Below are 261,374 nucleotides of genomic sequence, written 5' to 3' on the forward strand. Positions count from 1 at the left end.
ACTACGGAGGCGAAGCACGTTGCGATGCAGAACTTGGAGAAAACTACAACCCTCAAGAGCTTGTCTGCGGTGGCTGTAGTGATGTGGTCAAAGCCAAGGTAATACGAAGACCGTGCCTAATCGTTGAACAATTTCTGATACTATCACTTTTCCCGCAGATGTGCCCTAAGCATGGAACCGATTTTCTGGAGTACAAGTGTCGCTACTGCTGTTCGGTGGCCGTATTTTTCTGCTTTGGAACGACGCACTTTTGCGACACGTGCCACGATGACTTCCAGCGGTTGACCAACATTCCGAAGAATAAGCTACCCAAATGCCCGGCCGGCCCCAAGGCAAAGCAACTGATCGGAGAAGAGTGCCCGCTGCACGTGATCCATCCGCCCACGGGAGAGGAGTTTGCCCTTGGCTGTGGCATCTGCCGGAATGCTCATACGTTCTGAGAGCTTTAATGAGAATTATAAAAAACGCTAGTACCGTAAAGTAAAGGCAAATAGTTTGGTAAGCGGTACCTATTTGATCATTATGAAACCGATTCCTACTAAGACGCTCGCCTTTTGTTCGTTACATTGTTTCTATAATTTAGTGAGGGAGGGACCCGCTTCGCCTTCCGAGCTACGAGAGGCGGTGTCAGTTGATTGATTTGCAACCTCTGCGTGTACGAAGGGATGTTTGTAGAGCTTTGACCGTGGCCGATACTCTTCAAGGGCGAATAGATTGTGATTCTATATTACGACAAGTGAACATCAATATTCAACCACGGCTGCTGCGGAACAGCTCGATGCTGAGGCTTCCACTTCGTCGTAACAACTACGGGATAAGAAGTGCTCTACTAGGTTTGCAACGTATTTTCAACCGTGTGGCATCAGTCTTTGACTTCCATCTGACAAGGATCGTACTAAAGCGAAGGTTTACTGACTTTTTCAATAACTTGACATAATTTTGAGTAGGAAATATTGTACACATGTGATTCGTAATGTAATTTCTGTTTGTGATTTGTGACATTTTTAAATAGTTTTAAGTTTTTAATATCATTGGGACTACAGAAAGTCTGTTGATGTAAACACAAATAAATAAATGACATTTTGCGAGGCAAAAATTAAATGATATCCATTGAATATCGGTAGATATTTTCAGTAAAATGTAATATTTGACAAGATGTCCCGTCTAGGGTATTTCTTAGTTTTTCAAAGACAGGCATGTCTACCCGAACGTCATCAAAAATAATACGAAAAAAAGGTATTAAATAAAAGTGTTGCCCTTTGCTTTACGGTACTAACAACTAGATAAAGCTAGCGATCTCAACAAATTGATGACTGTTTTTGTTATTACCTTTCATACAGTTAGGAATTATTTAAACCTCTTGTTGTAACTTTGTAGAGCAGAAAGATAGTCAAGCACTGAAATACGCTGATTGAGGCTAGAAAACCAGTGCTGAAAAATTCATTTCGCCATATCTAAATTCAACCACCAACAGCTCATTTTAAAAGCTGAACCTGAGAATATGGTATATGAAAAACTTGTGCGGCTAGACCAATTCTGCTAGAAAGTCACGGAAAAACTGCTATTTTTCGAATATTTAAGGTAAATGTCACGGACTACCTTCGAAAAATGCCAAATGATATTCACCGTGAATATCATTGGGGTTTTTCGAAGGTAGTCCGTGACATTTACCTTAAATATTCAAAAAATAGCAGTTTTTCCGTGACTTTCTAGCAGAATTGGTCTAGCCGCACAAGTTTTTCATATACCATATTCTCAGGTTAAGCTTCTAAAATGTGCTGTAGGTGATTGAATTTAGATATGACAAAATGAATTTTTCAACACTGTAGAAAACTAATCCCAAGGTTTTCTTTTTTATCAAACCATAGAACGGCAGGTATCCAGATCTTATGGTCTGTATTCATATTTACTCTAAACGTATATTCTATTATGTACACTTCAGCAATCAGAAATGAGAAACCGATCTAGCTACAATAATAAAAACAGAACTATGTGTAACAATCTACCACTTCATTTCAGTAGTCTCTAACGCGTGAATAAACTCTTGAAAATTTGCAAACACATGTCTTGGGTCTATTTCTGAATCCGAACAAACTTCCTGTTTATTCACATTAACCAAAATACTGGCCCAACCGGCCCGTTTTGCACCTACATAGTCCAGCTTGGGAGTATTGCCAACGTGCAATGCTTCGCCAGGAAGCACCGACGAGCTGCAGAGACTCAACGCAAAGTCGAAAATCTCCTGACTAGGCTTCTGAATGCCAACATCGTAGCTTGTCACAATGAAATCAGTCGGAATTTTCATCGCCTCCAGTATGTGGCTCAATCTTGGATCAAAGTTGGATACTATTCCTATCTGCTTGCCATGGGCACGCGCCAATTCCACCATCCGGTCGGCCATATCGACTTTGGTCCAGCAGTATCCTGTTGCGTAGTCTTCTATGAGCTGGTCAGCGACACGCCCGAGCATCGCCTCGCTCAGGTGCCGATGGGAATCGCGGAAAATGTCCATGACCAGCGTCCGCCACCACCAACGCCAGTCGTACTTTGATCCCTTGCCGAAGTTAGGATAATCACGTGCCATTCGCTTGAAGTGCTTTCCGAAACATACCGAAAGGGCCTGCTCCTCGATGCCGTGGCATCCTAGATGGCGAGCTGCCATAGCATACTGCATTTCCGGTGGACGAGAGAATCTCAACAAAGTATCCGTCACATCGAAGGTCACCAACTTGAAGCGGGACAAGTTCTTCCGCACCAGTCGCGAGTTGATGCTCATTGTTGGCCTTCTTGTCTAGTCTTGCTGTGATGAGCGATAACAAAGAGAATGGATTTTTTTTATCAGTCATCCTACAAACACATGAAGCTGCTTACCTTTGAACTATCACTATTAGATTTGCACAATCTACATTAACTTCAGCACTAATAACACAGATTTGTCGTTTTATAAATTCATGTTGACTAAATTTCAGAATTCAGTAAGCCTAAATAAATAGCACCGCAGAAGAGGAAGTTTTACGAGCGTTTACATCACAGAACAACAAATCATTGTGAACTCACTTTGTTTACGCCGTGCATCCTCTTATCTTTTTCGTTTCGTCCGAATGCAATTTTTATTAATCTTCGTTCGCCGCACACAAGAGAAGATCAAGCGACCCCTCGGCCCACGACGAATGAACATCGCAATGATGTGCATTAACAATATGACGTGCTGGTTGCGTGCATCGAGGGGTTAACACGAGATGAACATCACAGGATGTTGATTCACCATAAATTTAGCGAACATCACTTTACTTTTTATCCGACGAACCACATTGAATTTCTTACATTTCAGTCTATTCCAGTTAGGTACTTGGGTATGCATTTGGTAGTCCACAACTTGGAAGGAGCGTTCAATATTTATAGTTCTAGTTCTCATAAACCCAACATCTTTTCTTCACCTTGTCTTTGAAAGGCGAGCAGTGTCGACACTATGCCTGTTTCGAACTGATCCGGTGCTCACCCTTCTTTACTATCGAGGAAAATTTGATCCTACGACCAAAATAGGCATCGAATTCTGTCTTCATTGCTTCAATCTATCGGTCCCGGTCATCCCGGCTTAGCGCTTCCTGCAGCGTATCAGGGTCCTCGGATACCTGTGGAATGTATTCCGGCGAGAGATGGTGGCCGTTATCAGAAGAAACATCCAACTTGCGCCACCAGTCCAACTGCCAAGCTCCCGTGCTGTGAAACACATCCTCGTCCTGGTTTTCGTTCATCTCGTCGTCGATTCTGGGGAGTTTCAAACTTTTGAGGCAAGACAGTATACACTGATAACAATAATGAGATTTACACGTCATGTAAACTTCATTTTGGTCATGTGAACTTACTGTTATGTCATATCATGTCATGTAAACACTCAGAGTCATGCTGAATTACATGACATATAATGTATGCACAGACAAACAGACATACTACTTAGAAGAAATTTGTTTCAAAATCATCGTTTGGCATCTCACTAGCACCCTCTATAATGCTCAATCCGAAGCATTCATTTGCAGGTGTTGTTTTCCTCGGTTCGATGTAACAATTTAGCAGGTGACGACTAAAGACACTATATGCAAAGACACGAAATGTTCCAATTGGAATTCCAAATTTGCTGTCAATGTCATTCCAATCGAGCAGGAGACCTGTCAAACGCGCTTTAAAAGCATTGCTCGACAGCATCATCGTCATGACGCGACAATCATCATCAATAGCAACAATCATCAGATTTCGTGTCTTTAGCATACAGTGTCTTTAGTGACGACTCCCTCGTGGCATCACCCATTCATAAAACATGAATGAAGGTTCATGATTGAGTCATTTTATGTAAACATTGATCGGCGTCGCGTTCATTTCTCTCGAAAATTGAGAGGTGATGTAGGCACAGCAGCGCCACCATGACACATGCGAGCACAGTCCGAACCACACTGCATTTTTAAAATGACCGTTAAATCGTGCGACGATTGCGATTTGAGTGGTATGTCTGTTTGTCTGTGATGTATGTTTACATTATATTTCATGACATTTACATGATATGTCATGTAAACTTATGTCACAGACAAACAGACATACCACTCAAATCGCAATCGTCGCACGATTTAACGGTCATTTTAAAAATGCAGTGTGGTTCGGACTGTGCTCGCATGTGTCATGGTGGCGCTGCTGTGCCTACATCACCTCTCAATTTTCGAGAGAAATGAACGCGACGCCGATCAATGTTTACATAAAATGACTCAATCATGAACCTTCATTCATGTTTTATGAATGGGTGATGCCACGAGGGAGTCGTCACCTGCTAAATTGTTACATCGAACCGAGGGAAACAACACCTGCAAATGAATGCTTCGGATTGAGCATTATAGAGGGTGCTAGTGAGATGCCAAACGATGATTTTGAAACAAATTTCTTCTAAGTAGTATGTCTGTTTGTCTGTGCGCATATCGCCTCCACTTTAACATCTTATTCAACATCTTATACGATCACTAGTTGACTTGGTAACCTTTGATGCTTCGCCTCGATGCAAGGGACACAAGGTGACATCGTCCTGTTTGAGATGTCCATGCCGACCACCACGCCAGGTAATCACTTCACGCTGTCAACGTTAAGTTTGTCTGTGGTTAAGGTGCCCCAGTCGCCGATGCCAAATCTCCAGACTGGTGGCTGGTCGTGCCACACACGCACTCGTTTGACCAACCTGGTTCAGTTCATAGAGGCCATCCTTCTCACGGCCCGTGGCGACAACTTCTCCCGTTGTTTCGTCCTTGACCACATATATGATCATATATGATTCCCTCGAGAATGTTACGCAATAACCCTTCTTGCAGTCTCAAGAAAGGAGATTTACCACCGACGAACCGACGTGACAGTGGTGATTCAAAAGTGCCCCCCCCGAGCTACCAAACCATCGCGAACCGTTATAGAGGTGGCGATAGTGTTCGCTTATTTTTCATCATGGCGTCGCGGACAACAAATTTGAATTTATTTGTTCTAGCTGTCACCTCGGTTCGTCGGTGGATTTACTGCAAGGTCTGGAACACAGAGCACGTTAGAAATATCTAGTCTACAGCATTCACCTTCCATATCGACATCCAGCTCGGTGATCCCAATGGCCACAACCAGTTTTTCGGAAGGGTCTGCCACAAAAATGGTCAAATTGATGCCAACTAGAACACTCTTGTCTCTGCACATGTGGTTGCCGGCTCCAGAGTCCAATATCCACTCGTCCAGGGAGTTCCGCTTCTTGCACGCCAAGAGTGCCTTCTTTTTCATGCTCCGGGAATTCTTCTCGCTCTTCGTCGTCGACTTCTGTGGACACTCCGACGCGTAGTGTCCAAGCTTCTCGCGCTTGAAGCACCGCATGGCCGATTCGTCCTTCTTCTTGCTACTTTCCTCCGGACCAGTCGCTAATGCCCCACTTGAACCGCCAGCCCTGGTGCCGGGCTCGATCGTCATATCCTGGAGAATCTTCGACTTCACGCAGTCTGCCGTTCACTTGATACTTGATGCGTTCATTCCCATGACCATCGGTTCGTATCATTTCGACAGCCCCAGCATGAGGATCAGCGACATCCACTCGTCGTTGAGGGGGAAACCGATCTCCTGTAGCTTCTGGCTTGTGCACATTGGTCGGGCTCCATACAAAGGGGCGGCCAAAACTCCCAAAAACCGGAATTGATATTTTTAAACTTTATTTCACCTTATAACAAAGTTAATGTATTGTACTTTTATGATTCTTAATTAAAAGCATACCAGCTTTTGTATTTCAATGACATTTTCACTGCCAAAGTGGCCTAAGTCATAAAATTGAAAAATGAATTATTCGAAAAAAGTAAAATAATAATATTTTGAGAATGGAATATATGTTTTAAGTTATCCAGCATATGAAAGCTTGTTATTGGACTGTTTGAATGCACGTATGGTGCAAAATTAATATGTCACAAAACTTTTCAAATTTTCATATATTGTACCTTAGAAATTTTGGTAATTTTTAAGTTAAAAAACGGTTCGTGTCGTCACGTGTCGCCGCAATTTCGAATAGTACATCTTAAACATCATGCTTAGAGCTGCCTAAAAACGTTTAAATATTTTGCAGAAACTTGCAGTTTTTCAAATTAGAGCTTTTTCAAAAAGTCATGTTTTTTCATGTATTTTACGTTATTTTTCCATTTTTTACTGATATAAAATTTATCTTTCCACATTTTTCACACGTTTTGAACAAACTTGATTGGATTTGATCGAAAGATGATCATTTATTTGAATTCGAATTGATTTTCTAACAAAAAAACGCAAAACATATGGGGTTTACTGATTTTCACCGTTTTTGAAATTATTGAAATTACGTAATTTTTGAATACCCCTTTTTAAACACTAAAAATACTATATAACATATCTAGGCAACCTATAACTTCGATTAAACACATAAAAAGAGTTTTGGCCGAACTTTATCTTTTTCCGACCATTGTGTTGTGGTCAAAATTTCATCCACGTACTCCTCCACGGAAAAACAGTCCTCGAGTTCCAACCGCATCAACTTCCGCAGCAGGCTAATCTTCCGATATTTCTCGCTGTCCTGGAAGGCGGTCCGAAGGCTGAGCCAAGCTTCTTTGGCAGTTCGGGCATTTTGAACGAGGCTATAATTATACCTATCGATACTGAGGCAAATTGTTGCCAAGGCACGGTCCGACAAATCCTCGCTGATCTGCACGTCGTCCGGAGAATTCACAGCTCACCAGGTTCCCTCCTTAATCATCACCATTTGTATACCGAACACCCACGCCGCGTAATCGTCACGGCCCTTCAGCATCTTCAGGGATTGATGAGACGCACTGCTGAACGGAACTCGCTGGTCGTATACTCTTGCTTCCTCTTTTCCCCCGGGGGCCACATCCCTTCGGCTGTCAGAACCGATAGCTTGAGCGGGACCATTTGGCGGTAGTCCATCTTCAACCGGAAATCCATCTACAGCTGGTGGTGGCGGGAACCCTTCTCCAGATCTTCTCACGGACATGCTTCAGATGAAAAATTCTTGCAGACTTCTTGAGGAAAAAAAATCACTTTTTGACTTGTTGTTTGGTCGGTTGCTAAGCTACACCAATCGGTAAGAGCTATCCTGGGCTCATAACCTGATAGAATGAAAAGCGTCTGACCAGGTGTAGTGACTAACAACGAATGATTTATTGAGGGGATACAATTCCAATGCTTACTATCTTAACAAAAATGTCTCGAGGGATTCTGCCAGGAGTTCTTTAAGGAATTAATCCAAGAATTCCTCCGGGGATTCCTTAAGGAACTTGTCTGGGGATTCCTCCAGGGATTCCTTCGGGATTTTCTCCAGGAATTACTCTAGGAATAGTAATTTCTGGAGATATTCCTGAAGGAATTCCTGGAACTGTAATTGTATTTATTGATCGAACGTAAACCAGTTTATAATCAATCGGGTCAAGAAAGAATCACTGGAGAATTTCCTGGAGGAAGTCCCGGAGGAATTATCCCCAGAGGAATTACTGGAGGAATCTCTGGAAATATTACTGAAGAAATACCCGGAGAAATTCCTTGAGGATTTCCCGGAGAAATTCATTAAGAAATTCCCGGAAGAGTTCCAGGAGCATTCCCTGAAGGAATTCTTGGGATTCCTTCAGGAATTGCTTCGAGGATTCGTCAAGAAATTCCCACCTCTAGGAATTTCGTCAAGGATTCATCCAGGAGTTCCTCCGAAGATTTCTCCAGCAATTCCTCCAAGAATATCACCTGGGATTCCACAAGGAATTCATCGTCCTCCATTCAGATTCTCTCAGATATTCCTCTGAGCAGAACTTCAAGAAGTCCTCCAAAGATTCCTTTAGAAATTCTTTTAGGGATATCTCCAGGTATTTTTTTAGCGGTTCTCCCAACAATTCCTCTAGAAATGAGATTCCCCCAAGAGCTCTCTCCAAAGATTCCTCCAGGAATTACCATTCTCATTCCCACTGCCATAGGAATTTCCATAGGAGATTCCTACAGAAATTCCGCCGAAGATTCTTCTAGGAATTACGCCGCGGATTTCTCCGGGAATTGCTTCGGGGATTCCTATGGGGATACCTCCAAGAATTTAACCGGGGATTTTCGAAAACTCCTCTTTGAATTCCTATTAAAGTTTCTTCTGGGGATTTTACCTGAAATCCTCCAAGAATTTCTCCGGGTATTCTCCTAGCATTTTTTTTTGGGAATTCTCAGGGGATAAATCCAGGAATTCTTCCGAGGATTCCTTCAAAAATTTTACCGTGGATTCATCCAAGAATTCCACCGGGGATTCCTTCAGGAAATCCATCACGGATGCCTACAGGAATTCCTCAAGAAATTCCTCTGGAGATTCCTCCCAGAAATTCTTCGAAAATTCCTTCAGGGATTCTCCAGAAATTCCGCCTGAGATTCCTTCAGAAATTTCTTCGGAGATTTCTCCACGAATTCCTTCAGCAATGCTTTCAGGAATTCCTCCAAGTATTCCACCTGAAATTATTCAGGAGACACTCCAGGAATTTCTCGGGGGATTTCTCCTGGGTTTGCTTCAGGAATTCCTTCAGGAACTCCACCTGGAACTCTCCCGGGAATTCCATCATGAATTCCTCTGGAAATTCATCAATGAAATCCTCCGGGGTTCCTCCAGAAATTCCTCCGCGGGTTCATTCAGGAATTTCTCCGGATATTCTTGCAGACATGCATTTAGGTTTTTCTCCAGGAATAACTCTAGACAGAGTCCCAATTGAAATTCAAGATATTTCCAGAAGAATTCCTGGAAGAATCCCCAGAGGAATTCTTGGAAGAATTTCGCGCTTTGTGAGATATTATAATTTGAAAATTACACAATTTAAAATTCAAATTTTTTTTCAATTTTTAATGTCAATATTCAACCAACTGCTGTCTGAAAGATATTATTATTTGACGCATCTGCACCAGACAATATTTTAAAATCACATGGTTTCTTGAAAAAAAAAAACGCCACAATTGGCACAAAAACTGATTTTTGACTATTTAAATTTAATTTAAAATAACTCCAAAACAGTAGGCTGTGGAAGTTTGACATCTAAAAAGAGTTGAACAACTTTGCCAAAGACGCGAAGTCTCTAGGACGTAAAACTACAAAGTTAGATAGTAGCGTCACCAATGCACTCACAAGACACAGGACTTTCCCGAGCAAAATATCAGCTGTAATAGGTAGACTGCGATTTTGACAAGATTCTGAAGAGACAATTTGATGGGAGGCTGTTACATATATGTACACATGAGAAAAAAGAAACCCTGCCTTCAAGGCTCTCCGATCCAAAGTACTGGACACTGCATCCAGATCATGCCGCAATGATATTGCAGATAACGGCATGACATGGTGACCGTGACAGGACATGTCATGCCTTTATCTGCAGGCTCGTCATTAGACTGGCTCTAATACAAAAATGTCGAAAAATTCCACGGGGCACCCTCTAGAATCGTGCCTTTGGATGAGAAGAACAACCTGTGAAAGATTCAGCTCAATCGGTTGAGAACTGAGCTAACGCAAATGAGTTGAAGGTTTGTATGGGATGTTCAGCCGAAATATATGGGAAATTGGATGACCTCCACTCTCAGATACGGCACGCCGATTTGGCGAGTTCGATTTGGCTCAGAATTGAAAGAATGGTACTTGAGACCCTAAGGAACATCTTTGTAGAGGACCATACATTGATAAAACTTAATTACGTTATGGTTTCAACTGACAAAAGCAGGGTGTATCCCCAGCGGTCCTACGAAAGGCGACCAACGACTCAGGATACATCACCTCGATGATCCTCTCCAGCATCTCTGGAGTTACCTCGGTAGGAGCCCTTATACCTCTTGTTTTGGCCATCACGACACAGCAAGCAGGCCTTTTTGATTGCCCTTATCTCGGCATTGAGTGCGGCTTTGACAGCCGCGAACGCTACCAGTCGTTCACTTCGCCCCTTATCAGTACGTGCTCGCTGTACCCGTTGCCTTGATCCGCCGCCTAGCCCGAATTCTAGAACTAGATTCGCAATAGCTTGAGTACACCAGTACGCCGGTGATCTCCCATTCCTAGGGGGCTGTCCATTAATTGCGTGGGGGTAGGAGGGTGCTTGGTGGTTGGTTTGAGAAATCTTACACTGAAAGGAGCCTTGCAGTAATGACAAGCACAAAAATGTTTTTTAAATTTACCATGGCAAAACATGATCATCGAGCCACCAACGCTTCTTGTGTGCGTTTTGTTTCTTCTCACATCAACCGGTTCGATAGCTGAGTGGTAGCGTGCGAGCCTGGTGATGTCAAGATTCTTGGTTCGAATCCGGTTGCAAACAGAAACTTTTTTTAATTGAAAATCGAGTCCATGGTAAAATTGAAAACATAATTCTGTTGAAATAAAACGAAAATCAGTCTGCACAAATTTAGTGGCGTTGTGTATTTAAATCGACCCTCAGAATAGTAATTTTCACCGCAAGCCGCCGTTCAGTGTACGCACCATACACAACTATTTGAGATCTCATACAAGAGGGGGTCGAAAAACCGTAAAAAGTCCCTTGAACAGCCACTAGGGTGGAATAGCGTTTTCTAACCAAAAAAAGTAAAAGTCAGGAATACTGTTTCTTCGATCCATTAAACAAAACTCCCATGGTTGCCAAATCCTGCCAGGTAGTATCAAGAACTGGTACCGCGTGCACAGTGATTTGGCCTTCCCGCAAGTAAGGTCCTATCAGCTAGTACACCAAAGGACGTGCTGACAGGGGGCCTCCACCTGCCGCGACCTTGCCGAGAACCCCTTTCCAACCGCGGGCTCGGATCCAACCCAGTAGACCGACGCCACGACAGCTACCAGAATGTTCTGCCCGCGGCCACTTAATCGCTGTAGGGGTCGATTTCGACCGCAGGGCACCGGCATGACATACGTAGCCGACTCCGAACCCTGAGGAGAAACGCTGCACCACGCCCAGCTAGATCCAAGGTGGTAGCCCCATCAGCGTGGTCGTCCCAGTGTTGGTTGGGACGTTAAACAGAGCTGGCACGTTGGCCCTCCGGCGAGACAGGAGTGTTGGCGTAGGCCCAATAAGCCACCCGTAAAAATCCCCATTGCGAATAACATAGGAGAAAATACGACTCGATACAATCGGCAAAGACCCACGCGACGAAATAAGGACTACGATTGGAAACTTGGAACATGGAATTGCAAGTCACTAGGTTTCGCAGGATGTGGCAGTATAATTTACGACGAACTACATCCCTGCAACTTCGACATCGTGGCATTGCAGGAACTTTGTTGGACTGGACAGAAAGTGTGGAAAAGCGGGCATCGAGCGGCTACCTTCTACCAAAGCTGTGGCAACACCAATGTACTGGGAACAGGATTTATAGTGTTGGGCAAGATGCGACAACGTGTGATCGGGTGGCAGCCGATCAACGCAAGGATGTTGAGAGTTAAAGGCCGTTTCTTTAACTACAGCATCATCAACGTCCAAGGGCGTAGCCAGCTTTTCGGCCAGGGGGGGGCGAGCACCCTTACACTGGAAACCACTTTGCAGTAACAAGGAGTTCAAATACTTCATCATTTAAATGAAAATAAAAGTGAAGTATGAAATATGGGTGATTAACAGGAATGGTTCAATGGAAGAATCATATATGATTATAATCCTGAGGAATTCCTCATGATATTGCTTCAGGAATTTCTTAACAAATGCCATCATGAATTTGAATTTATCCAGCAGTTTCTCCAGAAATTTCAATAATATTTTTCAAGGTTATTTTAATGTAGATATTCCAGAAGAAATTACCCTCGGAAAACTTGCAGTAATTCCGTTGAAAATACCTTCAGAAATTTCTTCAATAATTCCTCCAGAAGTTTTATTACGAATTTCACCATGTATTCTTATGAGAATTTCCCCAGTAATTCTTTACAAATATCATTCTTAATTCCACCAGAAATCCGTTTGAGAAGCTCCAGAAAATACTTTAAGAATTTCTCCGGGAATTCTTTTAAAAAAATCCAATCAAACTAAGATTCCTTTCCTTGAGGAATACCCTAAGAAATTTTTGGAGAAATTTCTTCGAAAAATCCTTTAATGAATTCCTTCGGAATTACGGGAAAAAGTTCTTAGAAAATTTCTAAAGGAATTCCTTCGGAAATTCCTGGAGGAATATCTTTGGAAGTTGCTAAAGGAATGCATTCGGAAATTTTTAAAGGAATCAATTAAAAAAATAATTTCAGGAATTTATTTCGAAAATCCATGAGGAATTCCACCTGAAATTCCTTGACAAATTCTTCAGAAATTTTTTGAGGAATTCCTTCATTTCTAAAGCTTCTTGACAAATTCCATAAGACATTCCTTCGAGAGTTCTTCTACGATTTCCTTTAGAAGATTCTTCGGGAATTCTTTGAGGAATTTCTTTGAAATAGATTTAGAATATTCCAGGAGGAACACCTTCGGAGTTTTCATGAGGAATTCTTCCGAAAATTCCTTGAGGAATGCCTTCAAAAATTCTTGGAGGAATTCATCCGGAAATTTCTGTGAGAATTTCTTCCCAAATTCCTGAAGCAATTCTTTCGAAAATATTGAAAAAAAAAATCACAAAGTCTCTTGAGATATCCCTTCTGAAATTCCATAAGGGATTTCTTTAAAAATCTTTCAAAACTTCCTTGAAAAAATATTTCGGAAATTCCTGAAGAATACTTTTTGTGATTTTTTATTTCCTAGAGGAACTCATTCGGAAATTCTTTGAAGAGTTCCTTTAAAAATGCCTTGATAAGGAAAATTCGGAAATTGTTAAAGAAGTTCGTTTGGAATTTTTTTGACATATGTCTGAAATGTCTTATGGAATACCTTCGGAAATTTTGTGAGAAATTGTTTGATAAGTTCGTTGAGGAATTTTTTTCGGTTTTTTTATAAATCTTTACGAAATTCTTCAAGGAATTCCAGCGAAAGATCCTTGAGAAGTTTCTTCGGAAAATCCTCTAGAAATTCCTTCAAAAATGTATTGCGAAACTCCTACGAAAACTTGAGAAACTTCTTCAAACATTCCTTCAGAAACACGTTTGGGGATTATGTAAGAAAATCCTAAGGAAATTTTTTGAGGACAACCGTCAAAAATTGTTGGAGGAATTCATTCGGGAATTTTTGGAGGTATTTCAAAGCAAATCCATAAGAAATTTCTTTGGAGATTCGTAGAGGGATTCCTTCGGAAATTCAGGAGAAAATCCTTTGAAAATTCTAGGAGAAATTCCTTTGAAAATTCCTGGATGAATTCCTACGGAAATTCCTGGACAAGCTCCTCCGGAATCTCATGGAGGAATTCCTTCGAGAATTCGTGGAGGATTTCCTTCGGGAATTCCTGGAGGAATTTCTACGGAAATTCCTGGAGTAATTCCTTCGGAAATACCTGGAGAAATTCCTTCCTGAAATTTCTGGAGGAATTCCTTCGGAAATTCATGGAGGAACTCCTTCGGAAATTCGTGAAGGAATTCTTGGAGAAATTCTTTCGAAAATTCCTGGTGGAATTCCTTCGGACATTCATGAAAGAATTCCTTCGGAAATTCCGGCAGAAACTCCTTTGAAAATTCCAGGTGAAATTCCTTTGAAAATCCCTGGAGAAATTCCACCGGAAATTACTGCAGGAATTCCCTCGGAAATTCCAGGAGGAATTCCTTCGGAAATTGCTGGAAGATTTCCTTCGGAAATTCCTGAAGGAATTCCTTCGGAAATTTATGAAGGAATTCCTTCGGAAATTCCAGGAATAATTCCTTAGGAAATTACAGAAAATTCCTGGAGGATCTCCTTCGGATATTCCTGGAGGATTTCCTCCGGAAATTTCTGAAGAAATTCATCCGGAAATTCATGGAGAAATTCATGGAGGAATTCCTTTGAAAATTCGTGGAGGAATTGCTTCAGAAATTCGTGAATGAATTCTTTCGGAAATTTTCTGGAGCAATTCCTTCGGAAATTTATGGAGGAACTCCTTCGGAAAATACTTTAGGATTTCCTTCGCAAAATTCCAGGAGGAATTCCTTCGGAAAGTCAGGGAGGAATTCCTTCGGTATTTCCTGTTGGAATTCCTCCGGAAATTCCTCGAGGAATTTCTTCGGAAATTCGTGGAGGGATTCCGTCGGAAAATTTCTGGAGGAATTCCTTTGGAAATTCATGTAAGAATTCCTTCGGAAAATTCTTTAGAAATTCCTTCGCAAAATTCATGGAGGAATTCCTTCGGACATTCATGGAGGAATTCCTTCGGAAATTCCAGGAGGACATCCTTTGAAAGTTCCAAGAGGAATTCCTTTGAAAATTCCTAGAAGAATTTCTTCGGAAATTCTTGGAGGAATTCCTCCGGAAATTCCTCGAGGAATTTCTTCGGAAATTCGTAGAGGAATCCCGTCGGAAAATTTCTGGAGGAATTCCTTCGGAAATTCATGGAGGGATTTCTTCGGACATTCATGAAGGAATTCCTTCGGAAATTCCAGGAGGAAATCCTTTGAAAATTCCAAGAGGAATTCCCTTGAAAATTCCTGGAAGAATTCCTTTGGAAATTCCTGGAGGAATTCCTCCGGAAATTCCTAGAGTAATTCCTCTAGAAATTTGTGGAGGAATTTTTCCGAAATTTCCTGGAGGAATTTCTCTAGAAGTTCCTGGAGGATTTCCCTCCGAAATTCCTGGAGGAATTGCCACGAGTTTCTCCAGGAATTTCCGAAGGAATTTCCAAAAAATTCCTCCAGGAATGTCCAATGGAATTCCTCCGGGAATTTTTAAGAAATTTCTCCAAGAATTTCCGAAGGAGTTCCTCCAGGAATTTCCGAAATAATTGCTCCACGAATTTCAGAAGGAATGCATCCAAGAGATTCAGGAGGGATTTCTCCAGGAATTTCCGAAGAAATTCCGAAAGAATTCCTGCAGGAATTTCCATGAATCTTCGTCCAACAATTTCCGGAGGAATTCCTCCCGGAATTTCCGAAAAAATTCCTCCAGGAATTTTTGAAAGAATTCCTAACGGAATTTGTAAAGAAATTCCTCCATGAATTTTCGAGGGAATTCCTCTTGGAATTTCCAAAAATAAAATCCAAAAAGACTTTCCGAAAAAAATTCTCCAGGAATTTCCGAAGGAATACCTCCAGGAATTTCTGAAGGAATTCTTCCAGTAATTTCCGAAGAAATTATTCCAGTAATTTCCAAAGCAATTCCTCCTGGAATTTCCAAAGGAATTCGTCCAGTAGTTTCCGAAGGAATTCCTCCAGGAATCATAAAAAGCATTCCTCTAAGAAATTTAGAATGATTTTTTTTCCAGGAATGTCCTAAGGAATTCATCCAAGGATTTTCTCAGGAATTTCTCTATAGATTTCTGAAAAAAATCCTCCAGAAATTTCTGGAGTTATTCATCCAAGATTTTTTGAGGGAACTCTCCAAGGAATTTCCGAAGGAATTCCTCCAGAAATTTTCGAAGGAATTCCTTCAGGAATTTCCGAACGAATTCCTTCAAGTATTTCCGAAGGAATTCCTTCAAGTATTTCCGAAGGAATTCCTTCAGGAATTTCCGAAGGAATTCTTCCAGGAATTTGCGAAGGGATTCCTCCAAGAATTCTGAAATTTTTTAAGGAATTCCTCCAGGATTTTTTGAAGGAATTGCTTCAGGAATTTCCGAAAGATTTCCTCCAGGAATTCCTAAAGAAATTCATTCTGGAATTTCCGAATGAATTCCTCCAGGAATCTCCAAAGGAATTCGTCCAGCAATTTCCGAAGGAATTCCTCCCGGAATTTCTGAAAGAATTCCTCCAGAAATTTCCGAAAGTATTCATCCAAGATTTTTCGAAGGACCTCGCCAAGGAATTTTCGATGGAATTCCTCCAGTAATTTCCGAACGAAGTCCTTCACCAATTTCCGATGGAATTTGTCCAGAAATTTCAGAAGGAATTCTTCCAGGATTTTGCGAAGGGCTTCCTCCAAGAATTTTGGAAGGAATTCCTCTAGGAATTTCCAATGGAATTCCTCCAGCAATTTCCAATGGAATTCCTTCAGGAATTTCCGAAAGAATTCCTCCAGGATTTCCTAAAGGAATTTCTCCTGGAATTTCCGAATGAATTCCTCCGGGAATCTCCAAAGGAATTCGTCCAGCAATTTCCGAAGGAATTCCTCCCGAAATTTCTGAAAGAATTCCTCCAGGAATTTTTAAAGGAATCCCTAATAGAATTTTCGAAGGAATTCCTCCCGGAATTTCCGAAAGAATTCCTTCAGGATTTTCCGAAAGAATTTTGCTAGGAATTTCCGACGGTAATTCTCCAGGAATTTCCAAAAAAAAATCTAAAAAGAATTTCCGAAAAAAATCCTCCAGGAATTTCTGAAGGAATTCCTTCAGGAATTTCCGAAGGAATTCCTCCCGAAATTTCTGAAAGAATTCCGCCTGGAATTTCCAATGGAATTCCTCCTGGAATTTCCGAAGGAATTCCTCCAGCCGAAGGAGTTCCGCTAGGAATTTTCGAAGGAATTCCTGCAAGAATTTCCAAAAAAAATCCAAAAAGTATTTCCGAAAAAATTCCTCCACGACTTTCCGAAGGAATTCCTCCAGGACTTTCGGAAGGAATTCCTCCAGGAATTTTCAATGACATTCGTCCAGCAATTTCTGAAGGAATTCCTCCAGGAATTTCCAAAAGCATTCCTCCAGGAAGTTTGGAATTATTTTGTCCAGGAATTTCGTAAGGAATTCACCTAAGGATTTCCTCACGAATTAATCTATGGATTTCTGAAAGAATTCCTCCAGGAATCTCCGAAGGTATTCATCCAAGATTTTCCCAAGGAACTGCCCAAGGAATTTCCGAAGGAATTGCTCCAGGAATTTCCGAAGGAATTCCTTCAGGAATTTCCGATGGAATTCTTCCAGGAATTTGTAAAGGGATTCCTCCAGGAATTTTGGATGGAATTCTTTCAGGAATTTCTAAAGGAATTCCTCCAGGTATTTCCGAAGGAATACCCTCAGGAATTTTCGAAGGTATTCCTCCAAGAATTTCCGAAGGAATTCCTGCTAACATTAAAAAAATACGAGGATGCAGGAGAATTTTATTTTTACTAGTCAAAAACAGCTCTGATCATCTAAGTTTTTCGGTTAAGTTAGAATATAGTTGACCGGTCAGGGGGGGGCCACGCCCCCCCCCCTGCCCCCCCTGGCTACGCCCTTGTCAACGTCCACTGCCCACACGAAGGGAGATCTGATTACGAGAAAGAAGCGTTCTACGCGCAGTTAGAGCAAACATACGATGGTTGCTCGCTGCGTGACGAAATCGTTGTCGGCGACATGAACGCGCAGGTAGGAAGGGAGGAAATGTAGACCAGTAATCGGGCGAAGCAGCCTGCACGCCGTATCGAATGATAACGGCCAGCGATGCGTAAACTTTGCAGCCTCCCGTGGTATGGTAGTCCGAAGCTGAGAGAGAGGAGACAGCTAACTGACGGCGCTGATGTTTACATTTCTTCTTTTTGCTTCTTTTTGGAATTTTGTGCGCCGCACAATGGTTTGAAAATTTATTATTGGTCAAAACTGTTTTGCATATTGAGTTTGCACCGACAGAGCATGGAAAATAAATGGATTCGTTGCGCTGGTTGAGGAAAACTGACCATCATCATTTTATCTTTTCTAATTTCAACAAACGTTGAGAAATTTTAATAAGATACTTTGGATATTTGGCCACTTCACACCACCAATGTGCAGTTTTCAGCTCGGATCGCGGTGACAGTTTGTGACAGGTCCTCCTTGACATTAAGTAGCACGCAATCGAAGCCAGCTGTCTCCTCTCTCTTAGGTCCGAAGCACCTTCTTCCCCGCAAAGATATTCACAAAGCCACCTGGAGATCACCCGACCATAAAACAGAAAATCAAATCGACCACGTTCTAATCGACGGTAAATTCTTCTCGGATATAATCAATGTCCGCACATGCCGCAGTGCGAATATAGATTCGGATCACTACTTAGTCGCTGTATGCATGCGCTCAAAACATTCGACAGTTATCACCACGCGTCGAAGTCGAACGCCGCGGATCAACATCGAGCAGCTGCGTAACGTAGAAGTGGCTCAAGACTACGCGCAGCAGCTAGCAATGGCCTTGCCAACGGAAGAGCAGCTTGGCGCAGCTACACTTGAAGATGGCTGGAGGGACATCCGATCCGCCATAGGTAGTACATCGGCTACAGCAGCTTCGCGACTCCAAATCACAGAAACGACTGGGGTACGACGGCGAATGTGAACAGTTGAAAAACGAGAAGAATGCAGCATGGGCGAGAATGCTGCAACACCGTACGAGAGCGAATGAGGCACGTTACAAACAGGCGCGGAACAGGCAGAACTCAGTCTTCCGGATGAAGATGCGTCAGCAGGAAGAACGAGATCGCGAAGCGATGGAAGAGCTGTACCGCGTTAAGGACACACGAAAGTTCTACGAGAAGCTGAACCGCTCGCGTAAAAGCTTTGTGCCACAGGCCGACATGTGCCGAGATAATCACGGGAATATTCTCACGAGCGAGCGTGAGGTGGTCGAAAGCTGGAGGCAGCATTACGATGAGCACCTCAATGGCGATGTTGCAAGTACCGAAGGTGGCGTGGTAACACGGAGACAAATTTCGTTCGTTTGAAACAAAAATATTCATGTTAACAGATCTAGGAGTATGTGCACAGGACGAAAGACTTGCGGCCTCTGACCTCCAAGAGATTGAGGAGGAGGTTAGCCGGTTGAAAAACAACAAAGCCGCTGGAGCAGATCAACTACCAAGCGAGCTTCTAAAATACGGTGGAGAAGCACTGGTGAGAGCACTACACTGGGTCATTACCAAGGTTTGGGAGGAGGAAGTATTACCGGAGGAATGGATGGAAGGTATCGTGTGTCCCATCTACAAAAAGGGCGACAAATTGGATTGCGGGAACTATCGCGCGATCACACTACTGAGCGCTGCCTACAGGATACTCTCTCAAATTTTATGCCGCCGACTATCAGCGATTGCAAGAGAGTTCGTGGGGCAATATCAGGCTGGATTTATGGGTGAACGCGCTACAACGGACCAGATGTTCGCCATCCGCCAGGTGTTGCAGAAATGCCGCGAACACAACGTGCCCACACATCACTTGTTCATCGATTTCAAATCGGCGTATGATACAATCGATCAAGAACAGCTATGGCAGATTATGCACTAATACGGATTCCCGGATAAACTGATACGGTTGATCAAGGCGACGATGGATCGAGTGATGTGCGTAGTTCGAGTATCAGGGACACTCTCGAGTCCCTTCGAATCTCGCAGAGGGTTACGGCAAGGTGATGGTCTTTCGTGCTTGCTGTTCAACATTGCCTTAGAGGGTGTAATAAGAAGAGCGGGGATAAACACGCGTGGAACGATTTTCACGAAGTCCATTCAGCTGCTTGGTTTCGCTGATGATATTGATATTTTTGCTCGTAAATTTGAGACGATGGCGGAAACGTACATCCGACTAAAGAGTGAAGCCAGACGAATCGGATTAGTCATTAATGTGTCGAAGACAAAGTACATGATGGCAAAGGGCTCCAGGGAGGAATCAGCACACCCGCCACCCCGAATTTATATCGACGGTGATGAAATTGAGGCGGTTGAAGAATTTGTGTACTTGGGCTCACTGGTGACAGCCGACAACGACACCAGCAGAGAAATTCAGAGGCGTATTGTGGCAGAAAATCGTGCTTACTTTGGACTCCGCAGAACTCTACGATCGAATAAAGTTCGCCGTAACACGAAGTTAACTATCTACAAAACGCTGATTAGATCGGTAGTCCTCTATGGGCACGAAACATGGACCCTACGTGCAGAAGACTAACACGTCCTTGGAGTTTTCGAACGGAAGGTGTTGCATACCATCTACGGCGGAGTGCGGATGGAAGACGGGACTTGGAGAAGGCGATTGAACCATGAGCTGCATCAGCTGCCGAGAGAACCAACCATCGTCCATACCGTGAAAATCGGAAGGCTACGGTGGGCGGGTCACGTCATCAGGATGTCGGATAGAAACCCGACTAAAATGGTTCTCGAGAGCCATCCGACCGGTACAAGAAGACGTGGAGCGCAGCGAGCTAGGTGGGTCGACCAAGTGGAGGACGATCTGTCGACCCTACGCAGAGTGTGGAACTGGAGACAAACAGCCATGGACCGAGTGGAATGGAGACGGCTACTATGTACAGCAGAGGCCACTCCGGCCTTAGCCTGATCGGTAAGGTAAGTATGATGCAAAAAAGTCAAAACCTTCAAATTCTAACACTGGACAACTATGCGCAGAATGACAGAGCTGTACGAATATCGAGAATAACATTCATCGACAGCTCTTTTATTCGCCGCTGTCGTTCAAAGGGTCCACCATTCCTCACGTGGTGCAATGATCGTTATGCAGCGCGCGAGTAACGTTGAGCACATAGTGTGTAAGGTGCGATGCAAAGAGATAAGAGATCGGATAAGCGTCGAAGCACACTCTGTGGAAACTATATGTAAAACGCATGAACCGTACATAGTAGATGAGTTGCGATGAGTGCGGAGATGCGATGGAGCTGCTTCGACGCATGTTAACGCAAGAGAACGCTTGTCGGATTTGGATTTTATGATTGCGCTCGTTGTGTATGTAAAGCAATGCGGATTTAATGTGTTGGGAATGCTAGTAGGTAATATAAAATGCGTTAATATGTTGTTTTCAAACATAACTCACTGTTTTTTCACATGACTAGCATTTTGATGGATCATCTATCTATATATATAAAAATGAGTTTGAAGTCCCTTTGAGGCAACAAAATTCACGAACGGCTGAACCGATAGGGATGACTCTTGCAGGGTTTGATTCGTATTCATTGTGGCTGTGTTTAAAAGTAAAAAAAAGTTACAAAAATCAACTTCAAAGAAGAGCCATTGTGAAATTAATGAAATTGTTATGAGCGGGGAAGAAATTCAAAACGATCACAATAAAACCAACCTAGAGTGCAGTTCCAAAATGACTCCCCAGCAGATGTCAAACAATCACAATCAAAATGGCGTCAAACGACGTCTGCCGGGACAGCTAGTACGTAATAAAAATTTATCATACTGTCTATCGATCGCCATGTAAAATAACATATTTCATTGCATATAAAATAGTATTCCATCAAATCGTTTAAGTTTTTTTACAGCATAATTTTGTTTTATATATGTGTATAAGAAAACATTTTATTTTCTTTGTGCGGGATTTAAATCAAGTGATCAATGTTTGATATGGTCGTTTGTTCAGTGCATGTTATTCATGTGCAAGTTAGAAAGTTTAAGGTTTTATGATATTCAACTTAATTGCAAAAATGATTCTGATTTAAAGGTTCTGTTTTTTTCTTTGTCAGGCAAAACTAGATCCCTTAACGAAAAGAGTGTGACATCTATTCCGATTGATACTCTTTTACCTAATATATGATGAATATTGTGTACTTATTAGAGACATCTTTTCTCGTAGATATTGCCGAAAATTTTGTAATAAAAAAACCTATACCCTTATGTATCATTTTGCCGAATATTTGTTTGTTTTTTCCAAGGTCAGCACAATCAATTAATGTTTTATTGTCGAAAATCAGTATAACAGTCTCATATTGATTTAAATTGAAATCAACACTCAGATAGCCCAGTCTGGAAAGTAAAAATATGTGTATATATAAAGATATCGCTCATAATTACATTTTATACATTCTTTTCTCAAATAATTAATTCAATAATCTCAATCTTGTACAGTTACACCAGATTTTTTTTTTGGAACTGGTCGGTTTTTGCTATTGTAACAAGATCAAAACTGACTAAGTTATAGCAAAAAAAACGGCCCGCGTAAAACAAAAAGCGGTTGCATTTTATCTTTCCGCTCTTATAGATGAAACGATCATTTTACTACCCACATCCAAAGAAGCGCTTCAACATACAAGCGACTTCATCGATCAAATCACGCGAGTCGTTGATGCGCACGAAATAGGCGAAAAAGGATGTGAAAACAACATGCGCACCCTCATTGAAAACCTTATGCATTATGGCCTATCAAACATCCCTCTTCTCATCTCATAACTTATCGCATCCGATCGCATCTCACCTTACCCACTATGGTCACAGCCTAAGATGCATTTTTGAATCTCCTGCCCGATTTCGCTCTCGCCATCATCTCTCCCGCGATCGTCGCTGGACGCGCGAGAAGAGAGAATAAATAAAAAAAAATCCAAACAAACATGTTTTTGCTTTGGTTGTTGGTGGGTTTCTTGCGTACACTTCGTCGGTGACTTGATTTGCTGCCGCGGCGCTCACTACTGCTGCGCTGCACGAAGTTCTATAGCGCGCTCGCCTCGCGTCATGCGCATGGAGCTTTTTAAAGTTTCTTCTCACGTATGCTGCCAAAGGAAGGTAGGTGCTGTTGTTCGACTTGGCGCGCGGCCTCCAGCGAAGACGATCGATCCGATCGGATCGGTTTGCACTCGCGCACCTGAAAAATTTCTCTTCCATCCACGAGATGCATCAGCTGGCTGGGTCAATTTGGAACCAGAAAATCGGGGGCCCGCGTGGTGAGAGTAAAGAGCAAAAATGTGTAGGTATTGTAGGTATGTGTGTCAGACCGTTGCGCTGTGGATCCGCTGTTTTTTCACTCAATTTTTACGATCGTTTGGAAGCTTTTTACTTTGAGAGATTGGAGTGCAAGCGGTTTTGTAAAGCGTGGCTTGCCGCTTCTCCACCGCTGCTGGATGGCCAGGTCTCCAAGCAACCGCCCAACGACGACAGTCGACTCAGCTGCTGGGGCTCCTTTTCTCAGTAGGCACTGGTTTCGGGCCGCGAAGACGACGACGGCGACGTGATCAGTCGATCAGTCTTCGTCGGTTGCTTGGACGGTTCGGAAGTGCGCTCTCCCAAACTCGCGGACAAAAAGCGTGGTCTGTCTTTTGCTTGGGGGCTGTGCATCGCGATCGCGCGACGTCGTTTTTGTTGTATTTGTTCGAAAACAAGTTGCATTGTTGGATAAAACGGCGACACAAAACTACATGCGTGAAAAATTACATAATTTTATAAATGATACTGGTGTGCTGTGCCGTGCTCTGGTGTACACCACTGAGAGGCTCTGTCGTTGACATTGCTTGAAAGAAGTGCGAGGCATCTTATCAATGAAATCTGCGATGATTCATTGAGCGATATATTAGGCTGAATACGGGTTTTAGTGAATATTTAGTGGAACTTTTACCAAGTGATTAATACAGTTTAGTGAATTACATTTCAAGGTGTGCATTAGAGTGACACAAAGTTCATTTCCCGTTCAATGCAAGCAATTAGCGGCTAAAACAAAGGAAAAGGCACCAAAAAAGTGTGTTTTTTCGTTGTCGATGTAATAATACTTGAAGTGAAAGCAAGCAACATGTGAAAGCAGATACGCGTCTCTGTGCCTTCTACCGATTCCACGAGCGAAGGAAAAAAAGTCGGTTGTTTACAATTTGCGCCGGAGCTTTTATTTACCCGTCGAAGCCATTGGGGTTTGATCTTTTATTTCGTTTCGTTCACCTACCGATATCCTAGTGCGGATTTCTTTTCTTTACCGTACGGGTTTGGGCGGAAGGGTCTCAAACTTTCGTGAAACTTTTTTCACGAGCACAAGTTATTGATATATGAACAGAACAAAAAAAAAATCCCGGGAAGCTGTTATACTTTTCTTGTTTAGAATGTGATACATGTATGCTAAAATATTGTTAAGTTATTAGGGGTAATCACTAAACAGATTAAATTGCTGCGTAAGCCATGATTTTCTGCTTATTTGAAATGTTTCATGATATTGCGAATGAAATAATCAAAGATTGCCTTGGTGATCGCAACGTTTAATCAGTTTAATCAGTTTAATCAGTTTAATCAGTTTACGCTGTTAAGTGAATCCCTCTATTGTGCTATTTTTACTTTTACTTGTAGAAATATCCTAGAACGTATTTGAACATTTGTAGGGCTTTAATAGCTTTAACCCTAGTAGGATATTGGGGTCAATTTGACCCAGACAGGCACGCTGAACGTGCACTACGTTCATCGTGGTTCGAAAAACCTAACATCTTTGGAGGGTTAATAGGCCTTAAACATTAACGATGCTCCGTTAAAAAGAGTTCTTGGAGTTTGAACCAAAAAAAAAAATGGAAATAGGCAGCAAAATGTAATTTTCGATTTACTACATTGAAACTTTCTCAATTTTGTGGATTTGTCAAGCTGTGTTTTTGCCAAGGGAAAGAGTTCATAGTTTAGAACTAGCTGACCCGACGTTGCTGGCCACGTTTGCTAAGAAAGAGAGCCTAACCAATTCTTTAGATCCATTATGATTATAAACACACAAAAAAATACCATAAAAAAATATTGTAGACGCTCATTTTAAGCTTGTATTTCTTGTTAATGTCTACTATCACTCTAGTTCAACTTTTAAAAGATTGATTGACAGTTTAAAAGATTGATTAAATATCGGAATTTGAAATTCTATATATACACACATTTTATACTTTTGGTGCATGGATAACTAACTAGCGGATGTTTGGCTATCTCTCTTAATCCAACCCAAAGTTGTTCAGATTATCCTAAGGTAAATATAAGATGCTTTCATAACAAGAATCTTCTGGAAGGAAACCTTTTTAAAACAAACGTCTTGAAATCCCGCTTCAACAGTGCATCAGAAGTTCAGACGCTCAAATCTCAAGAAGCAAGCTTTAAACAACAGTGCATTTATTATTCTGTTCTTGCTCACTTGTAATATGCTTAAAATATGTAGATCAGGTGCGCTGGTTTTGTTTACGAAGAGATTTGTGCCCTCAAAATCGTGAGTAGGTGCCAAAGTCGGCCATTGTGGCGGCCATTTTGGGATTCTAACAAGTATGTCCTTAAAAGATTCTAAGAAAGCTTTTGCATCAATACATATGTGAAATATATCACACAGCATCTCATTGAGAAGCGCCAGAAGATATACTTCCAAGTATTCACCTTTTGCCTGTAAATTACCGTTGTAGGGTTCTAATCCATTGGATGAAAAAACAAATTCTAGAAACTTGTACAGCAACTGTTGGATTCATTTAGTTAAATATTGGTTTACAAATCCTACGACGCATTGATGTACCAATGCAGATACACCAACAATGCAACGATGCACCAATCCAACTATCAAATGATGTATCAATGCAACGATACACCAATGCAGCTATGTACCAATGTAACTATGCACAAACGCAATGATAAATTAATGCAATGATGCACCAATGCAATGATGCACCAATGCAATGATGCACCAATGCAATGATATATCAATTCAACGATGCACCAATACAACGATGCACCAATGCAACGATGCACCAATGCAACGATGCACAAATGTGATGATGCACCAATGCAATGATCTACCAATTCAACGATCTACCAATACAACGATGCACCAATGCAACTATGCATCAACGCAACGATACTCCAATGCAATGATGCACCAATTCAACGATGCATCAATGCAACGATGCACCAATGCGACGATGGTCCACTGTAATGATGTACCAACGCAACGATGCACCAGTGCAATGATGCGCCAATGCACCAATGATGCACCACCTCAACGTAGGCACAATGATACAGTGTAATGACTATTGTAGCTTTCAAACTGTGAATTATTTAAAAGCGTGACGGAAGGACAGACCCTTCTGGGATTTTATATATGATATTTTTAAATTTTTCACCCACTCATATATTCTGAGCACCCCTGGAGGTAGGGCCAACGTAAAAGGTCTCTATCCTGGGTCCTGGCCTGATCCCTAGTCAGTCACGGCATTCAATTCAGAACTTCAACATCTTCTTGTGCTCGGCAGTATCAGTCGGTGCACGGTATACAACATTAAGAAGGTGATATGTTCCGGAAATTTGACAGTTATTTTTGTGACGTAACTCAAATGATCTAGTACTCCGCATCAATTTGACCAACGTAAAAGGACGATAAAGCTATGTTCACTTAGAATCCGGAACCATGTCACATTTCTAGTGGCGCTCTCAATGAACATAATCATCATTCTTTTGCAGCACTCTGATCATACACTAATCCTCTTTAAATGGTGAAAATTTCATCGATTTTCTTGCAACGAGTGAAAAGTTATTTCAGATTGAAGACAAGAGGAGGAAAAAAATCTTGCACAAACACGTTGAAAATTTAGCGTGGTCAGGTACGGCAGTCGCGAAAAAGGTTAATATCGTCAAAACTATTATGTGTTATGTGCACAGATGTTGTTAACCATGGCATAAGGAAGTGTCCTCGGAAGAAAAAAGCTTGGGTTCATTGATAAATCTGCTTTGAATTTGAAGATTTGGCAAGAAGTTCGAACTCTGGGCATGGTTTTTTCGCAACAAGATGATGAGAACCAATTCATACAAGGATGACAGCCTCAAGAATCGCGTGCTGTTTTTCAAAAACGCACACAAGGGATATGTAGAGGTTTTACCTATTTTGATGAGCTGCCATGACAGCCGGAGACGTTCAGTGGTATCGTCACAGATGGATAGTGTTTATCAACGAAAAAAACACTCAAATTTCGCGTTTTCTCAATTCATTGAATTGCCCCTCATTTCGCAATAAAAAAAAGTTTGGCAATTTTTCTTCGGAATCCTAGTCAGACTAGTCAAGGCACTTAGGACACTGTATAGATGACCTGATTGTTGAACAAACGTGCGGAAGCGGTTGTTGCTAAAATTTACCACCGTTGTGCAGATTTTTAGAGAGGTCAACACTGAAAAAGTGAGAAAATGTGTGAAAAATAAAAATAAATAATTTCAATGATATTTTTCCATGAAAGTACAATAAATAGCCTTTGTTTTGAGGGCTTCACCTTTTATGTTTGTTATTCCATCCATTGTTATACGTGATTTTGTCATTCCGGATTCTAAATGAACATAGCTTTATGAATGACGTCACATGTTTACTTCCAAAATTGATGTTTTTACATACACTTTTAAAAAAATAGGAATTTGCACGTGACGTAGATCATCAACGTACATAAAAAACATTTCATGACTGAATGACAAATTTAACTGAATTATACATCCATCATGTAAGTTCGAGTTGATTCTACAAGATGTCAACAAACCTATCTGACCAGGTAGGTAGAAACAGTTTTACATTTATCACTTGCCCTACAACTCGGTGATATGGCCGAGCGGTATAGTCCGTGACTCTGAATCAGCAGACCAGTGTTCGAATCCAGTTCATTATTTTACTTTTATATGTTTTATCTGGCGATTCGGTATTAGCGATTGCTAGCTCGATTTTATTTGTGATAGAAGACGTAAATTTTTGTGAAACGGGCCGCTTAGGAGGGCCTCGGTCAGCACTCACCTGCCGGGGAAGAAGGGCCAATATAATTGAATTAAAATACCTTTCCTATAATAATTTCTAAAATTACTTTATTTAAAAACTAGCAATTTAACACTACAATTCAATTTTACAATTTGCAACTAGCTGAAAGCACGCGTCTGGTTCAGATGAAAATTTTCTTCGATTTGAATTTCTGCTCGCATGCTTTGATCGCGAGTCTCATGTTGGCATGGTAACCGTGGATGACGTCACCGCGCCAAAATACCTGAGCAAAACATCTAGTTAAGCCATTTTCTGCGAAATTCAGATTCAGAGAGAAAATCAAAGTTTGTGCCAGGCTAAATTATTTTCGTTAAAATAGATCCTTGTCTGCGATAAATCATTCACAAGATTGAAGCATTGCAAAAAATAAATTGAGTATTTTTTTTATTTTAAATCAGTTTCAAGATGTGCTGTAAGAACCAAAATGAATCTTTTTTTCCCTAGAAACATTGAAAAAGCTATTCTTCCCTAATTTTCGAAGACATGTGCTGAAATTATATTAGGGGTACTCACTAAACAGATTAAATTGCTGCGTAAGCCATGATTTCCTGCTTATTTGAAATGTTTCATGATTTTGCGAGTGAAATAATCAAAGATTGCCTTGGTGGTCGCGACGTTTAATCAGTTTAATCAGTTTACGCTGTTAAGTGAATCCCCCTATTATATTTCTATGTTGCTCGCTTTTTGTTAAGAAGAACGACCCAAACAGCCTTGGAAAACGCAAAAAAAAAACAAACCACTGGACTTTCTACAGGAAAACAACCGACCCATTTTTTTTTTGTTCATACATATGTAGATAGCGTGGTTAAAAAAATCGTTTTTGCTGCACACTGCTTATTCGATTTGTAACCAGATTCTGTGCCTTCTCCCAAAATTTGAGCTCGTTTGGTTGAAAATTGAGACTGCACAAGCCCTTGTATGGGAATTTCTATGGGAAAACGATGTTTTTCATTCAGTCGACCATAGCATTTTCCCAAGGGCCCTAGAGGATTAGTTGACCCTTGGTACTCTCAGGCTACTCTATCAGCTACAACATTGCCGAAGACCGCAATTAAATCGGACGCCTCATTAGTTAGTTTCTGATTTGTATCCAACTTGACATACTTTAGTAATGATCCTCCAGCTTCCCAGCAGGCAACATTGCTAAGGGCGCCAAAGATAGCACACTGAAATCATGGCTACTATGTTTCACTGCAAAATGCCCACTGGTTAGTTTAACCATCATGAGTAAAGATTTCGATTCTGGATAAAAATCAGTAACTAATTTATGAGGCATGCAATTTGAATGCGGTCTTCGGCAAAGTTTTAGCTGATACAGTAACCTAGAAGTACCAAGGGGCAACTAACGCTCTAGGGCACTTGGGAAAATACTACGGTCGATTGAATGAGAAACATCGTTTCCCCATAGAAATTCCCATACAAACTTTGAAGGGCTTGTGCAGTCTCAATTTTCAACCAAATCAGCTCAAATTTTGGGAGAAGGCATAGAATCTGGTTACGAATCGAAGAAGCGGTGTGGAGTAAAAACGATTTTTTGAACCACGCTAATATCTATGACCCCTACGCGTGGGAAAAGCTTCATGAAAATATGAGACCCACCGGCCTAACTTGTATGTACGATAATAAAAAAAATCCCCTAACGCTGGAGTGATATTTTAGAAAAAAAAGAAGAAAAATTGCATAGACCGAAAAGTGTGGCAACGAAGAGCAAGCCAAATCACTGACATTTCCCAACCGTGGGGCAGTGGATGGAAACTGCACCATCCAAGTAGGGGATGAAAGTGAAGCTGCCACGCGTTTTATAAATGAAAGGCACCTCGTCCAGCCTACTATTGAAGTCGATCGATTTGACCAGCCCAGCAGCAGCAGCAGTAGCAGGAGAAAAAGGAGGTGAAGGAGGAGGGAAAAAGCGCCGTAGCAGGCATTGCAGTTTATGTCCGTCCCCCGGTGTCCCCAGCGACCAAGTCCGCGTAAATGATGTTACTGGCAAAAGCTTTGCTGGTGTGCTGCTTTACGATACTCGCCGAACTCAGCGTGATTGAAGGTAAGGAAGCTATAGGTCTAGCGCTATCTATAGGTATATGAAGTCACTGTTGTCGTTGGTGAGCGAAAGCTGAACACTGATGACTGCGCGACTGACGTGTGGACAGCACCACCCAAAATGAGCTGCTTGCATGTAATGTTGCATGTGCAGGCTTGCCGCCACCGTTGCTGGCTGCTCTGCAGATTAATTTGCTGAGGCATTTCTCAAACAGCGGTTTTCAACACATTAGTTATATATGATAACGTAATACAACAAATGATGCAGTTTAAAGAATACATTAACAAGAATGTAGGAAATAGTTTATGCTGGATAAAGTGTATGACCCAGAGCGTTCATGATTACCAAAAAATTTAATCATGATCAATAATTGATGATTAAAATTCCAATTTTGGTGATTATTGATTATGATTATTGAATAATTTGATTTTTAGGATGATTAAAGATTATGATTAATGATTAAAATTGGTTTTATCTGTGATTATTGATTATGATTAGTGATTAAAAATGGCTCATTGATTAAAAATCATGATTAATCATGATTAATCAATCACAAAACACTGAAAATGATTAAAATATATTTATTGTTTTACATGTTTTTGAAGTTACAAAACTAAAAGGTAACTTTGTCCGGGAGATTTTTTAAAATAGAATCATAAATTATATTGTTTAGAACAGCATTTGAACTAATTTAAATTGGATCATAAATTTTGTATGATGAATCATTTTTGGTGATGAATGATTAATGATTGATTAATATTTTTTCTTATGATTATGATTACTGATTAATGATTAGATTGCAAAAACAGTGTGATTAAGATTAATGATTAATGATTAAATGAGATTTTTTGTGATTATGATTAATGATTTTGATTAATCTTAATCATTAATCATTAATCATGATTAAATTTATGATTAATCATTAACGCTCTGGTATGACCCTAAATTAATTCATTGATCAGAATCTGTCAAATTTTACGAACGACAATAAAATACATAGAATTTGACTCTAAACGAAAAATACAAGAAATGATACCTGTAAGTGTAAACCCTAGTCCTCAAAACGATTAACACCGAATGGAATCAGTTTTTGGTAGATTTTTCACCGTAACGCAATCCCAAAAGCGTGATCTACCCACAGTACGTCAACTATCGAGTATCTTTTAACCATTTGAAGCCGGAATTTTTCAAGGAGTTTTTTCTACGAAATTCAGTGGTTTTGGTGCTCAACAGCATAAAAAGGGTAGAAAATGATGCAGAATATGTTTTTCTTGAATATATCATAGCTCATCCACACTATTCTTGAGTTTGAATCCTAAAGTCTACGGGTGTAACGATAACTTCATTCATTATACAATGCTATGATTTGTAATCTATCATGTCTAGTAAACCTTCTGAAAGTTCAATAGATAGTATCAGATCAGCCGGGATATCTTAGGCCATCCAAAGTATTATTGAGTTTAGATCCTAAAGTCAACGGGTGTAACGGTAAATTCGACACCAACATTTCAAAAGGGCGTAACTGCTTTTGGAATCATCACCTTCTTTTAAAATTGTGGATCATGTGTTATGATTTCCATGTTTTTCACAACAAGTACCAGATGGGAAAAACTCTCCTCTTTCCGACAACCACGGTGGTATGAGTGTAAGGGAGGCAGTACGACCTACAGCTTTGAAAGAAGGTATTACTTCCAAATGCAGTTACGCCCTTTTGAAATGTTGGTGCCGAATTCTTTCATTATACAAAGCTATGATTTGAAATATTAAATGTCCAACAAGTCTTCTGAAAGTTCAATAGACAGTATCAGATCTGTTGGGATATCCTAGGTCATCCAAACCGTTCTTGAGTTTACATTCTTAAGTCTACGAGTGTAACGATCATTATACAAGCTACGATATGTAATCTATTATGTCCCAGTAAATCTTCTAAATGTTCAATGGACATTCTATAATTATGTTTAAAATCTAGCATCTACAGCATCTTAAGTTTCGGTCTTGGCTATATAAAAATTATCTTGCGTAATCAATAATACATGCTGAAGCTTACAGGATATAATAAATAAGGATATAGAGACTACGACATAGCTTTGGGATATTCCGAATCGTACGGACTGTCCTGCATTATATTACATGGAATCCACAGCCGTAATAATATCTTGTTTGTTGTTTTGAGTTATACAACATTTCCAACCATAATGATTGTATCTAATTTATTTATTTTACATTAATAACAATTATAATAAAACTGATTTAACAATACTTCACCACAAAACTTGGTTCGTGGCTGCAGTACTTTATCCTCGGTCGTGTCCCTGCCCATCGTATCCATCAAGCTTTTGCCACCTCCCGGATACTGCGTTCTCCGTGGAGTACAGCGAGCTCGTGGTTGATTATGTAACGTTACTCAGTATAGCAGATATGGCTACTGTTACGAGTGTATACATGAAGTTCTGAACTGTAAGGTAGTTTGGCTAACCCGGAATATCGCTATAGTATCTCTAAATGAAATTTGAAATTTCAAGAGTTCCACGATCCCAGCATAGTCTACTATTATTTATGGCGAAAATACATAATTCCGGTAGATTTGAATGACATAGTGTAGCGAAGGTTTATTATAGTATCAGTAACCGCAGTTGATTACGCAACGTTACTCAATATATGTAGCAGATGTGGTTAGTGTTACAAGTGTACTGAATTCCAAGGTAGTTTGGCTGATCTGTCGTTTGTATATCTATAAATGACAATATAGATTTTAAGAGCTTTCTGGATTCCAGTAGATTATGCAGTGCTATTATTTATAGCGAAAACAAATAAAATGATTCTTGTAGATTTGAAGGACTACACTATAGAACAATTTGAAACACCTAGATCATCCCAGAGTATAAAACACTTTTTGATATTCTTGACGAAGGCTAAATAAATGCATATAAACGTATCTCATATCCCGCTTCAGTTTTTAGTATAAATGATGTCAATTATTTCGTTTTTCCTAACTTCATGGTGTTCAGGATGTTCTGGGATCCCAACTAACAATTGCAAGTCACAAACAAGCAAGCTTACTGAATTGTTGCTTAATAATGGTAATGATAGCTGAACTAAAATTATGCTCAACACATAACTGTTTTTCAAGCGAGAAAATAGTCAATGTTCGACTTCCCTCATCGGTATCAACAATGATAAATTAAAACACTTATCAAAAGTTTAACAAGAAATTTATTCGACAAGCATTGATTCTTTAACAAAAGAGTTAAACAAAACATTTATCTGCATCTTATTAAGCTGATGTATCTATAAGCATATGCTCCTGAACAATGTGCTTTTCACTTGTCAAATAAACGCCTTCAGCCCGTCACTGTTTGACTCGGAACTTTGTTCAGATTATGGGATAAATCATGGCTAAAACTGTTTAGACAACCAATTTGTTAAATAACCAAAATTTTAAACGAATCGCATAAAATAAAAGAGAATAGAATTATGTAGTTTAACATTGAGTGCCAAGAGATGTTATCAACGTAAAAATGAGGCATTTATTTATTATTATTAGTCTGTAACAAGCTATCTTGTACCTTAATTATTATATGTTTTATCTTCCGCAGCAGTTCGATTGTACGAGACGCTTGGATCGATGCATTGGCATTTCAGTGCTGTCGTGTTTACTGAATATTGTTCCCACAGTCACCTAGATAATTAAACAGCATTCAGAAATTGACACATTTCAAGTATACCTAAACAACCTTATGCACTATTTATTGAACATAATATCAAGATTCCATGACAAAAGCATAAATAAAAAAATTGCTTAACGGATCTTCGACTGAGCATGAGTAGGTTACCTGAAGAGATGCTGTGAATGCACCATGTTCAAGACCATACCGCACCACATATTGTCATACATTTTTAAAGATCGATATTTAATAATAAAAATAAAAACATATTCAGATCGCATTTAGTTCGTCTGGAAACAATATCTTCAATAAGGACCAACACTTTTTGGCCGCATTCGATACAAGTTTTCTCACCGTGCGATGAAAATACTGACAGCGAAATCAGAATGGAAAACACGTGTTTTGGGCTGAACAGCTGTTGAAGTATAAGGCGTTGTTCAGTTGATTACCACGTGCTGTGCTAATTCACCACTGCTGAACACAAGTTCAGGAGTGATCATTATTGAGTCATGGCAAGATGATGTTTTGCTTTGGGTGCTGCAACTCACCATCTCTAGGATGGCGCAGATAGGAAGGCATGCGGCTGGCAATCGACAGGTCTCGAGTTCTAATCCGGATTTAGGTAATTTTATATGTAATTCTTATTTCATAATAGGAGTTCTCAACATGAGAGCAAATAATTACTGTCGTGAGAGTTCAACATTTTTGCATTTTATTTATTTTCAGTCAGTTTTGCCAATGCTTAATAACAACTTTCTTGTACATTTGTAAAACGCTTTGTACAACAAAAAAATAAGTTGGTACACAACATGATGCTTCATAACTTCTCCAAATTTGTGTGAACAAAACCCGAACATAGGTTGTACGTGAAAATAATTCAAATGTTATTCAACATTATGCTGAATTAATCCGTCATAATGGTGCCTGTTAAATAAGTGATTGTTAGTTGGGATATCAATAAAGTCTCGAATGCAAATATTCCCATTTTTCCTTAGTAGAGAACTCAATTTAAAACAAGTTTACCGAAGATGGTGTTCAGTTTTATTCAATGTGTGAATTTGTACAGCCGTTTCTATGTTGGAGTCATATATGACCTCTCCGGCTCCAAAGGGTTAAAAGGTGACCCATCACTTTTTTCCAGGTCACTTTTTAAAACTGCTTTTGCAAAATCTTGTTTTCTATTTAATTATCTTTTTATCGACTTTTAGCATAGTTAACTAGTGTATTTCTAGAATTTTTTCTAGGATTCCTATATTGATTTTATCGAAAGATTTCACCAGGAATTCCTCATGGGAATCTTTACACTTGGTGTTTCTCCTGGATTGCTTAAATTGTTCCAAAAACTTTTTTCCATATCATTTTACATAGAATAAAAACTATCAGTGGAAGACACTACATACGGTACCTACTCGTTAATAACCTAGCTACGCCGGTGCAATTTGATTACAATAGGACCCAATCAGTGTAGTACTATATGGCCGGGGTTCTGCTAAACCGAACTAAGCGCCAAAAAGTTTATTCCGAGATAATTAAGCTTCAAGTTCAACCACTCAGAAATAAACAACAGCTAAGATTATTTGAAACTTTTTCCCACACATGTAACTTACAAGCCTTTATTAACCATCAGAGATGAAGAAAACATGTAAATTATTTAAAATCATTGATATAATACCATTTAATTTCTCAGTACTTTGCACTCAGTTCACTCTGGCTGAACAAAAACATTGGAATATGGTTTATAGTTCAGTGTGGCTGACTGTGTTTCTTTGTTTCAGAGTAAACCAGTCGGAATGTGATAAAAAAAATCTCGATTTTTCAGTGTCTATGAAGTTGAAATCGATATCACTCACAATCCTTTACATGAATCAGAGAGGACGCGTAGTATGGTAGCACAAAGGTCTCAAAATAGTGTGAAATGTAAACGGCGGAAGCCCTCCCAGCTCAGCCCTTCCCATCTATGTTTTTTTATAGGCGGTGCATGAGCAGGCACAGAACAAGAGTGATTATGTCAAATGATGTCCTTGCATGTCCTGAGGTCCTGAGATGTGAAAATGGAGCAATTTGTGTACTTCAAATTTATATTGGTCGAAGAAAACCACGAAAATGATCTGCCAAAGTGAACTAAGACAAAAAAAATTCGAAAATATTGAAGAGATTCGAACTTGGGTCCTTTAAGTGATAACCAAGCACGTTACCTCTAGGTCATTTTACTTAGCTGAAGGTCAGTTGTTAAGTCTGAATCAAGTTCTAAACATTCTTCTCTAGCATGGTTTTCGTGAAAACGCCATTTTTCGATCAGCCAAAGCGAACCAAGTGTTTGATTTTTTTCAAGCTTTATTATTCTTATTAGCCTTGTTGTTCAATGACGGCTCCTGGGTTAAATAATCAGTATGAGGTGTATCAGCATAACGCATGTATTCAAAGCCAGTTCATCTTTGTATTGTTGAGAATAAATTGATTTTTAAATGCAGTGGATTTGGTTCGGTCTGGCTGACTGTGATTTGGAAAAATGGCGATCAACGCCATCGAAATCCAAATCGATCCTCCAATACCCGTATTTTTGATTACGTGTTAAATTCTCTCTCAGATTGTTACTATGAGTCGGTTACAAGTTAGAAATCTGACAGCGATGAGGAAAACTTGAAATGTTCATCATTTGGACCAAAACTAAAATATTTCGCTGATTCTATGGAATGGTTTACAGTTCACTCTGGTTGGATGCAATTTTATTTTTCGTATGTTCTTCCAAACAGAAATTTTGAATTTACTCCACGAAGAGCTGTCAGAATTACTGGATTTTTACACGAAAAGAAGATCATCCTATTCTTCATGTAATGGTTAAGAAAACTCAATTTTTCAAAAAATGGTCTTTGGTTCGGTTTAGCAGAACCCCGACCATATTGAAAGTAGTGAGCTGGATTTTTGTATGGTGAGATGATCAGTTCTCCATTTCTTCAATGAAATAATGCAAACAGCGTGGGTATTATGATTCATTGCCTAATTTGATGCTGTTTGAGCAAAATTTTTGGGCAGCTGTTTTATTGTATTGTTTATATCTCGCAACTTTGACAACACAGTGTAGTAAGTAGAGATTGTATATTATAGACTGTTTCAGAAATTATAAATACACTAACGATTAACTGCCATTTCAATTTGAGAACAATATCCAAAAAAGTTTCTTCTAGCTCTTATAGTAACCATGCTAACGAAGCAAATAATACCAGTTTTGTGGATGTTTCTGGTAAAAGTTTAAAAATAGGGCTCTGTAAACTAGATGATTAAAATTTGAAGTTGCACAAAGTGGTCAAAAAATGTAGCATAGTAGAAAAGAAAAAACTTTCACAGATAAAATATTTAATTTCTAAACACAATAAAAATTGCTGTATCGATAATAAAAAATATTTCTCGATTGGTAAAAGTAATTTTTACTGGAATATTTGATCAAGAACCACCATTACGGACCGTCTTAATACAAAAAATTTTGTTTCAAATTTCTCAACAACACCAGTAGCAACAAACGTTAAGTAAACGAATGTCTTAATTACTGCTTACTGCATTCGTTTTTATGGTATGACAAGCTTTGGCATCTGAAGGATCGAATGAGCTGAAAAAAATAGTTTATTTAGATTAAATGCGTTCGGGAAAGCTATGAAACTGTGTGGTAGTTCTTATGTTCCGTAGAAAACCTTAAAAAATAAGAAACTTGATCTCCGAAAAAATGTTGTGGAAATGCCTTTATCGATTTTTCCAAAATTTTGATCAAGGCATTCCTTAGACAAGTTGTTGAGAAAGCGAATGTGATAAAAATTTAGATAATTTTTGGTATTTAGTGATAAAAAATGTTGAAATCATTAAAAAACACCTTTGTGCAAATGCAAATATGAAAAATTATGTTATTTGTTAGAGAACTCGACTGTTCTTTTAAATATCAAGACAATTGGAAGGAAATATAAAAATATGGAGTACAATAGGCTATACTCTGGAAGAAGTTGTTAAAAATCATTAATACAGTTCATTTAATTTAATAAACAAAGTGTATTTATAATTTCTGAAACAGTCTATAACAAGATGCATATTACTCAAACTTGGTTAATATGCATCTTGTTAATATACAATCTCTACTTACCACACATAGTTACCCAAGCTTTTGCTCAAACAGTATCAAATTAGGCAATAAATCATAATACCCCCGCTGTTTGCACTATTTCATTGAAGAAATGGAGAACTGATCATCTCACCATACAAAAATCCAGCTCACTATTTTCAATCTAGTACTTCACTAATTGCGTCGATAACCTGTCCCATATCTATTGTCAAATTGGGAAAATATATTATAAAAAAAAAACGAAATACAGAATGTCTCCAATTTTTGTGCCCCGAAATTGTCAGCCCGGAGCTATATTTAAAATGCATTTAAAGTTTGTAAAATATGGTCTGGGACCATTTGGGCAGGGGGACCTATTTTGGGCCCTTGCTGATATAACTCCATCAATTTCAAGCCGATTGACTTGAATTTTTGATCATCGCTAGATACTGTACGAATCGTGTCCCAAAATTCAAGTCAATCGGTTAAAAAATGACTGAGTTATAGCAGCAAGTGCCCAAAATAGGTCCCCCTGCCCAAATGGTCCCAGACCCTAACTATATTTCAATTGCTAGAAATCCCAATTGGCCTCTTTAGCGGTGTTGAGATAATTCCATATTCGGAATCTGCATACCAAACTGAGCCGAAATCCAAATTTTGGTGCCCGGGAACCTATTTAAAAATCAATTTGAAGTTTGTATGGGGGCGATTTGTCGGAATACCCCTCGTCACATTTTGTACTGGGCGGAGCTGTCAAGCAGTTGCTCAGCTGTCAATAGGTGATTTCAAAAAATATCTTTGAAATTGATTCTGGTCACCAAAATAAAGTTCTAAAAATCTGAAAAAAAAAATCATAGTGGCTCAGAAAAAGATGCTCTTTCGTATGAAATCGAAAATACAATACATTTTTTCTAAATTTAAAAACCCAATTAATGTTTGACCTTTTATCTTTTCCCTGGGAACCACTGCACTGCTGACTGTCACAGAAGACATTCAGAGCCACGGTGATGGCCGCTCGACTTCGGCTGGTGCCAATCGTAACACGGAATGGCCTGCATGCATGCATGCATTGTGGTGTTGCACAAGACGAAAACTGTGAAAAAAAAGATAATTGTTTTTCGGTTTTAATTGACTTCGATTTGTGTTCGACGGAAGCTTTGACGACCGAGCTAACGAGACGTGTCGCAAACAGGTGGACCTCCCCACGCGTCTCGAGAGCTCAGCCAGCGCGCATATCGCACCTAATGACCGGCCACATTATAGAAAAACCAGCCACACCGACCGGCACTGTTTTGCTTCTGCCTTTGATTTTCTACGCTACTTCATATCTGGAGGCTACCAGCCGGCTCTTGTGAGTCAGAGAACTAAATCAAATTAGCACGTCGTCGTCGTCCCTTCTGCCTCGAAGCGTTGTTGAAGACACCACCAGCCACCACCGTTATTTAACGAAGGGTGTAATGTGTGCTTTTAGCCATGATTGGGGAAAACACATTCCAAACTGCTGGTTGGCTGAAGATGTGAACAATTTGTTCAGCTATGACAGCTCAATGACAAAGTAAATAGCGGAAAATTAATTTTAACAAGCATGAACTTGAGCTTCCTATCCTTGCATTTCTTCACACGAGATTGCAAACTCGCGAAAAAGACGAGAATGTTCGATATGTTTGATTGATTGATTGATTTATCTTTATTTGAGAGACTTTCATCGATATGTTTGCTTGAATGAAGTTCTGGGTCAGAAACTCACTCTAATCAATTAAGCTTTATCTTACCATTTGAATCGTTGGATACAGTTGTTGGTCAGAAAGAACATATCGGGTATTTTTCTACCGGTTCACTGGGCCTTTTTGAGTTTTTAGCTCTAGGTACTTCCGCTTTCATCGGCCCGTTTGAAAGCGGTGTTTGAAGAACTAGTTTGTATTTTCAGGTTCTCCTGACTCATTTAATGCCAATTTCTTATCAGATTCGCCATTCCATTACAATTTGATAGCAGTTGGAAATAGATTCGTCTGCGATACAAAACCTTTACTGAATTGCAAGAGAGCTTACGTATAAGTCAATTCCTAGGTCAACTCTATCTCATTTTGAACTTGGCGAACCGCTGTAAAAGCTCGGCTGTATTCTTCTACAAGTCGACAGCCTGGAAGTATGTAGCATCCAACATATCTATGATCTTCACAAGTTTCTACCTCCTGCGGGGCAAAAGTTCGCAGTGGGTCTTTTTCTGAACACGAGTTAACTGCCGTTCTACGCATAGTTGTCCCATGTTGAAAAACTTGAAACTGAGAAAATCGCGATTGAAGTTTCAAACAGGTTTTTCATGTTTTTTTACCAAATGGGGCAACAAATCGGATTTAAATTTTCATAGTATCGTTAGAAATCGCTTATATTTTCATGCCTGAAGTATTTCCAATCAAATATTTTTAAAAATATAGTGTTTTATAGCAAAAACATTATTAGTGGGACTGTTATGCCTAGAAATGTGGTCCTGTTGGCGAAATTTCTACGCATATCAGTCCCACGATAATTAGTCGTCTCTTTTCACGCTCGATGTGGTCTGTTCTATACTTTTTAATTATATTTTTTTAGTAACAAACAATGTTAGCTTCTCTTATAACATTATAAGACTCTCATGCATAAGGCTCAAATGTCTCGAGGCAAAACGGAGCCGAAAGACAACAAAAGACTGACATCACATTTTAACACTTTCTTAATAATCGGTTAGTAGGAACTAGGTGAGTGAGTTGATTAGTGAATTGATGAGAGGATGAATGTGAGGTGCTCCAAAATTAAGTGAGCGCCTGGTGAATTAAAAGGTCACCAGGCCGATATATCGTTTGGTCGGAAAAACGTCGTGTGACCGCAAAATATTGTTACATCAAAGTATTTATATGGCCGAATAAGTCATAAGGCCAAAAACTTCATTAAACCGGATTGGTCTGGTCATAGGCCGAAAACGTCATGAAGCCGAAAAGGTCTTCAGGCCGAAAAGGTCTTCAGGCCGAAAAGGTCTTCAGGCCGAAAAGGTCTTCAGGCCGAAAAGGTCTTCAGGCCGAAAAGGTCTTCAGGCCGAAAAGGTCTTCAGGCCGAAAAGGTCTTCAGGCCGAAAAGGTCTTCAGGCCGAAAAGGTCTTCAGGCCGAAAAGGTCTTCAGGCCGAAAAGGTCTTCAGGCCGAAAAGGTCTTCAGGCCGAAAAGGTCTTCAGGCCGAAAAGGTCTTCAGGCCGAAAAGGTCTTCAGGCCGAAAAGGTCTTCAGGCCGAAAAGGTCTTCAGGCCGAAAAGGTCTTCAGGCCGAAAAGGTCTTCAGGCCGAAAAGGTCTTCAGGCCGAAAAGGTCTTCAGGCCGAAAAGGTCTTCAGGCCGAAAAGGTCTTCAGGCCGAAAAGGTCTTCAGGCCGAAAAGGTCTTCAGGCCGAAAAGGTCTTCAGGCCGAAAAGGTCTTCAGGCCGAAAAGGTCTTCAGGCCGAAAAGGTCTTCAGGCCGAAAAGGTCTTCAGGCCGAACAGGTCTTCTGGCCGAAATGGTATTTTGGCCAGGTCTTGGCGAAATGACCTTGTTCTATACCTGAATTATTCGGCCCTAACGTCCTCTTCGGCCTAATGATTTTTTCGGCCTAATGGACTATTTTGCCTAATGACCAACAAAGCATACAACTGATTAAGCTTTTGTATTAATTTTAAATGACTAGAAATATGTACATACATATCACTGAAATAAAATATGTTTAGAAATACAACAGCTTAAGTTTTCAAAACATTCTGCACCATGCCTTCCTCTGCTTGTATGGGTCATATGAATAGGGACCCTAGCAAAGATTGGGAGTGATTTGCCATTAGAGGCTTCATGCTTCATGTTTCTTTATTTTGATAGGTTCTATATTCATCCTATTCGAAAACAAACAGTTACGGTACTATATTCACTTTTAATACACATACAATAATAAGAATATAATCCTTTTGGGCTCTATCATTTCTTTTACATATACAAAGAAAGCCGCTTATCTACGACATAACTTACTAACAACAATTTACTCAAGAATTCACTTACTCATCAAGTCTCTGAGCGTCTAGGTCACTTGTTTATCAAGTTACTCAATAACTCATTAACGCATTCATTCAAAACAGTCACTTATTTACCCATCAGCCCAATAATAAATCAACTCACTTATCAAAACACTCGCTTATCATCTTACTCATTTACTCATCAACCCACACACTTACAAAATCTCGCTCACCAAGTCACTCACTTACTCTTCAATTCGCTTACTCGGTTGATCTCTCATCAATTGATATATTGATTGCTTGTTCAGTGCCTTTAGCAGTTCATCTTCGATTTGGGTTTAACCCAAAAGTGTTCTTTTTATTTTCTAAATATCCGATAACTAAGGCACTCAATAACCGACACACTAATTCAACCAAATTATTGGGATAACATACTGAAATAAAAAAGTGAAACTCATCAACTCACTTACCAACAATATTTCAAGCTTGCTTAAATTCTGAAAATGTTCACATATACCAGTCATTCAATTCAGCAAGCTCTTTGTCATTATATTGGATCGGCTTCGTCATGCTTCACGACATTTGAGCCTCTTAATTAAGTTAAAATTTTATGAGCTCAACGCGCATTGCAGCAATATGTATTTGAATTCAGATTGCAACTGCAAGTTGCAAAGAAATATGTAACAGTTTTTGTTTAACTGGAAAACAAGTTTTGTTCCAGCTGGACCGTAATGCAAACATAAAAGAAGGGTTTATACCATGCAGTATTGAAATAGCCATGCTATCAGGTGAAGCTAAGTTACTAAAACTGCTTATTGTATCGGTTTTACGTAGAAATTTTATAGTGGGACTGTTATGCGTAGAATTTCAGTTGTGGGACAGTCATGCGTAGAAATTCAACAGTGGGACAATTTGACTTGACATGCTTTTCATTGAGTCTTCGAACAAAGTATGTTATTTTTTGATGTTATATGAAAATACACGTATAAATAGAGCGCCTGGTGCAAAAAAGTCAAAATCGTCAAAAAGTAACATGGGACAACTATGCTTATAACGGCAGTTAAGAACCCAAACAAATTTGTATGGGTTCGACACATAATCAGGCCAGTTACTCGCCAACAAAAATTGGAACGATTTCGTTATGGTGTGGCAGAGTTATGCGAAAAAATGTGTTTCTAGGTGTTTTGATAGAATTTTCGGACTTTTTGGAATAAGAATTTGTAGTAACAAGGAGAAGAAGAATCTCATAACCTCTTGATGTCAGAGAATCGTTATTCCATAGTAGTTCGAGAGGTGCACTCAAATAAACAATAAACTACTAGTGTTTCTCGCAGAAAGGGACATTGTTAAAACCTTGACGGTGGGGCAAAAGTTCGCACTAGATTTCTGAATGTAGTATATCAATATAATTACAGAATCTTTGAAGCAATGATAGTTTCGTATAGAAACTACTATATATGTATAATATGTGTAACATGCACCCTGAAATCGTCCCGGCAGATGGTTTGAACTTAGTTTCGTAAGAAGATCGATTGTAAGGCAAACATTATCTTCACCCATTTAAACAAGAAATAAAAAATGGCTAAAAAAACATTTTAAAACATTTTCTTCATCATCCTCGTCGTGTCTTTCCATATGTTTCTGAAGGCCATGTTATGTTCATCTATTTTACCGGGGTCTTTTATAGCTTAGTTTGTAATTCACAGTTATAATTCATCACCATACTGAAGGGGATAAGATTCGATTACGGTCCCGTTCAATATTTTTGCAGCATATTTGATTTTTTTTAAATGTATTTTGTGCAACACGTATCTCTATGATTACCCCACAATGTATTTTGATAACTTCAATAATGCTGGAAAGGACAGCTTCTAGTTAATAGTTGTGGAAGTCTTCATAAAATACATTGTACACCAAAGCTGAACACCAGGGCGTATTCCAGTTGGGCCGTAATGCTAAGAACAGAAAGAAACAGATTTCAATGCTAGAGTGAAAGGACGAACATAAATTACCATGACATAAATGAACATCACATCAATAAACTACGCTGTTCAAGGTGCGAACTTTTGCCCCGCATAATGCGAACTTTTGCCCCCACTATGGGGCAAAAGTTCGCATTGGAGTACTTGCATTAAAAATTGTATTACTAAAACTACGAAAAGAACGCGAAAAAATCTAGTACTACGTTTTGAAGGCAACATGATAGGAGCCCGTTTAACGAAGAAAAAAGATATTATTTTCTTTTCGTTTAATAGCTATTTTGTGAAGTCTGTTAGGTGCGAACTTTTGCCCCACATTACTCTAGTGTAGTTTAGGCACTGTAGTCTTTCGGGCTACAACTCGATCGAGAAGGTGCGTCCCGTACTTATAGGTATTCACCAATGATCGCGACAGCTATAATTATAATTGGATAGACAATAGACATCCCCTTCAGCACGATTTAGACAGCGCGATCCCGGTATGCTAGCCTGCTGAAACTTTTCAACTAGTGTTACTCAAAATAACTGGGACAGGTAAAATTTTCACTTTTCAAAAAATGTTCAACTCGCTGTAACTTTCCGAAAAGGGCATCAAATATTCTCTTTTTACTATAAGTTCATCAACTAGTTGTGTATCAGTGGTTTAAATTTGGAAAAGACCGGGCCATTCTACACGAAGTTATGAAGATTCTAGAAAATGGTGTAATTATCCGATAGCCAACTTCGAGCTGTTATATCTGCGGATTCATTGAATCAAATGCAATAAAATTTTAATCATTTATGACTTATATAATGAACTTTGAAAAACAGTTCACTTAATTTGAAATTATTAATAAGAAAAGAAGTTATGGCGATTTTATTTATTCTATGTTTTTTTTTAAAGAAAATTATCTATTTTTCATTATTATTTTATTTATTATTATTACTATCTCGAATTTTGAAACGATGAAAAATAATCTCATCTTAATAATTTTCTTTCGTGTAAAGAATTTTAAGTTTAGTCAAAAGCTTTTAATAGCTCATTATATAAAACATAAATGATCAAAATTTCATTGCATTCGGTTCATTGAATCCGGAGATATAACAGCTCAAAGTTGGCTATCGAATAATTATACCTTTTTCTAGAACCTTTATGACTTCTAGAACCTTTAGAACATAACTAGTTGATGGGAGCGGATCTGGTGTGATGGTTAAAGCACGTGACTATCACGCCGAGGACCTGGGATCGAATCTCACTCCCGACAAACTCGCTAAATGTGAGTTCTTCCTTCGAAAGGGAAGTAAAGTGTGGGTCCCGAGATGAACTAGCCAAAGGCTAAAAATCTCGTTAATACAGATAAAAAAATGCCTACGAAGCCGAATCCGAACTCCTGGACCCCTCTTGTACCGCATCTGAACTAGTCATTCTTCGAGTCCACGCGCCTCCTCTTCTGTAGCTCCCAGACGATGTGGGTGATAGCCGTTGAAACGGCATTCCAGTCAAACTCATCCGTACACATCCTCTGGACAAGATTGTTCGGAGTTGTGTCCTCTCCGCATGTGGCAAGCATACGGTCATGCATTGTGCGAAAACGTGGGCACACGAACAAAACGTGTTCCGCCGTTTCCTCTAAACGGGAGAACCCGCATGCCCGTAACGGTGTAGATACTGTCGAAAGCAGCCTGAAAGAACCTGTGTACTTCTCCGTGGCCACCTTCCTTTGGTGGAACTGTCCCACGCGCGCTGCCATTTGACTAGAGGCCTTCCTGGCAGTCCTGCGTATGCTTCTTGTGTCGCGTATTTCGAAGCACTCCATGTCCTCCCTGATAAGGATGCCGATAGGCACCATACCAGAGATGACGCAGAGCGCGTGGTGTGACATGGTACGGTACGCTCTTGCTACTCTCAGGCACATAAGCCTGTAAGTACTTTCCAGCCATGTTTCCAGCTTTCGGTACTTAGCGCAGTGCCCCACGGCGGGCCGCCATACTTTAGTATGGACGTAGCGACACTAGCCAGAAGCTTGCGCTTGCTGGCGTACACCGCAGAGCTAGTGGGCATCATCCGGGACAGTACCGCAATAACTGTGGAATCTTTTTTGGAGGCGTAATCAACGTGGCTACCGAAGGTGAGCATATCATCGATCATCACCCCCAAGTGTTTGGCGGAGCGCCTCGACGAGATAGTGAAATCGCCTACACTGATCACCGCTTGCTGATCCGACTTCCGGTTGTTCACAACCATCACCTCAGTTACGTGGTGAGCCAACTCCAGTTTCCTGGACCTCATCCAGACCTTCACAACCCCGATCGAGTGGGTGGTAGTCAACTACACTTTTTCGATCGTCTCACCGTAGACTTCCAGTGTAATGTCGTCAGCAAAGACGACAATCTCCACACCCACCGGGAACTCTAACCTCAACACCTCGTCATAAATGACATTCCATAACACCGAACTCAGGATGGAGCATAGGGTTTATTCCTTAAATATATGAAAAACACGTCATGAATACTACAATCGCCCTTGAATTCAGTCCTACTACACCAAAACCTCATATTAGGTAACGAGACGGGACTGCCTAAATAGAATTTTACCTAAATGGATTCATTACCGAAATGGATTTGAAGATTGAAAAGAAGTTTAAGGAGGGCGAGTGGCCTGGAGATTTAACCCTCCTTTGGCATTAGGGTCATTTTTGACCCAAAACGTACACTACGTCAGCGAGCTGCTGCCGACGTAATGCAAAAGGAAGGTTAAAGGGGGCCATGCGGGGTTTCAGAGGGATTTCATGGGAGTTTCAGGGACAGGGGGAGGTGTCGGTGGCGTGCAGCGGGGAGGGGGGCAGTAAACATTTTGGTCTGTATAATTTGTGTTATACACTACTATATAAGCACCAATTCAATCGTATAAACTGCACAAAACTGCTATATACATACCAAAGTGGAGGCTATATACATACTTCTGACGATATTTCGCGATTTCATATGATCATCATTACGATTTCCCGAATAATCGATCGGAAGAATAAAATACAACTTCGGGTGATATGTAATACGATGTCCGAAATTACCTATAAAAAAAAGTTGACACCTAGGCCTAGAACACGGCACCTCGAGATTGTGAGTCTAAGCCCATACCATTGTATCAACTGATCTGCCTTGAGAAGCGCACACATTTTGGCCAATATAAGCTAAAGCTTTCTGGACCACCCATGAAACTTGCCTTTCCTTCCTACATGAGTGCAGATATGAAGAATGGGCTGCATTTTTTTCTAAGTCATTGTGGTTTCATTTATTACAATGCTGTACTGATATACATATAGTATACCTAATGATGAGCTGTCAATTTATATACAACTTTTTTTAAACTGGCTTTCTCAGTCTGGGGAAATTCAAAACGACTAGTTTTGTATTGCCCGACGTTTCGGCCTTGTGTATTTGGCCTTTTTCAAGGGTAAAACTGTCTGTCGTTCTTCGTTACATATATATGTGCCGCAATTTTCATGTTGGGCTTCTTGTATGCGAAATAACTATTTGATTTTGTTTGGGGACACTGGACTGGACACACCTATTATCAACGACCTGGACTGTGCTATTACAAAATGATATTCCTTTTTTTTATTCCAGGAGGAAATCTTTTCTGACCATCATGCTGCAAAGCTTGGTATTGTTGGATGCGTAGTCCTTGAAATGTCTTGCTATGTTTTGTCCAGAATCGCATTCTATTTTGCTGAAGAAGCTACCGTGTAAGGACTGTTCATTTTATAAAGAGGACACCTTATTTGTGTGATATCTTTTTTATTTTTCAATAAAATCATTATCGGTTTTTTGCATAAATTTCCATAGCTATTCTACAGTGTAGGAAAAGTGTAACATTATACAAATTGTCCTTAGTTATGGAACAGAAGCGGTTTTCGTTAAAACTCAATAAAACCCCATTTCTCAAAATTCTACACAACTTTCCACATACATAACTTTAAAATTTTCATGAACTTTTCAATGTGTTGGGATCTAATACTATTTTTCTAAAGGTAGAGTGTAATAGTTGGTCAGTAATAATGCACCAAGCATTAAACAGCTTGATATAGTGAGTTGCCTCGTCATCAATGAAATTGATAAAAATACTTATTTAAGTCCAGTGATGCAATAACACTACGGAATCAGTTCAAAATTTGTCCAGTATAGAAGAGAATTGCATTCTAAATGATACCGAAGAAAAATATGCTTTAAAGTGCATTCTTCATCATAAATTTAATACTTAATGATGGCCATAATGAAAAATTGCATACTTTTTGCTCCATAAATGCAAGTTTTTGATTCTAGAGAAGCTTATTATTTTTTATTTTCAGCAAGGTCTGACCCTATGTGATTATATACCTTATTTGAAAATAACTACATGTTAATTTTTATTTTCGACATCATTGTTAAGTTGTATTTGCAATAGAGTACATCGTTATTTAGAAGAACCTTCAAAGAACGAAGCGGTTTTATCTCCGGTAACTGCCATGAAGCACAGTAACCAAGCCAACAATCAAGAAGCGGTTTTCTGCATTTGAATTTGCATTATTAGTACTTTCGACTAGATCCATTAAAAACATTCAAAATTTAATATTTTTATACATTTTTGTTTAACAAATAAATTATATTCTGATAATCGAGTCCAACTTGTAACTTTAATATCTCAACAACCATTATTCCGATTAGGTTTATATTTTGCCAGAATATGTATCACTCATATTGCTGCAGCATGGCAAACACTGGGGAAATTCAAAACGACTAGTTTTGTATTGCCCGACGTTTCGGCCTTGTGTATTTGGCCTTTTTCAAGGGTAAAACTGTCTGTCGTTCTTCGTTACATATATATGTGCCGCAATTTTCATGTTGGGCTTCTTGTATGCGAAACTATTTGATTTTGTTTGGGGACACTGGACTGGACACACCTATTATCAACGACTTGGACTGTACTATTACAAAATGATATTCATCATTTTGTATCATTTTGTAATAGTACAGTCCAGGTCGTTGATAATAGGTGTGTCCAGTCCAGTGTCCCCAAACAAAATCAAATAGTTATTTCGCATACAAGAAGCCCAACATAAAAATTGCGGCACATATATATGTAACGAAGAACGACAGACAGTTTTACCCTTGAAAAAGGCCAAATACACAAGGCCGAAACGTCGGGCAATACAAAACTAGTCGTTTTGAATTTCCCCAGACTGAGAAAGCCAGTTTAAATAATCAAAAAATTTCCAGTCGAAACTCACATCACGATTTATATACAACTCGTAGCGAGTTGAATTTGCACTTATTACGACATGTTTTGTTTACAACATCAGTCCCGCATCGAGTGTACGTTTCGACGACGACGTCATCGTAGGAATAACTGTGAGATAATGTCTTCCTTCGGTAACTATGAACACTACCAAAGATTGCCCGAATATCATTATTGGCAAACAGAATGTTGTCCAGCCGAAAATCAGTAAGTCATTACGATTCCCAAACAAACTTCACTAACATTATATATGACTTGTAACCCGAGCAAAGTCCAACATCAAAATTACAGCAAATCGAAAACATGATTTGTAATCAGCAACAAATTGATATCACATTTTGATATCAGTTTATATTTACTTAATTTGATTTCAAATTTTGTTTTCGGTTTGCTGTCATTTTGAAACATTGTAAATATTTTGTGTTAGAATAGTTTTAAATCTTTTTGTAAGGATGTATCATTAATGCAATTATATATTATTGCATTTATGATTTGATATCAACCGAATAATTCTGTTTTTAAAGATTTTTTATTTTTCTTGCGCTGATAACAAAAACAGTTATAAATTTGCTATCATCGATAGCAGGAATCGTTTTCAACTTGCTGTCACAGGAACATTTTTCTGCTCTCATTTTTGATGTTTTAACCGTTAAAACGACCAAAACGACAACAACCTGAGTTATCAAAATTTGCAATATCACAACATCAAAATTAGTTTTCAATTTGCTATCAGACTTTGCTCGGGAAGCGTATGCAAACAGCGCCGACATCAATTAGCGCGATTTATGACTTGCTTTAAGGGCCCATATAGCCGAGGCGGTAAACGCACGGGTATTCAGCATGACCATGCTGAGGGTGACGGGTTCGATTCCCGGTCGGTCCAGGATCTTTTCGTAAAGGAAATTTCCTTGACTTCCTTGGGCATAGAGTATCTTCGTGCCTGCCACACGATATACGCATGCAAAATGGTCATTGGCAGAGGAAGCTCTCAGTTAATAACTGTGGAAGTGCTCATAGAACACTAAGCTGAGAAGCAGGCTTTGTCCCAGTGAGGACGTTACGCCAAGAAGAGAGAGAGATGACTTGCTTTATACACAACAAACTTACTCCAAAACAAATCGCAGCAACGATTTACATACAATTGGACCTGACATTATTTGTCACAACATTCAACGGTATTTACGATTTTGATTTCTGACAGAGTGATATAAGATTTTGAATGCACTTCCCATTACGATCTGTGGTTTACTGGGGGGGGGGGGGCTTCAGTGGTATCTTAGGGGAGTATCGAAGGGTCTCAGTTGCGTTACATGGGATCCGATAGAATGAGATAGAGTGCTTTCGAGGGCATTTCAGAAAGCTTCAGACGATTTTTGGTGGGTTTCAAAAGCGTTACGAAGGCGTCTACAGTTTTAGAATATACATGTTGGATCACAGCTCTTAAGTAAGCTTCAGGGAGATTTCAGCAGCGTTTTAAAGCGTTTCAATAAAGTTTCAGGTGGATTTAGAAGAGATTTAATACGTTCCAAACTGTTTACGATTCTAAATGCTATCGAATTTGATTTGGTGAAGCGAAATATTTTGCATGCATCGTTAATTTAGATGTCAATTTACCAATTTACCCTTTGATTGCTTAAAAAAAATCCATGTTTCAAGGCTTGCAATCAAATTTTACCCTATAAAATGAGGTATAGCTTAAAATTGTGACGTGCTGGAGCAAATCTGAGCACGGATTCGGATTCAGCGGCCCAAAATCTGTCAGAGACACATAAGTTTGTTCTTGAGACAAAAAAATGTTGCGCTGTGCTTTTATTCAATCATTTAAGCACATCACAGATAAAAATAATGAGATTTACACGTCATGTTAACTTCAGTTTAGTCATGTAAACTTAATGTTATGATGGTTTACATGATATACCATGTAAATTTGTGTTATATGTCATGTTAACACACAGAGTCATTCTGAATTACATGACATATAATGGAAATTTACATGATATTTTATGACTTTTACATGATATGTCATGTAAACTCCTGTGATATCCAACGCTCCAATCATGTGCATCATATTGCATAGAATTTTACACTCTTTTTTTCGATCTGTGATACATAACTGTAGATTTCATGACTTATGCTCAAGATAGTTCTTAGGAAACCTTAAACAGTCCCAAACCAACTCTATCCCCTCTCATTGCTTCCCCCTGAGCACGTCATAAACTCCCCTAAACTCCACTTGCAACTTTATTCCCTTAAACCAACCTTATCCCTAATCTTAAACATTCCAACTGCTCTGAACACAATCAGTTTCCATTTTGGTAACGTTACCTAAATCGATTTTACCTAAATGGATTCAACCTAAATGGAGGTTTGAGTTAGATATACACTGTAAATTGTATCTATATAGGGTGCCTGTACCAGGAAAACTATTTCTACAAAAATAAGAAGAAGATCGACGAATGTTTCCAATATGTCAAATGATTGTGTAGTTTCCATACTTTACAGGAAAAATAAACAAACTGAGCCAAAACAACTTTTAGTATTTATTACGGATAGGAACGCTGTACCAGTTATGGACACATTTTCTTATTTCGGTTCCACTTCGCACTATTTACATGTACTCCTTATGGGATTAGCCATAACCGGTACACTATGACGTAATAGGGTGCAAGGAAGCCGAAATCATAAGGAACATGATTTATTTCTATAACAATTTTAGCAAATTGTGAGGTTTGAATGATTACAATCATCTTTTGTGAGTGTGATTTTGTATTCACACAATACTTCATGTTGTTTTTCATCGTTATAGGTTGAAAATCAACTATAGCCAATTTGAGGTGCTATAGCCATAACTGGTACACTGAGCTTACAACACTTACAGTAATGGTGATCTATTATTGATGTTATTTTTTGTTTCATTATTTTGAGTTCCACGGATGTTCTAGGTTGCCCCAAAACATCATGAAATGTAGGTTCAAAATCTACAAGCTAAACTAGTGATCTAACAAAGATTACTCTATACGCCACAGACCAATGACCCTTATTACAAGTAAATGGTGTTTTGTATTGAACTGTATAGATGGTACAGATCTTCCGAGAACTCCATGGAATATAAGCTTGTATCTACAAGCAGGCTTGCCCGTACTGAGAGCATGAAAACTCTGCTCTTTTGATTCACACCATCAGAATCGAAACAAATTTGCAATCTTTCCATTTCAACTGGTAGAAGATCTGTGAATCCTACACGTTCAGAAATTGGAGGAACATCGCCAAAGTTTGACGATGGTGCTCTACAATACGCTTAGTGCTAGAGTAAAGCAACGCTGTTAATAAGATATCAAGAAATTTACACTAAAAATGTAGTTTGCTCAAAACTGACACCAACACAGAACATCATTGAAGAGATTCATATGCTCCATTATGGAATCAGAATTTCTCAAAATAATTTATACTTCATAAATACATTTCCAAGAAATGCCATAACTCAATTTAAAACAATTCATAGAGTCATTGAATAATGTATATATGTATGTAATTCACTTCGCTGCCTATAACTGTCCTTATATACGAAAGTTTCGACACAGCATTCGGTGCCGACAAACCAATGGCACATTGGTAATACAATTAAAACGACCCATCCACCAGAGTCCAATAAGGCTTATATTCGGAGTGCACAAAACCGGCGAATAAAAATTCAACAAGCGTTCATTCGAGACGAAAAATATGCCATCACCTCAGTCTTTACGTTTCGCGTTACTAAATAGCCGAGTATCACCATTACCACCACCGCAGCCAAAAACGTCCAATACACATCGACAGCAATGGCGCGACGATGGGGCGGGGAGCCTTAAATTGACTGACATCAGTGACGGCGACCCATTCGAGAGTATGGTCACAATAATGAGACCGAAACGATCACCCTATTTATTTGTTGAAACGATTAATATGCTGGCTGCGCCATGTTTCCGCAAATCCATATCGCGAGCTCATAACGCCCAGGCCTTTGCTCAATACCAACTAGCTAATCCCGATATGGGTGGAAGATGCGCAACGCAATCTCAGTCGACGCACCGTGCAAAATTAAAAGATTCAGTTCAATAACTTGGTGCTTTCTGATAGCTGCTGAGAAACATTGACTGACTAGGGTACGAATAGTGTTTGATTTAGATGTTTTAGTTTTTCTTATGAGAAGCACTTTAGCGGGACGGCTCGACTGCTTCGAAATGCTGTTAAGCGGTCAATCATGTTTTGGACCGCATAGTAGGTAGGTGGCTACCTATCAGAGCTGATCATCTTGAATGGATCGTATATGCATAAATTTTTGTAAGAGCTTAAGGGGGGCTCTGTTGTGATCTTGATTACACCATACCCACTGTGGAATGCTGTAACGGGGATGAAGTGCACATTATTTTTAAATGATTTGCATCTATTGCGTGGTTTCATCTATTTATTACAAATTACTTATTTTGTGTGTAAGCGCGGTGCAGTTTAAGGATCAAACAGGCGCACCCTGAAAGGTTAAAATTTAATTACATAGCAATATTTTCAAAATCGGTTTTCGTACACATTAAGATGGCCCACACTAATATGAATTTTGAAAAATGCCAAGTCTTACCTCCTGAATCGGTTGTTTTGGACTCCCAGAAGCTACGTTCAAAATTTGAGCAAAATCGGTTTAGCCTAAGGGGGCGCTTAAAGTTCTTGAAGTTTGTATGGGAAAACGTTGTCAAATGTATGCAGAAATCAGTTTCAAAGTTTTCAATTTTTTTGTCGCTAGGTGGCGCTGTAAGCGTTCAATGATATTCATTTGGTATTATTGTAGGTGACTATATACCAAACAACTTTGTCGAAGACTGCAAAGTGATCCGACGCCTGTGAGAAAAGTTATACCCAGGCGCGGATTAAGGATTGTGGTGGCCCGGGGCCGGAGTGAATGTGGAGGCCCCTCGGAGGTACAAATGTGATGAGCAAAAAAGTTTTTCTTTGTTTTTGAACAATAAAGTTAATGTTTAGTAAGCATAAACAGCTTTTGTGGGGGCCCCTAAAATGTGGGGGCCCGGGGCCCTGCAAACCCCCCGCCCCTCCATTAGATCCGGCCCTGGTTATACCCTAGCCAAAGTGAGGCGAAGTATTGAGATTTCATTATTGATATTATTCCTTTGCATGTACTGGAAAAAACAACCATAATGTCTCGCCATAATGTTCTGTTGAGAGTTAAGTACCGTTTCTTCAACTACAGCATCATCAACGTGCATTACCCACACGAAGAGAGATGACGAGAAAGAAGCATTCTACGCACAGTTAGAGCAAACATACGATGGTTGCTCGCCGTGTGACGTGAAAATCGCTGTCGGTGACATGAACGCGTAGGTAGGAAGCCTGCAAGTTGTATAGAATGATAACGGCCAGGGATGTGTAAACTTTGCAGCCTACCGTGGTATGGTAATCCGAAGCACCTTCTGCCCCCGCGAAGATATCCACAAAGCCATCTAAAGATCACCCGACCATCAAACAGAAAACCAAATCGATCACGTTCTAATCGACGATGAATTCTTCTCGGATACGACCAATGTTCGCACATACCGCAGTGCGAATATGCGCTTAAAACTTTCGACAGTTAAGCTGCTAGTACACAGGGTCAAATATTTGTCCGAAAAGAAACCAATGCTCAAACATCTTGTTTGACTCGATCAAATTTTCATTAGTGTCAAACTGATGTTGTTTCTTGGGTTCTTTCCTTGTCAAATATTTGACCAAGATTGCAACCATTCATTTGCGAAAATTTACATTCATTTGCTATTATCTCAGATCAGAAGCATGCTATCAAAAAACAATGTATGGATGAATTTAACCTTGTAGTTTTATCTGAAAGTTTGCCAAATAACATTGGGGTCGCAAACGTATACCAAAGCCGTGAGCGAGCTGTGAAGGCAACTCTCCACGCGGTGAATGTAAATTTCATTCACGCTGTGGAAAGTTACCTTCACAGCTCGCTCACGACTTTGGAATGCGTGTGCGACCTCAATGTTATTCGGCAAACTTTCAGATAAAACTACAAGGTTAAATTCATCCATACATTGTTTTTTGATAGCATGCTTCTGATCTGAGATAATAGCAAATGAATGTAAATTTTCGCAAATGAATGGTTGCAACCTTGTATTTGACCCTGTGTACTACTGGCCTTATTACCACGCGTCAAAGTAGAACGCCGCGGCTCAACATCGAGCAGCTGCGTAACGTAGAAGTGGTTCCAGAACACCGCGGCTCAACATCGAACAGCTGCGTAACGTAGAAGTGGCTCAAGACTACGCGCATCAGCTAGCAATGGCCCTACCAACGAAAGAGAAGCTTGGCGCAGCTACACTTGAAGATGGCTGGAGGGACATCTGATCCGCCAAAGGTAGTACCACGGCTGCAGCACTAGGCTTCGCAATTCCGAATCACAGAAACGACTGGTAAGATGGCGAATGTGAACAGTTAGGCACGTTATAGACAGGCACGGAACAGGCAGAATTCAGTCTTCCGGAGGAAAAAGCACCAGCAGGAAGAACGGGATCGCGAAGCGATGGAAGAGCTGTAAGGTACACCGGGGCAAGTTGAAACGGGTGGGGCAAGATGAAACACGAAGTTTTGAAATAGATTTCAATACAATTTGAAAATTTGTCTTTCGCTGAAAGATTGATCGAATAAAAAACTGTGTGTTATGTCGATCTAACTGTTTATCATCATTAGAAAACATCATGTTAACCCGCGCGCTGTTTCATCTTGTCCCACCCCCCACATGTTTCAACTTGCCCCGGTGTACCTTACCGCGATAAGGACACACGGAAGCTCTACGAGAAGCTGAACCGCTCGCGCAGGGGCTTTGTGCCACAAGCCGACATGTGCCGAGACAATGACGGGAACCTTCTCACTAGCGAGTGTGGGGTGGGCGAGAAGTGGCGGCAGCATTACGATGAGCACCTCAATGGCGACGTTGCCAGCACAGAAGGTGGCGTGGTAACAGCTCTAGAAGTACGTGTGCAGGACGAAAGATATCTTACAAGGAATTGAGGAGGTTAGCGAAGTTAGGAGCAGATCAACTACCATCAGGCCGGCTCCAGAGGCACGTTATCCTCCATTTGGGACATTTGTGCCATCGCCATACATATGAGCCTATTTCATCATTTACCTGAGGGAGAATGGGACAAGGGATGGGAATTGGGAAAGGGAAAGGTGATGAAATAGGAAGGGGTGCCCTAGAAGAGGGAATGAACGCATAAGCGCAACGAGAGCTTATAGCTCATACCACAACGGGGTTAATCAGTGCCCTGAAAAGGACACTGTAAAACGCATAAGCGTAAAAAGAGCCTATAGCTCATTGGAGGTAGCTTGCGACGTCATGCGACTTTCAATATGACATAGACAGGCACGTCATCAAAAGCATCCTCAATATTCAAGAAATCACCCAAGCAAAAACTACGTTTGAGCGAGTGCTTTCTTGAAAACGTATACAACTTTGTGTAAAAGAGTCACTGTGGACATCCCAAATTGGGAGACATGTGAGTTCACATGAACAGGCATATTAGCCAGACGAACATCACAGATGTGATAATCGACAATGCGTTTCGAGCATTTCAGAAAGAACGACGTAACCAGATAAATCTGGAACTTATTCCTTCTTTTTACAACGCACGCACCCTTTCGGATAAAACTACAGAGTAATTTCACGCCATGAAAATACCCAATAGAAAACTACAAGAGTTCAAAACATGTTTGAAAAACTCAAATCCCTCTGGAGAAAAATAGGACAAAGCCCCATTTGCTCCAGGAGGTTTGAAGTAAGCAGAGCTTTTTACTGCCCACTAAATCGATTCTACAGCTACAATCCTCGGGGTAGAAGCTAAAGATTCGTAGCTATACAAAAGACTGGTTTATCCGAAGATATTTAGAACTTGAACAGGTCCGAGTTCCATTCAGGAATACCTCTTTCGGTCCGCACAGACCGCAGAGGACAAGCTTCTTTCAAAGCAGTAGCTATGGTATACCACAATGAAGGGCGTTGTAATAACAAAACCATAATGAAACTCTCTTGGAGTAGCAATGGAAGCGAGTTATCCATAAAATGTGATCGCAACCAATTATTACAGGTTCCCTAGCTTGTTGAGCAGGGACGCCTGAATACGCAAAGTTTGCGAAGGAACACTCCAAAGTGCAAAAAGGTCAAATGGAGAGTCCTCATCTGACACATGCCAATCAGTCAACTCATGACAAATTCTGCTCATGCAGAGTTGGGTTAGGTGCAATTCTATGTTAAGTTAGCCATGAACTGTACTACCTAAGTATTCCATCAAAGTGAAGCATCTCAAAACAATGTTTGAGCTACTTCAGATGCCGAATATCAGCGAAAAGATGCTGAAAACAAGAGCTTGCTTGAAGGCATCCATAAGGAAAGGTTGAAACATACTGTTAACGTTATTCTAAAATATAGCATGCTCGAGGCACGACAGTTCATCTATAATGAAAAAAGCAAAGCTGGGTTCACAAGGTAACCTATACAGAAGTTACCCTACGAAATTGAACTTTTTGAAGTAGATCCACTTGGGCTACATACGCTTTTTACGCTGAAAATTGATCTGAGGTTTCCTTGTCGTAGCCACTACCCAAACTAGACAGGATTACACTCTTCACAATCACAGCACAAAAAGGAAACATCAACAACGAACCAAATCGGTGTCAATTGAAAAACGCCAATGGCGAAAACGCATTAAGCGAACCCATAGAGGTAGTAATGTAAGCTAATTAACAACATTTGAATAACCCCGCCCTTATTTAGCCTCAAATTTGAGACTTAAGAAGGGCAACTGATTATCTCGGAGAAACGCAAGGTCCACTGCACCATTGTTCCGGTTAGCGCAGTAAGGGCGTAATACTGTGGAGGACGCCCTAATTCTCCACAGGCTCCGTTTGTGGTTAGGTTTTTATTAGACCCCCCTAACCATTCATTCTTTGGCACGGTAAGCATGAAGCCGCATAACACCACGAATTAGGGGTCACCTGTTTAGTGGACTCTTACCACTGGATCAGGCGGTCCGTAGTGTTATTCTTAGCCAATTGAGACAACCGCTACCGACACTACACAGCTATCTAGGCTGATCGGGAAAAGAAGTTAACATTGATGGTCAACTTCGATACGAACCCGAACAGCCGGCAAAAAAAGATAATCTTACAAGGAATTGAGGAGGTTAGCGAAGTTAGGAGCAGATCAACTACCATGCGAGCTTCTAAAATACAGTGGAGAATCACTGGTGAGAGCACTACACCGGGTCATTACCAAGTTTTGGGAGGAGGAATAGATGGAAGGTATCATATGTCCCATCTACAAAAAGGGCGACAAGTTGGATTGCTGGAATTGTCGCGCGATCACACTACTGAGCGCTGGCTATAAAATTTTATGCCACCGTCAGTCACCGATTGCAAATAAGTTCGTGGGGCAATATCAGGCTGGACGCGCTACAACGGACCAGATGTTCGCCATCCGCCAGGTGTTGCAGAAATGCCGCGAATACAACGTGCCCACACATCACTTGTTCATCGATTTTAAATCAGCGTATGATACAAACGGTCGAAACTAGCTTTGGCAGATTATGCACGAGTACGGATTCGCAGATAATCTGATACGATTGATCAAGGCGACGATGGTGATGTGCGTAGTTCGACTATCAGGGGCACTCCCGAGTCCTTTCGAATCTTGCTGTTCGACATTGCTTTAGAGGGTGTAATAAGGACAGCGGGGATAAGTGGAAAGAAAGTCCGTTCAGCTGCTTGGTTAGACGATGGCGGAAGCGTACAGCCGACTACAGAGTGAAACCAGGCGAATCAGATTAGTCATTAAGGAGATACGACAGATCACTCAATTAATTGCATTGCATCTGTATTGATGCAATAACAGTCATTCAACGATGTGAGAGTATGTGTGCAAAGCATTTGTTTATATGCAAAACTAAACAAAAAAAATGTTTTCTAGTGGAGTCAATTAAAATTCACCTATCAGGATATTTTTTTCGGCAGGATTTTCTTAAGCATCATCCAGTCAATTAAGGTTCATTGAGAAAATGGTCAATTAGGTTTATTAAAAGGAAGATACCCAAAATTGAGTAGGATTCATTGAAAACTGAGCAATTCTAGAACAGCACAAAAATGTGGTAAATCACGTTTCAGCTCTGGCAGTAGACCAACTTACCCACTCCCATCAGTTTTAACACTTATCGTCTCCTGGTAATGTACGGAAAAGGTCTGACGCAAGGGTTATTTAGTAGTAATGAGCTAAATAATCCGAATTCAAACTCCTGGAAATAATTAAACACGCTAAAAATAATTTACACAAATGACAAATTACGCGGACAAATTACACCGTAATGAATATTATTGAGTACCCGATTGGGCTCACAAAATTTAAATGTTTTCTTCAGGTCTTGAAATAAGTTTATGGTGTAGTATTGTCTCCAGTAGCATGAACATGAGCATGAGCTACCGGAATTGCACAGGGAACCAATAGATGAGGCTTGGGATTAGCACAAAATCCTCAATGTACACATACCGAGAGCTCTAACTTTATGGTGTAGTATTGTCTCCAGTAGTATATTTACTAATTTAAGTATATTTACAAAATGTGGAAATGTCTAGGAGTTCAATGGTTACACTACGATATATTTAGTTCAAAATTTATAAAAAAAATTCGAGACCAAGAATTTTGTTTTATATGTCCTTTCAACTATCCTGTATTTCATAGAAATGGGACTTTACATCAAACAATCTTTTAATCCTTCATTTATTGTTTAACTGTAATTTGTTTTTCCACCACTTTCTTCAAAAAGTAGTCGTTTAGAAATGCAACCAGTTTTTCCTCAACTTTTGACTCGAAAAATTCTTCATCCTTGTCAACAATGTGGAGTATATGATCCGAAACATTGGACCCCAGCATAAAAAACAGATAGCACTGATTGCTCCCACATATATGGAGGGCACTTTGAATCTCCATGGTTGTATTCCGGTCCAAAATAATAAGTCCATCTCTCATTTTGCATCCCAGTACTCCTTTAGCAGTTGATGCAAGCTCCTTCACACTACCTAATGCCTCCTTTTTCTTTATTAAAAGTATTTTCGAACCGTCCGAAGAGATCGCTGAAATTAAATCACTAAGTTGCATTATAGTTAAGGGTAAATAATCAACTACTTTAAGTTACCATCTGGAACACAGCACAAAAACTCGTGGCACGGGTCTATCAACATACGGCTTTCTTCGAGGTTCATAGCATGTTTTTCTTTTATTACACGCAGAACCAAGCCAACAACCGCACGATTTGTTTTCAAAATATTCCAGGTGTTTGTTGTTTGTAGTAATGATTCGCACTTTTTCCATTTAGTTGTTTCTCGGGCGTTGACGATTTCAGGAATGCATTTTGACAATATCCGTCCTTTTGCCAGCTCCTCCATTTCCGTTATTGTAATATTGTTGTTGAGCTTCTGTTTAGTGTTTTCATGTATCTGTTATTCGAAAAATAAAATTAAATAAGTCATTGAACCACTACATGCAGGGTTGGTAATAACTCAAATTCTTGAATATCATGGTTGATGATTTTCACGCGTGGCTATTGACTCGCGAAATTCACCGCCAACAAAATCTCTTGAGGTTTCTAAAGCGTGTGGCTATTTCTTTCTTGTTTACTTATCAATAAAAAGAACTAAATCATACAGAAAATAACAATGAATGTCGGTAAAAAATAATTGGGTCCATTTATCTAACGAGATTTTAGATGTTCTCGTGAGTGAGTAATCATGGAAATCTTGTGAAAAAATAATAGAGAACAGCGTGTACGTTTGAGTGTAACTATATCAATACTGCATATTGCTTTACCTGATACATCAACATCGCTGTGCTACAGTCAATGGCCGTGTCTTCACGTGCTGCGTTTTCCGCTGCCTCGACAGCTGCTTCTCCATAATCCATTTCCTTTTCCAGTTGAGTATATCTCGCACGACGTCTAAAATTGGGGTTTTTCTGAGCTTTTCTTGAACGCTCCAGGGATTTCATTTTTTCGGCAAACATCTTCTGTGTCCAGTATCCGGGTGCATTTCCAGTGAACTTTTCCATATACACATTGTACCACTCGTAGTTCTCATTGCACATTAGTGCGGTTATTTGAACACGCCGTTGATATGATCCACGGCTCATCGTGTCCACTCTTTTACCGACATTATATTTGCATAAGCGACAGAACAAGTTCTCAGCCCTGAGAAAAAAAATATAATTTAGCAGATGTATACATATTTCAGTGCACAGAGTACAAACATACATAACTATCAGGAACGAGTACCTGATATTGTATATCAAAGAACACAAATATGAGCTCTTTTAGCGTAAAATCTGATTATTCTCAATTATTTTAATATGTTGCACTGTAAGGCTGAACGACTAATCAACGAGAATTATATATGTTTGTACAATACTATCATATTTCACATGCGACTGGAACATAATCATTACAAGTATTAGATATTTTGTGGCATTCGATTTGAATAGGTTCAGGTCGTATGTTTGCTATGATTCCTATGCTGATATGACCTGTTCGAATCGAGCCAAATGTGCATTTGGAAAACATCGCACTGCAACATAAGTGTTTTCGAAAAACAGCACATCGCAGTTGACATTTCATTTTCAAGGATAGAGGTGCGATAACTGCAAAATTGTTACGGTTAGCGGACATGAGGTTAAAAAAAAACATTTGAGTTAAAGCGTTTGTACCGAGCGAACTTCTACTGTGTACACTGAAACCTCCATTTAAGTCGATGCATGGCTGATTGAAAATAATTTTTACCATGCAGGCAATGACAAAACTATAGACTTTTATATTTTTTAACACTTCGCATGACAAAGGAGATTTGTCAAAAAATATAAAACTGTATAGTTTAGTCATTGCCTATACGGTAAAAATTATTTTCGATCAGCCATGCATCGACTTAAATGGAGGTTTCAGTGTAATAAAAATGATGGAATATTATTTATTACACTCTTATCAATTATTATAACTTATTCTGAATTCAGGAAAAGAAATAGTAAAAACAGCAACTTCATCACAGTCCAGTTTTATGTGAAATATGCAATGCCGTGGATGGTTGGTAATTTGAATGAAATAAAGTCAAATTACTAGATTCCATTTAATGAATTGTCATTCATATTACCAGTAGTCCACGATAATAAATACATATCAAAATACATACAAGTTACTAGTCCTGTTTTCGCATATGAATTCCGCCTTTGACGCCAGTTTTTCCATTATCACTGCTATCTTATTCCAAACCCCGCATTTTTCGAGATCTGCGATGACACTTGGAGTGTCGTTTGGTTCGATTTTATGCACACAGAAATAGTCTCGACAATCCGAATGCTTGCCGAAGACATGATATGGCACATTTCTAATATCATGCCGAAGTCCTTCAATGTCGCTGGATCCATTTTCCGCACAGTGCTTAATTGCACTTCTAACGCCCTTCGTGATGCGCGTAATACGGCTGGTCACATGATCAGCAAATTGCTTTGGACATTTGATCTAGATAAACGATGAAACATAACAGCCCAAACATTAGGATACTTCAACATTACAGGAGGCAGTAAGATTTTTAAATTGTACACGATAAAAGTTAATTGTCTTTTGAAATAAATCAAATATATACAACAGGGGATAGACAAAATCCTCGGGACAGGCAAATATTTTTTCACTTTTCAAGAAACAGTCAAATAGCTGAAATTTCTTGAAAAGTGCATGAAAAAACCTTAAATCTTTACTTGAATGGGTAGTACGCAGTTCTCAAGAAATGTCTTGGCCTCTCTCGATGCGTGGAAAATTCATGCAAGGAATCGCTCAAGAAATAATAAAGCGTCGCTTTATTACGGATCCTAGTACGGAGCTGAAACGAAACGTCAAATCAAATGGGACTTGTTGTATTTAATTTCTTGACCATTCCGGTCACGGAAAAATAATGCACTGAACGAAAATTACTTGAGCGATTGCGGTTGAAGTGCATACCTCGCATAAGTTGATCAACTAGTTGTGTATGAGTGGTACAAATTTGGGAAAGATCTACGCGAAGTAAGAGAAATATTAGAATAAAAGGTATAGTTATCCAATAGCCAACTTTGAGCTGTAATAATCTCCGGATTCAATGACCGAATACAATGAAATTTTGAGCATTTATGACTTATATAATGGGCTATGATTTTTTTTTACCTAACTTAACACGGTAGAAAATTATAACGATTAGTTTATTTTCCTAATATAACATCAAATTATCCAAAACTTCAACATTGTTTCAAAATTCTAAATAGCAATTATAGTTCATTTGAATTTCCTCCAATTGACTTGAATATTAGTTTGGTTTGAAGGCAGGTAACAAAATAACCGACAATAAACTGAAGAAAAAGTAATGGGATGCATATTGAAAATAGACCAAATTACTCAAAAATCATAAAACAATTGAATTCGCTATAACTTATTTTCTTATTAATTATTTCAAGTAAAGTTAAACGTTTTTCAAAGCTCATTATATAAGTCATAAATGCTCAAAATTTCAATGCATTCGCTTCAATGAATCCGGAGTATAATTGCTTAAAGTTGACTATCGGATAACACCTTTTTTTAGAATCTTTCTAACTCCTTGTAGAATAGCTTGATCCTTTCCAAATTTGGACCACTGACAGACGATTAGTTTATCATCTTAAAGTGTAAATTTAAGGATATTTCATGCATTTTTCGAAAAGATACAGCTAGTTGAACATTTTTAGAAAAGCGATAATTTTGTCTGTCCCTATCATTTTGTTTCCCATTCACATTGTCGGTACTAATTAGGTCATATATAAACTGTGCGGAATTTCAGCTCGATCGGAGAAACAAAATTCTAGCGCCCTTCGTTTTTAGTTTTCAGAGTTGCTGCGCATTAAATAACTTTTATAAAGACCAGACGGCAGGGAGCATCCCGTAATTCCCAAAATTAAATCGATAAATGGTTTTGAAAGGAAACTTCACGAGGAATCATACCTACTTTAGCAAAGTCAGGACGGACCGATAAAGGGACAAGCTTTTATTATTTAATAGTAGTTGTCATGGCAAACATTGCACTGCCTGCCTGCTGTTTTTTGACATTCAGCTCCACAGAGAAGTGCCCCGCAACTTAATTTGTATGGGAGGCAACCCTTTCCAGTGGGGGAGGGTTCTCATACTATGCTAAGAACCTTTCCCTGCCTGAAAAAACCCCGTTAAAAATTTTATGTTAATCTGTTCAGTAGTTTCCGAATCCATAAGGGTCGGACAAACAAACAAACAGTAATTCATTTTTATATGTATATATGAAAGGACAATTACACCGTCTTCAACCTTGCGGCCTCTACAGACTGAACATTACAAACATTTGACAACGGACAACACATATTACACCCAGAGGCCCAGTGAAGAATTTTTACACCTACTGGAGCGGGAATCGAACCCACACTCCGAGGCTTACGAGACACCTAAACGACTGACGCCGCTAACCGCTCGGCCACGAAGCCCCTATATATAGGGGTAATAAACTATAGAGGAATAATATCGCTGGCGTCGCTGCCGCAACATGTCTTGCTGGCGGAGATAGGGAGGGATATAGGTGTCAAAGCGAAAAAGTATGCATTGTATGCATACCCGGCATGTTTGCGAACAAGAACAAAGGGAACACCAGCGACATTCGTCCTCTATCGTTTCTTGACTCTTTTATATAAATAGATACATAGATTTCGTTAATGATGAACAGCGTTGCCTTGCTATTCGGTTTTCTCATACAAAAATTGGTTCCACATGCATCAGATTGCTTTGCGGTCTTCGAAGGGTTGGTTCCTCATAAACTTTTCAACAGAAATCAATCATTTACTTTTTTAGACGGGGTAGACGGTACTCATTCAATAATAGTGGTATGTAACCTAGAAAAAAATCTTTTTAAACAGCATTTTTCGAAATAGCAAAAAAAGTATACAAACACGTTGATAAATATCATTTTTTAGCACTAGTCGTATTTATTGTACGACTCGTGCTGAAAAAGTCATCATTTTGTGATTTCATGGTAAATCGTATGTCAACGTGGAACGGGGGCGCTAAAATATAGTTTCTCGATCGAGTTTAAATTTTGCATGGTTAATGTGGGACTAAAATGAAACTCAAAAAGTGTACAGGAGCAATTTTTTTTTGTCTTGAAACTTACCTCTCTTAGTTTTTTTCCAGCATTTTTCAATGTATGGTTGCAGCATAACTGGTGTTTGATCTCATGACCATATGCACACTGGTTTTTGAGTTTTGAAACCGTTGTTGAATCCCCATCTGTGATGACAGTTGTAAACTTGATACCTTTTTCGTGCAGCTTTTGAAATCCATCAATTATGACGTCGCTTTCCATTCCGCCAGAAGATCCAGTGTAATTTTTATAGCACTTATGTTGGGCGATAGGTCGATTAGATTGTACACGTGATACATTACGGTTACAGGCTGAACATCTTTTATTCCGTGTGCCAATATGGACCACCTTTTTGGTTCGAGTGCCAATCATCGCCGCGCAACCGGAAGCTGAGTTGTATCGGTGCCCGTTGCTGCGCTGACCCCAAGAACCGCCTAACTCACAGCAAAGGTCAAGTGGGGTATTTTCAGGCAGTTTTTTTTTTATAAGTTCCTGCTTAGCTAGATTTACCTCCTGCTGAACTGCCTTGTCTAGCGATTCTTGAAGAGCAGTCTCGAGTATGGTGTCCATAGCTGTCTCGTCTTTGAAAAAAGAACTCCTGCTCATAAATGGAATGTCCAAAAACGAAAAAAACTCTTGGGCCATTGCATACGTGGAACCGGTATTCAGAATCGCCCAGCTAGTACTAAATCGAAGTCGCGTACCAGAGCTCGGTTCTTCCGATGAACCTTTCACAACTATACTGCACACATTGCACATCAGCCACAACGTTGACGCCATAGATTCGACAACTTCTTGATAAGGGCATAATATACCAAGGCAACATCTGGAGTGCACCGCTTGGGCCGTAATGATCCACTTTAGAAAATAATCAAAATCAATAACTCGTCGACCAGACAACTTTTTCCATTTTGGTATATCAACTACAAAAAAATCACCAGCATTTGCGGCTTGTGATCTGAAATAGTTAACAAGAAACCAAAATATTTTTAAAAAATATAAATCACACAAGAAATAGCAAACGCATACAATTTCTCATTACCAAAAAAGCTAAATCAAGTAAGGCGCGGAAAAGAAATTCCTAATTTTGCTCTGCTAATTCTTCATTTTCCGAGATTCACATATGAATGTACTCGGGCATGTATTGGAATATTTTAGTTGTTTAGGTACCTAGAATTTCTACATGCCTCGAACTCTTGCTATTATTACAATTTATCGATCCAAACCAACTTTGTCATCACTTCTACAATTTTTTTTCACTTCTACAAATCGTACTTTATGGATAACCCCTTAGGTACATTTACATATTTTGAAATCCACCCCCTTATATGATAAGAAATACCAAAAACCCTTTCTTCCTTCCCACATCCGTCTAGCGTAACCAAAGTACCAATGCAGCGTCAACTTTTCAAAAGGGCGTTATTGCTTTTTTATATAACACCTTTTTCATCCAAAATAGATGTTAACATAGGTTACTAGCCTGCCTTATGATTTTAAGGCCGTGGTCTTGTTCAAATCGATTTCAGTCAATCATAGCACTCCAAATGAACTCAAATGATTACTTGGGCATGAACCACGAAAAACCCTAAAACATTTCACCAAACTGAAACATTATCGAATGTTGGGCCAAAGTCGCTTCAAATTTCAGCGATTTTTGGAACACTGCTGAATCCACATCGGATCAATGACAAAAACAATGCTTTAACCCTGCGACAACACAAGTTATGCTTTATAGCTGGGTACTCAATCGAATGATATGTGCCGGTCATCACTAGTTAGAGACTGATGCTGGGGTTGGTGCCAATTGAATGATCAGAGGCAAACCAATTGATCCCGACGCTAAACAGAAAAATAAGTGGTTGTCTTTTTTAATTTCAGCTTGAATTGAATAATATTGAAATATTGCAACACTGTTTCGTACGATTGTAGTTTCAAAACGCAGTTACGTCCTTTTGGAATGTTGCAAACTAAAATAACCCCCCCCCCATAAAACACTTGTAGTTCAAAGTCGCTTGAATCTGTCTCAAACTTACGTCACGTTCATCGATCATACATAACGTAGGACTAAATTCGACAATTTCAGACGACCTCCCATTCATACCACCCACGCTTGATATTATGTAAAACCACATGTTAATCTTCGAACCGTGACATAATTTATGAAAAATAGCAGTGTCATAAGATCCCCTTTACCTTTTTGCTATTTTTGTTGATTTTCGAAGGTCTTCATTAGCAGTTCTCACGAACGGGCGACAATGGTCATATTTCCCAGTAGGAAAATGTACTCCTTCAAATTTGTCGTAGATTCTTCGCATCTTGGCTTGAGCTGCGTCTTCATCTCTAATCTCATGCTGGACTGTTTCTTTTCCAATTGTCTGCGAACGCTGCTTTGACTGAAACGCAGCACTTTTGATACAGGCCGAACAGTAACAGTCCATGTGGCTCTGTGCATCTAGTGGTCTTCCTGGGATGTTGATAATCATGGTTTTTGATTTTGTCAAGTTCATACGAATAGGTTGTGTGTGTTTTTCCTGTTCGCCTTCTCCACAAAAGTAATCTAAAACCAAGTGCAAAATAATAAATAAACTGAAAATACTATAAAACTGTATAGTTTTACCCGTACGATTGCTAGAGAGTTCCATGCTCTGCTGTTGTGCAGAAAGCTCCAACGATGAGTCCATTGTGATTGATGACATCACCCCTTCGTTTGACCATTCATGAACGCTACTTTGGTCAGTCCTACTATCATCTACCTGCATCGTGTTAGCTGTTGCGATGTCAGCTTCGATGGCTCGTGCATTTGATTCCGTCGGCAAAGAAGCTGCTGCCTGCGAGTCCGCTTCCTCTTTGTCGAAACAGCCCGCTACGAAAAACTGTGCGATATTGGGGATGGTTTTAGAAGTTGTAATTTTCTCCTCGGTTTGTGTTTCCTCGTCATCATCGTCATTAGCAAGAAGCGGCAACTGTAGCGTAGGCGAAATACGGTGGTCGCTGGAGAAACTTTTCAGCAAGAACTCCTCGTTTTGCGCTAAATCGGACAGCAGAGAAACTGGTTGGGTGAGTGCGGGTGACACGGTGAATAATTCTTCCACATCTACTGCATCGCCGGACTGCCGATATGATGCATAACTTAAGTCCTCGAGGTCCAAAGTCTCGTCGAACGAAAGATCTGGTAAGGGCAATTCGTCGATATCGCATATCGGAAGTTCGGCGCAGTTGGAGCATCTCTCCAACAGCTCCATGGACTCCGATGCATACGCCTCTTCGGTTGTTGGAACGGGAGGCACCGATGGGGCATTTTCCAGTGTGCAGTAGTCGTCACTACAGTCGCTAAAATCATCTGAAAAAAGTAATTTGTTTTAGTTTAAAGTGATTCGTAGACCATTCTTGGATAGAAGAAAGATAAAAGTACCAAAACATTACCATCCAACTGGAGGCTTACCTGCAATCGTGGCTTCTGGCTGCTGGATTTCGTTCCTATCCGGGTTCTCTGTTGCTGCGCTGGAACGAATTAGGTCCGGCTCAGCATTCTCAACTTTCTTCTTCCTCTCTATCCATCTTAAAACCGCGGCTTTTCGTTTTCTCGACGGTCCCGGCATCGCGATTCCGATACTGCTGTTCAATTCACTCTGACGGTTTGTTTATGTTTACACTTTTTTGTCACCCGGCCACCGGCTGGCAGTGTTGCCGATACATTTGGTTGTAATTCAATAAAACATATTATATTTAAAAAATTATAATAATTTTTGCAACAAAGAGAACGAAAACTTATCAGAAATTAAAAGAATATAATACTTAATTATGACAAAAAGTTTATTTTAGAGATAACAGTCGAAAATATTCAGGTTTTTCGGATTTTCTATTTGAATTTACTCAATGTCGATTGGCATTACTGGATGTGATGATTAATGATTATCCACATATACAGTTGTACGCAACGTGTATGATTCGAGCCAGCAAGAGTGTAGCAGAAAAATAATATCGGTTTTGGTTTCGAATTTTAAAATCTATAGTTCATTAAAATTAAACAAGTTTGTGGTGTGGAGAAGCATTTAGGCAGTGAATTAGTGATGTACAATTATGTGACCTACAATTTCAACGGTGTACGATGCGTATTTTAGTCAAATAAATTCAATGACGAAAATGTGGAGCAAACAGAATTTGAAGACCAAGAAGAAGAAGAGTGTGTTGTGCAAAATGACAAATTTGGAAAATTGAATAAAACCCCAAAATTTGTGAATCAACAGCTCCAGTTTTTGGTGGAAGAAAATCCTTGAAACTTCTGCTATCATCGAACGTAGTACGGAATGTAATCAACGATTTGAATTAAGGTAATTTTTAGAGAATTTGGACATAACAAGTTTATTTACCAACACATACAAATATTTCATCAATGATTGCGAAGTACGCCATATTTGAATGACACAAGAAAAAGCCTTAATGTGTCGAAGACAAAGTACATGATGGCAAAGGGCTCCAGGGAGGAATCAACGCGCCCGCCACCCTGAATTTATATCGACGATGATTTAAGGTTGAAGGATTCGTCATTGATATTATCGTTGTGGAAGTTTAGCATATTGCTGAGTAGGCGATGTGTACGGGAAGGCTATTATTAGTCAAGCTGTCAAGTACATTGGACGTACAAACTCCACATTGGCGACGAAAGAACCAGCGTGCAATGGAAAAGGCATCACCATTGAAGCTCGGCAACACAGCCTGGTCCTCTGAAGAAGTACCTCCGCCGTCACTGGCAATTGTGAAAAAAATACTTCAAAAATATCGTTTCTGCGAAGAGCTGCAGCTGTACCAAATCATTGCCGCAAAACGGAAGTAATCGTACACGCTGAGCCAGAAGTCGAAAAACCACTGAGGGAACTCTCCTAACAAGACTGCCGTTGTGAAGAAGCAAGCTCTACGGTGCAAATTGAACGGATGGCCTATTGAAATGTCCATCAAAACCGCCGAAACCTGCCGAAACTACTGAATCGATCCGTTAGGCTCGGCTAAATAAACGCTCACCTAAGAGGGAGCTACCTTAGCGGCGGATACGATCCGTCGGGTCAGGTTGTCGCCTTAGCGGTGGATTCGATCCACCGGGTCAGGCTATTCGAAAAGTCCACCTTGAAAGGGGACTGCCTTAGCAACAGATTCGATCTGTTGGGTCAGGCTGTTCAGTTACAAAAACAACTTCGCCTTAGATGGGAAGTTGCCTTAGCGATGGATTCGATCCATCGGGTCAGGCTGTTTGAAAAAGTCCGCCTTAGAAGGGGGCTTGCCTTAGCGACGAATACGATTCGCCGGGTCAGGCTGTCTGCTCACCATAGATGGGAGCAACCGAAGCGGCAGTTTCGAACTGCCGGGTCCGGTAGTTGCAAAAAGCTCGCCATCAAAGGGAGCTGCTGGAGCGACGGATTCGATCCGTTGCGTTCAGCGAAAGCAAGTTCACCTTTTTGTTTGAACCCGACGGATAGTATCTGATCGGGCCAGACACAAAGATTGAAGAGAGTAGCCGTTACAGCAGATTCGATCTGCTAGGTCCGGGGGAAGCTCAATGGTCGCCTTAGAAGGCGCGTTAAGGTAACGTCGAAGCCCGTGAACTGGGAACTCTGAAATAAAAGTTGTCTGAGATTTGGAATTAACCATGAGTTATGCCATGAAGAAGTTAGCCTAAATCGTAGACGCAGGTATTGCATTTCTAAGTATCCCTCTTTAACGGTATTACATTGAATCTTTTAGAAGATCGTAGATGATCTAAATAGTGGATTTAAGATAATGAAAACATGGCTACCAATGTTGAAAAAAATTACTGACTACACATTTTCCGTTGAAGAAAAGGAGATGTGGAAGTTTAGCATATTGCTGAGTAGGCGATGTGTACGGGAAGGCTATTATTAGTCAAGCTGTCAAGTACATTGGACGTACAAACTCCACAATCGTCATCATTGAAATTTCGAAAGCAGTTTTCTCGTGCACAACACAAATATTCGTTATGAAAATGTATTCACTGCATTCCATTTTCCATCTGCAACGCGGTGAATACATTTTCATTAGAAACATTTGTGTTTTGAACGGGAAAACTGCTTTTTGAATTTCAATGATTACGATGATATCAATGACGAATCCTTCAACCTTAAGGCTTTTTCTTGTGTCATTCAAATATGGCGTACTTCGCAATCATTGATGAAATATTTGTATGTGTTGGTAAATAAACTTGTTATGTCCAAATTCTCTAAAAATTACCTTAATTCAAATCGTTGATTACATTCCGTACTACGTTCGATGATAGCAGAAGTTTCAAGGATTTTCTTCCACCAAAAACTGGAGCTGTTGATTCACAAATTTTGGGGTTTTATTCAATTTTCCAAATTTGTCATTTTGCACAACACACTCTTCTTCTTCTTGGTCTTCAAATTCTGTTTGCTCCACATTTTCGTCATTGAATTTATTTGACTAAAATACGCATCGTACACCGTTGAAATTGTAGGTCACATAATTGTACATCACTAATTCACTGCCTAAATGCTTCTCCACACCACAAACTTGTTTAATTTTAATGAACTATAGATTTTAAAATTCGAAACCAAAACCGATATTATTTTTCTGCTACACTCTTGCTGGCTCGAATCATACACGTTGCGTACAACTGTATATGTGGATAATCATTAATCATCACATCCAGTAATGCCAATCGACATTGAGTAAATTCAAATAGAAAATCCGAAAAACCTGAATATTTTCGACTGTTATCTCTAAAATAAACTTTTTGTCATAATTAAGTATTATATTCTTTTAATTTCTGATAAGTTTTCGTTCTCTTTGTTGCAAAAATTATTATAATTTTTTAAATATAATATGTTTTATTGAATTACAACCAAATGTATCGGCAACACTGCCAGCCGGTGGCCGGGTGACAAAAAAGTGTAAGCATAAACAAACCGTCAGAGTGAATTGAACAGCAGTATCGGAATCGCGATGCCGGGACCGTCGAGAAAACGAAAAGCCGCGGTTAATCGAGGCGGTTGAAGAATTCATGTACTTGGGCTCACTCGTGACCGGTGACCGCCGACAACGACATCAGCAGAGAAATTCAGAGAGAGAGAGAGAGCATTGTGGCAGAAAATCGAGCTTACTTTGGACTCCGCAGAGCTCTACGATCGAATAAAGTTCGCCGTCACACGAAGTTAACTATCTACGAAACGCTGATTGGACCGGTAGTCCTCTATGGGCACAAAGCATGGATTCTACGTGCAGATGATCAACACGCCCTTGGAGTTTTCGAACGGAAGGTGCTGCGTACCATCTACGGCGGAATGCAGATGGAAGATGGAGAAGAACCACGAGCTTCATCCGCTGCTGAGACCATCGTCCACACCGCGAAAATCAGGAGACAACGGTGGGCGGGTCACGTCATCAGAATGTCGGATAGCAACCCGACGAAAATGGTTTTCGAGATACAAGAAAACGTGGTGTGCAGCGAGCGAGGTGGATCGATCAAGTGGAGGACGATGTGCGGAACCTTCGCATCTGCGGAATTTGGAGACACGCATCCATGGATTGTTACTATGAGTTGATAACAAGTTAGAAATCTGATGGCGATGAGGAGAACCTAAAGTGCTCATCAACTGGATCGAATTTTGGTTTTCGCTGATTCCATGAAATGGATTACAGTTCACTGGCTGGATGTTATTTCATTTTTTATGCTCTGCCAAGCAGAGATTTGGAATTTACTCCACAAAGAGCTATTCAAATTACTGGATTTTTACATGGTGGAAAGATTATGATCATTTTCTTCATCCAATGGTTAAGAAAACTTAATTTTTCAAAAAATGGTCTTTGGTTAGGTTTAGCAGAGCCCCGACCATGTGTACAAAACCCGATTTTGAAAATATTGCTCCGATATTTAATAAAAAAAAATCAAAAATAAAATAAAATATGAGGAAATGCATATAGTTTTGCCTGAAAAGTCCTAGAATTTATGGCAATGGCACAAATGTCCCAAATTGAAGATAACACACCTCTGGAGCCGGCCTTCTGATACCTGATATATAGCCTATATAGGCTGCACGAGATGATCTAAATATTTAGACAGTCAAAAGATGAGCATTTGCAGCAAGATACAGATGCCCACTCCCTGCATACACAAACTCTACCGAAACCAAATCATTAGTCTCGGTCGTGCAAATAAATTGGCGTTTGAACGATACATTGTTCGCTAAAATCACTTTCGCTCGATTCGATTCGAGCTGCCAAAATATGTTACGAAATCTTTGCCGCGCACTTTTATTCGTTCCAGTGCTACAGGAAACCTTTTTAAGGCGAAACCAGTTCACCCTTCACGCTCGTTGAGCTATATTTAATGGAAATGCTGGGTAAAATGAATATATTTTCTTCGGCAGCCTAGATATTGCTGGGGTGTTGTTGCTGAATGAATATGTTGTGCTCGTTACAGTCATCAATGGAGTTGAATTCGCCAAGGCCGGTATGTTCTTCGCGGATCAGTACAACGAATTTTAGAGCATTCACTAATTTTGCATATGCTTGCTCAATCATTATTAATATGATAATTGAGTCAAACGACGATATCTCGAAGACTTTTGGTGAAATTGCTTTATTTGCAACTTCCTGCTTGGCATAACATACATTAGAATTAAGAAGGTCATACAAATTCATAGATCGAGCTGTTATAGACCGCAACAATGAGAAACCGCTAAAAACGTGAAGCAAAACAGGGTTAAACATAAATGCATAAGAAAACCTCCTACAACCTGTATCATTCGTACCTTACAGACAAGATAGGTCAAAGAACCCTAAAAGGTAATCGCAAATCGGTTCAAGGGGCAATTAGAATCAGCCAGCTGTTAGTTCCGCGTCAGAAATTCTAACTCCGAACGCTTTTTGCGGTATTTTGGGGGGCGTTGTATATGCGATCAACACTTACAATATTGCACCAACTTAAAACGGTAGCAAAATGAGTAATTTTGATTTCCGGAGTTGTGTTGTAGCGACAATACTTTTTTTTGTTGATGGGTTCACACCGAACCATATTGATAAGCCAGAGGAGGGCTTTTGTATGAACACTTAGGGGCGATATTTTCTCACTGCACTGAATTAATCTTGTTACGATACTAATCACCTGCAGCATTCCTTTGAAGCGCGTAATAATTATAACCGGACAAGCTCACACGTATATTTTTCCTGTACACGTCACTATTATGCACGGATGCAAAAAAACGGGGTGGTTAGAGATCGTAATAACTTGCGGAGTTAATTTCCAAGTGCGCCGTGGCTAAAATGCGCAATCAGCTGGGTGTGCTCTGGGTGGTTATTAGAGGTATGGACGCAGATGATGAGAACGGAGGCAGCAGGCAGGTAGGTATTTATGAAGATTTCATTTTCATCTTTCAGGGGCTCTCCACACGATCAAGCCGGGTACCTCTAAGTCTTTGCGGGGTTCAAGAGGTTTCGCTTTCAATGGACCGATGCGGTGCGGTGGTGGTGTTTTACGCACATAAATGGGCTGGAATGAGAAAGAGAAGCCGTTAGATGCCAAATGGTCCGCGTGTTTCGCTCACACATGTAGGTGAAAATGCGGTAAATGAATTGTTGGATGCACTTTGTATACGCTAATTGTGTGCTTACAGCTTCACGGCTATCGTATAGCTACTATCCGGACCCTGCCTACCAACACGTACCTTTTCACAGAGATGATTTATGTGCCGAGCCGAGATGTTTGTGATGCGCAGCGCGTTTTGCGCTTTCAAATTGTGCCTACACGTGAAGAGTCCCGTTCGCTCAAAGTGCCCTTTCAACTGTAGTTTCCCAAGACGTAAGATCAAACGGCCAAACTAGTTACATTTGTATGCCGTGACCTCAACCTCTAGTGCTTGTAAAGAATACAAATGTTTCTCTTCAAGTGCATGTTGCATAAACATTCAGTTAGCCGAAGAAGAGCTTCGTTAAAAGATTGTTGGAGTACATTCAGAAGAATTACGTTGCTCTGCGTGGTAGATTGCAAATTGAAAGCTAACATTTATTTGGAAAAGATGGGAAGCAATGGTGCCCCCAGCAAAGGGTACCCCTCAAAACCACTTATCATTTTTACTCAAGAAAATTCAAAACAGATCCAAAAACGTACTTTTAGAAGCTGTTGAACGTTGGTTAAGACATTTGAATCCGGAGGGTTCATATAGAAATTGAAAATAATAATTGCTGTATGAAATCACACTCTGAATTAACGGTGAATACCAGTGAAGAGAATTGTCAGACAAAAGAGGCAGAAAACATGCAACAAAGAAGGTGCGACGATTACTCTTTATCCCTACTGGTAACAGATAATGACATGATCTCGATTTTTTTTTTGTTGCAGACAAAACGGAAGCTGAATTTGTTGCGTACTTTTCAACTAGTGAATAATCAATTACTACTCACCCAAAGTCGAAACTGTTTGATGATAGAGCTTCATCAGAGTTGCAGTGTTTACCGACTCAAAGTTACCGTTCAAAAATCGCAATGCAAGGCTTAAAAATCTCTTAACTCGTGGTGTACGATATTAATCCCATTTTTTTTCAAGTTGGGACAAACTTATGTCGCATGTGTTGTTTTGTCGCAACTAATACTGGTTGCGACATTGTCATTATTGTTGCGCGATGGTTGAATTTTGATTCACTGGTGAATACATTTATGGACATTCCCAGATCGAATTTAGTTTCCGTTTGCAAGTTACAGGATTTAAGCTGGTTACGGTGAAAGGCCCTATTCGCAGATGCAATTTGCTATTTCATTTCACGGGAAGCATAATTGTCACACTAATCGTGCATTTCAATAGGTTTTAGGGACATTTCAGGGGTGTTCTGGAGCGTGCTATCGGCACTCTCGGAGCCGGGTGTCAACGGGATTCAAGGGCATTCCAGGAGATTGAGGGCTTCACAGGGGCTTTCAGTGGTTTTAAGGAGGATCCAGAGGCGTTCCGTAGGGTTTACGGGGATCTTAAAAGTGTTTTAGTGGTTTTCCAAGGTTTCAAGGGAGTTCCATGGGGTTTCAGAGAGTTTCTGGGTTCAGGGGCGTTCCAGGGAGTCTGAGGTTTTATAAGTGTTCCAAGGGGCTTCAGGGGGTTTGAAGAGCGTTCCTGGCTTTTAATGGAGTATGACGGGGTTTCAGAGGGTCTCAGGGTCGTTCCACACGGTGTCTACGGTAGAACAATATAATTAGAAAAAAATCAGTATCGCTAAGTCACCCACCAAATGAAAGCTAAGGGAAAGCTAATGTTTTTGTCCCAGATTCTTTTTAGTTATTTTTTTTGTTGCAGACACCGGGTCCAGGGGAGATCAGGAGGTTTCAGAGGCGTTTTATGGGATTTCAAAAGTGTTCCAAAGCTGTTCGAAAGAGTTTAAGAGAGTTGCGTTCCGGGGGTTTCCATGGGTTTGAGGGCCGTTCTATGGGACTTTAGAGGGTTCCAAGGGCGTTGCAGGGGATATATCCTTATAATCACCTGAAATTCAGAAACCCCGAAACCCTCCCCTGAAAAGCCTTACGCCTTGAAACGCCTCTGGAACATCCATGGAACCTCCCTTAGAAGCCCCAAAGAACCCCCAGGAACCCTTCCGGAATCATTCCGAAATTCCCATGATGTTTGAATATGACAATCTGACAAATTTGTAACAGATAATTTTTGAAATTTCAGTAGGCACTTAGAATTAAGTACCGTCGTGCGGGGCTTTTTTTACACTTTTTCGTGGTTTTTCAACTTTATGACATTATAACTCACAAAGAAGTGAATGGATTTCCACAATTTTTACACATAATAATCGTGAGTAAGTATAATTGATCCACCTGGCGATAGTGCCTTTCTCGTCAAACACGTACTCAAGTCTCTACAACGACATAGAACAAATTGTTATTGAATGCCGATAATACAACAATAGCCATTTTTGAATTGGAAAACTTATTGATGACATTCATTCCGACGTTATACTCAACGTACACTGTGGTGCAGAGATTCTCAAAACTTTTTCAGCTTGCAACCCACTTTTGATTTTCAAAGAATTTGGCGACCCACCAGCGCAATTTTTTTAAATAAGTCTTTTTTTTGCAAATTTGGATTCCTTTTTAAATAAATATATTTTATCACTTTCATAGGTAATGATAAACTTACGTTACGTAGCCCTCAAACTTGTTTATTTATAGTGCTCTTTTAGATTTTTGCCCAAGTTTGCAGCATCAGTTAACTCTTTGTCTTGTAAAATTAGATAAGTTTCCGAGTTTCTAGTATAATTAACCAATCTGGCTCCGGATAGAGCGGTAAAGTCTATTTTTAAATTAAATATCGGTAGAAAATGTTATAAATATTCACTGCGAGTGGGTGAGCATCAAATAGTTTTTATAATTAGAATACAGCGGGGTGGTCAGATGAGTCCTCTTGAAATTTTTAATGATATACTTCATACACTTATTGCATTTCCATTTTTATTGGTATCACTTTCAGTTGTTCCTTTTAAGTTCATATTATCGACATTCATCTGAATTTTACAAAAGTTTAGCTTTACTAAGATTCGGCAAATGTAAGGTTTCTTATCAAAGTTTGGTAACTTTTTGCTGATTTTTCTTATTTTTTAAATATATTTTAACTACTGAAACATGAAAATTAGGGTCGTCCATATTTTCAAAGAAATTGGGAACCAAACTTTTTTATTTGCAAGAATAACTATATACATTCTTCGGGATAGTTGTAGATATATCAATTTTGAGCGAGTTTGCGGAAGACACTTTTTATGTAGCTTTAAAATTGACCGATCTAGAGGTATTTTTCTGAATAAGCTTAGGGTGGTTCAAAAAATTGGTTTTCTTGAGTTAACTTTTTCATAGTTTATGACAGGTTGGGGCAAACATAAAAAATATCTTTTGCCCGCATTCAAAAGAAGAAATGTTGTTATAAAACATATCAAAAAATTAGAGGGGTGTTATTTTTGTAACTCAAGTGAAAAATACTTGAATAGTGCCTATTTTTTCTAGAAAATCATCAATATCTTTTGAACGAAATGACGTAGCAACATTCCCAGCGCACGAAAATGTGCGTTTTTTAAAGCTCTAAAAATGGTTCTTAGACAACTTTGATGAGAAATTGAAACAAAAACGATAAAGCGTTTAAACTGTTTTGACCAAATTTGGAGCAGTTTCTCATAGTTTTCATAGGGTGACGCTAGAATAAATCGTTTTATTGCTTTATCTCTTTTGTTTCAAATTTCTCGTCAAAGTCGCCTAAGAACCACTTTTAGAGCTTCAAAAAACATTTTGAAGCATTTTCGTGCGCTGAGAATGTTGCTACGTCATTCCGTTCAAAAGATATTGATGATTTTGTAGAAAAAAATAGGCACTTTCAACTATTTTTCACTTGAGTTACAAAAATAACACCCCTTCTAATTTTTTGATATGTTTTATAACAACATTTCTTTTTTTCAATGTGGGCAAAAGATATTTTTTATGTTTGCCCCAACCCATCATAAACCCTTAAAAAAACTGTGTTTTTTTTAAACTCGTAACTTTTGAACCAAAAGAGATAACGACCATCTCAGCGCACGAAACGACACGTCTTCAAAAGCTCTACAAGTGTTTCTTATGCGAATTCGATGAAAAATCAAAACTGAAAAAGTTAACGCCAGAAAACCGGATTTTCTTGAACCACCCTAAGCTTATTCAGAAAAATACCTCTAGATCGGTCAATTTTAAAGCTACATAAAACAAGTCTTCAGCAAACTTGCTCCAAATCGAAAGATTCACAACTTTCCCGAAGAATGTATACAGTTATTCTTGCAAATAAAAAAGTTTGGTGATCAATTTCTTTGACAATATGGACCACCCTAATTTTTATGCACATTTTAAAGAGGGCCTTATTATTGGGGCCAGCTTTGTAGAAGACCATATTTGCATAAAAACTCATTTGAAGGCGTTGAATGCATCTTTCCTCGTAAATCTGATTCGTGAACCACTGTGCGGTGTAAGGACGTGGCAAACTAGATGTTAGTCACACGAACAGTCGCGACATTGGACTTATGTGGCTAGTTATTCTAATTTTCTAACTTCAGGACTCTATTGATCGGACAAACGCCGATTTTCATACAAAATGGCCACGGCCATCTTTGAGATGTTGTAACTATGGTTTGCCTTGATGGATTGAGCTCAATTTTTGACAAGAAATCACAAATAGGATCTGGGACCATTTGGGCAGGTTCTATTTTAGGCACTTGATGCTATAACTCAGTCAATTTTTCACCGAATAACTTGATTTTTAGAATAAGATCAAATTCGCACAGTATCTAGCTGTGATCAAAAATTCAAGTCAATCAGATTAAAATAAACTGGGTTATAGCAGCAAGTGTCCAAAATAGGTTCCTCTGACCAAATGGTCCTAGATCCTAAATTTTACGTATACGAAGTAAAAAATGTTTTCGTTAACAGGTCTGGGCATGACAAGACGTTGAAAATGTGCAAAAGTTATCGGACAGCGGCACGTGTGTAAATAAATCAAAGGCGTACCGCTGTCCGATCGCTTCTGCACGTTTTGAATGCACAGACCTGTATACGAAAACATTTTGTACTTTGTATACGTCAAATTCAGCATATTTATGGTTTCTTTCCAAAATTTGAGCTCAATTCATCAAGGCAAACCATAGTTACAGCACCTCAAAGTTGGCCATTTTGTATGAAACTCGGCGTTTGTCCGATCGATTTTGCACCACAGTGTAGTTCGAGAATCGCTCACTGCGTGGCGCTACTGTTCTTAGAAGCTTCCAGTTTAGTGTGAACGTCGTATATCTCGCGTACTGGACCACTTAGAAGGATACTGTCTTCAGCGAAGTTGCTAAGAAGACTAACAGCTGTCGCATAGAAAACAATTGAGTTCGAGAATCACTCATTACGTGGCCCTAGCGCTGCTGTAATGAGCTCAGTGTCAGGGCGTCGTATATCTCACGATCTAGACCATGGTTTCCCAAACTGTGGGTTGCGACCCCCTAGAGGGGTCGCCGGCCTTTATCCAGGGGGTCGCGAGGGACAGTTGAAAAATTTACTGCAACAGACAACAAATGAGGGAATTTCTATGGTGGGTCGCCGAAAGCACGTCCACTGGCAAAAAGGGGGTCGCGCACCCAAAAAGTTTGGGAACCCTATGATCTAGACCGCTTAGAAGGATACTGTTTTGAGTAAAGTTGCAAAGAAGGATGTTCAGTTTGATCTAAGCGTAATATATCTCGTGTGAAGAGTGCGAGCTTTCGCCTAGAAAACAATTCATTTCGAAACTTGACAGCTTCCCGTTAAGTCTAAGCGCCATATATCCCTCACTTTGGATCACTTTCAAGAATACCGCTGAGATGACTGAAAACTTTCTTCAAGAAAACAATTTTGTGCAAGATTCGCTCACTATGTTGCTTTAGTGTTGTAATTTGGATGGGATGACAATCATTTATTTGTTGCGTATCCCTCACTCATATCCACGTACAATCTGATGCGAATGTGCTTCTGCCCCAGCCAAGCATAATCTTTCCACTTTCATTGCCCATTCTTTCTAATCGCCGAGCACCGGGCGACGCAAGCAACGACGGCCGAATGAATCGCTACCGAATCTGAATGCCGAAGGCGAACGAACCAAGATTGAACGAATGTTTGCGTTCTGAGTCGGGTGCAAGAGCATTCATGTTGGAACGTTCATTTAGCGTTCAGTGGAAGCATTCAGTACTGGGAATTGAATCAGTGAGTGCGTTTTGATTCAATCAGCTGAATGCCACTCGGTAGTTGAGAGAGCGAACGTTCTTTTCGTAAACACCGATGCAAGCTGATTCATTTCGCACTCTATTTGGTTCTCTCCTGATTCGCTTCGGAGGCGTCGGTGGCGAGCCGTTCGTGTTGCGTTCGTTCCTAGTGCGCCGTGCTCTCACTCAGCATTGGGTTGTTGGCGTTCTTTTTGCTATTTTGCATCGCCGGCATTCGGGTGAGCGAATGAGTTTTCCCATGCTTGAGTACAGCTATCAGCCGTTGGAGCATTCTGCCAATCTTGTCTTGCTGTCAGTGATTAGCCCCAAAACTTTATAGAAGGTTTAGACGGTGCAAGTGACTTGATTCCAGTCAGTTGAAAACGCCCAATTGAATGTGAATTGAACGTGTAAACACCACCGTTCATCTCACTTCAGCAACTGACTTGACTTGAACGAAAGTTGAACATGTTGAACTTTTCCGTTCAAGTCAAACGTAATCATCTTACTTGCCCCGTCTGAACCCGCGATTCATGTGAGTTGAATTCAAGTTATCTGTCAGATGAGCTGAATTCAATTCAGTTTGCTTACGCACCGCGTGAATTGATCAATGTAAACACTTGCTTCAACTGAAATGCATTCAAGAGCATGCAAGTGGCCGTTCGAGTCGTTTGCTGAGTCTAAACACATCATTCGTTTCGAATGAATATATTTGAGAAGTTGGCAAGTGAAATGCTCGTTTCAGTTGACCCATGTAAACCAGGCATATTTGTTTCTCTCCTGATTCGCTTCGGTGGCGTCGTTTGCGAGCCGTTCGTGTTGCGTTCGTTCTTAGTGCGCCGTGCTCTCATTCAGTATTGGGTTGTTGGCGTTCTTTTTGCTATTTTGTATCGCCGGCATTCGGGTGAGTGAATGAGTTTTCCCATGCTTGGTTGTAAAGAGCTACGAATGTGTTCTATGTGGCGTATATCTCACGTTCTGGATCATTTCAAAGATTACTGACTTCAGAAGATTTTTCAAAAGCATGAAAGCATTCCATTTTTATAGAGGGTTTTCAATAAATTTCTTTGGAAACTCCTATGAAAATTTCCCAGACAATTGATTGCTTTCTTCCGGCACTTTCTTTTTGATTTCTTTCTGCATTTCCATCAGTAAATTAATTGTGGTATTCTCTAGCAATTCCTTTGGAATTTATACAGGAAATTCCATTGGAATTGATCAGGCAATTCCTTTAAAGGTTTCTTTAGACTTATTCGGTATTCTTCTGCAACGGAACTACTTTGGGATTCTCTTAAGGACAGACTTGTTAGAATCCCAAAATGGCCGCCACAATGGCCGACTTTGCACCTACTCACGATTTTGAGGGCACAAATCTGTTCGTAAACAAAACCAGTGCACCTGATCTTATTTTAAGCTTATTACAAGTGAGCAAGAACAGAATAATAAAGTGCTTTGTTGTGTGAAGCTTGCTTCTTGAGATTTGTGCGTTTGAAGTTTTGATGCACTGTTAAAGCGGGATGTCAAGACGTTTGTCCTTAAATAATTTTGGCAATAATTCCTTTGGAAAGTCCTTGGGTCATTCCTTTTGGGCGACTTCAGCTATTTCTACCCGAGTGGTGGAAAGAAGCTCAATTATAGCATATTTTTATAAGGAGTTCAAAAAAAGGTTTTTTTTGTTTGAGATAAGAGGTAAAAGTACTAAAAATAATAATATTCGCCCTATTATGTGTTAACCGTAGTGTGGCCAGCAAAAAAAACACCCGTAGAAGGCCGGCAGGGTACCCGGGTACCCACGCAATGGAAATGATCATATCTCAGCGATTTTTCCACCGATTTTAAAAGTTTTTGCCTCATTCAACTCAGAAACTCATTATCTATCGAGATCGTATTTGGTTGGACCGGTCCGATCACCATAGGTACCGGAAAATCCGGATTTCCGGATCCGTGTTTTTATACAATAGAATATACGGGATTTTCGGTAGGTTAGTAGCAATTTCGGTACCAAGCATCGTAAAATTGCTTTGGCATATTGTATCTGACCGGCAGGGAATCATAAAACGTGTTGACTTTGAAACTGTGATTTCGGAACACGCTTCCCGTGAGGCCATGGTTGACCATAAACACTTTAAGGTATCCTAGCCTTAACAATGTGGGTTTCAATATGGTATAAGGACATGCTCCCAAAAATATGGATTTTCCGAAAACCACGGTGATTAGATCGGTCTAACCAAATATTTTCCCGATAGATGATGAGTTTCTGAATTGAATGAGCTAAAAATTTCCAAAATCGATGAGAAATTGACGGAGATATGATCATTTCAATTTCGTAGGTACCCGTGTACCCTGTCGGCCTTCCACGTAATAAAAAAATGCAGGAGCCCCTCCCCCTGCCCCTCCTCACTTTAAAATTTGGTCAACTCCAGTAATAGATGTATATTCACGAGTTCTAAGATCTAACAGAGTTCCAACATCCTAGTCTCAATAACCATTAAAATATCGAGATTTGAAATTGAAAAAGGTACCCGGGTACCCTGCGGCCACATAAGTGTTAAAGAAGTTTTCAATAACATCGCCAACACCTTCTTTCTGTGATCATGTTAGCAGAAAGTAAGTTATTACCAAATACAAATAAACAAAAAAGAAAGCAGAAGAAATTTACAAAGACAGCTGTAGTGAAATTTCAAGCGGAGAGGAAAGTGTGTAGAAAACAAAGAAAGGAGACGTTAATCTAGACAGTATTTCAATTGTAAGAACATCTACACGACCAGTTTCAATAAACAGTCAGAATAAGGAAACATACTGTTAAAAGTTCCACTCATTATTGTTTGAAGATACTTAATATAGGATTATTAACTAATCATGGAAAGAAAGTATATGAAGCTACTGCGTCATGGCACAGGAATCAAAAACCCAAGACATGTGAGCGTATCTTTATTATCGGCATTAGCGGAGCCAGCATTTTCTTTTTTCTTACTCACTCTCCTAAACATACACGAGAAAGAAACAGATGGAAGAGGGGGCAACTTGCCTCCTCTTTCATCTCGCTCTTTTTCCTGCATGTTTAGGAGAGTGAGTAAGAAAAAAGAAAAAGCTGGCTCCGCTAATGATTATCGGTTTATATCAGCAATGGTATTGTGGACTTACCGGCTACTTGTATTCTACCGGTTACTTGAGTAGCCGTTACAAAGTAGCCGTTTTCATATAAAAATCAACTTGATTGTCAAAAAATGAATATCGCTGAATAGCTCGTGGCAACGAGGAATAGGGCATACAATAAAAATTTTTAAAAACATTTTAAAGGTACTCTTATTATAAAACGGCTACTTTGGATGCCATACTGAAGCAACCGGTAGAATACAAGTAGCCGGTAAACCCACAATAAGTCATTATTGAACGGTAAAATATTGTTGTAATTTGATGACATATATCTATTTATTCCTTTCACTGTTTTTTTGACATAGCTTTTTACAATTTCCATTTTTATATTGTGGGGAGAACACTCACACACACCCACACATACACACGGGGAGGGGTAGCCTAAGGGAGTTAAAAGAACTGATGACCGGACTCATGTTCGTGGAGTAGCCAGCCTTTTGTCATGAGATAGCAACTTTTGTTGACTACCGAAGGGATTCAGCAATTTTAACTCACCCTGCTACAACAAACCATCAGGTAGATAATTATTCTGCAGTCATAGGTAATCCTTGCGCTGATGGTGGGTACACATTTATCATCATCATCATCATCAAAAGTACTAAAAATAATATCTCAAATTTACTCCTGGAACATCGTCGTCATTTGCTATGACGACGATGTTCCAGGAGTAAATTTGTGATATTATTAGCAGATAGCAGTGAGTTATTTGATTGATAATTAAATATCAAATTTTGCTTTTATGTAGATGTTCAAGAACAATTTTTTGATACTGTTTTCAGTACTTTTATCTCTTATCTCAAACACACCAATATCACGTTTTGATTGTCAGCACTTGATCTCAACTCGGGTATTTAAAAGTATTTGAGAATTGCTTTTTGACATTCTTCGGCAATTGTTTTTTTTTAGAACTTCTTTGGCAATCACCTTTGTTTTTGGAAATTCTTTATGTAATTCCTTTGAGATTTTCTCCGGTCGTTACATTGAAATGTTTTTTATTCGTAAAAGAGTATCTATTATAACTTCCAAAGTAATAACAGACGGAATTATGTAAGAAATTATCAAAAAAGTTTCCATGGGAAAAGGTTCCAAAACATTTGGATTTGAATATTTTTGACATACACAAAAACACTTAACCAATTCAATGAATTTCACTCTTAAAAGTTTAACCATACCCAATTAATAATACCTGAGTTTTAAATACTTGTTTCAAGTATGGAAAAACAACAAACAATGTTAGGGTGCAAAAGCACTTGGAAAGTATTTTGAAAAACTGTCGAATTTACTCTATTTTATGGCACTCGAAAATAAAAAAAAAGTTTCACAAAAATCCAAAAGTGTTGAACATGTCACCAGTTGTGGCTCAAGGCAAAAAAGATAAATGTTCGCAACCAGGGGAACTGGTTTGGCACCCGCTTACCACCTATACTGATTGCAAGAGCATACCCGATACGGAGATTTTTGTTTTTGGCAATCTCTCATTCCGCTTCGAAGAAATCGAAAGTTGAAACCGTTAAACTACACGCCAAGAAAACAGCTGTCAGGGGTAGCTTCCCCAGTGCGCTCCAAGTGAGACGAATGCGTACTTTGAAGGCCAAATTGTGCAATTTCGGATGTGTTTATTGGGAGGTTTCACTTACCCCCTGGTACTAACAGGGCGTCAGGTTCAATTCGCCTGATATCACGGAACACGCGCGGTGATAATTGTCGAACAGCAGTTGAAAGATGAAACATCCAATACTTGGTAAAACAATGGAAAGAAAGGCTTGTATCATTTTTTTTGGTCACAGTTGGATTATCTTTCCATTGAGAGCAGCTGTAAGAAAGAAGCATAATCCAGCTATTTTCACCGCTACAATTGGATCTAGCGATGGTTTAAATTAGGTGCCTCGTCAATTTCGCGGCGAAGCGATTTCAACACAATGGACTAAGATCAAAATCGTGTAGCCGACCGTAGCGGAGATCCACTTCTTTCTCTGCGGGTTCAACCTTATTTTCATTTGATGATTGCTTTGTGTTAATCGGAAATGAATTAGATCGTACTAAGAGAGAGCATCTCAGTCTTTTTTGTTTTTTGTTCGGTTGACTACCACTAAAGATGCATAGAAGAAGTTTAACTTGATTTGAACCTTGTAATAAAGGTGAAAGACTCGAGGACATTTCATAGGTTAGTTATTGATTCCAGAAATTACAATGTTCGTAAAGAAAAAACAAAGTTATTTTACCAGATTTTGTGTATGAGCATAAGTTAAGCATATGCAGTTGCACACAGAACCAACAAATGGAGATTGGGACTAGTTATAGGGTGTCCCAGAAAGTATGGGCACAACTTTGCAGTTCTGTCATTCGGGAATGGATGCATACACAAACTTGATTTTCACATATGTCCTGCCTTTATATATCAACATCAAATGCCAATTATTAAAATTTGCATTTGACACTTCGTTTGAATGCGGTAGAACATTCCATAAAGGACCTTTTAAAGCTTCTGCACAAATTGCTAAATTTTTCAATAACATCGCTTAACAAATTGTTTTCTACGCATGAAATTAAGCTTGATAAAAATTTCAAAAAATATATCCGAGTATTTCTACATGTGTATCTATTATATAACCCTTAATTTGAATTGAAAAGAAATACTTTTGAACCTGAAAAAATGGATTGAAACACCAAAATCAATATTTTTGAAAACCCGTTTTTCAAATAGTTGAAAACAAGCTTCTGAATTTATATCACGACATGCAGAAAATTACATTTTAATTTTACTATAAGTAAAATAAATGCTCCAGGATCGCAGTAGGCTTCGGCGCGTGTGGACGTGCTTCAAATTGCTCGTCACGTCACTTTTCCTTCCGCGAATTTTTGCTCTTCCGTTTGTGGTATAGCTGGAGCTACGCCACGAAAAATGTGATTTCGCGAGTGGGTCCCGATCATATTCATCATCAGAAACACGTTGTCAGTTGCATATAATTATCCGTTCAGCAAATTGGATGATAAGATGTGAAGTAGTTTTATGCAAAATCAGCACGAAAGAAGTGAGGAGAGTGAGCGGTGGTGGTGTGCGGTAACATTTTTCTCACGCGTAACGCTTCGGCTGAAAAATGAAAATTCTGCTGAGGATTCTGCCGGTGGAGTGTTCCCGTGCCGTATCTGTGTTAAACAACGCGAGTTTTAATGAAGACCTATTTGGAATAGCTAAAACAATAGAGTTATTGAAAAGGTCGTGAACACGAACTGAACAAAAAATATAGCAAATAGAGAGGAGTTTGTGCGGCGTATGAAAAAAAATAAACATTGGACGGTTCAAAACTGGACGCATCGGTAGATAGCAACTACGGGCAAGTGAATTCACATACGATACGACAGACCAATTTTTCCGCCGTGGTCTGCGAAAAAAGAGAAGTGAATGGTGATTCAAAGTGCTATGGATTCCGTCCAAGATTCCGTCAATTGGACGTTTATTAGGCAGAGGATCAAGATGAATCAAACTATGGATTCCGGGAGAAAGCATTGACTTGGTGAGATCAAACCACGGGGGTGAATCTTCGTCATGAAAAGCACTGCCCGTTTGATAGCTCAACACTAGCGAACCTGGTGGTGGAAGTCAAGCTTTAGCCTGCAGCGAGCATAGGAAGGTGGCGTAGCACGCTTTGATGATTTTTTATTTTCCTATGGAAATCCATTCCAATCTAGTTTTCCAAGTGACAATTTCACGACTTCCACCTCGAAACTTCACATTTGTTCGAAGATACACATCTGTTCTGTGATCAAACCATTATTGCTAATTTAGAGAAAATTTTCCACTTTACGGAAGATTGAAAAGCTACCGCAGCTGTCAGACTGATGATTTTCACCAATGTATCATCAATCAGTCCAAGGATACCTTGGATCGAGCCTTGGATACGACGCCGATGATCATTGTTTGTTGTTGCTTTTCAGAACATTTCACTCTGCAAGCATGCTTTGATTTGACCAAACTTTTCAATGATACGATCATTTTCATGGCTGCGGTAGGACTTTGACAGCTGCGGTAGAACTCGGCGGCTACCGTAGAGTGGAAAAAATTCTAAAAATCCGCAATATATATTATTATATATTTGGGCATACATTGGGGATTTTTCGAATTTGACGAGTCATATGGCCAATTTGTGTGCACCGTACACCGGGTTTGGGGTGAAATTATGCTTAAGACAGACAATCTACCTGAAGCGCCAAGCACAACACCAGATAAATATCGGCCTGCTAGGATATGTAACATTTGATACAATACATGTCTATTTATTACCACGGTTCAATACTTCCGCGGTATTGAGCGTCAGTCGTCGACGGAAAGGATGAGGACTGTTACGGTGCTGCAATATTTGCACAACACACTCTTTACCCTGATACAGAGGTAAAATTTATTTACCTCTAAGTATACCTACCCTTTACATATTCTTTCATCAAATTTGTACAGTTTGGCATCAAGAGTGTCGACTTAAAATCTAACTAGAAAAAATACAAGCGATCCAAAATAGGGTTCGCCTTGCAATTGTGGTTCGTTGTGGTAATCGTCAGATCCAACCTAGGTTCAGGAAGACATTTATTTGTAAATCATGATACCTATGACTTTTTGAAATTATCATTTAAAATTTCTTCGACATATTTGTAGCAATTTCCTATTCTTGTTTTGCTTTTTATATAGGCTTATTATTCTGTACATTCCATTCGGGGAAGGGATTATTATTATTTTTCTCGTTTCAGAGAGCGAGTAATGGCGCTTAAGCCTAGGCTTTGAAGCCAGGACACATGGAGAAATGCCTGTGCCCCATCCCAGGAGAAGAGACGTCAACTATAACGGAGTGTGCATTAACATTCTTAGCAGCACCACTCCCAACGATTTTATGCCCAAACACCTTTCCCCTAAAACGAAACGGTTGGTACGGTTGTCCCCGTTTCTTCCTTCATCCAATTCAAAAAGGTTTGTCAATCATGTTATTCATAAGTGAATAACCTGATTGCCTTATGTTTTTGAATTATCTTTCAATCCATTAGTCTGCACAGTGGGCCTGGCCATTTTAATATTTGTGTCACATCATCTCTGATATGCTGCAAATATTAATGCTGACAAGAAAATATCAGAAGAAATTTTGATGTTTCCAGGATGCTTTTCAGTACTGGCTGTGCAAGCACTAGATTAGATTAGATTAGATAAGTAAAATAAATGCTCCAGCTTTATAAATTGTGGATTGAATTATTTTTATTCTCGTTAAAACATGTTTTGAAACTCGAATGTCTGTGGGCATGTCTTATCCAGAAATAGAAAAGACGAATTTTTCAGTTTTCTCAAAATTCTGAAATGCTCGTACGCACAGGTAAAACATATTTTTATAAAAAAATTCAATCAACCAGCTGAGAAAACATGTTTTTGAATATATCATGTGAAACAAATTCGAAAAATATGTTTCGAATTTGGATGTTTGGCAAAACCGTAAAAAAGTAGTTTGTGCAGAAGTTTTGAGAGATATTTTTTCATTTTAAATATTCTGCATACAAAAACCCTTTTTTATGTATAAACTCTTTATAGGAATCAATTAAAATACTTTGAATAAAAATACGAAAATATAAAAATTGTTGTTTGTTGAGAAAATTATTGTGTTTTCGCTATACAAAGTTGTGCCCATACTTTCTGGGACACCCTATAATCATCACAGACAAACAGACGTAGCAGTTACAATATTTTTCGATTCAAATCATAGTCACATAAACATGTTCGCCCAATGCTAAAATGACTGGGTTTGGCTAACCATAAACTAGGTGGCGGTAGTGGACAAACGTCAAACTCGAACAAAAACGATGCGAGTGCCACGAGTGGACAGTTAGCCAACTACCAAATTTTTAAATAGATCGTTAAAACGGTGTTCGATGGGAATTAGCAGAGTGTTACGTCTGTTTGTCGGTGTAATCATTTTGAATTTACAGAATTCGAAGGTAAAACTGGTGTATTTTAAGGTGCAGTTTAACACAGTGATGGCGATACGACGGAACGTGGAGATGGTTCGAACTTCCAATAATCATTTGTCAAGATTTTGTAGAGATTATATGTTAAATGTAATACAAATCTCAGGGTGTGTTAAAAAACATGCCCGGGCCAAAAAACGTCCACTACCGTACTGTACAGTAGCGAATTCCCCTTCTCTTTTGCTGGAGACCTATCTCGGAGGTCTTTGTGACTGGCAAGATAGCCTGTTGAGGATGATCTTCTCGAGCGCCTTCCTTGCCTTGTCGAGCAATTGCCTGATGTTGGTCTATATGCATACGGTTCTTCGGATAGTTTCCCTACCTTTGGTAATAGCACTAGGCACTACCACTTCCAATCCTCTGCACAGTGGTGCGTTGCTGAACAAAAGCCAGCCAAAACCTCTTACCCAAAACCCTCAAAAACATATGAAAATCATGAAATCTATCGCAAGCTTTCGCAAAATAAATCATACACCATCGAAAGCACTGGTCTTAGGCTTACAAAATCGCACAACCACATCACGGGCGCGCACGTCCTACTATAGTTTTAGATCAATGTTGACTCAAAAATGGGTAATTTTCAAGAATATCGAAGGATAACTCATTTTTAGGCAGCTTTTTCACAACTTAAATGCCATACAGATGATCTTCACATATCTACGAACAAAGCTTTCAAAGCAACTATTAAAGTTCATGCGTTTATTAAAGCACGGGACACTGGCATAGCTGTGAATAAACATTATAGATTTTGTATGAAGGCCATAAACCACAGTCCGTTCAGGAGGCTGTCAAAAAATCAAATTTCAATGAATCGATCTGAAATTTTGGATTTCTACAGTTGAAATATTTAGGAATCTGACAAAAATATTATATCTACGTGAAAAGCATTTTCATTTTTTAGGTTTCGACCGCCCTCGCACCACTGTGCTCTGGGAAGCCTCCCTAGTCCAGATATCTCTGCATGATGGATATGAATATTCCAGGAACCTTTTAATGCCAGGTTCGGAACTGCGTCTGGACCTGAGGCACTACCTACGCTAATGGATTTTGCAATATCTGCAAGTTCCTCATCGGTGACCCTCATCTCATCGTCCGCTCCAGCATCCAGTGGTCATAAATATGTGTCATCTCTGTAGGCAGCTCTGTAGAAGCCATTGCATTACACCTCTGGTCGTGGCTGTCATGATCGTGTAGGCATCACCTCATGGATTCGCATTGGCACTCTGACAGAGACCCTCATAATAGCTCTTTTAGCCCTTATTTTGGTCTTCAGCGCAACTTTGGCAGCGAGCGGTGAACACTACTCGTCACTGATTTCGCTCTTCATCAGTACGTGCTCGATGCATCCGCCTGGGCCATAAGGCGGAGGCGGAGGCAAGCGCGCCGCAGGTCCATAGGCACGGTACTTGAGTCCACCAGCATGCCGGTGGTCTCCCATTCCAAGAGTGGACTAGCCTAGGCATGATCGCATAGCATGTACGTGAGAGCGCCACTACAAGCTCGTCTCACAGTGGAGCGCCTCCCTGAATACCTTGTCGTTGAAATGTGATGTATTCCATCTACGAAAGCTTGGCCTTGGCCTAGGCGCCTCTTCCTCTGCCCGCTGCCTGCACTTGTTGTAGTCGACACTGTAGCGATCCACCAGGTGATCACTGTGAGTACTGGTATCGATAACCCTCCTGTTCAAACTACTTGTTAAGTCAGGACAACAAAAAGTAATGTCGGTGATCGACTCCGCTCTGTTTCGACTTTTGTTACCAACATTAGTCAAATCACAGAAAACAGACATCCAAGTCCAGTTCCAGTCATTTGAAATGGCAACACAAGTGGCAATTTCGTGGTGGCGCTGCTATCGCAAAGTTCCCATGCCGTTGTCAGTGGTGAATATGAAACTTATCTAGATATGTATACTCACAACTGATTGTGGCAACTTGTTGTATGGTGGCGCTAGTATTGTCAACGCTAAAAATATTTGAGTTCTTACACAGCTTCCAAAAGAAAATTTGTTCTAGCGTGTGGATGTCTGTTCTCTGTGGTCAAACCGACATCTAGCTTGACTAGACACTGTAACAGGATCTGACCCCGCTGGTTCGTTGTGCGGCTTCCCCATTCCACATCTCAGGCATTGAAGTCACCCACTATTACCACCAGCCTTCGCCCTGTCAGCACGGTCGTTATAATCCATCATCTGAATGAGCTGTTTGATCGACGAACGCGGAAGTGCGTAGCAGCTACAGAAGAAGACTCCATTTACTTTGGCGACCACGAAGCCCTCGTAAGTAGTAGACACCAACTCCTGGACGAAGTACAGTCCAGTATCTTTTTCTTTCTTCTAAACCATGGGGGAAAATCTGCTCAACAGACACCTGAACAACCCAGGTCCAGGTAGTGTGGGGTTGAAGCCGTCTTCTACAAGATAAGTAAAAGCCAGGACTAATCTCTCCTAGGCCCAGTGAACACATTTTCATGGTCGCTAAACTCTACGACTTTGCGGAACCACCAAGAAGTCGTTGCATCATAGAGGGGTTAGGACATATCGCACCCTCAAGGCTAGCTGCGTTGCCTGCAGCAACGAATACCAATTACTCGCTTTGGGGAGTTCGCCAAGGTATGCTGGTGCTTAGCCAGTTTCCCAAGTGGTCCTCACCACTCACTTTGTCCTCGGAAGGCGGGCAGGCTCAACCCCACGCCCAACTGTTTTGCAAGCACCAAGAACTGATACTTGCCTGCAAGTTCGGAACTCCGTCCGGACTTGGGGCTTTACTTTTAATGCCTCTACCTGGACCCCGCTGGTTCAAGCTGTTTTCCCCATACCACAGCCCAGGCTTTGGAGTCGACCGCTATTAACACCGACTTTCCTCCTCTTAAATCCACCGTCATGCAGTACAGCATCTGTGTTAACTGCTCTGTCGAACAGCGAGGTTACGTATAGCTGCTACAGAAAAACACTCAGTTCACCTTGTCGAGCACGAAGTCCTTGTGGGATATTGCCAACATTCTGGACTTGTCCGCTACCCAATAATTATTTTCGGCGGGTAAGTGGTATGGATCCAGCCTGACACAGCAGTTACTGAGCTGCGTCGCTGTGGTTCATGTTGAGCTACGTTTCCGACACTGTGATTTACCAGTTGAGGCTAATTGTACTTCCCGAGTGTCGATTGCTGTTCTCAGATTAACCGAAATAGATCAATCATATGTGAGGTTTAGGCCTTGTGCCTTATTGCCTTCGCTATTCAATCGTCTGCACATCTTGCTCCTTTTACAGTTCCAAAACTTGTGTCCCGATTCAAAACACCTAAAGTACCTAAACCTCCGATGGCTGACAGATGCTCAACAAGCACACCAACCTACCTACCATGAATACCTCTACTTTAACCGTTATGTGGCCGGCAAACTTTTTGCTTTTTTCTACACCGTGTATTTTAAATGGGTGCTGGGTACCCGGGTACCCTGCCGGCTACATAAGGGTTAACGGATTCATTGGCATCCACCACAGGAAACCGAATCAAGAGCACCGGTAAGAGTACATATGAAATTGCGTACGTCGGCTCTCAGATCCGTAAGTTTAGCATTGCTCTTCATTGCCTTCAAGACTTTCAAGCACTTGAATTTTTTGGTTTTGATAATTAGTATGTACATCTTTCATATCTCACTTGGTGTCAACTGCACTGATTAATCTCTTTTTCTTCTGCGGTGGTTGTATGGTATGTATGTCATCAAGGTTGAAACCCCCTGACCGCTTCAATCCAAGACGAGTAAGCCTTAGCAGGCCCACCTTTCTCAGCCTTTTGAGTCGCCCGTCCTTCGGGCAATGTAGCCCTTTTGTTTAATACTGGCCTTGTGAGAGTCACCGGGAAGCTCATCCCTCGACGGCTGCCTCGCGCGTTTCCATGAATGCTTTGAGTATGGAGTCGCATCTGGCGGCTTCGTGGGGCTACCCATGAATCTGAAGGCCTCAGACTGGGTTGATTATGGTACCTTCAGCTTCACGGGTCTGTTGCCTCTTCTGTTGCCATGAGCTTGTTATGATCTTACTTTGGCGCCAACATCAACTTTCGGAGTTTCAGCAAGCCCTGAACGAGGTCCTTCTAGATGTTACTGTTCGAGGACGCAAAGTGAATGATCACGTCCATCTGTTATGCAGCCAATACCATGGCAGGGAGCTCTTTGCGGTTATTGTTGACTACGCTTCGTCTATGATCTCCCCCAACGTGTCAGCCGGAATGGAATCTACCCTGAAACAACTTTGAATTGATGCCAGATATATTTCCATATGTAGAGTCTTAACACTCTAATGACTCCAGAAGATTTTGCATTGGTCTTTTACGAACGTGTAAGCCAAACCACCACAAATGGCAATAATTCTAATTAGTAAAATGAAACAATATCAGAGGACAGGAGGCTCGATCATTCTTTAATGCACTGTTTCACAAGCGTCACACTTCAAGAAATGAAAAAAAAAACTCTATGGAATGCAACGGTGAGATAATAGAACGGCACGTAACTTCACGCAATCACCGCAGTGCACCGTTACAAAGTGTGCGTCTTGAAACCTCTTTTGTTGGCAAACTAATCTTTTTCATGATCTGTATTATTTCAGCTCTAGCAAAGTCACCACACTTCCTACACACGCCATCTTTTACTAGCTACAACTCCACATAATGGAAGAAAAACCACAAGAAAAAAGCGTTTTACGCTACGCTGATAAAATTGCGTCATCAACCTCAAAGGGTTTGAGCGCATAGGTATTTGTCTTTATACTCGGCAGCTCACCGATGAGTTTGTACTTTTTCATTAACAACTAATTCACCCGCGCGGCATTCATTGCCAGCCAAGTCACAGCCTCATGCTCGGCTGATTGCGATGGTAACTAACAACGGTAGGATAGCGATCAGCCCAAGCGGCAGCAAAGATTGTCATTGCAAACTGTAATGACTGGAATTAGTTGCAATTAGTTTATAACCGTAGCGCATCGCTAATCTTGGTGGATGGTTCCTATGCTGTGTGTCGGTGAATAATGCTCTTGGAAAAATACTTGAAGATCGCCATATTCTTGGAGTGTGTTATTTATGTATTAGGTGGGGTTCAATTTGCCTGATATGGGATTGAACATGTTATGGTTTGACAAGTTTATGATAAATACGTTAATATGAAAAGTATTATGCTACAATGTTAATGATAGATTTGAATGGGATCTATTTTGTGAGCATATACCTACGCGTACTAGCAAAAGGTGCAATATAATGAGTAGTTATGTAGCTAATGTTTGTTTGTGTTTTCCTATTTGCTACAACACTCTCTCAGATTTCAGTAAGTCTTTCTGGACATGTAGATCTGCATGAACATGGTTATTGAAAATGTTGATTTAAAAATTCACAATAATTTTGCTCAAAAATTGAATGATACTGGTATACATCGTTTTGATCCGTGTTAACGGAAGCTTATTAGTATTTGTCGCGGCAGCTATATCTATTCGACACACGCTTGGTGACTACTCCGATCCGAAAATATGCTTCGCATCTTCTGAAATTTGTATGTATGCAGTGTCGTAGGTCATAGCATGGCCGCAAACTGGTGAGTCGACAACCTCGACCTCGACAACCTGGTCCTCACAAGTTCCTACAACAATACAATACAATGTTACAAACTTTTAACTAGGAACCCTACAAATGCTAGGGCCCCGCGTTGGGCTCCATAATACAAAAATAAAGGAAAATAAATTATTACCGACTATCAACATATATCAACAAATTGAACCTTACAAATGTACGAATTCGATACATCACAAATGGACACAGCACAACATATAACATCAATGTGCCCTGTTATCCAAATGGATAACACCTTTCGATCACAGGACGACGAGGTTTTATTTATTGGTTTGTGTCCATCAGTCATTCTTTAATTGTGTTTTGAATGGCATTCAGCCTTTTAGTTGAAGTTGTCCGCTTAGCAGCTAGTGCAGCCTAAGCAATGTTATTCTTCTGACTTCGACTAGTTTGAGGAGGTACGTCCCGAGTGTCTGTTCACCAAGGAATGCGGCTCAAACAGCGTCTGTTCTGGAATCTAGCGGCAGAGTATGAAATGCTTCTCCACCATACCTAAACATACCCCATCGCGGTGGATAGGGGACCATTGACCAACATATCAACATTCTGTTTGCTAAACCCGAAAAACGTTACAGAAACCAAAAATAACAGAATATGAATTGATTTATCGTTCGGGGATTCCTCCTGGAATCCCATCGGGGCTACAACTAAAAGTTCTTCAGGAATTCCTCCTGGAATGCGGGATTCCTTGTGGAATTCCTGCGGATTCCAGGGTAATTTCAGAACACGGGTTAAAACTTTACCATGTTTCAATGTTACGCGCCAACCAATACTGCCGAAATGCAAGACAACGAGAAGTTTTGCATCCAATTGAAAGCTGTCGTGGATAAGATTCCAAAAGGTGACATCAAGATCTCTATGGGCGACTTCAACGCGAATGTTTTCCGAGTCGGCACTTCGGACTATAAGTTCGTCATGGGACGACATGGTCTCGGAGAAATTAGAGAGAATGGAGAGCTGTTTGCAGACTTTTGATGCAAAAATGTGACTGGGGGATCGCTGTAAACCCATCATCCAGTGCACAAAGTGGCATGGGTTTCCCGTGATGACGTCGCGGAAAATTAAATCGGCTGCATCAGCTTCAGCCGAAAATGGAGACGAAGCCTTCATGATGTGTGGAAACAAAACGCTACTAATTCCCATTTTGAACTTTCTTTTTCGACGAAAACTTAATGTTCAACAGATCATATTTACTGAAAATTTTACAAGAAATCCGTATATGCAGAAATCTTTGAGATTTACGGCCGTATGTGTGAGTTGTATTGAAAAATCTGACCAAAATGGCGTCAAACGTTGTAATGTCACGGTAGAATGCTTCAGGTGTATATTTACTACCCAAAATTAGGTTGTTTTCCCTGATCGTTTATTTAGATGGCTCGGAAATTCAAATAATCCATAGTTAGAAATATCACAAGATAGTGCTGTAGGATAACTGATTTGATTCAAAAATATCTAAGCCTAACAAAAAAATACAATTTTGTTGTTATCTACAAATATGTTTATCTGGTCGAACATAATTCGGTGACATAATTATTAATCATTTTATCTAGTTTATTGACCGTATGAGATTTGTACTGTCCTCTCTGGAGCCACCATGAGACGGGCTCAGTGGCCTAGTGGTTTCCGCTTCTGATTCGTATGCAGAAAGTGTTGGGTTCAATCCCTGGCCCGTCCCTTTCTTCCTTCTCTGTATCTTTCTATCAATATGCTCTCTTTCTACATATATATACAACTCTTGTCGTATATATATCGTATAAGTTCATTAGCTATCGCTAGAACAGAAATGGGTCGAAACAGCTGTTTTCCTTCATTTCAACTTTCACAGCACAGTGCCAATCTATCATATAACGCCTCCTACAAGTTATGCAACCAAGCGAACTGTGCCGCACCCCCTTTAGAGAAATCAATGCATAACCTATCACCTAAATATATCCCCTATCCACGGATCGCATCACCGACCAAAGGTGACTCCTAGATTTCACATCCTACTCCACTAACCGTACTAGCAAATACCCCATTCGTGCTGGTTGTGGGGACGTAGAGCACTATCGGTCTGTAGTAGCAACAACCCTCACACTCTAACATTCCTTCCTATTCCCAACCGACTACAAGGATTTGGCTGGCGCCGGTATTGATCCAAAATGTATGAGCTGCCTAAATTACACTTCGAGAGTAAGTGAGATTCCCAGCCCAGTTGGATCTCAGTGCAATTCATACCAGTTCAGATCAATCGCGGAGAAGCAACCATTGGCATGTACAGTAAGTACATGCTCATAAGCTAAGCGTATGAGATTTGCACTGTGGTGGTGTATCATGATCTAGTGATTTGATGTGATAAAAAGCCACCGCCAGTGCAGGTCTTGCAATGTCGTACGGTATTTCTTTACAAAATGTTAGGATTCCCGTCTGGTGGTTTGTTCCCAAAGGGTGCGTTAAACACATTGCAGACTGTTGGAGCAGATCCGATCGTCAATTATCGCAATCCGAAAATGGTTATGATTGCGAGGATTTTCTCCGTGATTTGGGTTTGGTGACCACGACTCGCTCCTCCAGTCTACAAATAGTTTAACACCTTCCCGATAACCCTCTCCCATAAAATTGCAATAAATTTACATGGAGTAATCTCACCGAATTTACAGGAAAGGCGAATCCCCAATGACATCCATCGATAGTCCGAAAATGAAATGGGTTGGGGGTGGTGTTCCTGTTTGAGTTTTCCGTTGAGGCAATACAAGTCGGACTTGATTATACGATCGGGTTCTGAAGCTTCGCAAGCATATATCTCGAGAACGTTATGTTGCATGAAGCTGAGATTTCTACATTTTGTCAAGCTAACTTTGATCAGTAACCAATTTCAGTTTTGTACAAGGGGTGGCCAAAATGTTTGGGATAGGCAACATTTTTTCTCTCACAAAATAAATCAATATGCTGTAACTTTTCATTAAGTGCATCAAAAATTCTCAAATTTTGACTGTTTGTCAACCTATTATACGTGCACCATTGGTACAAATTTGAGCTCGATTGGTTGATATTTCACGAAGCTAGAACCGTTCTCGTAAAACACTATTGTTTAGACAACTAATTTTTGAACTGTCATATCTCGGACACCAGCGAACCGAAATGATTGAAAATTTGAACGTTATAAAATGTAGGTAATACTTTCTTATGACTAATAAAGTTATACCGGTTTGACTTTTTCGCCCATATAAAGGAAAATAAGTCAAATTTACAATACCACACAAAAATTACTAAATGTATTTTTCTTTCAATCCAAATAGACTCAAATATATTTTATTATAGATATCTTAAAAACAAAAGTAGGAAATCTTTGGATATCATAACTAAAATGTAATGACATTGATGTAAAAAAAATGCATTTTTCCAAGGAAGATCCAAAATGTGTAGATCAATCATAACTTTTTTACGTTTAAAAAGTACTCATGTTTTTAAGACTTTTCAAGCATTAATGTATTGTTGATAAACATTCAAAATTTCATTGAATTCGGTTCACTGGTTTCCGAGATAGCACAGTTCAAAATTTAGATGCCTAAAAATAGTGTTTTACCAGAACAGTTCTTGCTTCGCGAAAGAATAACCAATCGAGCTCAAATTTGCAAGCAACATGCGTTGTTTCAAAATGGCAATCCAAACAAAAGAGCTGAATGTGATACGGGTCGCCGTGCTATTTTTCCTTTGTCCCTCTCTTTCTCACAATTTTTCTAGAAATTTTAAAGATGGTAATTTCGATTTGATTCGCACAGAAGAAGTCGAAAAAACAGTCAGCATATGTACTGCACGTGAGCATACGCAATGATTTGCTTTTGTACTAAGGATTTGAAGCAATGAGATTAGATGTTAGTAGCAACAGAGCAATGGCGGATACTTCCTCGGACGCCCCGTTCGCTTTTGAACTTCAATATTTCAATAGTTGAAATCGATGATATGATTGTTTTTATTCATGCCTAACACTTTTAATAAAAAGATAAAGCTGTTAACAATTATTATTACTTATGTAATTCATTTTCTGATGTAAAGCTTTTGATGGCACAAATGGAGGATAACGTGCCGCTAGAACGCCCTTCTGATATCTGATACCTAAATGAGTTGACCTCTTACCTTAGGTAAGGTACACCGGGGCAAGTTGAAACGGGTGGGGCAAGATGAAACGCGAAGTTTTGATATAGATTTCAATACAATTTTGAAATTTATCCTCCGCTAAAAGATTGCTTGAATCAAAAACTATGTTTTATGGCGATCAAATTTTTTATCATCAATAGAAAACATCATGTTAACCCGCTGTTTCATCTTGCTCCACCCGTTTCAACTTGCCCCGGTGTACCTTATATATAGTAGAGTGAGTCAACGGTGTATGGGGAAAATTAAACTTTAATCGCATCAACCCGGAACAATGCTTTTTCAATCTATAATAGCGTCCAAAACCACCGTGAAAAAATTGGAAATGATTAGTTTCGTCCCCGTATTCCGCATTGCGATTGAAATTTGTGTGGAATTGGGTATGGGAAAACGTACTTTTTTGTATTTTACTCATAAGTTATTTTTTTGTCTAAAACCATGTAACTAATGACGTTGAAGTGAAGTCTAGGATATGTTGAAAAAACTTTGCCGAAGACCGCAAAGTGATCTGACGCTCATGAAAAAAGTTATACTCTTGGTAACTTAGGCCAAAAATTTAGATTTTATTGTTGATGTTATTCCTTTACGTGTTAAATTTTAAGCACCATCAGACGATCTGAACGTTATAACTCTTTCCACAAGTGTCGGATCACTTTGCGGTCTTCGACAAAGTTTTTCGGCATATTCTGGGCTATACTTCAACCTCATTAGTAAGATCGTTTTAGACGAAAATCTACAATTTATGAGGAAAATGTAAAAAAAAATCCCGTTTTCCCATAGGGTAAGTGTTCCAATTATGGCTATAGTACCAATTATTCGCCATAGTTGATTTTCACCATTCAACGATGTAAATCTACAAGAAAAAAAATGTGAACAATAACAATATATCACGTTCACAAAGATAGTTGCATTCATTTAAACGCCACATTTTGCACAAATTGTGATAAAAATAAATCATTTTCTTTAAAATTTCGGCTTCCTTGCACCCTTTTTCGCCATAGTGTACCAGTTATGGCTAATCCCATAAGGAATTCATGCAAATAGTACGAAAAGGAACCGAAGTTAAAACATGTATCCATAACTGGAACAGGGTTCCTATCATTGGCATACGCTCTAATAAATACTGAAAGTAGTTTTGGCTCCGTTTCTATATTTTCCTGTAAAGAATTGAGACTAAGCTATCTTTTAACATATTGATGACATTCGTTGGTCTTCTCGTAGAATTAGCAACTAGTTAAAATACCCATAAAAAAAAAAAAGGTCAGGCACCCTACTAAATTCCATACAAATTTTAATCTCAATGCGGAATACGGGACGCAACCAATCGCTCCCAAATTTTGCACAGTTGTTTTGAACGCTAAAAGGACTCGAAAAAGCTTTGTTCCAAAAAATCGAATTTGTTGACCCAGTCTAATATATAGGTTAAGGTGGCCCATACTTATATGAAAAAAAAATTCGGAAAATGTCAAGTCTTACCTCCTGAAAGAGTTGTTTTGGACTCCCAGAAGCTACGTTCAAAATTTGAGCAAAATCAATTAAGTCTAAGGGGGCGCTCAAAACGCTTAAAGTTTGTATGGGAAAACTTGGCCAAATGTATGCAGAAATTTTAAGTTTTCGAATTCGCTAGGTGGCGCTGTAAGCGTTCAATAATCAAACCCTTTGGTATTGTTGTAGATGACTATATGCCAAACAACTTTGTCGAAGACCGCAAAGTGATCCAACGTCTGTGAAAAAGTTATACCCTAGGTAAAGTGAGGATAAACTTTATTGTTGTTTTTTTTAATACATGTAAAGGAATAATATCAATAATGAAACCTCAATACTTTGCCTCACTTTGCCTAGGGTATAACTTTTTTCACAGCCGTCGTTTCACTTTGCGGTCTCCGACAAAGTTCTGTTGCATATAGTCACCTACGATAATACCAAAGGGTTTGATTATTGAACGCTTACAGCGCCACCTAGCGGCAAAATTCGAAAACTTAAAATTTTTGCATACATTTGGCCAAGTTTTCCCATACAAACTTCAAGCGTTTTGAGCGCCCCCTTGGACTCCACCGATTTTGCTCAAATTTTGAACGTAGCTTCTGGGAGTCCAAAACAACTGATTTAGGAGGTAAGACTTGGCATTTTTCGAAATTTTTGTTTTCCATATATGTGTGTGCCACCCTAATATAGGTATATATGTACCTATATTAGGGTGGCCCACACATATATGGAAAACATGTTAAAGAGTTTGTGTAGTTTGTCCATCATCTTGATGATGATAATCATCGAACTCGAAAATACCGACATAACAGTTCCTGAAGTCGATTATGTTGGTGAACTGGCGACCATCAACCAGAACATGATTGATTGGAGGTAACGGCTAGTGACTGTAATTATGATAAGGACTGTATCGGAAATAAACTATAAACGTGTTCAAAATGCTCTATCTCGAAGCACGGTTGGCCTTTTTATTCCGGTTCTTCTATGAAATCTTCACAATTTAGTTGAGTTTAGGACAGCATGAAAAAATTTGGAAAATGTTTAGTATTATTGAAAATCTGGTTCTATAAGTATACTACACAAAATAACAATCTGTACAAACTGAATTTTTTTAACGTTCCAATAATTTGTGGCGAAAAAAAATTGTTCGGGGAAAAATCTGGAAAATTATTATTATTAGTAGCAGTTATGTACACATAACATATCACTCAATACCGACTTTCAAAATTCTTATTTTGGATAGAAAAACCTCCAACATGTAGAATATGGTCTATCCCAAAAAACATCTACTTTTTGGTTGAACTGTGACGCTCTGTTATTTAAACATCTTCAGAGGTTATAAAACTCCGTTCTTTGGTAAAACTACCTATTCAATAGATTTAAATACATACCCAAATGAAGAAAATGTAAATTTTCAACTTCATGTATTTTTTATTTGCGTAATCGTTTCTTGAAGACGCATAAAAAGAGTTCCTCGAAAAAATGCCTTTTTTCATTTTTAAGAATTGCCCTAAACTGCGGAGGAAATTTTTCTTGACAAAAATAATTTTCCTATATCATGAGCATTCTGGAAAAGAATATTGTCGCAGCATAATCTATCTGTGGTCAGCTATCCCCTATGGTTCAAACCAATTATCATTACCAGCTCAATCTCTTTAGATCGCATTAGGCACTCACTCTCTTTATACCATTTAGAACCATCGTAGGTACAAACGCAGTTTGTTGAGACCAGTAGTGATCATACCACGCGCGGAGAACAACGCTGTTGCGTATATTAGGTTCCGTGTGATATGAAATTTAGAATAACTAATTAAATAAAACGGAATCCGAAGTCGTGTTTTTTACCCCGCAATAAAGTGTTTCGTTCATGTCGTAAACGCCGCGAGTGATCCTTAATTACCCCGAACCCCTGAACATCTGTAAAAACGGTTACAAATATATTTGCGCAAAATAAGAGAAAAAAATTAATATTTTCCCAAAGTTTTCGCAATTTCAAATTCTGAGGAGTTGTCTAAAATTTTAAAAACATGTGTGCAATCTTTGAGATAAAAGTCCAAGTTAAATGATTATTTTTTGAAAACCAGAACTGCCATTCTTTATATAAAAGATTTTTATAGTATCTCCAAAAATAAAGTTAGGTTTATTTCGCACAGATTATTTTTTAAGCAATTGTGAACGTTTCTAGTTAATTTCCGATGCAGTCCTTATCCTAAGGAATGGAAGTGTTACAAGCTGTTCTCGTTCTCCAGTCACCTATCACAATGAAAGTTGTTAACTATTGATTCAGTTCTGGTAGATGGTATTGATGGCGCAGGTGGACAAAACGGCAGCAGAGAACAGCGTGCGGGAATCGGGATAGGAAGCGCGAAATAAAAAACACCCGCGAGAATACTTTCGGTATAAAACTTTTATTGAAGCGATAGAAAACACGTTTATACGCGACGATGTCGTACTTGGAAATTGAATGAGAAAAATAACGGTACACAGACTCGCTGTCGATGTCGGCGGCGTCGGCGTCGGCTCGATGGGGTCTGCAGTCGGGTGGAGATGAATTCTCTATGCATGGCGCACCGAGGGGCGCGCTGATGTGGAGCAATGCAACAGTACACTCTCAACACTCCTCCTTACTGTGGAAATGCTTCACTGGGGGTCTCCCAATCGCAGCAGCTCGCAACACCTCTTATGCTTCAATGGACCCAGCGGCTTTGTGAACACGTCCGCCAGCATCTCCTCAGTTGGGCAGTACTGTAGGGCTATCTCCTTCGCAACGCACAGCTCGTACACGAACCGCTGCTTCGTGTCAATATGCTTTGACCGACGGCTCTGCCTCTCGCTTTCCACGAAGGTTTGACAGGACTGGTTGTCTTCCATAATCGTTGTTGGATTCACTTGTCCCTCGCCGAACTCGCGAAGCAGCTGCCTCAGCCAGATGACCTCTTGGCAGGCCTCGCTGAGCGCCACGTACTCGGCCTCCATGGTCGAGAGGGTGACGCTGGATTGCCTTCGGCTCGCCCAAGAAATGGTTCCGCCGGCGAACAGGAACACGAACCCCGAAGTCGATCTTCTGGTGCCAGTATCTCCTGCCCAATCGGAATCGGAGTAACCGATCAGGCTCTCCTTCGAATCTCCTCCTAACTGTACGCTGTAGTCTCGAGTCCCCTTCAGGTAACGCAACAATCGCTTTGCTGCGCTCCAGTCCTTCTCAGTGGGCGAACAGAACTTCCGCCCCAGAATCGCCGTACTCGCCACGATATCCGGTCTAGCCACAACACCAAGGTAGAGAAGCGCTCCTACTAGGCTCCGGTATTTCGTCACATCCTCAAAAGGCTGGCTCGTATCCTCGGCCTTTAGGTAGCCGATGTCCATCGGGGATCTCGCTATCTTCGCATCTGCCATGCCGTGCTTCTTGATCAAGTTGTCGATATAGGTTCCGAGACGTATCTTGTACCGACCGCTGTCGTGCTCTACTTCCAGGCCAAGGAAATGGCGCACTTGACCCAGGCGAGTCATCTGGAACTCCTGCTGCAGACTCTGGAACAGCTTCTCAATCTCTGCCTCTTCGGATGATGCGATGAGCAGGTCATCAACGTAGACCAACAGGAAGATCGTAGCCGTTGCTGTCTGCTTGATATAGAGGCACGGGTCCGATTCTGCCGGCTTGAATCCGTACTTCGTCAGGGTTTCCTTCAACTTACGGTGCCAGCATCTTGCCGACTGTCGCAGGCCGTATATGCTGCGCCTGAGCCGGCACACCAGCTCCTCCTTTCCCTTTGCTTCGTATCCAACAGGCTGGCGCATGTATACTTCCTCTTCAAGCGATCCGTAGAGATAAGCGGTTTTAACGTCGAAGTGCTGGACGATCAACCCTCTCTTGGCCGCTACAGTCAGGAACGTACGCAGGGTAGCATGGCACGTAACCGGAGCAAACGTCTGCTCAAAGTCAACTCCAGGGCGTTGAGAGAACCCTTGCGCGACTATTCGTGCCTTATGTTTCACCACTTCACCGTGCTCGTTCCGTTTCAGACGATAAACCCACTTCGAACCTACCGTCTTTCTCCCAGGTGGCAAAGGGACGAGCTCCCAGGTTCCGCACTGCTCATGGGATTCCATTTCATCGTTCATTGCTCGCCGCCATTGCGGGCTCTGCACAGCCTCACGAAATGTCGCCGGCTCTTCCATGGCACAAGCAGCGATTCCAGCGTCGTAATCCAGCACATAATCATCAAAGCGCCGCGGAGCCTTACCGCGCGTTTCCCGACGGGATCGTCGGACGTCCTCCACAGCTTCGTCATTCGCAGATTCGAAAGAGTCGTTGGCCTCCGAGTTGTCGCTGGCCGGATGCTCCTTCACCTCCTCCTTGAAGGGTATCAGCTTGATCTCGCTGTCCGCCGCCGGTCGCTTGCCAGGATCCGACGGAACTATCGGTATCTCGACGGAAGACGTACCATTTCCGAGTTCCAAGAACTTTGCGTCTCGGCTAATGGTGATGAGGTCCGTTTCCGGGTCCAGAAAACGGTAACCCTTGTGCTCGACCGAATAACCGACGAACACCAGCTTCGTTGCTTTTCCGTCCATTTTGCTGCGCTTGACATCCGGAACATGCACGTAGGCGTGGGAACCGAACACTCGAAGATGACTCAAATCCGGCTTGCGGCCCCACCAAAGCTCATGCGGTGTCTTGGGTACAGACCTGGAGGGCAAACGGTTCTGGAGATAGGTCGCTGTCAACACCGCTTCGCCCCAATAACGCTTGTCGAGCTCGGCGTCCAGCAGCATGCAGGTGGCCATCTCCGTAATGGAACGGTTCTTCCGTTCTGCCACTCCATTCTGCTGGGGCGTGTAAGGCGTGGTGAATTGCGGTTTGATGCCTTCCTCCTTGTAGAATCTACGAAGTTCCCCGTTGTCAAATTCGCCGCCACCGTCCGAACGGATGACCTTCGGTTTGCGGCCGAAAATGTTCTCGGTCCAGCGAACATAGTCCTTCAGGTTCTGCGCAGCATCGCTCTTGTTTCGTAGCAGATACGTCACGGTGAATCTGCTGTAGTCGTCCACAATGTGCATCACGTACCGATTGCCGCTCGGCGTCGTGTGCTTCATCGGGCCACACAAGTCTGTGTGCACGATATCCAGGACGGCTGAAGACTTCCGGTCAGTTACCGGAGGAAAGGGACTACGGGCAGACTTGCCCTCCAAGCAGCACTCACATACTAGTTTGAGATTACAGTCACTCACCTGTACGCCGCTTGCCAGCTGCTCTTTGTTGAGTCGCTCGATGGCCGCCCAGTCGCGGTGGCCCAGCCGGCGATGCCACTGATGTTGGCAGTTCACCAGATGGCCCTCACTCACCTTCAACGAAGACTCACCGCAACGCAGGTAGTACAGGCTGCCACACCGACCGCCCATGGCAACAACATCGCCGGTAGTATCAACTACCCGGCAACACGTTTCGTCGAAACACACCGTCAGCTGCTTCTGCGCCAGCTTGCCGACGGGTATCAGGCTGGTGGACAGCCCTGGCACGTACTTGACGTCCCCCATGGTGATCCGCACCGTCTTGTTGTCGGCATCGACGCCCATCAGCACTCCGCTTCCTTCACCTTGGATTTGTACCTTCTTGCCGTCCGCTACTGTGATCCAGCCGCCGGGAAATTCCCGCAGCTCCTCGAAAAACGACTTATCGCCGGTCATGTGGGCACTCGCCCCGCTGTCGATGACCCACGACGAACACTTTTCTCCGACAGTGAACGCTACGCTGCGGCTGTCGCTGTGGGCGGCTTTGGCCCCTTCGTTTTTCGGCGCATTCCTGGAGTTACCTTCACCTCCCGCCTTGGAGGCAAGCAGCTTCCGACAATTCCGGCGGAGATGGCCGGGCTTCTTACAGTGGTGGCATACACGCGTTTCCTTACCACTGTTTGGCTTGGTTTCCGTTGACCGCATCGCTTTCTCCGGCTTGACCTTCACATCCCCTCGCTCGAGCCGACGATGGTATTCATCCATCAGCTTCGCCTTCACAACGTCCAGGGAGATGTCGTCGTCCGATCGGGAATCGAGCGCTGAAACGATGCTGTCGAAGGACGGGGGCAAACTGCGGAGCAGCATGCAAATTCGCGTGTCCTTATCCAGGTCCGTTCCGGCAGCGGTGAGACGATCGAGAGTTTCGTCAATCGTCATCAAATGCTGCTCGAGATCACCATTCTCCGGGAGATTGGTCGAGCAAAGCTTCTTCAGCAAACTCACACGGACCGAGCGGGAAGTTTTCTGGTGGAAATTCCGAAGCGCCTCGAATACACCCCTGGCGGTTGACTTGCCTTTCACCAGCGCTAGCTGGCTGTCCTCCAGCAGGAGCACCAGCGTGGCCCGCGCCTTCCGATCGGCGGCCTTCCACTCGGCGAATTCGTCCTCATCCACTTCGTCGGCGTCCGGGGCGTCGTCCTCGATGACACGCCACAGGTCCTCACGGCAGAGGAGCATTTCCACCCGAACACACCACGTTTGCCAATTTGTCCCATTTAATTTTGGGATCTGGAACTTGGCATCACTCATTGTTTTTGTTTTTAATCGTCCACTTTTCAGAAACACTTTTCTTCTTCTTCGCTCTTTCGCGGTTCAGTCCTCGCTCCAACCACAAAATGTTCACCGGGAGCGGATAATCACTGGCTTACGCCCTTCGGCCTTCTTGGCCGGAACACTTTTCGCACTTTCTATTCCGTTCCACAGCCGGGACCATAACCTGATGGCGCAGGTGGACAAAACGGCAGCAGAGAACAGCGTGCGGGAATCGGGATAGGAAGCGCGAAATAAAAAACACCCGCGAGAATACTTTCGGTATAAAACTTTTATTGAAGCGATAGAAAACACGTTTATACGCGACGATGTCGTACTTGGAAATTGAATGAGAAAAATAACGGTACACAGACTCGCTGTCGATGTCGGCGGCGTCGGCGTCGGCTCGATGGGGTCTGCAGTCGGGTGGAGATGAATTCTCTATGCATGGCGCACCGAGGGGCGCGCTGATGTGGAGCAATGCAACAGTACACTCTCAACAGGTATCAGAAGGCCAGCTCCAGAGGCACGTTATCCTCCATTTGGGACATTTGTGTGCCATTTGTGGTAGATGGTATGGTTATTAGTATGGGACACGCTTGTATGGAAAAATTAAATCCTCGCTCCAGTCGACTTTTTAAATCCCATTTAGGTCCAATATGAACTGTACAAAATTTCAGCGCAATCCGTGAAACTATAATTTAGCGCAAGCGGTTCAAAGTTTTCATAGGATTTACTATGGGAAAAGTTACACTTTCAAACAAAAAATCCCAGAGGTCACCCTTTGTCTCCTTAATTCAAATCGATCAATGATTCTTGTAGAAAAATCATTTAGAAAACTTTCCTTCGAAGACCGCAAAACGATTGGATGCTTGTGGAAAAAGTTATTGATTTATTACCGATTAGTAATCCAACGAACGGCTTTTTGTTTTGTTTTATTAGCAGCACTGCAGCTGCTGCCTTGGCTGCTGCTGTTTCTGGGGGTGGTGATGCTTCCCGCCACCCCATGCAACAACGGCAGCAGCAGTGCTGCTGATAAAACAAAACAAAAAGCCGTTCGTTGGATCACTTACACGGAGAAAAATGGATATACTTGTTTGCATATCATTTAATAATATTTTTTATTATTCACGATATAAACTCTGCTATACATAAAAAGTACTCATGAAATGCATTTATTTTATGCACTTCAATGAATATCTAGTATTTATTGTTTTTTGTGGATATTGAGACCCAATTGTTACGCTAGGGACTTGAGAAAATATTTAATTTGCCAACCGCCATCGCCAAGCAATCAAAAATCATCCGCGTTATAGTTTTTACGTATCCTTGAGTGCATCGAAAGAAACGAAATTTTAACATTCTGTACGGGACCTGGAAGCCATTGAAACTCCGACCGCGATGGATCAAGAGTTCGGTAAGTACATGTTGTATAGTTTACTAAGCATTGAAATTTAAAATTGTTATCTTTCTGCGGTAGATTTTGCCACCAAGCTGCATTCTCGGAAGCTGCATCCTGTATTCCGATTATGGTTCCAGCTTCTAATCCAACTTCCAATAGGTACGACGATACGAGAACTTTCAGGAGAACCTTAAAGCGGAGATCATTGGTCATCCCGGATGATGTGTTCCAGATACCAGGCGACATTCCGGGCCCGCTTATCATCGGTTAATGTGTTAATGCTAAGTGTAGTGCTTGGTGTAGTTTTAAGTTAAGTTTATATCAAACTATGTAATGTAAATAGCTCAATAAATTGATTTATTTCTGTTTTACTTATCCAATCTTATAATATGCCTCATTCTTGTTGTGATAATCAGAAGAAAAAAACAAACAAAATCAAATATGCATTGCAGTATGCATATAATCGATGTATGCATTGCAAAGTATAAACGCCTAAAAGCATTGACTAAATAACCCAAAAATATGCATTCCAAAGGGTGGGCATCGAATATGGTTTTATGCAGTAAAGAATTTATGCATTTTAGCTTTTTCCAATCTCTCCGTGTAGGTCGTTTTCAGCGGTCGCGTTCTATTCCAAATTCTGACATTTGAATAGATCAGATCCAAATTTTACGTTTCCACCGGGGCGTTCCAAATTCCATTTTCGAACAGTTCTGGTCTATATAAAATAGAACTGTACTACGCCTTGTTCTATTTTGCGCAGGATTTGGAACGCAAATGAATCTGTTCCATTTTTTGACAGTTGTGTTTTGTTGTTGTTTTTCGTCAGCGTTGGCTCGGCCGTCGGTAGTTCCCGTGAAAATATTTCGCGATTTTCATTCATTTTGAAGAACACAGTGAAACTAATCCAAAAGAATCGCGATTGTTGAGTGCGAAAAAATAAATATGTGGCCTCGGTTGTGGTGCTTCCGATTGTTGGATAGTGGTTGATATCCTGCAAAATTCCCTCCGCGCCGTCTCCATCACTGCAGCAGTCGAAAAAAAAATCCACTGAGGAGCTCGCTCAGGAATATTTGCTGTTTTCGTCTTCCGCTCAGGCTCCCCCGGTTCCGAACGACATGCGAATTTGCGGCTTCAATCATCGTGGACCGTGATAACTGGTACGTATTTTGATAGCTAGTGAAAAATGTCTGGATCTAGGTCCGGATATTCGCTGCGATGCTTCTGCTTGAGTTTCAGCGGAAGAGTTTGGTTTGACCCGAGAAGAACGTGGCAGAAAACGCTGACCATAGTACGTTTTTCTTTTTATCCGAAGGAACTCCCGACACAGAACCTCGGAATTCTACAATATATCCCGAACGAGTATTCAATACTATTCATTCATCCGGCGACTCTGGTGCGTATTAAATTTTCCGATTTGAAACCTGCCTTGGCAAAATCGTGCGGGAGGAGTTCGGAAGTGAAACCTGATACTGCCAACAATCATTTCGTGATGGAAAACAACGGTATGTGGGATGACGGCAAATAAATTGATGCAAATTATAGATAATTGGAATTTTGAAAAATCCATGAATAATCACAGTTTGCACAAATGATACATGATATCATTATACTCAATTTTATTACAATAAAACTGAATCAACAACTCCTCGCCACAACACTTGATCCGTGGTTGCAGTCCTCCATCTATGGCCGCGTCCTACATTAGTCAGATCGTTTTGTACCTGGTCCACCCATCTTGCACGCTGCCCTCCAGGTCTTCTAGTACCATCCGGATTTCTTGCGAACACAAGGTTTGTTGTTCAGCATTCTCACAACATGCTCTACCCATCGTATCCTTCCAGCTTTTGCCACCTTCCGGATGCTATATTTGCCGTAGAGTGCGTGGTTTATTTTTCGCCCACACCCAACGCTCGAATATTTCGAGTGCTTGCATGTTCTCCTCGAGCATACACTGAACCAAAGCCTCCTCCCCGAATCGAATGTGAGGTTATACGCACGAGCCCTTTAACGAACGTCATTCGCTTGGCGAATGGTTTATCAACCGAATGATTTCAATCGGGGATGATACTCATCCGAATGGCTGTCATCTGAAAACCATATGATTCACCAGATTCAAAAGGAATGATGGTGCATTCAGTTTTCTGATTAGCTTTATATGGTAAGGAAATGAAGGAAATTTGAATTTTGTACGAAAATCAGAGCAGGTTTATATGGTGAACGAGATGATGAACGGTGGTAAATGGACAGTTTTGTTTGTATGGGAGTTGCTCAATAATTAATCAAGATTGTGTTTAACATTTATTGAATAACGATTTTGTAGACATGTTTAATATGCTTGACACAAGACGATCATAATATTGAATAATTAATTAATTCACGTGACACTGATCGTGTTGTGGAGGTCTTCATTTACTGGATCTGAAATAATAGGTTCCGGATGGACACATGAACTGCAGCACGATGGTGCTTCTCCTCTGCAGTGAACATGAACATGTTCGTTTCGGTCCCCACCGGCGGTATGCGAGAACTTCATGAAATCAAATATCCCCGCTAGGAATGCGTTCTTCCAACCAGCGCTACAGAAAGACGTTCTGAAACGAATAAAATCATATTTATTACTCAATACTTCGCAGAATTCTTTTTAACTTACCAAAATGTGAACAAAATCAAACAAACCTCACGCGTGACTATGTGAAAAATAACAATGGCCGACTTCAAACTCTACCTCACCACCACCGAAGCGACGGCGCGCGACGGCCCGACTCACAGCGACTGCACATTAGTTCAATACCGGATGACGAATCATCCGAACAGCGGCTGATAATCTTAATAGGGCGTGATCAAAGGACTTTTCATCTGCTTTACGGGATGATGGTCAGATGCAGTCGCACACAGTATGAAAGTCGAATGATGAAGAATTCAACAAGCATAGTGCAGTAACCTGTATGGGCAGTGGATTTCATTCGATATTTCGATGATAGTGCATTCGCTGGTTGCCATCAGATGAGAACGGAAGGATGGATTTTGAGCATAAGCCGGATGACAAAAAATACGATTGGACGATGATGTTTGGGTTCAGTGTAGTCCAGTTCTCGTGCCCTTGAAGAACTGCCGATATTAGCAGCGTCTTGTAAATGGTGTATATTTGGTGTGAGAGGGGATTTCAATTTTTTTTTATTCGTGGATTTTAACTTTTGCTTATTTTTCACGATGGTGAATATCTTTCGAATAAATATATTCTTCGCGGAATTACATATATAAACATATATAATACAACATATATTAACATATATATACAATCCAGGGAGAAACCTGGAAATAATCGGAGATATCATTTTGCAATTCTCAAAGGAATAGATTTCCTTCTTCCAGAAATATCTTCATGATTTCGAAAATTGAGAGAAGATTTCCTGCAAGCGTTTTGTCGCTTCATGAATTTAATTTGAAATTCCTTCCTATCCTTTAAACCTTGCTTCACACTACAGTTTGCTTATAATTTCATCGAGAATCCCTGCCGAGAATTCTTTTTCAGAAATTTCTTAATGAATTCCTCCGGGAGTTTCTTTGAGAGTTCCTACGAAAATTAAATTCGTACTACTTCAAGAATTACTTCAAGTGTTATTCGTTAAAATCCTGGAGTTGCCCTAGAATTCATTCTGAAGTTATCTGGGTATTTTCACAGGAGTTCTTATGGTACTTATTTGAAGGATTCCTCCGTAATTCTTTGATGAGTTTCCCCCTGAATCTCTTGAGAACTTCCTCCGGGAATTGCTTTAGGAGTTCCTCCGGGAATATTTTCAGCAGTTCCTCCAAAAACTTCCAATCACTTCTGAAGTTCATCTAAAAATTTCTGCGCAAGCTGGTTTAGGAATTCCTTCAAGAGTTCTTGTGATAGTTTTTCAGGAGATTATTCGAGAATTGCTTAAGGAGTTCCTCTGAAAATTCCTTAAGGAATTCGTCATTGTTTTCAGAAATTTCTATGAGAACTCTTTTAAGAGTTCCTCCTGGAATTCTTTGAGGATTTCCTCTAGGAATTGATTTGGTAGTTGCTTCGATAATTTCTTCATTGAGCGTATCCGGAAATTTTGTAGAAGTGTTTCTAGGAAAAACTTTAAAAGTGCCTCCGCAAACTTCTTTAATAACTATTCCACGAACTTCTTAAGGAATTGTTGTGACTATCATTGAGAAATTTCTCCGGGAAACTCATCAGGAGTTTTCCAATGGACCCTGACTTTAGGGGGATTTCAGGAATTTCTTTAGTAGTTTCATGGAGTTTCTCATGAAAATCTTCAGGAGTTTACCTGGGAACGCATTTATACGGTAAATTTTTCAAAAGCTCCTTGCTCGAGGTGTTGCGATAGGTTTAGGAACACAACATGCAGCTTCAGAGAATCCTTTCAAAATTTATTCAAGAACTGTTATTATGGAGGAATTCCTCAGGGATTCCTCCAAAAATTCCACAGGGATTCCTCAGGGAATTTCTCAGAGATTCCTCGAGTGATTCCTCCAGGAATTTTTCAGAGATTCCTCCATGAATTCCTCTGGGATTCCTTTAGGAATTCCTCACAAATTCCTCCAGGAATTCCTCAGGAATTCCTTCAAAAATTCTTCAGGGATTCCTCCAGGAATTCTCCTAAAATTCCTCCAGGAATTCCACAGGGATTTCTCCAGCAATTCCTCTAGGAATTCCTTAGAAATTCCTCCAGGAATTCTTCTGGGATTCCTCCAGGAATTCTACAGGGGTTCCTCCAGAAATTTCTCAGGGATTCCTCCAGAAATTCCACAAAGATTCTTCCGGGAATTCCTCAGGGATTCCTCCGGGAATTCCTCAGGGATTCTTCCAAGAATTCCTCAGGGACTCCTCCGGGAATTACTCAGGGATTCCTCCGGGAATTCCTCAGGGATTACTCCAGGAATTCCTCAGGGATTCCCCCGGGAATTTCTCAGGAATTCCTCCGGGAATTCCTCAGGGATTCCTCCAGGAATTCTTCAGGGATTGCTCCAGGAATTCGTCAGGGATTCCTCCAGGAATTCGTCAGGGATTCCTCCGGGAATTCCTCAGGGATTCCTCCAGGAATTCCTCAGGGATTCCCCCGGGAATTTCTCGGGAATTCCTCAGGGATTCCTCCAGGAATTCGTCAGGGATTGCTCCAGGAATTCGTCAGGGATTCCTCCAGGAATTCGTCAGGGATTGCTCCAGGAATTCCTCAGGGATTCCTCCAGGAATTCGTCAAGGATTCCTCAAGAATTCCTCCTCCAGGAATTCCTCAAGGATTCCTCAAGGAATTTCTCAGGGATTCCTCAAGGAATTTCTCAGGGATTCCTCCGGGAATTCGTCAGGGATTCCTCCGGGAATTCCTCAGGGATTCCTCCGGGAATTATTCAGGGATTCCTCCGGGAATTCCTCAGGGATTCCTCCGGGAATTCCTCAGGGATTCCTCCGGGAATTCCTCAGGGATTCCTCCAGGAATTCGTCAGGGATTCCTCCAGGAATTCCTCAGAGATTCCTCCAAAAATTCCTCAGGGATTCCTCCAGGAATTCCTCAGGGATTCCTCCAGGAATTCGTCAGGGATTCCTCAAGAATTCTTCAGGTATTCCTCCATGAATTTCTCAGGGATTTCTCCAGGAATTCCTTCAAAAATTCTTCAGGGATTCCTCCAGGAATTTGTCAGTTATTCCTCCAGGAATTCGTCAGGGATTCTTCCAGGAATTCCTCAGGGATTCCACCAGGAATTCCTCAGCAATTCCTCCAGGAATTCCTCAGGAATTCCTCAGGAATTCTTCCAGGAATTTCTCAGGGATTCCTCTAGGAATTCCACAGGCATTCCTCCAGGAATTCCTCAGGGATTCCTTCAAATATTCTTCAGGGATTCCTCCAGGAATTCTCCTAAAATTCTTCCAGGAATTCCACAGGGATTTCGCCAGCAATTCCTCTAGGAATTCCTTAGAAATTCCTCCAGGAATTCTACAGGGATTCCTCCAGAAATTTCTCAGGGATTCCTCCAGAAATTCTTCCGGGAAGATTCCTCCACAAAGATTCTTCCGGGAATTCCTCAGGGATTCCTCCGGGAATTTCTCAGAGATTCCTCCGAGAATTCCTCAGGGACTCCTCCGGGAATTACTCAGAGATTCCTCCGGGAATTCCTCAGGGATTACTCCAGGAATTCCTCAGGGATTCCCCCGGGAATTTCTCAGGAATTCCTCCGGGAATTCCTCAGGGATTCCTCCGGGAATTCCTCAGGGATTCCTCCAGGAATTCGTCAGGGATTGCTCCAGGAATTCGTCAGGGATTCCTCCAGCAATTCCTCAGGGATTCCCCCGGGAATTTCTCAGGAATTCCTCCGGGAATTCCTCAGGGATTCCTCCGGGAATTCCTCTAGGATTCCTCCAGGAATTCCTCAGGGATTCCTCCAGGAATTCGTCAGGGATTGCTCCAGGAATTCCTCAGGGATTCCTCCAGGAATTCGTCAAGGATTCCTCAAGAATTCCTCCTCCAGGAATTCCTCAAGGATTCCTCAAGGAATTTCTCAGGGATTCCTCAAGGAATTTCTCAGGAATTACTCCAGGAATTCCTCAGGGACTCCTCCAGGAATTCGTCAGGGATTGCTCCAGGAATTCCTCAGGGATTCCTCCAGGAATTCGTCAAGGATTCCTCAAGAATTCCTCCTCCAGGAATTCCTCAAGGATTCCTCAAGGAATTTCTCAGGGATTTCTTAAGGAATTTCTCAGGAATTACTCCTGGAATTACTCCAGGAATTCCTCAGGGATTCCTCCGGGAATTCGTCAGGGATTCCTCAAGAATTCTTCAGGTATTCCTCCATGAATTCCTCAGGGATTTCTCCAGGAATTCCTTCAAAAATTCATCAGGGATTCCTCCATGAATTTGTCAGTTATTCCTCCAGGAATTCGTCAGGGATTCTTCCAGGAATTCCTCAGGGATTCCACCAGGCATTCCTCCAGGAATTCCTCAGGGATTCCTTCAAAAATTCTTCAGGGATTCCTCCAGGAATTCTCCTAAAATTCCTCCAGGAATTCCACAGGGATTTCTCCAGCAATTCCTCTAGGAATTCCTTTGGAATTCCTCCAGGAATTCTTCTGGGATTCCTCCAGGAATTTTACAGGGATTCCTCCAGAAATTTCTCAGGGATTCCTCCAGAAATTCCACAAAGATTCTTCCGGGAATTCCTCAGGGATTCCTCCGGGAATTCCTCAGAGATTCCTCCGAGAATTCCTCAGGGACTCCTCCGGGAATTACTCAGGGTTTCCTCCGGGAATTCCTCAGGGATTACTCCAGGAATTCCTCAGGGATTCCCCCGGGAATTTCTCAGGAATTCCTCCGGGAATTTCTCAGGGATTCCTCCGGGAATTCCTCAGGGATTCCTCCAGGAATTCGTCAGGGATTGCTCCAGGAATTCGTCAGGGATTCCTCCAGGAATTCGTCAGGGATTCCTCCGGGAATTCGTCAGGGATTCCTCCAGCAATTCCTCAGGGATTCCTCCGGGAATTCCTCAGGGATTCCTCCAGGAATTCCACAGTGATTCCTCTAGGAACTCCTCAGAGATTCCTCCAGGAAATCCACAGGGATTCCTCCAGGAATTCCTCACGCATTTCTCCAGGAATTCCTTTTGAATTTCTCCAGAGATTCCTCCAGGAATACCTCAAAGAGATTCCTCCAGGAATTCCACAGGGATTCCTTCATGAATTCCACAGGGACTCCTTCAAGAATTCTCAGAGATTCCTCCGGGAATTCCACAGTGATTCCTCCAGGAATTCCTCAGAGATTCCTCCAGGAATTCTACAAGGATTCCTGCAGGAATTCCTCAGGGATTCCTCCAGGAATTCCACAGGGATTTCTCCAGGAATTCTTTTTGAATTTCTCCAGAAATTCCTCAGTGATTTCTCCAGGAATTCCTCAGGTATTGCTCAGGAATTCCGCAGCGATTCCTTCTGGAATTCCGCAGGGATTCCTTCTGGAATTCCGCAGGGATTCCTTCTTGAATTCCGCAGGGATTCCTTCTGGGATTCCGCAGGGATTCCTTCAGGAATTCCGCAGGGATTCCTTCAGGAATTCCGCAGGGATTCGTTCAGGAATTCCACAGGGATTCCTTCAGGAATACCGCAGAGATTCCTCCAGGAATTCCGCAGGGATTCCTTCAGGAATTCTGCAGGGATTCGTTCAGGAATTCCGCAGGGATTCGTTCAGGAATTCCGCAGGGATTCCTTCAGGAATTCCGCAGGGATTCATTCAGGAACTCCGCAGGGATTGCTCCAGGAATTCCGCAGGGATTCCTTCAGGAATTCCGCAGGGATTCCTTCAGGAATTCCGCAGGGATTCCTTCAGGAATTCTGCAGGGATTCCTTCAGGAATTCCGCAGGGATTCCTTCAGGAATTCTGCAGGGATTCCTTCAGGAATTCCGCAGGGATTCCTTCAGGAATTCCGCAGGGATTCCTTCAGGAATTCCGCAGGCATTCCTTCAGGAATTCCGCAGGCATTCCTTCAGGAATTCCGCAAGGATTCCTTCAGGAATTCCTCAGGGTTTCCTCCAGGAGTTCCTCAGGGTTTCCTTCAGGGATTCCTTCAGAAATTCCTCAGGGATTCCTCCAGGAATTCGTCAGGGATTCCTCCAGAAATTCTTTAAGGATTCCTCCAGCAATTTCTCTGGGATTTCTCCAGCAATTCCTTTTTAAAGGAATTCATCCAAAAAATTATATACGCGTTCCATCAGGATTTTTTTTAAACACAATTACACCGTCTTCGACCTTGCAGCCTTAACAGACTGAACAGTACAAACATTCGACAATGAACAACACATATTACACCCAGTGGCCCAGTGGAGAATTTTCCATTTGACAAAAAGTTTTCCCCGACTGGAGCAGATTTCTCCGGAAATTCCTCCAGGAATATCCAAACGGAAGTTTTCCAAGAATTCCTCCAGTGATTTCTCAAGGATTTTTTCAGGCATTCCACCAGGAATTCGTCCATTTTTCTTGGGATTCCTCCAGGAATATCTGAACGGACGTCCTCCAAGTATTTCTCCAGAGATTTTTTCAGGAAATCCTCCAAAGATTCTTTCAGAAAATCCTTAAGAATTCCTCCAAGAATTATTCAGAGATTTCTCCAGCAATTTCTCAGGGACTACAATAGGAATTCCTCCTGGGATTGCTATAGGAATTACTCCAAGAATAATAATAAGAACTGTTCCAGGGATTCCTCCAGGAACGTACAAGAAGAAGCCCTCCAGGAAATCCAAGAGATTTCTCCAGACTTTCCTCCAGCAATTCTTCCTGGATTTCTCCAAGAGTTCCTCCAGATTTCTCTAGGAAAATCCATTTCTTCCTCAAGGAATTCCTTCAAAGATTTTTGGAAGAATTCCTGAAGGAATCCCTATAGACATATCTAAAAGAATTCCTATAGAAAACCCTGAAGAACTCCTGAAGGAATCACTGAGGAATGCCTGGAGGAATCCCTGTGGAATTCCTGGAGGAATCCCTGTGGAATTCCTGGAGGAATCCCTGTGGAATTCCTGGAGGAATCCCTGTCGAATTCCTGGAGGAATCCCTGTCGAATTCATGGAGGAATCCCTGTGGAATTCCTGGAGGAATCCCTGTGGAATTCCTGGAGGAATCCCTGTGGAATTCCTGGAGGAATCCCTGTGGAATTCCTGGAGGAATCCCTGTGGAATTCCTGGAGGAATCCCTGTGGAATTCCTAGAGGAATCCCTGTGGAATTCCTGGAGGAATCCCTGTGGAATTCCTGGAGGAATCCCTGTGGAATTCCTGGAGGAATCCCTGTGGAAATCCTGGAGGAATCCCTGTGGAATTCCTGGAGGAATTCCTGTGGATCTCCTGGAGGAATCCCTGTGGAATTCCTGGAGGAATCCCTGTGGAATTCCTGGTGGAATCCCTGAGGTATTCCTGGAGGAATCTCTGAGGAGTTCCTGCAGGAATCTCTGAGGAATTTCTGGAGGAATCTCTGAAAAATTTCTGGAGAAATTTAAAAGGAATTCCTGGAGAAATCCGTGAGGAATTCCTAGAGGAATTCCTGTAGAATTCCTGGAGGAATCTCTGAGGAATTCCTAGAGGAATCACTGTGGAATTCCCGGAGGAATCTCTGAAGAAATTGTTGGAGAAATTCCTTAAATGAATTCCCTTCGTAGTTCCTCCAAGGATCCTTTCTGAAATTAGTCTGGGAATTCCTTTGATCCTTTGGGATATTCTTCCGAAACACCATCAGCCGCTTCTCTAGAAATTCATCTCAAAGCTCCTTCGGGAATCCTTTCTTTCGCAGTTCTTTCAATTTTTTTTACCATAGTTTCAGTACGAACCAGTGGTGGTTCTATAGACGGTCTTCTTAGGGACTTGCGGAGGAATTCTTTGTGGAATTACCGGAGAAATCTCAGATCGAACTCTTTAAAAAATCCGTGGTGAAACTCCTGGAGCAATTCCTTTTGACGAAACCACGGTGACGCTACTGAAGAAATTCTAGGAGTAACTCCTGGAGATATCGCAAATCCAGATGGTAGGTGAAACTCCAGTAAAAATCCTTGATGGAACTTCTGAAGAAATTCCAGCTTGTGCTCTTCCGAGATTTTCAAATAGGCCTCATGGAAGAATTCCCGGTGAGACTCCTGGGGCAATTCCAAGATGAACTCTTCGAGAAATCTCACGTTAACTGATGGAAGAAATCCAAGTGAAAGGTCGAATACCAATTTGATTTTTTGTAAAAATTCCAGATGGAAATACTAGAAAAATCTGGGATGAGACCCGTCAAAGAATATCAGTTTGAACTTCCGGAATAATCCTTGGTGGAACTCCTGGAGGGAGCTTTGATGTAACGTCCAGCTGAAACTCCGGTGGAATTTCATATCTCCGGGAATAAGCTTCACCTTGAACGATAACAATTTCTACTTTGAAAACAGTGGCAGGTTGACGTTTAATGCGCGATTTAGAATTTGAAACAAATGCCGGTGGAAGCGAGCGGAATTTGGTCTATTTTTGGCGTTCCAAATTTTTAGAACTGTTATAAATTTGGACCAAAAAAATGGACCACCGCTGAAAACGACCTTAGGCATCGTACACAAATTACGTAACGCTATAGGGGGAGGGGGGGAGTCTAGCTTAGCGTTACGAGCCATACAAAATATTTTTGGTTTTCATACAAAAAGCGTTACATGGGGGAGGGGGGGAGTCTGAAATCGCTGATTTTAGCGTTACGTAATTTGTGTACCATGCCTTATCGGTAATAAATCAATAACTTTTTCCACAAGCATCCAATCGTTTTGCGGTCTTCGAAGGAAAGTTTTATAAATGACTAGCTGTCCCGGCAAACTTTGTCTTGCCGTCTTGGGGGTGGTTTGACAACTATTGAGCTCAAAATACCACCGCACTCTAGATTGATTTCATTTCGATCATGTTGATTTCCTTCCCAGCTCATAGAAAATCAGTACTTTATCATTTTTGTTACTTTTCTAGTTGATTTTCGTAACTTTTTGTGCATATAAACACAGCCACCACGAATACGAACCGAACCGTGCAAGAATCATGCTGATCGGTTGATCCGTTCTTGAGTTTTGTTGCCTCAAAGGAACTTCAAACTTATTTTTATATATATAGATTTTTCTACAAGAATCATTGATCGATTTGAATTAAGGGGACAAAGGGTGACCTCTGAGATTTTTTGTTTGAAAGTGTAACTTTTCCCATAGTAAATCCTATGAAAACTTTGAACCGCTTGCGCTAAATTCTAGTTTCACCGATTGCGCTGAAATTTTGCACAGTTCATATGGGACTTAAATGGAATCAAAAAAGTCGACTGGAGCGAGAATTTAATATTTGTCCCATACTAATAGTTATACTACTAAACGTGCGTACTTTAAATCAGATCTAATACATCTCCTACAGCTCTACAATTCTAAGCCGTTAGTCATACAAAATAATCGTAATTAAACTTTCAAATGAAGATTGAACACTCCTGAAAAAATCTCGAACGTCTCTTCACAGCAGCATAACTCGTTTATGAATCGGTTGTTGGGGATATTTTCCGCTTCTTTCGACGTTCATTCAACTTTACAGCTACTCTCTCACACGTCACACTTTGTCTCGGTCAAGAGAAGGAAAAATGCCCTTAATTGCGCTCGGTAAGAAATTTCATTTGTTTTTTTTATTTCTTATAAGAATAGCATAACTGAATGAGAGCGATGATAAAAAGAGCGAAAAAAAGTCAGAAACATAAAACTGCATTTTCCTCGCAGCCTCGCCCTCTCCCGAACCGCATAGGCCGGTTTTTACGGGACCTAACATTTGTCGGCTATTGTTTGAGTGAATTAGTTTCGCCACGAAACGGGGTCAACGATGAGACATACACTCGGCGCGACAAAAGTACAACTATGTACTGTGCCAGACCTCCGCTCCGCTTCACGTTTGTGGCGGAAGAAACGGTTAAGCGACTTAAACCGATTAGGGCAAAAGCCAAGCTGTGGTTCACGCGCGCTCAGCTGTGTTTCCCCCCGTAAGCGTTTTGTACCTTTATTCCGACGAATGCCGGCCGCCGCTGGTCTTCCATACTAATGCGGTGAGAGTAATCGTGATTGGCTTTGACATTTCTTTTTCGGAAGTGGGTCATTTGCAGCGATTATTACATTTATTATTCAAATTAAACACACGCACTCTGTTTCATTTCCAGAAGTTCCAAAAAATAATGAAGAAGAAATAATCGTTTGCGATACGTCCAACAAAGATTTATCTAAAGCGCCATAAAATCATTAAACCTTAGTAAGATGTTGAGAAAGGTATGACCCGTCCATTCGCGGCCGTCCACGAAGTCACCGATCTCTACCTGGTTGCCTGATGAATATAGTTTTTGTTATTATTTTTTCCGACATACGCACTACGTGTCTAGCCCACTCAAGTATGTAGTGTTTTATTCGTTTCACAATATTAACTTCTCTATACACTTGGTACAACACGTGACTCATGCGTCTGCGCCATACTCCATTATCTTGTTTCTCACCAAAAATAGCCCGCAGTACTTTGCGCTCAAAAACTCCGAAAGCATTTAAGTCTACTTCCTTCATTGTTACCTTTCAACAAATCTTCGGAGTGCTCCTTCCACCTAGATGTCACCATTGTTTTTCTTTCAGCCAATTTCCTTCTAGTTTAATACACATAGCGGACACTTATACCGCTTGGTATGAGCAATTACATAAAACCTCCACATATCGTTCCTGTCCAAGCTCCCTTGCGCTTAAGCAACCACATTCTTTGCGCGCTGTAGTGGATTCATTTCTTTTCTGTACTTGCCACCCTGTATCGCTTCCTATTGAGCCGGGTATCGTAAACCGGGATCAAATTGATCAGCGGGGTAAAATTTATCAATCGCGGACTAAATTGTAATTCCATTATAATAACTTCTATACGTCGTTATTATCATAAAGTTCTCACCTCGTTCAGTTTATATATGCCTAGAGATGAGTGTGGACTTATCATTTTTTAGGAAAAGTTAGTCTTACTTTCCTTTTTTTTAAGATTTTTCAATGTGTTGCTTACTCAAATGAAACCATTGGTACTAAACAATCGATTGCTACTAGTATTACCTGTGCTGTGCACTTTATGCATTTTTATGCACCCTTAATTTAGCTTTATTATAGCCGAATTCACAAGTTGTAAGAGTTATTTGTGTTCAGAAGGTCGAAATTAAGTGGAAAAGGAAATTTTAAATTTTAACTGATGTTCAATTGTATGCTGACCAATTTCACCCCAATGCGATATTTTCAACTGTTGTGGATATGAAGTTACTTAAATTTATGTAAAAATTTGTTCAACCAAAATTGTGTCACGTAGCTTCATAGAGGTCCACCCAATACTGATTTTTCAGAAATTCTTTTGACAATATTTGAATTGGTGCTCATGTTATCAGCAAAAGTTGTTTTAAAGTGATCAATTTGACCCCGGTTTATGGTACCGGCCACTAGTATCCGATTTCTGGCGGTGTCGTGTTTTTGGGCATTCTTCGTAGGCCTAATCAAGGCTCTCATCCATCATATCATCGGGCTTATCGTTCGTAGGCGAATAGAGAGTGATTAAGCTAAAGTTGAAGAATTCGCTCTTCAAACACAAACTCGGTTGCTTATTGGTTTTCACCAAATAGCTCGCTTCGGCTGCTTACCGATAACTAAGGAGCCAAATTCACGTTCTGCCTTACCGTCGTCCCTGTGCTTCGACGTGATAGTGCAATCGCCTATATTGATCACCGCTTGCTGCTCCGACTTTCGCTTGTTCACAAACATCACCTCAGTTTTTATGGTGAGCCAACTCCAGTTTACTTGATCTCCCACGCCTCCACAACCTTGATCGAGTAGGCAGTACACGGAACAATAAAAATAACGTTGTCAATTATATTGTGGTCGCGAACAAGCACATTTGTGCACTGACTTTTATGAAATCCCTTTTTGAGATTGTACTACAAGTTGTACTACGTATACTACCATAGAACGAAACATATCAGAAGCTTGAAATGATCAAAAGAACAAGTAATATGATTGATTTAATCATATTATGCTTAGTTCAACAATATTTATTGTTGATGGTTTGACAGCTCGGTGAAAAATCTATGGATATCGTTCATCAAGGCAATACGACAACAGCGTCGTAGCCACTTTGACCTCTCACAATGCTAGCCAAAGACTGAGAAGGGCATCAACTCATTGTGTCATTTGAAGCACTTACACCAAGAATATCTTCGAAACTTGAGAGAACTTTGAAATAAGTTATATTGAACAGACAACATTTCTGTCCGTGTAGTCAACTCCACTTATTCAATCGATTCACCGTAGACTTCCAGCGAAATGTCGTCAGCGAAGCCGACGATCTCCATCCCTCAACTCTTACCTTAACACCTCGTCGTATATGACATTGACACATTCTACCGTGACGTTACAACGTTTTGACGCCTTTTTGGCCAGATTTTTCACTATAAAAAATTGCGTAGACTAATTACATATCATCGCCGACGTTTCGGTCCGGCTATTGGACCATCTTCAGGGCCTAAATGTTTTATTAAAATTGGCACAAATTAACATTAAACATACAAATTTACATAACACAAACTCACTCGATATACAAATCAACAGGTCACACAATTTCGTATAATTTGTAAACCGTCGGGTTGAAAAGGGTCACGCCGTCTGGTACACTTTTGGGCCATTCGTTCCGGTTGAGTTTGGGAATTCCCTAGCTAGTACACGGACACTACCTGCCGGTGCTGACTATCGCCTCTACTGATCAGCTGTTACTCATCCGTGTGTACAGTGGTATTAGCCGACGGTGTGATCTGTGTTGTGTGTCTCGCATCAGTGTATTGGTTTCTCGATTCCTCTGTTCGTCTGTTTTCTCTCCGGAGATCGTCTACCGATGCGATGAGAAAGCTGTAGGTAGCGCTCATGTCTTCCGTATCGGTACGACGGTTTACTGTTTGTGGAGTGGTGAGAATGTGGCACATCTCCAAAACAGGGAGAGACTGTGTTTTGAAACAACAGTCTATGATGGTCGGGTTAGCTACGTCGAATCTGTGCTGGTGTTGTATACAGTGCTCCATCAGAGCCGTCTTCTGCGATAGTAGCAGTATCTCTGGATCACTGTATGAGGATCCAGCTGAGAGCTTCCTATCTAACGTGTTTATTAACGTTTGATGACCATACATTCTCGTACGCAGCTGGTTCTTGGTCATACCGATGTAGCAACCGGAGCAGTCTCTGCATGCTATTTTGTAGACGACGTTGAACTTCTGCATGTAGGGAACGGGATCTTTGGCTGTTTTATACAGTTGTTTTACTGTGTTGTTGTTGCTACATGCGATGCCAACCGACGGAACATTTTGCCTCAGTATTCTCCTAATGGTTGGTGTTAGGCCGGGGATGTGCACCACGGATCGGTATATGTTCGGCGTGTCTGCTACTTCGGGTGGTCTCGGTTGGTGCAGCATTCTGTTTATCAGATGCAGTGGGTAGTCATTGCTTGAAAGCTGTCTCCGGATGAGCTGATTTTTCTCCTCCTCTGTCCGAACAGTACTTAGGGTACGAACTCGATTGATGAAGTTCGTTGCAACCCCAAGTTTCTGATCAATGGGATGGAAGGAGAAAAAATTTAGTATTCTGCCGGACGATATAGGCTTTGAATACCAGTCGGTTTTTATTCTTCCTTCACCCGTTTGGATCATCAACATATCCAGGTATGGCAGCTTCCCTTCCTCTTCAACCTCGCATGTGAATTTGATGCTTTCGTTCTGCCGGTTGAATATTTCGAGTACCTCCTGCACCCGATCTTTGTGGATCAGCACAAACAGATCGTCTACATACTTTCGAATGTACCGCGGTGGGATGTTCGCTGCGTTGATTGCTCTGCTGATGATGCTATCCATCACGATGTCTGCTAACACCGGTGACAGCGGGCTACCCATTGCTGTGCCGGACCGTTGATGGAAAAACTTTCCTCTGAAGCAGAAAAAGCTGGCATCCATACAGAATGAGATCAATTCCAGGAATAAATCAAGGTTGATTCTAGTTTTTTCCCGGATTTGGTCCCATATCATGATGACGTCATGGATGACAGATGGCTTGGTTACGTTAGTAAACAGGGATACGGCATCAAGTGAGACCATTATGTGGTCCGGGGGTACATCCAGTTCGTTCACATACTCACAGAAGGTCCTCGAGTCCCTGGCATCGTATTCGCTGGTGAACGACGACTGTAATATTTGCGCGATGTATTTGCTGAGGTGGTACGTTGGTGCTGTTACGTTGGGCACCACTGGGCGTAGTGGCATTCCTTGCTTGTGTGCCTTGGGTAATCCATATATGCGTGGACACACCGCGTTGTAGCACATCAACTGGTGTTTGGTTTTACCGTCGATTAGCTGCAGATTGACCAGGCGTTGAACCATGCTGTTGTTTTTCCGCTGGTATTTTTCTGTCGGATCTGCTTTCAGTGGTTCGTACGTATCGGTGTCGTTGACGAGCTGCAACATCTTCCCATCGTAGTCCTCCAAACTCATGACCACCGTCCTGTTCCCCTTGTCTGCTTCCGTGATTAGGATGTCCGGGTTGTCTTTGACGAATTTCCTCGTTTGGATTTCTGCTTTGTGACAGAACCGCTCGAGCTGTGACGGGCTGTTGCTCGGAAATCTTTGCACGAAGTTTTGTATGTGGTTTACGATTTGACATCTCGTGCGCTCACGTACGTCTTGGTCCTCTCCTAACGAAAGAACGTTTTCCACGTCAGCTATCAGATGAAAAAACGGGATGTGCGACGGTGTTTTGTACGGTAAGACGAACTTGGGACCCATGCTCAGCAATATCTTGGTCTCCGGGGGAATCGCTTTCGTTGTCGTGTTCAAGATCGCTCTTTCGTTAACTGCCGGGAGGCGATCCTGGTTATCGTCCACCGCTCTCGAAATGATACGACGGAGCTTCCGGTTGGTCTGGTCCGTTCTGTTGTGCAAATTGCTGTAGAACGCAAATTCTTGGCTTGTGAAGAACTGCTGATATATGACCGGCTCCGTGTCGTTCACGATTTGGGACCGCAGATGTGCCAATTCCCGATGTAGCACCTTGATACGGTAGAAGGCATCCTCAATTTCGACATTGAGCAATGTCTTCTGGAATCGCATGATATTGTTTGCCAGCTTGCGGGCGTACGGGCTTCTCGTTGCTAGCAGTTCGTGTACACACTTCAGCGAGTGAACAATGTGTTGTGGAACAAACCCATTCCGTCTGCACTCGATGAGGAAATTCTTCCGACTCAGCATATTTCCCAATTTACGATTGTTACTCGCGTACTCTTTGAAAATTTTCTGGACCGCGGGTCCATACGGAAGACATGAGCGCTACCTACAGCTTTCTCATCGCATCGGTAGACGATCTCCGGAGAGAAAACAGACGAACAGAGGAATCGAGAAACCAATACACTGATGCGAGACACACAACACAGATCACAGCGTCGGCTAATACCACTGTACACACGGATGAGTAACAGCTGATCAGTAGAGGCGATAGTCAGCACCGGCAGGTAGTGTCCGTGTACTAGCTAGGGAATTCCCAAACTCAACCGGAACGAATGGCCCAAAAGTGTACCAGACGGCGTGACCCTTTTCAACCCGACGGTTTACAAATTATACGAAATTGTGTGACCTGTTGATTTGTATATCGAGTGAGTTTGTGTTATGTAAATTTGTATGTTTAATGTTAATTTGTGCCAATTTTAATAAAACATTTAGGCCCTGAAGATGGTCCAATAGCCGGACCGAAACGTCGGCGATGATATGTAATTAATCAACGCAATTTGTTAGACTGCAAGCCGAAATTTTTCCGAAAAAACAACCATCATACAGTCGAAACTTGTAATCAAAATTTTTCACTATAACTCGTAAACTTGACTGTGAACCATCATTTTTTTTTTTTTTTGCATATTCGGATTCTTTGTAAAATTTCCAATAAGTTTGATCTGTTGAACAGTTAGTTTTTATTGGAAAACTATGTTAAAAATGGGAATTTGTAGCGTGACGCTGCAACGTTGTAACGCATGTTTAGCTTACTTTTCCGATGAAAACTAACTGTTCAACAGATCAAACTTATTGGAAATTTTACAAGGAATCCGAATATGCAATAATATATGAGGGTTTACGGTCGAGTTTACAAGTTATAGTGGAAAATTTGTCCGAAAAGGCGTCAAAATGTTGTAACGTCACAGTAGAATGTGTCCATTCCATAACACCGGACCCAGGATGGAACCTTGCGGGACTCCTGGGGTGATGTGAAAACACTTCCGACCCACCTCTGTTTCTTTAACTAGTACTCGATTCCGAGAATCTTGTACAGGTGCCCGGGTACTACCATACACAGGAACGCATCGGCAATAGCCGGCTAATGGGTGCTATTGAACGCGTTGCTTACATAGTAGCGAATCCCCCTTCTCTTACGCTGGACCGCTATCTCGGCGGTTTTTGTAACCGACAGGATAACGTCTACGGACGACTGGCTGCTAGGGAGACCATTTACACCCTCCGTTTACCTCAACACTCTATTGAGGATGATCTTTTCGAGCACCTTCACCGCCGTGTCGGTCAAGCATATTGGTCTATATACCGACGGGTCTCCGTGTGGTTTCCCCGCCTTTGGCAATAGAACCAGGCTCTACGTCTTCCAATCTTCTGGGAATAACTGCCTCGCCCAGGCATTTCTGCATAGCAAACCTGAACATCTCGGGAGCCTCTGCAATAGCTACGATTAAGGCCACGTATCGGTACTCCGTCCGGACCTGGATCCTTACCTACGCTAAGGAACTTTGTTGCCTCGCGGTTCAGGCGGGTGTGGTCTCTGCCATCGTTCTAAATGTTCTGGCGATGACGTCCACGTCGTCCGCAAAACACACAAATTGATCGGATTTCGTGAAAATCATACTTCGGTTGTTGAACACTGCTTATCGCATGACACCTTCCCGGCGATGCCGAAAAATAGACAGTCGCAGTATCTGACCAAATGAATTGGATAGATCACCCGAAACCATTACGCAGTTTCTGTATCATGCACTAAGGTAATCGCTTCCTCCGTTGCCTGAGTCTTCCGTGCCTACGTGTTTCGCACTATTCAGGTGCTCATAGGAGTGCTACTTAAACATTTCCATCACCTCACTTCCGATCGTTAAGAGACTTCCGTCCTTATCTCTTATTCGCCATTACCGCACTCCTTTTCTTCCAGGCGGTGATTTTTTTTTAAAGGCAGGTCTGCTGTTTCCGTTTTTGTTTGTGTCCTTCCATATTCTGCGGCGCTCTTTACTGCTGCATTATCGCCACGCATGCTGCGTTCTTCTCCTTCACAATCGCTCAGATCTCCTCGTCGAATGATTCGAACCGATAGTGCTCTCGCCTGCATAGTTGATGACTGCTTTTTTACTCCAACATTCCTCTAGAAAGAGCACATCGAGCTCGCTCTCGTCTGACAACACAGCCTCAAGACTCTGCACGCATGCTGCGGTGACATCTGATTGCTTCAGTCGCTCTAGGTGTACCGTGGCGATCGCCGGTACCGTACATTTTTATTGATGAAGAGTTTTGGGCGCTGCTTGCTCATCAACAGGTTGCGGTCGTAGTCGATGTTAGCGCCACGATAGAAAAAAAAGATAGGTCCTGGCGTTGACAATACCCTCAATCAGAACACGGTAGATTTGGGATTCCAGCTGATGATCTCCAGGTATAATTCTGTGTTGGAAAAAGGTGCTACGCACAGTCATGTTCTTGGGGGCGGCAAAATCGACGAGTCGTAGGTCGTTTTCGTTCGTCAATTGGTGGCCGCTGAACTTTCCAATCGTCGGTCTAAATTCATTCTCCTGGCCTACCTGAGCGTTCAGGTCTCCTATGATGATCTTGGCATCGTGTCTTGTACAACGGTAGTAATCGCATTCAAGCTGCGCCCTTGTTATCTGAAGTTGAAGAATAGTACCTCGGCTACCAACCGAACACGTGCCCCTACATGTCGCCCATCACGATGATAGCTGTCCTTAGTTCGCGTGTGTTGCAGCAAACGATATGATTACATCTAAACGTTCACACCAAGGATTCTGCCCAGCACATCTCCTACAGCACTTCGGTGCCGAGTCTCCGGTTCTTCAGTAGATCGGCGAGTAGACGGACCCGCGATGAAGTTAAGAGATCGGCAGTTCCACGATTCGAGTTACTTTTCGCAAAGCATTCGTGATTCGCAGGGCCGGGCGCCTGTGCCCATGGTGCAGGGACTTTCACTCGGATGTCGAGCCGCTGTCCCGAGCATAAGGAAAAAAGTTGTTTTGAGCCAAAGTTTCCACCGTGGTTTGTTGAACGAACCATAAACCACGTGTACATTTTGAGGGGAGGGGAGGGGGGTTTTCTAGCCAAAGTATACGCTCCATATAAATTTTGAAATTTTTGTATGGACGAAAGTCTTCGAGGGGGAGGGGGGCGTGAAATGACCATTATCAGCCAATTATCTACCAAGTAGAAAAAATAATAAAAAAGAATGTCGACCAGTGTTATTAAAAAGTAGTCGTGCTAGTTCCGTAGGTATTACTGAAATAATTATTGTGCAGCAAAATGAATGCTTTTGCTTGCGCGCTCACTTCTCTGCTGACGAGGATAACTACCGACCTGTTCCTTTAATCACTAACTCCTTGAGTGACATAAGCCTTGCGAAGAAATAGAACAAACCTGCCAAGGGCACCTAGCAATGAATCCAATATCAGCATATGTTTCTATTCAATCAAATATGGCGTTGAGCAACATTTATAGACTCCACGCTCTATTATTCAAATAGGACGTATATAAGTCATGGCTTAATTGCACCATAAAAAATATTTGCCACTGGTAAAACCTGTTACACTGACTTTGTAATCCACATCCGACTCAAAAAAAGTAGTTTCCATATGTGCACCTCATACATGATCTGCTGCAAGGAAATCGAAGCTAAACAGCATTACCCGAAGCAGTGTTGATTTGAGGTAGATAGATGATGTATAGACAGGAAATTGATACGCGGTTGATCCAATATGCCACTAATTAGGTCAGTGTGGCGAGCGCAGCTTACCCGCCTTTCCTACCGAGCAGCTCATTCATTCGATTTAAATATACGCATCCAAACACACCATTCGTAGTAAATTTCACGCATATTTATGACTCACACATGATTTGATAAACTTTTCTCCCGTCTTTCTCGTTTTCATCGTTTCAGCTCTTCAAAGTAACGAATTCATCAATGATCTGCTGGAGGAGCGCCGGCATTACGAAGCTGCTCAGAAATCTATCGCCGAGTGGAGAAGCGCACTTGCCAGAAACAGGTAAAGAAATACGAGTCAGGTGAGGGTGCCATAAAATCGGCTATACTGTCCCTATTAGGCCAATGTGAGTGGGTTTCATGTAAATCAACATATTAGCCATTAGATACGTATGAATGGCAAAGGAAAGCTTTCCTTATTATATGCAATGACTATGATGTAACACATGCAACACTGGAAGCATTTCCTCACTTTTTGGTTCTTAATTTTTTATTAAATAATGAAGCAATATTTTCAAAATCGGTTTTCGTGCACATGTAGAGTATGGATCAAGGTATCTCCTGATTTTTTTTGTAGTGGAAAATGTTTTTCGTTTTTGCAAAAACCATTTTTGAACAAAATTTCACATAAAAATGGTTTTTGCAAAAATGGAAAACACTTTCCATCTCAAAAAAATTCAGAAGATACCTTGATCCATACTCTACATGTGTACGAAAACCGATTTTGAAAACATTGCTTCGTTATTTAATAAAAAATCAAAAACCGAAAAAATGAGAAAATGCTTCCAGTTTCGCCTTAATAGCGAAGTAATGTCCTCGATATATTTTGCTTTGTGTTTGTTGACACGAGCACCGGTTTTGGTCAGTTTAGGGGAAATAAGAAAACTACCAGTGTGCCAAACTAAGATTGGTTTCAATCTTAATTTTGTTGACACTTGACTTTTGTATTAAAAGTTCAACTGGCCAAAATAGAAGCATTGCCGCGGTTATGGCCATATTCTCAACTTTGGTATTTATTTTGGCCAATCACGTGTATTTTACAAGGAATGGCAAAATTAGAAGCACCCTGGCCAAAATAGATATATGAGAGCTGAATTTTTTTCTTCCAGTTTTTAATTAAAATGCAGCTGTAAATATTATATTATATTAGGGCCTACTAGTAAAAAATAAATTTATGCCGATTTAGATCGCAACAGGCTGAATACCGCACTATGGCCAAATCTTCGGACTGGCCAGAACTGAAGCTCCTACCCTACTGTATTATTTCGGCACAATTTATAAGATCCGGTGAGTCAAATGAACACATGTTTTGAGCGTATCTTACAGTTAAAGGCGAATTTTAATCAAAATTGTTCACTTTTATCTTCATCAATTTGCTGTCGTTCAAATTTAGTTTTTCAATAAGTAAGCTTATTAATACTAGTTAAGAAAAAAAAAATGAGAGACTTTTAATCAAGGAGGTGCAGCTCAAACATCGTCTGTTCTGGCATCCAGTGGCATCCAGAGTATGAAATGCTCCTCCACCGGAAGCTATACCTAAGGTGGCAGCCCCACCACGGTAGATAGGGGACCTTAGGCCAACAACCTACTGTTTCCGAAGCCCAAAAAACCGTTACTGAAACCGAAAATGAAAGATTACGAACTGATTCAACGGCAACGACTTTTAGCGCGAAACAACGGACAAGAATTGGAACTTGGAATGTATTAACCCTAGCCCAGCAGGGTAAACTGGCACAACTAGCCAATGAGGCATGCCGTATGAAGCTTAAGATTTTAGGACTGAGCGAAGTCCGTTGGCCGAATTCTGCTATACTCTGGCCTACGAGGTGAACACGCTCCTCGCCACCATGGAGTTGGTTTCCTGCTCAGCGCTCGCGCCCACGCTGCGCTCATGAAGTGGGAACCTATTAATGAGAGGATAATTGTATCCAGATTCAGAACACGGGTTTGAAACCTTACCAAGATCCAATGTTACGCGCCAACTGATGCTGCCGAAATGCAAGATAAAAAGAACTTTTACAGTCAACTGAATACTGATGTGGACAAGACTCCGAAAGGTGACATCAAGATCATCATGGGCAACTTTAAAGCAAAGGTTGGTTCCGACAACTCGGACTATGAGCACGTCTCTCTCTCTCTTCTTGGCGTAACGTCCTCACTGGGACAAAGCCTGCTTCTCAGCTTAGTGTTCTATGAGCACTTCCACAGTTTTTAACTGAGAGCTTCCTCTGCCAATGACCATTTTGCATGTGTATATCGTGTGGCAGGCACGAAGATACTCTATGCCCAAGGAAGTCAAGGAAATTTCCTTTACGAAAAGATCCTGGACCGACCGGGAATCGAACCCGTCACCCTCAGCATGGTCATGCTGAATACCCGTGCGTTTACCGCCTCGGCTATATGGGCCCTGTCAAGCACGTCATGGAACGCCATGATCTCGGAGAAATGAGCGAAAACGGAGAGCTGTTTGCAGAGTTTTGTGGCACCAATGACATGGTGATTGGGGGATCGCTCTTTCCTCATCGACCAGTGCACAAAGTGACATGGGTTTCCCGTGGTGGCGTCACGGAAAATCAAATCGACCACATCTGCATCAGCCGAAAATGGAGCCGGAGCCTTCTTGATGTGTGGAACAAACGTAGCGCCGACATTGCGTCCGACCATCATCTCCTAATAGGCGAGATCCGACTGCGCATTGCCAGGATCCAGCGACAGCAGGAGAAAATCGTGCGCCGCCTCAAAATACGCCGACTGGAAGATACTGCGGCGAAAAGGTCTTTCGTCGAGGAGCTAGAGAACCGTACTGCGAATATTATAAGATCAATGGAGTGCCATCAAGAACGCCTTCTTCGCCACCGGCGAGAACAGTTTGGGTGAGCTACCCAAGGAACAGAAGTAGCTGAACAACAGTTTCTTAAGCTGAAGTTTGCTTAAGAGTGGTTTGTTCCACTCTTGTACAACAAAAATGTTTGTTGGGTACGCACCCGAAGAAAGCAGTGGGTCACAGATGATACCTGGAGGAAGATAGAGGAGCGAAGGAACGCCAAAGCCGCGATAGAGCGAGCGAAAACACGAGGAGCCAAATCCGTAGCCCGTCAGTGCTATTCGGCTCTCGAGAAGAAAGTGAAACGCTCATGTGGACGGGACCAAAGATCGTGGGCGGACTCCACAGCCGACGAAGGCGAGAAAGCCGCATACACAGGCGACATCCGTCTCCTTTACGATGTCTTATGTCGCCTTAGTGGGACCAAGATGATGCCCGTGAAAGACACGTCTGGACAGTTACTGACCGACCCGGCTGACCAGTTGAAACGCTGGTTCGAGCACTTTGGAAACCTCTTTCAAGTGTCGGCCACGCCATCAACACCTCAGAATGATCCGCCAAGGGTTCGATGCATTACCCGTGTCAACACCGAAGCTTCAACTGTGCAGGAGATAGAAACAGTCATCCATAGCATAAAATCGAACAGAGCCCCAAGGGTCGATCGTAGGGTATTGTACCATTTGGGTAGGTGTACCTATTTTGGGCACTTGTCGCTATAACTAAGTCAATTTCTTACCGATTGATTTGAATTTTTGTACAGAGTTAGATACTGTACGTGCCTAACTCTGGACAAAATTTCAAATCAATTGGTTTGAAATTGACTTAGTTATAGCGGCAAGCACCCAAAATAGGTACACCTGCCCAAATGGTACAAGACCCTATATCAGCTGAGATGCTCAAAGCTGACTCCGTAGTATTCGCACAACTACTGCATTAATTATTCTCCAACATATGGGAAACCACGACATTTCCGGCCGACTGCAAGGCGTCTTAGTAAAGGTACCCAAAAAGGGTGACCTGATTGTATGCGATAATTGGCGGGGCATCATGTTACTGTGTATCGTTCTCAAAGTCCTCTGCAAAGTGATCCTTAACCGGATACAGGAGAAGATTGACGCAACTCTCCGACGGCAGCAAGCAGGATTCCGTGCCGGACGATCCAGTGTGGACCATATTGTCACGCTCCGTATCATCCTGGAGCAAATCAATGAATTCCGAGAGTCTCTCTACCTGGTGTTCATTGATTACGAAAAAGTAGGCTTCCATGCCCCACCAGCCAGATAACCGGGTTTTGCAAACTAAGCATTATTTGTGGCAACACTTTGAGCGGCATGATGGAACTATGCCGAGCGCGCTAAGTATTATTAGACCACTAATGTAGTTGCATGAAGTGGGTGACGAGGTACGTAAGTATCATTACAGCGTGCTTAACCGTTTTTGCAATATTGAGGCTCCAGTTTAACTAAAGTTTGAAATACACGGGGAAATACATAACAACTCATGAGAAAACTGTCAAGTTCGATTCAAGTATAAGTTAGGTTTAAAAGCGAACCCACAGACGAACCTATATTAGAAGTTCTTTCAGTGTTCAGTCCAGTCCATATGTTAAAGATGGCTCTACGGCTCTACGTTAAAGATAAAGTTCGTCAATCGTATTCCTCTCATCGCACTTTACATACCTAGCCCGCCATATCTTCTGGATCTGCAGTTCTTAGGACATCTGGTTTACTAATTATTCAAACATTTTATTGACTTTAAATTGATGTTTCAACTTATACACTTTCTTCCTTTCCTTTCCTTTGCATCAAAAAAGTCACAAACATCAACAAAACATAGCACGGAAAAAAAATCTAAAACTGAATAAATAATTGAAAATGCACAGAAAAATAATGTTTCGGAAAAGTGAATGGTTCAAACGTAAGAAAAACAGTATAATATATTGTTACATTCGATGGTAGTTGCGACTGGAACTTGATGTTTACTTTTATGTTCGGCTATCTCAGTCATACACTTAATTAGACGCTATATGTTTATTTTACCCGACGTTTCGGCCATTGGGTGTGGCCTTTTTCAAGGGAAAACTGTTTTGTACAAATGTTTCATTAGTCTTGACTTGTGTTAATTTAGTCTAGTGTTTCTTACATGGTTTCTCGTCTTCGTCTTAAAGATTTTGCTGTTCTGCTTGTCGTGTGGTCATGGTTTTGCTTCTGTGGGATTGTTATAATTTGTTTAGTTAATTTTACCTATTTTCGCTAATTTTAAACTGACAATTGTACAATTTTTTTCGTTTACACTTTTACTTATTTGTCACAGGGTTTTGTCTAGTGGTAAAAACGGTGATTTCAAAATGGTGAATTTCTGTTTAGTCAATTTATAGTTTGGTCTGTTTATAGTATGGAGCTTTTGTGCTTTTATAGCTGTCGTACGATTGTTGTGTCTGTTCGTCGATTTTTTCTGTTCTGTCTATTTTTAAGTGTGTGTAATATGCCTGCATAGGTTGTACTGAGATTGTTTACGTCTGTTCGGTGGTTAACTGTATTGGTATTGTTTGTAATATGGCACATCTCTAATACTGGTAGGGCAGATGTTCTTCTAGATTGGTCAAGTATTGTTGTTTTGGTCAAGTCGAAATTATGGTCTTCTTCAATGACATGATTCATGAGTGCAGTTGTTTCCCTAAGTTTGTTTCTCTCTTCTTCTGCTTGTGGTGTGTTGGATGTTTTTAATTTTTCATGTTTGTTAATATGTGTTTGGTGTCCACTTAGCCTAGTAAATTTTTGGTCATTCGTATGTATGTCTTGTCACAATCCTTGCATGGTATGCTATATATGACTTTGGAGCGTTGTGTTTTTGTTATCGGATCTTTGACTTGTCTTAGTAAATTTTGTGTTGTTTTGGTTGTGCGATATGCTAGTTTTACCTGGGGGAAGTCACTTTTCAGGCTATAGGCTATGGTTGTTGATAGATGTGGAATGTACGGTACGGATCTGTACAAGACGGGTGGTGGTGTTGATGAGTCTGCATCGGTGGTATTTGGTGGACTGGAGCTGGTATTGTTTGCATCGGTTTCTGGAGGCGAGTTTCTGGATTCTGGTAGAGTTGGAATGTTTGGAGAAGTTCTTGGGAATTGTTGTTGCTGGTTGGATTGTGGTTGGCTGTTCGATGGAGATGGGGTGGTGGAGGTGTTTGTCGTATTTTCTCTAATTGTCGTATTTTGTAGGTTCGTTGGCTGGATGCGGTTGATCATTCTGTTGATCAGGGATGACGGATAGTTGTTTCTGCGTAGGTGTTGAAAAACGATCTGTTTTTGCTGCTCCATGTTGGGATGTGATGACAGTTTTGTGACCCGATTAATAAAGTTAGATGCAACATTAATTTTCATCGCCGTTGGGTGGAATGAATGAAAATTCATGACATAAAAATCGAATGTAAATGTATAGTAGCTACAATGTGCAAAGCTTTTAGCGAACCATTTCATTACAATATACATTATTGTAGCTGGTACACTGTATGGTGCAGGAATGGTTTTCACCAAACACCCTATGGTTAGTTTTTATCCGGGTGGTCCTGTCCAGTTATCGTTACTAGTCGAAGTCCTTTCATACCTATTGTATTTATATTACACTCATGTACGTATCATAATATTCTACGAGAGTGCCATTTCTAACAGCCTAAGCTACACTAACGCCATATGTAATAAATCTAAACAAAATCGAAAAAAATAGGTCCCTCAAGATAACAAATCTACCCTACTACTTACTTTTTATTTCATTCACAGGAAGAAACGAGCCGACAAAGTCGTTTGCTATGGAGAGCTGGGATGTTTCGAGGAAACCGCATACCTGGAAATGCTTCCATCGCCACCGGAGGAAATAGACACGAAATTTTTCGTGTATTCTGCCAAGCACCGGTAAGTATATGACAACCTTTTGCACGCAAATCGCTTCTCCGTTTGCTTCCTTCATTTGGCCAAAAGCTGCACTAGAGGTATGCAATTATATTACACCAGTTAGATCTAGAAGTCGTTTTCCTCGCTGGGTGGCGAAGGTCAATGGCTTAGGTGAGAGCACCGGTTATACTTAGGTAGAGGCACTTCACGGCTGTGTATAGTCCCTTGCACAACCTGTTCGATTGATCGACGGCGCATATGGCGCATGGAGGAGGCCACAAGGTGGCACCTTGGTTCCGAACGAGCAACAAATTAGTTTATGTGAACGATGATCGAACAAACAAACGACGATGATGATCATTTGGGTAAGAAAATCGTGGAAAACGGAATTGATATGAACACGAGCCAAATGGGTAATGCAAGCAATCAAAGCAGATATCTTGCAATCACGTCAAGACGGCCGAACGCATAGCGCGTTGCCATTGAAATGAGAAAGGACATTGACACGCTAGAGTGGATGATGAGATATGCTTCGGTACTGTTTGGATGTACCCAGGGAAAAATGTAACGCGCTCGTGCATATACGTTGTACATCGAACGCAATTATGATTGTGGCCTCATGCCGAGTTCGACGCATTCACGCGTGAAGTGCAAGTTCGCGCTTTATTTTCCTTCAAGGCTATAATAAGCCAACAGAATCCTTTCAAATCAGTCATAGCATGCGCAAACTAAAATTTCTACGCAGAGATGTACAGTGACCCCACACCGACGAATCACCCACAGTTTATGAATCAGCTTGCTCAAAATAACAAAATCAAAAGGTAACTTGTCACAAAACATCTAAAAAGTATTTTTGTTGGACACATCCTTGTGTATATCGAACATCACAACAGTTGTTACAGCGCGGAATCCGATTTTGTTCCGAAATCAACGAAAATTGTCGGCGTGATTTTTATGATGTCATTGTTGCCATTTTTTTGGTTGCTTTTGCAAGACGTACGTCTGTTGGTGATTAGAAAAAAAAATACAATTTAGACGTTTGTGTACATCTTTTTGAGGAAAAATCGAGCAGTAATCAGCAGTGAATCAGCATGTTTATGAAGGCAAAGTGCTGTAGAATGCACACTGGGCCACGAGCGGGATCTAGCAAGTAAAAACCTCCAGCGTTTTGGGAGTACAATTTTTTGAGTTGGTGTCTTCTGAGACTTGTATTAATTTTACCTGTACTTTTATGTGGTGAAGAAATTTAGTTGGTAATTTTGCCGCATAGGTGGCGCTGCGATACTAACTTTTTTGTCTTACGTCCTAGAGGTTTCCCGTCTTCTGCAAAGTTGTAGAGCGTGCAAAAATAAGTAAAGTTGCCAAAGACACCAAAGTTGTGTGACTTCAAATAACAAAGTTATATCAAAAATAGTAAAATTTACGTGAAAATCACGTTTTTTATGATTATTTTGAATGTTTATCGCAAATTTATCAATTTGAACACTTCACACGTGTTAATCAAAGTTGCCTGTGTCTGATGATACCAACTTCACAATTTTTCGAGATTTTTAAAATGGTTTTTTGGGAAAAACAGTAAAAATTACTATGATTTTTACTAGCAGTTTTTTCAAAAAGCTACAAACTCGGCTAAATTTGATGCTTGCTTCAAAATATACCACTCAAGATCTATTAAATCTGAAGGTTTGCCGGAGGTATAATTTGGTGTTTTTGAGATATCTTATTTTAAAATATTGACGTTTTCATACCTAAATTGTTTTGAAAGAAATGCAATTCTTTATTCCGGAGTTGTCCTGTCATTAGATCCTCACGTATCACTTTTAAATAAAAAGTTTTATGTTTACCCATCGCCTTAATTACTTGAAATTGACGTTTTGTGTTCAATTGTCTTGCGCATCAATGTATTGAATCGACAATGCCCATATATGTATTAATCTATTGAAAGAAAAAAAAATATAATGCTCTATGATCCTGTGTGAGCGACTTACGTTAGTGCAAAGTTCCGGTAAACCAATCCGTGGAATTAATAATGATTTTCAGTTAACTCAACGTACATATGTTTAGATGGATATTGATGAAATTATGAAAAAAACTTAGCTCATCATTAATTGTCATGTCATTAATTGGCACTGTTCTTTAGTATGTAAAGCAATTGTATAAGAGTCGTGAATTCAAATCTCATCTTGAGTTGAAGATATTTTTTATAATAAAACCAATCATTTATTCATTCTTACGTATGTTCGTTAAGGTAACTGAAAATCATTATTGACCACACGGATTGGTATTACGAAACTTTGCACTTGCGTGAGTCGCTCACACAGGGCCAAAAACCATTATAATTTCTTTCTTTCAATATACCAATAAATATATGAGCACTGTTGATTCAACAAATTGAAGCACAAAACAATAGAACACAAAACGTTAATTTTGAGTAATCAGGGCGTTGGGTAAACATAAAACACTTAATTGAAAAGTGATCCATGAGTTTCTACTGGCAGGACAACTCCGGAATATCCCGAGATGAACTAGCCTAGAGTTCAAAATCTCGTTAATACAGACAAAAAAAAACTCCGGAATAAAGAATTGCTTCTATATCAAAATAATTCAGATTTAAAAACATCATTATTTTAAAATAAGATATCTCAAAAACACCAAATTATACCTCCGGCAAACTATCATATTCAATAGATCTTGAGTGGTATATTTTGAAGCAAGCATAAAATTTAGCCGAAATTTGCAACTTTTTAAAAAAACTGCTAATAAAAATCATAGTAATTTTTACTATTTTGCCCAAAAAACCATTTTAAAAATCCCGAAAAATTGTTAAGTTGGTATCATCAGACACAGGCTACTTTGATTAACACGTGTGAAGAATTAAAATTGATAAATTTGCGATAAACATTCAAAATAATCATAAAAACGTGATTTTCACGTAAATTTTACTATTTTTGATATAACTTTGTTATTTGAAGTCACACAACTTTGGTGTCTTTGGCAATTTTACTTATTTTTGCACGCTCTACAACTTTGCAGAAGACGGGAAACCTCTAGGACGTAAGACAAAAAAGTTGGTATCGCAGCGCCACCTATGCGGCAAAATTACCAACTAAATTTCTTCACCACATAAAAGTACAGGTAAAATTAATACAAGTCTCAGAAGACACCAACTCAAAAAAATGTACTCCCAAAACGCTAGAGGTTTTTACTTGCTAGATCCCGCTCGTGGCCCAGTGTGGAATGGCAACTGCACAAAAAAATTGTAGAATTTGAGCAAAACACCTGATTTATTAATTGTGGAGAAAAAAACGGGTAGGGCACACTTTATGAATCAGGTGGTGTTTCGGCCAGGATGTCTTGCCCCACGTTGTGTACTTTTAATTGCCCCGGGCGGCGGAGAAGAAACAACGCTTGACTACGATTCAACTTTACTTTATTCCCACCACTGAGAGGCAGTGCTCCTGCTCAGTGGTGATATGACGATACACACTAATTCAATACATTTAGGGCTTCCCTTTTATAGGGGAAGCAGTACGGACAAGATAAAGTAATAGAGCGCACGGTAGCACGCTTTACCGTGCCTACCGTTGCTCAGGGCATTACTGCTAGGCAATGAAAGAGAGGCGATTAACAATAGTGAATGGGCTGTTGCTGATGTATAGCGTATAGCGCTGCTAGCGTGTGTAACAGCCAACGACGACGCCGAGTACGATGCGAGATCCAACATACTCCCGCCCGAAAACGACCGTTTTCCAATTCCCTTTTGCGCCGGGCAGGTTGACGACGGTGGCGGTTGATCTCGCTCTACAGTTAGGTAGGTACGATCGGGGTGCTAGGCTATTCGGGTGATCGTGATCGGGTTGCGATGATGCGCTCGCTGTTTGCTGCAGGTAGGGTTTGGTCGAGGATGGTTTGCTCCTCGACGACGAGCTCGGTCTAGGTAGTTGGTTGATGATGTGATGTGGTCCGGTTGATTTATTTGGATTTGCTTTTCGTTCATTGTAGAAAGGCCCGCCGGGGGGATTTCAGCGTGGATGATGAGTTTTGGTGCAATTTGTTCCTTCTTGTGCCTGGCCGACAGGAGTTTCTTGTTGACGACAACGTGACTAGACTACGCCGAGTGCTGAGTCAGAAATCCGGGCACTTTTCGACACTTTCCTGGGCTGGGTTCTGGGAGATCTTTGCTTCGACGAAAGCGTGACCTGGCTGCGCAGAGTGGCAGGTCAGATTCCCTCTTACCAGCAGTTTACGATTGGGTCCGCATGGGATAGCGCTGCGGCCCGTGATGACGCTTCGGTCCGAAATGAATGGCGCTACGGCCCAACGGTGGACGCAGGGGGTCCGACGGGTGGATGCTTGGATCCTTCGGGTGGACGCAGGGGTCCGGTGGGTTGACGATCCGGCAAGTCGACGCTTCGGCCTTGCGGGTGAACGATTCGGCAGGGCGATGATGCGCTCGCGGCCTGCATGTGGACACTCGGGGTCCGACGGGTGTACGATTCGACAGGGCGTTGGTTCGCGCGCCCTGCAGTGGACGCTGGGGTCCCATTGATGCGCTGTGGCTTGACACGACGACAGGATTTCGTGGTCCGGCTGGAACGGCAGGCTGTCCGACTGGGATACTCGGATCCGGCTGGGAAGCGCAGGTTCGACTGGGACGCTTGACAATCCAATCGTGGTGCGGAGTGTGTTGATTGCTGTCCGATGACTCGATCCGATCGAACAGTCCGACGGCGAATAGCGGTGGCTTCTTCTCAACGTCCGGGGGTCCACTCCAAGTGCCATCCTGGTCACGGCACCAATGTTTCGGCCAGGATGTCTTGCCCCACGTTGTGTACTTTTAATTGCCACGGGCGGCGGAGAAGAAACAACGCTTGACTACGATTCAACTTTACTTTATTCCCACCACTGAGAGGCAGTGCTCCTGCTCAATGGTGATATGACGATACACACTAATTCAATACATTTAGGGCTTCCCTTTTATAGGGGAAGCAGTACTGACAAGATAAAGTAATAGAGCGCACGGTAGCACGCTTTACCGTGCCTACCGTTGCTCAGGGCATTACTGCTAGGCAATGAAAGAGAGGCGATTAACAATAGTGAATGGGCTGTTGCTGATGTATAGCGTATAGCGCTGCTAGCGTGTGTAACAGCCAACGACGACGCCGAGTACGATGCGAGATCCAACAGGTGGAAATCGGCTGAAATTTTGCAAGTTTTAAATATATTTCACCAGATTTTTGTAAGAAATGCTAAGCATCTTATAAAACCTGAATGACTTTCGACAGATTCGATGCCATTTTATATGATGTTATTACAGACAAACAAACGTAACACTCTGATAATTCACATCGTACACCGATTTAACGGTCTTTTTCAAAGTTTGATAGTTGGCCAACCGCCCAACCGTGGCGCTCGCATCGTTTTTGTTCGAGTTTGACGTTTGCTCACTACCGCCACCTAGTTGGTGGTCGGCCAAACATAGGCCTTTTAGCATTGGGCGAATATGTTTTCGTGACTATGATTTGAATCGAAAAATGTTCGAAGTGTTACGTCTGTTTGTCTGTGATGTTATGTTATGTCTATAACTCAATTCAGAAGATTGTTACTACAATGTGATGTTCGGAGAACTTGTATAGGGTAGTGTTTTTCCAACATAATTATCACTAAGGACACCATGTTCTAACTCCCATATTTACGGCGTGAGAATGCTAATATTACCCATTTATACCAAATGATCAAAAATTTCAATCGTTTAGTAACAGTTTAGTAGGTGGCACTAACACTTTCACGCCGTAAATATAAAAGTTATAATATGGTGTCCTTTTTGAAAAACACTACCTCACAAGTTTGCCGAACATCACATTATAGTAATAAGCTTTTGAACTGAGTTATAGACGCTTGAGTTAAAGGATGCCAGGTGAGCGAATGCATTCTTGGTTGGTGGCCTCAATTCGAGTCTAAATGAGATTTTCTATTATTATTACTATTTATTAACGACACTTTACCATTATTGTGGCATTCGTGTCAAAGATTTTCTATGAAATCACCGTCTTATTCATTTGAACCTTATGTAACGCTACATAATACCACAAGATAATAGCAAGCAACGATGAATAACATTTCTGGATCCCTATCTTCGATAATTGACTATAAATAGCCTTTAAACCTCTTCGATACCAGTTTTGCGATACCTTTTAGCACATGTAAAATATTCAGGCCCATGCCAATTGAATGTGAGAATACCATGTTGAAGTTTTATTCATTTTAAAAGTAGACACACATGCCTGAAATTGATTCAGATTTTTGCCAGATATCTATAGGGTGCCTGTACCAGTTATCGCACCACCTAAGAAAAACTATTTCTACAAAAATAATAAGAAGACCGATGAATGTAAACAATAAGTCAAATGATTGATTAGCTTTCATACTTTACAGGAAAAATATAAAAACGGAGCCAAAACTACTTTTAGTATTTATTACGGCGTGTGCCAATGATAGGAACCCTGTACCAGTTATGGACACATTTGTTAATTTGGGTTCCACTTCGCACTATTTACATGCATTCCTTATGGGATTTGCCAAAACTGGTACACTATGGCGAAATAGGGTGCAAGGAGGCCGAAAAGTTAAGGAAAATGATTTATTTCTACCATAATTTGAGCAAATTGTGAAGTTTGAATGATTGCAATCATCTTTTGTGATCGTGATCTGTTGTTCACGAAATTTTTCTTGTTGATTTGTATTTTTAAAGGTTGAAAACCAACTATGGCGAATTTGAGTTACTATAGCCATAACTGGTACACTGAGCCTAATGGGTTCTGGGATGATGGTTCTACAGCCATTGAGGCGTATGGTGTCATGAGCTTTACGAGATTTGCCAACAATTTGATGATTCATAAATAGTGTCTAAACTGATTCATATGTGTGGGCAAGTATTCTGCTGATTCATAAGCTGTGGTTTCCGGCATTCTTCTAGAAAGTCAAAATTTTAACATTTTTCATTAAATTGAACGAGCAAAGTGTTCACGAATAGAAGTATAGACATACTCCTACTGTTTGGTTTAGACTACATTGAGATATATGATTTAGTTTCTTCTGTATTATTATTTTTATGATGCAAAAACCCTTAGATGATTCATACGTGTGGGGTCAGTGTATGCTATTTAACTGTTAGTAGACAAAGATAGTTGTAGATACATATGTATACTGAAGCAACCGTGACCACTGCATAATGATCGGAAGAAATAGAATTCAACAAAACTATTTTATCGGTCTAAATCGACACTACATCTGTATGTGGTCTAGATACACTCCCGATCAAAAGTTTGGGGTCACCCCTACAAAAACATGTAATTTTTAAGGCCTATATCTCCGCCAATTTGCGTCCGATGTCAAAACCCTAGATATCATTCAAAAGATAGTAAGTCAAAGAAACTTTGAACATGATTTAAATAGAAAAAAAATAAAAATAAAAATCGCAATCTAGCGGAACTAAATTAATTACTCCAAAACGAAACATTTCCGACACATGGTGTCTTTGACAAAGTTGTTTGACATCAGCCGGGGCATCCATTTTTTAGAACGTAGTAGTTTGCAACTCGTCCGCATAGGTGGCGCCACCATCTAACTTCTTTGTTTTACGTCCTAGAGACTTGGCGTCTTCGGCAAAGTTGTTTATTTTGGCAAAACAAATAACTCTTTCTCAGACGACAAAATTCCACAGCCTACTGTTTTCGAGTTATTAAAAAAATAAAAACTAATCAATGAAAAAAACAGATTTTTAAGCTAATTTTGACATTTTTACCAGAAACCATGTGAGTTTGAATTTTTCCCTAATGCATATGTGTCAAGCCAATCACATTGTACGGGAATATGTCAGATATTATCATTAAAAATTTAAAATAAAAAAACAAATTCGAAAAAACAGTGTGAATTTCATGCCTTAATATCTCACAAAGCGCAAAAAATCGTAACATCAAATTTTCAGCAAATACGAAGCAATACTGCCAAAAATTTAGAGAGGTATTTTTTGGTGTTTTTGAGATAATAGCTTTTTAGTAACAGTATAAATATAAGTAATGGCAGCATGTAACTTTTTACTGTTACACATTAGAGAGTTTATGTCTTCGAAAAAGTTGTTCATTTTGACTAAATAAACAACTCTCTCTTAGACGTCAAAATTCCACGGCCTATTGTTTTCGAATTATTGCATATAACCTAGATTATATTGATAAAAAAATGACAATAAACACATGTTGATACAATACTATGAACTATTTTTATTGTTTTAGTTTTACGATACATAGTAGGTCATGAACATGTCAGTTTCGTGGAGCTTCTGTTTCACAATCTTCGATCAACGTCCTTTCCATCCAGAAACAGATCCACAAGCTTTCGATAAGATATTTCGCGCTCTAAAATATAAAATGATTGACAAAATAGGTTAAGCTTAAAACACTTTGAAATTAACATCCGAAAATTAAAAGATATCTTGACCCATGCTGACAATAGTAAACTGACATTTACTTGAACTTCTATGTATCGTCAAAGTAAAAACAATAAAAATAGTTCATAGTATTGCATCAACATATGTTTTATTATCAGTTTTTCTCAATCACATCTAGTTTATATACAATAATTCGAAAACAATAGGCCGTGGAATTTTGACGTCTAGGAAAGAGTTGTTTATTTAGTCAAAATGAACAACTTTTCCGAAGACATAAACTCTTAAATGTGTAACATTAAAAAGTTACATGCTGACAACACTTATATTTATACTGTTACTAAAAAGCTATTATCTCAAAAACACCAACAAATACCTCTCTAAATTTTTGGCAGTATGTTCACCTAGTATTGCTTCGTATTTGCTGAAAATTTGATGTTGCGATTGTTTGCGCTTTGTGAGATATTTAGGCTTGAAATTCACACTGTTTTTTCGAATTTGTATTTTTATTTTAAATTTTTAATGATAATATTCGACATATTCCCGTACCATGTGATTTGCTTGACACATATGCATTAGGGAAAAATTCAAACTCACATGGTTTCTGGTAAAAATGTCAAAATTAGCTTAAAAACTGTTTTTTTATTGATTAGTTTTTATTTTTTAAATAACACGAAAACAGTAGGCTGTGGAATTTTGACGTCTGAGAAAGAGTTATTTGTTTTGCCAAAATAAACAACTTTGCCGAAGACGCCAAGTCTCTAGGACGTAAAATAAAGAAGTTAGATGGTGGCGCCACCTATGTGGACGAGTTGCGAACTACTACGTTCTAAGAAATAGATGCCCCTGCTGATGTCAAACAACTTTGTCGAAGACACCATGTGTCGGAAATGTTTCGTTTTGGAGTAATTAATTTAGTTCCGCTAGATTGCGATTCTGGCCCTTGTGCAATGTTCGTTAGTGTTGAAATTACCCTTACTTACTAAATTCGGGGTAGCTGATTTCGAATATGTCGTCCAAAATCTTACAAGTTATGTACTGTTTGAGTTATTTTAGGATTAAAATCCCCCAAACCGCGAATAACGCCTAAACGTAGGCAATGGCTTAAGGAATTGATAGTCTACTTTGAAAAAAATCGTATATTTTACTAAAAAAGAGCATTTTCATAAAAGTTTCGTTTATTAAATCCAACTCTAGGATATAACTAAAGTAATACAGTGATTTCGAACCTCATATATTGTATCTAGTATTCACGCCAAGCATGAATGTTAGACAATGTACATTAGGGTGCCAATGAAAATCGAATTTTCGAATTTCAAAAACGGGTAGTGCTCAAAAGTTTCGTCTCCTCAAAAAAAGTCCCCATGCAAAATTTCAGCTCAATCGGACTTCGCTAAGGGGTGGCCCAAAGCGGTCAAAGTTTGGCTGTTTTGAAACACGAAAAATATCCCAAGGTAGGGATACATGAAAATTTCGAAATCGAAAATTTTTTTTTGATGCCAAATGCCTTAAAAGTGCATGAAACGTCGAGATCTGGTGTTATCTCAAAAATTTTTTTTTTGAAAAAAAATGACTTTTTGGACTTAGAAAATTTTTGAGTTGGGGGAGTGAAATGAATTTGAAATGGAGGATTTGAATTTAGTTGCTGAAATATTCAAAGCAATAGTACTGGAACATGTCTTATATCATCGTTGGCAACTACTAGCATACTATATATCATATATCTTTAGGGTGGTTCACTTATTTTGCATTAGGGTGGTCCTTTTTGTAGAAAAATTAAAAAAAAAAGATAATAGTATTAAAAAATCTCATATAACTGTAAGTCATTTTCAATGTTGAATATATATAATATTTCATTAGGGTGGCTCATTTATATTTATTTAGGTTGGTTCTTTGAGATGGAAATTAAGAACAAAAAAATATTTCCAGAAAACTTACCAGTCATATTTTTGTATAGTTTCAAACCATGATCCTTTATTGGCATGTAACACTTTGTTAAGATATTCCTAGACCAACATGTGGAAAGGGCGTAACAACCATTGCGAATTTCTGCTTCTCCTGTCCCTCCCGGGCATATCCCCAATTATTCATGAAATCTTTTATTTTCTTTTTTAAATTTTGAATCTTTTTTTTTTTTGGTGCTTCACTTATTTTGCATAAGGGTGGTCCTTTTTGTAGAAGAATAAATAAAAAAAAACATAATAGTATTTGTATTGTATTTTCCGTTAGGGTTGTTTTATTTTTGGAAATTAAGATCAAAATATACTTCCAGAAAATTCAACCAGGTAATCTTTTTTGTATAGCTTCAAGCCATGATTTCCTACAAATCTTTCGGTGACTTATCAATAATGAGATATTCTCTAATTATTATCTTTCCTCTCGTTCTATTTCATTAATCACGGCATCAATATAGTAATTAAAACCGATTTCTATCTACAGAATTAAATATTGTGGTACGGACTACCAAAGGGATTTATTTACTAGAGAGGTTCATCTCATTGTAAGATTTTGAAAAGTTTTGTGAGACTAAATTCAAATATTTGGGTAAATATTTATTCAGCTGTTTCTATGAGGAAGAAGAGTTAAGTTTGAAGAGTAGAACTGTTTCTTGAACCCCTAAGATGGGGAAGTTTTTCATTAATGCGGTATAAGCAGATATAATTTACTTTTGCAATGGTCAAGGCCAAGCATGTCCGTACTGAGCGGATGAAATTTATGCTCTTTTGATTTACACCACCAAAATTATCGTATTCATGCAATCTTCCTACACTGAGCGAAAAATTCACTTCAATTCCACTGGAAATCATAAGTAGATTTTTTCCATCTAACTAAACATTTGAAGCCTACATGATTGGTTAGTGAAAATATTCCACTGGAAAAATCCAATAGCATTTAAGTGAAATTTTTCACTACAGAATTTAATAAAATTTAAGTAAATTTTCAGTATATTTGGAACAACTTTTGGCCATTTTTGTTTTTGTTTTGTCTGTTTCGAGATTATTAAAAAAAATTGGTTTGTCTCCGTTTTACCGGAGACCCCCAAACGGTTCCCTAGTAAGGATGGAAACATAAAAATCACAGAACATATTGCCATCATCACACTCATGCTTGGTTCGTTAGTGATGGCTGACAATAATTCGCTTCATTTTTCATACATTCGACTTCAGTAAAACCCACTAGAAAATCATATACATTTTACAATACAATACAGTACCAAATTTTTAATAGCTTTTCTTTGGAGTTTCACTAAGTTTTCAAGCGAATTTTACTTAATTCATTTGAACTCACTGAAAACATCATTTTTGAACGGTTACTTGAGTTTTTTCAGTGAAACTAAAATGTATTTTCCTCTCAGTGTATCTTAACTGGTAGAAGGATGTTGAAATAATTTAAATTTTCGAACTGTCAAAAAACCACACCGCAGTACCACACCACAGATAACAGATGTTTATGCTAGTACAAATTTTTCGCAGAATCCTGTGTAAATGTTCAAAATGATATACGTTGGCTCACTACCGCCATCTACTCAACTGGTTGCGACATTACATCTAACTTGAATGCAAAAATAGTTCAAAGTTCCACTTTCATTCAAGATCGAATACAATCTTGAATGTAAAATTGCGTAGTGCATGCAATCTTGAAAGCGATCACTGACTATCGATCACTGCGCCATCTCTAAATGATTGCCACATGAGTTTCAGCTGCTCGTTACATACAAAATGGCTGTTGAGCATTTTTACACACATTGCCAATATAAGCATAAACGTCTGTTATCTGTGACCACACTGAGCCAAAAGCCCAAAATCGCATATTTTGCCCTATAAATCGGGGTATAGCTCAAAATTGTGACGTGCTGGAGCAAATCTGAGCCCGGATTCGGATTCAGCGACCCAAAAACTGTCAGAGACACATAAGTTTGCTTTTGAGACAGACCAAAATTTATTTTTTGTTTCGCCGTCTTATGTGCTCTCTCTTGTCCGGAATCCTTGTTGGAAACTGATATTACGCAGAGGAATAGCAAAAAAGAAAAGGAAAATAAAAGTTCAAAAAATCAGATGTAATTTAATGTAATGTACCAAAAACCTATCAGCATGAATTTAGTAAATATCACGAAAACGTTCCCACTCTTCCGTTACGTCCCTTTTACTACGACCAGGCTTGTTCGCACTGAGCGTATGAAAATTATGCTCTATTGATTTACACCACCGAAATCATCGTATTTATGAAATCTTCCTATCTTAACTGATAAAAGGATGTTGAAATAATTTAAATCTCTTTTCGAACTGTCAAAAAACCGCACCGCAGTACCACACTGAGCACACGGAGAGAATTTCACTCGGGTGAATTTTAACGCTCCGTGCGGAACTGCGTTGAGGTTTTTTGACAGTTCGAAAAGACATTTAAATTATTTCAACATCCTTCTATCAGTTAAGATAGGAATATTGCATGAATACGATAATTTTGGTGGTGTAAATCAATAGAGCATAAATTTCATCCGCTCAGTACGGACACGCTTGGCCACGACCATTGCAAAAGTAAATTATATCTGCAAATACCGCATTAATGAAAAACTTCCCCATCTTAGGGGTTCAACAAACAGTTCTGCTCTTCAAACTAAACTCTTCTTCCTCATAGAAACAGCTGAATAAATGTTTACTCGAGTTTTTGAATTTAGTCTCACAAAACTTTTCAAAATCTTACAATGAGATGAACCTCTCTAGTAAATAAATCTCTTTGGTAGTCCGTACCACAATATTTAATTCTGTAAATCGCCCAGCTAACACAAAGTCTTATATGATGTTGTATAGGATGCTAAAGTGGAGGCCATATACGGACAAGCTTCCATTTAACCACGTGAAAAGTGTGCGTATATCGCCTCCACTTTTGCATCGTATTCAACATCATATACGATCTTGTGTTGACTGGGCGGTTTTAATCACTATATTGATGCCGTGATTAATGAAATAGAACGAGAGGAGAGATAATAATTAGAGAATATCTCATTATTGATAAGTCACCGAAAGATTTGTAGGAAATCATGGCTTGAAGCTATACGAAAAAGATTACCTAGTTGAATTTTCTCGAAGTATTTTTTGATCTTAATTTCCAAAAAAACAACCCTAACGGAAAATACAATACAAATACTATTATCGTTTTTTTTATTTAATTTTCTACAAAAAGGACCACCCTTTTGCAAAATAAGTGAAGCACCAAAAAAAAAAAAAAAGATTCAAAATTTAAAAAGAAAATGAAAGATTTTATGAATAATTGGGGATATGCCCGGGAGGGACAGGAGAAGCAGAAAATCGCAATGGTTGTTACGCCCTTTCCACATGTTGGTCTAGGAATATCTTAACAAAGTGTTACATGCCAATAAAGGGTCATGGTTTTAAACTATACAAAAATATGACTGGTAAGTTTTCTGGAAATATTTTCTTGTTCTTAATTTCCATCTCAATGAACCACCCTAATTAAAAATGAATGAGCCACCCTAATGAAATATTTTATATTTTCAACATTGAAAATGACTTACAGGTATATAAGTTTTTTTTAATACTATTAGCCTATTTTTTAAATTTTTCTACAAAAAGGACCACCCTAATGCAAAATAAGTGAACCACCCTAACGATATATGATATATAATATGCTAGCAGTTGCCAACGATGATATAAGACATGTTCCAGGACTATTGCTTTGAATATTTCAGCAACTAAATTCAAATCCTCCATTTCAATTTCATTTCACTCCCCCAACTCAAAAATTTTCTAAGTCCAAAAAGTCAATTTTTTTCCAAAAAAATTTTTTTTAGATAACACCAGATCTCGACGTTTCATGCACTTTTAAGGCATTTGGCATCAAAAAAAAATTTTCGATTTCGAAATTTTCATGTACCCCTACCTTGGGTTATTTTTCGTGTTTCAAAACAGCCAAACTTTGACCGCTTTGGGCCACCCCTTAGCGAAGTCCGATTGAGCTGAAATTTTGCATGGGGACTTTTTTTGAGGAGACGAAACTTTTGAGCACTACCCGTTTTTGAAATTCGATGGTCAAATTTTTCCCATACATTCCATTGGCACCCTAATGTACATATCTCATTGCGTTACGAAACACAGTTATGGAACAATCGATTTATTGCAATGTTTATGAAATTCAATTTTCATGAATTGCATGTCATTTAATCGCAAAATGATAGCAGGTTACGATATACCATTCGATAGCAGAAACTGATTCAATGTAAAATGCTTGTTTGAACATTTCATGTGGTCGGTCAAGCCGATCAATATTACCCCGCTGATCAATGATACCCCGTTTTACGGTATCGGCCAAAAGTTTGGGGTCACTATCGTAAAACATGGAAAGGTGATTTGTTGATAACTTTATTATTTTTCATTCAATTTTAATTCTTCTTGGCTTATTTGAAACATAATGAATGGTTCTTACTGCATAGACATTGAACCACAAATATTTCTTAAAATTTACATACTAAATCTTTTACGTTAAGAATGCCTCATTTTTTGAAATGTGGATGAAGTGTGTTGTTAACTTTACATAACATTTTTATACATATAAAATCATTGAATACGTTAAATTAAAGACACCAAACGTAAATTTAATTAGTTTTCTTTGAAATGAGCCAAAAAGAATTGAAATTGAACTATAGATGACGAAGATATCATCAAATCACTTTTCCAAACTTTTGGCTGATACATCATATTGAGGGGTGACTCCAAACTTTTGGTCGGTTATAGAGAAGGCTCCTAGCAATATCATAAACTTCCTCTAAAATGCTACGTCTTTAATGGACGGTTCCTAACAACAAATACTTCATGTCATTATTTTGCGTGTTTCTCTTCGGTAGAAAACAAAAGATTTTATCCAGGGCGTTTTTTACAGATATTAAATTAAACATAGCTCCATATGTTTAAATCACAGGTCTATCTAATGCAAAGTATTTATTTTATTCTCTTATGAATAAGAAAACTTTTAAGTTGAAATTCGACTTCTGGTTGATGTTCTGAATTTCTGTGTAACAAATCTGGTGTTCTGGTTCAAAAGAGAATCCTAAATTATATTCTTTGTATTGGATAGATTTATAATTGAAACATGTAAAGCTATGTTCAATATCAATATGTGAAAATCCACGTATAAAAATACCCAAAAATTGTTTTGACTCAAAAAAAAAAACCATTTTATGTTGGGTTAGATTTAGATAATAGCAATTTAATTACTTTGATCCATTTTGAATTCTATTCTTATTGGTTGGTGTGGGGTTTGGTTCTCCGAAATAGGATTAATTTAATTTCGCAAATGGGCATGTATTCCAAATTGACTTCAATTTATTTTTTAACTTTTTTTAGCGTGATCGTTTTTTCAATATTTCAATTTTTTACTTGAAAGTTTACACAAATTCCTTAAAGTCACACATACCACACTTTTTTGCAGGTCATGTTATTTTTAAGTTATATTGGTATAAATAAAATAGTCAAAAACTTAAGCCCTTTTCAAATATTAGTGTAGATATATTTAAAAAAAAAACAAACATAGTCTTCATACCTACACAGTTCCATTGAAATCTGAGAGGGTGCTGCCAACCCCAAAATCTAGTTTGCGGGAAATTCGTCATGCACTCTAAAAAAACACGCAACCAAAAATGTTCAAAGTGCCGTAACTTTTTTGTACATTTTTTACCACTATAAAAATTTTACAGATGATAGCTAACAGAATGAACTTTATTCCCACAAAAAAACACGAAGGTAAAAAAATAACTTTTTGAGATATTTAATTTTTAGTACCTAACAAAATTCAGTTTTTTCAGAAGAAAAACTAAATAAATTTTTCAATGCGTAGCCGCCATATATTATTCTACAACTTTGCTGAAGACATCTTTCCGATCGAACAAGCCGTTTCCGTGTTATAATTTTTTATTTGCTTGTGTTCCATTTTTTCATAGGCCCTATTTGAAAGTTAGTCGAGACAAAATATGAACTTTTGATATGAAAAAATGGTTTCTCACATGAAAAGGAATAGTATACAAAAATATCAAGTAAATTAAAAACATCGATTAAAATGGATTCGTGTTGGTCCGTGGAAAGCCTCATTGCACTAAGGGCCAGAATCGCAATCTAGCGGAACAAAATTAATTACTCCAAAACGAAGCATTTCCGGCAATGGTATCTTCGACAAAGTTGCTTGACATTAGCAGGGGCATCTATTGATAAGAACGTAGTAGTTCGCAAATCGTCCGCATAGGTGGCGCCACCATCTAACTTCTTTGTTTTACGTCCTAGAGACTTGGCGTCTTCGGCAAAGTTGTTCATTTTGGCAAAATAAACAACTCTTTCTCAGACGTCAAAATTCCACAGCCTACTGTTTTCGAGTTATTTTAAAAATAAAATACATTCAATGAAAAACCAGTTTTTTAAGCTTATTTTGACATTTTTACTAGAAACCATGTGAGTTTAATTTTTTTTTCCAATGCAAATATGTCAAACCAAACACATTCTAAGGAAATATGTTCAATATTATCATTAATAATTAGAAATTAAAATACAAATAGTGTGACATATTAGAATTTAATTAGAAATTAAAATACAAATAGTGTGAATTTCAAGCCTTAATATCTCACAAAGCGCAAAAAATCGCAACTTCAAATTATCAGCAAATATGAAGCAATACTAGGTGAACATACTGTCAAAAATTTGGAGAGGCATTTTTTGGTGTTTTTGAGATAATAGCTTTTTAGTAACACCATAAATATAAGTAGTGCCACCAGCGTGTAACTTTTTACTGCTGCACATTAGAGAGTTTTTGTCTTCGAGAAAGTTGTTCATTTTGACTAACTAAATAACTGTTTCTTAGATGTCAAAATTCCACGGCCTACTGTTTTCGAATTATTGTATATAAACTATATTTTATTGATAAAATTTGTCAATAAACACATTTTGATGCAATAGTATGAACTATTTTTTATTGTTTTAATTTTTACGATACATAGTAGGTCATGAAAATGTCAGTATACTATTGTCAGCATGGCTCAAGGTAACTTTTAATTTTTTGCATGTTATTTTCCAAATGTTTTAAGCTTAACCTTTTTTGTCGATCATTTTAAATTTTAGAGCGCGAAATATCTTGCTGAGAGCTCGTAGATTTGTTCCTGGATGGAAAGGACGTTGATCAATCTCTAGAGATTGAGAAACTGGAGCTCCACGAAACTGACATTTTCATGACCTACTATGTATCGTAAAATCAAAAACAATAAAAAATAGTTCATACTATTGCATCAAAATGTGTTTTATTGACAAATTTTATCAATAACATCTAGTTAATACACAATAACTCGAAAACAGTAGGCCTTGGAATTTTGACGTCTAAGAAACAGTTGTTTATTTAGTCAAAATGAACAACTTTCTCGAAGACATAAACTCTCTAATGTGTAACAGTAAAAAGTTACACGCTGGCACTACTTATATTTATGGTGTTACTAAAAAGCTATTATCTCAAAAACACCAAAAAATACCTCTCCAAATTTTTGACAGTATGTTCACTTAGTATTCCTTCGTATTTGCTGAAAATTTGAAGTTGCGATTTTTTGCGCTTTGTGAGATATTAAGGCTTGAAATTCACACTATTTTTTCGAATTTGTATTTTAATTTCAAATTTTTAATGATAATATTGAATATATTTCCTTAGAATGTGTTTGGTTTGATATATTTGCATTGGGAAAAAAATTAAACTCACATGGTTTCTTGTAAAAATGTCAAAATAAGCTTAAAAAACTGGTTTTTCATTGAATGTATTTTATTTTTAAAATAACTCGAAAACAGTAGGCTGTGGAATTTTGACGTCTGAGAAAGAGTTGTTTATTATGCCAAAATGAACAACTTTGCCGAAGACGCCAAGTCTCTAGGACGTAAAACAAAGAAGTTAGATGGTGGCGCCACCTATGCGGACGAGTTGCGAACTACTACGTTCTTATCAATAGATGCCCCTGCTGATGTCAAGCAACTTTGTCGAAGATACCATGTGTCGGAAATGCTTCGTTTTGGAGTAATTAATTTCGTTCCGCTAGATTGCGATTCTGGCCCTTAGTGCATTGGTCATTTGTTCACTGGTCATTTCATTGTTGGAAATGCATTGGGGCCGTCCATATACCACGTGGACAACTTGGAGGGGGGAGGGGGTTCGGGAAAAGTCCACGCTTGTCCACGGAGAGGGGGGTGGGGGTTTGTCAAATGCCCACGTGGACAACATTGATAGAACAATTAAAAAACAAAGATACTTTAACGAAACAAATAATAATAAGTAATTTTCGAAACAATTTTCATAGCATCTCCCGGAGCAACTTTTGGAAAAAATCCTGAGGATTTATTAAAAAAAAGTCTGGAGGAGTTACAAGATGAAATTCCAGGAGATAATTTTGGTTGATTTCCAGAATAAACTTTCGATGAATACTCCTGGGAACTTATCATACGCCTAAGCTAGTATTAGCATAAAGCGAGTCGCACAAATTCGTAGGTGTTACATTCCTAGAATGCTGTTATGAGAGTTGCCTTCTTCCCGTCTGTTGTCAAAGCACAAAGATTTATGACTGATATCTGACTCTACGACAAGATCGAAGCAATCCGGAAGAGTATACTAAAAGTTCTCTTTTAAAAGAATTCCTGGATAAAAGTCCCGGAAAACATTCGAAAAATTTCCTGAAGAAACTTCCACAAGAGTTCCAGCAGAAATTTTCGAAGAAACTATTGAAGATTTTGCGGAGGATTTTCCAGAAAAATCCGAGCAAAAAGTTTTAGACGAAATTTACGATAATACTTTCGGAAAAGTTCCGGGAGAAACTCCTGACAGAATTTCCTGGAAAACTTCAGGAAAAATACAGAAGAACTCCCGGGAAAGTTTCTGTCAGAATTCCCGGAAGAATTACCAGAATCTTCGGGAGAGCTTCTGGAAGAATCCTTAAAGAAATTTCTGAAAAACTCGCAGAGAAACTCCTTATAGAATTCCTTGATCAATTATTGAAAAAATAGGAAAATGGAAAAAATAGGAAATAGAAAATAGGAATTTTTCGCAAAAATTCCCTCATGTAGAAATACTGCAGCATTTCTTCGAAGAATCCTCAGGAAAACTTCCGATAGAATTCCCAATGGAGTTTCTGCAAGAGTTCCACTGAAACTCATGGGTGGAAGTCTTAGAGGAATTTTCGGTGAAACTCCTAGAGAAATTCCAGGTGAAAATTCAGGAGTGGCATTCCTAGAAGAATACCTAGGGAACCCAATAGTACCACCTAAAGGAATACCCGGTGAAACTCTTGGAGAGATTCCCTACCATACATCTGGAAGAATTCCTAGAGGAACTTATGAGAAAGTTCCCGAAGCAACTCCCGGTAAAACCTTTGAAAGAATTCCCCGTAGAACCCCCAGCGGAATCCTAATTGGAAATATTAGTAGGGTTTCAAGAAAAATCACTAGTGGTACTTCTAAAGAAATTTCCGAAGGATCTCCTTCAGGAATTAACATTGGACTTCCAAAGGACTACCCAGTGGCACTCCTAGACGAATTTGCCGTGGTATTTCTCGAGGAATTCTAGGTGAGGAATCCCTTTAAAAAGTTCACTATGAATTAATAAAACATCTGAAAGAATCTGTGGCGGAATTCCTGGAGGATTCCACAATGGAAGACTTTGTGGAGAACTTTTCTCAACAAATTATGACAATCATGGATTGAAAAACATTCCATTGAATTAAAAATAATGTTGTACATACTTCTGTTAGAAAGACTTTAAAAGATTCACTCAAAGGGGGTTTCCCCTTGCAATTATTACGTTAAAAAATCAATAAATTATAATTTGTACCTATTACGAGAACTTCAGAATATTTGTAATTCATTAAATTATAAACTATATATAAAACATTGCTTACAAACAAAAATTAATTTTTTATAAAAGTTAAAAATCGAAAAAGTGAAAAATCTTTTGTTATGACCACGTGAACATTGGGGGAGGGAGGTAGGGGTTAACGTAAAGTCCACGCTTGTCCACGGGGAGGGGGCAGGAGGTCAAAAACTACGATTTTTCTGTCCACGTGGTAGGGTAAGTGTACCAGTGATGGCTATAGTACCAATTGTTCGCCATAGTTGATTTTCACCCTTTCACGATGTAAATCAACAAGAAAAAAATTTGTGAAAAATAGATCACGTTCACAAAAGATGGTTGCTTTCATTTAAACTTCACATTTTGCTCAAATTATGGTAGAAAGAAATCATTTTCCTTAAAATTTCGGCTTCTTTGCACCCTTTTTCGTCATAGTGTACCAATTATGGCTAACCCCATAAGGAATGCATGCAAATAGTGCGAAAAGGAACCGAAGTTAAAAAATATAACCATAATTGGTGCAGGGTTCCTATCATTGGCACACGCTGTAATAAATACTAAAAGTAGTTTTGGGTCAGTTTCTATATTTTTCCTGTAAAGTATGGAAACTAAGCTATCTTTTAACATATTGATGACATTCGTTGGTCCTCTCGTTACTTTTGTACAAATATTTTTCCTTAGGTAGTGCCATAATTGGTACACCCACCCTATATGGACGGCCCCATTGGCTAATAAGCTCGCACAGGAGTATCACTTGATTTTATTAGTTCCGGTATTGAAGTGTCTGGTAAATCTTCAGATTGACGCCTAGGCTGGCACTCCGCATAAACAATACTGGAACAGTTTGGAGCCATGTCGTCAAACAAAACTGTATTGTACTGTGCCATCACAAGGGGTGCAAAGTATCTAGCTAATCTATCTAATCTATCTAAGCAGCATGGCAGCATGCTAATTAACGTTGAACCATTCGTCATTGAAATCATCGTCATCATTAAACATTTGAAAGCAGTTTTTCGTTCAAATCAAAGATGTTTGCAACGAAAATGGATTCACTGTGTTCCACATGAGGAATAGAATACAGTGAATACATTTTTGTGGTCTTTGCTTTTATTTACTGCGAAAAAACTGCTTTTCTATTTCCGAAAAATGATGACGAATGCTTGAGCCTTAAAGCACTGACTGGCCACTGCCAAGTGCCCCTGGAGCCGACTTACTGGTACCTGATACGGGTCGCCTGACATCTTGGATTGAGGTTCCCTGTTCGGAGGACTTTTACTCCCGAAACAGATGGTCTGAAGTGACCCGGGCAGGGGACTGCAATGGTCTTCTTGTTTTCTTACCCCGCATTAATATTATGCTGCTGTGTTGAAAGATAGGTTGTCAGCTTGAGCCCTACGCTTGAGCCGCTGTTATGTTGGCTACGAAAACATTGCATTGGTGGGATAGGGATGCCAATTCCTTGGACCCGGGCAGTGAAATGTATAGTATATTCAGTTCTTTCCAGAGCGTTAATGATTAATCATAAATTTAATCATGATTAATGATTAATGATTAAGATTAATCAAAAATCAGTAATCATAATCACCAAAATTTCTCATTTAATCATTAATCATTAATCTTAATCACACTGATTTCGCAATTTAATCATTAATCAGTAATCATAATAGCATAGCATAGCATAGCATAGCATAGCCGACCGTACACATCCTGGGGTGGCTGTCGATAGAGAAGTTTAATGCGCCAGAAAAGTTGCCTGGGACTTGACAAACCTTTCATTTAACGAACTCTCGACACCTGGCCAGGTCCTTACGATCAGCGGGGATGGGGAGGAAATGTTGATTAGATATCTACTCAGAATATGTCCAAGAACTTGGCCCACTTCATAGATATCTGGAGTTGGAAATTGGATAGGGTTTAATGGGGTGCTTTCCTTGGCGAAAAAGCGTAAGAGAAATTGTCATGGTTTAATCATTTACCTGGTTACCACTGAAAAAGTAAAAAATAAGCATTAATCAAGTCGCACAAATTTCATAGGTAGTACAGCCATAGACCACAGTTATAAGGATTGCCTCCTTCCTGTCGGATACCAAAACACAAAGATTGGAGACTTCTCTCTGACATCTCAACGAGACTGACGCAATCCTCCAACAGTCTAGAGTTGTCCTGGCCTCGTTCTTGCGACTGCTGAGGAATATGAGAGGATAGTTAGTTAGACACCTAAAGAAAGATGTAGAAAGTTCTACGACCTCTCGGGCCTAGGTGTCATGTATCTAAAAGTTTCAAAATTCGTCATATCGCCAAATGAATAAATATAAAAGGAACATTCTCACCAATTTTGAAATGGTTTCATCATCTACGGTCGTCTTAATGAAGAAACGCCGCTTGCCCTTTCCGGTCGCCAGGCGTTGATTAGCGTCAAGATGAGCCGTCGGATGTTCGCCCGACGTTCAACTTGAGCTCTTGTTGCCTATCAGCTTTCGTCGCTTTTCCTCCTTGAGCCGCATCGCCTTCAGGACGTTGCCCCGCGGCACATGGATCTTCCTTCTTCTCTATCGGTCACCATTGGACACAAAAATAGTCTGGATTGACCTGAACACGCCAAAGTTCATAAGCACTTATTCGTTCAAAAATTCACTTCAATCAGTTATTAGGGATGGCACACGAGCAAACAACTTAGATGTACACAACTCTTCAATTAAGCGGTTCCTCCATAATATTTCGGCTGATATAAACACAAGAACCATTTCACTACATTTTTATTTTCTATCATTAATCAGTAATCATAATCATAAGAAAAAAAATTAATCAATCATTAATCATTCATCACCAAAAATTTTTCACCATATAAAATATATGATCCAATTTGAATTGGTTCAAATGCTGTTCTTCTTGATTATTTTTTCAATAATCTCATAGACAGAGTTACCTTTTACTTTTGGAACTTCAAAAATATTTTGAACAATAATTATATTTTAATCATTTCCTGTTTTTTGTGATTGATTAATCATGATTAATCATGATTTTAAATCATTGAACCATTTTTAATCATTAATCATAATCAATAATCACAGATAAAATCAATTTTAATCATTAATCATAATCATTAATCATCCCAAAAATCAAATTAATCATTAATCATAATCAATAATCACCGAAATTTGAATTTTAATCACCAATGATTAATCATGATTAAAATATTTGTTTTTCATGAACGCTCTGGTTCTTTCTAGTTGTTGCTCTATATAAATAAATAAAACATGAATTACATAATCTTTGAGATACGTCTTCTACGACGGATACCATATTGCTTCCATGCTCATAAAAAGTATTATTGTTAACATTAATTATGACCTTCTACGGAAGTAGGTGACGTTACACATAGCCTTTATGCAATACCGAACACCTCCAGATCCTATTAGCACCGCTCAGGTGTGAAATGGTTCGTGTGCACATCAACTGAACGCGAAGCGTGATCGAAAAAATGGAGAGTGAAGACGGCATCTCTACTAACCCATACTGCAGTAACGATTTATCTCACTTGCGCTTTTTCACAAAACAAAAATGAGTCACAAATTATGGTGACAAGCGATCGTATTATTTATTGTTATTTATTATTTTCAAATGAAGGTTTTCGAATTCGAAAATTCGTGATCGTGATCGTAACCCTTTATAAGGCAGTAACAACTACACTCCCGTTCAAAAGTTTGGGGTCATCCCCTCAAAAACATGTCATTTTTTTAGGCCCATATCTCCGCCAATTTGCGTCCGATTTCAAAACCCTAGGTTTCATTCAAAAGATAATAAGTCAAAGAAACTTTGAACATGGTTTAAAAAAAACTGTTTCAAAACATTTTGTATGTAAACTTAACCCAAAGTTGCCAAATTTTCTAAAAAATGAATATAAACTTACGGCAGTGTCGCTGAAAGTTGGGTCGACCAAATTTTAAGATGAGAGCGGTAATATGATCCATTTTCTATGAGCTTTCAACTGCTTTTTACAGAACTTAGCTAAAAAATCTAGAAAAAAAGTTATTAAGTAAATTAATCCTTGATGTCATCGACCAAAAGTTTGGGGTCACCCCTCAATATGATGTATCGGTCAAAAGTTTGGGGTAACTTTCGTAAAACATGGAAAAGTGATTTGGTGACATCTTCGTCATCTATAGTTCAATTTTAATTATTTTTGGCTCATTTCAAAGATAATTAACTAAATTTACGTTTGGTGTCTTTAACTTAACGTATTTAACGATTTTTGTATGTATATAAAAATGTTATGAAAAGTTAGCACATTTTACCACGCTTCAAAAAATAAGGCAACCTTACGTTAAGTTTTAGTATGTAAATTTCAACAAATATGTGTGGTTCAATGTCTATGCAGTAAGTATCATTCATTTTGTTTCAAATAAGCCAAGAAGAATTAAAATTGAATGAAAGATGACAAAGATGTCAACAAATCACTTTTCCATGTTTTACGATATTGACCCCAAACTTTTGGCCGATTCATCATTTTGAGGGGTGACCCCAAACTTTTGGTCGATGACATCAAGGATTAATTTACTTAATAACTTTTTTTCTAGATTTTTTAGCTAAGTTCTGTAAAAAGCAGTTGAAAGCTAATAGAAAATGGGTCATATTACCGCTCTCATCTTAAAATTTGGTCGACCCAATTTCCAGCGACACTGCCATAAGTTTATATTCATTTTTTAGAAAATTTGGCAACTTTGGGTTAAGTTTACATACAAAATTTTTTGAAAAAGTTTCTTTTAAATCATGTTCAAAGTTTCTTTGACTTATTATCTTTTGAATGCAACCTAGGGTTTTGAAATCGGACGCAAATTGGCGGAGATATGGACCTAAAAAAATTACATGTTTTTGAGGGGGTGACCCCAAACTTTTGAACGGGAGTGTATATTGCCACCTACTGTTTGTTTTTTCTTCTGTTTCATAACAATTTATTTCGATTTTTTTTTGGTTTACGCCAAATTGGGATTATTAACTACGCTTGGTATTTTATTTTTGGTACTAAACAAAGCTTCAACAACAATTTGGGATCCATTTGTAGTCTTATAAATGGCTAAATTTGACCACGTGAAAAAAATAGCTCAAACTTATTGTAAAATTATAGACTTGGTAAATATTTTAAGAAATAATCAAATTATGGGTTGACATGAGCTGAAGTACACAGTTTATATTATGGGTTAAGTCCTAATCCACTCTAAAATCTCTTTCCCGGATTTTTTTTTCGAAGTCAAAAGAAGAAAAGTACCCTAAATGGGCAGTGCCACCTCAAAAGCTCCTTTTGGTGTAAACGGGCAGTGGCAACTTTATTGCCACCAAGATTTTTGAGAGTTTCTTTCGAACATAAATTGTTTTGTGCATGTATATAATCATTTCCGCAACAGTATGCGTTGACAGCTCTCCTAGTTTTCTCGGCCTTATAAAGGGTTAACGCCAGCTTCTTTGAAATCTACCTGCTCTTATAAAAAACTTTTTTTTGCGAATAGGACCACGTTCACAAATGGTTTACCAAAAGTGATCTGATTAAACAAAATCTGTCAGCGCTAAGAAAGTAAAACGCTACTGTCATTATCACCTTGCCGGATTAGGCACTCCTCGGAAAGTTGAGTATCTGAAACAAAGTATAACTAATCCATCGCCACAAGCGCCACAAACCACTTTTTATTGCCTCATTACGTGTGACAGTGCGGTCAATAAACTCCATCTAAGATGCAGGAAGCAGACAGGTCGCGTGGCTGTTTGCAATAAAAGCGGTACTTAATCTGCGTCGTCTCGCGACGCAGATTTTCATCTCCGAAACCATGAACCGGGCCCATTTCTGCAGGACATTGACACCTCGTTAGGAAGAGTTTTTATGAAGACTCATGTACTGGATTTTTTGTTTGCTCTCATAGATTGCCGTATATCGATCAACAGGGTGAAAGCAATCAACACAAGTTTATCCGTTAAAGGAAAATCATCGAATTAGAAACACACAAAAAACAACAATTTGATAATTAGATTAAAACATTTATAAGATTACAATTACCAACTATTCACAGCGAAACAAAAATTAACTTTTGGTCAGTCTCAAGAGCAAACTTATGTGTCTCCGAAGGTTTTTGGGCCGCTGAGTCCGAGTCCGGACTCAGATTTGCTCTAACACGTCAGAATTTTGAGCTATACCTCAATTTATAGGGCAAACTAAGCGATTTTGGGCTTTTTTGACAGCAAGCCATTAAGTATGGACATATTTTTTTAGCAATCAAAAAGTTAATTGGTCAATTAACATCTAAATTAACGACTCATGCAAAATATTTCATTTTACCAAATCGAATTTGATAGTTTTAAGCGATTTATGTTAGGTACGATGTTTCCCATACAAGTCACCTTCCAAAAGTTGCATGCAAGTTTTCATACTAACTTAAAATGCTTAAATCTATCAAATTTGATTAGGTAAAACGAAATATTTTGCATGAGTCGTTAATTTAGATTGTTGCCGCGACCACTGTGTGGCAGCAGCCAATTGAATAGGTGAAACAACCAAGCATTTCTTTCGCACTGATACGTATCCAACAGATCAATTGTAACAGAAACGATTCCACATAGAAGGGTTATCCTCTAGGTAAAAAGTCTACTTCTTTTGTTAGCACTGACAGAATCATTAGTGCTCCTGATGAATTCGGCACGCAGTATGTGCAAAGCAAGTATAGCTATAGCAATTTGTAATTTATTACCCTGAATGCGCTACGGTCAGTGATAGCAGTTTAAGTTAGTCGGTACGGATAAAACAGAAATGTAAGTACATTCAATGTGAATTCTTTAGTAAAGAGTAATAGAAGTAAATATATTTTAGCTTTGAAGCTGTTCAGTAAAACAACTACAAAACTGTTTTCATCCCCTCCGTCGTCCACCAAACTGCCTCAACATAGATGTTAATTGACCAATTAACGTTTTGATTGCCTAAAAACAATATTTCCAAGCTTAATGGCTTGCAGTCAAAAAAGCCGAAAATCACATATTTTGCCCTATAAATTGAGGTATAGCTCAAAATTGTGACGTGTTGGAGCAAATCTGAGCCCGGATTCGGATTTAGCGGCCCAAAATCCTTCAGAGACACATAAGTTTGCTCTTGAGACAAAAAATGTTGTGCTGTGTTATATTGAATGAAATAATTGATAAATATTTGTCTTATTTTAAAATCATTGCAAAAGCTGGAACTTTCAAGATTTTGAAATTAAAGTTAACCTTTAACCTTAGCATCCTCCCTCCTATACCCCATATTCTTCCTGTAACACCCGTAGAAAAGCAGAGGTGTAAAAGTTTCTAACAACACTTGTCCGACTTATATTTTGAACATTATGATAAAGTTTGAAAAATTGCATTATATATCTTCCCATTTCCCTCTTCCGTTTCTTTCCAGGAGTGAAAAACCTATTCTGGAGTTTTTCTACGATGAAATCGCGAAAACCAATAACGGCACGACACCTCCTCCACCGCCACCAACTCCACCACCACAATCAACGCCAGCATCGAAGGCAGCAAACAACAACGGAACTGCAACACCGGTTAAGCATCGCTATGCACCGCAGAAAATCTTCGAAAAGTTCGGAAGCCTGGAGAACGTAACAGCGAGAGCCATCATTCATGGATTCGGATCGAGCTGCACGCACGTCTGGGTCTATGAGATGCGAACGGCTCTAATGGCAGTGGTAAGATATTATTACTATTAAAATGAGAAATATGTACCTAGTTAGTATATTATAACACATAAGGCATTGTCCTAGATATTTTGAGAAATGTATGTGCTTAGAGCTTCATGCAGGTAGTGATTCAGTTAATGACAAATGTTTTGGAAGCTCAACATTGTACCAAACTTAAGATGTCCAAACCAAACCTTCAAATGTACAAATATCAAGAAGTTAACTTCTAATGCTGGTAAAAAATATATTTTGTTCTTGCTCACTTGTAATAAGCTTATACTAAATAAGAAGATCCCGTGCGCTGGTTTTGTTTCTTATGAGATTTGTGCACTTGAAATCGTGGGCAGATTTTTTTTAAAGAAAGATTTATATTTAAGATTTAACATATGTCTGTTGAGACAAAATGTTGAGGTAAACCTGAGTAAGAAAGACTCTACAGATATTTTGAAACTGCGAAGTATTTTAGAAATTTGATATGAAGCTTCGAGAAATTGATACAGAACTTTGACGAAAATTTTGACAAACGCTCACTTTCTACGCTCCATTTTATAATTCCTTGAAAAAACAAAAACAATCATTTAGATTTTTTTATTATGTTTTTTCCAGAAATTTAGCCAGTGAAATTTTAAAATTTCTACATTACGTCATGCCTACCTCCAACTAAATACAATTAGTATTATAGGATAAAAAATTATATGACAACTCCCAGGAGTGCCATATCAATGACACAATATGATCTGTTTCGTTGATGAATGTTAACTTATTTTTATTCTTCAATGAATGCTGTCCACGTGGATATTTGACAGACCCCTATCTCCTTCTCTGTGGACAAACGTGGATTTTTCCCAAACCCCCTCACCCCTCGAAATTGTTCACGTGGTACATTCAGTCGAGTCTCTTACTAAACGAATTCCTATTAAACGAACTCCTACTAGACAGGGGTGAGCGTTATAGGAGACTAAGAGCTTATGGGATTTTGACTTTTTGGGGGTGTGGCCTATTATCTCGGGTGTGTTAAGAGTTAGCGCAATACTTTCTTCGGCACAGTTTTAGGGCTTGATAGGATCTACCATTTAGAACTTTGGTTCATATGATTAGTTGGTAACTTGGCCGCTAGAGAGACCATCAACAGTTTGATGCTAAATGGCACTACAGGAACTATATCAGGTGTCAAGAAAACGTTACGATATGCGACAGCTCAAGACCCTGATAATTTGGAAGGATAGTGTCTTCGGAAAAATTGTTGGGTACGCCAATAACTTAAGGCGAAACTGGATCTATTTCATCACTTTTTGGTTTTTGATTTTTTTTATTAAACATCGAAGCAATATTTTCAAAATCGGTTTTCGTGCACGTGTAGAGTATGGATCAAGGTATCTCCCGATTTTTTTTGTGGTGAAAATGTTTTTCGTTTTTACAGAAACCATTTATAAACAAAATTTCACTAAAAAATGGTTTCTGCAAAAACGGAAAACATTTTCACCACCAAAAAAAATCAGGAGATACCTTGATCCATACTCTACATGTCTAGTCTAGTCTAGTCTATTCTACACATACACAGCCATTCATTGAAAGAATCCTGGAAAATGATAGAATCGACTAATTCTACCATTTTTCTTGTCATTTTTAATGTCTGCAGTACATTGGAAATGCATTACAAGCATTAAAGCGGCCAGGCCTACTGTGCAGCGTTATTGTTTTACAATAAAGCCATTAAGTGGGGACATCTCGTACCAACCGCTCAAGTTTTTAGAATGCAAAATACGTGAAAATCGATAGGGGAGACGATGCTAAGAAGGTTAATGTCACCCCTTGGTCCTTCGCTTCCTGGGATGGAACACAGGTATTTAGTCCGTGTCCTGGCCCTTATGCCTAGGCTTAAGCGCCTTTACTCGCTCTCTGAAATGAAACAAACTGGATACGAGGGAAACGTTGCTCAACCAAAAATTAGTTTTCGAAGTTTTTAAATGGCTCCTTAAGGGGAACGTAGTTTGGAACGGTCTCACCAATATATCTTGAAACTGCTATTCCTCAGTGTTAACGGGAACGACATTACAGCACAGTCAGGCTTGCTCCTCGTCTCACCACCATGACGCACACAGTTATTGTTTACATGGGGTCTTGAAGGAAATTTCTTTGTTTCTCCGAGTGTAAGGAAACCTACTTGACGCATAAACACCAAAGTTTCACACATTTTCTTTAATTTTCCGCTGTTTTTCTGCATTCGTCATTTATGATATGTTCCACTCCTATAAATACTAAAGTGTTTTCAGTAGCTTGACAACTAAAACCTCGACTGTCAGCCAGTGACCGAGCAACTGGATTAAAAATGTGACGGTTGACGATTCTAGCGGAAATATTTGTATCGTGAGCGGAGTCACTTACCAAAGGTCGTCGGTGTGTTCAATTGAATGACTTTATTGAATTGACCATTTCTCCAAAACGTCCCCGCTCAACGGCTAACCAAGTGAATTAATCCGTCTTCACCGGATGTTAATTGCAGTCCCTTCTTCGACTCAAGTCAGCACTGCACCGTTTTACAGTCGGAACCCGCTCGTTGAGCCACAACCTCCACCCAACCAACGAATTCGATTCGTTAGTTGGGTGAAGTGACAGCAGCACAAGGGGCGTGCGCATTGTTTTTTTTTTTTAATCTTGTTTAGGTTAGAAGTGAAAAATATATTTTTTCAATTTGTTTTACATTTAGAGCAAAACTGATACGTTTTTTTGGATCGCAGCAAGCTGTGCGCGCGCGTAGGTGCTTTTTGCATTTGCTGTCAAGTTTTTTTTCGATTCCGCGTCACCTCCAATTCGAACAGTGAAAAATGAACTAACGAATGCGCTACGCCATCCGGAAAGTGATTCGGGTGAAAATCTTTCACGATTTTAGTGAATATCGCAACAATTGGGATCCGAGGTTTAAGGAAAGCCGTGTAAAGTGAAGCATTACGTCCCTAAAGTTTGTGCCGCGAGTGGATTCAAGCTGCGGAAAAGAAATGAAAAAAAAAAGTTCGTGGTCCAGTGGCCGCCGCGAGTGTGGTGCATTCCAGTGCAAGGAACGCGAATCATTCCCGGCCAGGATACAGATTCATTACGCAGACGCCGAGCACCTATAGCAACTAGTCGTGAAAGTGTTTTCGGAGTCCAGCTGGTGTTCTCGATTTTGTTAATTTGTGCTGCCTTGGAAAGGGAATAAGAAGCCCTGTGGGGGAAAACCGAGGGAAAAACTGAGTAGGGAAAGGCATGCTGCTATGGCACCAGTGGCGCCGTGCGCTATTGTACTGAAAAGCTTTCTGAAGGACAATGTTGCATTTGGCGATTTTCCATGGAGTTTTCTGGCGAATTGGTGAGATCGTTTCAGGCTACATATTATTTTCTTTTCTTTCCTCTTCTTTCGGAACTTCTTGAGGAACTTGTTTTTGTTACGTCACAGCTCCTCAACTTTTAGAAATCAGTGTCTTGTTTCATTTCAGAGAGCGAGCAAAGGCGCTTAAACCTAGGCACAAGGGCCAGGACACGGACCAAATACCTGTGTTCCATCCCAGGATTCCAAGGACTAAGGGGTGACATTAACCTTCTTAGCAACGTCACCCCCACCGATTTTTCACGTAGTTAGCTTTCTCTATAAAACTGAGCGGTTGGTACGAGATGTCCCCGCCTCAATGGTTTTATTGTAGAATCAACAACGCTGCACAGTAGGCCTGGCCGCTTTAATGCTTGTAATGCATTCTTGATGTACTGCAAGCATTAATAATGACAAGAAAAAATGATAGAAGTAGTCGATTCTATCATTTTCCAGGATTCTTTCAATGAATGGCTGTGTATGTGTAGACTAGACTAGACTAGACTAGAGCAAAACTGATACGTTTTGCAAGATACATATATTACCAATGCGAGAAATAATTATTTTCACCCATTTTTAGCCGGTGAAGTGAAAATATTGATGTTTATGAAACCACCCGGACCAAAATGCAAGCACAAAACGCTTTCAATGATCGACAAAATAAAGATTGCTGATGTTTTGCATTTGTTTCGAAGTAATTGTACATATTGTTTTTTTTTTTTTTTAAGAAACATGAAATAGAAATTCTTCTCGAATATCAGTAAAGTTTATGAAACCAAAAACTCATTAGCTCGCCCCTCGGAATTACAGATTGGTTGTCATTTTCAGTTTGACATTGAATTATGACATCCAGGTGCTTTTTAGTTGGCTGACAGCTCAACTAACGGAGCCCCAACTAAAAAGCCACCCAACTATTAAGCCCCCAACCAGCGGGTCATGACTGTATCACAAATTCACACATGAAATCAAATGTTCCAGTCCGAATGTCGTAGTGCCTTAAGTCATTTGGCTTTACCATCGTTCTAATTGAATTTGCCTGAAACAACCAATTTCAAAATAAAGGCTTCACTAATGCAATACCCACATTTCTGTACCTAAGAAATGCCATAAAACACACGCGTGCTTCTTCCGGGTGGCGTAGCATCATCCAAATTATCACCAAACCATACTAAGGGGCTGTCCATTAATTACGTAAGGGTTTATGGGGGGAGGGGATTCCTCCAGGGATTCCTCTAGAAATTCCCCTAGGAATTTCTGCCAGAATTCCTTCAGAGAATCCTAAAGGAATGTCTCCTGAACTCTTCCATGAATTCTTCCAGAGAAACCTCCACGTATTCTTCCAGAAATTTCTCCAGAAATTCCTACAGAAATTCCTCCATGGATTCTTCCAGGAATTTCTCAAGGCATTTCTCCAAGGGCTACTCCGAGAATTTCTCCACGGATTCTTCCAGATAATCCTAAATCAATTTCTTACGGAACTCTTCAGAAAATTCTTCCAGGGATACCTCCATGGAAGTCCTCCAGAAATATCTCCAAGAAAACCTCCAGCAAATTCTCTAGGAATTTTTGCCAGTTCATGTAATATTTTCTATAGAGATTCTTCCAGAAATTCTTTCAGAGATTCCTCCAAAAAATCTTAATGAATTTCTCCTGGAACTTTTCCGGGAATTCCTTCAGGGGTTCCTCCATGGATTCCTCCAGAACTTTATCCAGGAATTTCTTCGGGAATCCCTCCTGGGATTCATCTATGAGTTTCTTCAGAAATTCCCCATAAAAAATCCTTCAGAAATTCCTCGAGGAGTTCCTCCAGACATTCCTCGAGGGATTCCTCCAGGAAGCCATAAATATTTGTTCAGTAATTCCTTTAAAAATTCCTCCAAAAATGCCTCTAGTTATTCCTCCACAAATTGCTCCAAAAATACTTCTTGGAATGCAAACAGGGCTTCCTCCAGGAATTTCTCCATGGATTCATGAAGGAATTCTCTAGGTGTTCCTCCAGAAAGTTTTCCAGGTATTTCTCCAGGAATGTCTCCAGGAATTCCTCCAGGAAGCCTTAAATATTTTTCCAAAAATACCTCAAAGAACTCCTTTGGGAATTACTCCAGGAATTCCTCCAAAAATTATCTCTGAAGTATTTCCAGGAATTTGTACAGGCATTTCTCCAAAAAATTCTGCAGGGATTCCTCCAGGAATTCCTCCTCGAATTTCTCCGGAAAATTCTAATGAAATTTCTCCCGGAACTCTTCCAGGAATTACTCCAAGAATTCCTACAGGATTTTTTTCAGGTATTTTTTTTTTGGAATTTCTCCTGGGTTCTCTTCTAGGTATTCCTTCAGAAAATCCTCTACGAATTTCTCCAGGGATTCCTCCACGGATTTCTCCACAAAATAAAAAAAAAAAAAACTTCTGGAACTCTTCTAGGCATTCCTCTAGGAATTCCTCGCGAAATTTCTCTCGGTACTCCTCCATGGATTTCTTCAGGAATTTCTCCAGGAATTTCTTCAGGAATTCCTCCAGGGATTCATCGATGAATTTCTTCAGACATTCCTCAAAAATCCCTCCAGAAATTCCCCCAGGACTTCTCTCAGAAATTCCTCGAGGAGTTCCTTTAATCATTCCTCCAGGAAGCAGCAAATAATTTTACAGAAATTCCACAAAGAATTCATTCAGTAATTTGTCTTGAAATCCTCCAGAAATTCCTATAGGGAATAATCGTGGACTGCAAAACGGTGAGTCGATAAGGAGAGCGTTCCAGGATTCCTTTAAGAATGCCTCCAGGGATTCCTCCAAGTATTCCTCCTGAAAATCCTCTAGGAATTCATTCTGGAATGCCTCCACGGGTTGTTCCAGAAATTCCTCCATGAACTCTTCCAGAAATTTCTCCAGAAATTCGTCCAGGATTTTTACCAGAAATTCATCCAGGAATTTATCCAGAAATTCGTGCAGGAATTTCTCCAGAAATTTGTCCAGAAATTTCTCCACGGACTCCTCCAGATATTATTCCAATGATTCTTTTAAGAATGACTCCAGGGATTCCTCCACGGATTCCTGCAGCAATTCCTGCCAGAGTTCCTCCTGGAATTTCTCCACGAACTCTACCAGGAATTCCTCCGCGTAATTCCTGTAAGATTTTTTTTCCATAATTCCTCCAAGGATTCCTCTCGAGATTTCACCAGGAATTCTTGCAGGGATTCGTCAATGAACTCCTCCAGGATTTTTTTCTAGAAACTCCTCCAAATGTAAAAACTTGAAGTATTTTTAGGAAAAGTACGTTAAATTGGCAAATTGAGAGATAAATTTGTGAAAAAATTACCACTTGTTTTGGTGGGATTCGAACCCACGACTCCGTTATCGCTAGTCCGGCGCTTTAACCAACTAAGCTATAGAACAAGTTACAACTCTGCAGAATAGAAAGTCAAACTGGATACGAAGCACCACCCTAAACCGGGTCCGTCTTTCACAACTTTATCTCTCTTTCGGCTCTTGTTGTGAAAGACGGACCCGGTTTAGGGTGGTGCTTCGAATCCAGGTTGGCTTTCTATTCTGCAGAGTTGTAACTTGTTTTGTAGCTTAGTTGGTTAAGTTAATTTGGACTAGCGATAACGGAGTCGTGGGTTCGAATCCCACCAAAACAAGTGGAAATTTTTTCACAAATTTATTTCTCAATTTGCCAATTAAACGTACTTTGCCTACTAAAATACTTCAAGTTTTTACGTCTATTTCAGACATACTAGCCGGTATAGCCGGAAAAGGGCAATAAAATCATTGTCCTCCAAATGTCCCTTAATAAATTTCTTCAGGGATTCCTCCAAAAATGCCTCCAGGCATTCTTCCAGAGTATCTTCCAGGAATTTCTACACGGAAAACTCCAGGCATTCTGTCAAGGATTCCTTCAGAAAAGCCTCCAGGGATTCCTCCAGAAATTATTCCAGAGGTTCTTCCATGAATTTCTCCAGTGTTTCTCTGAGGGATTCCACCAGAGTTTACTTCAGGAATTACTCCAGTAGTCAATGAACCCCACCTGGAATTCCTCCAGAAATTTCTCCAGGAATTTCTTCAAATATTTTTCCAGAAATTCCTCTATGAATTCTTCCAGGATTTCCTCTACAGATTTCTCCAGGAACTCCTCTACGGATTCCTCCGACAATTCCTTTACGGATTTCTCCAGGAAATTCTTCAAGGATTCCTTTAGGAATGCCTCCAGGGTTTCTTCATGAAATTCCTCCAGGGAATTCCTTTAAAAATTTCTCCAGCAATTCTTTAAATAGTTCCTACTGGAAATTCTACATGAATTTTTTTTAGACTCCTCCAGCAGTTTTTGAGAGTTTTCTTCAAGAATTCTTTCAAGCACTCCTTTGGTCATGCTTCCAGGGTATCCATCAGAAGGTCCTTCAGGGATTCCTCCTGAAATTCCTCCAGGGATTTCTCCCGGAATTGGACAGATCGGTGAAGTACTAGATTTGTAGTAATGAGCTGAATTTTTGTATGGTGAGAAGGTCAATTCTCCGTTTCTGCAATGAAATGATGCAAAAAGCGTGGGTATTATGATTCCTTGCCTAATTTTATGCTGTTTGAGCAAAACTTTGGGCAACAGTGTTGTTGTTTTCTCCATTTCTTGCAACATAAACAACATAGTTATCCAAAGTTTTGCTCAAACAGCATCAAATTAGGCAAGGAATCATAATACCCACGCTTTTTGCACCATTTCATTGCAGAAACAGAGAATTGAGCTTCTCACCATACTAAAATTCAGCTCATTACTACAAATCTAGTACTACACCGAACGTGCCCCATTCCTCGACGTGGTAGAGTGATTCTCAAAATGATCCACGGAATGCTATTTTGATACGCGAATTACAAAAATTGGTTTAAAATTCAATTGTGGCGTATAAGATGCCTGGATGATACAATGAACACCTTGATGAGCACCAAGAAGGTGCATAAAATTTAAAAAACGTGTGTGATGTGATTATGGTACATTATATACCTTAATGATCAAGGGAACGCCAAGATTGTGCATTCATGGCAAGTAATTGCAATTTGATATATAGAATGCTTAGTTGAAGCAGGGGATTTGGAGATGGTGTTAAAATAGTTGCGGCATAAAAATCAAATTGCGTACAGCAATAAAGGTGCATGATGTCACCGTGGTGTATAGGATCCCTAGATAACACTAAGATCATTGGAATGGTGCACAGAATGCTGATATGGAGCATGGTATTCAAAGATGGTGCATGATGTTAGTTGAGTTGACATGGATCATGGTAAATGAAATACTATTTTGATGTAAGCATTTTCATATAATAATAATAATGGTGCAATAGATGCCTAGATGATATAGGGAACGCCACGATTATGCTTGAAAAGCTTTAGTAGTGTATGAAATTTGACGATGGTGCATGATTTCGCAATTAGACACATATTTGATTCAAAGATGGTGAGTGTGATGTTGCCTAGATGATTCTGTGAACATCATGGAGGTGCATGAAATGCAAAGAAGCTGCATGATGTCAGTATGGCGCATTAGTTTCACCGTGATTCTGTTATACTCCACATGTTTCATATTTAGGTGCACTTGCAATTCGTGCAATGGTGCAGGAAACTCAATGGTGGCACCGAAATCAACATGGTCCAGGTACATGGAATGCTATTTTGTATGCGAAATGTCAAAATGGTGCATTGAATTCAAATGTAAACCATACATAATAATTCCCAGATAATATAGTGAATGCCAACCCGAGCAAAGTCCAACATCAAAATTACAGCAAATCGAAAACATGATTTGTATTCAGCAACAAATTGATATCACATTTTGATATCAGTTTATATTTACTTAATTAGATTTCAAATTTTGTTTTCGGTTTGCTGTTATTTTAAATCATTGATAATATTTAGTGTTAGAATAGTTTTAAATCTTTTAGTTAACTATGTAAAGTAATTCTAGGGATATATCATTAATGCAATTATATATTATTGCATTTATGATTTGATATCAACCAAATAATTCTATATTTAAAGATTTTTTATTTTTCTTGCGCTGATAACAAAAACAGTTATCAATTTGCTATCATCGATAGCAGGAATTGTTTTTAACTTGCTGTCACAGGAACATTTTTCTGCTCTCATTTTTGATGTTTTAACCGTTAAAACGACCAAAACGACAACAACCTAAGTTATCAAAATTTGCAATATCACAACATCAAAATTAGTTTTCAATTTGCTATCAGACTTTGCTCGGGAAAATGGAGCATGGAAAGCTTTGAGGAAAGCGCATGATGCTCGTGTGCTGCATTAGTTGTTACCGTTATTCAAAGATTATCATCATTTTGCATGGTTAGGTGCACAAATTGCAGAAATGGTGCATAGAATACAAAAAAGAGATATTTTATGTGATGCTCACACCATAACGGTGCATCAGACGCATAGATAATAAAATAATGGTGCATGAAATTTCATGATGGTGCATATCAGTATGACGCGTTAGATTTCTAGTTAATTGAAAGACAGTGCATTAGATCAGCATAATGCGTAGATACCTAGATGATTCTGTGGACGCTTTGAAGAAGGTGCATGAGATACTCGACCTTATTTATGGCTAGGGGCACAAATTGAAAAAAAAAAATGGTGTTTGGAATTCAATGTGGCGCCGAAGTCGCCATGGTTCACGTACATGGAATACAGTTTTGAAATAGGAAATGCCAAAATGGTGCACGTTAGCCAAATATGGTGCTGACATTACTGATTAGTTAAAAGATGGTGCGTGAGATCAGCATGGATGCCTATATTATTCTGAGAACATCATGGTTGTGCGTGGGATACTAAGAAATTGTATGTGTCAGTGGTGCATTAGTTGCCACCATGATTCAGTGGTTCTCAACATTGCATAGTTAGATCTGAGGTGCAATAATTGCAAAAATGGTGCATAGAATTTAATGTGGTGCGGAAGTCAACATGGATCAGGTATATGGAGTACAATTTGGTGTACGGTATGCCACAATGGAGCCTATAAAATTCAAATGTGAATTAAATGCTTAAATGACGCGTGAGATGGTGTTTAGATGTTTTTGTGAACATCATGGTGGTGCACGGAATACAAACAAGCTGCATGATGTCTGTATTGTGCATTAGTATCACCATAATTCTGTTATACTCAACATTGTCCATATGTAGATGCACGAATTATAAAAATGGTGCAGGAAACTGAATGTGGCACAGAAATCAATATGGTCCAGGTATATGGAATGCTATTTTGTATTCGAAATGCCAAAATGATGCATGGGATTCAAATGTGAACTACATCATAATGGTGCAAAAGATGGAAAGGTTTGAAGAAGGTGCATGATGCTTGTGTTCTGCATTAGTCGTCACCGTTATTCAGTGATTAGCAACATGTTGCATGGTTAGGTGCACGCATTGTAAATATGGTGCATAGAATAGAGAAAAAAGTATTTGAGGTGACGCTCACGTCATAGTGATGCATTAGATGCCTAGATGATATGATAAACGCTGAAATGTTGCTTGAAAATCTTCGATGGTGCATGAAATTTCATGATGGTGCATATCTGTATGATGCATTAGATACCTGATTGATTAAAAGACATTGCTTGAGATAAGCGTGATATCCTGGCATGCGTAGATACCTAGATGATTCTGTGGTCATCATGATGGTGCATTGAAACCCCCCTCTGCACGCTGGTGTTGTTGGCCCACTGCAGTTTTCTTTAAGTTCGGTGAAACTTTGTTTTGTATTTCGTGTGTAGTATCTGAAACACCCTGGTTGAGCTTAGCGTCTTTCTGTGGCACTCGGACGTCGTTAAGCCGCACCTAACATGGGCAACAGCCACTGTCGCGAGTCGCTCGCTCCTCTTGGAGAACAGACATTCAGCAAAAGCAAACCCCCTCCCATTCCCTGTCAGTCTACAAACAACGTTCCCACCGGGGCAGGCTACTCGCACTTGCTCACAGTTCGACCGGTACCACTTGAAGGTAAGAATAGAAGTTTTGAGGCAGAGGCCAATGGTTTCAATGGGATTTGAATTACGCAAAATACCAAGCTTTTACCGTGCTTCGTTGATTATACAGTACTGGACCGATTAAAGTGCGCATTGGCTGTTTTTCATACAAAACGCTTAGGTACGGGAGTTTAAATGTGCGCTTCTCACCGATTGATCTCAAATTTTGTCTGAACATTCAAAGTAACTTGAAATTTGATTTGTGAAAAAAATAAAATATTTCTGAGCAAAACTTTTTAAAACATCGTAACACTCCCATTTCAAGAAAAAATATTACATATTTTTTTAAATTTAATTTGTATAAAACTGTTTTAAGTAAACGGTTTGTTAAGACAATTAGTAGGGGGATTCACTTAACAGCGTAAACTGATTAAACTGATTAAACGTCGCGATCACCAAGGCAATCTTTGATTATTTTATTCGCAAAATCATGAAACATTTCAAATAATCAGAAAATCATGGCTTAGGCAGCAACTTAATCTGTTTAGTGCCTACCCCTAGTGTATTTTGTTAGACTGATCAACTTTACAGAGGAACATATTTGTCTAAATATTGAAATTTCAAAATTATTCTAAAATCAAAATTTTTCGTTTTTTCTTTTCGAAAGAGAATTGCGATAACTTCAAAAATCTTGCAAGAAATAGTCTTATTTCCTATCAATTGAATTTTCAAGTTATTAAGAGTGTCCAGTAAAAATTTGAAGTATATCTATGCACTAGAAGCTGAGTACTTTATTTTGACCAGTACTGTACTACAGTCAAAGGATCCCTACCCATTCGTATTTCTGTCTTCATTCTGTTGCAATTGTTTTGTTACTGCTGTTTCGCAGAGTCAAACACCAACTCCATAATTTTCCGGAGGATCGCCACATACATCCACCTCTACATGAGGAACAGGTGCTGTTGTAAGCCGCTCCTAACCTGGACCTGCTTTTGCTCAATGAGAATTATAAAATATTTTGTCCATGGTATTTAGTTTGGCACTATTCTATTGAATATAATGAAGTTATAAAAGGTGTCATTCAAAATGAAAATCTGCATTATTGTGTTCGTACATTTCTCAATTTGTCACCGAATGAATTGAATGTCATCGATGAAAGATTTAATGTACCTAACGGCCAAACTCATATTCATTTAGTTTTGGCAATTAGCTTTGTGTATAAGGCTTTGGATCGCCAGTCCAGAGACGGCTGGTTCGATTCCTGTTCCGGTCGGGAACTTTTTTTTTATCTTTATTATCGAGACTTTCAGCCCGAGGCTGGTTTGTCTCCGCCGGTCGGGAACTTTTCTCGACTTGATGCTAATTGAATTTTATTGGCTTTTCTCGGTGAACTTAATACTACTCAAAGAAGGAGGGAGTAACGAAAGTAATGAAAGAAACGGTGGATAGAATCGCAAGTGTGCGACGAGAGAAATTGAATAGAAGTTGAAAATTAACAGAGGCCATAATTGAACAACACAATCACAACAACAAAACCCCTTTGCCTCGGTTCGAATAAGATCATTTGGACACAATAGGAGCATACGAGATGAAAGCGTGAAAAATCAAATAAGTAACGTTCGCTCGATATGAATCTCTGAACAAGTGTCACAGATCGATAGAACCGAAAGCAAAGCCGAACAACATTTAACAGATCACAACCACGATTTTATTTGCCTATGTAGGGCTAGTAGTCATCATCAAACTACTAGTACCTAGCCGTTCAACACGAGGACGTTAGGCAAAGGGGTCGTTGTTGTGATTGTGTTGTTCAATTATGGCCCTCTGTTAATTTTCAACTTCTATTCAATTTCTCTCGTCGCACACTTGCGATTCTATCCACCGTTTCTTTCATTACTTTCGTTACTTCCTCCTTCTTTGAGTAGTATTAAGTTCACCGAGAAAAGCCAATAAAATTCAATTATCATAAAGTCATGCGGTGATTAAACCTAGAAAAGGCTTTTCTCGACTTTCCTGAGCATAGTTTATCATTGTGCTTACTTCACAATATACAAAGACGTGGAACGTCGTGCAAAGAAAGCCCTTCAATTAATAACTGAGGATGTACTCAAATAACACAAGTTGAAGAGGCAGGCCAAATTCAAGTGGGAACGTAGAGTCACAAAGAAGAATAAGAAGAAGACTAATTTTAGATAGAGCACGATCAAATACTATGATGCTTGATATATCAAGGGCAATGCATATGTTTAAAAACAGAATCGATTGAATTACAAGTAACAATTAAAAACAAATTATATACCTATTTATAATTACACCAATTTGATATTTGAACTTTTGATCATTACAGGAAGATTGCATTGTTATATGCATGGACTGGGAAAACGGTGCCACACTGCCGAACTACGTCCGAGCGGCGGCCAATACACGTCTCGTCGGGCGGCAACTGGCGTATCTATTGAAGGGACTTGAAGAACACAATAAACTTAACATGTCTCGAGTTCATTTGATCGGTTTCAGTTTAGGTTCGCACGTAGCCGGATTTGCCGGAATGGAACTCAAAGGATTGCAACGAATTACCGGACTTGACCCTGCGGGGCCCCTGTTCGAGGCACAGCACCCACATGCCCGACTTGATGACACCGACGCCGGCTTTGTGGATGTGATCCACTCGAATGGGGAAAACTTGATTCTCGGTGGTTTGGGCTCATGGCAGCCGATGGGCAAAGTTGATTTCTACCCGAATGGCGGCCGTGTGCAACATGGCTGTTCGAATCTCTTTGTAGGCGCCGTAACCGACATTATCTGGGGTAATGACGAATTTGGACAATTAACGAACCGAACTGTTGCCAAACAGTTTCATTCACATCGTTTTTCTTCTTTTAGCTCCTCCAGCTTCGGTTGAAGGACGCTCTCTGTGCAACCATCGAAGAGCGTATAAATTCTTCATAGACTCGGTGGCACCCAAGTGCCTGTTTCCTGCATTTCCCTGTGATAACTACGAAAACTTCCTGAAAGGAGAATGTTTCTCATGTAGCCGAGTGGAGAACGGAACGGAATCGTCCGTGTGCGGTAACATGGGATACTACGCGGATCGATCCATTGGACGAGGTCAGCTGTACCTCAAGACGCGTGAAGAGGAACCCTTCTGTGCCCATCAATACAAGTTGGAAATCCAGAGCTCACCCAATGAGCTACCCTTGCGCACACTTGGACGATTGGAGGTGGAACTGGAAAGTGACGGTGGTCTGACGGAGGTTTTCACCATTACCGAGTAATGTATCCATCATCATACAGCAATATTCGTACTTAGGGAATGCGTGCCACATTTCAATTTGCCTTTTCATTGGATTTTTAGCTAAGTACATTAGCTTGCAACTTCTTAGGGAAGCGGGGCCATCTTGGCAGGGCTTCTATTTTGTGTACTTTTCCTATATACTATAGACTGTTCCAGAAAATATAAGCACAACTTTGCAGTCCCGCCATTTAGAAATGAATGCAAGAACAAACCTAATTTTCACACATGAGGAATTCCACGGAGTCATGTCAGTCGATCCTGAGCGACCATTTCAAAAATATCTGAAACTTTGCACAGTTTTTCAATTTCATATAAATCGCCATTTTTTTATATTAAACCTTCATATTCACTCACGACTAACTTTTCAAAAGGGTGTATGCGAAAATAGTTCTAAAATATTCTAAAAGCTGTACAGCAAAAACGGATTGTTCGATTGTTATAAATTTTTCAGCAAAGTTAGATAACTAAATGATGATTCCTTAGAAAATATACACTGTAAAAAATTTATTTTTCTACTTTGAAAAAATATGATATTTGTCACAAAAACTCAAATATCTCAAAACCCTATCTTTTTACCAACTTCAATTTTTTAGGGGAAATGGCCCATTATATCAGCTATCTACCATAAAATTTTGGTGATGGTAAACTGATAAACAAAAAAGTTATGACATTTCAAACATTTCACAATTTTTACATTTAGTAACAAAAAAAATTTTTTTCTGTGTAAATTATTTCGAGAATTATATTTTGATGCTGATTTTATTGTAAAGGCTACCGCCTGAATTAAACAAGTTGTTTTCATAATACTTTAGTTTGATTATTCGTAATTACTATAGTATCTATTTGAAACTTAGACTCGATCCAGTGTTGTGATCAAAAATATTGAGATTGTCATACTTTTTATTGTACGTGACTGGTGAAAAAATCCCTTGATAGTGTTGAAAAGCTGTTGATTATAAGAAAAATGGAATTGAATTTATTTTTAAGACAAAAGCTGTATAATAAAAGTTTTTTTATACGCGTATACGTCTAGTTTATCCGCAAAAAAAAATCCCTCTTACACACTTATTTCTGAATTGCCTGTTCGGTACTTTTTTGACGAGATTATAACAGCAGTACGATCTCGGTAGTTTCGGTAATCGATTTTACTGAGGCTCAGTAAAACAACTGTCAAAATCGTATGGAAAAGGTAAACAATGCATTTTTGCTGAACGAGTTCGGTGCTCAGCAGTTTTAATCTCGTCAAAAAATTACCGAACTCGGTAATCAAAATTAAGTGTGTAGAGAACAGACTTTATGATCGGAAGAATGCGAGTAACCTCAACAACAACAAATGCATAAGAGGTACATACCACAGACAAACAGACGAAACACCTAGAACAATTTTAGTGAAAATTCATCGCCCAGTTCACACTATCACCACCTGGTGGAAATGTTTCACGAAACACTGCGTTGTGCAATATCGTCATCAGAAGGCGCTAGTGTGAAACGTCAAACGCAAAGAAAAACGATGGGCGCTCTTCTTGTTATGAAAGCCACAACCAAGATTCAAAATGATCGTTGAAGGCGTGGTCAATGAAAATTTCGCCAGTGTTACGTTTGTTTGTCTGTATACATACCTGACAATGCTCACGAAAAAAACAAAAAAATACTACCGCTATGAATATTAAAAATTGTATAGTATTTTTTTTCTTCAGCCACCAACACCAAACAAGTAAGTTAAAATTAATAAGTGATTTTGTTTATTATAATCTAACGAACAAGATGAACAGTCGCTTTCTCAAAGGTCTTCAACTCAACGCTCTCTTGTAGACCGTTTGATGAAAAAAAAATGTTCAAAAGAGTTACGAAATCTCACCGAAAGCACCATAGATAAACTGAAAGAGACTGGTTATGCCCAAATGTCCACATTGTGTACAAAATTACGCATTTGCACGTCCTGCCGTCTAGAATTTGACAAACGAGCCATCTGTATATCATCGGTAAAGCAGGGCGCAGGAAGTTCGAAAACGACAACAACTGAGAAATTGCCATCAGCGACATCTGTTTAAACAATTTAATTACGCCCCTTTTCAAAAATGCCCTGTAATATTCTTCAACATCTATACCCATTTCAATATTTTTAACGTTGCAAAACACGCTTTCAACATTCATCTTGAAGAAGAGGGAAAACACTTGTCCTCAAATGTAACAGCAAATTAATGAATAAACGACTAATGCGCGGAGGGCGTGATAAAATCGGAACATTACGGTACATAGTATATTATATTATATGTATATATAATATATAATAAAAACAACTTGTTTTACTCACGCAAGGCCATTAACAATAAAATCAGCATCCAACTTCAATTTCCGGCCGAAATAATTTACACTAAAAAAAATTATTACTAAATGTGAAAATTGTGAAATGTTTGAATTGTCATAACTTTTTTGTTTATTTTCATGGTAGATTGCTAATACAATGGACCGTTTTCTCTAAAAAAATACGTTGGTAAAAAGATAGGGTTTTGAGATATTTGAGTTTTTGTGACAAAAATGATATTTTTTAATGTTAAAAAAGATTTTTTTCACAGTGTATATTTTCTTAGGAATCGCCATTTAGTTATCTAACTTTGCTGAACAATAAAATCAGCATCAAATCGCGATTCCCGGCCGAAATAATTTACACAGAAAATTTTTTTTTACTAAATGTAAAAATTGTGAAATTTTTGAAATGTTATAACTTTTTTGTTTATTAGTTTACCATCACCAAATTTTTATGGTAGATTGCTAATACAATGGACCGTTTTCCCTAAAAAATTCAAGTTGGTAAAAAGATAGGGTTTTGAGATATTTGAGTTTTTGTGACCAAAATGATGTTTTTCAATGATAAAATAGATTTTTTTTCACAGTGTATATTTTCTTGGAAATCACCATTTAGCTATCTAACTTTGCTGAAAAATTCATAACAATCGAACAATCCGTTTTTGCTGTGCATATTTTTGAATATTTTTGAACCATTTTCACATACACCCTTTTGAAAAGTTAGTCGTGGCTCTAAATAAAAATTTGATATCGAAAAATGGCGATTTAGATGGAACTGAAAAACTGTGCAAAGTTTCAGTTCAATAGAAAATCATGAATTAAAAATTTTCCTTAATTTTGATGCTGTTGCTTGGAATCGCTCACATATCCTGCTCTAATATTAAGTTACATTAAGTTACTTTTGGACCTTAAAACTCCATTCAAATTCAAAAATCATTTTTTCCAAAAATCAATTTTTACCATAACCGAAATAAGGCCGTTACAAATATTTATTTCACTTTTTGTCCCACCACTCTTGGGCTGGTCGAGGGGGGGGGGGATAAAAATAATAAAGCATTTAATCTGAAAAATATTAAAAACTCATCGGATTTGTTGAAGAATTTTTGGCAAGACCCGATATTTTGATAAATATTTTTTTATCTGCCCCCTCAAAATGCAAAATCCGACCAATAATTAAATTTGTATCAGCCTAAGTCGCAAAAAATAAAAAGGAGCATGTTTAACCCGTTTCGGTCCTAGTTGGGAATTTAATTTCAAAAAATCACTGTGACTTCATTTTCCAACCGATTTTTACGAAATTTTGTACGAAGATCGCGCTACATCTCTAGTTGTATGGAAAAAAATATTAAAATGGTATTTTGGTCCTTGGGGTCTGAGTTACTGAAGGGGTTATATGGGTCAAATCGGGTCAAAAATGGACCAACTTCCTTTTAATCACTGATTACTTGTAAAAAACACATGCAATATGATTGCAAACATGTTCAATTATCTTTTTATTATTACAGTCGCATAGTTTGAGTAAATTGGGATTGTCTGGATTTGGTTCCGGATGTTCCGGGTCGCGTTTGGGGTGCGTTCGGAGGATACTTCTCAAACGTTCCCTACACATGACATTTTTTCTCGCATAATTCTAAAAACAGACTTGTCATGATTCATTCTTCATAATTTTGTATACTAAGTATATTGAAGGAATATTCAAAGGTTTTTTTTTTGACATATTGGCCGCCATCCCGGATGTTCCGGGAACCTGGGACCATCCGGGGAAAAGGCCATTTTTCAAACAATTGTGAAACATGGCTTGCGACATATCAATCTTCATGATTTTGCAAAACAAGTATGTTAGAGGAGACTTCATAGGTTTTTGGACATATTGGCTACGATCCCGGATAATCCGGGAACCTGGAACCACCTGGGGAAGTGGCCATTTTCCAAACAATTATGAAACATGGCTTGCGATATATCAATCTTCATGATTTTGCAAAACAAGTATGTTAGAGGAGAATTCAGAGGTTTTTGGACATATTGGCTACGATCCCGGATAATCCGGGAACCTGGAACCACCCGGGAAAGTGGCTATTTCCCAAACATTTATGAAACAAGGCTTGCGACATATCAATTTTCATGATTTTGCAAAACAAATATGTTAGAGTAGAATTCAGAGGCTTTTGGACATATTGGCCACAATTTCGGATGTTCCGGAAACGTGGAACCACCCGGGAAAGTGGCCATTTTCCAAACAGTTATGAAACAAGGCTTCATGATATTGCAAAACAAGTATGTTAGAGGAGAATTCAGAGGTTTTTGGACATATTGGCCACAATTTCGGATGTTCCGTGAACTTGGAATTACCTGGGGAAGTGGCCATTTTCCAAACAATTATGAAACATAGCTTACGACATATCAATCTTCATGATTTTGCAAAACAAGTAAGTTAGAGTAAAACTCAGAGATTGTTGGACATATTGGCCGCCATCCCGGATGTTCCGGGAACCTGGAACCAGCCGGGGAAGTGGTCATTTTCCAAATTGTTATGAAACATGGCTTGCGACATATCAATCTTCATGAATTTGCAAATGAAGTATGTTAGAGTAGAATTCAGCGGGTTTTGGACATATTGGCTATCATCTTGAATATTCTGGTAACCGGGGACCACCCGGGGAAGTGACCATGCCCCAATAAATTATGCAACATGGCTTGCGGCATATCAATCTACATGATTTTGAAAATTAGGTAGGTTAGAGGAGAATCCAGATGGTTGTGGACATATTGGATAATACTCCGGATGAAAAACCTCTGAGCTCCACTCTTACATACTTGTTTGGCAAAATCATGAAGATTGATATGTCGCAAGCAATGTATCATAATTGTTTGGAAAATGGCCACTTCCCCAGGTGGTTCCAGGTTCCCGGAATGGTGTGGTGGTTAGAACACGTGACTATCACGCCGAGAACCTGGGATCGAATCCCACTTGAGCTTGAGCTTGAGCTTGATTGACCGCCCATTTTTTTTAGTCAGTATCGCCAGACCAGCTACACTCACACAAGGACCAATGAGATAACTGCCGGGGACTAGCAGGCATCTTCAGTGTGTGAGCGTTGATGGTCTTCTATTTTCAGGCGACAATGGCGCCTGCCATGTCAGGTTGCAGGTCAATGTGGGGAAGGGGTAAGGAAGTGATGATTGCAATCGTTTGTATCGAATATACCTCTGCGCCAGCACAAATTCATGCGGATGTTGGAATGTTGGTGGGAATTGGTTGGCAGAAGGTTCACACATTGGTGTGTGGATACCAGGGGAAGGTGATAGAATTGTGTGTTTTTATTATTTTGAAGATGTGCGGCACAGTTCGCTTGATTGCATAACTTGTAGGCGTTTTCTAATAGGATTGTGACACTGTGCTGTGAAAGTTTGGAAGGAAGGGGAAACGGCTTTTTCAACCCGTTTCTGTTCTAGCGACGGCTATGAACATTGTGTATACATGAGTTGTATATGTAGAGAGCAGAGAGAAAGTATATAGAAAGATACAAAGTAGGAGGAAAGGGACGGGCCAGGGATTGAACCCAGGAACTTCTGCATATAAATCAGAAGCGGTAGCCACTAGACCACCAAGCCCGTCATCACGCCGAGAACCTGGGATCGAATCCCACTCCCGACAAACTCACGCAATGTGAGTTCTTCCTTCGGAAGGGAAGTAAAGCGTGGGTCCCGAGATGAACTAGCCTAGGGCTAAAAATCTCGTTAAAACAGATAAAAAAAAATAAAATAAAATAAAAATTAAAAAAAAAATCATGACAAGCCTGTTTTTAGAATTATGCGAGAAAAAATGTCATGTGTAGGGAACGTTTGAGAATTGTCCTCCGAACGCACCCCAAACGCGACCCGGAACATCCGGAACCAAATCCAGACAATCCCAATTTACTCAAACTATGCGACTGTAATAATAAAAAGATAATTGAACATGTTTGCAATCATATTGCATGTGTTTTTTACAAGTAATCAGTGGTTAAAAGGAAGTTGGTCCATTTTTGACCCGATTTGACCCATATAACCCCTTCAATAACTCAGACCCCAAGTACCAAAATACCATTTTAATATTTTTTCCATACAACTAGAGATGTAGCGCGATCTTCGTACAAAATTTCGTAAAAATCGGTTGGAAAATAAAGTCACAGTGATTTTTTGAAATTAAATTCCCAACTAGGACCGAAACGGGTTAACCCTTTCAGGACGGTTGGGTCATTTGCACCTCGCTGATGCACGGTGCTTCATTTACCGTTATTATCAAAAAAAAATATACCATCAAAACCTGAAACGCCATTTTCTTTCTTTATCATTCCTACACCTCTGGACAAATTAAAAAAAAAAATCGGTAGACGAAATTTTGAGTTACGCCCTTTTAAAGGGCCTAACCCCTAAAAAATCAGGGTTTCTATAGAAAAACATCATATTTCATAACGGAAGCATGCTTCTGTCAACAAAATTTGAAACGCCATTCTCTTTCTTTATCATTCCTACACCTTCGGACAAATTTAAAAAAAAAATCGTTAGAAGAAATTTTGAGTTACGCCCTTTCAAAGGGCCTAATCCTTAAAAGATCAAGGTTTCTATAGAAAAACGTCATATTTCATAACAGAAGTATGCTTCTGCCATCAAAACCTGAAACGCCATTCTCTTTCTTTATCATTCCTACACTTCTGAACAAAATTTTAAAATAATCGTTAGATGAAATTCTGAGTTACGCCCTTTTAAAGGGCCTAACCCCTTAAAAGTCAGGGTTTCTATAGAAAATTATCATATTTCATAATAAAAGCATGTCTTGAAGTCCAAAATAATAAAATATATCATAAATGATGCTACAATTTGATACTATGCGCTAGTATTGGCTATTTGTATTGATGTTTGTATAAAAATTGGCCATTACGCTAATATAAGGGAAGTATTTTCAAACATGTAGGAAGCAATCATTTTTGTATCAATTGCCATTCATAGCGTGGGACGTAAGTTTTTTGTATTGCTTGTTTATAGACAAAACAAGCGATGACATGCGCCTTTGTCATTCGTTAGTTTTATTGGTGAATGCCGTGTTCAGTTAATAAACATACAAAAATAAGGATTGAGATGATCACTACGTTACTACGTTACCGAAGAATAAACAGGATTAAATGAAACTAAGTTTTATAATAATTCTACTATAAGTACTTTTAACCTTCAAATGGGCTTAACTGAAGAATTTGACCAACATTATTTTTGAAATTCAGTTTATGGGTGTGCAATAACTATATAAGTGAAAAAGTAAATGAACTATCGTTTATGTTTTTCATTGTATATTGTTCTGGCTATAATAGTAAATAAAGCCAACAATGTCCGTATCCTACAGGCTAAAGAATACTTCCCTTATACTGGCGTTATGGCTAATTTTTATACAGAATGCCGTCAATATTAGTGCATAGTATAAAATTGTAGCATTATTAATGATACTTTTCATTATTTGGGACTTTGAAGCATGCTTTCGTTATGAAATATGATGTTTTTCTATAGAGACCCTGATTTTTTAGGGGTTAGGCCCTTTAAAAGGGCGTAACTCAAAATTTCGTCTAACGATTTTTTTTTAATTTGTCCAGAGGTGTAGGAATAATAAAGAAAAAAGAATGGCGTTTCAAATTTTGTTGGCAGAAGCATGCTTCCGTTATGAAATATGATGTTTGTCTAAAGAAACCCTGATTTTTTAGGGGTTAGGCCCTTTAAAAGGGCGTAACTCAAAATTTCGTCTACCGATTTTTTTTAAAATTTGTCCAGAGGTGTAGGAATGATAAAGAAAGAGAATGGCGTTTCAGGTTTTGATGGTATATTTTTTTTTGATAATAACGGTAAATGAAGCACCGTGTGATGTGTTCTACAGCGGCGAGGTTGGTGAAAAAAGTCGTCCCGAAGGAATTAGAGCCACAATTTAATTTAGGTATACAGCCATTCCACAGAAAAAACGATATAGTGCAACACCGATTATCGTGAAACTTGGTGGGTTTCTAGTTCGTCGAAAATAATTAGACCCGTATTTTTTTTCGTCTTTAGGGCAGTGAAGAGAGTTGTCAGACAAAAGAGGCACAAAACAAGCAACAAAGAAGGCGCGACGATTAGTCTTTATCCCTACTGGTGACAGATAATGACATGATCTCGAAATTTTTTGTTGCAGACAAAACGGAAGCTGAATTTGTTGCGTACTTTTCAACTCGTGAATAATCAATTATTACTAACCCAAAGTCGAAACTGTTAACTAATAGAGCTTCACCAGAGTTGCAGTGTTTAGCGACTCGAAGTTACCGTTCGAAAATCGCAATGCAAGGCTTAAAAATCTCTAAACTCGTGGTGTACGATGTTTATCCTATTATTTTCAAGTTGAGACAAACATTAGTGTGGGTCATCGGAACCGTTTTCTCGGATCAAAGCTTTTTTGGTTCCGTTTCGGGTCCTGAGTATCTGTGCAAAATTTGAGTACGATCGGTTGCGTCTACACTTTGCGCATTGCAACTGAAATATGTATGGGATTTTGTATGGGAAAACATACTTTTTTGCATTTTTGTCATAAGTTGAAAAAGTTTGTCTGAAACTTTTTAATCAATACTGTAAAATGATAGCCTAGGATGTTCTGAAAAACTTTGTTGAAGACCGCAAAGCGATCCGATGCTTGTGAAAATTGTTATAACCAACGAATTGCATACATGTGTTTATGTTTTAACATGTAAAGGAATAATAATAGCAACAAAATCATGCTGTTTCGCCAAGCAATGCCAACGCTATAACTTGTTTCATAAGCATCAGATCACTTCGCGGTCTTCAACAAAGTTTTTCAGGACACCCTAGGCTATGTTTTCACTTTATCGGTTACGTGGTTTTAGACAAATTCGAGCTTGTTAAGAGATAAATGCAAAAAAGTGTGTTTTCCCATGTAAAACCCCATACAAACTTCAAACGCGTTGCGCAAAACGTAGACACAACCGATCGTGCCCAAATTTTGCACACTTATTTGGGTCCTGAAATGGGATGAAAAAAGCATTGATCTGGTGGGATGTCATTGAATTTTTCATTTTTCCATATAAACGATGACCCACTCTAACAAACATATGTCGCATTGGGTGGATTGTCGCAACAAATACAGGTTGCGACATTGTCATTATTGTTGTGCGATGGTTGAATTTTGATTCACTGCTTTAGGGTGACCAATTTTCAGATGGGGTGGTCCTACAACTCAAGGTTTTAAAATCTGAAAATTTTCAAAAAATCATAACTTTTGAACCAGTTAACCGATTTTAAACTTTGTTTGAAAGCTATTGAATTCTAGTTTTTAGAAAAAAAGTTGAATTGTTTTTGAGCAACAAATATGCAAATTTATTAGTTTTATCACGTTTTCAAGGTCTCTGGACCAAAAAGGTACCCTGGATTTATATTTTTATCAGAAAATAAAGGAAATCTGGCGTAACATATAAAAAAATCAGAGAGGTTTGTTTTTTTTTAGTTTTAGATATATGATTTTTGAATATCGAGAGTCATATATTTCAATACTAGCTGCTATAAAATTGCCTGATATTGTAAATCTTCATAAAACTATGATTTGTATTGCTCTTTCGAGTGATTCCCGGTCTTTTTGGTTTCCATACATGTAAAATGTTTCAAAATACAATCAAATTAAAAAAAAGTGTTTTGTATGGGATTTCTCCAAGAATTCTTGAAGGGGTTTCTCTAAGGTTTTACTAAGAGATTCATCCTAGATTTTTCCCAGGATATTTTCAAAGCATCCATTGGATACTATTTCAAGAATTCATCCAAAGATTCGTACAGAAGCTCCTCTGCGAAAATCTATAGGAATTGTTTCGAAAATCCTTCTTGAATTCCTCCGAAGAAATCTTTAATAACCATCAGCTCAAGGAGTTTCCGAAAAGATTCCGTTTAAAAATTTTCTCTGGGGATTCCTGGTAGGGTCACCGTGCCGTTAGTTATCTTACCATCCCAAATTCATTCTATTAAAACATAAAGCGTTTGCGGAACCGATTGATGCCGTACTTTTTGTTCTCATTGTTGCTCACTTGCTCCACCATAGGTGCTCAGGACTGAAACATCAAAACAGATCATCTTTCACAGTTCGTTCAAGGATCCTTTACGAAATTCCAATAAGGATTGAGTCTTTTTCTCCAACTATTCAAGAATTTCTCCAAGGAATTCTTCAAGATACGTTACAAAGATTTCTCAGAAAATCCTCCTCGGTTTCTTTCGATGATTCCTGCACAAACAGGAAATGGGACTTCCTATACAGAAATTCCCCCAAGCCCTCCTGCAGAAATTCCTCTGACAAAATCTATAGGAATTCTAATAGATTATTTTTTTGGTTTGCAGCATAGAATTTTGGAGGAATTCTTCGGGATTTCCGGCAGTGATTCCTTTGAGAAATAATCCATGCATTTCTTAGTTAATTCTTCCAAAAATCCCTATGCTTTCGAAATTTCTCAAAGAACCCTTGGCGTAATTCATCATAGTACTTCTAGCTCTAGCCTAACACTTGAAAAAAAACCTAGATACTTTTTGTAAACAAATTTGTTTCGATCGCGCACCGCTATCAGGAAGGGCATACATTACGGTATCCGTTAGTAGTAGGTATAGGTGTGCATGGGTGGATCATGATGAAACCTATTGCAACCAAAACATGCTTGTTTACAAAAACACTCTTGGATCCTGTTTGTGCTAGATTTCATAAAGTTTTTTTCTTTCAGAAATATCATCAAAAAACCTCCAAAATCAATCCTATGACTTTTTTTTATCGAAATACATATTCAAATGTATCTAGAAAATTTTCCAAGGAATTCTATCGAAATTTCTCAAAAAATTCAGGCAAGCATTTCTACAGGGATTCCTTCAAGAATTCCTCCTAAATTCTTTTAGAAAATCTCCCGAAGATTCATTCAGGTATGGGTCCAAGAATGATCTTAAACATTTATGAAAGATATTTTTCCATGAGGGAACTTCTGCAAGACTCCTCCTTGTAGAAATCTCTAAAGGAATCCTATAACTTCGTTATGGTTCATCTGAACGTTTCCTTGAAGGGCTTTTTGGAGGAATTAGTAAAGGTATTCTTGAAGGAATGCTTGAAGAAATTCCTCAAAAAAGTCCTTGGAGAAATTCCTTAAGGATTCCTGGAGATTTTTTCTTTAGGGAATTTCTAAACAAATTCTTGGATTTCCTCAAAATATCAATGCTTTGAAGAATTTCTGAAGCAATACCTGGCACAAGTTCTGAGATAATTAGAGGATTTCTACAGAAATCCTTGAAGTAACTGCTAGAAAAATCGTAGAAATCCTTCAAGGAATACTTGGAAAGAAATAATGGTAGATTTCCGACCGTCTTGATATTTTTTTTTGTTTTTTTTAGCGCTACATCGGTCTTCGGGGTTCTTTAAAAAAGCCGGTTAGATTAAAAGCCGACGCTACCTAACTACTAAACAATTTAAATAAAGTATGTACATTTACAATTGTAATTGATAAGACTTTCAATTAGTCATCTGTGCGCCCCATTCCAAAAACTCTTGATAATCACGAAGGGACCCTTACATACTTATTACCTCTTAGCAGATCTGCTGAGTATTGAACTTGTGTTATTTAAAGAACTTGATTCAAACTAGTGATAGAATCCCTGTTATAGAGGCCCCCAGAATTAAGGGGCCCGGTTCGGACCGCACCTCAACACTAAGTTGAAGCGAGGCAGTCCCAGTGAGAACGTAGAGCCATAAAGAAGAAGAAGAAGACTATTGCATGACATTCAAGAGGACTGTTGAATGAATTCCTAACTTCACTCTGCAACGGACTTGGCTGGTTTCCACCAACCGCTGTTATGACGTAGTCGTTTCTATTGCTGCCTTGATCCTCAATTCCTGCGTTCCCTGCACCATTCAGGTGTTCGTTAAAGTGCTGCTTTCACCTTTCGATCATCTCACGTAGTTCCGTCAAGAGATTCCCGTCCTTATCCCGGTACATTTGCAGCACGAAGCACAGCAGTTACATTCAAACTATTTCCATTTGTGGTAAACTATCGCACGCGCAATGAAAATATCTTTCGATGCATGATAATGTTTACATTATAGTTCCATTCACACGCATTGAGTCGATTGAGTCAATAGAGTTAATAAACTATAGAGGACGAATGTCGCTGGCGTCGCTGCCGAAACATCTCTTGCTGGCGGAGATAGGCCGGGCTATAAGTGTCAAAGCGAAAAAGTATGCAGTTTGACAGATAGATACCCGACATGTTTCCGAACGAGAACAAAGGGAACAGCAGCGACATTCGTCCTCTATAGTTTCTTAACTCTATTATTGAGTCACGCTCGTCACCTATGATTTCATTCATCTTATTTATCGTCGGCGCTAACGTTTCCGACCTTTCAAGCATGTTTTGATTTTTGAACAAGTTTATTATATCGCGTATTATTAGGAATGCTTATCCCGTAGAAAAGGCGTTGTTCTATAGTCTCGACCGATAGAAATTCTTTGACATGGTTTTTGCTATTAAGATTTTTATGAGATAATTTTGGCATTCGGTGTAACTAACGAGAACGACTGGAATATGATCCCGTCAAACTGATGGCAAACTGTTTACATATGTGCGTAACTTGAAATGATGGAAATGATGAGAGTACGCGTTTCTGTCAATGGAATTTAGTGTTTTTTTTTCAGTTATGTTGCACTTTAATATTTTTAACAAATGATCTTTTCATCGCGGCTTTTACCAGTCGTCAAGGATGGGAACACTCACTTGGAAAGAGTTACACTCACTTGCAGTTTTCTCAACTCAGAAGCGTGCAATCAAGAAACGATGTTTGGACGACTTTTACCTTCTGATTTCGTCTAAAACTTTGTCGAATAGAGTAGGGGTCGCACACGCATACCGAAGTCGTGAGGGAGCTGCAAAGGCAACTCTCCACGAGGTGAATGTAAATTACACTCACCTCGTGGAGAGTCGCTTTCACAGCTCTGTTACGACCTTGGGATTCGTGTGCGACCCCTACTCTATTCGGCAAAGTTTTAGACGAAATCACAAGGCAAAAGTCGCCCCATACGTTTCTTGATTGCACGCTCCTGAGCTGAGAAAATAGCAAGTGAATGTAACTCGTTGCAAGTGAGTGTTCCCATCCCTGCCAGTCGTTGTGTGCTGCTCATTCGAAGATCGATTTTCCTAAAGTGATCCTTTCATAGATCTTGATGTCACTTTTGAAAATTTCATCAACGACATCCATGATGAGAGTGGATGTACTGGACATTTTTTAGTTAGTTTGGGTGATGGAACATCGCATATGGAATGTCCATCACTGAAACTGGAAGTAGGTGTTACGAATGGTCATATTTATGAGACTGTTAAATCAATGAGTTTTTTAAATTATTGAATGTTTAGCAAAGCTTCGGTAATGTTCGACAAAAAATACCGAATCATCGATAACGTTTACCGAATTTTCGAAAAAAAACCTGAACTTTGAACAAATTGTGCTAAATGTCGGTAATCCAAACTTTTACCGATATTGGAATAGTCGTACAGGGGACTCCAAAATAAGTGTCATACACAAACACATAAGTTCAACACCAATTATACATTTTGTATGGATTCTGATGACCAATCGACTTATGATTGATTGATTTTATTATTTTTTAGAAAGGACGATGCAGAAATGTTCGCCGGTGAAATGATTTCGCAAATCCTTGTACCCCATCCGGCATTGGGCTTCCCGAAAAACATCACGCTAACCTACACCACTTACAAGGGGTGGCTCACTAGAGGATTATCATCGTGGAGTATCAACAAAGTTGTCCTAAGCGATGGATTTGGAAAGAGGTTAATTTCAAATCAAAGTCAAATATCTTAGTATACCAAAGCATTGTTATATTTCGCAGCTTTTCTCTGTGCAAGCAAATGCACTTGGATTCAAATAGTCCGTTTCATATGACGCTTCTACCGGGGGAATGCGAGGATGAAGACGACTACGTTCACCAGCAAACGGACGAAGCCCACTCAACGGATTCTCCAGAGGAGAGCGACGAAGGTGATGACTATGACGATACATCCAAGGGACAGAGCAACGAACGGAATGATGTCAACCCACATGCTTATTCTTCGCATGGATTCCGCGGTAAAGGACCCCACATTGACTTCGACAAAAATGTCGATACCCAGCCGTGGCAACCGATTGTTATTGATTTGCCACGAAGTTATCGAAACACGGATACAAATAGTTCTTATCCGGTGTACATAACTCCGTCCACAACGATTCCTACTACGACCACACAGGAGGCGATTAGTGAGCCGATTTTGAAACGAGTTCAACATGAACCACGTAAGCTGCTGAACAAAAGTAACGATCGCACCAACGACAAAAGATCAATTGAAACGCCCCCTAGCAAGGACCCGGCAGCTACACCACCACCACCACCGCCTCCTCCAACCACGGAAAGCAAACTGATCACCGTGCAGCTGTTCCCCTACAGATTTGCGAATGTTTTTGAAAAAGCAGAACGATATGCAAGACTGACCTTATTGCCATTACTGACGGAACAATTTCCCCAGTTTTTTAAAACCACCAAGCCACATGATGATGACACCCTGCTGGAGAATGTAGAATTCAACGAAACGGAACCAATCCCGAGTCCAACGATATACAAAACGAACCGAACAGAAAAATCCGCCATGGCCGACAAGCGGTCCGACTCTCATGTCACAAATGCCGGTGAAACATACGGAGAGCAACGAAACTTCAACAGCGGAGACAAACTGGACATCCTGCCGCCCATTACTCGCAAAGCTTTCATCAGCGAAGATGCACTGTTCAGCATGCACCGGATAGAGGTGGAGTCCAGCACCAGAGTGGAGGATTCCTCGCGGAGAATCGACGACGATGTTTCGGAGGAGGAAGTTATTCGAATCGACTTGCCAACGTTCAGACCGCCGAAGTCGAGGATGATGCCGCTGGTTGCTGATCAACAGCAACCGAGGTTCATCCCGCTGAACTACAGGGAGGAGGGAAGCAGCCAGGAGCAGCAAACGACAAGCAACGTGATGGGTGATATCAAACCAAATGATAGCAAAAGCTGAGGGAGAGAGAAATTGTGACAGTATTTAATAATATGTAATTATCGATAAGAATTAACGAATTAATTATTAGCGAAATTATACGTACTTTAAAACGTTTGTTTCAATTCGGTGATGTTTCAGTGCAAAGAATATCACATTGCCCATAAATAGTAATAATAGCATGCGGGGCACTAATTAACCTTAAGGTAGCATCCACAAATGACCTAGCATTTGAGGGGAGAGGGGGAGTCTCTGAAAGTGTAGGGAGCCATGAACTAGGCATGGAAACCTAAAAAGGCATAGAAACCTCATAAAACCCACTGGAAAACATATGGAACGCCTCAGAAACAACATGGAACGTCCCTGAAACCCCTGGATACTACCATAAATGGATCTAAAACTTTCCGAGGCTCATAGAACAATCCTAGAACGCTCCTGATACCACCTGAAACATCATGGGACATCCATGGAAAACTTCTAAAACCCCCTGAAACACCGCTGAAATCTTCTGGAACGCCTTTTAAATCCCCTGAAGCCCTATGGAACGTCCCTGGAACCGCTGCGACCGCCTGGAAAACTCCTGGAACCCCTCTGGGCCCCACTGAAACCCCATGGAAAGCCTTGGAAATCCTTTGAGAACTACTGGAACATCCCTGGAACGCCCCTGGTCCCTCTAAAAGACCCCGGAAGTCACATGAAATGCCCCTGAAACCCCGTGGTATGCCTTTCAAACCCCTTGGTACACCGTGGAACACCCCTCGAACGCCCCTGCGATCCCATGAAACTCCCCCTGAAGCACCATGGAATGCCCCTGATACCCTTTGAGACCCTCTGAAGCACTCCTTGAATGCCCATGCGACCCCCTGTAACCTGAACCTCATGGAACGCCTTTGAATCCGCTTGGGACACTCTAGGAACACCCGCAAACCCCATAAAAGGCTCCTGAACTCCTCTGAAGTTCCATGGAACGTCCCTAAAACTCCTTGCAGCACTCCCGGAACGCGCTTAGGACTCCTTGAAACCCCTTGGAACGCTCCTGATACCCCCTTAGATCTCCTGAAACACCTCTGGAACACCCCTGGCACCCCCTGAAACCTCATGAAACACCATGGAACGCATCTGAAACTCCCTGAGACCCCCTGAAACATCCCTGAAACGCCATCGGGCACCCCATGGAACGCCCCAGAGACTCCCAAAATTCCATGGAACGCCCATAAGGCTCCATGAAGCCTCTGGAACGCCCTGAAACTCAGTGAAAACCCCTGGAACACACTTAAAACCATTTCGAACAATCATGGAACGCTCTGGAATATCTATGTGACGCTTCGGATATTTATTAAGAAGCACAATTAGGTAAATTGATAAAAAAAATTAAAAAAAGCAATCATGCCAACATTTTTGGTAAAGGACAGACTTGTTAGCATCCCAAAATGGCAGCCACAAAAGCAGACTTTGGCACCTACTCACGATTTAGAGCGCTCAATTCTCTTCGTAAACAAAACCTACGCACCTAATATTCTTATTCTAAGCTTATTACTAGTGAGCAAAAACAGAATAATAAAATGCACTATTGTTTGAAGCTTGCTTCTCAAGGTTTGTGCGTCTGAAGTTCTGATGCACTGTTGGAGTGGGATTTCAAGACGTTTGTCCTTCACCCAATGCTCAACAATAGGATCATGGATGCATAATAAGAGTGTGAAAAACACATATTTTTTAAAAGAAATTTAACAATGAAAAAGTGTGCAAAACATTCTTCCTGCTCTTGCAGTTATGGTGTAAGTTTGATATTTGTTATCAGGTTGCCAGCAAAATTATTTTCTTTTCGTAATGATACGATTCTTTTTGATCCAGGTCTTTTTTCTGCTCGGCCCCAGACGGGAACCTGTCAAAGCCCCAAGCTGCTGGTCTTTAGCCGACGGCTGCTTCCGGGGTGTGCACTCAAGGCCTCGTCTGGTGACCTGGATCTCAGGGTCGTTGAAATGGTGGTAGACTCACTTCCCACCTTTTGGCACCGGGCGGATAATCAAAAGCGAATAAGGGAACGTGGTTAAATAAAAAAAAAAAAGATCTAATTCAAATAAATTCAATACTGATACTTTAATTCAATGAAATTAAATAATGAACCTTTTATTCGAGGGAGGTTTGTGAAAAGGGAAAAATTAGAACCGACACACCTTTTTACTCGGGCTTCCCGGTCTCCGCGGGACTCGGGGTTGGGTAGACGCCGTGCTTCGACGCTCGCAGTAGGCTCGGTTTGGCGCGTGCCTGGTTCGTCCAATCTTGGATGGCTCACCAGCGTCGGAGACGTCCTCCTAATTGGCGTCGGGACGCTCGTTCGTTGGTTTCCTGCTCTCTTCACTGGTAGTCTGCACCCACTCGGTTCGCGGTTGACTCACACCCACGTGGCACAATCTTCAACGGCCGAACGGTCAGTTTCACTGACGGGTTTCGTTCACCACACGGAAATTTGTTGGATGGTCGATCACACGAGAATTCTGTTACTATAGTGGGAATATAGGTAAAATCGCGGACTACAATATACTTGGGTAAATTCTGTTACCAAAAAGAGACCTGAACCAAAACTCAGGCGGTTTTTATTGCAGCTGATGTTCGTGATCGAAATCAGCCTCCTCATCAACGGGCATTTTAACGACCAATGCAGCCGTTGAAAGATGGTCGTTCGGTGTCAGGGGGTATTGGATGGAGTGGAATAATTTTGAATTCAAAGTTCAATAGGGTTGTAGAGGACATCTGACACCAAGGAAAAAGTAGTAGGAATTGTGGTAGGATTTTTTTTAAACTAAATTATTCAATTCATTATTTTTAAATTCAATATTCTATTTTAAATAACCACGAATTTATTTCTTATTTACAAAATATATACAATTTAATTATCTACAATATTGGAACCTAAAAAGCAGGTTACAGTAATAACAATTTCTCTATATTATTTTTAAGAGTTGTTTAATGTGCAGTACAGAATTTCTAATATTTTTTATTAGTAAATATTTATAATTTTTAACCAAATCGGTGCAATACTGCGGGGATGGAAAATGTCACAAAAATATCATTTCGTTATTTTCTAATTTCACTGCACTTAATTGGAAATGTTAATCGGCGACATCATTGATTCTCCAAAACTAATCAGCATTATGAATTGGTGGTGATGAGTACGAACAAAAATTTACACCAAAGGTGTAAATGGAAAAATATCATGACATGTTTTTCATGAAATTCCGTAGACATTTTCCATCTTTGCGGGGCACTCATGTATACGCTTCTACATCAGCAGTTTACATTGAGCGAGAAGCTGTTCAACATTTGGGTAGTTTTGTACTGACTTTTCGGTGGCCATCTTTCATGGGGTAAGCAACTTACTTACTTTTAGTCCTATGCACCCACAGTGGTGCAGAAAGCCGAATTGAAAGTTTTCCATCCTGGGCGATTGCCAGCCATCACCTTGACCTGTGGCCAGAACAAATTTCTGTCGAATTTCTTGATTTCGTTGTTAAGGCTGTACCGCCATGAGCCTCTGGGTCTGCCTCTGCTGCGATGTCCTGCTGTCTTCCAATCTAATGCTTGCTTGCAGATTTCGTTTCCGCCCTGCGTAGAGTGTGGCCGACCCATGTCGCCGGTGTTTGCGGCTTTCTCGTCTTCGTTGGCTAGGGAGTCCGCCCACGCTCTTTTGTCCCGTCTACATGAGCGTTTCACTTCCTTCTCGAGAGCCGAATAGCGCTGACGGGCCACGGCTTTGGCTCCTCGTGTTTTCGCTCGCTCTTTGGCGGCTTTGGCGTTCCTTCGCTCCTCTATCTTCCTCCAGGTATTATCCGTGATCCACTGCTTTCTTCGGGATCATAGCTCACCCAAATTATTCTCGTCGGTGCGATGAAGGCGTTCTTGATGGCGCTCCACTGATCTTCTACGCTTCCACTTGCTGGAATATCCGCAGCACCGTTCTCTAGCTCCTCGACGAAAGACCTTTTCACCGCAGCGACTTCCAGTCGACGTATGTTGAACCGGCGCCCGATTTTCTCCTCCAGTCGATGGATCCTGGCAATGCACAGTCGGATCTCGTCGATTACGATATGATGGTCGGATGCAATGTCGGTGCTACGTTTGTTCCGCACATCAAGTAGGTTCCGTCTCCATTTTCGGCTGATGCAGATGTGGTCGATTTGATTTTCCGTGACGCCATCAAGGGAAGCCCATGTCACTTTGTTCACTGGTCGATGAGGAAAGAGCGATCCTCCAATCACCATGTCATTGTTGCCACAAAACTCTGCAAACAGCTCTCCGTTTTCGCTCATTTCTCCGAGACCATGGCGTCCCATGACGTGCTCATAGTTCGAGTTGTCGGAACCAACCTTCGCGTTGAAGTCGCCCATGAGGATCTTAAGGTGGAAGGTGGACCTATAGGTTGATACCGAGGGTAGATAGTTGGATTAATAGGCGCCATGGGGAAGTTACATTCCACCTGACACAGGTCCTTACAGGTCATGGTTGCTTCCGACAGTATCTACACCGTTTCGGGCATGCGGATTCTCCCGAATGCCCAGTGTGCAATGGTTTAGAGGAAACGGCGGAACACGTTTTGTTCGTGTGCTCGCGTTTTCGCACAATGCGTGACCGCATGCTTGCCACATGCGGGGAGGACACAACTCCGGACAACTTGGTCCAGAGGATGTGTAGGGATGAGTTTGGCTGGAACGCCGTCCATCGTCTGGGAGCTACAGAGGAGGTGGCGCGTGGACTCGGAGAATGGCTAGTCCAGATGCAGTACAAGAGGTGGTCCAGGGGTTCGGAGTCGGCTTCGTAGGTCATACCGGTGCCCTGCGGTCGAGATCGACCCTTACAACGATTAAGTGGCCGCGGAGAGGAAGTCCCGGTAGTGGTGCTGTCGTGGCGTCGGTCTACTGGGTTGGATCCGAGCCCGCGGTTGGAAAGGGGTCCCCGGCAAGGGTCGGGGTAGGTGAGATCCTGCTGTCTGCAACCTACGGGTGCATCTGATAGGGCCTGAAGGGTAGTGATACCCTTCCTTACGGGCAGGTCAGATCGGGTTGCACGTGGGCATCAGTTCTTGATGTCCGCTCAGCAGTAGGGCGCGGGCGGGGTTGACCCTGCCCGCCTTCCGAGGACAAAGGGAGTGGCGAGGACCACTCGGGAAACTGGCTAAGCGCCAGCATGCTACCGTGATGGACTCTCCAAAGCGAGTCATCGATGTTCGTTGCTGCAGGCTACGCAGCTAACCTTGTGGGTGCGATGTGCACTAGCCCCTCTCTGAAGCAATACCTTCTTGGTGGTTCCGGAGAGACGTAGGGTTTGGCGACCATAGGAATGGTTTAGTGGGTACGAGGAGAGAGTAGTCCTGGATTTTACTTTTGTTGTAGAAGACGGCCTGTCAGACCTACACTACCCTAACCTTCTGTTAGGGTGTCTGTTGAGCAGATTATCCCCCTATGGTTTAGAAGGAAAAAAAAAATAAGAATCTTAATATCACCTTTCGGAATCTTGTCCACGGTAGCATTCAGTTGACTGTAAAAGTTCTCTTGCTGTCTTGCAATTCAGCAGCATCGGTTGACGCGTAACATTGAATCATGGTAAGGTTTCAAACCCGTGTTCTGAATCTGACTACAATTATCCTCTCATTAATAGGTTCCCACTTCATGAGCGCTGCGTGGGCGTGAGCGCTGACCAGGAAACCAACTCCACGGTGGCATGGAGCGTGTTCACCTCGTAGGCCAGAGTATAGCAACCCGGCGCCAATCTGTGTTCTCCAAAGTTCGGCCAACGGACTTCGCTCACTCCTAAGATCTCAAGCTTCATACGGCATGCCTCAATGGCTAGTTGTGCCAGTTTACTCTGCTGGGCTAGGGTTAATACATTCCAGGTTCCAATTCTTGTCCGTTGTTTCGCGCTAAAAGCCGTTGCCGTTGAATCAGTTCGCAATCTTTCATTTTCGGTTTCTGTTACGGTTTATTTTATTTCGGAAACAGTAGGTTGTTGGTCTAAGGTCCCCTATCCACCGTGGTGGGGATTCCACCTTAGGTATAGCTTCCGGTGGAGGAGTATCTCATACTCAGCCGCTGGATGTCAGAACAGACGCTGTTTGAGCCGCACCTCCTTGGTGAACAGACGCTCGAGACGTACCTCCTCAATCTAGCTGAAGGACAACAGTGCCCAGGCTGCACTACCAGATAAGCAAACGACTCTTAGCTGGCGGTCTTTGTCATCGCTTGATCCGTGGAAGCATGAGGTAGGAACTTGTGAGGATCAGAGCTATTTCGGACGCTCTCCTTTTTGACTCATCATTTTGCAGCCGCATCATGGGGTAAGCCACTTCATGAAAACATTAAAAAAATACGTCCATCATGTTTCGGGCATTTCCTATTCTCTTTCCCCTCCTCTGTCACGCTTTTTTCGTATACTCAATACATGGAATGTAACTCCCGCTAAACAATGGATGTAATATTTGAATGATTCCTAGCATGGACAGCTTGGACATCAACAACCATGCGCCTCCATGTGTGTCCCAATCTCCTTCAAAATACATGGCTGGTAATGTAATTACCAGACAACTTTAATTATAGAGCTCGATTTGAATAGGTCGTATGTGCTTTCGTCGATATAAAATTCGATCAGTTTATTTTAGCAATAGTAGAAATATGGATGATATTTCGATGGCTTTTAATGATAAAACCGGAATCGTTTGTATGTGCTAATTTTGTTTAATTTCAACAGTTTTCGCTATAAGAAGCGAGTCCAACTGATCGAATATTATAACGACGAAAGCACATACGACCTATTCTAATCGAGCTCCAGAATTGCAAGCACAACCCACCGGAAGTTACCAATTGTCATTGGGAAACCATTTCCGTGGGTTTTGCGGCCTAGCTTCTAGAAGAATGTTTCATGCAAACATTTTTTGACACATTTCACCTATAGTGAATCACATTCAGGAATGATTTTATAAGTTGGGCCATTTTACGCCCATCTTGCCATTTTGGACTTCGTTCCATTACCTATAGAAGGATCTGCGATGACGGATATTTAAAAATTTTGAACGACCCATGGAAGCGCATGGTTGCTCACAGTTTTTCGCCGTAATGTGTACCGTAGTACATACTGTGAAGCACACGCAATTTTGATACTGCGCTATACAGTTAGGTGAAGTCATTTCGACAAGCCAGAAAAGCAGCGATTATTTTTTTTAATTTGTAATTTGTGTACATTATAATGCTTATTTATACGATAGCCTCTCAGTGTACAAACTTTAGATCAGGTCAAGGAAGCGAACATCAAATGTACAAAGTGTATAACACAAATTTTTATTTCAAAATTTATGTTTTAAAAGTGCAAATTGTTGGAAGTGTTTAGTTGGGGCGAATTGGAGCATTCTCCCCAGCAAACATATTTAGCCTAAATTTTGCCTGCGTCCCAGAGAATGTCTTACATTTTACTCTGTGTTCCACGACGGCGCACAAACATTTACGCATTTACTCGCTCGTTCTTCTCTGACATGCCATGGCCGGCAGCATGTTGTCGCTCTCGCGAACCAGACCCAGTGTAAGTATTTATATTTTTGCAATATTTCGCATCCACAAGTTCGCAGACCGCCCGATCGAATAGCTGTAGTGGCGAAGGCAATCTGTGGGACTATCGCAGCAAAGTATGAATGATTATAGTCTTCGTATTCGTTCGTACAACAACGACGATGAGTTTCTGCTCTCCTCTCGAACGGAATATGGTCAGACATCGTCTATGATGGGCGGTAATCGTAATAACAACGACGAAGAAAAAAAATATAAGTATCGATTACCGGCTCGGCTCCTGAGCCAGTCGACGCTTTAACCGTACAGGGAGTAGACGTACTTTCCGCTGTGGCATTTATTCCACGTGTATCATCCTGAGCAGTGGTTTTATAATTTGCACTAAAAGGGACGTCTTTGGCTGCAAAGTTTCTCAACGTTAAGAAAAAAGTAATTAAAAGTCATCATGTTCAGCGAAAAGATCACCAACGGAGTCGAGAGGTGAGTACCTGAGTACCCAAGTTATCCTATGGTAATAGTGAAAAAAAAGTGACGCAGTACTTTCGCAGGAACAAATATACTTTCGATTCGAAGCTTAGGAAGTGTGGTGTCTCTAATTAACGCTTGTTTCACACTATCAAACACAAATTCACGTGTAGCATTGGATAGAACGAAAACAAACGATAAACGATATGATAATGAGCCGTCGTCGTTTGGCATAGGGGTTAAACCGGTGTGACTAAATTGTTGTTGTTGAATTAGCATCCACCTTAGACATAGAAAGAAGACATCACGTTCCACAAATTGCAAAAGTTGTATGATAACAACGATATGTAATGAATGTTTCTGATAACGCGAGCAACATGATAAGCAGAAATTGGTGCAAATTGTATTTACGTCCGCCAATGGCAAACCATGACGAAACGGATCTTAAAATGTAGTTCAGAAAGCGGATGATGACATTGTCGAGCAGGTTTTCACCATATACACAAACCTGGCGAAAAAAAACCCAATCTCAATTGCAAACTTGTTATTCCCACCAAAAGTATTTAATGACAAGGGATATTTAATGACAAGTCACGCAATGTTGATAGGCGAAATAGTTTGTGCTGGTATGGAATGTGAAGTGATATCATATTTATTGAAAGCATTAAATTTGGCTTAAATCAACTTAGTATTAACGATTACATCTGGCTGAGTTAAAAATGTTCAGAAATGTTACTTTAATTAATTACAAACAGCTGGAATTCTCTTAGTGATATAACAGTGAACCAATAAGTCAGTGAATTTGCTTAGCTTAGTTGAAAAATGCATTAGATAAACAAAACCAGGAGCATTGATCCACTAACTTTCGGGATTGGTAATCTTGAAAACGTTAGGAGGGTTTCTAGTCGGTGTTTGTGGCAGTAATGTTTTGATTTTAATGATTCTAAGTTTCTCTTTAAATCACCTCGATACCCTGCTGATAAGGACTTAATTGAAGACATTTATTATTATACTAATGATAACTAGCATATTAATTTTATCAGTCCAGTTTTAACAGGGGGTTTTAAAAATTCATATGCAGGATTAATGTCTCGTTAACCTTGAAATATTGGGATATTTTCAAAACTATTTACAGCATTGGCAGTTTTGTAAATTAATTCAAAAGTTTCCAGAAACAAATATATTTACATTTGTTAATTACACAAGGCCTCAATTTTCATTCGATTTTTAGGGAAACAAAAAGAGTAATACTTACTTTTATAATTACTCCTATTATTGGTTTGAAGATTTGTAAATATGTTTGTGCTTATACTCGATAAAATGATAAGAAACTTTTACCAAAAATGAGAATTAACAAGTAAAGAAAAACCAAAAGGTAAAAAATAAATGTAGGGTATTGGTTCCCGGAAAGACTGTATTCGATGAAATTAGAACACAGAAAATAATGTATATCTTTTGATTGCGTTCAAAAATATGTTTAATAGTTCGACCAGGAATATTATATAATGTGTAGCTAATACCAAATTTCATCTCGAATCTTTGTAGCCATTGCACTAAGGGACAGGATCGCAATTAAGCCGCACATTTTTTTGTCTGTATTAACGAGATTTTAAACCCTAGGCTAGTTTATCGCTGGACCCACGCTTTACTTCCCGTCCGAAGGAAGAACTCACATTCTGTGAGTATGTCGGGAGTGGGATTTGATCCAGGTGATCGGCGTGATAGTCTTATGCTCTAACCACCATACCAGGTCCGCTCCACAGCCGCATAAAATAATTTAAAGCCTGTATCCGCAATAATTGGGACATAGAAATACAGCTATAACTATGCGATAGATACATAAAAATTGCTCAAATTTGGCCTAATAACATCTTAATTGCATTACTTTTTGTTGTAGCAATGAAGGAGTAGGATGTGCGCTATTGAATTTTGTACAGCCCCTAGTTTTGCTTCTCAGCGCTGTAACTTTTGAATTTGGCAAAGGAAATGGCTGGAATTTTGAATACAAACCTCTCAATCTACATTTGTAGCATAGGCAAAATTTAAAAAAAATCGATGCACTATCAACAATTTTATAGTCGAAATAAGTATCGGGACTGAGCGTGATTTTAGCCTCTCAAACAACAATTAGTCAACCCCCTTTTTTGTCCCGTTTAACTATTGAAAGTCCTATACCAAAAATCATCGAATTTTGCAGGCATAATATACACATAATCAACTACCTTCTGTGAAAATTCCATGAAAATTGGCAGAGAAATTCAAAAGTTATGAATGGGCAAATATCGCACATGAAAAACACGAAAAATTTTCACTAACACTCACCCCTATCAACACCAGTAGCTTTCAAATCAATTGATCAAAGTTGATGAAATTTTGCAAGAAAGTATCTCTATACCTAAGTATCATAACTGCTAACGAAATTTCATTATTATCCTCACAGAACTTTGAACTGTAGTCATGATTGTACAAAATGCTTAAAACCACGTCTGTTTGTTTTCGATCTATAGTTAAAAGTAATGCATCGATTTTTATGAAATTTGGCACAAATAATAAACATACACCAAAAAGTTCTCAGACAACTTTTTGGCCAATTTTACCGATTCATTACAGAGCTACAGCCGTTCTTCTGTGTCCCGATTATTGCGGATACAGGCTTTACTCCGCAACGAAGCATTTCCGACACAGCCTGCTTGATTTTAATTATTTTAAAATTGTTTAAAAATAGGTAAAAATACATTGTAAAAAATGAGATATTTTAGGTTATTATGATATTTTTACTAAAAGCCACGTGAGTTCAAAATGTTTCTTGACGCAGATACTTCAAATATTAAGTTTTGTACAGAAGTTGGTGGAATATTAACATTAAGGTTCAAAGAAAAAAATAAAAATAACATGATTATCAATTTTAAATATCTACCAAATCGAAAAAAAATCACAATTTGAAATTTTAAAGAAATACACAGCAGTAATAGGCAAACATACTGTAAAAAACTAGTTAGTAACTTACCCTAGTTTGCTTATTTGCATTAAAATAGATTTGTAATTACGACATGAGATAAGGGGCATCATGATAAAATTCTAGAACGTGAACTGAATACTAACAAACTCAGCATTAAGATCATTGATATGCTTTTACAGTTTGAACAAACATTTTAGTTTGTTTTATAAATTTTATATTTATAGAATCATCAATCGAATTCCCTGACATTTCCTGGCTTTGCAGGTTTTTCCATGTAGTCGACATCGGGGGTAAGATTTTTTTTTAACAATTATACAGTTTTAAAACACGTACTGGAAGTACTTTCATCAACCTAAATATCATTGGCGTAGCTAGGATTTTTTCCTGGAGGGGCCCATGGGGGGCCTGACTTGAGATGAATTTAAAGCGGGATGGGCGCCCGATATGTGAATATGCAAATCGGTATTGTAGTTTTGAGTAATCAAAATTACTGTTTTAGATTTGTTCATAGTTTCGTAAACTATATGAGTACGAACAATTAATCCAAGATATTTTTCCATAGCTTGCTCCAGTGATTCCAACATGGCTTCTTCCAGAAATTCAATCAAGAATTCATCTAGGGATTCCACTAGACATTTTTTTCGGGGATGTGTCCTGGGATATCTTTAGAGGTTCCCCCAGTAATTGTTCCAGTGCTTTTTTTTTTAGATTTCCCTTAGGAATTTCTCCAGAGATCCTTTAAGGTATTTCGTCAGGTATTCAGAGGTTTCTACAAGGATTTCTCCATATATGCCTCCCAGAATTCCACTAGAAATAGCTCCAATAGTTACATCCGGAATGATTCGAAGTATTTCTGCAGGAATGTATTCCAGAAATTCTATCAGAAAGTTTTACTTAGAGATTATTAAAAAATACTCCAAGAAGTGCTTGAAAAATTTGTACAAAAAAACCTTTAGGGATCCTAGTATTCCGCTTCAATAATTACTGCAGACATTGATTTCTTTAATTTTTTTATCAAGGAATAGTCCTACAAAAATTCTTTCAGCTCTCCTGAGATTCCATAAAGAGTTCCTCATGGGGTTGCTTCCGGGATTCCTCATCGAGTTTCTTCAGAAATTACTTCAAGAGTTTCTCCAGGGATTCACCGGAAATTTCTTCTGTTATTCTTCCGAAAACGAATTCTGGGATTATTTTAAAAATGCCTGCAAGAACTCTTGTTGAGATTCCTTCAAAAACTCCCCCAGGAATTGATCCAAGATTTCAGGATTTCTTCAAGAATTTCAGCGGTTTCTTCAATATTTTCTCTGAGAATTCTTCAGAAACTCCTCCCTGGAATTCCCTCAGAAATCGAACTTCGTATTTCATCAGGAATAAATCTTGAGATTCCTCCAGGAACTCCTCAAGAGATTCCTTCGGAAATTCCTCCCGGATTTTTTTGAAGAATTATGCCAGGTATTCCTCCTGGCATTCCTCTAGCATTTCATCCAGGCATTTCTCCAGGGATTCCTGCAAGAGTTCTACCAGTGAATCAAAACTCAAGCATCGCGCAACAATAACGACAATGTCGGAACCTGAATTTGTTGCGACATTCTACCCAATGCGACATAGGTTTGCCCCAACTTGAACAGAATAGGACAAAGATCATGCACCACGAGTTTAGAGATTTTTATGGCTTGCATTGTGATTTTCGAGCGGTAAACACTGCAACGCTACTGAAGATCTATCATCAAAAAAGTTCGACTTTGGGTTGGTAATAATTGATTATTGACGAGTTGAAAAGTACGCAAAAAATTCAGCTTCCGTTTTGTCTGCAACAAAAATTTTCGAGATCATGTCATTATCTGTTACCAGATGGGATAAAGAGTAATCTCCGCGTCTTCTTTGTTGCTTGTTTTGTGCCTCTTTTGTCTGACAATTCTCTTCACTGAGTTCTACCAAGAATTTCTCCAGGAATTACCCCAGGTATTTCCTCAGGAATTCCTCCGGAAATTTTTTCAAGAATGGATCCAGGAATTCTTCCATGAATTCCTCCGAAAATTCTTCCAGGGTTTCCTTCAAGAATTAATCCAGGAATTTCTTCTCTAGGGTTTCCTCTACACATTCCTCCAGGATTTATTTCATGGATCCTTCCAGAAATTCCACCGATGATTCCTGCAGTAATTCTTCCAGAAAATCGTTCTGGATTTTCTCCTGGAATTCCTCTGGAAATTCCTCCTGGAACTCCACCAGAAATTCCTTTCAGAATTCCTCAAAAAATTTCTCCAGGAATTCCTTCAGAATTTTTTCCATTTATTCCTTCCACAATTCCTCTAGAGATTCTTCCAGGAATTCATTTAGGGATTCCTCCTGGAGCTCTTCCATGAATAGTTCCACGGAATTTTCCCAAGATTTCCTATACAGATTTGTCTACGAATTCCTCCTGAGGTTCCTCCAGAAATTGTTTCAGGGATTCTTTCCAAAAATTCCCCCAGAGATTCTTCCAAGTAGTTCTCTAGAAATTCCTCTAAGGACGCCTCCAGGCATTCCTTAAGAGGTTCCTTAAGAATTGCCCCAAGAATCCTTTCAAAAAGTCCTCCAGAAATTGATTCAGGAACTCCCACAGGAATTCCTTTAGAAATTACTACCGCAATTCCTCCTGGAATTCCTCCAAATATCCCTCTGGGAATTCCTCTAGAAATTTTTCTTGGAATTTCTTCAGCAAATTTCTCTTGGAATTTCTTTACAAAATTTCTCTTGGAATTTCTTCAGAAATTCTTCCAGTTATTGCTTCCAAAATTTCTCTCGAGATTCCGGAAGGAATTCATTCAAGAATTCCTCCAGGAATTCTTCCAGAGATAGTTTCACGGAATTTCGCCAAAAATTCATTTACAAATTTATCCAGGAATTCTTCCCAGAACTTCCTGCAGGAATTAGTCCAGAACTTTCCAGGCATTCCTCCTGAGGTTCCTCCAGAAATTGCATCAGGGATTCCTCCAGGGATTTTTTCCAACAATTTTCCCAGGGATTCTTCCAAGAATTTCTCTAAGGATTCCTCTAGGAATTTTTCAAGATGTTACTTCAGAAATTTCTCCTGGGAGTAATCCCGAGATTTCTCTGGGAATTCATCTAGAGATTGCTCCGGGAGTTCTTCTAGAGGTCCCTCCCAAAATTCTTCTAAAAATTCCACTAGGAATTTATCTAGGAATTTATCCAGAGATTGCTCCAGGCATTAGTCCAGGAATTTCCTCAGGGATTCTTCAAGGAAATTCTCCAGAGTTTCCTCCAGGATTGATACAGGCATGTCTCCATGAATTTATCCAGGGGTTTCTCCAGGCATTTCTCCAGAAGTACCTCCAGAGATTTCTGTAGGGATACCTCCAGGCATTCCTCCAGAATTCCTTCAGAAATTACTACCGCAATTTCTCCAAGAATTTGTCTAGAAAATCCTCCAGGAATTCATTCAGAAATTCCCCCAATAATTCCTCCCGGAGTTAATCCAAGAATTATTCCCATAATTCTTCCTGGGATTCCTGCATGAATTCCTCCTGAGATTTCTCTTGGAATCCCTTCAAATATTTTCCAGGAATCTTCCAGGGAATCGTCAAGGGATTCTTTTAAAAATTTCCCCAGAAGTTCTTTCCGGAATTTATTCAAGAATTATTCCAGGTATTCCTCCTGGCATTCTTCCAGGATTTCATCTAGGCATTTCTCCAGGGACTCCTCCAGGAGTTCTACCACGAATTTCACCAGGAATTACCCCAGGTATTTCTTCAGGAACACCTCTGGGAATTTATTCAGGAATGGATCCAGGAATTCCTCCAGGAAATTCGGAAATTCGTACAGCAATTAATCCAGGAATTTCTTCTCTACGGTTTCCTCTACACATTCCTCGAGGAATTATTTCATGGATTCCTCCAGAAATTTCACCGATGATTCCTCCAGTAATTCTTCCAGAAATTCCTTCTGAAATTGCTCCTGGAATTCTTCCAGAAGTTTCTCTGGAAATTTCTAGTGGAACACCACCAGAAATTCCTCTCAGAATTCCTCTAGGTATTTCTCTTTCAATTTCTTCAGAAATTTCTCCATGGATTCCTTCCAGAATTCCTCTAGAGATTCATTGAAGGATTCCTCCTGGAATTCTTCCATGAATAGTTCCATGGAATTTCCCCAAGATTTCCTATAGAGATTTGTCCAGGAATTCCTACTGGGATTCCGCCTGGAACTTATCCTGAAGTTCCTGCAGGAATTCTTCCTGAGGTTCCTCCAGGGTTCTTTCTAAGAATTTCTCTAAACAATTTTCCAGGCATTCCTTAGGAGGTTTCTTCAGAAGTACCCCAGGAATTCCTTCAGAAAGTCCTCCAGGAATTCATATAAGAATTCCTTCAGAAATTACTACCGCAATTTCTCCAGGAATTTATCCAGGGGCTCCTTAAAAAATTCCCCCCAGAAATTCCTCCATGAGTTTTTACAGGAATAATTCCAAGAATTCTTCCAGGGGTTCCTGCATGAATTCCTCCTGAGATTCCTCTAGGAATTCTTTCAAGGATTTCTTCAGGAATCCTCCAGGAAATCTTCCAATGATTCCTTCAGAAATTGGCTTCTTTAGCGGTGTTGAGATTATTCCATATTCTGAATCTGCATGCGAAATTGGGCCGAAATCTAAATTTTCATGAATTTTGGTGCCCGGGAACCTACTTAAAAATCAATTTGAAGTTTGTATGGGAGCGATTTGTCGAATCTGGGTACTGGGTGGAGCTGTCAAACAGTTACCCAGCTGTCAAAAGGTGATTTAAAAAAATCTCTATGAAATTGATTTTAGGTACCAAAATGAAGTTAAAAAAATCTGAAAAAAAATCATAGTGGCTCAGAAAAAGGTGCTCTTTCGTATAAAATCAAAAAATCGATACATTTTTCTTAATTTAAAAACCCAATGGAGCACGTTCAGTGTAGTACTAGATTTGTAGTAATGAGCTGAATTTTTGTATGATGAGAAGGTCAATTCTCCGTTTCTGCAATGAAATGTTACAAAAAGGGTGGGTATTATTATTCCTTGCCTAATTTGATGCTGTTTGAGCAAAACTTTGGATAACTATGTTGTTTATGTTGCAAGAAATGGAGAAAACAACAACACTGTTGCCCAAAGTTTTGCTCAAACAGCATCAAATTAGGCAAGAAATCATAATACCCACGCTTTTTGCACCATTTCAGTGCAGAAACGAAGAATTGACCTTCTCACCATACTAAAATTCAGCTCATTACTACAAATCTAGTACTTCGCCGATCTGTCCTATTCCCCCAGAAATTTCACTGGGAATTTATCCAGGAATTATCCCAGGTATTCCTTCAGGATTTCATCCAGGCATTTCTTCAGGGATTCCTCCAGGAATTCCACCAAGACTTTTCCCAGGTATTTCTTCAGAAATTCCTACAGGGATTTCTTCAGAAATTGATCCAGGAATCCTTCCAGGAATTTCTTCTTACAGCATTCCTCCATGAATTTCTGCAGGAAATCCCTCAGAGATTGCTACAGATATTCTTTCAGGAGATTCATCAGGAAATTCTATAGGATTTTTTCCAAGGAATTCCTCCGGAAATTTTTGAACTCCAGGGATTCCTCTAGAAATCCGCCCAGGAATTATTTCACGGATTCCTCCAGAAATTCCTCCAGAAATATACCAGTAATTTCTTCAGGGATTCATCTAAGGATTCTTCCGCGAGATTCCTCCAGTAATTCCTCCAAGAATTCCTCCTGGAATTCCTCCAGAAATTCCTCTGGGAATTATTCTACAAATTTATCTTGGAATATCATCAGAAATTTCTTTAATGCTCCAGGCATTACTCCAGGAGCTTCTTTAGGGATGCCTCCTTCAGAAATTTCTCCATAAACTTCTTCAGCGATTCCGCCAGGAATTTGTCCAGAAAATTCTCCAGGATTTCCTCCACAAATATATCTAGGAATTGCTGAGATTTCACAAAAAAAATTGTGAGTAAAAAGAAAATCGCGTTAAGTACTGTTCCTTTGAATTCCACTAAGAATTTGCATCCTTTGACAGATACGTATTGCGACCTCAACTGTAAGGTCGAAATACGTATCTGTCAAAGGATGCAAATTCTTAGTGGAATTCAAAGGAACAGTACTTAACGCGATTTTCTTTTTACTTATATTCCCCTAACAAGCACCGGTTAATCATCATCAAAAAATTGTGTTTACGATGCTTCGTTCTTGAGTTATGATTTTTCAAAGTAGGTGGTGTCTGTGGAAAATGTTTGTTTTCCACTGGAGTTTTCTGAAAAATTAGGCGACCCTGATTTTTTTCAATTTATTTTTTGTTCATATATATATGATCCCTACCTATGAGAAAAATTTCATCAACCTTCAGAACCTTCGTACCAATTTGTACGATAATAAAAAAATCCCCCAATGCTCCAGGCACTAGTCCAGGAACTTTTCCAGGGATTCCGCATGGAATTCGTCCAGAAGGTTTTTCAAGATTTCCTCCAGAAATCTTGCTAGGAATTCCTTCTGTGATTTCTCGAAGAATTCCTCCAGGGATTCCTCCAGGAATGCGTCCAGATATTCCTAGAAGGATTCATCTGATTTTTTTTCTAGTAATTTCTACAAGGATTTCTGATGCGGATTCTTCAGATTTTTTTCCTGAAAATTCTCTCATAATTGCTCTTCGGATTCCTCCAGGTATACTTTCAAAAATTTCTCCAGGGATTCCCGCAGGAATTGCTCCGAGAATTCCTGTAATGATTTCTTCCGAAATTTCTCTTGTTTTTTTTTTAATTATTCAGCGGTTAGTTCAAAAAATTTAGTAATTCGTTCATAATCTTTTTTTCAGGGATTCACCCCAGGGTTGTTTTTAGGATTACTTGTGGATTTTTTGAATAACGTGAATGATTTCTAGAGAAATTCCTCCAGCGATTTGTATTGGAATTCGTTTAGATAACTTTAGAGGGACACAGAAGCCAAGAAATCCTCCAAGAAGTCATCCAGGAATTCTTTCACAATTATCTCCGAGAAATCTTTAAGAAGTCCAATCATGAATACCTTGGAGCACCAGCTTTTAATTATATTAAAACTTCCTCAATGACCATTTTAGTTTGTGTATTGTTTGATAGACGCTCAAATACCCCTGGCCCACGAAATAAAAGAAATTAATAGCGACCGACTAGAAATCACCTCCAGTATGGTTTTAATAAATACACTCGCGTTTACGCTTCAGCTACATGGATCATTTCTTATTATGTGACATCTATTCTCAGTAGGAGTTCAAAAACTTTTGCTGGAATTCCATTGCAAATTCAACCAGATTTGTTCCCACATGATACTTGAATTCCACAAATAAGCTCTTAACCATATTTTGCAGTAATGCTGCTAAAAAATTCAGAGATTCTTAAAAATACTTATCAAAGAATTCCTGGAAATTTTCATTTAGATTCAATTCCACAGTGATTTTAAAAAGAAAATGTACAAAGCATTGCTATTTATATAATTCTGGTTATATGATATTTCCAAACAAAACTAATTAATTACATAGACCATTTTGAACAACGATCTTGTAAAGAGTGTCAAGTTGAGAATAGTCTTCAATAACTGTCAATTTAAACACATATTATGCCAAATAAATGTATATTATAGATCTATGTTTGTCACCACGACAGTGGTTTTTTCAGATTTTTTTTCTAATTTCCATATATAAAGTCATGAAAAATTTGTGGAGGGGGGGGCTGGCGGATTCTGGAGGGGGGCCTGGCCCCCCAAGCCCCCCCTCTAGCTACACCAATGCTAAATATGTACATACGTAAAGGAAACTCTAATAAATCCCGATCAAATACAACTAAAAACTTGTTTGTACCCTGCAGTGAATTTTCATCGGATTATCCCAGCAAACAATCCACTTCTTGCCATGTCCGTTGGAGATCTCAAATTGAACACAAATCAATCAATCAATTAACTAAACAGCCATTCAATAAATTAACGGCAGCAAGCATTACTACGGCAGCGCAATTGGGTTCAATGTAGGAATGGAGCAAAAAATACACAAATTACAAGTAGTGGCAGATGGAAATTAGAATTTTTTTTATACATAGAATGATAGTCTTACTGGGGCATAGTCTGTCTGATGTCCAACTACTGTCCGTATGAGCTTACCTGCAAATTATAACAGTGAAAGATCTCAGTGAATAAGTGTCAAGTGCTTATACCTAGTTGAACACTAAGTCTAGAAACAGACTCTGTATCAGCCTCGGTATCAGCTGAGATAACGTGCAGGAAATGAAAATAGGGTAATTCGCTAATTGTTGAACACTACCCAAATGTTGAACAGTTTCTGAATATTTTATTATAAATCTTACTTAAGTAATTTTCATCCAACGTAAACGTATGATGTAGATGCATATACATGTGGGTCACGATATTGCTCAAATTAAGTTACAAAATTATACATAATTTACGTAAAAAAAAATGATTGAAAAATTTGTACCGCTGATGACACGAAAACTGCACAATTCTTAAGATTAATTTTAAGAAATTGCTGTTACGAAATAAGCTTTGTGGGAAAATCGACCACAAATATCAAAGGCACACCATAGTTGCAAGAACTGGAAGGATGTCCTTAACAGTTTAACATTGTTTAACATCACATTTTCATTGTAATTTAATTTGAAAAAAATAATTTTCTTATCACGCTATCATCACGCATCCATGATCCAATTGTTGAACACTGGCATAACCTACGATGTTAGCATGACTGCTAGAATTTTTTTCCACTTTACCTAACCGTGCATTTCATGGGGTTTCAAGGGCGTTCCAGGGATGTTCTAGGGGTGTACCAGTGGGCTTCAGAAAGATTCCAGTGGTTTTCAATGGGCTTCAAGGCCGTTCCAGAGGTGTTCAAGAGGAATTCAGAGTGTTAAGGGGTTCCCAGGAGTATTTTAAGGCGTTCCAGGAGGCTCAGGAGCAACCCATGGGTTTTCAAGGGAGTTCAGGGTCGTCCCATGAGTGTTCCATGGGATTCCAGGAGAGTTTCAGGGGCTTTTAAAGGCGTACTTTTCTTCTATCGTTTTCGCTTCTAATCAAATCTTCTCTGCCATTTTTGCATCTGGTCATGTTTTAAATGGTTTCAGTCCACTAGAGCTCTCTTCAAATGTGCGATTACTTGTCATTTTAATGAATTGTCACTAGCTCGGACTAGCTGGGCACAAAACACGAAAAACCTGGAAAAAAATCCGCCAGAGTGAAAAAATATCGGATGTCGGGTCAAAGTCGGGTCAAATTTTATCAAATGTTGGACCACTGTTGGACTCACATCGGATAACTGTTGGGTCTATGTTGGGTTTGGTGGCCAAAATAAAAACAGGTGAATGATAGGTTGATGTCGGGTTATACGTCATCAATTACGAACAAAGCTTCAACCGTTCAACAATTGGCGAGAACCGTCCAACATTAGGATGAGCTAGCTTAAGGAAGCGTTCAACATTTGGGTTACAGACTTCCCATACAAATGTTCTATTTTCTCTTAGAAAATGGAAGTTAAGGGATTACAAATTTAATGGGCAGTATAAGCGATAAGTAGATCTAGACGTTCACTGGATATTTTCCAACTAAAGTGGAATTATGCACGGAAAAACAAACGAAAACCAAAATGCCGGTACTAACCGTTCAACAATTGGCGAATTACCCTATTAACTGTATTTACGCTTCCTATTTATTTATAGAGTTTGAATAGTACGTAAAACAAACGAAATTGAATCCCCCAATAGTCAATCAAGTGACTTACTAACATTGAAAAATGCAGTTGATTACAAATTATCACATAATTTGTAACCATAACAAGGAGGTCGCCGGTCGAATGACCGCATATTGATACAATATATTCCTCCTGGACAGTGCTCATCTTCACTTTTCATCGTTGTATTCCTCCGGTGCTGATAACGTCCTATTTACTGTTTGTGTCGAGTGAACAGAAATTTTGGCACGCTCAAAATCAGCGGACACCACCGTTATCTCTCCCAAGTGATACCGCAATTGAGTCTTTCAGAAAGCCTTTAAATCGTCTATTATCAAATCATTCTAATCTGTTTGTTGTCTACGCGTGTCATCGTCGTACATTCTTTACAGAGCCGAAGACGGTTTCCGTGCGCAGCCGAAGGGTTTTGCTACCAAGGCGATACACGTGGGCCAAGATGCGGAACAGTGGAAGAGCCGAGCCGTTGTGCCACCAATCAGCATGAGCACAACGTTCAAACAGTTCGGACCGGCTCAGCATGCGGTAAGATAACAAGCACGGGGCGATACCGGGGGTTATTGGTTTGTTTTTCGGAAAGTTCATCTGATTAATTATCAAAAATATTCTGGAACTGGAGTGCATCCACGCGCAAGGACATGGGTAGGACAAATGGTACTTGGGTTATTGTTTCAATTATTCCGTAACCATTTGTTGGCTATTTAGTTTACAGCATTTTATTTTAGCTCGGTGATTGGCATTTCTCGTTGATTACACTGCTGCAGTCCGCCAACGGATCCATATCAAACACGCTTTGTTCCTTTTGTTTTGGCACATTACGTTATGTGATTTCTAGTGGCTTCAGTCATTCTAGCTATTAAGAGCGAACCTAGGCGGTCATCGGTATCGTAATCTGAAGGGAAGTTGATCACTTTTCCTCTATGAGCCTCTGCACGAATCTGGCCTACTGCTCACTCCCACAGAAAGTTTGAAAACAGCGCGCACAGTAAAAGTCAAATTTGACTTTTACTGTGCGCGCTGTTTTCATACTTTCTGTGGGAGTGAGCAAGACAGGGCAAATTCGTGCAGAGCCTCATTCTTTTCAATAAAATCAGGTACACTACCCGCCATAAATATGGAATCGCATCCCCTAGTATTGCAACACCCCAGTTGAATATTGCAGCACCCCCAGAAAGTTTGGCATCACCTGAAGACTTTTTCACTTTCTGAACTGTAGCTGAAAAACCGTATCCCCTGCATAGTTTAGACCTTCAGCAAAGTTGATCAGAGGACCTATGGCTATCAAATGGTGGTAAGTTTAGTGCGTAATTCCGCCGCTATGTGGCGCCAGTGTGCGTTTAAAACAAAGTACTTTGACATGGGTTATCTCATGATTCTGACCACCTAGAAAGTTCGTGTCTTCGGCAAAGTTGATCAGACGGTCTATGGCTATCAAATGGCGGTAAGTTTAGTGCGTAATTCCGCCGCTATGTGGCGCCAGTGTGCGTTTAAAACGAAGTACTTTGACATGGGTTGTCTCATGATTCTGACCACCTAGAAAGTTCGTGTCTTCGGCAAAGTTGATCAGACGGTGTATGGCTATCAAATGGTGGTAAGTTCAGTGCGTAATTCCGCCGCTATGTGTCGCCAGTGTGCATTTAAAATGAAGTACTTTGACATGGGTTATCTCATGATTCTGACCACCTAGAAAGTACGTGTTTTCGGCAAAGTTGATCAGACGGTGTATGGTTATCAGTTGGCGGTAAGTTTAGTGCGTAATTCCGCCGCTAGGTGGTGCCAGTGTGCGTTTAAAACGAAGTACTTTGACATGGGTTGTCTCATGATTCTGACCACCTAGAAAGTTCGTGTCTTCGGCAAAGTTGATCAGACGGTGTATGGATATCAAATGGTGGTAAGTTCAGTGCGTAATTCCGCCGCTATGTGTCGCCATTGTGCATTTACAATGAAGTACTTTGACATGGTTTATCTCATGATTCTGACTACCTAGATAGTACGTGTCTTCGGCAAAGTTGATCAGACGGTCTATGGCTATCAGTTAGCGGTAAGTTTAGTGCGTAATTCCGCCGCTAGGTGGTGCCAGTGTGCGTTTAAAACGAAGTACTTTGACATGGGTTGTCTCATGATTCTGACCACCTAGAAAGTTCGTATCGTCTGCAAAGTTGATCAGACGGTGTATGGCTATCAAATGGTGGAAAGTTCAGTGCGTAATTCCGCCGCTATGTGTCGCCAGTGTGCATTTAAAACGAAGTACTTTGACATGGGTTATCTCATGATTCTGACCACCTAGAAAGTACGTGTCTTCGGCAAAGTTGATCAGACGGTCTATGGCTATCAAATGGTGGTTAGTTTAGTGCGTAATTCCACCGCTACGTGGCGCTAGTGTGCATTTACAACGAAGTACTTTAACATGGTTTATCTCATGATTCTGACCACCTAGAAAGTTCGTGTCTTCAGCAATGTTGATCACAAGGTCTATGGCTATCAAATGGTGGTAATTTTAGTGCGTAATTCCGCCGCTATGTGGCGCTTGTGTGCATTTAAAACGAAGCACTTTGACATGGTTTGTCTCATGATTCTGATCACCTAGGCCATACGCCGCAGTTTGTCACGCCGCCGGTTTTTATTTTTCGCGCCGGTGATCAGTGCACAAACAAAATTAATGTTGCATTCCTTCAAGGATTCCTCTTGAAATTCTTTCGGGGATTTCTCCTGATACGCTGTCGTGGATTTCTTCTAAAATTCCTTCGGGGTTTCCTCCTGGAATTTCTTCGATGATTTCTTTTAGAATTCCCACGGAGATTCCTCCTTGATTTCCTCCAGGGATTCCTCATAGAATTCCTCCAGGAGTCCTCCTGAAATTTCTTCGGGGATTTCTGCTAGTGTTTCTTCGGAGATTTATTCTGAAATTCCTATGGGGTTTGCTCTTCCCCCTGAGATTTCTCCTGTAATTTCTTCGGAGATTTCTCTTGAAATTTCTTCAGGATATCCTCCTGGAATTCCGTCGAAGTATTCATTCTGGACTTCCTTCAGGGATTCCTTCGGAGATTTCTCGTTGAATTCTTTCGGAGATTACTTTTAGAATTCGTTCGGGGTCTCCTCCTAGAGTTATTTTGGAACTCCTCCAGCAATTACTTCGGAGGTTTTTACTGGATTTCCTTTGGAGTTTCCTCTTGGGATTTCTGTTGTGATTCCTCTTCGAATTTCTTCGGAGATTGCTCCAGAAATTTTCCATTGAATTCCTCCGGGGATTCCATCTAGAATTCCTTCGGGGTTTCCTACTGGAATTCCTTGGGGAATTTCTTATAGAATTCATTCGGAGATTCCTCTTGCAATTCCTTCGGTGATTCCTCTAGAATTCCCTCAAGGATTTCTCCTGGAACTCTTTCAGAGGATATTTTTCGTTGATCCGTTATTGAAATCCTTTGGAGATTCTCACCCGAATTCCCTTTTGGAAGTTCCCACTGGAGTCCTGCTGGAATTTCTTTGTGGATAATTGCTGGAGTTCCTTTGGGAATCATGCAGGATTATTTTCGGAATTTGCTCTTGAAATTCCTGCGGAGATTCCTCCTGAAATGCCTTTGGGGATTCCCCCTAAAATTCCTTCGAAGATTCTTTTCAATTTTGTCCACTGGTTCCTCATTAAATTTCTTCGATGATTCCTCTTATTTTTTTTCGATGGTTCCTCCTAGAAGTCTTTTGAGGATTCCTTCACGAATTACTTTGAAAAATTCTTTCTGGAATTTCTTTGGAGATTCCTCCTGGACTTCTTTCATGGATTTCTCCTGAAATTCTTTCGGGGATTCCTTTTGATATTCCGTCGTGAATTCCACCGGGAGTTCCTTCGGGGTATCCTCTTAGAGTTCCTTCGGGGATTTGCCTTGGAATTCCTTCGTGGATTCCTGCTGGACTTCCTTCAAAGTTTCCTCTTGATGTTTTTTCTGGTATTCCTCCTGATATTCCGTCGGGGATTCCTCCTAAAATTAACACGGAAACTGCTCCTGGAATAACTTTGAAGTTTCCTCTTGGAATTCCTGTGGCGATTCCTTTTTTATTTTTTTCGGTGATTCCTCCTGGAATTCCTCAAATTTCTTCAGGGTTTCCTTCTTGAATTTATTCGGTGATTTCTCCAAGAATTCCTTCGGAAATTCTTTTTAGAATTCGTGGATTCTTCCTAGAGTTCCTTCAAGGATTTCTTCGGGGATTTCTTCTGACTTCCTATGGAAATTCCTCTTAAAAAACCTTTGAGGATGCCGCTTGAAATTCCTTCGAAGATTTCTTCCGAAGTTCTTTCGGTGGCTTCTCCTGAGATTTCTGCATAAACTTCTCCTGCAATTTCTTGGGAGATTCCTTCGAAGATTCTTTCTGGAATCCTGCGGGGATTCCTCTTAGAATTCCTTCGGGGATTCTTACTGGAATTCTCTCAGGGATTTCTCCTGGAATTCCTCCAGAAATACCTCTAAGGTAATTTTCGTTGATTCCTCTTAGAATTCCTTTGGGGATTCTTTTTCTAATATTCTTCTAAACTCCCACTTGAATTCTTTTGAGGTTTTCTGCTGGAAAATCTTAAGGAATTTCTCCTGGATATTTTTCGTTGATTCCTCCTAGAAATCTTTGCTTAAAGGATTCCTTCTCGAATTCCCTTAGAAATTCCTGCTGGAATTCCTTCGAGGATTTCTGCTGTAAATCCCTTAGGATTTCTTCTTGAACTCATTTATGGAATCCTACTGGATTTTCTTCTGAAATTCCTCGAAAATTTCTATCATGGATTCCTTTAGAAGTTTCTGCAGGGATCTCTCTAAGACAGACTCTTGAACCACAGACAAACAGACGTAACTCTTAGAGGAAATTCATCAAAAACTTTTGCCCGGTGTCTTTTTCATGAGCACGCTGCCATCTGTTGGTATTATCACGCGAGACACTGTCGGCCATGATGGATTTTGATTTGACGTTTGTCTAACACGCACATTACTACACAAATCGTCTGTAATGTTCGTTTGTATCATTCAGCAACGTGTACACTGACAAACGTCAAAGCGATCGAACACTGGCGCCTCTGGTGGAAGGATCGCGGAAATCAAATGTAATTTGAATTAATCGTTAAATGCATGAGCCAAGCCGTTTTGAAGACTGTTACGTCTGTTTGTCTGTGCTTGAACCACCAGAGATTTCTGCAGTCGTTCCTTCAGGATTTCATACAGCAGTTCCTGCAGAGATAAGCCCAGAATTTTCTTCATGGATTTCTCCAGTTTCTTTCAAGGTTCCTCCTGGAATTCCTTCTGAGATTCCTCCCTGAAGAAACGAGATTCCTTCACTCTAAATAAATGAAACAAAAACTGTAGCAAAATCTCTATTGTATCGCCTTCAATTGCAATGCCGTATTGCAACATGAACTACACTAAGGATGCGGGTAATGCCACAATAGGTCTATTCACTGGTCGCAGCGATGGATCTGAACAAGACTTACAAAAGGTATTCATTCAATCAATAGTTTATGTCATCGATGGTCATGAAACAGCTCAGACTACAAATTCTAGAGCGTAATGAAAACTTGTTTGCTTTGTCAATGTAACATTATTGTCAAATTTAGGTCACGCCGATTCACGCCGCCGGCCAAAAATGGCCCTCACGCTGCCGCCGAGCAAAATATAGTCGGCGCACAGGTAGGTCTAGGTGGTCAGAATCATGAGATAACCCATGTCAAAGTACTTCGTTGTAAATGCACACAAGCGCCACATAGCGGCGGAATTACGCACTAAAATTACCACCATTTGATAGCCATAGACCTTGTGATCAACATTGCTGAAGACACGAACTTTCTAGGTGGTCAGAATCATGAGATAAACCATGTTAAAGTACTTCGTTGTAAATGCACACTAGCGCCACGTAGCGGTGGAATTACGCACTAAACTAACCACCATTTGATAGCCATAACCCTTCTGATCATCATTGCTGAAGACACGAACATTCTAGGTGGTCAGAATCTTGAGATAAACCATGTCAAAGTACTTTATTGTAAATGCACACTAGCGCCACATGGCGGCGGAATTACGCACTAAAATTACCACCATTTGATAGCCATAGACCTTCTGATCAACATTGCTGAAGACACGAACTTTCTAGGTGGTCAGAATCTTGAGATAAACCATGTCAAAGTACTTCATTGTAAATGCACACTAGCGCCACATAGCGGCGGAATTACGCACTAAACCTACCACCATTTGATAGCCATAACCCTTCTGATCAACATTGCTGAAGACACGAACATTCTAGGTGGTCAGAATCATGAAATAAACCATGTCAAAGTACTTCATTGTAAATGCATACTGGCGCCACATAGCGGCGGAATTACGCACTAAAATTACCACCATTTGATAGCCATAGACCTTGTGATCAACATTGCTGAAGACACGAACATTCTAAGTGGTCAGAATCATGAGATAAACCATGTTAAAATACTTCGTTGTAAATGCACACTAGCGCCACGTAGCGGTGGAATTGCGCACTAAACTAACCACCATTTGATAGCCATAACCCTTCTGATCATCATTGCTGAAGACACGAACATTCCACGTGGTCAGAATCTTGAGATAAACCATGTCAAAGTAGTTTATTGTAAATGCACACTAGCGCCACATGGCGGCGGAATTACGCACTAAAATTACCACCATTTGATAGCCATAGACCTTCTGATCATCATTGCTGAAGACACGAACATTCTAGGTGGTCAGAATCTTGAGATAAACCATGTCAAAGTACTTTATTGTAAATGCACACTAGCGCCACATGGCGTCGGAATTACGCACTAAAATTACCACCATTTGATAGCCATAGACCTTCTGATCAACATTGCTGAAGACACGAACTTTCTAGGTGGTCAGAATCTTGAGATAAACCATGTCAAAGTACTTCATTGTAAATGCACACTAGCGCCACATAGCGGCGGAATTACGTACCAAACATTTCACCATTTGAAGGTCATAAACCTGCTGAACAACTTTGCCGAAGGTCTAAACTTTGCAGAGGATACGGTTTTTGAGATATAGTTTAGTAAAAAATAAGGTTTTCAGGTGATGCCAAACTTTTTGGGGTGCTGCAATATTCAATTGGGGTGTTGCAATACTAGAAGATGCGATTCCATATTTATGGCGGGTAGTGTATATGGCCCTATCAGCTGCACCAGAAGGTTGCTGACAGTAGGGTCTCCACCTGCCCCATCCCTTTTTTTTTTTTTGTTGGGGGGAGTTGAACCACTGCGTCCAGTGAGTTGAACTTTTGTGGTATACCCCTGTTTACTATTCGCATCTTACAAAGCTGATCACCCTTTATTAAGTTATCCGCTTAAGTATCCTGACGCGTCATTTCCCAGTTAGGCAGGTTATGAAACCTACTACCTTCCCGGGGTTAAGAGACCAAATTTCACTCGGTTGCAAGCAACCATAATTTAGAAATTTGGATCTACGTTTGTACAAAGCACCACAGCTGCAAAGCAGATGTTCCGAGGTTTCCAATTCAATGTTACAGAATCTACAGATATCATTCTGAACCCGACCTATGTTCTTCAAATGATATCTGCTCGGGCAGTGTCCAGTTATTAGGCCAGTGAACGTGCACAAAGTTCTCTTATTAAGCTCCAAGAGCTTCCTAGTAATTCCTGCATTTGGTGTTATAAATCTTTTTGATTGATTACATCTTTTGGTTACCATCCAGTTGGTAATCACCCTTTGTTCTTCCCATCGTTTCAATTCCATTTTTATGGCACAGTATGATATGCCACAGAAAGGTTCTGGTCCAAAGAACTGTGTATTAGATCCTTGTTTTGCGAGCTCGTCTGCCTTTTCATTTCCCTCAATGCCACAATGTCCAGGAACCCAATATATGTTTACTGAATTCTCTTGAGACAGTTTTCGCAGTGAGAGTATGCATTCCCAGACAAGTCTCGATGTACATTTATAAGCGTTCAGTGCTTTCAACGCAGCTTGGCTGTCAGAGAAAATACAAATATTTGCATATCTGTACTTTCTTTTTAAGCAAGAGTCTGCGCATACTAGAATAGCAAAGATCTCCGCTTGAAACACCGTTGGATAGTTCCCCATTGGCACTGAAATGTTTATTCCAGGGCCAAAGATCCCAGCCCCCGTTTGTGTCCCAACTTTTGATCCATCTGTAAAGAATTTAATGGAACCTTGACGAACAGCTGGTCCTCCGGCATCCCACTCTAAACGCGATGTTTCACATACGTTGTAAGGAATGTCATAGTTATCCACTGGTTTCATCCAATCTCCATTCATATTCATTACAGAGTTACTTTGGAAGTGTTTTGATATGCTTAAGTGATTTACTAAATCTCCTGGCATAAATTCCTTCAACCGTTTTAATCTGATCATACTCTTTTCCGCTTCTAATTGCACAAATTCATGCAATGGTAGCAAATAAAGAATTGCATCTAACGATTTTGACGGAGTACTTCGCATCGCTCCCGTTACAGCGATGGACATCAGGCGTTGAAGTTTTGCAAGCTTAGCCTGCGCAGTGGCCTCTTTTGTTTTTGGCCACCACACGAGCGAAGCGTACGTTACTTTGGGACGTATAATAGATGTGTAAATCCATTTTATCATTTTTGGTTTTAAGCCCCACTTTCTTCCAAACGTTTTGGAGCAGCACCAAAAAGCACTGGTAGCTTTGCCAATTACATACTCAATATGAGCATTCCAGTTTAATTTGGCGTCTAATATTACACCAAGGTACTTAACTTGTTCACTAAGACGCATTTGTACACCTCCAATCTTCAATGTTTTGAGGTTGAACTTCCTTTTCCTAGTGAACGGAACAATTACTACTTTTGAGGGGTTGACGTTAAGGCCTTCCTGCTCACACCATGAATGGGTAAATTGCAGAGCCTGTTGCATTCTCTCTGAAATGATACTATCAAACTTTCCTCTTACTATGATGACAATATCATCTGCGAAGCCTACAACCTCGAAACCAAGTGTCTCCAAGCTTCTTAGCAGATCGTCTACAATTTCCCAAACTTTTAGCAGGAATCGCCCCCTTGGAGCTAGAGAAAAATATTTTCGCCCCAGTCATTGAAATTGAATTTTTCCATGATAAAAGGCTAACAATTTGCTAACCGGGAGCCGTTAATAGCCCACTATTTGACACTATTATCACAGACAAACAGACGTAACACTATCGAAATTTCCATAGACCACGCTTTTTTCGATTTATTGTAATTTTTCTAATCAACGTAAAAATAATCTTAAAAAATTTCCTGAAAGCTTGAAATTTGAAGATCTTTCTAATAAGCTTAGTTCAAAATCGACAAAATGGCCACTTATACCCCTTTGCATCTGGGCCCCTTATTTGTATCTTTTCAAATGTAGTCAGCTTTGCTCAGTAATTGAAAATTATGAAAAGCCTGGGATGTGTGTCAATTCAGCTTCCCATGAATTGTAGAAATTTGTGTTGTCAAATAAGTAGATATGCAGACATGCAGCTATTACTCGCTTTTGAGATAAATTTCTCCTGGAAGCTTCTTTGATATATTTTCAAACAATATCTGACGACCTTCATCTGAAAAGTGTTCTAGATGCATCTTAAACGTCATGTTTTTGATTGAAAATTCAATAAAAAAAACCTCATATAAATTAAGAACAAAAATTTCTTATATTTTATTCAATAAGAATGTTTTGTTCTTCCTTTCATAACTTGGACAAAAATCAATCATGAATTTTTGCCTAGGAGTTTCTCATTTATTGGATTTCTTGAATCATTAGCAATTCTTTCTGAAATTCGTGTAGCAGCCTTTTTTTCTTGGAATTTTGCCAAAAAGTTCACATAAACATCAAAAATACTGTAAAATTTAGTTGGTCTCGAAACATTTTCAAATCCTATAAACAAAAAATCTTGAAATTTCAGGGAATTTTAATGATTTAGTTGACATTCTGAACCTATTTAACGCCCCCTTATTTAGTATTTTCGCCCCCCGAATTTGGTATTTCAAATTTTCGCCCCCTTCGGCCTGATTTTCGCCCCCTGGGGGGCGATTTCGCCCACATTGGGAATCACCGGTCTACAACTAAGGACCACATCAGTGGTGAAAGGACCCCTCCTTGAGGACAACCTTTCGTTGCCTTAATCATTATAGACGACCCACCTAGCTCAGAAATGATTTCTCTTTTTGCAAGCATAGAATGAATCCAGTTAATGATAGCCGTATCAAAGCCCTTTTTTTCCATGGCACGAGCCATCGAAGAATAGGAAGTGTTATCAAAAGCACCTTCAATATCCAAAAATGAACATAGTGCTATTTCTTTTGCTGTAAGTGTTTTTTCCACTTTAGACACCAGAGATTGCAACGCCGTGACTGTTGACTTCCCAGATTGGTATGCAAACTGGGTTTCTGATAGTGGATGTTCTTGCATGTAGTTTGAACTAATAAAATCGTTAAGAACTTTCTCCATAGTCTTTAACAAAACTGATGAAAGACTGATGGGTCTGTATGATTTAGGATGCGTCCTATTCCGCTTCCCTACCTTTGGTACAAAAATGACTTTTACTTTTCTCCATTTTGATGGAATGTAGTTCAATCTTATACTTGCCTTGAAAATCTCTATTAGAGACGGAATTAAAACTGCCTCGCCCTTTTGAAGAAGTGCAGGAAATATTCCGTCTACTCCAGCAGATTTGAAAGGCTGAAAAGATCTAACTGCATTCTCTACTCTGGCTCTCGTGAAGATATTGTCGGCTAGATCTGGACTGATGTTTTCTGTTCTGGTAGACATGTAAGATGTCTTCATAGAACACCTTTCACCATCAAGGCCTTCAGATCTTACCGGATCTTCACATTGAACCGATCCAGGGAAATGAGTCTCCATCATTAAGTCTAAAGTTTCGCGAGGAGTTTTTGTAAAATCCCCATCATTACGTTTTAAATATCCGAGTTCACTGGTGTGATCTTTTGCTAACAATTTCTGTAGCCTTGCAACTTCAGGGGTATTGCTGATGTTTTCACATGTTCGAACCCAAGATCTTCGTTTAGCTTTCCTTATTTCATTATTATATTCAGTTAAAGACTTCCTATACTGAGACCAGTCTGAAGTAGCTTTCGCTCTATTAAACATTTTACGAGATATTTTCCGAAGTCGTTCAAGTTTTGTACTCCACCACGGCACGTCTCTGTTTGAGGACGCTCGTTTGGTAGGACAGCTTTGGTAAAATGAACTGAGTATCTTATCGTTTAACTTTTGAGAAAAGGATTCTAATTCCTGAATTGAATCAATCTTTCCCCTCTCCGTTACTAAGCTCGTATTCAGATTTTGTACATATTGATCCCAGTTTGTTTTCCTGGGATTTCTGAATGTAGTAGCAAGGCAATCGCCTTCCTTCCATTCAAACATAATATATCTATGATCAGACAAAGAGGTTTCATCCGACACATGCCAGTTTGAAATTCTTTCATAAATTGCAGCGTTGCATAAAGTCAAGTCTAAAACTTCTTGTCTGATTGCGTTTGAAAAAGTTGGTTCATTTCCCTTATTACATATATCTATGTTACTTGCTGAGAGATATTCCAATAGGCACTCACCTCGACTGTTGATATCCGTACTTCCCCACACCGTATGATGGGCGTTGGCGTCACACCCAAGAATGAATGGCTTGTTGATTTCTCTGCATTTTTGGACGAATGGATCGATCTCAGGAGGAGGAACCACAGTATCATCACCAGGGAAGTACGCTGAAGCCACAACGACCTCTGTTTTTCCCCTAGTTGTTGGTACCTCCACCATGACCGCAACAATGTCTCGTTTAATAAATTCTGTAATTGGATAGCATTTGAGTGTTTTATCAATTAATACAGCAGTTCTAGGTGAACTCTGAGTTTCGTCATAGAACAACTTACAATTTTGTGTTTGAATACCAAGTATTTTTCCTTTATTGGACCATGGCTCCTGAATTAGAGCCACGCCCAAGCCTTGCTTACAGAACCTCCGACTCAACACAGCAGACGCACCCTTTGCGTGATGGAGGTTCACCTGCACGAACTTAATCGGTTTCATGAGAAGGCAGTGAACGCTTTTCTTTGCCTTTGCAGGAAGCGATGGTCTTATCGTTTTCATTTTCAAGAAATACACGGGTTTCTCTCATCTTATCAGGCATCCTTTCAGGCACACTCCTTTTCGTGGAATGCTGGCCATCTTTACTGCTTGAACCAATGAAAGGTTCCTTTGTATATTCCGTTATGTTCGATTTTGCACCTACAGTTGATGCGTTACCTTTGGGAGGAGTGGCAGTTATCTCCGAATGACGCTGCCCAGGATATTTCACCTTTCTCAGCTGCGTTTCGCCAAAGCGGAAGTTTAGAATAAAGTTTCTTTGCGACAGTATCTCCAAGGAACCTTCATCTACGTTTAGCATCCACTCTGCGTGTTTATTCGCGTTTGAACGGGTTAGAATTCTCCAGCCTTTTGTGCTTAGACCATCATTCTGACTCTCTATGAGTCCTCTAAGCCGCTCATCGCTGTAGCCAGCACTGAGGGGAAAGAACGCATGAAAAACTTCCGGGCGAGGAATATCTTTTTCATCCAACGCAATTAGTTCCGCATTTTCCCAAGGAGAGAGCATCCCAGTTACATCTTTTAGCCAATTTGCAGTTACTGAGTTTTTGCAGTCAAGGACCAGATAACCATGCCTATAGCTACATTTTGTAAATTTGGGTTTAACTTTCTCATGTCTTTGATTCTCTATTCTTAAAAGAATTGCTTCCTGCAGAGCATCAAGTTGCTCTGTTGTCATTTGATGATTTGGATAATCTTTTACTAGTATGCCCATTTTAACCATCCTTGCCGCATCTCTATAGGAGTGTTTTGTTGAATTTGGAATGGCTGGCAGGTTACCAGAATATTCCGGAACTTTTAATGCAGCCTTCCCTGAATTCTTAACAGTCTCCTTCTCCTTCATATATTTGTCTTGGATGTTAGAAGAGATTAACCCCGCACGCATCTTTGGACAGAGGTTCTCCTTCGTCCTCTTTGCGTTCGGGTTCTCTTCACTACTACCTTGTTCACCTTCTCTCAATCTTTTAGTTGTGTTTGGAGTGCCAGGAGTAACATTAGAAAATACTTGTTTCCGAGCTTCGTGTTTATTCAGCCCAGCTTCCAGACATTTCTTCATTTTATTCCTTTGTCCTTTTGACATATTTTTACGCCATTTGATTTTAGGCTCACTATCACTTAGAGATCGACTATTGTTGATCTCACTTTCGATAGCAGACCTAAAAATCACACTGGAAATCGGTTTGATAGTAACATTTATACCATCGTCGTCACTATCACTTTCCACCAGGTCATTTTTCGGCGTATTGAGTATCGAAGAGGAACACGACGGAACTTCTGAGGCAGAATCACTCAGCAGATCATTCTCCCTAGATTCAGCTACTTCCATATCCACTTCCTCAGGTTCCGAATGGACAATTGTGTTAATCACTGTCTTTTCGTGATTCATTTTTTTTTATCGCCTCTTGTAGTACTTATGTACACAAGAAAAATATGTAGTCGGTTTGGAATTAGCAAATATACAGCTGTCAAAATTGATTAGGGAAAAAGGAAAGGAAAAAGAAAAAAAAAATAAAATAAAATAAAAGTAAATAAATTAAAATAAGGATAATATTTTGTGCTTCTGATCCCGGTTTTCTGTTTATTTATGTATTAATCTTTCGTGTATTTTATTTGTCGTAGAACTTTTTCCGTGTATATTGCACCATAAATGCTGTGCAAGTTCCACCCCAATTGTATGCAAGAACACTTTCAATATGTCATGCAGAAGACATTAAAGCATCTGACAGTTTACACTACAAGAAATTCTTGCAGTTGCATCCTCGTCATGCATGATGGCCTCTTTCCTTTCTTTCTTTTACAATTCCAATGTTGAGCACAAATCTGGAATTTACTACACTTGAATTCACTAATCTCACCTATGCACTAGCAAAGATCTAAACGGCAGCGCCTTAGAAAACTTTTGCACTATAGCTCACGATTTTTCACTACTTAATTCTGCCAAAAAAATTAGTAAAAGCTGAGCTAGTTTAGAAAGCACTTGTGCACTCGAGAGCAGTGTTGCCGGAGTGCCCCATCCCTTACCAGGGACCCCTTTTCAACCGCGGGCTCGGATCCAACCCAGTAGACCGACGCCACGTCAGTAACGCTACCAGGACTTCCTCCCCGCGGTCACTTACCCGCTGTAAGGGTCCGCAGGGCGCCGGTATGACCTACGAAGCCGACTCCGAACCCCTGGACCAACTCTTGTACCGCATCTAAACTAGCCATTCTCCGAGTCCACGCTCCACCTCCTCTGTAGCTCCAAGACGATGTGGGTAATAGCCGTTGAAACGGCATTCAAGCCAAACTCATCCCTACATATCCTCTGGACCAAATTGTCCGGAGTTGTGTCCTCCCCGCATGTGGCATTGTGCGAAACCGCGGGCACATGAGCAAAACGTGTTCCGCCGTTTCCTCTAAACCAGCACAAACCGGATATTCGTGAGAACCCGCATGCCTGAAACGGTGTAGATACTGTCGGAAGCAGCCATGGTCTGAAAGGACCTGTGTCAGGTAGAATGTTACTTCCCCATGGCGCCTATTAATCCAACTATCTACCCTTGGAACCAACCTATGGGTCTCACGCGCGCTGCCATTTGACCATGGAGGTCATCCTGGCAGCCCTTCGTATGCCTCTTGTGCCGCGCATTTCGAAGCACTCCATGTCCTCCCAGATAAGGATTCCGGTAGGCACCATACCAGTGATGACACAAACCGCGTCGTGTAACACGGTACAATACGCACTTGCAACCCTCAGGCACATCAGCCTGTAAGTACTTTCCAGCTTACCATGGAAGCTTTCGGTACTTAGCGCAGTGCCTAACGCCGGGCCGCCATATCTTAGTAAATATGGATGCCAGGAACTTGCGCTTACTGGCGTACACCGCAGAGCTATTGGACATCATCCGGGACAGTGCCGCAATAGCTGTGGAGGCTCTTTTACAGGCGTAATCAACGTGGCTACCGAAGGTAAGCTTATCGTCGATCATCACGCCCAAGTGTTTGACGGAACGCCTTGACGCGCAATCACCTACACTGATCACAGCTTGCTGCTCCGACTTCCGGTTGTTCACAACCATCACCTCAGTTTTGTGGTGACCCAATTCCAATTTCCTGAACCTGAACCACGCCTCCACAACCTTGATCGAGTGAGTGGTAGTCAACTCCACTTCTCCGATCGACTCACCGTAGACTTCTAGTGTTTAGCAAAGCCGATAATCTCCACTACCACCGGGAACTCTAACCTCAACACCTCGTCATACATGACATTCCATAACACCGGACCCAGGAGGGAACCTTGCGGGATACCTGAGGTTATGTGAAAGCACTTCCGACCAACCTCTGTGTCGTAAACTAGTACTCGATTCTGGAAGTAACTTCCGAGAATCTTTTACAGGTACCCGAGTATCCCCAGAAGCAGGAGCGCATCGGCAATAGCTGGGCAACTGGCGCTATTAAACGCGGTCCTTTCATCCAGAGCCACTACTGCATAGTAGCGAATCCCCCTTCTCTTACGCTCGAGTACTTTCCCGGCCGTTTTTTTATCCGACAGGATAGCATCTACGTTCGACCTCCCCTTCCGGAAGCCGTACTGGCTTCTCGAGATACGCCCTCGGTGTACCTCAACATTGAGGATGATCTTTTCGAACACCTTCCTTGCCGTGTCGATCGAGCATATTGGTATATATACCGACGGGTCTCCGAGTGGTTTCCCCGTCTTTGGCAATAGAACCAGGCTCTACCTCTTAAATATGTCCCCGGCTGTCGGAAAAAGCCCCTCGATGATCCCCTCCAACATCTCTAATGTTTGCTCTGTAGGAGCCATTACACCTCTCGTCTTGGCCATCACGATCCCGATCCCGATCATCTTAATTCAGAGCCCTTGCACACATGCCCATTGTTTCTCCGAGACCACTACAAGGTATTACTTAAAAGAAATACTTGTACAGAGCCTTAAGATTAACCGCAGAGAGACCATCTACTCTACATCCTCGGTGTACCCCAGCAGTCTGTTGAGGATAGTCCTTTCGGGTACCTTCTCTGCCTTGTCTAACCACCAAGTATGTTGGTCTATATGACGACGGTGGTTTCCCCACATTTAACAATAGGAGGTATTTTTCGAATCTCCGATCAGAGTCCCTCGTGCAGATATGTTTGCATAGCAGATCTTCGATGCTGCTATCCGAGGATGCCAAGCACTCGGATCACGACCCTGTAAATGTCACCCCGTTTTCGTATTGGCGCTTCGACACAGACCCTCATAGTAGGCCCTTGCCCTTATCTTGGTCTTAAGCGCAACTTCGGCAGCCACGAACGCCATCCGTCGTTAATCCTTTTGATCATTTGTACGTGCTCGCAACATCCATCGGCCAAGCCGTAGCGTAGATTCGTGATAGCTTGAATCCACCAGTACGCCGGTGGTTTTCCTTTCCAGGAAAGGATTTTCTTGAACATGATGGTATGGCATAGGGAGAGCCTCCCTAAATACCTCGTCGTTGAAGCATGCTGTTTTTTACCTGCGATGGCTTGGTCTGGACACACGCTGCCTGTTGTTGTTGTAGTCGATACTGTAGATACAGGCTGTAACTGTGAGTATAGACATTATCTACTCTATCATGAATCGCATATTAGTCCCATCTTTACTGGATTTCCTATGCAAATGGGACATATATGCGATTCACGGCAGTACTCTCCAGTTCGAACTTTTTGTTATGCCAGGACTACAAAAAGTAACGTTGAAGATCGACTAAAGGTACTTTTGGCACGGTCATCATACAATCCAGCATCTCCGAGATATGCTCGATCGACCAACGCAGAGGCGCTACAGAAGGAAACCCCGTTTACCTTGGCTACCACGAAGCCCTCGTAACTAGTAAACGCTAACTACTGGACTGGGTATCTATCCGTCCTCCATATTGCCACTATTTTTCCGGCTCCATCCGCAACCGAGTTGCCGTTACCGGCGATTGCTCGGTATGGGTCCGATACCCATCCCTGATGGCGATACCCGTCCCTCTCCTCAACTGCCTGAAACAGAAGTTGCTGAGCTACATCACAGTGGTTCAGGTTTAGCAGCGCTACCTACACTACTGTAACTTATCAGCTGTGGCTCTTCTGAAAGCCGGACACGTTAGACCTCCCGTTGGGTGCTTGCTGTTCGCGGATTTTCCAGAACAAACACTTGGGAGGATTCGTGCAGCCTTCTGCCTTATGGCCTTCATCTCCACATCGCCTCTACAGATCGCCCCTCTCAGGATCTTCACAGTCCCATGACTGTGCAATCAGATCCGGCCCTGTTGAAAAAATCCGGTTCAGTGCAGCAACCGAGTGAACCGTGGCTCTTTTCCAGAGAGTGCTGGATCACCCGTTTGCATGCCTTTGTAAGAAAGAGACGAGAAAAGAATCGATCGTTCCTCTGCATCGCTCTGGCACAGTCAAACAGACGTAACACTTGCAAAATTTCCATCGACCACGCTTTTAACGATCATTTTAAATTTTCATAGTTGTGGCTTTCACAACCTGAGGCGCGCGCATCGTTTTTCTATGCGTTTGACGTTTCACACTAGCGCCTTCTGTTGACGATATTGCACAACACAGTGATTCGTGCAACTTTTCCACCAGGTGATGATAGTGTGAGCTGGACGATGGATTTCCATGAAAATCGTTCATGGTGTTACGTCTGTTTGTCTGTGGCTCTGGTCTATATTAATAACTTGACGACACACGTGCCTTTTCCTCACGTCAAGCAAAAACAGCTTAGAGCGGCGGCTCCGTACCCTCACCACCATAGTCTTACAAACCACGTTCTACTTCTGTCCCCTGAGCGAAGACTTCAAGCTTCAAGCATGCAGTCCGCAAACAACACACGCGATGCTCAATCGAGAAAGCGCAGATCCGACAGATCTGGCCGATCTGACTCGCTTAAACATGCCTAAGTATAGATCGCCATTTTTTTCACCCATACAGAGTTGTCATCTATCTTTAATCATCGCATTCAAGACTTCCGATCCGAAGAACTCTTCAGTCTTGATGAAAAGGGCATAGCCCTTATCACGCTTGGCACTTACGCTTCTACCCTTGCTTCTACCTCTTACCGGCTAAGGTTCCCTACTCTCCTGCATCTCTTTCTTCTCTCTCTGTCCCGCCCTAGCTTGTGGTGGTTGCCTGAGGACTTACACATTGTCACAATCCCTTGTTTTCTTCGACCCGTGACAGGCCGACCATTTCAACCCCACCAGTATACTGGCTTTATTGCCAACCTTCAGGGTTAACATCTTCCTGGTTTTGCAAGCGCCACCTGATAGACTGACGGATGTCATGCGAGATTCTGTGAATGCTTGTCATGAGCGTCATAAGCCATGTATGCGTCTGACGTACTCACTGGTCTACCCGCGAATGCGAAGGCCTAAGTCCTGGTAGATTTCGGAACTTTCAGCTTCCCGAGTTGTGCTGCTGACACAGTTGCCGTGAGTTTATAATGGTCCTGCTTGGCCGCCATCATCGAATTACGAAGTCTCAATAGAATCTGCTTGAGGTCCTTGCTGGTGTTCGACGTCGAGAGCGCAAATTCGACGAGACAGTCAAGAAGCTGTGTAGCGAAATCCATGGCAGATACCCAAACAAACAATTTTGGATACGTCGTTGATTTATGATTGTGTTGACTATGGTCAACTCCATACGTAAGGGTAAAAGATGATGAACTGGAAGAAGGTGCTTCGAATGATCATGCATCATGAAGACAGATCCACTAAACGTTCTTATCGTTCTCCAATAATCCCCAGTATGCTTAAATTGCATTTTTTGATTGTCCAATGAACCGTTCCTGTCCAACCCGCTACTTGTGTCTGAAACTAGCTACAACAAAATTTTCTTATGAATTTTTCAATCATTCATACTTTCCAGGGATATGAATACGGTCGCAGTGGCAATCCAACGCGCGATGTGTTGGAGCGTTGCCTAGCTTCCCTGGACAACGGCAAGTTCGGACTGACGTTCTCCTCGGGTTTGGGAGTGACGACAACGGTGATCACGATGCTCAATGCTGGAGATCACATCGTAGCCGGAGACGATCTGTACGGTGGCACTAACCGTCTCCTTCGGAAGGTAGCGATGAAGATGAACATCGAAGTGGATTTCGTAGACTGCACCGATCTGGCAAAGGTTGAGGCGGCCGTGAAGCCCAACACAAAGCTTTTCTGGATCGAAACCCCCACCAATCCCCTGCTGAAGGTGATCGACATCGAAGCGGTCTGCAATGTGGCACATAAGTTCCCAGGAGTAAGTTGGATGATGTTAAATTCTGCGTTCCCACAATTTTACTCATTGAAATTCTTTTTTTTTTCTTACAGGTTGTGGTTTTGGTAGACAACACATTCCTGTCTGCATATCTGCAGAGGCCACTGGATTTGGGTGCCGATATCGTTATGTACTCCTTGACCAAGTACATGAACGGTCATTCCGATGTCATTATGGGAGCAGCTATCATGAATGATGAAGCCCTATATGAGCAGCTCAAATTTCTTCAAAATGGTAAGGAAGGGAGTGTAGCAATTCTATTGAAAAATGGCAATCGATTAATTGCCCCCGTAGCATACACAACATTCACTTTCTAAAATTTGTTGTTTTTACTTATTCACTAACTTGGAAGGCTCTGGCGCTACATGAGCATAACGGAGCCGAAAATATTCGTAGGCTTTTATACATGAATATTACATTTCTACAATTTGCAACCTTGTTAAAACTATGTTACGCTTTTATACCTACGGCTTGTTTGCAGGGTCTGAAGCCTATCCAATTGTTGACATACACTGTGGTGCATAATTGATCGGACAAACGCCGATTTTCATACAAAATGGCCAAGTTAAAGATGCTGTACCTATGGTTTGCTTTGTTGGATTGAGCTCAATTTTTGACACGGAACTACAAATATGCTGAATTTTGTGTATACAAAGTGTAAAATGTTTTCGTTCACAGGTCTGGGCGTGGCAAGGCGTTGAAAATATTGCAAAAGTGATCGGACAGCGGTACCCCTTTGATTTACACGCGTGCCGCTGTCCGATCACTTTTGCAATTTTTTCAACGCCTTGCCACGCCCAGACCTGTGAACGAAAACATTTTATACTTTATATACACAAAATTCAGCATATTTGTAGTTCCGTGTCAAAAATTGAGCTCAATCCATCAAAGCAAACCATAGTGACATCATTCCCTGTTGTGCATTTGGACGAGTCGGACGTGTGCTCCGTATCTCACCACGCGATAGCCTTTAAACAAGTAGAGTTTTTTCCCCCGCAATTGCGGAAGGTTTTTTATATCGTGCGTTCTCCTGCTTGTGCGAAGTGTAGTGTCGCAAGGTGGTATCCAGCGCAACGCGGAAGCGAGGTGCTTGCATCATCGTACATCAAGGTCAAGGAATAATCGCATCCAAAAGTCATCATTATCGCCATCATCAGCCCCTCCGTCAACAAAGAGGACGGCGGCGACGGGTGCGAAGGCAGACGCGACGGACAGCTTTACCATCTGCCTGCCTGATAAATATCTACCTGCTCCGGTCAGATAAGTATCACTCTTTCGGTACACTCTTTTGTCTGCCCAATTTGTTTTGATCGCTTTTGTCTATTGTATCCCCAGTCCACATTCGACCACGTGCTTTTTTTGACATCCATTACAGTGGTTCCCAAACTACTGTATACGGGTGAGGGTGTACAAACTGTAAATAACAGAACATTTTTTTTTGTTTTCTTTTATTAGCTATTTTTTCTTTTTTTCTTCAATACCGTTTTTTTGCATCCTACAGGGTGCGCTAAAATAATCATAAGAATTGAATTCCTATATTATTAGTACAAGTTTTTTTTTTTTTTGCTTTATTTTTTTTTTATATATTATTAACTTTGTTTGGTTTACAAACCAAACAGTTGTCGTCCTAAGGAAGAAAGTGCACTGTAAATACTTTAAGGTTTTTTCTCTTCCTCTTTGCACTTTTGAGTTATTTTTCATAAATTTGTTTCCACATGGAAGATTCGATTGGAGGCGAAACGCCTCCTAATGATATCATTGCTCGTACGCGGTTTTATCAGCCATCTTCGCCTGGACCTTGGGTTGTCTATTTCCGGCGCAAATGCAAACCATTGAATATGCTTTCGATTTCTCGAGAGCTGACGCGTAAGTATCCTGGGACCGTTGTTCATCAAGTGAAAGCATCCAAGCTGCGTGTTACCGCACCTAGCTACAAAGCAGCAAATGAAATTGCTCAACACGAAGCGTTTACTGTTGAATACGCGGTCTATGTGCCAGCACGAGAAGTGGAGGTGGAGGGAAAGATCCTCGACGAAATGCTGACATGTGAGGACATCAAGACCGGCTTTGGTCGATTCAAAAATAGGTCAATTCCTGATGTGGCTATCCTAGACTGTAAACGCTTATCTAAGGTTTCCATGGAAGGAAATAAAAAGGTGTACTCGCCTTCAGCGTTTTTTCGAGTGACTTTTCCAGGTTCCGTCCTCCCAGAATTTGTTGTAATTGATGGTGGTTTTTACCCAGTGCATCTTTTTAGGCCGAAGGTTTTTAATTGTACCAAATGCAAGCAGTTTGGTCACAGTGATAGCTTTTGCGACAACAAGCCCCGTTGTGGCAAATGCAACCAAGCTCATTTGGAGGACTCTTGCACACAGGAAGCGGAAAAATGTAGCTACTGTGACGGAGATCCACACGACTTGCAAGTTTGCCCGGCTTACAAAAGACGCATTCGAAATGAGAGTCGCTCTATCATAAAGCGCTCCAAACAGACATATGCGGAGATGGTGAAATCTTTTAAAACACCAGATTCCGTGTCTGAATCAGCTGTCCCAGTTGAAAATCCCTATCAGGAGTTGTCTTCCTGATCAGGACGATGGCGAAACTGATGAGGGTGGATCTCTTTCGGAGGTACACGCACCTGGAAAAAGGAAGTCATCATCTTCCCCGGGATTGCGCCGAAAGGTCTTTTTAAAGTCTTCCCTCAAAAGTTTGCCTAATGTTAAAGGAGACGGGGTAAACTTAAAAACTCCGAAGAATCAGGTTCCTCTAGCTTCAGATCCATGTTGTAGCAAGAACCTGTCACCCCCGTCTCCGCCTGTTAAATACACTTCAAAGAGAAATAATCGACAAGGTAGCAAGAAAAAAGCTACCAAAGTTCCTCGCAGTTCAAGCAAGCCTCCTAGACCCAAGCGAGGACTGTTTACTTTTAGGGTTCTCGTGGATCGCTTATATAATGCCCTCAGCCTTCCAGAAACATTTAGAGGCATTATTGATATGTTTATACCTACAGTAGAAGAATATCTTCGGAATCTGACACAATCATGGCCCCTCCTTGCTGCGATCATATCTTTCGATGGATAATTCATCAAGTGAGGTACAAGATATGATCACTGTGCTACAGTGGAACTGTCATAGTCTAAAACCTAAATTAGACCTGTTTAAGTTTTTGATTCATAACTCTGATTGTGATATATTTGCCCTTTGTGAAACATGGCTTTCTTCTGAAGATGAACTCAACTTCCACGATTTTAACATTATACGCCAGGATAGAGATGACCATTATGGGGGAGTTCTTTTGGGGATCAAAAAGACTTACTCATTTTATAGAATTCCAATCGCGACTCATCCTGGCGTAGAAATCGTCGCTTGCCAAATAAACGTAAAGGGTAAAGAACTTTGCGTAGCTTCCGTTTACATTCCTCCAAGAATTTCAATTAACCGCCGTCATCTTTGGAATGCAGTTTCTGCACTATCACATCCAGTTTTAATTCTGGGTGATATGAACGCACATGGTACAGGGTGGGGCGAACCATATGACGATAATAGAGCGGCCATTTTCTATGATTTGTGCGACGATTTCAATTTGAACATTTTAAATACAGGTGAAGTGACACGTATTGCATCTGACGGCAAAGAAAGTCGTCTCGACCTATCACTGGGGTCAAGTTCACTATCATTCGATTGCTTGTGGAAGGTAATCGAGGATCCTCATGGTAGTGATCACTTACCCATTATAACCAACATAAAGCATAATAGTGAAAGGTCAGACCATCCAATTCAGGTTCCTTTTGACCTCACAAGGAATATCGATTGGCAAAAGTATGCAGAAGCGGTATCTTTTGGCATCGAATCATTCAATCCCCTCCCACCTTTGGATGAGTATCGATTCCTGTCTGAACTGATATATAAGAGTGCATTAGAATCACAAAAACGACGTGTTCCAAGTGCAACCTTCAAAAGAAGACCAGCCACACTAGGCTGGGATGATGATTGCACCCAGTTGTATCTTAAAAAATCTGATGCTTTCAAAACTTTTCGTAGGCACGGTACCTCAGATCTTTATCAAGAGTACGCAAAGCTCGAAAGACAGCTGAGAAACCTGCTGAAAGCGAAGAAGCGTAGTTATTGGCGACACTTCATTGAGGGTCTCTCAAGAGAAACTTCAATGACAACGCTTTGGAGAGTGGCTCGCAACATGCGAAACCGCTCTTCTTCTAATGAGAGTGACGAATACTCCAACCGTTGGATATTCAGCTTCGCGAAAAAGGTCTGCCCAGACTCAGTCCCAGCACAACCGATTTCTTGGGAAACATCCCCAAGAGACGGTTCTCTGGACAGACCCTTCACTATGCTGGAACTTTCTATGGCTCTTCTTTCATCAAACAATTCCGCTCCGGGAAGCGATATGATCAAGTTCAATCTTCTAAAGAATCTCCCAGATATCGCGAAAAGACGATTACTGGACCTGTTCAACTCATTCATGGAGAACAACATCGTTCCGCATGAATGGAGACAGGTCAAAGTAATAGCTATTCAAAAGCCTGGTAAACCAGCGTCTGATCATAATTCATACCGCCCAATTGCTATGTTATCATGTTTAAGGAAATTGTTGGAAAAAATGATCCTATCACGACTCGATCATTGGGTCGAATCGAATAACTTGCTTTCAAATACACAGTTCGGGTTTCGCAAGGGCAAAGGAACAAACGATTGTCTAGCGTTGCTTTCAACAGATATTCAACTGGCCTTTGCGGAAAAGGAGCAACTGGCTTCAGTTTTCTTGGATATTAAGGGCGCCTTTGATTCAGTTTCCATAGGAATATTGTCAGAAAAACTGCGCAATAGTGGACTTCCAGGAATTTTGAATAATTTCTTGTATAATTTGTTGTCAGAAAAACATATGAGTTTCAATCTCGGACAACTGACAACTTCCAGAATTAGTTACATGGGCCTACCCCAAGGCTCATGTTTAAGTCCCTTGCTTTATAATTTTTACGTGAAAGACATTGATAGTTGCTTGGAAGGACAATGCACGCTAAGACAACTTGCAGATGATGCTGTGGTTTCTCTAAAAGGCCCACATGCAGAAATGTTGCAAAGACCATTGCAAAATTCTCTAAATAATCTGTCAATCTGGGCAAGAGATTTAGGGATCGAGTTTGCTCCGCAAAAAACTCAATTGGTAGTGTTTTCTAGAAAGCGGAACCCAGCCCAACTGAAACTCAATCTTTTGGGAATAGAAATCGATCAGTCTTTGACTTCGAAATACCTTGGGGTCTGGTTTGATTCAAAAGGCACTTGGGGTACCCAAATCAAGTATTTGGTGCAAAAATGTCAACAAAGGATCAATTTTCTACGCACAATTACCGGAACATGGTGGGGTGCTCACCCGGAAGACCTCATGAAACTTTACAAAACGACTATTCTCTCTGTTATTGAGTATGGCTCTTTCTGCTTCCACTCAGCAGCAAACTGCCACCTAATAAAATTGGAACGAATTCAATACCGTTGTTTGCGTATTGCTCTCGGCTGTATGCACTCAACGCATAATGCGAGCCTTGAGGTCCTGGCAGGGGTGAAACCTCTCCAGAACCGATTCTGGGAGCTCTCGCTAAGGTTACTTATCAAGTGTGGAGTGAGCAACACACTTGTCATTGAAAACTTCGAAGAAATGCTCAGTCTGAACACTCAATCAAAATTCATGAGAATCTATCTGTTCTACATGTCATCTGACATAAGCCTACCAAGTTATAATCCTCCCCGTGTACACTTCACTAATGACAGTACCTCTGTTAAATACGATCTGTCCATGAAACAAGCTATTCATGGAATACCAGATCAACTTCGATGTATATCTATTCCTCGCATTTTTAACGAAAAGTACCAAAATGTCAATTCCTGTAAGAGATTCTTCACTGATGGGTCTCGAATAAATGGATCCACTGGTTTCGGTGTCTTCAATGAAAACTCCACCGCCTTCCGCAAACTTCAGGAACCTTGTTCGGTTTATGTTGCTGAGCTGGCAGCAATCGACTTCGCCTTGGGGATGATCTCAAACATGCCCGCAGACCATTTCTTCATCTTCTCGGATAGTCTTAGTTCTATTGAGGCACTCCGGTCGATGAAACCTGTAAGGCATTCATCTTACTTTCTTACAAAAATAAGGGAGCAGATGGGTGCACTGGTCGAAAGATCATACAAGATTACCTTTGTATGGGTCCCCTCACATTGCTCAATTTATGGCAATGAGAAGGCGGACTCTCTCGCAAAGGTGGGCGCACAGGAAGGTGAGATCTATGATAGAAGAATTTCACATGATGAATTTTTCCATTTTGTTCGCCAGAGTTCTCTTCAAAGTTGGCAAAATGATTGGCGAGATGGCCAGCTGGGACGGTGGTTACATTCCATTATTCCTAATGTTTCTTTGCGAGTGTGGTGGTATGGTCTGGATGTAAGTCGCAATTTCATTCGCGTGGTGTCAAGACTTATGTCCAACCATTACTCGCTAGACGCGCATTTACACAGGATTAACCTCGCGTTGAGCAATGTTTGTACTAAGTGCGGTTCCGGTTATGATGACATCGACCACGTAGTTTGGCAATGCCCGGATAATGACGCCTCCAGAGCGCTACTTTTGGATACCCTTGAGGCCCGAGGTAGACAACCCTTTGTTCTTGTGAGAGATGTGTTGGGGACCCGCGATGTCACATACATGGGATGTATTTTCGACTTTCTTCGCTCTGCTGGTATAAAAGTTTAATTTGCTTGTGTTTTCTTCTCCAGTTTTTTTTCTCTGTTTTGTCCTCTTTGTGTTACCAAGCTGCTCCTGGCCATCCGGAAGACCAAGTCCCACAACAAGTTGGTACCCACACCACAAGGCACCGAATACGCTAGCAAGATGCGATTCACCCCCGGATGAGCAGCAGTGAAACCTTTGGCCCAATCCTTACCCTGTCCATCCCTCAAAATGTGACCTTCTAACCTCGAGCTGCCACGAGTACCCTGGCTTCCACCCATTACTAACAGATATCATTAAAAAGTTATTACTCTGTATAATGTATACTATTAAGTACAAAGAAAGATCCTCGGCTCCGTAAAGCGTTATACGCGATTGAGCCCCAAATAAACGAACTAGATAAAAAAAAAAAAAAACCATAGTGACAGCATCTCAAACTTGGCTATTTTGTATGAAAATCGGCGTTTGTCCGATCAATTATGCACCACAGTGTACATAATGAGTTTCAATTATCACAAAAACCTTTTACCTCTTTAAATACTTTGGTTAATTATCAAACACGAAAGAATACAAGAGTATCTTATTTCAACGCCCATTATCTTTTCCCCCATAGCTGCCGGCATCGTGCCATCCCCCTTCGACTGCTACCTGGTAAACCGCAGCTTGAAGACGCTAGCTCTGCGCATGGAACGTCACAAGTCCAACTCCCTGGCCGTCGCCAAGTTCCTGGAAAAACACCCCAAGGTGGAGCGCGTGCTGCACCCCGGTTTACCATCTCACCCCCAGCACGAGCTGGCCAAGAAGCAAACCTACGGCCACAGTGGCATTATGTCCTTCTACATCAAGGGTGGCATGGATGAGTCGACGAAGTTGCTGCAAGGGCTGGAGGTGTTCGCCCTGGCGGAAAGTCTCGGAGGGTACGAGAGTCTCGCCGAGGTGCCATCGGTTATGACACATGCCTCCGTGCCGGCCGAGCAACGTGCGGCTTTGGGCATTACGGATAATTTGATTAGAATTTCGGTCGGACTGGAAGACGCAGACGATTTAATCGTAGATTTGAAACAAGCTCTTGAAAAGATCTAAGTGATGGAAATATATTTATGTTGATTTTAGAACAAAATAAAAATGTTCAGAACCTTTTGGGATTAATTAGCTTTAAAACCTTTGGTCGTTTCTTTTTATGCCAAAAATACCTAATACATTAATAATGAGAAACTTTTGATATAGGCTACAGCATTGGCGTAGCTAGCTTTTTCTTTTTTCTCGTTCACTCTCCTAAACAAACACAAGAAAGAGAAGGATGAAAGAGAGGGCACAGTCCCCCTCTCGCATCCCGCTCTTTCTCGCGTTTGTTTAGGGGAGTGAGTAATAAAAAAAAAAGCTGGCAACCATTGGCGTAACTAGAGGGGGGGCCAGGGGGGCCAGGCCCCCCCCAGAATCCGCCAGGCCCCCCCTAGAAATTTTTCATGACTTTATATATGGAAATTAGAAAAAATCTGAAAACCACTGTCGTGGTGACAAACTATATTCTCAATTTAGTTGAAAATCGGAGTTTTCGACTAGCGAAGTTAGATTTTTCTCCAAATCCGTGCGTCGGACCTAACTTCGGAAGTATTGTGCTGTATAGCAAACAGCCGCTGAATAAATTAAAAAAAAAATCCCGAGAGAAATTTCGGAAGAAATCATTACAAGAATTCTCGGAGCAATACCTGCAGGAATCCCTGGAGTAATTTGTGAAAGTATACCTGGAGGAATCCCTGGATGAATTCCTGGAGGAATCCGAAAAGCAATTAGGCTAGGAATTTCAGGAAAAAAAATCTGAAGAATCCGCATCAGAAATCCCTGTAGAAATTACTAGAATTTTTTTTAGATGAATCCTTGGAGGAATTTCTAGATGCATTCCTGGAGGAATCCTTAGAGGAATTCTTCAAGAAATCACAGGAGTTCCTAGATGTATTTCTGGGGGATATCCGGGAGAACCATCTGGAAAAATTCCATGCGGAATCTCTGGAAAAGTTCCTGGACTAATGCCTGGAGCATTAGAGGATTTTTTATTATCGTTCAAATTGGTATGAAGTTTCTGAAGGTTAGTGAAATTAGGTAGGGATAATAAATATTTGAAAAACTAAATTGAAAAAAATCAGGGTCGCTCAATTTTCTGGAAAACTCCAGTGAAAATCAAACACTTCCAACACCACCTACTTTGAAAAATCATAGAACGAAGCATCATAGGCATATTTGTTTTTGTGAAATCATAAGCAAATTTTCTCAGCAATTCCAAGATGGACTTCTGGAGGAAATCCTAGAAAATTTTTTTGGACAAATTCCTGGCGGATTCCCTGGAAAAGTTAATGGATTGATTGATTGATTTGTCTTTTTTAAAAAGACTTTCAGCCCTTGGCTCCAAAGTAAATGGATAAATTTCTGAAGGAGGCATCCCTGGAGAAGTTCCTGGAGTAACGCCTGGAGCATTAGAGAAATTTCTGATGACATTCCAAGATGAATTTCTAGAAGAATTCCCAGAGGAATTTCTGGAGGGATTCCAGGAGGAATTCTTGGAGGAATTTCACGAAAGAATCCTTAGAGGAATCCCTGCAAGAATTTCTGGTATATTCTTGGAGGAATTCCTGGTGGAATTTTTAGAAGAACCCGTGAAATAACTCCTGGACGGATTTCTAGAGGAATCCCTGGAGTTGAAATTCAAGGATTTATTCCTTGAGGAAACCTGAAAGAATTTCCGGAGGAATCCCTTGGAAAAAATCCTATAGAATTTCCTGAGGAATCTCCTGAAAGAATATTGGAAGCAATCTCTAAAGGATTTCCTGCATAAATTTCTGGAGGGATTCCTGGATCAATTTCTGAAGAAATTCCTGTAGGAATTTCTGAAGAAATACCTACGGTAAATCTTGGTGGAATTTCTTGAGGAGCCCCTGGAGACACTGCGGTAGTAATTTCTGAGGAATTCCCAGAGGAATTCTTGAAGGAATTCCTATATGAATTCATGAAGGACTTTCTGAAGGGATTCCTGGAGTATTTCTGAAGAAACCTCTTAAGGAATTTCCGCAAAATTTCTTAGAGAAATTTCTACAAAAATTCTTGAAAGAATCCCTGGAGATATTCCTGGAAAGAACCCTGGAGAAATCCCTGAAACAAATTTCTGGAGGAACCTTAGGAGGGATTCCTGGAGGAACTTTCGGACAAGTTCCAGGTGGAATTTCAGGAGGAATTTCTGGACAAATCTTTATAGGAAATCTTGGGGAAATTCCATGGAACTATTCATGGATAAATTCCAGGAGGAATCCCTTAATCAATTCGTTGAGGAATCCTTCAATGAATTCCTGGAAGAATCTCTAGAGGAACTCTGGAAGGAATCGATGGAGAAATTTCTGAATATATTCATAGAGAAATTCCTAAAGAAACTCCTAGAGAAATTCCTAGAGGAATACTGAGAGGAATTCCTAATGGAATTCCAGGAGAAATTTCCAGAGGAATTTCTAGAGAACTTACAGGAGCAACTTCAGAAGGAATTTCTGGAAGAATTACTGGAGAAATCATCAGAGGAATTTCTGGAGGAATCCATGAAATAATTCCTGGAGGAATGTGTAGAGGAAACCTCGGAGAAGAAATTCCTGGATTAATTCTTAAGGGAAACCCTGGAAGGATTTCTGGAGGAATTCCTGGAACAATTTCTGAAGGAATTGCTGTACGAATTGCCGAAGAAATTCCTGGAGGAATTCCTGGATCCATTCCTGAATAAATTACACTAGTTTACAGCATTTTTGAACTCGGTAAGCTGATGTTCGTTTTTGGTGTAGAATCATGCCCTGAGTTCGAAAACGCGAAGGAAAAAAATTACAGTAGAGCGGAATTTATTTCGACTTTCCATACAAGATTGATGATTTGAAATCGATTTTTGTTCTATTTTTACGCAAAGTCGCTCACTTCACACATCTCATTCTCCTTAATCAATGCTCCGATTGAGCTGAATTTTTTACTGTAACTCGCCTACATATGATACGTCAAATAAACGTTGAGAAAGAATTTTTAAATTGTTTTTTTCTTATTAAAAAAAATACATTTCATCATATATTTTTGGAAAATTTGCTAAAATTTAAGGAGATCGTCCGCAAAACTCGCCAATATCTTGAATTTCATCAGCCTGACGCAAAAACTGCATTCAGATGATCGAATTGTATTATATTCAGCTTTTAATTTATGGAAAAAAAATTTTATTTGGTTGAACAAAACGCAAGATTTTTGAATTTAATAAATTCCATATTTTAAAAAGTTGTGAAACTCAATATTGAGCTAAAACTCAAAAACTGTTCTACTTTAAATTGTTTGAAGCACGGTTTCGAAATCAGCGCTAAATTATGCTTCAAAAAATTTGGTCTTTGACGGAAGTTCATGACTTTCGTTTTATTTTGTTAACTAGTGTTACCGGAGGTAATCCTGAAGAAATACCTGGGGTAATTTTTGGTGAAATTCGTGGTAGAACTCTTGGAGGAGTCCCTGGAGAAATGCCTGGATGAAATCCTGGAAGAATGCCAGGAGGAATAAGGACTGTTCATTTTATAAAACGGACAACTTTACAAGGCTATAAAAAGAAGACGCGTAGTTCAAATTTAACCACCCTTGCTTCGTTGTTCAGTACATCATCTCTCATTATGGTAATAATTTTTGTATCGAATAAAAATAGTTTTATTTTATAGAAAATCGGTCAGGTGTTAAATGATGTCAATTTTTCGATTGCTGAAAATTGAAAATATATATATAACATTACTGTTCACATACAGTATATCGCTTTTAATATCACAAAAGCAGAGCGTTCATGATTAATAAAAATTTTAATCATGATTAATCACTGATGATTAAAATTCCAATTTAGGTGATTATTGATTATGATTAATGATTAATTTGATTTTTAGGATGATTAAAGATTATGATTATTGATTAAAATTGGTTTTATGTGTGATTATTGATTATGATTAATGATTAAAAATGGCTCATTGATTAAAAATCATGATTAATCATGATTAATCAATCACAAAAAACTGGAAATGATTAAAATATATTTATTGTTTAACATGTTTTTGAAGTTTCAAAAGTAAAATGTAAGTCTGTCCGGATGATTTTTAAAAAAGAATCACAAATTATATTATTTAGAAAAGCATTTGAACCAATTTAAATTGGATCAAATATTTTATATGATGAATTATTTTTGGTGATGAATGATTAATGATTGATTAATATTTTTTCTTATGATTATGATTACTGATTAATGATTAGATTTCAAAAACAGTGTGATTAAGATTAATGATTAATGATTAAATGAGATTTTTTTGTGATTATGATTAATGATTTTGATTAATCTTAATCATTAATCATTAATCATGATTAAATTTATGATTAATCATTAACGCTCTGCACAAAAGTATGTGCCATGCTGCAGCAGCATGAGTAATAAACATTCTGGCGAAATTTAAACTCAATTGGAGAATTAGTTGTTGAGATATTAAAGTCTCAAGTGATTTTCAATTTTTTGAATCAAATTCAATGGTAAAGCAAAAAGGGTATGAAAATATCAAATAAACATTTTTTTCATGCATTCAGTCGAAAGAAAGAATAATGTGGTTTTAAATGCAGAAAACTGCATCTTAATAGCATTGCTGGTTTGGTTACTGTGCGTCATTACAGACACAGTAATCAAAACAGTTTCGTTTTTGGAAGGTTCTTCCAAATAACAATGCAACCTAATGCAAATATTGCATAACAATGATGTTGGAAATAAAAAATTTGCATCCGATTATTATTAAATAAGGTGTACAATAACATAGGACCAACTTTGTTAAAAATAAATAAAAACAAGATTCGCTAGAGTCGAAAATCTGCATCAATTGAGCAAAATATTTGAAATGTTTTAATATGACCATCTTTATGAGTTAAATTTTTGATGAAAAATGCAATTTAAAGCAAATTTTTCTTCCGTATCATTCAGAGAGCAATATTCTACTACTCTGGACAAATTTTCAGCCGAATCCGTGATGCTATTGCAACACAGGACTTAAATGAACATTTTTTTAATAATTTCTATGAAAACAAGGCAACTTACTATATCAAGCTGGAGAATTATTGGTGTATTATTACTGATCAACTATTGAGCTTTACCATTAGTAGAATAGTATAAGATTCCAATACATTGAAAACTTCTTGAAAATGTGCATGTTAAGTATGTGGAAAGTTATGTCGAATTTTGAGAAATAGGTTTTTATTTATGTTTTACGAAAACCGCTTCAGTTACGCAATAAAGAACGTTTTGATTAATGTTATATTTTTCCTACATTCGAGAATAGCAATAGAAAGTTATGCAAAAAACTGATAATGATTATACTGAAAAATAAAAAAGATATCGCACAAGCAAGTTGTCCGTTTTATAAATTGATCAGTCCTTACCTGGAATAATTCTTAAATGAATTCTAGAAAGAATTTGCAGGGAAATTTTTATAAGAATCCCTTGAGGATTTCCTGGAGGATTCCTGAAAAAATATTTGAAGGAATTCCTAGAGATATCTCAGGAGGAAATCATTCAGGAATCCCAGGAAGAATTGTTGGAATATTTCTTGGATAAACTCCGGGAGGACTTCTTGGGGTAATTTCTAAATGAATCCCTGGAGGATTTTCTAGATAAATTCTTGGAGAAATTGTGGTAGTAATTTCTGAAGGAATCCTGGATTAATGCCTGGAGGAATCCCTATAGAAACCTCTGGAGGAACTTCTGGAGACATGTCTGTATCAATTCCTGGAGGAATCTCGAGAAATTCCTTAAGAAATTCCTGGAGGATACCCTGGGGAATTTCCTTAAAAAATCCCTGGAGAAATTCCTGGACTAATGCCTGGAGTAATCTCTGGATACATTTCTAGATGAGTTCCTAGTGGAGTTTTCAGAAGAATCCTGGGAGCAATCTAGTGGAGTTTGGAGTTTTTAGAAGAACTCCCGAAGCAATCTCTAGATGAATTGCTGGAGAAATCCCGGGATGAGTCCATGGAGAAACTCCCAGGAGATATTTCTAAAGAAACCTCTTGAAAAATTTCTAGAAAAATTCTTGGAAGAATCCCTGGGAAAATTCTTTGAAAAATCCCTGGAGGAATCCCTGAAGCAATTTCTGGAGAAACCTCAGGAGGAATGCCTGGAAAGTTCTGGACAAATTCCTGCAGGAAGTTCTGGATAAACTCCTTGCAGAATCCCAGGAAGAATTCCTGGATTAATCTGTAAAGGATTTTTTGTGGAAATTCCTTGGAACTATCCCTGGAAGAATTATTGAATGAATTCCTGGAGGAATCTCGAGAGAAATTCTGGAAGCAGTTAATGGAGGAATTTCTGGAGAAATTCCAAAAGAAATTTCTGAAGAAATTCCAAGAGAAATTTCTGAAGAAACTCCAAGAGAAATTTCTGTAGAAAATCCAAGAGAAATTTCTGGAGGAATTCCCAGAGAAATTTTTGGAGGAATTCCAGAAGGAATTCCTGAAGGAAATGCGGTAGTAATTTCTGAAGGAATTCCTATGGGAGTTCCTGGATCAATTCCTGGAGGACTTTCCGAAGGGATTCTTGGGGTAATACTTAAGTAACCTCTTGAGAAATTCCTGGAGGTATCCTTAGAGGAATTTCTAGAGAATTACTTGGAAGAATCGCTGGGGGAATTCTTGCAAAATAAACCAGGGGGAATCCCTGAAACAATTTCTGGGAGAACCTCAGGAGGAATTCCTGGACAAATCTCTATAGGAAATCTTGGGGAAAATCCGAGGAACTATTCATAGAAGAACTGCAGGAAGAATCCCTAAATGAATATCTTCAGGATCCATGAATGAATTCCTGGAAGAATCTCTAGAGGAATTCTGGAAGGAATCCATGGAGAAATTTCTAAAGGAATTCCTGGAGAAATTTTTAGAGGAATTCAAAAAGGAATTTCTGGTGGAGTTCCAGGAGGATTTTCTGAAGGAATTACTGTAGGAATCATCGGTGGAATTCCTGGAGGGATCCATGAAATAAATCCTGGAGGAATGTGCAGAGGAAACCCTAGAGAAGAAATTAATGGAAGAATTTTCGGAGGAATTCCTGGATCCAAACATGAATAAATTCCTAGAGAAATTCCTGAGGAAATACCTGGGGTAATACCTGGAGAAATTCTTGGTAGAACTCTTGCAGAAGTCTCTGGAGAAATGCCTAAATGAAATCTTAGAGGCATGCCAGGAGAAATACCTGGAATAATTCTTTAAAAAAATCCGGGAGGAATTTCAGAAGGAGTTCCTGGAGGAATCTCAAGATTCATTCCTGATGAAATAAAAAGTTCGATTTCTGAGGGAATTTCAGGAGGATTTTCTGAAGAATTCTCAGGGGAAATACTGAAGAAACCGCTGAAATTCCTGAGGAAATCCTGAAATCCTGGATTAATTCCTGCGGGAGTTTCTGAAGGAATCCCAATAAGAGTTCTTCTAGAAATGTATAAAATAATCTCGGAATTCGTTTTTGTAAGAATAACAGAAGAAATTTCCGGTGAATCCCTGGAGGAACTCTTGAAGTAATTTCTGAAGAAACCCGATGAGGAATCCCGCAAGCAAGCCCCATTAGGAACTCTTTATGGAATCTCAGGAGAGCTTTCTTAGCAAATACCTGGAAGAATTTTTGTAGAAATATTCCTGGATAAAAAAATGAAGAAAACAATGTCTGCAGTAATTGTTAAAGGAATACTATATCCCTAGTGGAGCGGACCTGGTGGGATGGTTAGAACACTGGACTATCACGCCGAGGACCTGGGATCGAATCCCACTCCCGACAAACTCGCAAAATGTGAGTTCTTACTTCGGAAGGGAAGTAAAGCGTGGGTCCCGAGATGAACTGCCTAGGGCTAAAAATCTCGTTAATACACATAAAAAAAACAAAAATCTAGGATCCCTAAAGGTTTTTTGTACAAATTTATCAAGTAATTCTTGGAGTTTTTTTTAAGAATCTCTAAGTAAAATTTTCTAAAAGAATTTCTGGAATACATTCCTGCAGAAATACTTCGAATCATTCCAGATGTAATTATTGGAGCAATCTATAGTGGTATTTTGGAAGGAATATATGGAGATATCCCTGTAGAAATCTCTGAATACCTGCAGAAATACCTTAAAGGATCTCTGGAGAAATTCCTGAAGGAAACTTCGTAAAAAGCACTGGAACAATTACTGGAGGAACCTCTAAAGATATTCCGGGACAAATCCCTGAAAAAATGTCTAGTGGAATCCCTAGATGAATTCTTGATTGAATTTCTGGAAGAAGCCAAGATGGAATCACTGAATTAAGCTATGGAAAAAAAAAAATCTTGGAGGAATTGTTCGTACTCATATAGTTTACAAAACTATGAACAAATCTGAAACAGTCATTTTGATTACTTAAAACTACAATACTGATTTGCATATTCACATATCGGGCGCCCATCCCGCTTAAAATTCATCTCAAGTCAGGCCCCCCTTGGGCCCCCTCCAGGAAAAAATCCTAGTTACGCCAATGCTGGCAACGCCAATGGGCTACAGTCGCATTTGGCAGTATTTCTGCTAATACAATCTCAACATACAGTCACATAACATAAGTTGAACTCCATGGTCAGAGGGAAGGAAAAAGTTGTATCCTTTTTCCAGCACGCGAAACTGTTATATCTTTTATAAAAGGCGTCGAACTGTCATTTATTTCATCTGATCCAACCAGTATTCCAGTTTTGGCAAAGAATACAGGAACGAAGATTGGTATCTGAGACAAGCCCCAAGCTAGCTGCTGGAATTCCACTTATTCATTTTGTCATAAATTCATTGAAATCTTCTAAATAACACATTCACGTTTTACATTTCTATCTCCCTTCATATTTAAGGCTAGAAAACGTATTTTTGACTTGAGTTTACAAAGTTTCATAATAAGTTATGTCCTATTTAAGATTTCCACTGCTGCCAGTCTAGATCTATGAGGTCTTTGTTTTACTTCACAGCAATGAAAAATGGTATACATGCTGAAAAATGGTATGGCAATAATGTTATAACGCATTTGACAATTCGATGCCCTGTATACCAGCGTACAAACTCGGAAAGGAATCAAATTCTTGAGCCAGAGTTCCACTTATGTTATGTGATACAGTGCTACATGTTTCCGTTAACATCATCAAACTGTAATTCATATGAGAATAGAATAAGATAACTGGCTGCTTATCGTCTATCTCACAGAAAAATATTGTGAGCATCCCTAGCGCTCTCGGCTATTATTATTATTATTATTATTATTATTATAGAGTTTTGGCACTTCTCAGCAAAAATTGCTGGAAACTTTCACCTACCCCGGGCAAACGGAATGCCAAAGGGGATTAGGCTCTGTGGATCTCATTAGCCGGTTTGTTAAGCTTATCCTAATGAGTCTGCTTCGGATGTCAGTTGTGGTGATTCAGGAACCGCCTAACTGTACTACAGGTTCCAAGAATCACCGCTTTCAGGATGCTGTTCAGGTCCTTCTTCAATTCCAGCTCGTCTAAGGACCTTAGGAGACATTTAGGGACAACTCCGGTTGCTGAGAGGACAACCGGAACTATACGGACATCCTCCATGTGCCACATTTGCTTCAACTCCTCCGCTAGGTCGTGGTACTTGGTTATCTTGCCGGAGAACGTTGATTGGACATTATGGTCTAACGGTACAGCGATGTCGATGAGGGTTACCCGCTTCATCCTTTTGTCGTAAACCACAATGTCGGGCCGGTTGGCACGAATGAGGACGTCCGTAATGATCTCGCGATCCCAGTACAGCTTTATGCAACTATTTTCCGGAACCGGGTCCGGCTGGTACTTGTAGTAGGGTTGTGCTTTAAAGCAAGCTGTTGGTGCACAATCTTGGCAACTTCGTTGTGACGATCGAGGTAGGCAGATCCAGCTAACACTGAACAGCCTGCAACGACATGCTCGATCGTTTCTCCTACTGAATTGCACTTCCTGCAGCGGTCCTCCACGTCTTCGTGCAATATGTACCGCCGATAGTTCTTCGTCGCAATTACCCGGTCCTGGATGGCTACCATGAAACCTTCTGTTTCCGAGAAGAGGTCACCCCGCACCAGCCACGCGTTCGACGCCGCCTTATCGATGTGCTCGAGCTCCAGTTGATGGGGGGTGCGTCCCATGCAACTCCTTCTGCTTCCACGCTACAATCATCTCGTCAACGGTCTTGATGTCGCAGTTCAGCTGGTAATCCTCTTGTGCCAGATGCAGGGCGCTGTAACCGTGGTCAGCTTCACATACAGTGCGATACATTTCATGACGGTTTTGGCTTTCTATGAAATATGCCCGCAACTGCTGGATCTGGGAGACACATAGTGCCTGGATATTGGTGACGCCTCTTCCTCCTACTGCGCGTGGCAGGGTGACCCTCTCGATGGACGACTTTGGATGGCGCATGCGGTGCTTGGTGAACGCCACTCGTACTGCTCGTTCTAATGCCTCGAGGTCAGTCTTGGTCCACTTTACCACCCCAAAGCTGTAGGTCAACAGCTCCTCAGAACACAGTTGACACTATGCAAGAACTTGTCCAGCAGTTCCTTCTTGATCGCTGTGTGGCGAATACCTCGGTGTAGTACTAGATTTGTAGTAATGAGCTGAATGTTAGTATGGTGAGAAGGTCAATTCTCCGTTTCTGCAATGAAATGGTGCAAAAAGCGTGGGTATTATGATTCCTTGCCTAATTTGATGCTGTTTGAGCAAAACTTTGGATAACTATGTTGTTTATGTTGCAAGAAATGGAGAAAACAACAACAATGTTGCCCAAAGTTTTGCTCAAACAGCATCAAATTAGGCAAGGAATCATAATACCCACGCTTTTTGCATCATTTCATTGCAGAAACGGAGAATTGACCTTCTTATCAATTTCTTGAGGTTTGTGCTAACGTAAGAACCTCGGCACTACACAAAACACGCAGCGCGAGACAGGCCACAACACTTATAGTTCTTACAAAAAATTAAAAGGGGTTTTAATTTACCTTTTAAGTCGACCGGTTTCGGGCTCGACGTTGCCCATCTACAGGACGATGTCCGACTGATTACGTTAGGCACTAATACAATCGTACTGCGTACAGTACTCGTCGACGAAAATGCTGTTGTTCTACTGAATTCTCAGCTTTGTCAGGTTGAAGAGGGGTGACTGTATCGGGGCATCGTCTACATTCATGAGAGGACGATTCGCTGTCGCAATGTACATAGACCCCCATGCGTTTGACTGTGTAGACTTTCTAACATTCTTCACCAGCTTAGCATTTTCCCAATCCGCAGCATGGTCCAAATGAGTGGTGTGTACTGCCACGCTTGATTCATTGGTCCGTTTGTTTTCGACCGCGTGTTTATGTTCACGAGGACGAATTTTGAACTTCCGGCGAGTTTGCCCAATGTACACCGCAGGGCAGTTTTGACACGGTATTTGGTAGATCCCAGATTTTTCATCCGCCGGGACCTTGTCTTTCAGGTTGCACAACAGGTCTTTCAACGTGTTACTGCTTTTGTACACAGCCTGATATCCATGGTGCTCAAGGGTTGCATGAATCGAGTTCGAAATTTTTGGGTAGAATTGAAATTAACCCCTTTTATTTTTTTGTAAGAACTATAAGTGTTGTGTCCTGTCTCGCGCCGCGTGTTTTGTGTTGACCTTCTTACCATACTAAAATTCAGCTCATTACTACAAATCTAGTACAGTAGACGTTCGCTCGGTGCAAACGCTTTAACTGCAATGCTTTTTAACTGCAAGTCCGTTAAGTGCAACAATTTTGCAGTTATCGCACCGCTATCCGTTAAAATAAAATGTCAACAGCGATGTGATGTTTTTCGCATGCACTTTTGCTGCAATGCGATGTTTTTCACATGCACATTGGTTGCATTCTGCAGCAACTGACAGTTCTTTGACGTCTGTCAGTTGTTGCAGGTATCGAATTTCATTCGGTAAGTGAAACGTAAACATGTTGCACTTATCGAACCTCTACTGTACTTAACCGATCTGTCCTATTCCAAACTCCATCCAAATGTCGCTGCTGAACACCGTCACAAGCTGCAACAGTTGATGCAGCCTCTGTACTGATTTCGCAAACAGCTTCAGATCGTCCATAAAGAAGGTGTGGGTTATTCTTGTACTCCTTCCCCCACTTTTCAGTTCAGGTAGCCATAGTTGCATTGGTTGAGTGTTCTGCTGAGGGGGTTCATCGCAAGGCAGAACCATAGCGGACTAAAGGTATCGCCTTGAAATATCCCTGATGCTGAGAGTTCTGGACCGCAACACAGCTGTTTCGTCGGTAATTTGTAGGGATGTGCTTTATATCCCCATAGCGTGTTGCATCAGCCTGATGACGTTCCCGTCTACCTTGTACAACTGCAGTACCGTCAAACGGGGTGACTTGCAACACTTTTCAGCTTCAATTAACAAAAAATGTTGATTAAACTCAATTTTAAAATTCAAACTATTTGTAATAGTTTTAATAGCCGGCCCCTCTATAAAATAGAGTGAACAAATTATAGATTGATTTATTTTTTCATGTTGAAAAGGCCAAATAAGGTCGTTTTTTGATAAAAGACGTCGTGCGGGGTGACTTGCAACACCCAATGTAAATCCCTTTTCAAACACGCAGATATTAATTTTTAGTTTCAAGCATATTTGATAAGTATTCTTGCTACTATTGTGATATCGTTTGGACTGACATGCTTATTTTTGCATTTGTTTTTACATAGAAAATTGAATTGTGAATTTTTATATGGAAATATTGGGGTCAAATACACCAAATTACTAATTTTTAATTTACCATAAGTTTTAATGTATTTTTCAGTTCATATGATGATCCTTCAGACTTTTGCTGGTGAATTATTAGTTAAACAACAATATTTCGTTTTTCTGGACTTTGAATTGTTAAGAAAATGAGTGTTGCAAGTCACCCCGTCTAGGTACAATATTTCAAAACATATGAATATAACAAAGATATTGTAATATTTTTATAAAGTAAAATGGAAATTCATATAGCTCATTATGTATACAATCCGCATATAGAATATTATTTTTGGGAAATTTTGTTTTCATTGTTTTGCAGGCAACGATTTGAGGCTCACGGTTTTGTTACTTTTTGAGACTAATGTTATATTTATGAATATTTTGTTGGAACTATTTTCATAAAAGTAAAAATCGTGGCTACTACTCAGATAGTATGTGCACTTTATAGTTCAACTGAGTTTTGGTATGTAAACGTCCGATTTTTATGTTTTGTTGATAAACATAGACAGAAGACATCAAGTGTTGCAAGTCACCCCGCTGTTGCAAGTCACCCCGTTTGACGGTACCTTAACAAGGTACGAGTGCGCTACCGAGTCGTACGCCTTCTTGTAGTCGATGTACGCCATGCTCAGGTTCCTCTGCTTTTCGGTGGCTTGACCCACAATGACTGCGTCTATGATGACCTGGTCTTTACAGCCTTGAGTGCTTTTGCGGGGCAGCAAAACGGTGAGTCGACAAGGAGAGCGTCCAATATAGCTTTGGTCCTCACAAGTTCCTACCTCATGCTTCCACGGGTCAAGCGATGACAAATACCGCCACTCGCCAGCTAAGAGTTGTGTGCTTAGCTGGTAGTGCAGCCTGGGCACTGTTGTCCTTCTGACTTCAGCTAGATTGAGGAGGTACGATCCGAGTGTCTGTTCACCAAGGAGGTGCGGCTCAAACAGCGTATGTTCTGACATCCAGCGGCTGAGTAAGAAACGCTGCACCACGCCCAGCTAGATCCAAGGTGGTAGCCCCATCAGCGTGGTCGTCCCAGTGTTGGTTGGGACGTTAAACAGAGGGAATCACGGGAATATTCTCACGAGCGAGCGTGAGGTGGTCGAGAGGTGGCGGCAGCATTACGATGAGCACCTCAATGGCGACGTTGCAAGTACCGAAGGTGGCGTGGTAACGGATCTAGGAGTATGTGCACAGGACGAAAGACTTCCGGCCCCTGACCTTCAAGAGATTGAGGAGGAGGTTGGCCGGTTGAAAAACTACAAAGCCGCTGGAGCAGATCAACTACCAAGCGAGCTTCTAAAATACGGTGGAGAAGCACTTCATATCGACGGTGATGAAATCGAGGCGGTTGAAGAATTCGTGTATTTGGGCTCACTGGTGACCGACGACAACGACACCAGCAGAGAAATTCAGAGGCGCATTGTGGCAGGAAATCGTTCTTACTTTGGACTCCGCAGAACTCTACGATCGAATAAAGTTCGCCGTAACACGAACTTAATCATCTACAAAACGTTGATTAGACCGGTCGTCCTCTATGGGACTTGGAGAAGGCGAATGAACCACGAGCTGCATCAGCTGCTGGGAGAACCAACCATCGTCCATACCGCGAAAATCGGGAGGCTATGGTGGGCGGGTCACGTCATCAGGATGTCGGATAGCAACCCGACTAAAATGGTTCTCGAGAGTCATCCGACCGGTACAAGAAGACGTGGAGCGCAGCGATCTGCGGACCTTACGCAGAGTGCGGAACTGGAGACAAACAGCCATGGACCGAGTGGAATGGAGGCAGCTACTATGTACAGCAGAGGCCACCCCGGCCTTAGCCTGACCGGTAAGGTAAGGTAAGTGTTTTTGCGACACCCTTTTTGTTTCTAGGTCATCACGTTCAATGTATCCAGCCCATCAGAACTCCTTCTCGACGTATCGCTCGATTTTGTCCTCTCCTCTCCCAATTCCCTCAGCGCTTCCAGTTTGATGCAGATCTTACTAGCTATCTGGATACGGCTGTGCAATCTGGAAACAAATTTCGGAAAAAAAAACTTTTCCTCTAAATTGTTTTCCGTTAAATGATACATTCCGGTGAATGGTTTTCCGGTAAACGGTTCATTCCAGCAAATGGCATTCCGGGTAATGGTTTTCCGGGTAATGCCGTAGAGCCTCTTGTACATACATTTATTTGTTCAACATGACATTTAACCCTCTAATACCCAAATTTTTGATTTTGATCTAAATATCATTTTTCGTCATCTAAAATCGATTTAAACATGTTTTGGAAGATGATTCTTTTTAATTCTCGATTTCGTGAATTTCAGTTTTTGATTTTTCTAATTTTTATTTTTGAACATCCCCAAAGTTTTATATTTTTCCTGGAAGCCTATTTGGGATACGGATTTTTTAAGATGAAAACATTTTGAGATTTTATGATTATCATTTAAATATTTTTATTTTAAATTTTTTCCATAGAAAATTTTATTTTCCGTGTAATTTTAAGGAAAATAATCTTAGAGTGTATTCAATTCCCTTAAACTATAAAACTAGGATAGAATGATTTGGGAAAAATTTAAAATATGTTAATTGTAGCGATTGAATACAAAATAAACAATGACTTCTAGAAGGTGACTAAAACATCAATTTTTCAATGATTTTTAAAAAATGTAAATATGCTTCAAAATACACCAAAAACCATTTTGAGATATACAAAACAGTCCAAAATATTAGCAAAAAATATAAAAATTTTGATTTTCCACGAAACAAAAATTACAAAAATGCTCAAACTGTACCCCGTCTAAAGGCGGGGTTGGGTATTAGAGGGTTAAGACAAGACATAATCAACAATAGTACGCCACATAACTCGGTTTGTGGGTGTCGCTCTCCATCCTCGGTCGCGCCCAATGCACCTGGTCCGCCCATCGTGCTCTCTGCGCTCCACGCCTTCTTGTGCCAACCAGATCAGTTGCAAACACCAGCTTTGCATTCTTGCAACATGCCCTGCCCACCGTATCCATCCGGCTTTGGTCACCTTCTGGATGCTGGGTTCGCCGTAAAGTGCAGCGGAGCCTCTTGTAATATCTCTAAAGAATCCTTTAGGGATTCGTCTCAGGATTTCGGATCCCAATATTTCATCTCAGAATTCCGTATTCCAAAGTATTGTTTTAAGAATTCCTCCAGCAACTCCTCTTGGGAACTTTTCATAGATTCCTCCCGGGATTCCTTTAGGGACATCTCCAGAATACTTCCTGGATTTCTTCAGAGATTTGTTCATGATTTTTTTTATCAATAACTGCGCGGGACAATTCCTTATAGTCGGTTGGGAATAAAAAGGAACGTTTAACGTTAGAATGTGGTTACTACTAAAAACTATTAAGGGGCTGTCCATTTATTACGTAAGGCATTTTTTACGATTTTTTGACTCCCCCACCCCCCCTTGTAAGATTTTTTGCATGAAGCCCTAAATATTTTTGTATGACTCGTAAGATTTTTCAAACCCCCACCTCCCCCAGAAACCCTTACGAAATTAATGGACAACCCCTAAAGACTTAGGTGTGAATGGGAGACCTGGGAATCACCTTTGGTCGGTGATGCGATCCATGGATGTAGGGCATCTATTGACCAATCCAAATTCCTGTGTGATAGTGGTTTGTGTTCAGATTTTCCGTGTTAATCTATCTGTAAGAACTTTGTAAACATCTTTTGTTCTCAGGTATATGGATAGGCTTGCAGTAGGTTTCGTGAGACTTTTTTTGGACAACTCAATAGGGTTTTTTATGTGATTATTTTTTACAGTGATTTCACATTTTGGTGCTTGGATGCCAGTATCGTAAGGGGTGAAGGTGAAGGTGAAGCGGCACAGTTCGCTTGGTTGCACATAGCTTGTAGGCGTTATATGATAGATTGGCACTGTGCTGTAGGAGCTGAAAGAAGATGACACGGCTTTTTTTTTAATCCCTTCATGGTTTTAGCAATCGCTATGAACATATGATTTATGCATATGTAAAGAAGATAGAAAGATAGATAGAAAAAATACAATGTATAGACGGGCCATGGATTGAACCTAGGAGCTTCTGTACACGGATTAGAAGCGGTAGCCATTAACCGAGCAGGAGCAAATAACTGACGCATAACTGCAGCATGCCTACGTCAGGTATTATACCAAGAGTGTCGCCCGCGCCCTGCTCATCTCAGATGTGTTAACATCAAGGATCGATTACCCCGAACCTAAAACAACTGATTCAGGGGGTGAATTCTGCAGTTGTTTTTCATATTCATTCTGGACCCCTGGGACCACTCTAATACCCCCCCCCTTCGACTATCAAATTTAATTCAATATTTCAATTGCAAGGAGTTCGGAAAAAACATATAGCACCCAAATTACGCTAGTTAAGATTTATGACTGAAAAATACTAAAACTAAACGTATCCAACTACTCGTGAGCAAACAATTGATAGGAATCAGTAAATAAAGCAAATTCGCAGCAGAGAAAATCAATTACCTTTACCTTTAATGCAAATCGTACAACATCCCTTTGGCGACTTGTTTGGTCTTGTCCAAGCCAACCAAAATCTCGCCCAGTTTGAGTGCGAAATCAAATGCAGTTCCGGGGCCACGACTTGTTACCAGATTTCCATCGACCACCACCGTTTTATCCTCAACGTAGCTGATGGTGAACAAAAGTAGCTGGTTGAACGTTCTCTTGTAAAAGTGAAGTGATTCGAGTGATACTTACGTGTACTTTCCGGCGAATTCATCCTTGAAGGAGGGATACGATGTCAGAGTTTTTCCGAGAGCAACAGAGTGGGTCAGAAGAACGGTCGGAGCTGTAATTGCACAAACCCAGGAAAACAATCAATAAGCTAAAGAAAGGGTTTAAATTTAAAATTTACCTGCGCAAATAGCTGCGATGAGCTTTCCTTTGGATTCAAACGACTTCAGCACTTCTCCCAGCTTGGTGGATCCCGCCATAGCCTTGGAACCACCCAAGCCGCCCGGAAGGGCGATGGCATCAAAATCGTCCTAGAATAAAAAAGGTTTTATTTATAAAAACATTACAAATGTGATCCTATCATATACGTACATTGGCGGCTTCCTCCAGCGTAGTATCGGCGTGGATAACGACATCCCGTGAGCACTTGACCGTTTTATCAGACAAGCCTGCAACCGTAACGTTGACCTACCGGGACAATGAAAAAACAAATGGAAAATGGAAGGTGACCTTCGGCACATTCCGCAGAAGCCGCTAACGAAGC

General features: G+C 40.1%; 7 protein-coding genes across 8 annotated transcripts in view; 3 read left to right on the plus strand and 4 right to left on the minus strand.

Annotated features, from left to right (window-relative positions):
- LOC109431372 (E3 ubiquitin-protein ligase highwire) overlaps window positions 1–2,059 on the plus strand; it is a 146,459-nt gene extending 144,400 nt beyond the window's left edge. The window contains exons 41-42 of the mRNA XM_062845647.1: window positions 1–98; window positions 159–2,059. The exon at window positions 1–98 is cut by the window's left edge and continues 4 nt beyond it. Coding sequence (XP_062701631.1) covers window positions 1–98; window positions 159–440 — 380 coding nt within the window. The 3' untranslated portion in view covers window positions 441–2,059. The remainder of the gene's footprint in view (window positions 99–158) is intronic.
- Window positions 1,238–3,124, minus strand: LOC109431375 (rhythmically expressed gene 2 protein). 2 transcript variants are annotated; one of them, XM_062845654.1, is made up of 2 exons: window positions 2,872–3,124; window positions 1,238–2,796 (listed from the first exon to the last, which is right to left on the minus strand). In XM_062845654.1, the coding sequence occupies exon 2, from the start codon at window positions 2,774–2,776 to the stop codon at window positions 2,003–2,005; it is 774 nt and encodes a 257-aa protein (XP_062701638.1). In that variant the 5' UTR covers window positions 2,777–2,796; window positions 2,872–3,124; the 3' UTR covers window positions 1,238–2,002. The 2 variants fall into 2 exon arrangements, with proteins under 2 accessions (XP_062701638.1, XP_062701637.1); XM_062845653.1 differs by having other exon boundaries at window positions 1,238–2,800; window positions 2,872–3,123.
- Window positions 3,125–23,253: 20,129 nt separating this feature from the next.
- Window positions 23,254–195,627, plus strand: LOC109431391 (uncharacterized). The gene is made up of 9 exons (XM_062845648.1): window positions 23,254–24,021; window positions 29,553–29,937; window positions 130,964–131,069; window positions 137,389–137,520; window positions 165,231–165,519; window positions 179,153–179,612; window positions 179,689–180,076; window positions 194,090–194,269; window positions 194,329–195,627. The coding sequence occupies exons 2-9, from the start codon at window positions 29,868–29,870 to the stop codon at window positions 195,521–195,523; spliced, it is 2,820 nt and encodes a 939-aa protein (XP_062701632.1). The 5' UTR covers window positions 23,254–24,021; window positions 29,553–29,867; the 3' UTR covers window positions 195,524–195,627.
- LOC115270124 (uncharacterized) lies at window positions 57,368–71,095 on the minus strand. Its single transcript, XM_062845635.1, has 2 exons — window positions 67,761–71,095; window positions 57,368–67,700 (listed from the first exon to the last, which is right to left on the minus strand). The coding sequence occupies exons 1-2, from the start codon at window positions 68,383–68,385 to the stop codon at window positions 67,333–67,335; spliced, it is 993 nt and encodes a 330-aa protein (XP_062701619.1). The 5' UTR covers window positions 68,386–71,095; the 3' UTR covers window positions 57,368–67,332.
- LOC134285914 (uncharacterized) lies at window positions 123,942–127,074 on the minus strand. Its single transcript, XM_062847474.1, has 2 exons — window positions 124,324–127,074; window positions 123,942–124,256 (listed from the first exon to the last, which is right to left on the minus strand). The coding sequence occupies exon 1, from the start codon at window positions 127,012–127,014 to the stop codon at window positions 124,501–124,503; it is 2,514 nt and encodes an 837-aa protein (XP_062703458.1). The 5' UTR covers window positions 127,015–127,074; the 3' UTR covers window positions 123,942–124,256; window positions 124,324–124,500.
- A 7,692-nt stretch (window positions 195,628–203,319) lies between the features above and the next one.
- On the plus strand, window positions 203,320–243,489 carry LOC109431389 (cystathionine gamma-lyase). The gene is made up of 5 exons (XM_062845655.1): window positions 203,320–203,529; window positions 216,579–216,729; window positions 235,200–235,574; window positions 235,646–235,826; window positions 242,942–243,489. The coding sequence occupies exons 1-5, from the start codon at window positions 203,495–203,497 to the stop codon at window positions 243,409–243,411; spliced, it is 1,212 nt and encodes a 403-aa protein (XP_062701639.1). The 5' UTR covers window positions 203,320–203,494; the 3' UTR covers window positions 243,412–243,489.
- Window positions 243,490–260,499: 17,010 nt separating this feature from the next.
- Window positions 260,500–261,374, minus strand: part of LOC109431398 (protein dj-1beta) — a 10,871-nt gene continuing 9,996 nt past the window's right edge. Inside the window, exons 3-6 of the mRNA XM_062845656.1 lie at window positions 261,203–261,298; window positions 261,012–261,141; window positions 260,855–260,945; window positions 260,500–260,785 (exon numbers count right to left, since the gene is read on the minus strand). Of these exons, the coding sequence (XP_062701640.1) occupies window positions 260,629–260,785; window positions 260,855–260,945; window positions 261,012–261,141; window positions 261,203–261,298 (474 nt within the window). The 3' untranslated portion in view covers window positions 260,500–260,628. The remainder of the gene's footprint in view (window positions 260,786–260,854; window positions 260,946–261,011; window positions 261,142–261,202; window positions 261,299–261,374) is intronic.

This window comes from Aedes albopictus, chromosome 1, assembly GCF_035046485.1.
Source record: "Aedes albopictus strain Foshan chromosome 1, AalbF5, whole genome shotgun sequence".
Classification (NCBI taxonomy): domain Eukaryota; kingdom Metazoa; phylum Arthropoda; class Insecta; order Diptera; family Culicidae; genus Aedes; species Aedes albopictus.

Bases quoted from the DNA above. Each gene is read 5' to 3' on its own strand.
- LOC134285914 (XM_062847474.1), bottom strand. From the start codon at position 127,014: ATGCTGAGTCGGAAGAATTTCCTCATCGAGTGCAGACGGAATGGGTTT.
- LOC109431389 (XM_062845655.1), top strand. From the start codon at position 203,495: ATGTTCAGCGAAAAGATCACCAACGGAGTCGAGAG. The intron at 203,530-216,578 runs GTGAGTACCTGA...CATTCTTTACAG, and splicing joins ATCACCAACGGAGTCGAGAG to AGCCGAAGACGGTTTCCGTG. The intron at 235,575-235,645 runs GTAAGTTGGATG...TTTTTCTTACAG, and splicing joins TGGCACATAAGTTCCCAGGA to GTTGTGGTTTTGGTAGACAA.
- LOC115270124 (XM_062845635.1), bottom strand. From the start codon at position 68,385: ATGGAGCTGTTGGAGAGATGCTCCAACTGCGCCGAACTTCCGATATGC. The intron at 67,701-67,760 runs GTAAAACTATAC...ACTTGGTTTTAG, and splicing joins ACTCTCTAGCAATCGTACGG to ATTACTTTTGTGGAGAAGGC.
- LOC109431391 (XM_062845648.1), top strand. From the start codon at position 29,868: ATGATGTTACTGGCAAAAGCTTTGCTGGTGTGCTGCTTTACGATACTC. The intron at 29,938-130,963 runs GTAAGGAAGCTA...TCATCGTTTCAG, and splicing joins CGAACTCAGCGTGATTGAAG to CTCTTCAAAGTAACGAATTC. The intron at 131,070-137,388 runs GTAAAGAAATAC...TTTCATTCACAG, and splicing joins AGCGCACTTGCCAGAAACAG to GAAGAAACGAGCCGACAAAG.
- LOC109431375 (XM_062845654.1), bottom strand. From the start codon at position 2,776: ATGAGCATCAACTCGCGACTGGTGCGGAAGAACTTGTCCCGCTTCAAG.